The 288,358-nt window shown below is 39.8% G+C and overlaps 1 protein-coding gene and 2 pseudogenes across 1 annotated transcript; all 3 read right to left on the minus strand.

The window, feature by feature from the left end:
• Positions 1 to 608: 608 nt before the first annotated feature.
• Positions 609 to 125,982, minus strand: PAK3 (p21 (RAC1) activated kinase 3). Its single transcript, XM_036305986.1, has 15 exons — positions 125,787 to 125,982; positions 105,439 to 105,539; positions 101,056 to 101,100; positions 99,742 to 99,895; positions 96,493 to 96,530; positions 86,289 to 86,420; positions 84,985 to 85,150; positions 68,963 to 69,026; positions 34,197 to 34,245; positions 33,782 to 33,894; positions 30,655 to 30,772; positions 29,109 to 29,208; positions 28,423 to 28,619; positions 10,917 to 11,054; positions 609 to 7,244 (listed from the first exon to the last, which is right to left on the minus strand). Exons 1-15 carry the CDS (start codon positions 125,959 to 125,961, stop codon positions 7,155 to 7,157), a joined length of 1,680 nt encoding a protein of 559 aa, XP_036161879.1. The 5' UTR covers positions 125,962 to 125,982; the 3' UTR covers positions 609 to 7,154.
• On the minus strand, positions 80,503 to 81,972 carry LOC118654237 (annotated as a pseudogene).
• Positions 125,983 to 243,093: 117,111 nt separating the features above from the next.
• On the minus strand, positions 243,094 to 247,363 carry LOC118653399 (annotated as a pseudogene).
• Between the last annotated feature and the right edge of the window lie 40,995 nt (positions 247,364 to 288,358).

Here is a 288,358-nt window from a genome sequence, read left to right on the forward strand (position 1 = left end):
AGGTGCATCTAACAGCTTTGAATTAGTTTTACTGTCATTTAGTCACATTTAAACATGGTTTTTAAAAGAAAGTCATCCTTATCAGAAATGTCCACAGTGCCTGATGCATAGCAGGGTCTCAAGATATGCTTTTTTGAATGAAAGAGTGAATGAATGAATTAATGAATGTTCTCAGTAATGTGGGTTTGGAATCTTGCCAGTGACTTAGGAACCTTGATATCAGATATAAGATAAAAATTAAACATTATGCAGATGACTGTACACATTCAGAATTTTTTCAAGCAGAAAAATGAATATGTATATTACATATTATTTCCTTTGGCAGTTTTCCTTTGCCTACCTCTTGAATCTGCCAGGCTTTTGTCCTGCATTGAGTATACATATTCGCCTGAGTTATTCTATGTGAGAACCAGATGGAGGCTCTGTCTGAGTTATTTAGTGGCAGACTTTGCAGGACATTTCCTATATTGATCACAAGGCTGGGAATTTCCCTGCCTTGATACCTGTGAGTGCTACACTTCAACCTGTGAAATGGGTAAAATGACCAATGCCAAGAAGGTGGGAGGAAAGGTGACAGAAGGGAGAAGTACCAGCACATTGATGTTTGTCATTTTTATTTGCAATACTTTAGGTCCAAGTTTCAAACAGCAATATTTTTACACTCAAGACACAGTCATGCACAATCCATATTTCAATTTTCTATTGCTTCAACCACATTTAAAATAACAATATTGGAAACAAAAGTTCTTAAAAATATTAAATGCTGAGGTCAGAAGGATGGAATCATTACATCAGCAGGTCTACAAAAGAAATAAATTACTTAAAAATCAAACAAACAAAAAGACCATAAATACCTTTAATCCAAAGTTACAGAAGAATTTCACTACACATGGGTTTACAGATAACATTTTAAAAAAAGTAATGCACAGCCAAATGAGATACAATTCTGATAAATAATAAAAATGTAGATCCTCCTCAACTTGCTTTGTCTGGATATTATGAGAATATTCCCAGTAGACATCAGTACCCTATGATCTGACTCCTCCTTGCTAATGTACTGGGATTTAAACTCAACTCACTAACGGTTATGGGATTCTGTGAAAGATTTTACCATCCTTAGTGAATAATATAATATATGTGGTCCAAAAAGCACACCACACACAAGCACACACATTGAACTCGAATTTCCCACTGAGGGCTGGTTGGCACTCTACTGTAGGCAGGGAATTGGGACCATTCACTAACTTCCATTTTATCCTCTTTCCAGCAGCATGTTTATATAACTGGCCAATCATTATGGGAATTATAATCAGAAATGCTATCTTTGGTTCCCAACAAGTGGATTTATCAACATTCTTTAATGTTAATAGCATGTAATTACTTTTTTATTTCTCTCTTTGCAACCTGCAAGTGTGTAGGTCCACTCTTAGTACTAGTCCCAACCATTATAATACATGGGTTCTGCCATCTTGTGCCATTTATGAAGTAAATTCTATAAAGTCCAGCACTGCTTCATAGGAAAGAAGAGGCTCAAGTATAGTTCTATTCTAGCAAGTGTGACAGTGTATTTTTGTTCTAGTTGCAAATACTGGGTATCGCTTAATGAAAACTAGACTTTACATAGAGAGTATATGTAAAATGAAACTGGGAACACTCAATAGGAAAAAGGACATTAAAACTAAAAAAAGAACAAAACAACTGTGAAGGAATTGGAAGGCTGTCACAAGCTTTATCAACATTCCCTAGTAATATTACCTTCATTTACTTGAGGTTTTTCTTTTCATCTTTCATAGTGCTATTGTTTAAATGTCACATAAGAGACCCAGGCTTAAACATGTGATATTTACCATCACCTTAAGCAGGTTGAATTTGCAAGGCAAACTATAATATCACAGAATGCTACAACTTTTGGAAAGACCTTGGAGATCAGCCAGTCCAATACTCTTAATGTATAGATAAGGAAACAGCCACAAAAATGTTAAGTGACTTGCCCAAGGTCACATGGTAAATTAGTAATAGAGCCTATAATAGAATCCAGGTCTCCTTACTCCTAGACTAACACTCCTTTCATTACATCTGACATTTTCTATAACTGCTGTTGATTTCCTCTTAGGTACTAAATCAGGTGAACATGGTATCTGCATAACTGTTGGTATTATGAGATAGCATTCACCTGATGGTAATTTCCAGAGACTTTGATGGCACTAACCAGCTTCTATAAGTTTATCTTGTAAGTTCGACTACATTACATAGCAGTAAATATTAACTGTAGCACAGTATACTTGTACACAGAAGTGTGCACATGGAGGTGATAGATCGGTTCCTGAATTTGCAGATTTGGTTGGATATTGTTTAATATTAAACAGGCATTCCCAATGAGTGAGGAGTTAGGTTATATTTATTTAGTTACTAAAATAATGTGGGATCAGAAAAGAAGAGAAAAAAATTAAAGCTAACCAAATAAACAATTATATAATAAACAAATCTCAAGAAAAAAATATTTTTTTGGAAAAATATTTCCATGACCCCATTTATTTTCTTCCCAATCCACATGCAAATATATGTTCAGAATTGTGTGTTAAATTCACTTAAAATCCAAGGCCTATTAGACTGTCAATTTACAAATGCTGAAATGCAGTCCTCTTGCTCAGAAACTAGGAGAAGCTTGCATCACTGGCCATGCCTTTATTTAACTGAATATTAACTGCAAGTAGCTCAGAAAAGGACCATGAGACTCAACTGGAGATGCCAAGGTTAAGACTTCCATACACATTTTTATGTTGAGAATGTTCAATGAAAAGCCTGTGGATTCTCTAGGTACAGGGTCTGCACTTGGTGAAACTGAGTAGCATCTGAGGCCACTTCCTCATTATGAAAGTCCTCACCTAAAATTTCTTTGGTGAGTTACAAGGAAATTCCCCGCTTTTGTTAGATAGTCTCCCTTTTCTCTTTAACAATGACAACCACTGTATACAACCTATAATCAGGCAGTACAGAAAGTACATGGAGGCCATCTCAAGCCAAAGCTAGCAGGACTGTGACTGAATGCCAACAGGCAAAATTAGTTCTAAATATTTCTCTTAATGTTTTCATATTCAGCTTTTAATTGCAAGTCATAATAACTCCTAGTTAAATCAATGAGAATTGCCTACTGGTCATTAAAAGAAGAATCTTAACTGGATGATATAATATCATGTCAGAAAAGAAAGTGAGACTTGGAAATTTTATCTTTCTCTTCTTCCAAAATTCAACCTGAAACTCTTCTAAAATGATCCAGAAGGGTGATACCTAAAACACATATGATCAAGGGGGCTAATCAAATGTCACCTATCCAATTAAAGTAACCAAAACAGAAACCTTGATGACATACCAAAGTGGAGGACAGCCTGGTTTAAAGCAGAAGGATGTGTTTAAAGTTCTAATAGCAACATCTCCCTAGCTTTAACTTATAGATAATAGTCCCCTAAGAGAGCAGGTGCCATACCCAAGCATGGGCCAACTTCAGCACTCAAGCAAATATAAAGCCTACGGAATAATTGTAACTATAAAACATCTGTGCCCTGCATGCTCTGGGCTCTGGCCAGAAGGCATCTGTTTCCGGCATCTTTTCTATTTTTCTATTGTCCCCTTTCTGATGTTTATTTATTATAAAGCAATATTATAATAATATCAAAGAAAAATTTTAAAAGAAAAATAATGTTGCATAATCCCACCACCCTAACACAACTGATTTCAATTATCTGTGTTCCCAGTCTTTTTCCATATGCACACTTATTTTTACATAGTTGTAATCCCTGTTTATGTTATTTAAAAGTGATTTATAGATTCTCTCTGAGAACTGGCAGCCTTGTTAGAAATTAACAACCCATTGAGCAATGTAATATAATTATTTACACAATTTTTGAGCTGAGAAATATTATTTATAGACAAACTTCTCAAACTATCAAAACATTTATACAGACAACAGGAAGCAATTTCATATTTCTTTTTCTTTTAGCAATGGAATGTGCTTCATAGGGGAAGGATAGATGTAGGGATCAGGTGGTTAAACTCAAATGATGGGGTGCAGTTCACAAGCCTGAAAGAAATCTGAATAACACAGTTAAAGAATAATTACTTGAATTAAATCTTATTATATGACTTGGCCATCCAGTAGCCAAAATGTAACATGGACACACAAATATTTACAATGACACATAAACGAGATCAGCAAGAACGAAGTCATTACCCAACATGGTGACTGATTTGAGGAGATTGTGTCATCCAAAAATCCTCATGGGATTATGACAACGCACCGGATCCTTGTTACATTGTTTTTTTTCATTCTTTCTTAAATAAATAATCTTTACTGTGCTTCACACCCTTCCCTGACTTTCCCACTGCCCTATTCCAATCTCAGGACATTTTGGAATCAACATTTGATCATATGCCCTCATTATTCCAGGGCACATTTTCAACCTCAAAGATCTGGATAGACTCACCTGTGTCAAGATGAGCTTTAAAAAAATCCAGGGAAATGGAATAAACTATGAACCATCTGGAATCCAAGTTGTTCAAGTGTACCAAATGTGAATTCTTCAGCATCATTTTCAGCTTCTTTCTTAATAATTATTAGAAATATACATAACTCTCCAATGGGGGAAGGGACTTTAGAAACTTTTTATTTTAAATTTGACATAGATATAAATTTGTAAGAGTAAAGCCTATTGGGATATATTATAAAATCTTGGTATAGTGGGATGTGATAAAGTAGTTGGCTTCTCATGGTTAATATGCTGAATTGAAAGCATAAAAGAGCAGCCATTTCTCTGCCTACAGTGATATGAAGAATCACTGCTCCAAGTCTTCCCCCGCAAAAAAAGGCCTTTATGATATAAAAACGATGTTATTTTACAACTACCTAGTAGGAATCCCCAACCAGGTTTGAGGCTCTCTCCATTGGAAGGGTATAGTTATCAAACGTACTAAATTCCTTTTGCATCCCAGGTATTATTTCATTGAATTCCCTGACACTATGAATGAAAAAAATATTCAAATACTTAATTTTAAATGAAATAAAAATTAACAGTCCCCTTTCTCTCATTAGGACAGTGTGGCATTAAAATATTCAGGCCCGGCCATATTTTTTCAAAGATAACGTGGTATGCTTCAAATTAATATTTCCATTTGAATTTCTTTTCACATTTGTTATTTTATCCCATTCATCCCACTGTGGACATATCTGGGGTGGGGGTTCAAGCCCCTCCCAAATTTTATAGTTAAAGAAAACAATAAGAAAATAGGAAATCCACCAGTGGTGTCATCACCTAAACATAAATATGCACTATATGGTTAGGAGAAACTCTCTAATGAAAGTACTTTCATTATAAGGAATAAATGGATGGTTAGATGGATGGATGTATCTCAGCAGAGAAGGAGAGAGGTCCAAGGCATTGACCTCTTTCCCCCTCCTGCTTAATGTGGATAGGTTCTATTCAGATATACTACTAATCAAGAAGCTTTCTAAAACACAATCGGTTAGCTTTTCAAAGGCTTTGAGAAACAACTTTGCAGAATTTATAAAATTTGACAATTCTTTCAAAAGAGAAGCATATCCTTTTCTATGCAGATATCCTCTAGATATTTTTCTACTCACAGAAGATTCAAGCAGTGCCAACTGTTGATTTTTAAATAAATAGATCCATGGTGAAATACTAGTCAAATTTTTATGTTTTCTCCAAGCCACAAAAGGAATTCAGTTGGACTTATATTTCTTGGGGTATATGATTGCACACCCTAATTATTTTCACTGGAGAACTTCCAAGTCTTTACGAGCATGTTTCTGAAATTCAAAAGCCCAAAACACTAAGTATGAACACACTATATGCTGAAACAGAAATTGGTGGTCTAAAAAGAAAATTGAAACAAGTACTTATAGCCAAATGTTGATTGGGATATAGTTTTCACTGACCTCCCATTTCTTACAGAGTTGAATGCTTAGAAAAAAATATTTGTTCTCCAGATCATTTTAAATTTTAAGATGTTATAAATTGTCAAAATAAACATCTTTTATCCTAAGCAAATGTTAGTTAATGGGTTTGTTTCCCCCTGATGTGTCTATTTTAAGTGCATATATTTCATATGCACAAGAAAGGGCTAAATTAGGTATTTTTAAATTTTGTTTACTTCCTGTCCATCAAGAATTTCAGTACTTCATACTTATTTTCCATTTGGCTCTTGGTTAGCGTCCCATCTTGGTTTAAGTATGGTTTCTCCTATGAGGATTTCCTAGGTTCAGGACCTGGACTCACTCACTCATCAGGAGTCCCACAGTTTTGGTATGTCCTTTTTCACATATCATGAAGTTGTACAAGCTGATTTACATAAATGATAAATTAACTGCCTCTTAAGCATCATCATGAAAATGTGACAGGATTTCACCATCAGAGCTTTATTTATAAAGTTTTTAAAGCCTTTTCTGAACACATATATTGCTCCTTGCTTTTGGAAAGTATCTTAAAAGAAACCTTTTCCAGTGCAAGTGCAGAAAAACAGGTACACAAACCAAGCCACCACTGTAGAAGAAGAATAAAAAATTGCAATTCTATTAGGGCATGGACTTCCACATATTCACACAGTACTTGCTCTTTTTTTGTTCATTTGTTTGTTTTTTTGTTTTTATTTTACTTTTTGCTTTCTTTTTTTTTAAAAAAAAAAACACGTTTTTGACATCTTTTTTCTGGACATCTAATGACAATGCAAGTGAAAAACATCACATTGGGTAAGGAGCTTTGAAAGAGGTTTGAATGCAAGAGGGACTACTCTCTAACTTAAAAACAAACACAACACTATGAAGAGGGAGTGTGCACCTTTGAGAAACCTTTTCTTCAAAGTGAATGCACAAAATGAGGGGATTCACTACTGGCTCTTTCGCTTCACGGTAGAAGTGACCACTTTATGGCCACTTTGACATTGCTGCCCTGTTTGGGCTGCGATTCAGGCTTACAAATAAATTACATAATCTTAGGGAGTAGGAAAAAGGCTTATAAGAAGTTTCTATTCATTGGAAAGTTAAAGAACCTCCACCCCATTTGACTGTCTTTCTTCCTTCTTTCCTGTAGCAGAGTTTTCAGTCTTACTCATGAGGGAGATGGTGCGGGGTAAGGCTTGCAGTCCTAGCGGCTGCTGTTCTTAATTGCTTCCTTTGCAGCGATAATCAGAGGAGTCAGACTGGAGAGGGGCTTGGCTAATTTTAAAAATGGATGCTGCAAAAGAAAAAAAAAAAAGGAATAACTGGAATTCTTTCATCCAAACAAGTATAGTACTTCACATTCTCAAGCAGCCATTTTTTTTTATTAAAATGTATTTGAGCACCCAATTAAAGATTATTTTATCAAAATAGTGCCAGCTTTTGTCCTTTATTTATTTTTTTAATATGTTTTATTGATTTTTTACAGAGAGGAAGGGAGAGGGATAGAGAGTTAGAAACATTGATGAGAGAGAAACATCGATCTGCTGCCGCCTGCACACTCCCCACTAGGGATGTGCCCGCATCCAAGGTACATGCCCTTGACCGGAATCGAACCTGGGACCCTTGAGTCTGCATGTCAATGCTCTATCCACTGAGCCAAACCGGTTAGGGCTACTTTTGTCCTTTAGATTTTTTTTTTCCGCTTCAGTATTATGAAATCCTCTGGAAGCTGACTGGCAGAGCTAGAAGCTCAGAGTTGGGGTTGTGTAAAATCTCAGTGTTTACAACAGTCTGACTTTCTGAATTTTTTAAACTGGTGATTTTATTAAGAGCAGCTCTCATGCTTGAAAAAAAATGTCTTTGACCTTGACCCTGAAAACAGTGGCTTCCTAACTGCTAAATCCAATACTGTGCCTCCATCATTTCTCTTTTAGCCCCTCTACAGTATTTAATACAAGTGAACATCTCTTCCTTCTTTGAGATGGTTTCCTCTTTGGGGGCCTGTGACATTTACTATCTTGATTCTTTTCTGCAAGCATGCTCACTGGCTACTCCCTCGCCATCTTCTTCCCTGTTTTCACCGCCATCCACTTCCCACATATTAGAACTTGGCTCTCAGCATCCTCTCTTTCTAATTTAATTCATTTGGGAGATCATTTCAACCTCTCATCAGCTTTATGGAAATGACTCCCAAATCTATATTGTATGACCTAATCTCTTTCCTTAATTTTGGTCCTATTTTTCCAATTGTCTACTGGATATTTCCTTTTAAATGTTCTTCTGTCACCTTGAATTCAACATTTAAAAATATATGTTAAGACTCCCACACAGGTTCCTCTTGTGTGATGTAAACCATAGGGGCTTTCGATTCAGAGCAGCTAAATTCAATCCTCTTCTCTGCTTCTTACAATGGTTAAATCGTGTAAGGTAAATAACAGTTCCTTGTGAACTACATAGAAGCAAAGACATGTTTTTGCCATTGCATTATCCTATATCACTTTTGCTTTTATTGAATGCTACCAGTGGAATGCTACCAGTTATATATTCTGAAGTCACTTTTATCTCCTTCTGTCTTATGTTCTGCATGAAATAAGCTATCAAGTACTTTCTTCTCAATGCTTCTTACAATGGTCTCATGCTTTCCCTAGTTCAGGCCTAATCAACTTTAATTTTGAACTATAACTATAATTCCCCCTTGATCTTCCACCTCCACTTTTAAATGGTGCTAATTCTTATTGCATACTATCAGATTAATCTTCCTAAACAAAGCTTTCATCATTTGATTCCCTCAGATATCTTCAGTATTTCCCCACTGAAGATATCTGAGGGAATCTACAGTCCCAACTCTTTAGCCTGGTGTCAAGACCCTTTATTGTTCTATCTCCTGTAACTTCCCACTTGAACTCTTCAGCTATACTTTCTGTTTTCTGTTCCCTTAAACCTTGCCTACATACCTTTGGTCACACTATAGTTCTACCATCTGTAATTCCTGCCCCCTTTTTCTTCAACCTATCTAAAACTGATCTGTCCTTCAAAGCCCAACAGAACTCCTTCCTGTTTACAGACATTTTCTGATCACCTATACAATCATGGCCGTCATTGGCTTGAATGAGTCTTGAAACAACCTTGCATTATTAATTTTTTGTACCCAAGGAGATTGTGAACTTCTGGAGAGGAGGAATCACACCCTTAAGACGTTTGTATCACCCACTGCGCTTAAGCCTTGCAAAGAGGAGTTTCTCAATAAATATCAATTAATGAACAGAGGACTGCAGGCCATACAGAAAGTCACACAAATACTTAATACCTGTCTTGTCTCAAGCCTACCAGTGGTGTGAATGTCATGTACCTCTTTCCTTTGTAACCTCTAAACTGGGCATAGATAGGCTCAAGTCAGAGAATGAGTTATATGGACTTAAGACGATATACAGGTTATTGCATATATATATATATATATATATATATATATATATATATATATAGAGAGAGAGAGAGAGAGAGAGAGAGAGAGAGAGAGAGAGAGAGGAAGAAGAAGATATAGGAAAACAATATCTTCATTTATCCTTGGAACATGCATCAGGAGGTATATACAGGGTGGTGGGAAGAGTGAAAAGATGTATAAGTGAAGCACTCAAAAGTTCAGATTTTTCATCTGTAATTTCAGATAGGATTAGCTAGAGGATTAATAAAGAGCCATTCCAGATTTGACATTGTAGGTTTCTATGAGCGCCTGTGAAATATAGGTAGCAAAAGAGAAAAGGTGTAGCTTCCTTAATTCCTTCAAGTTGGTTTATCCCTGGAGTGATTTGGGTTGGGGTGGGATATTTTTTGCCTGTCCCAGGAGGGAGTTCAGGAGTAACAGAAATATATATATTGTTTTTGCCTTGAACTGAATCCATGGTTGTATCTTTTGTTTAAATTGAGTATGTGGTCAAAGTCACAGAGAGAACAATCAGTCATTGCTCTTGAATGTTACATAGCTTGTTACATTTCCCTGAGGAACAGTCCCCAGCAGTGAAGCTACATGTGTAATCATGAGCATGTGTTGCTTCATCAATATAAGTATGGACATACCTTGTTTTATTGCACTTCACTTTATTGCGCTTCATGGATGTTGCTTTTTTTTTGTAAATTGAGGGCAAGACTTCTCACCAACAAAAATATTATGACTCACTTTATTGTTATATTGACTTTATTGTGGTGGTCTGGAATCAAACTTGCAATATCTCTGAGCTATTCCTGAGATATTGCTCTAAATTGGTTTGTGTGTTTGTGTGGTGGAAACTCAGACAATCCAGGGCTCAAATCCCAGTTTACCACTCAATAGCTATGTGAGCCTTAATTTTACATCTGTAATTTGGGATAATAACACCTGCCCTATAGAGCTGTTGTTAGAATTAAATGAGATAATGTGGGTAAATAATTTGGTACATCATAGGTACTAATTATTATTGTATATACTAATCCCTGAAAGCCATGAAAAGGACAAATGGTTACAGAGGCACTCACCACTGGATGTTACTCACCCAGGCAAGCAGGTGCCTGCCATTTGGCATCACAAGCAAAGGGGCTTTGACCAGTAAAGCTTTAGAGTAGCAAATGCCATGGAAATAATTGCATAGTTATGCAGAGAATTACCTCCAGCCAAGAGCACCTGCATACAACATCCAGGAGCACAAGTAAAGTTTAGAACAAAACAGCAACACAAGAGATTTACATTGTTTTTTTCCTTGCAAAATAAGACTCCAGGAAGAGCAAAGGAGATTTATAGATTAAACTGCCAACTTTTCAGAAGAAAGGCAATATGTCAATCAATCATGTATCAGATGCATGTCTATACTTATGTGCCTGTGGTCTATAGCTTAACTCTCACTAGACATCTCTTGACAGCTCTCTTGCTGTCACACATTGAAGTTATAAAAGCCCAATATAATGACTCTTTGTAATTGTCTTATTTTATTTTCACCTGCAAAAGCTCCTTGGCAGATCCTCGCCTATCCACATCCATCTCAAGACAGCGATTTAAAAAGTCACGGAATACAGCTGACAGTCTTTCTGGATTCTGGAGCTCTGGGGTTCCATTAGTAGCTATCAGATATAATGCCTATAGAAAAAAAATTAGAAAAATCTATTCAGCACATGTACATATTAGGATTATGAGCTGGCATAGAAGGTACAAATCCAGTTTCTTCTGGCTTATACAGTAGATCTTAAAAATTATTGTATACATAATGGCATTGACATATATTTCAAAGTTTCTATAACATTTAGAAATTATTACTCTTGGCAGTAACTAAGGTGACAGTGAGATGCCCTATCCCCCCAAAATTGGAAATAATGTTATGAGGTTGTTCTGTGAAAGTTAAACCAGTAAAAACCCTTATACTATAATGAATGTGTGATGAACCACCTAGAAAATTAAACCAAGAATTGCCTGTGAATCTGTGACTCTAAAGAGTTGGGAAACACATATACATCCCATCATGTTGACCTGAGTATATATAACCTCTGGAAGGCATGGTTGCAAAGGTGATTGTATGTTTCCCACAATCACTTGGGGTGATTTAAAAAATTCGCCATACCCAGTTCTCAGCCAAGATCAATTAAATAAAAATCTCTGGGAGTGGAACTCAGGCATTGGTATTTTTTAAGCTCTCCAGGAGATTCCAATTTATAGCGAACATTGAAAACCAGTGGTCAAGGACTTGCGGCCCACTTAGTAACTCATAAGTACATCAAATTAGAGACCCAAAAAGTCCCATAGAGGGGGATTCTCTTGCATAGTAATGAGTGAGAATTACAATGCAACATGTTTATACAGAGTGAGATGAAACATTTTCCCTCCCCAGGATATTAAAAAAGCTCACATTTAAATACTCCAAACAAACAACTTCCTGTCCTCTCCTCCTATCTAATTTTAAATTCCTTTATTGAAGAACAGCAAATGCAGGTGGCAGCTATTAGAACTTTCATGCCAAAATACAAGTCAGTGGCAAATCTAGTTTTAACTAAAAGGAGGTAGTATAGAAAAAGAATCCATAAACTGGCTTTTAGGAAGATATTGATTGGGGTAAAATCAAATGGTGCACATTCACAGCAGATAAATTAAGTTCAAACAGTGTTTTTAGTTCTTGGATAATTAGTGCTTAAAGCACATGTCCTCACAAAAGCATCTTAGTTCCCTTATTAAAAGAAAATTGGTTACTGCAAATTACATTTGCTGCCTCCTCCCAAAACTCTTCTTCCAACTGGCCACAATTCTGCCACACTCTGTCCTTTGCTTGTTTGCTTTCTGCTCTGTAGCCAAATCCAGCCCTAAATAAACAAATTTCTTTTCCTTCTTTCCACTCTGTAGATCTTTTTGCATATTATACTGTTTCATTTTTTCACATTTTGTTTAGTATGCTTAGCTTAATTCATTCTACTCCATATAATCTTGGTCCTCACAAGTACACATACATCTCTATCTGTCTTTCTCACCTCTCTCAACCCATGCCTAATTACCTCAGGAAATGCATATACCTCTTTCCATTCCATTTATGAAAAGAAAAAACCATTTTGATAATAGTTGTGAAGGCTGAATGGTGCTAGTGATAAGTGTAGCCAGGGAGAAGAAAGGCCTGTAATTTTGAAGGAAAATCAAAAGTAATAAAGGAACCAGTGCTATGAATCTCTGCAGCACTTCCAAGAGTGCATATGTCCTCTTCTGAATTTCTATAAAAACAATGGCTGTGGTTTTTGTTGGGGGTGGGGCCAATGGTGGTGGGGAGGGGGTCTGGATTGGGAACCTAATAGATGACTCCTTCCGTTTGAATAGTGCTGATCTGCTTACCCTCGTCCCCTATTTAGGTATCAAATGCAAGGCTGCCTTTTACTCAACGCTATCTCATAAATATTGTTTGATGTTTTAAAAAATTCTTCAGAAATATTATTTTGAGGACTGCATAATAGTTCAGCATGGGGATATACTATAGTTAATATTGTTGATATAATTTTTAAAAGTTGAAAGGAAACACCAATATGTGAACTGTGGTTCTCTCTGGGTGGTAGGATTACTGGTGACTTAATTTTTAAAACATTTTTCAATTTTCCAACTTTTCTACAATTTTATTATTTTAAAATTGTAAAACATTACTTAAATTTAAAAGGCTGTGCTGTCCAATTTACACAAAAATCCTTATCTATTTCTCTCTGTATTCCTAGGTTTCAACCTGCTTTTCATCAAGTACTACTACTTGAAGGAAACAAAAAGCCAGATGATTGATTTTTCAACTGTTGTTTTCCTTTAATTGCAACAGTAATATTTTCAACTAATTTCCATTACAAAAATCCACACTTTCAGTTATATTATGGTCTACACTGGCCTTTGTGGACTAGCCTGGGAAACTACTCACTATGCATAATGCCAGTTCTATGGTAACATGCACTCTGAGTTTCAAATAATTAACTTAAAATGAACTTTTGGAACACATCCTGTGTGTCAGCTGTAAAAGGAAAACTGGTGCCCAAAGTCCTGAATATGAGAGACAAATACAGTTGTAGCCAATACAACAATCACAGCAAAAAAGAATTTTACTAGCAAAGTTAAGTCTTAGAAACATCGATCAGCTGCCTCCTGCACACCTCCTACTGGGGATGTGCCCGCAACCAAGGTACATGCCCTTGACCGGAATCGAACCTGGGACCTTTTAGTCCGCAGGCTGATGTTCTATCCACTGAGCCAAACCGGTTACAGCGAAAGTTAAGTCTTAGATGAAGAGAGACTGAGGAAAACATATCCAGGCATGAGTGATCACATTTTGGTTTTATCTGAGTTAGTGAAAACTCAAGGAAAGTGAACGGGTATTAGAAATTAGACTAGAGGTTTCCTTTTTAGTTGGCTTCTTCTTCTTCTTCTTCTTCTTCTTCTTCTTCTTCTTCTTCTTCTTCTTTTTCTTCTTCTTCTTCTTGATTAAGGTATCACATATGTCTCTTATCACCCCATTGCCCCCCACCCCGCCCCCACTTGTGCCCTTATCCCCCTGGTGTCTGTGTCCATTGGTTATGCTTATATGCATGCATACAAGTCCTTTGGTTGATCTCTGCCTCTTCCCCCCTCCTTCCCTGCCTCCCCTCTGATGTTTCACGGTCTGATCAATGATTCTCTGTCTCTGGATCTATTTTTGTTCATCAGTTTAGTTGGTTGCTTCTTAAGAAACCAAGAATCATTCTTGAGTCCTCCTTCCTCAACCAGCATCCTTCCTCTCCCCCACCCTTACTATAATCAGTCTACTAGTTTCTGTTAATGCAACCTACAGAAATGTCTTTCATACCCATCCATTTCTCTTATAACCATTGTCTCTGCTTAAGGTTGAGTTTCTCTCAGGCTGTACCATAGCCTCCTGGTTGGTTTTCTTTACTCAAGCCTTTTTATTCTTCAATCCATTCTCCTTACCAAGCAATCCCATCAGAGATCTCATCATGTCATCCATAATTTTGCTTTGAAAAAAAGTTAGTGGCTCCCCATGATTCATTGATGTGGTTTTCAATTGGGTTACCCAAAATTCCCCAAAGGACAGCTAAGAGGAAAAATAGGTGGAAGAGAGAGATAGGTGTAGAAATTCTAGGACCCTGTGCCCACACATATCTGTTTCAATCTAAAAAATATTTCTTTTTTTCCTATTTATTTATGCTTCCAAAACAAAGTTTCATTTGAACCACTGATCCAGAGGATATAGTAAAGATTCCTGACACCCTTCCTGCCCATATCTATTTTCTTCTCACCTTGGAGTCATTCTTAGTCCCCACCCCCACACACGTGCACATAATGGTCAAAGCTATACACACCAATTTGTTAATAATTTCCATAACTGGAAATGTTCTTTCATATCTGCCTAAAATGCTTTTCCCATTTCCCTTAGGTGCCTACTGAAATTCTACTTGTCTTTTAAGCTCTATTTCAAATGGCAATTCAGTTTTACAAACTTTTCAATCTCTCCTAGGTAGGTATGGTGATCAACCACCTCAGTTTTCTGGGGACTGTCCTAGGTTTCAGCACTGAAGTTCCCGTGTCCTTCAATACCAAGCAAAGTGGGACAGTTGGTCACCCTGCAGATTGAGTTAGCAATTTCCTCCTTTGAGTTACCACAGTCCTTTGTTCATATGCCCATTTTCACACTTTATTGTGTATACTTGTTATGTCTTTCTAGGTCTGCCATCCTGGACCATGAAGGTGGAAATCGTAACATGACCAATGCTGGATTTCATGGCAATGGACTCAAAAGAGGGGCTCAATAAATATTTCTGTTGCTGAATGAAATGAGAGCCAAAAAATATAAATAAATTTAACTGAGCTTGGAATATAACAGATGATATACAAAGTATTGAAGCTCAGAACCTAAAGTAAACTATTAAACATGTCAGAAGATACACCGAGAATGACAAAAACAACCTTTTGTAGTTGAACAGGCCTGGCATGTGATAACTTCTAATTACTCATTCCTCAGTGTGGGAGAAGGAAGAGAGATCCATGAGCAGTATATGTAAGGAGATTCCATTAAAGGGATGAAAAACTGGAAAAAGATGACCACAGCATGATAATCCGCTTTGGGCAAACCCAGAGAAGAAAGGGAAGAATAAGTGTTCTCCAGAACTTGGAACATAGTTCAGAAATTTAGTCTTCTCTGACTGATCTTCAATAGAAAAGGTGCTCTTCTTTAATATTCTGATACACCATTGAACAAAGTCTGTTTAATTCTTAAGTAGAGGTAACATAGGCCTTATGATCTATTGACATTATTTATAATATTAGAAAGACAACCCTTGGCCCCCAAATGGTGACCTTATGCACTGAGATATACCTAGAAGTTTGTGATGCTCTGGAATTCTTAATAATTCAAACATCTTGGTAATAACACACAAACAACACAATTTTCACTGGCCCCAATGTGCAACTAAATTTACCTAAGTACTCAGAGAAAACTATTTCACTCAGTTTAAGGAATAATTCATTTTACATTATTGGCAATTTTCTCAGCTAAAAAAAATCAAAGCAGTCATTTTAGAAGTTACCACATTTCTTCAAAATAATCCATATATAAATATTCATTAAGGCAGTTTTACAATAGGACTAACCATTTAGTTAAAAAGCTTCAGTTTCTGACTTTAGTTCATTGAAACAGTTTATAAGTCTAGGTTAGAATGTTAGAAAACAAACTAGGGGACTTACATGGAAATATGTTAATAACCATGAGAGGCCCAAGCACTGATATAAAGACATACTTTACAAAGAAGATAGACTATGGTACAAACATTTCCTTTTAACTTGAATACTTGAGGCTCAAATTACATTTTTCCTATGGATATTCTGTTATAAATGGTGAACAGGCTCCCAACCTAGTTCATATAAAACTATTTAACATAAAATGAAGTTTAACTATAAGACCAAGAAGAAAGGCCATTCATCTAAAGATAAATATCTATATAAATACTATGTGCATGGGGAATATTAATATCTAACATTTACGGAATAATTACTATTAGCTCATTTAATCCGTACAACTCTGTGTAGTAGACTCAATTATGATTCCCAATTGACAGATAAAAAAACTGAGGCCTGCAGGGTTAATATTACAACTAGCTTAATATCACACACCTAGCAATGAGGGATTCAATATTTGAATTCAGGGAGTGTAAGTCCAGAGTCCATTCTCCTGACCACTACATAGAGATTGTACACAGTCTCTGAGGTAGGAATTCTCCTACCAGAGGCAGACAAGGACTCTTCAAAAAATGAGGCATATGTGGACTATAATGAACAACATAAACTGATTAACAAAAACAGCCGAAACCAGTTTGGCTCAGTGGATAGAGCATCGGCCTGTGGACTGAAAGGTCCCAGGTTCGATTCCGGTCAAGGGCATGTACCTGGGTTGCGGGCACATCCCCAGTGGGAGATGTGCAGGAGGCAGCTGATCGATGTTTCTCTCTCATCGATGTTTCTAGCTTTCTATCTCTCTCCCTTCCTCTCTGTGAAAAATCAATAAAATATATTTAAAAAAAAAAACAAAAACAGATCCAGAGGCAGAGAAGCATTGATCAGACTGTCAAACCTCAGAGGGAAGGCAGGGGAGGGTGAGGGTAAGAGGGAGAGATCAACCAAAGGACTTGTATGCATGCATATAAGGCTAACCAAGGGACACAGACACCAGCGGGGGGAGGGCATGAGCGGGGGGGGGAGGGAAGGGGGGCAGTGGGGGGATAAGGTCACATATGTAATACCTTAATCAACAAAGACAATTTTTAAAAATGAGGCACACTAAGCATGAGTAACTCCGCCTCTTCCTCTATGGAGAAAATAAGCCCTCTTGAGGTTGTTTTTCATGTGCTAGGAAATGGTAAACAAAGGGCAGGTAGTCAGTTAGAGAGGTTTTATATTGTTTTCAACAGTGTCTATATATATATATGTTGACAGTTTATAAGCAGCTTTTACTCTGGTTGTTACCTGCAACCTACTGCTGTCCTGATTCCGTTCTCATTTTAGAATTTTAAATTGCCTTTCAGTGTTTTATGAGAGAGACTTGGAAATGAATGACTTGACACCTTAGTTTACTCATGACCTGGGATGTCAGAGGTTAAAGGCCAGAATATATTTCTGTCTCTAAAGTGTTTATGGATTTCATGAAAGGCCCTGACATTTCTTTCTTTCTAAGAAGAGAGTAAATGGGTCCAAATCTCCAAAATATAGCTTTATATAACTGATGTTGTAGTCTATACTTTAAACTTATTCAATCCAATAGTCCATTATGATTACTGAATAAACAATGTGGTCTAATTTAGCTTTCTACTTGTCTTGCATAGTAGTTCTCATCTGTCACCAAATTATTGGGATATTTTTGTCGTCTTTTAATCCTTAAAATGTCATTTAAAATAACCTAATGTAGATCTACCTCCTTATATGTTGATGGTAAAAGGTAACTAGGTACCACTGACAGATTAGGTGTTGGCCTAGCTTTAGAGTGCTCCTTTCAACCATAAAGGAATGACCACTGCCTGAAAATAAATTCCAGATGACTCAATGCATATGCTCATTCTAATATCTCAGGATTAATAGTGCTTATCAAGAAACGTGGAGCAGGCTATGTGTACTCAGGAAGCAATGCTTGGCAGCCTAAGCATAACCCAAGGTTTAGAATCACAGGGGATTTGAAAGTGGGGGTGGGTGTAGAGATAGAAAAAGTAGGAAAACAAAACGAAGCAGGAGGTAAAGGAGAGAAACTATGAGAAGCAAAGGGAATAAGAGGACATAGGACAAAGACGGGGGTCGAAGGGTAATGGGGAGAGAAGGTGGCTAGTGGAATGAAGAGGAAGAAAAACAAAGATAAAGACTAGAAAATCAGTGAGGTCAAGGGGACCTTATTCTATTTCCCATTATATATACTGGCCCATATCTCTGGTCCTTTTGGCATAAAACATTTCAAAGCATTATCTATATTTGGTATATTGACTTCCTCACCTCCCATTTTTTGTTTAACTTACAACTAATTTATATTTCTAAGGTAACATTTAACATTTTTTATTTGTTTATATTTCATTTCAGAATATTCAAGCAGGAAGAAACTAACTCCCAGATTCTTTTCCAAATAACCATATTAGGATCAAAACAGCCAGACTGTGATATGATCTGTGAAATGTGCATTTTAGATTATATGAACTTATTTCAACTCATATTTTATATGCAGTTCCTCAGCTGAATAGCTCTGTACACAATAACATACAATTATTCCCATCACTCCACAGACTATACACCATTGGTCTCTGCGACAGTTTTAACACTGCAGTGCTCTTCTCTGGCTTCTCCCCAAGGTTCCTGCCAGAGTGGGGTTGCCCAGTTTCACATCATAATCAAGTATCTTTACTTGGTAAGAAAAGGGAAATCTTTCCATTCTATGAGATACAGATTTAGTCAGGAGGTGAGGAGAGGTCTCTGAGAAGCTTTCTGAAGAAAACTTCTCTGGAAGTACTCCTAAAAACTATGCACACTCAAAGCATGGCCCTTCCAGCAGTCAGGGAAGGCTGTATCCTATCCACAGCCTAAGAACACAGAATCAGAGCAAGAGATGCTGAGCTTCCCCTTTTATTTAAGTGAATGTCATGTGGAAGCCCAATACACATGGAAACAAATTAAAAAGGAATTGTTCTGGTGGAATCAAGTATTACATGACCTCCCCCTTGGGCACTTTAAGCCCAAGGAACTCCATGGAATTCCAGAGTCTCCTGGTAACCAATAATCTAACCAAATTCCACTTGTTTGAAGCCATAAGGAAATGGAGACCCAGCAAGAGGTAATCTATATAAGGTTATGGAGCTCCTGACTGGCAGACCTGGGAAAGTAATTTACTGTTCAACTCATAATGCATACAGTTGGTAGTGACATTAGACAGTTCCTTGTCTGGTCTCTTCACATTCACTGGCTATGCCTAGATGAAAAGTACTGATGAATTTTGCCATCTAAGCACTATGGCAATTCTTTACCAAAAAAGAAGAGGTCGAGGAACAGGAAAATGAGGAAGAAGGAGGAGGAGGAACAGAGGGAAAGAAAGAAAGAAAGAAAGAAAGAAAGAAAGAAAGAAAGAAAGAAAGAAAGAAAGAAAGAAAGAAAGAAAGAAAGGGGGGAGGGAGGGAGGGAGGGAGGAAAGAAGGAAGGAAGGAAGGAAGGAAGGGAGGAAGGAAGGAAGGAAGGAAGGAAGGAAGGAAGGAAGGAAGGAAGGAAGGAAGGGAGGGAGGGAGGGAGGGAGGGAGGGAGGGAGGAAGGAAGGAAGGAAGGAAGGGAAGGAGGAAGAAAGGGAAATAAAGTCATCCTGATATCCTGATTTTTGGCAATATTGTTAGAACATTGGATCTCCTAGCTATAGGCCTAACAATGCCTTAATCAGGTTAACTTTCTCTGCTGAGATGCTTGTGTAAGACATCTGAGTATCCTTTTATCATAATACAAAGAATCTTCTAAAATAATGTTAGAACCAGGTTGGAAAAGGTATACATGTATTTCAAAATAATAAAGGTCAGAAATGTTCTTAGTTATTAGGAAAACCCTGACTTTCTTGGTGAAGTCATTTTTTTATTTTTTTTGGCAAAAGCACAGATTTTAAAAAGCCATAGAATAAAACATGTGAGTGAGTATTTCAGCAGGCAAATATCTACCACCACATTCCATGCTTTGCCTATTTAGAATGAACTTTGATTATGAGGGACTTAACTCCTTAGTTATAAGTCTGATACCTATGGTCGCCCCACAGGGGCACTTATATTTCATAGCTGTTCGGAGATTTGTGGCACCATGATCTAAGCACATGCAGGTTGGAATCACACCCTGTGCAGCAGAAAGTAGTGGTAAATCACTACATGTTCTTTTCTCAAATTTTATCTTTCTTAACTTTCTTACTTTGAAAACCCTATGTTGAGACTTTCCACTTATTTATAGGGTCACCAAGAGTCTGAGCACAGCACATAAAGACAATCTAATAGGACAATAAACATTACATACCCTTGGCTTATTCCCAAACCATGCTTTAAGGACACCTGGGAATGATAATACTGGATAAAAGAAGGTGAAAGGATTAGCTAAAGAACATATATGTATAACCCATAGACACAGACAATAGTGTGGTGATGGCCAGAAGGAAGGAGGGTGGGGACTGGGTGGAGGCAGGCAGAGGGTGGTGGGAAATGGGACATCTGTAATGGGACATCAACAATAAAGGTTAAAAAAGTATACATACAAATTATAGCTAGATAGATACATAAAAGAAATATGGCAAAATAACTGTTTAGTCTATCTGGTGGGTATATAGATATCTATTACCCTATTTTTAGAAATTTTCTGTATAATCAAAGTTTTTCACAAGAAATTTTTGAGGAAAATTTGAAAAGAAAGAGTAGGATAAGGGAATATCAGTCTTGAACAACAGTAGGTCCCCAGTCAAATTTTAATCATTTTTCCCACCCAGCCCCTTTCACCTGGCCAGAGTCTATTAGATTTTAGTTTGCTGTGAAATCAATTTCTCCTTTGGCTATCTTCTGGGTCATAACTCATCACTTTGAACCGTCTGCTTCTGAATTACAATCTAAATGAGACTTGCAGCTTTCCTATGGTTAGGTCCCACTTTACTATGCTAAATTCCTGACAACCAATGATTCTTAAAAGCTGTCTATCTTTTGACAGGCAATGTTTTCTTCTGACTAAAAAGAAACCTTGTTACTGTTCTATAATTATTTTAGCTGAAGTTATCCCAACCGGTCCCTACTATTAGGCATAGGCTTGCCTTCAAAGTAGGAGGAGTGTCAACAAACCATCAATAAACCTTACTGTTCTAAAGTGGCTTATGGAAAAAGAAGGGAATGCTCCCAGCTCTTCCTGAAATACATTCAAAACAATATTGACTGAGTGCTAGCAAAGTATGCTTGCTTCTCTGGTGATCAGGAAGTTTATGTCTGACTTTAATTCCAAATGAGCACGCGCCTTCAAACCCAGACATTCCAATGCACAACACAAGTTCCAGTGGCTGGAGGAAGCTAGAAGCACTTTGGTCCTGAGTTGCTGTTTTTTGGTTGTTAGATAGTCTCTTCTTCTGCTTTTACTCTCTTCTCCAGAAATACAAGATAACCAGAATTTCCCTGGTTCTATAATAAAAAATAAGAATAACATTTACGTAGTGCTTTAAATGGGGGAAAGGGAAAGTAACGCATCTACTAGTGTAGACAACAGATCTGAATTTAGATTTCTTCCCTTCCTTCTCCTTAGCCATAGAGATAATGCACTCCTAATCATAAGTAGTCAGACTGATAGTTTTATTATCACCAATATATGCAACGTACTCAGAAACTAATATATTTTAATGATGAATTCCATTTTCAAGAGAAGCAAAATTTTAAAAGAAAATGGCATATCATGGAGGTATATACTGAACTAAAAATGTCATTTCTTTTTTGATAGTGTTACTGGACAGATAAATCAGAGAATGCCATATAGAGTTCATCAGGATTTCAACAAGGCTTTGAAAGTGTTGCTCATGACAATTTTGTAGATGAAATGAGAAAATGTGGACAGAATGATAGTGTGCTCCTTTCTGATTGAATAGCCATGCTCAAGGGGGCTGATGAAGATTTGTTTTTCAATCTAGACAGGGTTCTATAAAAGGCTTGCCACAGAACTTTGCATTTATTTGGTTTAGTCCTTGAAACCTGACATCATTGGTTCTTTGAAAGCTCCACAGGCGATTCCAGTGTGCAGCCAAGTTGGAGAACCGATTATTACAGGATAAGTGGTTTGCATACTATACTGCATATTGTTTTTAGCATTCAGATGCCTCTTATTGATACCAATAACTCTCTTCCAAAGATCCAATGTTTGATTCCATTCCACAGATTATTAAAGCAAGGGCATAATGAGAACACTTAAATTTCATCTCAATTTGGATAATGGTTTGGAAAATTACACATAAAAAAGGCTCCATCCACAGGGTCCAGTAAGGCCTTCAAGTCAACGTCACTGAGACATTTCACAAATATCAAATTCCATCAGAATTCATTTAAAAGACACCCCCCCCATTATGTGTGAATGCAAAGTTAATAGAGAGGCACTCTTTTGGTTCTGAGATAAAAACAAACCCAAGATTTGTAATATGAAAATGATTTTGCATTCTTATTTAGAATCAGGTCATTATAATCACAGGTTTTAAAAATTAACAAAAACAAGTCAGGTTGATGATCAGAACACTAATATTTGATTTACATATTGAGGGAAAGTTTGATTTTAACATTAGTCACTTTGGTAAACAAAGAATAAGACACATCATTATTAGAGACTACACTAAAAATGTCCATGGGTCACATAACAACATGTCCAAGGTCAATTATGTTCAGTACAAAGACTTCAGGCGGCAGTGGAGGAAGGAAGAAGAAGCTTGTCTCCTCTCTGTCCCTGGAAGGGTACCAACCTCATAACATTAGTACAGTCAATTATTCTGCAACATTTAAAAGGCATTTTATGAACAAATTAGGTCAATTAGTACAGAGCAATTTACATTTTAAAAAATCCCAACTACTTTATAACTGGGGGTGGGTGGAGTAGTAGCTAATTCCTTGCCTCTATGATGTGTTAACAGGCAAAATTCATAGACTACATGCTCAGTTGTAACTGACACAACAAAGACACACACACACACACACACACACACACACACACACACAAAACACGCAGTGAAATTCAAAAAACCTTCAAATGTATAGCCCTAGTCTTCACCTTTAACCTCTCTTGTTCAGTGTTGCCTGTTCATGATAATATAACTGAACTGTGAAAATCCCCCACTCCTTGAGGGGATGGGAATATAACCAGTGTGGAGGGGAAAGTTTGAGGAAGTGGGGAATCCTATCTCTCCTCATGGATGAGTAAAAAGCCCTCTAAGGATTCTTTCTCTCATTTTCTCTTCTCACATTTTTATCCTATATAATAAAGAGCTAATGTGCAAATGGTTGTCACGCCCTCACACCATCACACCATAATGGTTCAGAAACTCAACACTGGGGAGAGAGGAATGGGGACCAGCCAAGCTGCAGCCCAGGAGAGGGACAAGCCACCCACCCTGTGGCCTTGGGCACCAGCACCAGCACCAGCACCTGTATCTGCGGCCTGAGAGAGGGACAAGCCACCAGCACCACAGTCCTGAGCAACAGTGGCTATGTCTGCACCTGAAGCCCAGGAGAAGGACAACCTGCCTGCCTCATGGTCCCCGGCACCTGCGGCTGCAGCCCAGGCAAACCCACCTGCCCATGGTCCCCTGTGGCTGTGGCTGGCCCTGGTGAAGCCGGCCTGGGACCTGGGTGCCTGCAGCCAGCCAGAGGGAGGGAAGCCTGGGTCTCAGGTGCCTGCAACTGGCTGGAGGAGGGAATCCTGGGTCCCAGGTATGGCACAAAGCAGAGGTGGTTAGGGGTGATCAGGCTGGAAGGGGAGCAATTAGGGGCAATCAGGCAGGCAGGCAGAGGTGGTTAAGGGCGATCAGGAGGCAGGCAGAGGGGTTAAGGGTGGTCAGGCAGACAGGCAGGTGAGCAGTTAGGAGACAGCAATCCCGGATTGCAAGAGTCAGTCAGACATCCCCCAAGGGATCCTGGATTGGAGAAGGTGCAGACTGGTCTGAGGGACGCACCTCCCCGTGCATGAATTTTGTGCACCAGGCCACTAGTCCTATATAATAAAAGTGAATCATGCAAATTAACCATCCCTCTGCTACACTCAAGCCACGCCCACCATCCACACCCACAAGCCAATCAGGAATGAGTATGAAAATTAACCCAACTAAGATGGCAGTGGCCACGGAGCTGGAGTTAGCTGGAGGCTTGGGTTGCCCCTGGAGATGGAGGAAGCCAAGCTTCACGCCTTCCCTGGCCAGCCCTGGGCTCCGCTCAAGGTTACAAAGTCTCAATTATAGAAGATAAATAATTCACAGAAAAAAAAAAGAAAATAATGAGAGTCTGGGAGCTTGGGTCACCGGGTGGCATGGCCAGCCTGAAAACGGCCATCAGCCCCTCACCCAGGCTGGCCAGGCACCCCAGTGGGGACCTACACCTGAAGGGGCTGTGGCCAGCCTGAAAACAGCCATCAGCCCCTCACCCAGGCTGGCCATACCCCCATGGGGTGAAGACCCCACTGGGGGGCTTGTCCAGCCTGAAAATGGCCATCAGCCCCTCACCAAGGCTGGCCAGGCACCACAGCAAGACCCCCCACCCTGAAGGAGGTGTGGCCAGCCTGAAAACGGCCCTCAACCCCTCACCCAGGCTGGCCAGGCACCCCAGAAAGACCCTCACCCTGATCTGGGACACACTTCAGGGAAAACCAGCTGGCCTCCACCTGTGCACCAGGCCTCTATCCTATATAATAAAAGGGTAATATGCAAACTGACCCTAACAGCTTAATGACTGGGAATGACTGGTCACTATGACACACACTGACCACCAGGGGGCAGATGCTCAATGCAGGAGCTGCCCTCTGGTGGTCAGTGCCCTCTCACAGTGGGGAGCTCTGCTCAGCCACAAGCCAGGCTGATGGCTGCCAGTACAGCAGTGGTGGCGGGAGCCTCTCCCACCTCCTCAGCAGCACTATGGATGTCCAACTGCAGCTTAGGCCTGCTCCCTGCTGGCAAGTGGACATCCCCCGAGGGCTCCCGGGTTGCCAGAGGGATGTCTGACTGCCAGCTTAGACCTGTTCCCCTGGTGAGCAGGCCTAAGCCAGCAGGTGGACATCCCCCGAGGGGTCCCAGACTGCAAGAGGGCACAGGCTTGGCTGAGGGACTCCCCTGAGTGCACAAATTTTTGTGCACTGGGCCTCTAGTTCATCTATAAATGTCTCTCTCTAATATATTTCGGACAATGAGCTAGATACTGTAATAGGTTAGTTACATGCATTATTTCATTTAGCTTTCACACTAATTCTGCAAGATAGATATTGTCCTCATTTTACACAAAGGAAACTGGCATATAAAAGTTTTACATGACTTGCTGAAGGTCACAGAGCTTATAGGTTGTGGAGCCAGGACACACCCATATTTGCTTGACTACATGGGTCATTTTTTTTTTTCATATCAACATGCTATACCCTATCACTCTGTCTTCTTTCCACTTCTTTCCTTTTTCCTCTTCAAAGCTCATAGTGGTGGATGTGTGGTAGTACTGGAAGGATTTTAAAGAAAGAAGCACTAACCTAATCCTCCTTTATACTTCTGAAGCTATGTATTTCCTATTTCTCCCCACATGGCCTGGTGACCAGCATCCAAGAAAACATTGGCTTCCTACAGGCTCATGTTATATTTTCTTCTCCAATCTCTTCATGGTTTCAATGACTACATTTTTAAAATCCTAAATAAGGGCATATAGCTTGATACATTGTGATTTCCATTAGAGAACACAAAGACAACACATTTAAAATTAAAACTAAAAAAGTACTTGTGGTGCATAGCAGAGAGATAGAGGGCTGGCTAAATATGGATTTGTTGAATGTTTTCTTGGAGATTTATCACACATGGAGAGTAATGAGCAAAGTTAGAGTACATCCTTATCAGTGGACTTCAACAGGGTGGTCTTTCTGACAGGTCTTTTTGTTATATAGCCTTAATGTAGGCTTCCTGAACCTGGTGTTTTATTAATCTGCAAGTACTTGTTTAGATACAAGGCTGTGGATTCTAAGAGATAAACTGTTAATTATGCATTCTAATCCCAGGCTAGAAGATGTTTATAAAGATTAAAACTTGTTTCCTTTTTTTCCTAACAGCTAATGGCCTAGAAAAAGAAAGATCAGTTGTAATTGGGAAACTGAAGAAGATAATAAATGCATTACTGAGGCCAGTTGCTTAACAAAGTCATTTATTTAATCCGTAAATTTTGCAGGTTGTAAATTACTCATTAGAAGGCAGAAAGCAAAATAGCCATAATCTTGTTTAGTGCCTCCAAATTCCAAAGATTTAGAGAAGGAAATCCATGGAAATAAGAAGCCTTATGTATTTTTTCACTGATATTTCTTAATTGGCAAAGGATGTTAAACAATAAGGACAAGCTCAAGTAATGATCCTGATGTGCTGGTCCACAGGTCAGGGGTGGGCTTGATTAAATTAATGGAGAGCTGACCTACAAAGGGTGGGAAAATGCCCCTTCTTTTCCACTGAGCCCTGCAGGCAACTAATCAATGTGCACATCTCACTTCCAGATTGTTTTATGAGTCCAGAGCAATAGCTCATAGCATTCATTGGGGCATCCACTCCTATCTGTTATTTTCTAATTAATTAGTGAAGGGACTAGGACAAGAGGACAACTAGAGGAATTAGGAAAGAATGAAGAGGAGGGTGCCCCCCCCCCATATAGGGAATGCAGCTCCCAATTTACAAAATGTTCAACTGCAAAAGCAATTAGTTTGTAGGTTTCTTTACATGTATAGAAAGCCACATATATTTGGTTTGAATATGGATTTTAAAAGCTTAATGTGCAAACACTTAATCATATACTAAGGACAATGGTTTTTGTATACTAAGGGTAAAATAACATTTTAGACGCTTAGTGGTAATGATGCAAACAATTTTCTTTTTTTAAAAATATATTTTATTGACTTTTTACAGAGAGGAAGGGAGAGAGAGATAGTTAGAAACATCGATCAGCTGCCTCCTGCATAACTCCCACTGGGGATGTGCCCGCAACCAAGGTACATGCCCTTGACCGGAATCGAACCTAGGACCCTTGAGTCCGCAGGCCGATGCTCTATCCACTGAGCCAAACCGGTTAAGGCATACAAACAATTTTCAAGATGCCTTTGGCATTGTAGGTCTAGTAAATGCACTCTGCACACATTTTGAGAGTAGAATTTGAATCTGTGCATATTTTCTTTTTTCAGTAGTGTGATGACTTTTATATATACAACACAGCTTCTGGCTCACCCTTAGGCTATGTACAACAAAACAGCTACTGGCTGACTTCTGCTCTGAGCAAGTATTTCTTTCATATTCCTTTGCCTTTTTCTCTCATGATCAACAGCATATGTGAATTAAAGGTGGTAGTATAAGGCTATGAAATGAAACTTTTCTCTTTGCATCATAACCAGACCATGTAAGGATCAAACTTCTAATTCCACAGTAGCAAACTGAGTTACCCAACACAAACTATTTCCATTCATTTTCTACTTGACAGTCTAATTATGTTTGTGATTTCATCAGACTTGCACTATGTCTATCCTATATTCCATTCAATAACCACCAAGCTGCTGTTGCTCAATAAATCATTACTGATAATGAAACAAAATCTAATTTAAAAAATTATAGCTGAATGGAAATGCATTTATTTACTTTGTTAAAGTAATTTTAAAGCAAGTGTTTCCTAAAGAGATCATTTAACCACAGCATGTGATAAAACTGCTATTTTCTTCCCCCAGCTTGCTTTAAAAAGAGAAACTTTGCCCTGGCCAGTTTGGCTCAGTGGACAGAGCATCGGCCTGCAGACTGAGGGGTCCCAGGTTCGATTCTGGTCAAGGGCATGTACCTTGGTTGCGGGCACATCCCCAGTAGGAGGCGTGCAGGAGGCAGCTGATCCATGTTTCTCTCTCATCAATGTTTCTCTCTCATCGATGTTTCTACCTCTCTGTCCCTCTCCCTTCCTCTCTGTAAAAAAATCAATAAAAATATATTAAAAAATAAAAATAAATAAAAAGAGAAACTTTTTTAACAGTAGAAAGCGATATTAAAACATTTTAAGGACCCCTGTATTTAGAAATACTAATATCAAAGCCCTGGAAAAACCTATTGATACATCTTAAGAGAAACTAAAAATAACTAATAGTAATTTGGAGCTTCTATATCACTTATACCAGGAAAGAGCTCATTCTGGCCAATTTTGGTGAAGACAAGAAATGACATTTCACCTTTTCCCTTATCTGAAGATGAAGTACCTGAGTTTTAACTTACCCTGAGTGGATTTTCATTAAGGTATGGAGGTTCACCTTCCACCATTTCAATTGCCATAATCCCCAGAGACCAGATATCAACTTTCGGACCATAAGCTTTCCGAGTCACCACCTCAGGTGCCATCCAATAGGGAGTTCCCACCATAGTGCTTCGTTTACTTTGCTCAGGGGTGATCTGGGCACAGAACCCAAAATCAGCTGCAGAAAAGAAAAGTCAGTTAAAATCAGTTCAAATTATATTTCTTTTACAATAGGACACTTTCAAATATGGCTGTACTTTCCTTTGTTAGACACTGAGCTTCCACAACTGCCTAGCTCATATCCTTTTGTACCTGATCTCTCATCTAGTCCTGATTTTAAGAGTCTGAAATAACTGACTGATATGATGCCATTTTTACCGGACCTCAATCTTGTTTCCTCCAACTTACAGAATCTTTCAGTCTTCTAATTAAGTATTTGTCATTCAAGAGATGGGGTCACTAGAAATTCTGAAATATTACTACCCCCTCCCCAAAATCTGGTCACAATATATAGAAACACAGTGTTAAAAAATTCTTTACTTCAAACTGGGCTCTAAATGCTTTCAAACCAATCATTTTCAATAGCCCTTTTCTTCTCAAGATAGACAGCAAAAGAGCAGAGATCCCCAGATACTCTCTCAAATACCATCAGAACCAAAATACCTACTCAATTTAACAGAGCCATCCATCCCAAGGAGAATATTGTCACTCTTTATGTCTCTATGGATCACTTGGTTTGAGTGTAAGAAATCCAAAGCTTGGAGGCACTATTGAATCAGAAAAAAAAGTTAATTATATCACAAATAATTTTTTTAAAATTAAGTTTAATCTAAATTTTGGGCAGGAGTATAATTTTATGTTGCCAAGTGAAATAGATAATGAAGTGCTTTGACACCATTTTGAAATCATATTACCATTTACATCAGTGATGCAATTTAGCATTATACATATGAAAGCTCCTGAGTAAGACTAGGACATGAAGAGTGATGGTGTGATAAGTAGCACCAAATCATTAATACAGCCAAACTAACCAATTAATATAATCATACTTTGACCTAGTTATCTAGAGGATATGAATTCACCTTGGTCTTAAATAGATGTAGTAAGTTTCTGTTTCCATGGTATGATTTGATTCGGTAGGTCTGGAGTGAAACCCAAGAATCTGCATTTAAAACAAGTGCCCTGAGCTATTTCTGGACAGCCAGGTTTGAGGACCACTATGAAGTAACAATAGGCACTTGTTTGGAATTTGTTTTGCACTGTAATACTAGAAGATGGAAACAACAGACTCAGGGTCCAATATACCCCTAAATATTAAAAGTTTGATTCATTGCATGAATAGAAAATATATGTTTTTAGTGGATATGTTTACATCTTTGGGGAGGAGGAAATGAGAATGAGAGGAAAACAAAGAAGGGGGAAATTTAAATGAACAATTTAAAATAAAATAAAGCAAAGACTAGCTGAAATTACTTGGTTTTGTGTGTGTTTTTTTCTATCAATGGTTTTCAAGTTTCAGTGCTTCAGAGTTCCTAATGTATCTATAGAAAATCTTACTACAATGAATGTGGTAGATGGTAAGGTCCAAGATAAAATTCCAATGAAGAGAGTTTTTAACATTGAAAAAAATAATATAATAAAATATCCTTGGTTTAAGTTGAAAATAGGTATTATGACACTGTTATTGGAAAAGAGGCAGACACTTAAGACACACTAGAGAGCTATGAGGGATGCCCAACTTATACTGTGAAAGTAACTACTTTCCAGGCTGAGGGGAGATCTTGGTTAAAATACCTTCTAAAAAATGATGTGATTATAATATGGTTTGAATTTTTACATGGCTCACATTGCACATCTAAGACAAAATAACTACCATGTAAAAATCCCTCCAAATCAGAAATAAGTTCCTTGCCAACATTACTATTTTCCATGTTCACTGAGACCTAAAACCATTCAGGCTTATATATGGTACCCTGTGGATGTCATAATGGAACTCAAAAGATCCATAGCAAAGCAGCTAAAATAAACTAGGGGCTGGGGAAGAGGAGTGCTATTACGTTAGGATTTAAACTGAATTTAGGGTCTCCAATTTTTTTAGTAGAAAAAATGTGCTATTATTACTTTGATGTTATAAACATCCTGAATAATAAGAGATAAAGAAAGAACTGCCAATTTTGGTGTTATCATCAGCTAGAAATTCTCTATTTTCTTACCTCTCTGCAGACAGCTGCTATCTGCCCTTCATCCATACAGGTCTCTGTGACCACATCAGTCAAAGAGCCACCAGCCAAGTATTCCATGACTACCCATAGTTCATCACCCACTAAATAGCTATAACAAAAAAAGAAAAAGACATTGACTCCAGCCAAAGAAAGTGAGAACTCTTCTATATTCCTATTAAAAAGGTAATTTGCATTCAGTTTCTATGCATTTGATTATATTATATAACAAGAAGAAACATACATTGAAGTCAAGACAGTCTCTTCAATAAATGGTGCTGGGAAATTTGGTCAGATACATGCAAAAAAATGAAACTAGATCACCAACTTACACCATACACAAAAATAAACTCAAAATGGATAAAGGACTTAAACTTAAGATGGGAAACCACAAAAAATACTAGAGGAACCCACAGACAGCAAAATCTCAGATATATGCCGAAGTAATATCTTCACCGATACAGATCCTATGGTAATGGAAACTAAAGAGAAAATAAACAAATGGGACTACATCAAAATAAAAAGTTTCTGCAAGCAAAAGAAACCATCAACAAAACATCAAGAAAGCCCACTGCATGGGAGAACATATTTGCCAATGTCATCTCCAATAAAGGTCTAATCTCCAACATTTACAGGGAACTCATACAATTTAACAAAAGGAAGATAAACAACCCAATCAAAAAATGGGCAATGGACCTAAATAGAAACTTTTCCAAAGAAGACATAAAGAAGGCCATGAGACATATGAAAACATGCTCAAAGTCACTTATCATCCAAGAGATGCAAATCAAAATGATAATGAGGTACCATCTCACACCTGTCAGAATGACTATCATCAACAAACAACAAGTGCTGCTGAGGATGAGGAGAAAAAGGAACCCTCCTGCACTACTGGTGGGAATGCAGAATGGTGCAGCCACTGTGGAGAACAGTATGGAGTTTCCTCAAAAAACTAAAAACAGAACTTCCATTTGACCCACTGATCCCACTTGTATGACTATATCCCAAGAAATTAGAAACACTAATCAGAAAAGATATATGCACCCCTATGTTCATAGCAGCATAAGTTACAATAGCTAAGATTTGGAAACAGCCTAAGTGCCCATCAGCAGATGAGTGGATTAAAAATTGATGGTACATCTACACAATGGAATACTATGCTGTTGTAAAAAGGAAGGAACTCCTACCATTTGCAACAGCATAGATGGAGCTGGAAAGCATTATGCTAAGGGAAATAAGCCAGTCAGAGAAACATGAATATTACATGATCTCACTCATTTGGGGATAATAATGAACAACATAAACCGATGAACAAAAACAGATCCAGAGACAGAGAATCATTGATCAGATGCTTAAACCACAGAGGGAAGGTAAGGGGGAGAGATCAACCAAAGGTCTTGTATGCATGCATATAGGCATAACCAATGGACGCAGACACCAAGGGGGTGAGGACATGAACGGGTTTGGGGTGGTGGGGCAATGGGGGGATAAGGACACATATATAATACCTTAATCAATATAGGAAAAAACAAAACAACAACAACAGAAAAAAAAAAAAAAAACAAGAAGAGAATATTGCCCTCGCTGGTTTGGCTCAGTGGATGGAGTCTTGGCCTGCAGACTTAAGGGTCCTGGGTTCAATTTCCAGTCAAGGATACCTACCTTAGTTGAAGGGTTTATCCTAGGCCCTGATGCAGGAAGCAACTGATGTTTCTCTCTCTCTCTCTCTCTCTCTCTCTCTCTCTCTCTCTCTCTCTCTCTTCCCCTCCCACTCTCTCTAAAAATCAATGGGAAAATATACTCAGGTGAGGATTAACAGAAGAAAGAGGAGAAGGAGGAGGAGGAGGAGGAGGAGGAGGAGGAGGAGGAGGAGGAGGAGGAGGAGGAGGAGGAAGTATCAGTGATAGTGAAAATGAGACACTTCCTTAACATTGGAAGAGAACATTTATTGAAATCAAAGGACCACCAGATATGACTGTGCACCATGGAGGAAGGAAAAGAACAGGGAGGTTTCTGTTTACTGACTACTATATTCCTTGTAAAAGCTAGTTTCAGTGAACAGTATCAATGGATAGCCCTTTTGGATAACCCAAATCACAATGTTGACTTCTGTACTGAACTGGCCACATGGCATACAGATGTACAGGATATTTATTCAGATCTTGGCATTATTATTTTTTCATTCTACTGAATTGATTATTGAAATGTTTTCAAGTAGTCACTAAATCAAAGAGATTCGTGTTTGTAATGGATTTACTGTGATTATGTGTCAGTTCTGATAGAAGGCAGTTGTGACACATTATGAAACACTGATTTCTACTATAAAATTTGACCCTCCCTTTTCTTGTCTCCCTTTCCTCTCCTGTACTACTGGTCTACCTGATGTAAAACACAGAAAGCAAGATCCTAAACTCACTGATATTGTAGGACCAGTCTTATTTCCTTTGTATCCCCAGAGTACACAGCACCGTGGTGCCAAATGAACACTTAATTGAAATTGAATGAGACAGAGGTTAACCACAATTGAAGAAGAGCTGGTGCTGTCTTTAAATGCCTATGTATGTATGTATGTATGTATGTATTTATTTATTAATTTATTTATTTATTTTTCATAACCCACTGCTAATACCACTGATGAAAGAGACATTCATTACCTGGTCTAAGAAAAAGGTTTGAGATTAAAGTCTCGATTCCCTGGGGCCTCACTGTCAGTTATTTACAAAGCACACATTAAGCAGGGCCATTTTAGACAGGTTTCCTCACTTAGACACCCAGAGACTGCACTAGCTTCAGACAAACACTTGATGAAATTTAACGCACCACAGCCCTCTCTTATATGCAATAGGCTATTTCCTGCAAACAAGAAGTCATGATCCTCAAAAGGAAATTACAAAACTGTTCATGTTTAAAGTCAAGACTATAAAATGTGTCTTCAAACGTTTGATGGGTGAACAAAGATAAGTGGATGCAAGTTTATCAATAGATCTGCTACTCTATTTTGTAACATTTGAGAAATATTTATAGAATGGATGTTAAATAGATCCTAAATAAAGTAATTTGCCATGAAAATGACATTCCATGAAAAAAAACAAACAAGTACACAATTAGAGAGCACACTTACCTATCTAAATAATTAACAATATTGGGGTTCTTATTTTCCCTCATGACCAGAATTTCATTAATAATTAGTTCCTTTTTGGGCTGCTGTTGAAGGTTCATCTGCTTTATGGCCACCTGAATGATGATTAAAATATAAGAATGTATTATAATTATTAGACAAAAAACAAACATCCATATTTTGGGGTATACAAATTCTTTATCTTAAGAAGCTTTGTCTTGGTGCCACAAACCCTCCTTTTCTGTAGTTAATCTCATGCAAACTATCGACTTCAGATACTTTAGACACCAATAAAGAAAACTACAATATCAATCCAGTTGTACCCATTTTTTTTTTCAGGCATAAATGTCATCAAAGAGGAAATCTGATTAATATGAATAAAGGAAAGTAAAAATCAGGATTTAATATTTGCACTTACCTCTTGTCCTGTTGCAATGTCAAGTGCTGTATAGACAGTACCTGATGCCCTGTAAAGGTGAAAATTATCAACTGAAAAAGCAGTCAAAGTGCTATCAATATGTTGTCTTAGAAATAAATGTAATTATTTTTAGGAGAAGGATATCAGCAAACTCAAGATTAAAGGATGAAGTACAAAAATAACAACTGTTTTGTATAGTAATTACACGTGAAATAGTCATGGCATATTTCTTTTGGTGGGCCAGGAAATCCAGTCAGACTTCCTGGCAGCAATCTGTGTGCCATGGTACTACACAGTAATAAACTGAGCAAAGTGGCCTTGCTCCTTTTAGGAATCTCCTGGAACATTTTAAATACTAGTACTCCTTGGATGTTGCAACAACCAACATGACAGATCTCTAATTAAACTGAAAGAATATATATATATTTGCTTAGCCAACTGTAAATTATTTACTTTGTCATATAAACAGAGTAGCTTTTAAAATATATTTCTAATTCTTAATATCTTTATGTAACAAATAAATCATTCTCAGTGCTGTACTTACCCATAGCTACAAAACCAATAACGATATGGATTTACTGTTTAGCCTTTTTTTTTTTCTTTTTGCTATATTTCTCAACAGCTTCTACTATGAGGTTACAATCAATTCCACTATCTTTTTTAAAATGTATCATTTCTTAACTCTTGGTGATACTCATGCTTCCATTATAACTTGAATTACAAGGCTACTTTGCTTTGCAATTAGAAATTATCTAATAAAGCTGACTTCATGGTAAAATTTTGTGAAACACTTATGCATTCTGAACCACCTCCCCACCCCCATCTCCAGGAAAAGCAAAAACCTAGTCATTTTTGTGGAAATGTTTGTGGTGAATAAAGGAGGAAGAGGAGGAGGAAGAGGAGGAGGAGGAAGAGGAGGAGGAGGAGGAGGAGGAGGAGGAGGAGGAGGAGGAGGAGGAGGAGGAGGAGGAGGAGGAAGAGGAAGAGGAGGAGGAGGAGGAGGAGGAGGAGGAGGAGGAAGAAGAGGAAGAGGGAGAGGAAGAGGATAGAGATCAGTTCTGTGATTCACCAGGAATAGTAATGCTTTAACAGTGCTGTCTAAACTTTCTGGTAATTGTTGTTTCTCATTTGTTCTCATTTGTTTTCTATTTATCTCTTGATGTTTTGTTTTGTGAGTCCAAGAATTCTCTTGCTATGTCAGCCATTTCCTTGTCATTCTTCTCTCTGGATGAGCTAAAATACTTATCACAGGCCTAGGAAGTTTACATTACCTGTTCCTAAGGATTAAACTTGGAATATTTGAGTTTAAGGAATATTTGAGTACTAATAGAGATTTGAGTTCTAATGTTTGTCCTAACATTAACAATCTGTGTGACCTTAGACTAGTCACTTCCCCTCTCTGTGTTTCAGTCCCTTCACTTGGAAAATAGTAATCACAATAACAGAAAACATATATTGAGCATGTTGCATGTGTCAGACACTGCACTAAATATTTCATATAAATTGTCTTATGTAATCCTTACCTTATTTCTATAAGGCAAGTGCTATTATTCCCATGTTATAGATAAGGAATCTGAATACCAGAGAGGTTAAGAAACCTGTCCAAGGTTATAGAGTTTATAGTCTAAGCCTGTCTGACTCTCTGACCTGCAAAATATAAAAAAATGGGTTACTTAATTTTTAAGATTCTTTAATTCCATGATCTAGCATCTATAAACAGTACTGCTCTTGTCACTCTGCATGGATATTTAAGTATCTATTGAAATTAGAGTGAGAAATCACAATCAATAGGTCCCCTCTAAACCAGGATTTGGTAATTTCAGAAATTCCTTAGGTTTGAGGATTATATTAAACAAGTTGCTCTTTCAATTTTATATGTTTGAAATTCAGGGCTCAGAGCACATAGTTGGTGTTCAATAAGTATTTGTTAAATAAACCAAATAATAAAAGTCTTTTTAAGCAAACATGCACTTGCAACAACACCTTGCATTTATGTGAAGAAAGCGTTTCTTCTTTTACTTAAGTCTACATAAAACTCTTCCCTCTTGGAAAAATAATCAGACCTTCCTGATTTTAGAGGCCAGTTCGTGGTTTGCCCTTCCAAACTCAGAATTGCCTGAGTGTAAAGGAACAGGTCACCTCAACCTAGTGAGTATTTCAGCTGTATAAGCCCTGAGCAACTACTCAAATATATATGCAGCATTAAATTTAAAAATGCCTTCACTTGGTTTATTCCTATATATATGTAGACCACTTGCTCAATTCCTTCAGATGCAAAAAAAGTGATATCTGCAAAATTAGATAAAGTATTTATCTCTTAGAAGTACAGAGAATTACATGGCACAGTCTGTGTAACCATTTAGCCATGTTCCCAGATCAGAGTTAGTGCTTTAATATGGTAACTGCTAACATTGTCATTGTTGCTGCTGCTGCTGCTGTTATTGGTTTCACAGTAAGTATGACTCACTTGCTGAGTTGTTAGTAGGCTCTTCCCATTATCCCAGCCAAAACATTGTTAGCGTCCATCACTATTTTTAAAAAGGACAAAGACTATTAGAAAACTTTTGAGGTTCCATGTCCTTTTTTTCTTACTAAAGTGGTTTTGCCTTTTTCTTTTTCTTTTATAAGAAAATACACTAAACTATGAGTTCTTTTTTTTTATTGATTTTAGACAGGAGAGGGAGAGAGAGATAGAAACATCAATGATGAGAGAGCATCATTAATTGGATGCCTCTTGCATGCCCCCTACTGGGGATCGAGCCCACAACCCAGGCATATGCCCTTGACCGGAATTGAACCCGGGGTCCTTGAATCCACAGGCTGACACTCTATCCACTGAGCCAAGATGGCTAGAGCTGCCTTTTTAAGTTTGGAATCCCTTTATCAAATGAGGAAAGCTTTATCATATGCAGAAACCCTCTGTATAAAATGGGAGCTGTTCTAGTTAAAGCCTAGAGCAGTGATGGCGAACCTTTTGAGCTCAGCGTGTCAGCATTTTGAAAAACCCTAACTTAACTCTGGTGCCCTGTCACATATAGAAATTTTTTGATATTTGCAACCATAGTAAAACAAAGATTTATATTTTTGATATTTATTTTATATATTTAAATGCCATTTAACAAAGAAAAATCAACCAAACAATAAGTTCGCGTGTCACCTCTGACACGCGTGTCATAAGTTTGCCATCACTGGCCTAGAGAGAGAGGCCCAAAATTTCTGCCAAGGTGGCTTTCCCGTTTTTCACCACCTCATCCTCCACTCCCTAAGCCCATTTCCACTGCCCTAGGGGTTAAAACTGTGATTGACTTGGAGTGTAAGGGGGATTCAAATTTAACATCTCCAGACCTTAACCTTTCAAATTCTTGGGATTTTTGTGGCTCCCCTCCCTTAGCACTTCATTAAAATTCCTAGAGTTCTAATCTTAGAATACCAATATCTTGGGTTATATGGAATTGCCAAGAGTCCTTAATCCAAAGAGGCTTAAAGACCCTGAAACTCTAGGAATCAGTTATTAACTCAAAAATGAACTTTATTCCTCACTTCTCATTCCCCGGTCTTATTGTACATATGCAATTGCCTAGTGGGAACCATTTTTCCCTTCCTTCCAACTCTTGTCCCAGAATTTAAAATGGTGATATCCTCCTCCACTTCAATTCCCACACCCAACCCCCCACCAAAGATATTGTTAGGCATTTAGAATTCACTGCTTTGACCAATAAGTTGTTGGTTGTCCCAACTCCCAGTCTTTGTAGAATCCTTAATTCAAACACACATATTCAGGTACTAATCTGCAGAGTAAAATTTAGTGCAGTCTCCAACTCCTTCTTAGCACCTCTAACAACCTCTCTGTACCCCAGTTCTGATGCTTTTCCATATTCTAACTGGCACATATGTTAATTTCACTCCTCTTATTAATTTATTAAAGAACTCTCTTTGTTCACTGATGGGTTAAGAACAATACTCACTCCAACTCTACTCAAATCTTCCCAGGTTCAAATCTTACCAGTTCCTAGTTATGTGACCTTGGGTAAATAATTTAACCTCTCCATGGCTCAGGATTAGAGGTTCAAATGTATACAATAATTAAAAACCAGTACTGACATATAGACATTGCCAATAAATATTAGCAAACATCATCATCATCATCATCATCATCATCATCATCATCATCATCTATCTTCATCATCATCCACAGACTATAATTTTATTTGTAGGCCATTTAATTACATTAATTCATATTATCTCTCTTTTCCAATTGTACTGAAGCCAGACTGTGGAAGGAAGAACATTTGTTTATGATGGGGCTTATGTGTATCCTATCTAATAATAGACAAACATGGTAATTAACCATACCTCCGCTACGCTTGCCATTGGCTAATCAGCAGGATACGCAAATTAACTGCCGACAAAGATGGGGGCCGGCAGCCACGCAGCTGAAGCTAACATGAGGCTTGCTTGCTCCAGTGATGGAGGAAGCCAAGGTTCCTCGCCTGTCGCGGCCCAGCTCTGAGCTCCGGATGCTACAATGTTGCAATTATAGAAACTAAACAAACCCCAGATACCTGCTTTCAGCCAGCCACGGCCTCAGAGCTGGAGCTGGCTCTCAGCTCCAGTGATAGCTATAGAAGGTAAATAAATCCCAGAATAAAAAAAAAAAAGAGGCTGGGAGCTTCAGTGGCCCACCAGCCTGAAAACAGCTCTCAGCCCCTCACCCAGACTGGCCAGGCACCCCAGTGGGGACTCCCACCCTGAAGGGGGTGTGACCAGCTGCAAATAGCCATCAGCCTCTCACCCAGGCTGGCCAGGCACCCAAGCGGGACCCCACCCTGATCCAGATCACCCTTTGGAGCAAACCAGCTGCCCCCCTCCCGTGCACCAGGCCTCTATCCTATATATTAAAAGGGTAATGTGCAAACTGACCCTAACAGCTTAATGACTGGGAATGACTGGTCACTATGACACACACTGACCACCAGGGGGCAGATGCTCAATGCAGGAGCTGCCCTCTGGTGGTCAGTGCCCTCTCACAGTGGGGAGCTCTGCTCAGCCACAAGCCAGGCTGACAGCTGCCAGTACAGCAGTGGTGGTGGGAGCCTCTCCTGCCTCCTCAGCAGCGCTAAGGATGTCTGACTGCAGCTTAGGTCTGCTCCCTGCTGGCAAGTGGACATCCCCCGAGGGCTGCCAGGCTGCCAGAGGGATGTCTGATTGCCATCTTAGGCCCAATCCCCCGGGGAGCAGGCCTAAGCCAGCAAGTGGTCACCCCTGAGGGGTCCCAGACTGTGAAAGGGCACAGGCCGGGCTGAGGGACCCCCTATCCCTGAGTGCACAAATTTTTGTGCACCGGGCCTCTAGTTTATTATAAGACTCAGCCATTCACATGATATAAAGAAATCAAGCATTATCCAGACTCAAGGAAAAATAGAGATCATCTAAGATGACACAGCTAGTATGTCACAAAAGTCTCCTAATTTTGAGGAAAAGATTTTCAGTTAACCTATACTGTGGTTCAAGAGTATTAAACCAACTAATTATTCAACTGTTGGGTATCATCATCAATTACAATGTGATGTTTTCTGCTGGGTTCATGTCATTACATTAAATGCTTTACCAACAGTTTCTTCTTGATCTGACCAAGCACTTAACACCCAAATGAAAAAAAAAACAAAAACAAAAACAAAAAAAAAACAACCACTGGCATCTGTTCTAAAGGCTCTAAAAAGAAACATACAATTCACTATTTCTTCTTTTTCCTCCTAAGACAAATCAGTTTAATTATCAGCAATCTTCATCAGGTTTTGATGCTTCCTCTTAAGACCCAATGTCAACCCATGATCATGTTAATATACCAAGACAATCTCTAAATAATGGACTAAAAGTAGTAACTGTATCTTAAATACTCAGCAGAAGATAAAGTCCAATTCTAAGAATTAATCATGGTCATAGTCCACTTTTGGCACACATTAAGCAGAGCCATTTTAGACAGGCTTCCTTACTTAGACACCCAGAGACTGCATTAAAGTATTCATGGCCATTTAAATCTAAATAGAGTTATAACACATTATGAGTGTGGGGCCAGGGAGCTCAGTGGGTTATAGTCCAATGATAATGAGGCCACAGTTACAGGGCTTAATCTCTGGAAAGGCCAGATAACTCTCAACTACTCATTCCAACATTAAGTTTAAGCAGCTGTTTCACTATGTGCACCACTGGTTTCAAGAGGGCCTAGCCTAAACAGGCAAAGAGGGCAGGTGGCTTAACACAAGCTCATTACTATGGCTGTAAAAAACAACTTAAAGTGCACAAACTCTGTTAATGGTGGTGGAGTGAGTGGCATCATCTTTCTTTATAAGGTACAGCACACAACTCAGTGCTTTTAAAAACAAAAAGCACCTTCCATTGCTCCATAAGCATTATTCTTCACAAATGCTAATCTACTTCTAATCTCCTTCATCACAAAGCCTATTATAACTCTCAGACTACATTTATTTAGTGCCTCATAGCAGTGTTCTACCATGTATGGCCCAATTAGATCCCATGAGGAAGAAAATACTTTTTGGGTGGATGGCCCTATGCAAAGAATCATCTAATAATTCTACTTTCAGGAATTTATTGTAGTGATAAATTTGCATATGTACTAAACAGCTCATTTTCAAGGATCTTCACTGAAGCCTTGTTTATAATAGCAAAATATTTGAAACCAACTGAATGTCTATCAATGGGGCCTGATTAAATAAATTACAGTACATACAAATAACAAAACACTGCTTCTGTTAAAAATAAAGTACTGACATGTAACCTTTAAGACAGAGGCAGATAACAGAAAAGAAGATAGTTTGTTACTACTTGTGTTAAAAACATACCAACCACACACAGAGAAATGTACCATATATGCCCAAATACGAAGGTGTTTTTTCCCTAAAATGTTCCATCAGGAAAAAAAAAAATTGCCCTAAATTCAAATCCTTATAAAATATCTTATGTAATGTGATGATTTTGCATATTCATTTATTTTTATACATAAAGTACTCTTTGGGAAGGACACATTAGTTTGAAATATTCTCAATAAATGCTGGTTTTGGATGCTTATAGAGAGTACCTGTCAGAATTGTAATAAAAGGATATAAATAAATTCTTTCTGAAGATATGACCTCTTAACTACATGTCCTAGACAAGTTTTTACAGGTCATTCTCAACATTAATGCTGTGAAAAGGGATCACATTACCCAAAGATAGGACAGTTGGACCATCAAAAACAATGGTGAATGCAATTGAATGAAACAAAATAAAAATACAAAAAAACCACATGAGTTTATAAAGATATTTTTAAAAATAAAAGACAATGCCTCCAGAAAATAAGAGAATGCAGAACTGGTTAAGATGGCTGCCAGTGAGGGAGAGAATGTAAGCGAAAGAGGAGTGTGCGGACGTGTGTGCTGTGTGTGTGCTGTGTGTGTGTGTGTGTGTGTGTGTGTGTGTGTGTGTGTGTGTGACAATTAGATCCTGCAGGAGTCTCAGGCTCTACTAGATGGGGAGCCCCTGCTACCACTGCAAGCACTCCCAAGGCGCTGGCTCTGGCACAGAAACCACGCCATCTTGAAGGGGAGAGCTGCTGTGATTAGGAGCCCAGCCTCATCACCACCAGACTGGCCTCAGATACAGCCCTGGACCCTGCAGCCTCTCCACCCAAAGAACTGCTACTTCATCTGCAGACCCACAAACTCCGGGACTCCAACCTCCCTGGCCATAGGCTCCTGTGAGCCCCAGAGTGCTCTCCCCTCCTGCCAAGCCCACCACCTCAGTTGTTCAGTTCAGATTCTCAGGGTAGGCAGGGGCACGTGCACTGTGCCTTGGGTGCCAGGGATGTACAGTGAATTCCATGCCAGAGGGCTCTGGGCCCTCACAGGAAGTCATACACCAGAGGAACTGTGCAAGTGCCCCTGCTGACCCCGAGAATCTGAAGTCAACAACTGAGGCATACAATATGTCAGAAAAAGAATTCAGAGTAAAGGTTATACAGCTCCTAAACCATCTGGATGAGAAAATCAACTTATGTAAGAATGAAGAGAAAATGAAGAATGATATAGCTACAATAAAAAACACAGTGGAAGGTTTCAACAGTAGACTAGAAGAAGCTGAGAACCAAATTGGAAAGTTAGAAGGCAGGATGGGAAAACACCCAATCTGAAGAGCAATTAGAGAAAAAAAAATGAGAAAAGCAGGAGGAGAGCTTAAGGAAGCTTTGGGACAACATTAAATGAAGTAAAATCTGTATAATAGGGGTGCCAGAAGGACAAGAAGAGGAGCAAGGAACAGAAAACCTATTTGAAAAAATAATGACAGAAAACTTCCCTGATTTGGGGAGAAAAATGTCACATAAACAGAAAGAGTTCCAAACAAGATGAACCTGAAAAGACCCAACACCAAGACATGTTGTAATTACAATGGCAAATGTTAATGACAAAGAGAGAATCTTAAAGACTGCAAGAGACGGTCAGAGAGTTACCTACAAGGGATCTTCCATTAGATTATCAAATGATTTCTCAACAGAAACACATTAGGCCAGAAGGGAATGGAATGAAGTATACAAAGTGATGCAAAGCATGGGGCTGAATCCAAGAATACTCTATCCAGAAAGACTATCATTAAAAATTGAAGGGGAAATCAGGAGCTTCACAGACAAAAACAAACAAACAAACAAACAAACAAAAACAACTAAGGTATTTTATCACCACCAAGCCAGTAAAGCAAGAAATGCTAGAGGGACTATTATAAAAAGAAGAAATCGAAAGGGAAGAAGGAACACAGGCATAAAGGATTAAAAAACAAAAATGGCAACAAACAAGTGCCTATCAATAATAACCTTAAACATAAAAAGATTAAATGCTCCAATAAAAAGACATCCAGTGGATAAGAAAACATGACCCATATATATGCAGTCTACAAGACACCCACCTCAGAACAAGGGACTCACACAGACAGAAAGTGAAGGGATAGAAAAATATTTTTCAGGCAAATGAAAAAAAAAAGCTGGGGTAGCAATACTTATATCTGACAAAATAGAGCTCAAGTGAAGGCCATAGCAATAGATAAGGAAGGCCACTTCATAATACTAAAAGGATTGATACAACAAGTGGATATACTAGTAACTCTGGTAAACATATATACACCCAATGCAGGAGCACCCAAATACATAAAAACAAACAAACAAACAACAACAAAAACAACTCCTGGAAGATATCAATGGAGAGATCCACACCAATACAATCATAGTAGGGGACTTTAATACCCCATTGACATCACTGGATAAATCCTCTAGACAAAAAATCAACAAAGAAACCAATCCTAAATGACTCACTGGATAAGATGTACTTAACTGACATCTTCAGAACATTTCACCCCCAAGCTACAGAATATACATTCTTCTCAAGTGCACATTGGACATTCTCAAAGATAGACAACATATTGGGACACAGGAAAAGTACCTCCAAATTCAAAAAGATTGAAATAATATCAAGCATCTTTTCAAATCACAATGGCATCATATTAAAAATAAACTACAATAAAAACAATCCAAATAAAATAAAAATCTTGGAGGCTAAATAGCATGTTATTAAACAATGATTGGGTTACCAAGGAGACCAAAGACAAAATAAAAAACATCCTGGAAAAAAATGACAATAAAAACACAACAATCTAAACCAATTGGACATAGTGAAAGCAGTCCTGAGAGGGAAGTCCATAGCATTACAGGCCTACCTCAAAAAAGAAGAAAAACTGCTATTAAATTATCTAACTCTACAACTTAAGAATTAGAAAGAGAGCGAGAAGAAAAGCCCAGAGTGAGCTGAAGGAAGGAAATAATAAAAATCAGAGTGGAAATAAATGACACAGAAACAAAACAAAACAAAACAAACAAACAAAAACAACAGGTAAAAAAAAAACCCAAGAGCTGGTACTTTGGAAGGACAAACAAAATGAACACAGACACCAGGGGGGTGAGGGCATGAGTGTGTGTCGGGGAGGGATGGGAGTGCAATGGAGGGATAAGGACACATATATAATACCTTAATCAATAAAGGAAAAAAAATGAACCTCTAGCCAGGCTCACTAAGAAGCAAAGAGAGAGGACTCAAATAAACAAAATCAGAAATGAAAGAGGTGAACTAACAACAGACCCCACAGAAATACAAAGGATTATAAAAAAAATTACTATGAACAACTCTATTCCAACAAACTGGCTGGCCTAAACAAAATGGACATACTCCTAGAAAAATATAAGCTTCTAAAACTCAGTCAGGAAGAATAAAAAATCTGAATAGGCCAATAACTATGGAGGAAATTGAAGCAGTAGTCAAGAAGCTTCCAGCAAACTTACGCCCTGGGTCTGAAGGCTTCACAGGGAAGTTTTACCGAACATTCAAAGAAGAACAAAAACCTAACCTCCTCATGCTATTCCAAAATATTCAAGAGGAAGGAACACTTCCAAGCTCTTTCTATGAAACCAGCATTCCCGAATCCCAATATTCTTTATGAACATAGATGCTAAAATCCTCAACAAAATTCTGGCAAATTGGATCCAGTATTACATTACAAAGATCATACAACATGACCAAGTGGGATTTATCCCGGGGATGCAAAGTTGGTACGATATCTGCAAATCAATAAACGTAATACATCACATAAACAAATTGAGAAACAAAAATCACATAATGATATCAATTGATGCAGAAAAAGCATTTGACAAAATCCAACACCCTTTCGTGATAAGAACTCTTAGCAAAGTAGGAATAGAGGGATCATACCTCAACATAATAAAGCCTTATATGATAAACCTACAGCCAACATCATACTCAATGTGCAAAAGCTAAAACCATTTTCCCTAATAAAGTGAACAAGACAGGGACACCCATTTTCACTACTCCTATCCAACATAGTACTGTAAGTGCTAGCCATAGTCCTCACACAAGAAGAAAAAATAAAAGGCATCCAAATTGGAAATGAAGAAGTAAAACCATCATTATTCACAGATGACATGATATTATACATAGAAAACCCTAAAGACTCCATCAACACACTACTAGACTTAATAAATGAATTCTTAATGTAACAGGATACAAGATTAATACCCAGAAATCTACTGGTATTTTTAAACACCAATAATAAACTCACAGAAAGAGAAACTAAAAAAAAAAAAAAATCCATTTAACATTGCAACAAAAAAAGTTAAGATACATAGGAATAAACTTAACTAATGCGGTAAAAGACATGTACTTGGAAAACTACTGGATGTTGAAAAAAGAGATAGAGGAAGACATACTATTAAACAAATGGAAGAATATACCGTGTTCATGGACTGGTAGAATCAACATCATTAAAAGTCCATACTACCCAAAGGAATCTATAGATTCAATGCATCTCCCTATTAAAATACCAATGGCATATTTCACATACCTAGAACAAACTCACCAAATATTCATTTGAGGTAAAAAACAAAACAAAACAAAACAAACAACAACAAAAAAAAACGAATAGCTGCAGCAATCCTAAGAAAGGACAAAGTTAGAAGGATCACAATACCAGATATCAAGCTATATTACAAAGCCACTGTTCTCAAAACTGCCTGGCACTGGCATGAGAACAGACATATAGACCAATGGAACAGAACAGAGAACCCGGAAATCGGCTGAAACCATTATGCTAAATTACTATATGACAAAGGAGGCAAGAACATACAATAGAGCCAAGACAGCCTCTTCAATAAATGGTGCTGGGAAAATTGGACAGATACATGCAATAAAATAAAACTAGACCACCAACTTATACCATACACAAAAATAAGCTCAAAATGGATAAAGGACTTAAACGTAAGAAGGAAAACTATAAAAATATTAGAAAAATCCATACGCAGCAAAATATTAGATATATGTTGAAGCAATATCTTTACTGATACAGCTCCTAGGACAATGGAAACTAAAGAGAAAATAAACAAATGGGACTACATCAAAATAAAAAGCTTTTGCACAGCAAAAGAAACCATCAAGAAAACATTAAGAAAGCCCACTGCATGGGAGAACATATTTGCCAATGTCATCTCCAATAAGGGTCTAATCTCCAAAATCTATAGGGAACTCATACAACTTAACAAAAAGAAGATAAACAATCCATTCAAAAAATGGGGAACGGACCTAAATAGAAACTTTTCCAAAGAAGACATAAAGAAGGCCATGAGACATATGAAAACATGCTCAAAGTCACTTATCATCCAAGAGATGCAAATCAAAATGATAATGAGGTACCATCTCACACCTGTCAGAATGACTATCATCAATAAACAACAAGTGCTGCTGAAGATGTGGAGAAAAAGGAACCCTCATGCACTGCTGGTGGGAATGCAGACTGGTGCAGCCACTGTGGAAAACAGTATGGAGTTTCTCAAAAAAATTAAAAATGGAACTCCCATTTGACCCAGTAATGCCACTTCTAGGAATATATCCCAAGAAATCAGAAACACCAATCAGACAGGATATATACAACCCTATGTTCATAGCAGCACAATTTACAATAGCTAAAATCTGGAAACAGCCTAAGTGCCCATCAGCAGATGAATAGATTAAAAAGCTGTGGTATGTCCACACAATGGAATACTATGGTGGTGTAAAATAGAAAAAACTCTTACGATTCACAACAGAATGGATGGATATGCGGAGCATTATGCTAAGCAAAATAAGCCAGTCAGAGAAAAATAAATATCACATGATCTCACTCATTTGTGGAATATAATGAACAACATAAACTGATGAACAAAAATAGAAACAGAAGCATCAAACTGACCATCCAACCTCAGAGGGAAGATGGGGTGGGGATAGGGGGTAAGAGATCAGCCAAAGGACTTTTATGTATGCATATAAGTATAACCAATGGACATAGACACTAGGGGGTGAGGGCATGTGCTGGGGTGTGGGAGTGGCTGGGGAGAGGTCGATGGGTGGAAAAGAAGACATATGTACTACTCTAAACAATAAAGAATCAAAACACTAAAAAAAGACAATGCCTCCACCCACTAAAAAAAAAAAATAAATCAAAACACCTCTTATTGGACACCTTTGGAAGTAATTTGAGTACCAACCTTTTACACTGAAAATTAACAATTAAAATGATGCGTTTGTCATGATTTCCCTGTATGAACTACATTCCAGAATAACCAAAGACCCCTAGCTGATGAGGTAAAGTTCTTTTCAAGAAAAGTATCCTAGCAAGTTAGTATGGAAGGCAGGATAGTTTGTTTTTAAATCACTATTTTGTAAGCCCTAGTGAAATAGTTGATATTTTGTAATAATCACCAATAGATGACTCCATTAGATGAACAGTTGATCAGGAACTTTGCATTGGAGGGGACAGTTACCCATTTAATATTGTGATCAATCTATGTATCCCTAAAATATGGAACAATAAGACACTGTGTGCCTCCTGATATAGTATTATACACACAGCACCAAAAATGAAGAAATCTTGCCCAAAGTAGAACCTGAACCTTATTAAGCTTCTTAACTTATCTTCCACTTATAGGAATTACAGGGAATAGAGGAACAAGTTAAATGATATCAAATGAAATTAATAGAGAAACCCAGAACATGGTACATTCTATAAGACAATTACTAGTTTCCTTAAGAAGTCAATGGTAGTGTAAAAAGAAGGGAGATTGATTTAGAATACAGAGACAGGTGATACAAGCAAATGCAATGTGTGGATTTCTTTGGATACTGATGTAAACAAACCAATTATAGACTTAATTCTTCTGATCTTTTCAATATGCATTCATCAAATACTTGCTGAGTATTTTACTCTATGCCAGATACTGTTACAGGCCCTAAGGATGCCAAAGTGAATGAAACCTACAATCTGAAGCAAGAGTTCATTTGATTTCCTTCAAATGAAACTTCCTATAATCCCTACTTGTTAAATCTTATACCTTCTCAAGTCACTATTTAAATGCAACCTCCTCTCTAAGAATTCTTTATTAAACCCCCACCCTGGCTATAAATGATGTGTCCCTCCTCTCTGTCCACTTAACTCTCTGTAATTACATTACAATACTTACTATATTCTGCTCTAATCATAGTAGTTGCGAATGTGTATTTCACCCGTGATAATAACTAGCATTTACTGAGTTCACTGTGTGCCATATACTTTAAATGCCTTCTATCATTCATTTCTCACAATCTATGAGGTATGTGCATTCTGTATATTATGAATGAGAAAACCAATGCTTAAAAAATTAATTTGCTCACAGCCTTCCGAGTTCAGAATCTGGGTTTCTTCCATTTCTTCGAATTTTCCAGAAATCCTCCCTTTATTCCTTCATAGTTTTCAAAGTTTTAAGCAATTTTAAATGTCTAGACAAGCTAAGATATAAGTAGTGTATACATGCCAGTGCTGATATAAGCTATAGGATTCAAATGGACAGAAGATAGAAATGATCATTTAGGGCTAGGACAGCCAGGGAGAGATCTGTGGTGGAGAATAATAATAATAATAATAATATATGAAGGTTAATATGGAAAGTGTCTCCTTGGGAGTTTGCCCTGGAGACTGGGATTTAGATCGCTCACTATGATGTTTGCTGACCACCAGGGGGCATCACAGAACAAAAGAAGGGCCCATCTGGCAGCCAGCAGTCATGGAAGGGAGGCCCTGGCCTGCAACCGGAAGCAAGACACTGGCTGGCAGCCAGAAGGCCCCGATCGGCCCTAATCACCAGGCAGGCCTAGGAACCCTACCCGTGCATGAATTTTGTGCACCAGGCCTCTAGTAATAACATATAAATAAAATATGGGAGAAAGTTACATGCATTAGGAATGGGGGTCCTGCTTATTTCTTGATACAACTTTCTTTTTCTCCCTGCCAGATGTTCAGGGAGAGGGAGAGAGGGAGTATAGCAGTCACTGTAACTCCTAGAATCTGGTTCTTAACTATTATGTCATGTAATGTGCATTATACATAGTAGTCACTCAACAAAAATTAGCTGAATTTTTTAAAAAAGTTATTTGTTAAACTGGATCCAAACCATCTCCTCTGAGTTGCTTCCTCAAAAGTGTTTTTCTATTATAATGTTGAAGAGAAAACAAATATGAACCTGAAAGAGAAAAAAGGATTTGTTTTTCAGAGTATTCTCATTTAAAGAAAGGCCTTAAAATGAATTTAAATATATTAATAAGAAATCTGTGAGGATAGCTGCCAACATTAGTAAATTCTGCCTTCTGTTACATAGTTGCTCCTTATTCAGGAATTACACAGGCTTGCTAAAGATAGCTGCTGACTAAAAATAAATATTTGACTTTGCTGTCTTATCCTACTCCATTTATTAAACAAGTTATTTTATATAACTATCCTAGAAAGTGAAAATTCTTAAGTCACCACCAGATATATTTCTGATACACAAATGTTGAGTTAATGATAATTTGGGAGTTACCAGGCCTTTTTTTCTTTCTTGTTTTTAAAACTTTCATACATCTGCTCAAAATATCCACTGCTGGTGACTGTAGAACATTTTTCACAGTAAAGCTGGTGAAATAATGTCATTTTAAACCTTCGTCTCATAGCTATGGCCTCAAATGATCAGGCATGCAATTCTGAACTTGATTTATGGAGGATGGAGCCCAATTCGCTGGCCCCAGGCCTGAATGCTGTGATGGTAGAAACCCATACTGGAAAAATTTAGTTTTCCAAGTAGATGAGTGTGATTAATGGAGAGGCTCTTCTCAAAGCCAGCTCCCAAGATTAAGCTGTTGTGCTCCCTGAAGCTGAAAATTGAATACTGGAGCTGATTATTTCTAGTATCAAATGATTACTGACAGAGGTTTGAATGTCACCATTATAATAGGTAAAGGAAGACAATAAAAAACACACTTAATTAAAAGAAAATAAAAGTTCTATGTGTTGTAAGTAGAGGACAGTTAACAGGCTAATAATTCATGAAAAAATCAATTGAGAACAATTTAAGTAAAATGAAAATTAATTTAAGTGGGTTTTTTGGTTTACAGAGAAATAAGTCAATATTTTGATAATTCTTTTTTTTTTTAAATATATTTTATTGATTTTCTACAGAGAGGAAGGGAGAGAGATAGAGAGTTAGAAACATCGATGAGAGAGAAACATCGATCAGCTGCCTCCTGCACATCTCCTACCGGGGATGTGCCCGCAACCCAGGTACATGCCCTTGACCGGAATCGAACCCGGGACCCTTCAGTCCGCAGGCCGACGCTCTATCCACTGAGCCAAACCGGTTTCGGCAATTCTTTTTAAAAATTAACAACAGAGAACAAACCTTTAAAAACAAAAATTTAGTAAATTAAAAAAATGATAAAATTACAGTATCAATATAAGTTAATAAATTTAATCTTAAAAGCAATTTAAAATACATCTTTATTTATATCATGACCATTTTGGTTGTGTGTGTGAGAGAGAGAAAATGCACAGTGGAAGGTGAAGATGAATAAAAAGGACAGATCTCAAAGGATAAAGAATTAGATGTGGTAAGGCTGATCAAATCAATATGAGAAACAGAGATGAAGATAAATTGAGAAAAAAAGAGAGACAGATACAGAAAGAGCAAAGTATGTATGTACATACATACACGAAAACACAGATGTAGAGGAAAAGGAGAGCTAGAAAGACATTCTCATTAGTTCAACAAATCTTTATTGAGGCCAAAACAGATCTAGAGCGATGGGAGGGCAGACAGGGGAAGTTCTGTAGGTCTATCACCTTGGCCAAGTAAACTATTGCTGTGGACCCAAATTGTACAAAATTGTTTTGGGTGGCATATTAATAGTAAAAGCACTGTGCTAGACACTAAAGGAGACAAAAATGAGAAATACAATAGACTTCCTACCTTCTAAGGACTTACTTAAAAGTTCAATTGAACCTATAGGTGAAATATCTTCTGGTTTCATTATCCTTTTTTAATATTTATTTTTTATTGATTTCAGAGAGGAAGGGAGAAGGAGAAAGAGATAGAAACATCAATGATGAGAGAGAATCATTGATTCGCTGCCTCCTGCATGCCCCCACTCGGGATTGAGCCCTCAACCCAGGCATGTGCCCTTGACCAAAATCAAACATGGGACCCTTCAGTCCATAGACCAATGCTCTATCTACTGAGCCAAACCAGCTAGGGCTCATTATTCTTTAAAATGATGAACTTATGCCATGGCCAGGTAGCTCAGTTGGTTAGTGTTGTCTGAAAACATGAAGGTTGTGGATTAGATCCCCAGTCAGGGCACATACCAATGAATGCATAATTATGTGGGAGAACAAATCTCTATCTCTCTCTCTCCTCATCCTCATCCTCCTCTCTTCTCTTCCTCTCCCTAAAAATTAATTTAAAAATTATGAACTCACTGGAAATTTAAAACAGACCTTTCTGCAGTGGCCAGCAGGATTTCTGCTTTAATTTTTCATTTTAGATTATAAAGGCTTTACAAAGGTATGCATAAAAAGAGAACTTTCCTGTTGCATCTTCAGAGGTCAGAAGCATAAATAACAACCAGGAAGGGAAAACTCTTTGGTATTCAAAGTCACTTGATGGCCTGATCTTTGCTCTTGGAGAAATCAGTCTTGCTTCATTGCCTGGTATCTGGGAGATATTTGAAACCATCACTTACTTTTTTCCTTTTTTTAAATTCAATGCTATTTTTTGGCTCAATTGGGTCTTAAAATGAATAATCAAAACAAAATTATAACATCTTCCAGTCCCCACTTTTCCAAAAACAACTCTAAAAAATCCACTCCATGAATAAATAAATAAATAGCTCCCATATTTAAACCTACAACTAGAAAAATGTTGTCCATTAGAAACATAATGTCAGTCATATTTTCAAAATTCTGAGAGCTATATTTTAAAAGTTTAAAAGGTGAAATTAAAAATGTCTATGAAATCTCATCTTAAATAATCAATATAAAATTTATTAATATTTATTATCCATTTTAATCCTATATTTTAAAAATCAGTTACATATTTTATACTTATAGCATATCTCAATTTGTACCAGCCACATTTCAAGTGCTCAATAGCTACATATTTGCCATTTTTGATAGCAAAGATCTGGAATGCTATTTCTCTGTGGATTGTGTATCCTTTCCTATTTTAACTATACCAAAGAATCAACCTGATCAAAATAAAATCTAGAATTCACAGCTGGAAAGGGCAGAGGACACCTGGAAAACTGTAAAATCAGGGATCTGGGCTGGGGACAACTGCAAGACTTCCCAGCCCAGAGGATCAGAGGGAAACCGCACAGCACAGAGGCCACGTCCCTTGAATCAAGAACAGTGTTTGTCTGTGGAAAGGAGGTCTGCAGGACTGCTGGTGGCAGGAGATTATAGATCTGGGTCCACAGTAACAAAAGACTGAGCCCAGAGGGGACATTCAGGATGGCTGCCCAGACCACGAGGTGCTGGGAGCAGAGGGGTCAGTAGAAGCACAGCACTTTCCCCTCTTTGTGGTCTTTGTTTTTCTTCACTGAGCCTAGTTCATAGGACCTTTTGGACATGAACACTTACTCGTGGCTGAGGTACGGAATTGTGGAGTCTGGGGAGAGGAAAGGGTCTGGGAGAGGTGGCCAACAGTCTGGCTCTGAGTCATACCTGACATGTGGGACCTAGGTAGCCATTTTCTCCTGAAAGCCCCTCCCTGCAGTCTCCAGGCAATGAACTCAGCCAAACTCAGACTACATCCTGAGCAGTACAAAGGGAAAAAAACTCTGAATAGCCCCTGAGAATGCACAGGGACTGGCCTGAAGAGAGGCCTTCAGTCCCATAAACAGGAAACTGAGAAGCCAGAGACAGTACAAAAGAGTGGAATCTTAAACCAGCCAAAGGAACGACACTTCGCTTTTTTATTTTTATTTTTATTTTATTACTAGAGGCCTGGTGCACAAAAATTTATGCACTCGAGGGGGTCCCTCAGCCCTGCCAGTGCCCTCTTGCAGTCTGGGACACCTCAGGGGATGTCCACCTGCTGGCTTAGGACTGCTTCCGGGGGAAGCGGGCCTAAGCTGGCAGTCAAACATGACTCTGGCAGCCCAGGAGCCCTCAGGGGATGTCCACTTGCCAGCGGGGAGCAGGCCTACGCTGCGGTTGAACATCCTTAGCACTGCTTAGGAGGCAGGAGAGGCTCCCGCCACCACCGCTGTGCTGGAAACTATCAGTCTGGCTTGTGGCTGAGCAGAGCTCCCACTGTGGGAGCGCACTAACCACCAGAGGGCACCTCCTACATTGAGCGTCTGCCCCCTGGTGGTCAGTGTGTGTCATAGTGACCAGTCATTCCCAGTCGTTCTGCTGTTAGGGTCAGTTTTCATATTACCCTTTTATTATATAGGATAGAGGCCTGGTGCATGGGTGGGGGCTGGCTGATTTGCCCTGAATTGTGTCCTGGATCAGGGTGGGAGTGTCCCGCTGGGGTGCATGGCCAGTGTGGGTGAGTGGCTGAGGACCATTTTCAGGCTGGTCACACCCCCTTTCAGGGTAGGGGTCCTCACTGGGGATGCCTGGCCAGCCTCAGTAAAGGGCTGATGGCCGTTTTCAGGCTGACCATGCCCCAGCGACCCAAGCTCCCAGTTCCTCCTTTTCTCTTTTTTTCCCCCCTGAGATTTATTTATCTACACGAATAAAAGACAAATATGGAAATTGACCGTACCTTCGCTACTCCTTATGCCACGCCCACCAGCAAATCAGAGTGACAATATGCAAATTAACCCAACCAAGATGGCGACGGGCAGCCACAGAGCTGGAGCAAGCAGGAGGCTTGATTGCCCCAGTGATGGAGGAAGCCAAGCTTCCTGCCTGCCGCGACCAGCTCTGAGCTCCACTCAAGGTAACAAAGTATCAATTATAAAAGATAAATAAACCCCAGATACCTGCTTTCAGCCAGCCGTGGCCACGGAGCTGGAGCGAGTAGGAGGCTTGGGTTGGCCCTGGCAATGGAGGAAGCCAAGCTTCCTGCCCGCCCCGGCCAGCTCTGAGCTCCACTCAAGGCTACAAAGTTTCAATTATAGAAGGTAAATAAATCCAAGAATAAAAAAGAAAAAGAAAAAAGGAGAGATTGGGGGCTTCCTTCACTGGGGGGCTTGGCCAGCCTGAAAACAGCCCTCAGCCACTCACCTAGACTGGTCAGGCACCACAGTGGGGACCCCCTCTCCCTAAAGGAGGTGTGGCCAGCCTGAAAACAGCCATCAGCCCCTCACCCAGGCTGGCCAGGCACCCCAGTGGGGACCCCCACCCTGAAGGGGGTGTGACCAGCCTTCAAACACCCATCAGCCCCTCACCCAATCTGGCCAGGCAACCCAGTGGGACCCCCACCCTGATCCGGGACACCATTTAGGGCAAACTAGCTGGCCCCCACCCGGGCACCAGGCCTCTATCCTATATAATAAAAGGGTAATATGAAAATTGACCCTAATAGCAGAACGACTGGGAATGACTGGTCACTATGACACAGACTGATCACCAGGGGGCAGATGTTCAATGCAGGAGCTGTCCCCTGGTGGTCAGTGCACTCCCACAGGGGGAGCTCTGCTCAGCCACAAGCCAGGCAGATGGCTGCCAGCACAGCGATGGTGGCTGGAGCCTCCCCTGCCTCCTCAACAGCACTAAGGATGTCTGACTGCAGCTTAGGTCTGCTCCCTGCTGGTAAGTGGACTTCCCCCAAGGGCTGCCGGGCTGCCAGAGGGATGTCAGACTGCCAGCTTGGGCCTGATTTGCCAGGGAGTGGGCCTAAGCCCGCAGGTGGACATCCCAGACTGCAAGAGGGCATAGGCTGGGCTGAGGAACCCCCCCAAGTGCACAAATTTTTGTGCACCGGGCCTCTAGTCTTCTATAATTGAAACATTGTAGCCTTGAGTGGAGCCATGGGTTGGCTACGGCAGGCGGGAAGCTTGGCTTCCTCCATCGCCAGAGGCAACCGAAACCTCCTGCTAACTCCAGCTCCCTGGCCGCCGCCATCTTAATTGGGTTAATTTGAATACTCGCTCCTGATTGGCTTGTGGGAGAGGCTTGTGGGTGTGGCTTGTGCTTAACAGAGTTATGGTTAATTTGCATGTTTCTCTTTTATTATATAGGATTATTTTGTTATCTCTTTTTTCTTTCTTCTCTGTTTTCCTTTTTCATTTGATTCTTTTTTTTCTATTTCTTTTTGCATTATTTTTTTCCATCATTCTAATTTATTTTATTTTATTTTTTATCCTATTTTTAATCAATTTTTACATTTATTATTATTACTGTTATTATTATTTTCTTCTCTTTCTCTTTCTTCTTATCCACTCATCCTTTTTCTACTTCCTCTATACTGAACTGAGGTCCTCCCTATTTTCATCTAATTCTTAACCTTACTTTCTGTATATAAGCTTCTGCCCCCACCCTTTTTACTGGGAATTTGGTGTTTGTAAGTTTTAGTTTATCTGTTTGTTCTCTGGTGTTTATATATATATATATATATATATATATATATATATATATATATATATATACACATACATATATATACTAGAGATCCACGCAATATGCCTTCCTTCCCCTGGCTTCTGGCACCGGTTTTCCTCCTGCACCCGGACCCAGGCCTTTGGTCCAGCCACAGTGGAGAAGCCAAGCCTTGAGGCTAGGCTTCTCCCCTCCAGGTGCAGCAAAGTTTGGCTTCTCTGCTGTGGCCACAGTGAGGCTTGGCTTCTCCCCTCCAGCCACAGTGAGGCTTGGGTTCTCCACTGCGGCCACAGCAAGTCTTGGCTTCTCCACTGTGGCTACAGCTGAGAAGCCAAGTCTCTTTAGTCTTCAGTCTTCAGTCTTCACTCTGGCTGGAGCCTTCAGTCTTTGCTCCGTGTCTGCATATGCAAATTAACCGCCATCTTTGTTGGCTGGTGGGTGTAGCAGAGTGACACCAATTTGCATGTTTCTCTTTTATTAGTGTAGTCTTTTTCCATTTTCTTCCTTTTTCTGATTTTTCTTTTCTCTCATACCATTTTTTCTCTCTTCGATATCATTTGTGCTCTCTTTTCACTCTGCTAATTCTCTTTTCTCTGGTGGTCACTTATATTGGGGTTATCAGTGTCATGAGTGTTTTCAGTACATTTGTGTTTTGTTCCCATTATGTTGTGTCTTGTCACGGTAAATTTTGTGCTAGAGAGTGAGCCACATAATCAGACACCTGGAGAGGAGACTCCATCCATGAATGGGTTAATAACACTCCAGACCCAACTACAGAGGCAGGAAGAAGGCGGCAGTGAGGGAGAGAGCATGAGTAACTGAGGGAGCAAAAGAGGAGTGTATGGTCATGTGGGATGTGTGTGTGTGTGTGTGTGTGTGTGTGTGTGTGTGTGTGTGTGACTGAGTCACAGATCCCGCAGGACCTTCGGGGGCAGGCTAAATGGGCTCACCTAACTAGGCAGCCTCTGCTACCATTGCAAACAGTCCTGGAGCAGCCGGCTCTTCCTCAGAGTCCTCACCTTTTGAAGGGGAGAGCTGCTGTGACTGGGAATCCAGCTTCACCTCCACCCAGGGTGCCCTCAGATAACACCCAGGAATCTACAGCCACCCCTGCCAGGGACTTGCTACATTGTATTTAGTCCCATGGTCACTGAGACTCCAGCCCCCTGGGCACAGGCTCATGTAAGACCCAAAGCACACTACCCTCAGACCGACCCAACGCTTTAGACCAGGGCACTGTGACCACGTGATCAGCAGCCACGCAAGCAGCCCTCCCCAGGCAGAGGAGTGGCAGCCTCATGCAGCCTGCCCTATCCAAGGAGCAACAGCTGTGCAAGCAGCCCAACCCCCTAAATAGGCAGCAGCAGCTGTGCGCACATCCCACCCCTATCCAGAGAGCAGCCTGCCCTGCCCGAGGAGCAGCAATGGCACAAGCAGCCTGCTCACAGCCCAAGGAGCAGCAGTCACACAGCCCACACCCATTCGAGGAGCAGTAGCTGCGTGAGCAACCCACACACTTCTGAGGAGCAGCAGCTGTGTGAGCATCCCCCCCATCCGAGGAGAAGCAGCCTCACGAGCAGCCTGCCCCCATCCAAGGAGCAGCAGCCATGCGAGCAGGCGGCCCTTGTCCTAGGAGCAGCAGCTGCATGAGTTGCCAGCCCTGGTCCAAGGAACAGCAGCCGTGAAAGTGGCCTACACCCATCTGAGGAACAGCAGCTTCACGAGAAGCCTACCCCCATATGAGGAGCAGAAGCCCTGTGAGAAACCTGCACCTGTCCATGAAGCAGCAGCCTCATGAGCAGTCTACCCCCATCTGAGGAGTGGCAGTACCTGCGAGGATCCCGCCCCCATCGGAGAAGTAGCAGCTCACAAACAGCCTACCCCTGTCCCTGGAGCAGCAACTGCATGAAGAGCCTACCCCCATCAGAGGCAGCAGCCCCGTTAGCAGCCCACCTCCATCAATGGAGCAGCATCCCACCCCAGTAGAAGGAGCAGCAGCCCTGTGGGCAGCCAGCCCCCGTCCAAGGAGCAGTGGCCAAGTAAGCATCCCACCCTGGTACAAGGAGCAACAGCTGCGTGAGCAGCCCGCCCCAATCTGAGGAACAGCAGCTGCATGAACAGCCTCCCTCAACAAGACAGTGGAACCACCACTGCTGTGAACAGTGCCCACCAGAGGAGCCACTGCCAACTGAGGAGCAACTGCTGCTGCAACTACCTGAGGAGCAGCTTCCATCCGAGAAGCCACTACCACCCAAGGAGCAGCTCCTGTAAGACTCTACAGCTAGATGCTTTGGTAAGAACAAAAATGGGTAGACAAAGAAATCACCAAAGGAAAGAAAAGGAGGAATTGCCAGAAAAGAAGCTAAATGAAATAAAGGTATGCAATATGACAGAAAAAGACCTCAAAATAAGGGTCATACAGTTCATAAACCAGGTGGATGAAAAAATAACCAACTCATGTAAGAATCAAGAAGAAATAGAGTGATATAGCTGCAACAAAAACACCATGTAAAGTTTCATCTGTAGATTAGGAGAAGTGGAGGACCAAATTAGCAAATTAGAAGATAGGGAAGCAAAACACACCCAAACTGAACTACAATTGGAGAAAAAAATTAAAAGACAGGAGGAGAGCCAAAGGAAGCTTTGGGACAACATGAAACAAAGCAACATACGAATAATGGGAATACCAGAATGACAGGAAGAGGAAGAAGGGGTAGAAAACCTATTTGAAGAAATAATATCAGAAAACTTCCCTGATGCAGGGAAGAAAAAAGTCACACAAGCACAGACAGTCACAAACAAGATGAAGCAGAAAAGGCCCACACAAGACACATCATAATTAGAATGGCAAATGTTCACAACAAAGAGAATCTTAAAGGCTGCAAGAGAGAGACAGAAAATTACATACAAGGGATCTCCCATTAGATTATCAAATGATTTCTGAACAGAAATACATCAGGCTAGAAAAGAATGAAAGGAAATTTACAAAGTGATGCAAAGCAAGGGACTGAATCCAAGAATACTCTACCCAGCAATGCTATCATTCAAAATTGAAGGGGAAATAAGGAGCTTCTTGGACAAAAAAAAGGCTAAGGGAGTTTATCACTACCAAGCCAGCAATGCAAGAAATGCTAAAGGGACCAGTGTAAAAAAATAGAAATAAAAAGGGAAGAAGGAACACAGACACAAAAAATAAAAATGGCTATAAACAAGTACCTATCAATAATAACTTTAAATGTAAACAGATTAAATGCTCCAATCAAGAGACACCGAGTGGCTGAATGGATAAATAAACATGACCCATACATATTCTGTCTATAAGAGACCCACCTCAGAACAAGGGACTCACACAGACTGAAAGTGAAGGGATGGAAAAATATCCTTCAGGCAAATAAAAATGAAAAAAAAAAGCTGGGTAGCAATACTTATATCTGACAAAATAAACCTCAAAGTGAAGGCCATAACAAGAGATAAGGAAGGCCACTTCATAATACTAAAGCAGTGATGGCGAACCTTTTGAGCTCGGCGTGTCAGCATTTTGAAAAACCCTCTTAACTCTGGTCCCCGTGTCACATATAGAAATTTTTTGGTATTTGCAACCATAGTAAAACAAAGATTTATATTTTTTATATTTATTTTATATATTTAAATGCCATTTAACAAAGAAAAATCAACCAAAAAAATGAGTTTGCATGCCACCTCTGACATACATGTCATAGGTTCGCCATCACTGTACTAAAGGGATCAATGTAACAACAGGATATAACCTTGATAAACATATATGCACCCAATTCAGGAGCACCCAAATATATATATTAAAAAAATTCCTGGAAGATATCAAGGGAGAAATTGACAACAATATGATCATAGTAGAGGACTTTAATACACCACTGTCATCACTGGATAACTCCTCTAGACAAAAAATCAGCAAAGAAACAGCAATCCAAAATAACTCACTAGATCAGATTGGCTTAATTGACATCTTCAGAACATTTCACCCCAAAGCCACGGAATATATGTTCCTCTCAAGTGCACATGGGACATTTTCAAAGATAGACCACATATTGGGTCACAAGCAAAGTTTCTCCAAATTCAAAAAGATTAAAATCATATCAAGCATCTTCTCAGACCACAATGGCATAATATTAGACATAAACTACAATAAAAACATCCAAAAAATTCAATCATTTGGAAGCTGAATAGCATGCTATTAAACAATGATTGGGTTAACAAAGACAGCAAGGAAGAAATCAAAAACCTCCTGGAAACAAATGACAATGAAAAAACAACAATCCACAATCTATGGGACACAATGAAAGCATTCCTGAGAGCAAAGTTTATAGCTCTACAGGCCTACATTAGAAAACAAGAAAAAATGGTAGTAAATCATCTAACTCTACAACTTAAAGAATTAAAAAGAGTGCAACAAGAAAAGCTCAGAATGAGCAGAAGAAAGGAGATAATAAAGATCAGAGCAGAAATAAATGACATAGAGACCAAAAAAAAAAAATACAAAAGATTAATGAAACCAAGAGCTGGTTCTTTGAAAGAATAAACAAGATTGATGAACCTCTAGCCAGGCATACCAAGAAGCAAAGAGAGAGAACCCAAATAAACAAAATCAGAAATGAAAGAGGAGAAATAACAACATACTGGGAGCTGGTCCATCCTTGCTGTTTCAAGGGACCTGGCATATATGGCATACTGTTCTTAACATGTTTGCTCACTTTCTTGGCACTATGTGTTTTAACCAAGGTCACCTCTCTGAGAAAGGTTGTTTCCCCAGGTAGGGATTTTCCCCTGAAGTTAGGGAGGGAATAAAACCCCATAACTAAGTGCCAGGCGGGTAATTAATCACTTTAACTACGAACAACCATGCTTAAGCTACATAATCTTTACTCCCTGGAATGGAGATAAGAAACGCCCTAACCTTTGGAATAGAGATTGATAGGATTGGAATCAACTGGTATAAATACAGATGTAACAAGACAAGAGAACACAGAACCTAAACACAGAACCTACAGACAGAAGAACTTCGCTGGAGAGAGCATGGCAAAAGATCCTGGACAGAAACTGGACACAGAACCTAGAGACAGAACCTAGCAAGAGAACCTGGCTGAAGAACCTAGAGACAGAACCTGGCTACAGAACCTGGATAGAACATGGCAAGAGAACCTGACTAGAACCTGGTGACAGAACCTGGCTAGAGAACCTGGACAGAACCTGGCTGGAGAACCTAGCGAGGGAACATGGACACAGAACCTGGCTGGAGATCCTAACCAGAACTTCGCTGAAGATCCTGACCAGAACTTGGCTAGAGATCCTGGCTAGGCTGCTGATCAACTGAACGCTGCCTCTGTGTCGTTCCTTCTTCACCGGCTCTGTCCACACCTTTGGGGACCCCTAGACCTGCTGGGGTTGTACCCCACAGAAATACAAAGGATTGTTAAAAAATACTATGAAAACTCTATTCCAACAAACTAGACAATGTGGAGGAAATGGAGATATTCCTAGAAAAATACAACCTTCCAAAACTCAATCAGGAAGAATCTAAAAATCTCAATAGGTCGATGACTATGAAAGAAATTGAAGCAGTCATCAAAAAGCTTCCAGCAAACAAAAGGCTTGGGCCAGACAGCTTGACAAAGGAATTTTAGTAAACATTCAAGGAAGAACTAAAACCTATCCTCCTCAGGCTATTCCAAATAATTCAAGAGGAAAGAACACTTCCAAGCTCATTCTATGAAGCCATCATTACCCTAATACCAAAACCAGATAAAGAGAACACAATAAAAGAGAATTGCAGGCCAATATCCCTCATGAACATACATGCCAAAATCCTCAACAAAATTCTAGCAAATTGGATCCAGCACTACATCTGAAAGATCAAACACCATGACTAAGTAGGATTTATCCCGGGGATGCAATACTTGTACAATACCTGCAACTCAATAAACGTGATGCATCACATCAACAAATTGAGAGATTAAAATCACATAGTCATAGCAACTGATTCAGAAAAAAAGCATTTGACAAAATCCAACACCCTTTCTTGATAAAACCTCTCAGCAAGGTGGGAATAGAAGGATCGTACCTCAACATAATAAAAGCAATATATGACAAACACACAGCCAACATCATACTCAATAGGCAAAAACTAAAACCATTTCTGTAAGAACAAGAGCAAGCCAGGGATTCCCCCTCTCACCACTCCTGTTTGACATAGTACTGGAGGTAATAGCCATTGCAATCAGTCAAGAAGAAGTAATAAAAGGCATCCAAAATGGAAAAGAAGAAATAAAACTGTCCTTAATTGCAGATGACATAATACTGTACATAGAAAACCCTAAAGACTCCATCAAAAAATTAGTAGACTTAATAAATGAACTGGGCAATGTAGCAGGATACAAAATTAATGCCAAAAAAATTTATGGCATTTCTATATACCTATAGTGAACTTATAGAAAGAGACTAAAGAAACAATCCCATTTACCATCGTACCAAAAAAAATTAAGATACCTAGAAATAGACTTAACTAAGGAGGTAAAACACCTGTACTCGGAAAACTACAGTACAGTGAAAAAACAGATAGAGGAAGACATAAACAGATGGAAGGACATACTGTGTTCATGTATTGGTAGAATCAACATCATTAAAATGTCCACGGACATACTGTGTTCATGTATTGGTAGAATCAACATCATTAAAATGTCCACGATACCCAAAGCAATCTATAGATTCAATGCACTCCCCATTAAAATACCAATGGCATATTTCACAGACCTAGAAAAAACTCTCCAAAAATTCATCTGGAATAAAAAGTCTCCAAATAGCTGCAACAGTCCTGAGGAAGAAGAACAAAGTAGGTGGGACCTCAAAACCAGATATCAAGTTGTATTACAAAGCCACTGTTCTCAAAACTGCCTGGTACTGGCACAAGAACAGACATATAGACCAATGGAATAGAATTGAGAACCCAGTAATCCACTCAAACCACTATGCTCAATTAATTTTTGACAAAGGAGGCAAGAGCATACAATGGAGTCAAGACAGTCTCTTTAATAAATGGTTATGGGAAAATTGGACAGATAGATGCAAAAATATGAAACTAGACCACCAATTTACACCATACACAAAATAAACTCAAAATAGATAAAGGACTTAAATATAAGACCGGAAACCATAAAAATACTAGAGGAATCCACAGGCAGCAAAATCTCAGACATAAGCTGAAGCAATTTCTTTACCGATATAGCTCCTAGGACAATGGAAACTAAAGAGAAAATAAACAAATGGGACTACATCAAAATAAAAAGCTTTTGCACAGCAAAAGAAACCTCAACAATACAACAAGAAAGTCCACTGCATGGGAGAACATATTTGACAATGGTTTAATCTCCAACATTTACAGGGAACTCATACAACTTAACAAAAGGAAGATAAACAACACAATAAAAAAATGGGCAACAGACCTAAATAGAAACTTTTCTAAAGAAGACATAAGGAAGGCCAAGAGACATATAAAAACATGCTCAAAGTCACTAACCATCCGAAAGATGCAAATAAAAGTGACAATGAGGTACCATCTCACATCTATGAGAATAACTATCATCAACAAATCAACAAATGACAAGTGCTGGCTAGGATGCGGAGAAAAAGGAACCCTCGTTCACTGCTAGTGGGAATGCAGACTGGTGCAGCCACTGTGGAGAACAGTAAGGAGTTTCATCAAAAAAATAAAAATGGAACTCCCATTTGACCCAGTGATTCCACTTCTAGGAATATATCCCAAGAAACTCGAAACACCAATCAGAAAGGATATATGTACCCCTATGTTCATAGCAGCACAATTTGTATAGCTAAGATTTGGAAACAGCCTAAGTGTCCATCAGCAGATGAGTGGATTAAAATTCGGTGGTACATCTGCACAATGGAATACTATGCTGAGGTAAAAAAGAAGGAATTCTTACCATTTGCAACAGCATGGATGGAACTGGAGAACATTATGCTAAGCAAAATAAGCCAGTCAGAGAAAGATAAATATCACTTGATCTCACTCATTTATGGAATATAATGAACAACATAAACTGATGAACAAAAACAGATCCAGAGACAGAGAATCATTGATCAGATGCTTAAACCACAGAGGGAAGGTTAGGGGGAGAGATCAACCAAAGGGCTTGTATGGATGCATATAAGTATAACCAATGGACACAGACAACAGGGACGTGAGGGCATGAGTGGCGGGTTGGGGGAAGGGGGGACAATGGGCCAATAAAGACACATATGTTATACCTTAATAATGAAAAAAATGTTATAAAAATAATGGTAGCTAATTTCATAAAAAAATGAAATCTAAAAGCCAACATTTATTTTCTGAACCCCCTTAATACATAATACTGTGTTTTTACAATCTGCCTTGTGGCGTTTCCCTTTGGGGTATGCAAAAAGCAAGTTGAGGCTCACATATGAACATTAGAAGGTATGGCTTCCTTACTAAAGTTGTTTTACCATTCCACCAGAGGGTAAGAAGGAAAATTCTAGGTGGATAATAATGGCTATAGAAGCCAGTCCTGCTGGTGAATTCAGTAGGCTTGTCTTGATAGTCTTCTTGCACCCTATATTGCCCTCTATCAGGCATTTATTATAGTAGACTTTAGTTCTTGAGGGCTCATACCACCAATACCCATCTCTGTGTGTGCTGAAAAATAAATTAATTCAAATAAATAATTTCTCATTTGCATTAGACATATTTTAAAGTGTTCTATAGCCACACATATTAGTGGTTATCATATAGGATGACACAGATACAATACATCTCCATCATCACAGAAATTTCTATTGGACAGCACTGAAAAATGGACAGACATACTATTTGATTGGTTAAGTAACAGGAGGCCCCTAGAGACCACAAAACACTTTTTTTTAAATGAACAAGTGAGAATACCAGTGGTATCAAATGAAAAAGAAAGAAGCAAAAGCACAAGTAGGTAACCTCCTAGATATGCAGCACTGTTATGGCTTCTATTGGGAAAAGTTTGACTATATATTTCTCCCTGAGTTTGTGCCTCCCTCTTAGGGTCTTCTTACTTTGATTCCCATAAATCACAATCTCCACAAGTAAGGGGTTAAGATATGTCCCTCATCCTCTAGCCAAAATGTAATGAATGCTTCCCTTATTTCCCAAGATAACTTGACAATTTCAAAAGAAACTTTACTACAATAGCTAGGGTGAAGAAATAAATAAAATACAAACATCATGAAAAATAGTTGAGTTTATATATAATATATAAGTTTCTGAACCTAAGAATCCCAGGAAAAGCAGTGAGGTGCTTGAAGAAACTCCTACATTCATTTATTCAAAAACAAACTATTGGCTAAGGGGCTAGCATAATTTTGCAGGCACATTAGATATATCCCTTCCTTCTCAGTCCCTTGTCTCATGCAGGAGACCTCTGAAGTACTATATTGGTTGCTGTCACACAATAATTGGCGCACCAAAATATCTTGTCCCATTCTCTATTTAAGGGCAGCCTTCAAGATCACTTCATTTCTTTAAAGAAAATTTTTACCTGTTTAAAACAGTTGGCAACTGAAGCCCTTCCACTTAGTTTCACATTGAGGCCTGAGAGACATACCTAATTACAGCTGATTTGTAGAACTGGTAACTCCTACCTTTAGCTCTAGTGAATGATTTAGCACCATTGGTTCACATGTCTAACTAATGGTCAGGATTAACTGAGGAACTTTTCCCAAGTTTAGTTTCCTGGTCCCCACTCCATACTTCTGAATCAAGTCTCTGGCAGTCAGGCCTGGGAATCTTTATTCTTTTTTTTTTTTAATCTTTATTTTTAAGAGAATATAGATGTCCCCCTTTATCCCCACATTGACCCCCTCCAGCCAGTTCCTGCCCCACCCCAGGCCTTCACCACCCTATTGTCTGTGTCCATAGGAAATGTATATAGCACATAAGATCTTTGGTTAATCTCTTCCCATCCCCTCTCCCCGCTCCCCTCTGAGATTCATCGGTCCTCAGTCTGTTCCATGTTTCCATGACTCTGGTTCTATTTTATTCATCAGTTTATTTTGTTCAATAGATTCCTTGGTTATTATTTTTTTTTTTAGATTCAATTGTTGATAGATATGTATTAATTGCCATTTTATTGTTCATATTTTTTACTCTTCCTCCTCCTCCTCCTCCTCCTCCTCCTCCTCCTCCTCCTCCTCCTCCTCCTCCTCCTCCTCTTCCCTTCTTCTTCTTCTTCTTCTTCTTCTTCTTCTTCTTCTTCTTCTTCTTCTTCTTCTTCTTCCTCTTCTTCAAGAATAACCTTCGACATTTCATGTAATACTGGTTTGATGGTGATGAACTCCTTTAGCTTTTTCTTGTCTGTGAAGATTTTTATCTGACCTTCAATTATAAATGATAGCTTTGCTGGGTAGAATAATCTTGGGTGAAGGTCCTTGCTATTCATCATTTTGAATATTTCTTGCCACTCCCTTCTGTCTTTCAAAGTTTCTGTTGAGAAATCAGCTGATAGTATTATGGTATCTCCCTTATAGATAATCAACCACTTTTCTCTGCTGCTTTAATAAATATATATACTAATAAAAGGTAATATGCTAATTAGACCAGGTCGACTGGCCATGTTCCAGATGTCTGACTTCCTTCCAGACAAAGCCATGCTGGTGAGGGCCAAGGCACAAACAGTTATGGGCAATCAGGTCCATAGGGGAGAGCAGTTAGGGGCGAGATCAGGCTGGCAGGGGAGGGCAGTTGGGGGCATTAGTAAGGCAGGCAGGTGAGTGGTCAGGAGCCAGTGGTCCTGGATTGGGCCTAAACCAGCAGTCAGACATCCTCCGGGTCTGGATTGGAGAGGGTGCAGAATGGGCTGAGGGCCACCCCTCCCTGCATGAATTTCATGCACCAGGCCTCTAAAATATATATATAAATTTCAGAGAGGAAGAGAGAGGGAGAGAGAGAGAAACATTAATGATGAGAGAGAATCATTGATCGGCAGCCTCCTACACACCACACACTGAAGATGGAGCCTGCAGCCTGGGCATGTGCCCCAACTTGGAATTGTACCATGACCTCCTGGTTCATAGGTCCACAGTCAACCACTAAGCCATGCCTGGCAGGCCGTTGCTGCTTTTAATATTCTCTCTTTGTCTTTAATCCTTGGCATTTTAATTATGATGTGTCTTGGTATGGGCCTCTTTGGGTTTCTCTCATTTGGGACTCTCTGTGCTTCCTAGACTTATATGTCTATTTCTTCCACCAGGTAGGGGATGTTTTCTGTTATTATTTCTTCAGATAGTTTTTTTTTCAATATCTTGCCCTTTCTCTTCTGCTTCTAGCACCCTCATAATGTGAATGTTGGTATGCTTGTAGTTGTTCCAGAGGATTCTTTTTTTTTCTTTTTGCTCTTCTGATTGGGTGTTTTTTGCTTCCTCATATTCCAAATCATTGATCTGATTCTTGGAATCTTCTACTCTACTGTTGAATCCCTGTAAATTATTCTTTATTTAGGTTAGTGTATGCTTAATTTCTGATTTGTCCTATTTCATGTCTTTGAAATTCTCACTAATATCCTTGAAAGTCTCACTATGTCCCTTGAAGCTCTTATTAAGTCCCTTGAAGTTATCATTAAGATCCTTGAGTAACCTTAGGCCCATTGTTTGAACTCTGTTTCCAGTAGTTGGCTTGCTTCCATTGCATTTAGTTTTTTTTCTGGAGATTTCTTCTGTTCTTTCATTTGTGACATGCTTCTTTGTCTCTACATTTTGGCTGTTTCCCCGTGTTTGTTTCTATGAATTAGGTAGAGTTTCTATGTCTCCTGGAATTGGTAGAGTGGCCTTGTGTAGTAGGTGTCCTGTAGGGCCCAGTGGCTCAGCCTCCCCAGTCACCTGAGCTGGGCACTCTAGGTATGTTGGGTCTTGGGCTTCTTATTGATAGGCATGTGGCATGCTGATACCAGCTGTTGCTTGTTTGAGATTTTAGGAATGTCTGAAACCTGAGACAGGACAGGCAATTCATATGGAAAAGCTATTGCCAACACCTTGGATGGGGATACAAATTGGATGGGTCGGGGTCTTAGGGAATCACCAGGGTAGAGCAAACAGTGTGAGCCAAAGCTGATGGAAACTCAGATATGGCTGTCAGTCAGGCTTTCAATGGGGGAGATCCAAGCACAGGAACAATGAACCCTGCAAGCACCCCACTCTGAGAGAAAGCTACCCCCGAGTTCTTGCTCTGATGCCAGAAAATGCAGTTCCTCCTCGTATGTCCCTGGATCCTCAAATGCTGCCATCTAGCACTGGAGCCCAGAGGGAGAGGAACCATGTAAGTTTGTGCACTGGCCTTTTAAAATAAACTGCATGGGACTTCAGCAACCTTCATTCACTCAGTCACAATCCCCAATGGTTTTTATAGCCTGAAGTTTTGGAGACTCCTCTTTTTGGCTCTGGAACCCTGGCCTGGGCATCTGGCGTGTGGCTGGGACCCCTTGCTCCTCAGGGTAGGTCTCCACAGCCGAGCTATCCCTCCTGATTAAAAAAAAATGTTGCACATGGGTATCGGACCAGCTCATTCTGCACCTCCACCCCTCCTACCAGTCTGAATGTACTTCCTTCTTTACTTCTCTAGTTGTAGGACTGCCATTCAGCCAGGTTTCAGGCAGTTCTGAATGATGGTTGTTCTGTACTTTAGTTGTAATTTTGATGAGGTTGTGGGAGGCATCAAGTACTGGCATTTACTTGTGCCACCATCTTGGTTCTCCTGGAATCTTATTCTTACTGAGCATAATAGGTGAAAATGATGCACTCCATCTCTTTTAGGGATTATTGATCAGTTTCTTCTTTACTCAGATATTTACCTCTGGATCATTCAATAAGGACTTTCCCTACCCTCACTCTGTCACTTTCCAGTTTGACAAAGAAGAGGTATCTTAAGCATAACACTCATACAGGTGTAAGGGGGCAGGGGTAAAGGGGGTTTCATACACACAAAAGGTTTCTGGTAACCCTACTACTTTTCTCGAGAAATCAGTTTGAATCTTCTAACCAAATGGGATCAAAATGTCCCTAACAATTTCATTGTCAGCCCAACAATAGAGAAGATTCCAGAAGGATATGTTCTGGTTGGCCAACCAGAAAGGCCAACACTGAGGATGAAAACATGAATATAACTCAGAAAGTGAGGAGCATAATTTACCAGAAATCCATGCTGTTATTAAATTTTAATGTATATATTTGATACATATATGTTGATATTTCTATTAAGAATCACTTACCCTTGGCCAATTTTTTCAAATCTTGTGTATTTTTTCTTTGGATCACCAACACTCACAATGCTTCCTGAGTAGGGAAGGAAAGGAGAGAGAGAGAATGAGGTTGAAACTAATTTATTTATCTTTATGTAATACTAAAAATTAAGATGTCAGAAGTAATGACAAAACATTGGAACAACATTCCTGTGTGATTTCTATAATTTATATGGATAATGATACATTTTCTTAAACAAATAGTAATCCATTAATATAAGTACTTATAACAATCTATGCTGTTTGTAATAAAAATTGATGATGTTTATGAAACATAAAGAAAAGACTGGTCATAACTCAACGTTTATTAAAAGTGCCCATAAACAATATTGTACATTAGGAGATAAAAACATCTAAGAACTTATACACACTAATAAAATTGCTATCTTCTCTGATATGAAATAAAATTGAGCACTATACTACATTCAATTATGCTGAACAAATAACTATTAAGCAATTACTATGAACCCAGTACTGTGCTAGGAAAGATGCAGATGGAGATGGAAACAAAGTTTAATCATAAAGTGATGAGACTCATGCTTTAAAAAAAAATACACCCCTGAACCTAGTACCCTAATAGCACTCCAAACATCTTTAAAATATTTAAAAGGTATGATTTCCATAGCATAAAGTTCACCCATTTAAAGTGTACAATTCAACAACTTTTAGTAAATTTTTAGAGTTGTGCAAATTTACTAAATTTTATCATGATCTAATATTAGAACATTTTCCTCATACAAAGTTTAAAGAAACCTTATACCTGTTACCAGCATTTTTCACCACCCCTCAGCTTTCCAACTGATTCCTAGGCAACCACTATTGTATTTTCTGTTTCCATTGATTGCTCCTAACTCTGTAGCATAAGTTCATAAGCCACAGAAGAAAACCATTAGTCTATCATTTTGAATTTGGAAAAAATATTACTTTTATTATTTCAAAATATCAAATATACTACTCAGAGGATGAATACTTTCCACCATTTGGAATAAATCCAGAGGAAGTGAAAGTTGACTCTTCAATGCAGTGCTCAAATAGGTGCAGAAAAATTCTGGGACATAGCATTATGGGAAAAACAGTACAACTTCTCAAAGGGATTACTTTGGAGTAATTTATTTGGATGTCTCTTACCCTCCTTCCTTTCTTTTTAGAAGCAAACATATCAGTATCATTATATTTGAGTTATATTTTACTAATATGACCGCTGTCCCAAAGAATAGTAGAATCAGTTAGTAAAACAAGATTTACATACATGAACCAATCAAGAGAAGGCCTGTAGATTCTGTATCCTCATTGTCACTGTTATTTACCCCATACTCTTCATGCAAGGGCCATTGTCATTGTTCAGATTCTCAACATCTCCTTACCAAGCAATCATATTAGTTGTTACATACCTCTAATCAGTGGTTCTCAACCTTCTGGCCCTTTACATACAGTTCCTCATGTTGTGAGCCAACCATAAAATTATTTTCATTGCTACTTCATACTGTAATATTGATACTGTTATGAATCGTAATGTAAGTATCTGATATGCAGGATGGTCTTAGGCGACCCCTATGAAAGGGTTGTTCGACCACCAAAGGGGTCGCGATCCACAGGTTGAGAACTGCTGCGAGTCTAAACTCTGCCTTCCTTAATTCCTCTTCCACAATGCCTTTGACATATGGTAACTATATCATTCATAATCTGAGACTGTTTTGGATAAACTAAAATGAATGGTCAACTTACCATACATTTGAACCATTATTCTTAATTCTTCAAAAGTTCCTCCTCACTACAGGATCAAGTTCAAATTTCTTAGCCTGGCATAGAAAGCTCTACCATCAAGCACCATCTATCTTGTACTTGACCAGTCTAGCCTCATATTCCTTTCTTCTCAATCCTTCCAACTTTATATCCTAGTAATACTATCATTGTCCAAGGCTTTGCAGATGCTCCCCCTTTCCCTTTCCTATTTAACACATGAATTATTATTTATTACTTAAATATAATCTCAAGTCATTCTCCTTTATGAATTTTTTTTTCTGATCCTTCTACTAAGGCTAATGTGCTTCTTCTTGAGGACAGAAACCTTGTCTTTTCATTCCTGCAACTTCAGTGCTTAGAATATTGGCTGCTACTGAATTCATTTGTTGACTAAATGAATAAAAACAAGAAAATATGTATTCAAGTACTAAACTGTGTGCCACAGGCAATGCCTCATGCTCAGTTCAGACAATGATCCATTCTCTGGGCTAGTGAACAACTTAATTTAGAACTACCTGCAAACAGTATATCTTAAAAAGTAATTAATTAAAAATTTCACTCAGGGATTGCTCATCAGCTTTGTTGTTGTTGCTTTTTTGTTGTTTATTGTAATAGAAGTCCATGTTTCAGGTTAAATTAAGACTTGCATAATATGTGAGTTGTTATATTATAATTCTTTTTCTCTTGTATTTTCAATCTCAGTCAATGATACTACCATCTATCTACTCAGTAGCCTGAATCAGAAACCTGGAAGTCTTTTTTGACTCATCCATTACCTTCACTCCCCACATACAGTTGTCCACTGAGTCTTGGGCCTGTATCTGTTTACTTCCTAGATATTATTTGAATCTGTCCCTTCCTTCCTACTACTGTTCTAGTTGGGATATTATTATTTTTGTCTGGGCTACTTCAAATGCCTCCTACCTGGACTCCTTATTTCCAGCCCTGCCCACTTCAGTCTAGGCTTCATACCTCTGTCCGAAGTACAAAATTGATCATATGATTATATGGTTGAAGAGTCTTTGATGCTCCCCCAACACCTACAGGGTAGAGCTTAAACTCCTTGGCATGAAATATAAGGTTTTTCATGATCTGGTTCTTGCTTCATTCTCTATCTTATTGGACCACTTTCCACCAGAAACTTATGCTTTGACCATAACAAATTAATTGTAGCTCATGGTCAGCTCCTGCTTAACCTTTTAGCTTCCTCTCTTAAAACTCCAGTACCACCATCCACCACTAATTTTATATTCAAGTGATATTGAATAAGTTAAAATTATCAGGTATATGCCTTCATACCTTCTTTATATGCTATTCTCTGACTGTAATGTCCTTCTTAAGTTTTCTTCCTGGCAAGTTCATACTCATGCTTCAACTCAGCTTCAATGTTGGCAGTTCTAGAAAGCCTTCCCTGATTCTTTTGAATAATGTTAATAATTTCCCCTCTCTGGACTACTACTGTTCTATCTCTTTCCCTTCCACCCTCCATCCCTCTGTCTCTTCCTTTCTTGTTTTTGCCCTTCCTCCCTTCCTTCCTTCCTTCCTTCCTTCCTTCCTTCCTTCCTTCCTTCCTTCCTTCCTTCCTTCCCCCTTTCTTTCTCTGTACTTAATAATATATATATATATACACACTAGAGGCCCAGTGCACAAAAATTTGTGCATGTGCACTCGGGGTGGGGGGAGGGGGGTCCCTCAGCCCAGCCTGTGCCCTCTTGCAGTCTGGGACCCCTCGGGAGATAACGACCTCCTGACTTAGGCCTGCTCCCGGGTGGCAGAGGGCAGGCCCAATCCCTAGGTGCAGCCCCTGGTTGGGCTCAGAGCAGGGCTGATTGGGGAGTTGGGGCACCACCCCCTGTCATGCACAGAGCAGGGCAGATTGGGAGGTTGCAATGCCACCCTCAGTCATGCTCAGGGTAGGGCCGATTGGGGGGTTGGGGCACCACCCCCTGTCACACTCAAGGCAGGGTCAATGGGGAGGTTGCGGCGCCATCCCCTGTCATGCACAGAGCAGGGCAAACCAGGGGGTTGGGGCGCTGCCCCCGTCACGCACAGAGCAGGGTCGATCAGGGAGTTGGGGAGCTCCCCCGTGTCAGGCACAGAGAAGGGCTGATCAGGGGGATGGGGTGCCTTCCCCTGTCACGAACAGAGCAGGGCGGATAGGGAGGTTGTGGCCCTGCCCCGTCACACACAGAGCTGCAGGGCGATCAGGGGGTTTGGGCGCTGCCCCCTGTCACGCTGATCCCGTTCCCAGGAGGCCTCGTGGCTCCGCTGATCCCGGTGCTGAGAGGCATATTACCCTTTTACTATATAGGATAGAGGCCTGGTGCACGGGTGGGGGCCAGCTGGTTTGCCCTGAAGGGTGTTCTGGATCAGGGTGGGGGTCCCCACTGGGATTCCTGGCCAGCCTGGATGAGGGGATGATGGCTGTTTGCAGTTGGTCACACACCCTTCAGGGTGGGGGTCCCCACTGGGGTGCCTGGCCAGTCTGGGTGAGGGGCTAAGGGCTGTTTTCAGGCTGGAGGGTGACTGAAGCTCCCAACCGCTCCTTTTTTTCTTTTTCTTTTTTATTCTGGGCCAGCTTTAGCTCTGAGACTTGGCTCCAGCTCTTAGGCCTCCACTGCTGAAAGCAGGTATCTGGTTTGTTTGGGTTCTGTAATCGAAACACTGTTTCAACTCCAGCTCTGAGATCCCAGCTGGCTGAAAGCAGGATTCTGGGGTTTTGTTTAGCTTCTATATTTGTAACAATGTTTCAAACTGCAAGCTCAGAGGCCGGCAGCAGCAGGCGGGGAACGTTGGAGTCCTCCGTCACTGAAGCAAGCAAGCCTCATGTTCGCTTCAAGCTGCCTGGCTGCCTGCCGCCATCTTGGCTGGCAGTTAATTTGCATATCTCCCTGATTAGCCAATGGGAAGGGTAGCGGAGGTACAGCTAATTACCATGTTTCTCTTTTATTAGATAGGATACTAGTAGCCAGGTGCACAAAAATTTGTGCACTCAGGGGTGAGGGTGAGGAGTGGGGCCAGACCCCTCAGCCCGACCTGCACCCTCTGTCATGTTCTGGGACCCTGTCCACTCCTGGCCTAGGCACAGGCATACAGACTTGGGCAGCCTGGTTCCCAAGTCCCCAATTTATCAAGAGAACAAAGTCAGCATTAGTTACAGCCCTCACAGAACCCAGTACACTGCATCTGTGCATACAACTGCCTCGTTCATGTTCCTGCTTCACCCTACTGAATTACTAACATCTTGAGGACATAGCTCTGTCTTATCCTGCTTCAACTTCAGTGCCTGGCCTGGTGCCATGGACCTGAGAGGGTTTGCTGAGTGAGTGAATAATCAGTGAGTGAATGAGTGAATGAATGAGCGAGTAAGTGAATGAGCAAGCAGCTAAGGGGTGGGAACTTCTGCCTCGTTGCCACGGAAACATGGCAGAAGTTCTGGCCCCACTCCCAGCTCCCTGAAGCCCACCCTGGGAAAGTTCCTCCCTGCTCCGAGCGTCCTGGCACCCCTCTCCTGGCTGCATACTGAATTCCTAACATCTTGAGGATATAGCTCTGTCTTATCCTGCTTCAACTTCAGTGCCTGGCCTGGTACCATGGACCTGAGAGGGTTTGCTGAGTGAGTGAATAATCAGTGAGTGAATGAGTGAATGAATGAGTGAGTAAGTGAATGAGCAAACAGCTAAGGGGTGGGAACTTCTGCCACGTTGCCATGGCAACATGGCAGAAGTTCTGGCCCCACTCCCGGCTCCCCAAAGCCCACCCCAGGAAAGTTCCCCCCTGCTCCCAGTGTCCTGCCACCCCTCTGCTGGATGCATACTGAATTTCTAACATTCTGAGAACATAGTTCTGTCTTATCCTGCTTCAACTTCAGTGCCTGGCCTGGTGCCATGGACCTGAGTGGGTTTGCTGAGTGAGTGAATAATCAGTGAGTGAATGAGTGAATGAATGAGTGAGAAAGTGAATGAGCAAGCAGCTGCCAGCAGGGATAGTTCACACCCTGCTCTGAGCTGCCTGACTCAAACCCCCGGAAGTTCCTGCCCTGCTCCCAGGGGCCCCACTCCCCTCTCAGCTGCATAGTTCATGCAGGGCAAAGGCTGCCCAGGTGTGCATTTTGGCAAATCAGTGCATTAGCACCTGCCACCTGGGATCCCCACTGGAGGGCTGTTTGTAGGTGTGGCCAGTGGCAGATTGGTGCATTAGCACCTTTCAGCCAGAATCCCCGCTGGAAGGCCATTTGTGGGCATGGCCAGTGACAGATCGGTGCATTAGCCAGGGTCAGCCTTGGATCCCCTCAGGATGGAAGTTTGTGGGTGTGGCTGGTGGCGGATCAGTGCCTTCAGCGGGGGATCCCGTTGGGAGGTCCGTTTGTGGGCGTGGCCGGTGGCTGATCGCTGGGGTCCCGTTGCCAGCCCTGGGTCTGTTCCCACAGGGGCCGCCTGCCACCCGGGTTGCAAATAGCAGGCCGGGATGGCACTATCCCGCCCTGCCTGCAGTATGCAAATTAGCCGCCATCTTTGTTGGCCTGTTAACCGCCATCTTGGCTGGTGATTAATTTGCATATTTTGCTGATTAGCCCATGGGAAGGGTAGCAAAGTTATGGTTAATTACCATGTATGTTTCTCTATTATTAGATAGGATATATATATATATATATATATATATATATATATATATATATATATATATGTTATATTTGACACCCCCTTATAGACTGTGCCTTAAGGACAGAATCCATGTCTTATTCACCTCTGTATCTTCAGTGCCTCTTTACACAGTGCTGTGTATAGAATATTTTGGAAATTCAATAAATGTCTGCTGAATTAAACTCAAGTAAAACTATGCATTTCCTTTTGTATTGCATTGTATATATGTGCCTTTTGTAAATGCACCATATTTTAAGACAGGGATTGAAGAATGTATTTTACTTGAGTTATATCTGTAGAATGCCACCAAATTAACAATTTCTGAGTTGCAATTTCATTTTTCAAATTGTCTCACAGATTTCTACATCATTGAGAACTATCCTTATCCAAGTCAGCTATTAATAGGAAAGAGCCTGGACTTCTTCTTTTTTAAAAAATGAAATATCAATTTTAAAGTCACTTGAAGTCATAGTTCTTTTAAGCAATTTCTAGTCTTCTAAGAAAGTTATGCTATTAAGTTGCTGAGCAAACTCTTTTCCATAGACTGAACAAAAGCAAATAAGCTTCAGCCCAAGCCACTTTTTAAATTATAACCAATTTCAATTGGCAGGGTTCAGTTAATGAGGTTTTATGGTAGTAAATTATTCAGCCTTTATTTCCATGGCATGCATGGTAAAATAAACTGGAAATAAATCCTTTCGCAAAGATTACTAAAAGACAACCATTTTGATGACATTCTGCTTCTGAATTTAACTGCTATTCAAATAAAATGGAATCCCCACACCCATAACCCTTCACAGGAGAGTGTTTGCTGCCATCTACTGATGTTAGGCAAGTACACAGGAGGCCTTGTTTAGTATTCTAAATCATACAACAAGCTTTCAAAGTGACCTCTTTCATCAGAGCCATTATAATTTGCTTTTATACAATTTAATAAAGGAAAAAACATTATGACACAATAGGGAAAAAAGTGACAAAAATGAGCAACTCAAAATCAAAAGGAAAAAAATGATAGCAATACCAGAACAATTTCCTACTAGAGTGATTTCCTAAATAAGAAACAAATTATTCATTTTAAACTAAAAGGATTTAAGAAATCAGGAAATACTAGTATTTGGGAATAGGGTTCATGATTTGGTTTCAATGGCAGAAAAGCCCATCAATCTGTTCTCCTACATATTAAACTAAGTTGAACTCTAACTACTAAAACATCACTTTAGTATAATGAAACTTTTGATTCCTGAGAAAATGAGAAATAATTACCTTAATTTCAGTTCTATGTGAGGGCAAATTAAGAGAAAGAGTTTTGAGTGAGAAATGCTGGGGGTGGTGAGGAACAATACAAGGAAGTGTTTGTAGGGCCCAGAAGTGACAGGCCAAAGACAAATTTCCTGCATTGCACAATTCTGCTCACAGTAAGTGCCTTTTGAATATTTTCACTGAAATGTAGGGTTTTCTTTTTCACAGATTTGAAAATCATCACATGAGGACATGCTTTTATTGATTTTAGAGAGAAAGGAAGGAGACAGAGAGAGAAAGAAGCATTTGCTATGATATAAACATTTATCAGTTGCCTCCCATATGCTCCCTGATCAGGGATCAAACCTGAAAACCTGGGTAGGTGCCCTCCTGGGACTATAACCCTCAACCCTTTGGTGTATGGGCTGACACTCCAACAAACTGGCTAGGGTGGTTTCTTTATTTTCCAAGAGATTCGGACAGACTACAATGAACAAGCCAGACCCATGCAATCTGTCTGTGTGAAACTGAAAGATGATCTCTCCATTTCAACCATTAGTGATTCCATGGTCTGATCCTCACAATCAGTATCTGCATGGAAGATAAATAGCCTGGAGGGGTTTTTATCTGAGCTGCCCACCTCATAATAATTGGATCCCTGAGACTAAAGGTGAGGCCACCATCAACTCTTCTCTATGCCTATGATGGGGGGTCTACTCTGGTATGGGCTATAGCCATTTCCTCTACCTCACTGTCTCCTTTTCCTAACTCCTTTATATCTCAACACAGGCTCATCTACTTCTTCCCCAAGTTCCAAGGTTCTCATTGATCACAAGGTTCTCACTGACTTCTGCATAGGGGTCATACATTTGGAATTATTCCTGATTTCAAACATTGTGTCCCACTAGAAGATCCCATGCCCCATTTTTTTGAATCATAATAATAAAAGGCCAGTCATGCCCGAAACGACTGGTCACTATGAAGTGCATGGAGTGCCTCTCGGTCCCTCTCCCATGGCCCACAGACTCCGATTGCAGAAAGGCTGGCCGCTGGCAGGCGGGCAAGGCGGCAGGCAGGTGGGCACAGCAAGGTGACCACGGCGAGGCGCATATGGGTGGGCGGGGCTGCGAGCACAGCAAGGTGTGCATGGGTAGGTGGGACGCACGGTTTCACACACTAGGCCTCTAGTCTACACTAATAAAAGAGAAAGATGCAAATTAACCATCACTCACTACACCCACAAGCACGCCCACCAGCCAATCAGGAACCAGTATGCAAATTAACCCAACTAAGATGGCCATGGAGTTGGAGCTGGCAGGAGGCTTGGGTTGCCCCTGGCGATGGAGGAAGCCAAGCTTCCCGCCTGCCCTGGCCGGCCCTGGGATCCACTCAAGGCTACAAAGTTTCAATTATAGAAGATAAATAAATCCCAGATACCTGCTTCCAGTCCACCCTGGAAAAAAAGAAAAAAAGGAGAGGCTGGGAGCTTGGGTCACCAGGGGGTGTGGCCAGCCTGAAAACGATCATCAGCCCCTCACCCAGGCTAGCCAGGCACCCCAGTGGGGACCCCCACCTGAAGGGGCTGTGGTCAGCCTGCAAACAGTCATTAGCCCCTCACCCAGGCTGGCCACACCCCAATGGGGTGAGGGTCCCCATTGGGGCTCTTGACCAGCCTGAAAAAGTCCTCAGCCCCTCACACAGGCTGGCCACACTCCCATGGGGTGAGGGTCCCCACTGGGGGGCTTGACCAGCCTGCAAACAGCCATCAGCCCCTCACCCAGGCTGGCCAGGCACCCCAGTGGGGACCCCCACCCTGAAGGGGGTGTGGCTTTCCGGAAAACAGCCCTCAGCCCCTCACCCAGGCTGGCCAGGCACCCCAGTATGGACTCCCATCCTGAAGGGGGTGTGGCCAGCCTGAAAAAGTCCTCAGTCCCTCACCCAGGCTGGCCACACTATTATGGGGTGAGGGTCCCCATTGGGGGGCTTGCCCAGCCTGCAAACAGCCATCAGCCCCTCACCCAGGCTGGCCAGACACCCCAGTGGGGACCCCCACCCTGAAGGGGATGTGGCCTGACTGAAAATGGCCCCAGCCCATCACCCAGGCTGGCCAGGCACCCCAGCAGGACCCCACCCTGATCTGGTACAACCTTCAGGGCAAACCAGCCGGCCCCCATCCATGCATCAGGCCTCTAACCTATATAATAAAGGGTTATATGCAAATTGACCCTAACAGCAGAATGACTGGGAATAACTGCTCACTATGATACACACTGACCACCAGGGGGCAGACACTCAATGCAGGAGCTGCTCCCTGGTGGTCAGTGTGCTCCCTCAGGGGGAGCTCTGCTCAGTCACAAGCCCCTCATGCCTCCTCAGCAGCACTAAGGATGTCCAACTGCAGCTTAGGCCTGCTCCCTGTTGGCAAGTGGACATCCCCTGATGGCTCCCAGGCTGCCAGAGGGATGTCTGACTGCCAGCTTAGGCCCGATGCCCTGGGGAGTGGGCCTAAGCCAGCAGGTGGACATCCCCCAAGGGGTCCCAGACTGCGAGAGGGCACAGGCCCGGCTGAGGGACCTCCCCCCAAGTGCATAAACTTTTGTGCACCGGGCCTCTAGTCTATATATAAAAGCCCAGTGACCGGAACAGTGGAACAACCAGAACAACTGGTGGCTATGACGTGCATTGTGGCAGCCAACCAGCCTGATCCAGGCCCATCTGGCCCGGCCCCTGATAGGCCCCCAACACCCGGATCAGAGGCGGGGCTGGCCGCCAACTACCTGCGGCCCCTCCCCTCCACCAGCCCAGCCCAATGGTCACTTATTGGGGTGGGCCAGCTGGACCCCACCTATGCACCGGTCCTCTAGTGTTGAATAATATGGTTGCTCCCTTTTTGCAAAAGTAGCATAATAATAATATACAACTATGTATTGTGCTAGGTGTCTTCATTTAGTCCTCACAAAATCCCTATTATATTATATTGTATTGTTATCTCAATTTTTAAGATGAAGAAACTGAAGTTCAAATTGAGTGACTTGCCTAAGGGCATACAGCTAGTCTATATTTATGACTCAAACTCAGTTATTATTCATCTCAAAGCCTGTCTCATTGTATTATCTTAATAAGACTTTTATACTTATGTAATAAAATAGTTACTAACACTTTTTTGCATTCTAATCCTAGATTTATTCAACACAACTTTTTTACTCTACACAAGAAAGTATAAACACATTATCTAAAATGCTACAAAGTTACCAAAAAAATTCAAAACAGAAAATTCATAGTACTGACTGTACAGTAATAGCCAAAAAAAGCAATGTACACGTTGTCAAAGTAACCTGAAAGACCACCACGAAGGGGGAGAAGGTCTGTGATGACCTTGCAGAGCTCTCAATTTGCTCACCAATTTCAGAGAAAAAGGAGATGTGCCATATGGATATATGTGCATGAATACATGTGGAAACACAGCCATTTATAACAACTAATATGGGATGTTTAACTCTAGAAGTCAGAAGAGCTCAAGCAGGGGAGTAAGGCCACGTTAATAGGAACAGCAGTTGCACAAAAGCATGCCCTTTTCTGAAGGATCCTCAGGCTACTAGACTGGCCCTAGGTCATCGATGGAATGGAAAAATGTGCTCCCAAGCTGGGGTGGCACTGCCACCTGGAACCCTGCTCTGTTCTTGCTGGCTCTGCCACTAAACTGACTCTCAGAGCCTGGAAACATGGGAACTTTCTATTCAGGAAACTGGAGAGCATCTTCTTAGGCACAACCCCAAATGAACTACACTTCTGCAGCCAAACTTGGCCTTCAAAGGAAACGTCTCAATGCCACTTTTGGAAGCCTGCCCCTGACTGAGGATTTGTTTCCTACTGACTGTCCTTCAGCTAGAAAAGTCACAGAACTGAGTTGGATGGGATATAAGTTTCAGGGCAGAGCTTCGGTGGCTTGCTTATCGGTAGGAATTGTATCGGCTCCTGTGGCTGCAGCAGTCAAGGAAGCGGGATCACCGAGGCACCAGGGCCTGTGGCTCTGGGAGTGTGACCTTCTCCTCATCCATGGAGGTGACTGACACCACATGGGGGGTGGTGGTAGCATACTCCTGAGAGGGCTGAATCGCTTGAGGGGTGGCCTAGTCTAGGGGGCCAGCACAGCAGTGGCGGTGATTTCCTGGCCATCAATTTGTCCTCCATCCATGTGCTTCAGCGCCTTCTCAGGTTCATCTGGATTCTCAAACTCCAGGTATGCATAGCCTTTATCAGCGGTTCTCAACCTGTGGGTTGCGACCCCTTTGGGGGTCGAACAACCCTTTCACAGGGGTTGCCTAAGACCATCGGAAAACACATATATAATTACATATTGTTTTGTGATTAATCACTATGCTTTAATTATGTTCAATTTGTAACAATGAAATTGGGGGTCACCAACATGAGGAACTGTATTAACGGGTCATGGCATTAGGAAGGTTGAGAACCACTGCTTTAGATAGATGGGAGTGCATCCTTTCTACAGGTATGTCAATCATTTTAATTTTTTCATAGGTGGAAAATATCTCCATGATGTGATCCTTGGTCGCATTCCTGGTGAGCCTACCAATGTGTACTGTGGTGGGTTTAGGGCAGTGGTTGGCAAACTGCGGCCCCTTGAGTGTGGCTCTTCCACAAAATACCACATGCAGGTGCTCACCTACAGTGCGATTGAAACTTCATGGCCACACTCAAGGGGCCAAAGAGCCGCATGTGGCTCGTGAGCAGCAGTTTGCTGACCACTGGTTTAGGGGAAGGTTTCCGCCTTTTCCTTTCCTTTTCATTTCTTTTGGGTGGTTTGGATTTGGAGTGGGTATGCCACCTGTTGTTATGTCTGCACTGAAAAGGACTTGGAGAGCCAGAAGAGCTGCTGAAACTGGAGCTTCTGGATGTGCTGCAACTTCCTGAGCAGCTTGATGCTGATGAAGAGGTAGAGCCGCTGCTTGAGCCAGTGCTAGTACTGCAGCCAGAGTTGGAGGTAGAGCGGAACCAAGATCTGGTGCTGCTGCTACCAGTGGAAGCGCTGCTCTTCTGAGTTTATCCCTGCCACAATCCTTCTTGCTCAACTCCTTGGTGGCCCCTTTATCTTTAGAGCGATCCTTGGACTTCTCATCAGAGTAGTCTTTGCATTTGGAAGGAGAAGGAGCCTTAGTGGTGGACTTTTTATTTTATTTGACTCCTAGCAAGCTCTTCTTTTTCACTCCTGATAAATGCATTCTCCCCTTCTGAGGTGTTCAAAGCAGCAATGGCGGTTTCACTTATCTGAACTCTCCTAACTTGAGTCAGAGAAAGGATCCCTAATCAATTGCAATTTACGCCATAGCGCAGCATCTTCCTGCCACCTGGCTTATTCCTGCTCTCCTCAGCCCCTGAGGTCTGCGCCGCTCAGTAGTCAGGGTTAGGAAACAGGAACGTTACTACCACTTATTAACTATTTTGTACCAGAATTTTACATGCATTATTCTCATTTAATTATCACAATGCTATAAATATGGTACTATTATTATAGCTATTTTATATGAGGAAAAAGAGGTCCAGAATAGTTAAATAACTTTCCCAAAGTGAGACAGCTGTTGGCAATTGTCTTGTAATTTATATTGGGGCCTTTCTGACTCCAATACCTGCCCTTTCAGCCATTGGTAGAGCTACATAAAATCCATCCTATATAGAGAGTACTAATATGTAGTTATGATTTGTATCCCAATTTGACAGATAAGGGACTGAGGCTTAGAGGAGTTAAATAACTTGTCAAAGGTCACAGTGAGAAAGTGGCAAAGAAAGGGCATTAGAGGGTGCCAGTGGAGCAGGAATAGGAAAGACTGACTTTGCAAACTATGAAGTACAGCTCAGCTGGAATCTGATTCATGAGAAGTAATCTCCCATTTCTTTAGAGGTTCTCCCTGCCAAGGTCTTGTAAGTACAAGGAAGGGTTGGTTGTTATAGGTGGCCCACTGGCTAGGGCAGTGATGGTGAACCTATGACACGCGTGTCAGAGGTGACACGCAAACTCATTTTTTTGGTTGATTTTTCTTTGTTAAATGGCATTTAAATATATAAAATAAATATCAAAAATATAAATCTTTGCTTTACTATGGTTGCAAACATCAAAAAATTTCTATATGTGACACGGCACCAGAGTTAAGTTAGGGTTTTTCAAAATGCTGACACGTCGAGCTCAAAAGGTTCACCATCACTGGGCTACAGGGAAAATGATTCTCTCTAGGCCCAAACATTCTCCAACAGAGAATAAAACAATTATTAATTTTAAAAAATTCAAAGGTAGTTTTCTCCTCTTCATCATGTTGCTCAATTCAGAACAGAGTAAACAACAAATTATAAAGTAAACAGATCCAGTACTGTTACTGTTTGCAAGCAAAGCAAGATTTTGGCCCATGAAAATAATGCTTCTTTCTGTCACTGAAATTAAGGAAGCTATAAATTTAATTATAATAAATCTAAAACAGATACCAAATAATAGTCATTTTTACTAAAATTAGGCTATTAGGCTTTTAACATCTAATAAATCTCATAGGTCATGTTTATATGTACAAGATAAAGGAAAAAATGAGGCAATTGTCTGAGTAATTGAATTGAAATTATTAAGGCACTTCTTTCATTTTCCCTTTCTTTTTACATATATAGACAGTTGAGACATGCAGATGCAAAATGGGTAGTGGAAAGAGTGTAAGCTATTTGAATTCAAACTCTGGCTCTGCCAGTCATTAGTGAAACTTTTTTGAGGCATACGTACACTGATCTGTAAAAGGAGGCTATTAAAATCTAACACAGGGATTATTGTGAAAAGTAAACCTGATAATGTATGGAAAGTGGCCACCACATAAAATACTCAATAAATTGGAATAATTACTGTTAATACAGCAAATAGTATTAGCACTAAGTTCAGCAATTCCATTTATGAGTGCTTACAGACAGCTGCAACCTAAACCTTTGTCTTTCTAAAAAACCCCTAGCTCAGAATGTCTCAACCTCAGCACTATTGAGGGGAAATGAGGGGTGTTGTCATTTACACTGTAGAGAACTTAGAACCATCCCCAGTCTATCCCACCAGATGCCTGCAGCACTCCCTATGTCGTGACAATATACGTCTCTAGACAATGCCAAATGGACCAATGACCCTGTTTGTAGAGTCTTCCTGTGACCTATAGCTCCCCTGAACTGCTCTCTTTCTTTTTAGCGACCTTTTAAATAGACATTTGCTTGAAATAAAATGGCCTTCTATTCACTAATTGTATCACATGATTACATCTTATCTTCCAAATAAAATTGCAAGTTTCTTGATGACAGGAAATTGTTTCCTTAAACGATTCTGTTATACAACAGACAAGGTGAAGCCCAGTAAAGATATATTTGTTTGCTTATTTTTTCATCCATTTACTCAAGAAGAATTTGTTAAGTGCCTTTATATGTACCAGACACTTTATTAGAGCTGGGCATAGAGGAAAAGAAGACACAGTCCATGCCTTTGAGGAGCTCCAAGTCTAAGTGAAGGAAGATGAAAGATTAGTATAATGTGATATTTTTGTCATAAAGGCAGCAAAAAAGAAGGGTACTTAACTCAGACTAAGAAAGACAAAGAAAGCTTTCCTGAGGAGGCAACACTTGAGCTAAGTTTTGAAGGGTAAGGAGTAACTAGATTGAGGGCATTGATTGCAGATAACTAGTAGTTTGTTAAATGCTTTTGTAATCTGATTTTAATGAATATATTTCATAGACTTTTGACTCTTTCAGCAGAGAATGTTTTTTAAAGCTCTTTGACCCAGCAAGATAACTGGAAGAGTGTTTTTGCAAAACTGGAGTGACTGTGTATACACAAGCATGTACACACTAATGACACTGTGGAAAGGAGGCTGGGCTGTCAGCATTTTCTGACCATCGTCCCTCTCCATATAGAAATGCTCCTAAAATTAAGGGAAAAAGATATATTATTGTGGCTGCCAGTTTTGATGGACTCTGTGGGGTTTTGATAGACTTATCTGTCATGATTCGTCAGTTGGGAGCCCTTGGGGTATGATCATAGGATATGTCATCAGACTATTTTCTTCCTTTTGGGAGTGTAATCTTAAAATAAAACTTACTGCTTAATTCATTTTGTCAAGTTTTCAGCTTAATTAATTTTTCAAGTGAAAATATTTAGTTTTTGTCAAATTAGGAGTGTGAGAAAGAGAGTGATCTATAATACACAGTGAGTCCCAAACTTTACATCTTGTGACTTCAGGGAGTATGGAGTTCATACAAGCAGATTGAAACTTTTAAAGAATCAATTACAATTCTATTTAAAGAGAAACGATTCCATGAAAAAAGTAATGATGGCAAAAGACTCACTCAGCTTCTCTAGAATCTCCTCATCTGTCATCTTGGATTTTTTCCTTTGTCGATCTGTATTTCTATACAAAGTACTGGAATTGGCATTCTCAGCAGAAGGTGGTGTGACCTCTTTACTTGGTGCTGCTGGTGAAGCAATGGATTCAACCACAGAACGAGTATAGATCTTAAAGACAAGAAAAGAAGTTCTACAATTAAAACAGCAGGCCAAGGAAAGAGTATGAAGTCAAGACACTCTCATATCAGTGAGTTTTTTGTGTTGTTTTTTTAATCAAGATAAATTTTCAAGGAGTTTTAGGTTCACAGCAAAATTTAGGGGAAGGTACAGAGAATTCCCATATACCCCCACCCCCACACATGCATGACTTCACCCATTATCAACATCCCCTTACCTGATTGGTGCATTTGTTACAATTGATGAACCTACACTTACATATTAATCACCCAAAGTCCATAATTTATATACAGTTCACTCTGAGTGCAGTACACTCTATGGGTTTGGATAAATGCATAATGAGATTTATCTATCTTTATGGTATTATGCAAAGTATTTTCACTGTCCTAAAAATTCTCTGTGCTATTTACCCCTCCTCCTACCCTGAACCCCAAACTTCAGTGAGCTTTATAAAACAATTGATTTATATTAAAAAAACATTTTATGTTTATTAGAGCTGGGCATACAGGAAAAGAAGACACAATCCCTGCCTTTGAGGAGCTCCCAGTCTAAGTGAAGGAAGATGACAGATTAGTATAATCTGATATTTTTGTCATAAAGGCAGCAAAGAAGAAGGGTACTTAACTCAGACTAAGAAAGACAAAGAAAGCTTTCCTGAGGAAGCAACACTTGAGCATAGGTATATGGTATATATTTATGTTGTTTACTCTGTTCTGAATTGAGCAACATGAATATAGCAACCAAGTGTTGCCTCCTATATAGGCCTGGTACATGGTATATACCTATGTACAAATATATTGTCCTTGAAAGCTCTGAGGAGCTAGTCCTTTGTGACCCCCATATAAGCTGTCCTAATTCTAGTACTAGTGCCTCTGCTCATGCAAGTCTTCCTATTTGATTCACATGAATTTTCTTCTCTATCTTAATCTCTGGAGCAGTTTTATAACTTAGCACTTATTTGTATATTGTTTGGTATTATTCCCTAATTGTCAAGTGCTAATCTTGTATCCCAAGTTTTGGAATATAGTAAGATGTTCAATAGGTACTAGTTGATTAACTAGACTCTGGTTATATGAGTGTTCCAAATGACATCTTTTGAATCATTTGGAAATAGTCACTTGTTACTTACTGATTTTGTATGCTCAGGTCTTGGTGCAATAACTGGTGGGGGTTCATTGTCATCTTCTTCTTCTTCCTCTTCTTCATCTTCTTCTTCAGACACAGGAGGAGCCAAAGGAGGCTCTGATGCTGTTTTTGTACTCTTATGACAAAAACAAAGTTAAAAGACCAGGTATTAACTCCTCATTACTTCCCTTCGGAAATGAGACAAGGGAAATGAAATATTTAACCATATAGGGTTATGAGGGAGCTGCATCTTTTACAGAGGAACAGTACCATCTAAAATTTGGTGTCCAGGACTTGCCCACATCTAGAGATACATTCAGATCATGGTTTAAACAACATAAAAAAATTTAAAGTTATGCTTATTTTCCACTTAGCCAAAAAAAGTGAGCTATTAATTTATTATTTTAAAGTTCCATTTTTTGTAAAATCAATGAGTATATTTTAAAAATCAAATTAATTACTATTAAAGCTTTGATTGTTTTCTGGGCAGATTGTCAATTTATTGATTGACAGGTTGTTAACCAGAAAAGTGTTATTTTGTGCTTACAGATCAGAGCATGTGTATGGATATATTAAGACAGCTCTGCAAATACTCACTAAGTACAAGAAAGCCCATGAATGTTTCTTCCCTGTTCAGCCTCCTGAAATGAAGCACTCAGAAAGTAACAGACATGAAGATCTAAGGAATACCCATCTTCATAAATAATTATTCAGTTTTAACCAACAGGTAAATGGTGACGTATAATGCTAAAAATGCAATAATACCAGCACCAAAAACAACAACAACAACTATAAAATCTAGGGTCAGTTCTTGATCATTCATGTCAATATAGGGGTAAAATGGTACCAAGCTGGATTTTGAAAGAACTATGGTCATGATTCTAAAACTGTGGTCCTCAGAGCAGCATCATTAACATTATCAAGGAACTTATTAGAAATTCAAATTCTTGGACTCAGTGCAGATCCATAAAAACTCTGGAAGTGGGGCCTTGCAATCTTTGTTACAATAAGCTTTCCAGATGATCTTGATACAGGTACAAATATAAAAGCTAATGAACTATGATATAGATATGTGTTGTCCAATATGGCAGCCACTAACCTTACATGGTTATTGAACACTTACAACTGATTAGTCTGAATTGATAAAAGTTGTAACTGTAAAGTGCATACCAGATATTGAATATGCAATATGAAAAAAAAATTTTCTTAGGCTTTTTACAGAGTATATACATTGACATGACTATATTTTGAATATATTGGGTTAAGTAAAATATTTTATTAAAAATAATTTCATCTACCCTAGCTGGGTGGCTCAGTTGGTTGGGGCATTGTCCTTTACACCAAAGGTTGTGAGTTCAATTCCTGATCATGGTATATACCTAAGTTGTGGGTTCGATCCCTGGGAGGCAACCAATCAATGTTCTTCCCTCTCTCTCCCTTTCTCTCACTCTAAAAATCAATAAAACATATCCTCGGGTGAGGATTAAAAATAATAAAAAACAATTTCACCTATTTTGTCTTACTTTTTAAAATATGTCTACTAGGAAATTTAAAGTTACATATATGGCTTTTATTAAATTTCTGTTGGAAAGCATTATTATAGATTGGTTTTGTTTTTGTTTTTGTTTTGTTTGTGTATGTGTATATATTTATTTATTTGTTCTCTGCTTATTCCTTCAATTATACTAGTTTTGGCTAATCTTAAAAAGAATTTTCATTTCTTGAGGACAAATCTCTAAAGTCAGATAAAGGCAGGCTACTAGTAGATTTACATAAAAAAACCTTAGTCTATGATTTATAAGTTCACTATGGATTTTCTACAATCATGTAGAAACCTATGATGGAATAATAGTAAAGTATAATCATATATTTGATTGGAGCCAGAAAGATTTATCTCTAGTGAGAAGGAAGACACCTTAAAGTTTATAAATAAGTACTTGAAAAAATATTTGATTGCCAGATATACATACTGAATGGTTTATAGATTGAAGTGTAGATGCTTACTTAATATTGGTTTTCTTATTTATACACCTATATTTATTCTTTTTTTGTCTAGCAAGTCAGAAAATTATTTATTTACTAGAGGCCTGGTGCACGAATTAGTGCACCAGTGGGGCCCCTCAGGCTGGCCTGCGGTATTGGGCTAAAACCAGCTCTCTGACATCTCCCTTAGGAGTCCTAGATTGCAAGAAGTGCAGGCCAGGCCAAGGGACCCCACTGGTGCATGACTGCGCATAATTGGGCTGAGGGAGGTTGGCCAGCTGGGGAGGGACCACGGGAGGGCTCCAGGGTATGTCCAGCCCATCTTGCACAGTCCCTGTTGGCCAGACCCCAGCAGCAAGCTAACTTACCGGTTGGAGCATCTATCCCCTGGTGGTCAGTGCACATCTTAGCGACTAATCCACCAGTCTACTGTCTGGCCCCTGGTAGTCAGTGCACGTCATAGCGAGTGATTGAGCAGCCTTAGTATATCATTAGCATATTATGCTTTGATTGGTTGAACGGCCAACTGGATGACTGGACAATTAGCATATTAAGCTTTTATTATATAGGATAGCCAAGATTTGGAAGCAGCCCATGTCCATCAGTAGATGTGTGGATAAAAAAAAAGCTGTGGTACATTTACACAATGGAATACTACTCGGCTGTAAAAAAGAAGGAAATTTTAACCTTTTGTGACAGCATGGATGGACCTGGAAAACATTGTGCTTAGTGAAAGAAGCCAGAGAAAGACAAGTACCATATGATTTCACTCATATATGGAATCAAATGAACGAAAGGAACTAATAAGCAAAATAGTGACAGACTCATAGATAGAGAGCAGACTGACAGCTGTCAGGGTTGGTGGGTTGGTGGGCTGGATGGAGTGGGGATTGAGCAAAAAAGGAAAAAAAAGAGAAAAACTCATGGACAGGGGCAATATTGTTGTGATTGAGTGATAAATGGTTATGGACAGGGATTTGACTTGGGATGGTGAACACACAATACAGCATACTGATGATGTATTATGGTATTGTACAACTGAAACCTGTATAAATTTGTTAACCAGTGTCACCTCAATAAATTCAATAAAAAATTAGCCTGTTTACCAGGACTCTCTTCAAGCCCCTCATGTCACTGTATTTGCCAATCCAAAGCTATCTATCTATCTATCTATCTATCTATCTATCTATCTATCTATCATCTATCTAAAACCCTAATATGCAAATAGACCAAACAGAGGAACAACCAAACAACTGAACAACCAGTAGCTATGATGTATGCTGACCATCAGGGGGCGTGTGCTGAACATGGTGAGCTTCGGCCATGGAGGGATGGTGGAGCAGGTGAGTGGGGGTGCCAGACCAAGGCGGGGTGCCTGTCACTGTCATCATGGTGAGCCTCTAGTGGTTACTGAAAATTCTTTGCTCCTGCATGCTGCAGTCCCGCCCAGGACTCACACCTGCTGCCAGCGCTGGCCCCACTTGCACCTGCTGCCGGCCCCAGAACCACTGCTCACACCCACTGCAGGTGCCCGGTGCCAGCCCGGATTGCTCAGCACTGTCAGTGTGTGCGAGCGGTGGCTCCCACCCCAATCGCCCCTGAGGACTTCTCCACCCCTGTCCCTGCTCCTGAGGGGCGATTGGGGCCGGAAGCTGTCTCTTGCACCTGCTGCCGGCACCAGCCCTGCTTGCACTCACAGCCGGCGCTGGAGCTGCTGCTTACACTTGCTGCTGGCATCTGGCACCAGCCCTGATTGCTTGGTGCAAGTGGTGGCTGCCCACCCTGATAGCCCCTGAGGACTTCTCCACCTCCCCTTGATCCTGAGGGGTGATCGGGGAAGCAGCCACCACTTGCATCCACTGACAGCTCCAGCCCTGCTTGCATCTGCTGTTGGCACCGGCCCCACTCTCTCTGTGCTGTCAGTGAGTGTGAGCGGGGCTGGCACCGTCAGCATGTGGGAGCAGTGGTGGCAGGAGCAGGGCTGCTGGCAGAGAGGGGACCAGGAGCTGTGGCAGGAAGGGCCGGGTAGGGGCATGGAGGATGTGCCGAGACCCATCCCTGTGCTCACAGCCAGCCTCGCGGCCCACAGTTCCTTTCAAGGTGCACAAATTCGTGCACTGGGCCCCTAGTTTTATTATAACACTGTACAATTCTAACTTGTTCTTTACCTTGCAAGACCTGCTTCAAAATCACACAGTCATGCACTAAAACCCTATAATTATTCTCCCTTGACATCCCCTTTTAAAGACACAGCTAATACTATTGAGGTAGGGCTCTTTCTTACTGCTGTAAGTTTAATAAACTTAGCTTTGCTTGATTAACAGGTTTATCTGGTGGCATTTTTGGGAGGCAAAGATATAATGCTGCTATACTTTTCCTTCCAGGCTGAGAATTATTGTCTAATATGTCTAAACTTACAAAAATAAAGATATATGGATAGCAAATATTTTTGTCTTTTTGAAAATTAAGTATTTTTGACACTCATTATGCCATACATTGGGTCAGGGGAGGTAATTCTTAATCTGGATTGGGTCCTGTAGTCTTTTAGAATTCCAAAGGGTTTGTCCTATTCTTCCCCTCCCCCCCACCCCTCTGCCCCACCAAAGACAAGTATATACATGCTCTTACATATAATTTCTTTTTTTATTGTTTAGAGAATTATAAATAGTGGTACATATGTCTCTTTTTCCCCCATTGACCTCCCCCCGGCCTCCCCCATCCCCCAGCACATGCCCAGGCACTAGCAGGGTGAGGGCATATGTCTTACATATAATTTCAAGGGTTCATAGATCTTCTGAATACTATCCTTGAACTCCAAGTTGTAAGCCCTGTTCTAGAGAGTAAGTACACCATCTAGAGAAACTACCTCAGAAAACTCTTCTTTCTTTGAGTTAATTTTTTAAAAGAATTACATATGTTCATTTTTCAATTTTAATTTTTAAAGGTTAAAGGAATTAAATTTAAGGACTTTGGAGACTTTAGATAATGCAATGTGTCGTCTGGGCCACTTTCAGTGCTTGTTTAAAATGCAGATATCAAGGTTCCATTTCAGAACTACTCTGAAAAGTAGAGTCTTGAAATCTGCATTTTATCAGACTCCCCAGGTAATTCTGATGCACAATAAAGTAAATGAACCACTAATCTAGATGGACAAAGTAAATCAGTACTGCAAATCAAAAGCACAATCTGTCAAGTGTACATCCAGGTTCTCTAGGCACAAATCATGGCATATTTATGTTTTGGCTATTACCTTCCACTTGGAATACTGGCCCAGGATTTTAAATGCATTATGTCACTCTCAATCTACACTAATAAAAGATAAACATGCAAATTTGTGTCACTCCGCTATGCCCACCAGCCAATCAGAGCAACTATGCAAATTAACCCAACAAAGATGGCAGTTAATTTGCATGTGCAGGTGTGGAGAAAGACTGAAGGCTCCAGCCAGAGTGAAGACTGAAGACTGAAGATTGAAGACTGACGACTGAAGAGGCTTGGCTTCTCTGCTGCAGCCGCAGTGGAGAAGCCAAGCCTCGCTGTGGCTGGACCAAAGGCCTGGGTCCCGGATGCTGGAGGAAAACCGGTGCCAGCAGCCAGGGGAAGGAAGGCCTATTGTGCAAATCTAGTGGTATAATAAAAATATTAAATTTTAAAAGCATCCTCAAATTGAAGAGCAGGTCCATGAACAGTTTTTAGCATTTAATACAATAATATCAAAGAAGCTACCAGAGTGAGAAATAAAGCAGATGTTATATGATTATGAGAAGTATCACTGAATTCAATAGTAATTATATAGCCAATATTTAAAAACACTTAATGACTACAACAGTGCTTCTATTTTAATTCCCACCAAGGCTACTAGAGGATGCCAAAACTTGTGATCACTTCAGGCTATGTCTATAAAGGGTTGTCAATCCCATTAAATCAGATACTGTAGGATAGCTAGGTCTACTGGGAGTGTTTCTAATGAAAAAAATGATATCAATAATAATAATAAAATAAGCAGTTCAAAGTGCAGTCTCCCCTTAGAATAGTGGTTCTCAACCTGTGGGTCGCAACCCCTTTGGGGGTCGAACGACCCTTTCACAGGGGTTGCCTAAGACCATCCTGCATATCAGATATTTACATTATGATTCATAACAGTAGCAACATTACAGTTATGAAGTAGCAACAAAAATAGTTTTATGGTTAGGTCACAACATGAGGAACTGTATTTAAAGGGCCAGAAGGTTGAGAGCCACTGCCTTAGAATAATAATGAGAACACAAGGTGCAATTATCCATTCCTAAGTAATTGAGTCCCACAGAAATGATCTAACCTGAACTTAAGGGTCTAATTCAGTTCATTCAGTCAATAAAAATACAGCCTTAGTCAAACAGTTTAATCAAATATGTCCACCTGAAGTCCTGCCAGCCCTTCAAACTCAAACTGTCCAAGAGGAAACTCAGCATTTTCTCATAGAAATTTGCAACTCCTGAAAGATGACACCCTATTTCTGGCCAACCACATATCATTTTAAGACTGCAATCATCTTTGACCTCAACTTCTTCTCCAACATCCAATCATTAACCTAACCATCTTGGAAATTTGAATTTAATCCTCATTCCTACTGCCACTATCTCACTCAGGACCTCATTACTCCTGGCCTGGGGGATTGCAATACTCCCTCAACTGGTCTCCTTTCATCCAGTCTCACCTTCTGTCCTTAATTCATTCTGAACATTTGCTGTCAGACTACTCTTCTCAAAGCATAAGCTTTAATCATTTAACACTCTTGTTCTAAAAAACTTCAACCTTGCCCTGACAGGTTTGGTTCAGTGGATAGAGCATCGGCCTGTGGACTGACGGGTTCTAGGTTTGATTCCAGTCAAGGGCATGTGCCTTGGTTGTCGGCACATCCCCAGTGCGGGGTGTGCAGGAGGCAGCTGATCTATGTTTCTCTCTCATCGATGTTTCTAACTCTCTATCCCTCTCCCTTCTTCTCTGTAGAAAATCAGTGAAATATATTTTAAAAAACCCCAAAAACCAAAAAACAAAACTTTATAAAAAATAAATAAATAAATAAAATATGAAAAACTTCAACCTTTCCACTAAACACTGAAAAAAGCCATATCTCTAATACCACTTAAGGGTGTCTATGATTTGGCTCCAAGTTAACTTTCAAGGCTTATTTCCTACTAGAGGCCTGGAGCACAAATTTGTGCACGGGTGGGGTTCTTCAGCCTGGCTGGTGATCAGGGCCAATTGGAACAGTCTCACCCAGTTCCCATCAGGGCTGCAGGAGGTTGGCTGGCCCGGGGGGGTGGGGGTCAAGGGAGGTGGCCAGCAGGAGAGGGAGGAGCCGTGGGAGGTTGGCCGTTTGGCCTCCTGGTTGGGGCCAGCCGGCCAAAGGGAGGGACTGCGGGAGGTTGGCTGGCCACAGGAGGTTGGCTGTGGGAGTGCACTGACCACCAAATGGAAGCTCCTGCATTAAGCATCTGCTCTTTGCTGCTCAGTACACGTCATAGTGACTAGTCTACTGGTTATTCCAGTCATTTGGTCATTCGGTCACTTAGGCTTTTATACATATAGATGATTCCCTTTCTTGCATCTCAGTCTTCATTCATACCTACATCCCTTTCTCTCCTTGCTCTCCTCACTACCATGTCCTTTTCCATGCTTTTCCTAATGCTTAGAATGCCCTTCCCCATCTTCACAGATCCAAATCCCATGTGATTTCCAAGATCTAGCTTAAATGCCACCTTTTATATAAACCATTTTCTAACTCAACCTTCAATAAATATGTAGCAGCCACTGAGCTTAAGACCTTGGGACAAGGGCATGCTTCCTTTAACTTCCCCAGCTAAAAGTAATCTATTTTCTCTGAATTCTCATAGCAAATGAACATAATTTACAGTATGTAACATAATCCATATTGTGTTGAGCTTGTTTATGTTTATACTTTTTTCCCTTACTAAACTAAGCTCCAGATTTTCTAGTGATTTTAATGAAGCATTTGATAAAAATATGTTTAATAAATGAATATCCAGTGGTTTTTATCTCCAAACAGTGATATTATCATAGTTTTCTGATTTGGTAGAATATTTTGGTCATTATATAGATTTAGTTTTAATTCTACAAGCAAAACCAATAGAGGCAAGCTCAAAAAGGCCAATCTCTTAGGGAGTATAAACTGTTTACAAAATAAAACTCCTGCACAGACCATCCTAGCAGATTGATGTGTTAAATAGTTGACTTACCAAAAAAATAACAATATTTATTTGCCAGGATACCTAGTCAGTATTACACAATAACGATATTAATTAAATCAGGGGCATAAGTTATGTGTTGATCATGGAAGGCTGGCATTTTTATCTTTCCCATGTTGCTATTACCTTCCTTCACATGCTGTTTTCAGTGTGACCCAATAAGTTGTCATGGCATAGAAAAAGGAGAAGGAGAAATGACCAGTGAGAATACGAGGGCTCTATTCTGTTGTGTTTTGGAGAATCTGAGTAAGGCACAAGTACCATCGCCTCACACAAGCTTTGTCTATGAAGAGAATAAGTTTTTCCTCTTGTTATCATCTAAAAAATAGTAGTAATAGTAGCTTATAATTAATAATCACATAGGGTGTGCTAGGTAATATACTAAGTATATTATATGCATTAACATATTAAATATTCACAAGTTTTAGGAGGTAGGGTATACCCAGTTAAAGCTGAAGAAAGAGAGGCTCAGAGGAGCTAAGCCATTTTCCCAAAGTTGCTCAGCTTTTAAGAGGAGGAATAAGACTAAATATCTATGTCCAAGGCCTTAATTCTTTTTTTTGAATTTTATTGTTAATTGTGGTAAAGCATATATAACATAAAATTTAACATCATAACCATTTTTAAGTATATAGTTCAGTAGTTTCAAATGTATTCACATTGTTGTGCAACCATCACCACCATCCATGTCCAGAAATCTTTTTATCTTGTAACATTAAAACTCTGTACCCATCTAATCTAATAAAAGGGTAATATGCAAATTAAATGTCACTCCGTCACAAAGGTGGTGGCTCCCATAGCGTCCTGCACCTTGGCAGTGGAAGGACAGAGGGCATCTGGGCAGGCAGCATGCCCCCAGGCCAGCGGAAACAATGCAGAGGTGGGGGTGTGCTCCAGGCAGCCGCCGTGGGGCTCAGAGCATGCCCCCACCCCAGCGGACACAACGCAGGAGGGCCTCTGCATGTGAGCTACAGAGGAAACACTTTTTCTGACCACTCATTGGCTAAGCTCCCTGTGTGCCGCCACTCGCAGTGTTCTTGATAACTTGGGTAATAAGAATCCAAGAAGGTGATCTAGGGTTTTCCACCACACTCCTGGAGGAAAAAACTAAGGTCTGCTGCTGGAGGGGCTAAGAAAAGTCATATCCTCCCTAGCTGGTTTGGCTCAGTGAATAGAGCCTTGGCCTGCTGACCACAGGGTCCGGGTTCAATTCTGATCAAGGGCATGTACCTAGATTGCAGGCTCCTCCCTGACCGGAGCCCAGGTCAGGGCTCATGTAGGAGGCAACCAATCAAAGTGTCCCTCTCACATTTATGTTTCTCTCTGTCTTTCCCTCTCTCTTCTAAGCTCTCTAAAATTCAATGGAAACATATTCTCAGGTGAGGATAAAAACAAAAGAAAAAAAGAAATGTCATATCCTATGAAAGAGACATCTTGAAAATGCCTAAAGAAATTTGTCATTTTTTTGTGGTGAAGGGACTGGAGTCCATGTTGATGAAAACACCTTGGTGGCTGCGGCAGCCGGCAGTAGTAGCAGCAGTGGGGTGATGGGGCTGACACCTTTCTCTGATTAGCCTAGTCATCACCCACAAAGGGAGGCCAGACTGTGGCTTAAGCCTGCTCTCCACGGGGAGCAGTCCTAAGCTGTCAGTAGGACATCCCCTGAGGGCTCCCAGTCTGTGAGAGGAGGCAGGCCGGGCTAAGGGACCTCAACCCAGTGCACAAATTTCATGCACTGGGCCTCTAGTTAACAAAAACTCCCCATTTCTACTTCTCCCAGCAACCATTTTCTGTCTCTATGATTTTGATTACTTTAGGTATTTCATGTAAGTAAAATCATACAGTATATATCTAAATTATACTTTTAAAAACCATTTTAAAAGATTCTATATATAAAAAAATAGATATGCACAAGTGTGTTCTATTGGACTACCAGAAACACTGATTACAGAAAACTGTTTTAAGTGTTTCACTTACCGAAGAATGGGCTGCTATGTATCCATGTGCACTTTTATCTGAAAAGTGAAGATAAAGCTGTCACCTCTGTTTCATAAAGACTGCCTTATTTAAAGGCGATACTTAAAAAAACAAAAACAAACATACAAAACTTCATGTGTTTGACCAGAAGGGAATTCTCCAATTCATTATTAAATAGATATTATGAAAATGACATTTTTTGTTATAATTTACACCCTTACATCCCCAACATATTATCACCACATTATGTTATAGACCTTTAATGAAGGCCTCCAGTGAGCCTCTCATCTATATGGAGAAATATTAAGATTACCTACTCCTGGGTTGCAATGATTCCATACAGTAGTCCCCCCAAAGTGGGGGATAGATATATTTAGGCCTGAAACCTGAGATAATACCAAACCTTGTGCACGTGTGTGTGTGTGTGCACGCGCGCGCGCACACACACACACACACACACACACACAGCAGGTCCTGGAATAACATTATTTCATTCGACATAGCTTTCTTATAATGTTGATGAGATGCTGTAGAAACTTAACTCTTGTTTTTATCAGTTAGTCTGTGATAAAACTGGTTTCATTATATGTTATTTGGACACAGTTCCAAGAACTATGGAAGACATTAAGTGAGGATTTATGGAACCCAGTTTTTCTGTTCATGTCATCTACCCACAAATTTAATGCCTTTTCCATTTCAACTAAGTACCTATCACATACTGTGGCTGTAATTTTTGCATTTTGAGTTGTGACAGAAAAACTAGCATGGATTTCTTCTTCACAATTATGAATAGAAGATTCATTCCTCCCATAGATCTTAGCAATTTCAGCATATGTTTGTTTTCTTTCCCTATTAAGTTGACAACTTTTCAGTTAAATAAATCACTTTATGGATTTTCTTTGAAATATCTGAATTGCAAGCATTACTACTCTTGTGCTTTGAGGAGATTATTAAGTAAAATAGCGGTTACTTGAACACAAGCACTACAATGCCTCAACAGCTGATCTGGTAACATAGATGGCTACTAAGTGACTAACAGGTGGGGAGCGTGTGCAGCATGGACACACTAAACAAAGAATGTTTCATGTTCCAGGTGGGATGAAAAAGGACCACTCAAGATTTCATTTCATTACTCAGAACAGCACAAAATTTAAAATTTATTTTTTAATTTTTCCATTTAATATTTTTGTACCATGGTTAACCCTGGATAACTAAAACTATAAAAAGCAAAAGCACAGATAAGGGAGGACTACTGTACATATACACTGAGTGGCCAGATTATTATGACTACCTGACATTTGTAGGCAAATTAGCTATAATTTTGCTCTGAAGTTGCTACCCATGTCTTCAGAAAAAAATCACTTCTACTCTTGTGGTAAACAACCTTCTTCCCTATTTATAATGGTCTGGCCCTCTAGCAACTTCAGCGCAAAATTATAGCTAATTTGCCTACAAAGGTCAGGTGGTCATAATAATCTAGCCACTCAGTGTATATCCAGAATTTTTACATCACTTCCTCTTTCCCTTTACCCTTTCCCTCCCTCCCTTCTACCCTCCCCTCCCCTCCCCTACTCCTCCTTTCCCTCCCTAACCTATTAGTCAGTTGTGACATTAGAGCATCCAGAAAACATATGGTGGCACTTTACTCAACTCAGAATAGTGAAATAAATCAGATACTATTGAGTTTTAACATAACTTTTAGGATTGATTCTTTGTAAGTTGAGAGAATTCAACACAAAAAAAAAGGGTTAAAAAACACTGGCAACATGGAATAAAGACAAATTTTTAGAATCTGAAAAGTATTAATGGGTACACTGAAATGATTTCTTGAAAGCATTTTTGGTTCTCATAGCCTATGGTTCTACAGTGTACTTGGAGCATAGCTCTAGATTTCTTCACATTAAACATTTTTTGATGTGTCACCAGGATCTCTTAAATATTTTATTCCATGTGATAAGCTAAATATCATAAAAAGTTCTCCTTGATGGCTTTTTTCTTCTTTTAGGTTTTTTGCCATTGGAGAACAGAAGTTAATCTTCTCATTATAAAGAATCCTATTGAGCATAAAAATTGCCATATGCCTTTAAGTTTGGTCTTTGATATTTAATATGGCCAAATAAGAAACCAAGTGTATTCTTGTACCATTGTTGAAGAGATCAAGCTTGCCCTGGAACTGAAGAGCATTATGCTAAGCGAAATAAGTGAGTCAGAGAAAGATACATATCACATGATCTCACTCATTTGTGGAATATAATGAACAACATAAACTGATGAACAAAAACAGATCCAGAGACAGAGAAGCATCGATCAGACCGTCAAACCTCAGAGGGAAGGTAGGGGAGGGTGAGGGTAAGGGGGAGAGATCAACCAAAGGATATGTATGCATGCATATAGGCCTAACCAATGGACACAGACACCAGGGGGGTGAGGGCATGAGTGGGGTGAGGCGGGCAATGGGGGAATAAGGACACATATGTATTACTTTAATCAATAAAGAAAAAAAACAATGCCAAAAGATATGGGTTCATTATAGGTGGGATACTAATGATAGTATTCTCTGTTTTCTTTGGATGTTAAATAAGAAATTGCTCTTGAGAGGCAACCCAGATAATATTTCTCAAAATGCAAAAGTATCATTTGGTATATGTATTGTAGTTGCTTATAGTGCAAATTTGTATATCAAAACTTAAAACAAAGGCCAGGTCAATAAGTTAGCAAATTAAGTTGAAATTTGGCAGACTCATGGCCTTTCAATCTCTTAGAAATAGCAAACCATGATTTCTTCTTTAAAGTCTGATTTTGAAGTCTGATAAAAATAACCTGGCAGCCACAACATTTATACTGCATTCTCATGGTTCAATTAGATGATTCTAAAGAATAAAACACATTTCAAGAAACCATGGTTTGATCCGTACATTTCTCACTTCATGAACACATCACAAGGCCTGATCATGAGTAACTGAGTTTCCTGCCAGTGAAGAAACCGAACAATAATTGTGATTCCTGATTCAAACTGACAATTACTGCTTCACTGAACAATTTCCTTATTTCAATTCTAAAATTATCCAAGCACTGTAAATCTCTTAACATCAACTTCAACTTCCAACTCATCATTTGGTTTACTTCTTTTGAAGTCATTCAGAGAAGGAAATAGAACTGACTTCAAATACCATACAGGTATTCTCTTCTAATCGTGAAGCTCTGAGATTGGAATTTTTTTACTTTATGATATCCTAGATTTACTCTTACCTCCTGATGTAAAGCTCATGTATTTCTGGTTGTTGACTGTTTCTTTGGAATCATAGAATTTGAGAACATCTAGAACTGCTTGTGGGTTCTTCTTCTGTTCCAGTTTTGTTATGTTGGAGGTTTGGAGTAATCGTGCCCATTGCTCAGGAATTCCCTGTGGACAACCAAAGGCAAAGAATGGCATATCAGAACATTCAGCAGCTACATTTTTCTGGTCCAGTAAAGTTCTTCACCAAGAAGCCCATGCTACCTGTAGAATTTCACTTGGAAAACTGAAGTTACACTCTAGATTTAAAGTTAGTAACTTAATAATGCAATCATTCTCTTCTCTAAATAAAACACATAGGTAAAATTAGGATCCAACTTAAAAAGGGTGGGTGGGAGTATGACTGTGATAGAAAAAAAAAGTGCATGAAAATCACCTCCATATTAACTCTGCTCATCCATGAAATGATGTTCACAGCTTAGCTTATTTTTTCTGGTGACTCAGGGCAGACATAGCAAGACTTCTCTAAATTTGTGCACTGCATAGTATTATGCAGATCAATAGATTTTATTTTATTGTGAATAATATAAGCTGTTTCTCAGCATGTTGTAATTAGGATATCTTTTAGGATAAAAGGAAAGCCTCACCCTTAGTCAATTCATACTTTTTATATCATAAAATATAATTTGGGAGGTCTAGAGCTTTAATAGAAAGGGTGATTGAGAAGAAACAACAACAGAATTGTGGGGGAGCAATAACCATTGAGATAATAAAGAGTAACATTAATGCTGCTTTGGATATTTTCCCTGCAGCTTTGTCGGCTCCTCCCTTCATCCCCTCCTTCACACTCCATTCACTGGCCACATAGAAGAACCTGGGGACTGTGACAACCATGCCAAAGCCTTGTGAAAATTTGAAATAATCAGAAGCATTTAGAGCAAAGAGGAAGGAGTATTTGGAAATCTAAACATGGAGAATTGCAAAAATTACATAGAGGTTAGTTTTGCATTAGGCAATCAGTATTCTTTCCTAGTTGTTCAGCCTACAGATGTCCCCATTTCATGATTATTCAACTTCCAAGAGCAATTTGGAGTGAAAAACAGATACACTACTCCTGAAGTGCATTTAGATACAATTTAGGTGGTTTTGTCCTATGAAGTCTCGGCAAAACAATGTGTGACGTGGGCCTCCAGAGTTTGGGAATGACAACAAAAAAGTGAGATAAGCCAAGCAACAACTCTACTGCACACACATGAACCTGCTGCTGCAGTGCTATGACATCTCAAAGAAGCACTTTGATGCAAGCTTCTTTTGGGCCTGTGACGCACCTCTGGGAGCTTCCCTGGGCACATCTGTGAGCCATAGAGATCTGGCTGTAATGGACGTAAATAAAGAAAGAAAAGAAAGTTAAAACAGAATGTGGGACAACTTAGAAGGTGGGAGGAGATGAAACCAATGGGTCTGAATGGGGTGGGGATAATCCCATCTAAAGTGGGGTGGTTATAAAAATAGGGGGGTATTAACTAAATCAGGGGCAGGACAGACTATAGTACAATATATTTAAAAAACAGTGAAAACAACAATATTCCAAAGTTTGGATGCAAAATTTCACTTTTAGCCAGATGCTTCCTCCATAAATACACACTAATAAGAATTATCATTAAATGACTGAAGAAGTTACTAAAAGGTAGAAACATGAATTTGGAAGGAAGAAGGATGGCATTATGAACAGTTTAAATAATAATTTGTAAGTTGTTTTTGTAACGGGTGATCCATCACAGGTAGCCAATGGCCATGAGATGAACTTATAAATTTCAGTTTCCAATTCTAGTTAATCACTTTCAGATTCATATTGGAAATGTGTATGTGACAAAAATTCAAAGTATGGCTATAGGGTGATGCTGAATTTAACATTTACTTTCATTGATGTGATTCTTCTGTATTTTGTAGATAAAATCATGGCTGGCTTAGAGAAAACTAGATGGAGGATTTCCTACACAGCCAGACTCTGTATTTGAATTTCTTAGACATTTAGGCCAGGGAAAGGGAAAACAATTCATTTCAAGCAATACAGGAATAATTTCAATTTTAATTCTACAATTCTGAAGTCTTGCTTTCTACAAAATAAGATCAGATATAAGGTAGCAACTTTTTCAAAATAAAGACATGTCCAATGCTACAGAAACATGCTTTGACTCAACTGGTTTAATTTGGGATATGGTTTGATTCCTGGCATTTGGGGTTACTCCAAGCACAGTGAAGCAACACTTTTACATGCATTCATCACGCAATTTGATGCTAAAGCCTTAAGCCAAAAATTTGAACTCAGAAGCCCATGCATGATCCCAGTTCTGATTCTAAGTGCAATTAATAGCATTTGGTTAATACTGTAATGGCTAAAGGAGTTATTAAATGTTACAAAACCAGGTATGCATTGCACATAACCACTAGTATGATCATTACCATAATCATTCAAATATTTTCAGTTACTATACATTCTCATGGCACTTCTAAACTTTTGTGATAAATAAATAGTCTTGTGATCACTAGACCACAGGGGGAAAAATGCTATCTACTGCAGAAGATCCTCCAGATAACTCTACTTACCACATGAATACACTCCTGACATAATTTCTATTTTCTTTTCTAAGTTGAAATAAACCAGTTAATCAATGAAACCTGACACTCAAATTTGAATGTATGCCACAAAGGCACATGATCAGAAAGCCATATCATTACTCCAAATTGAGGTACAAATCCCAAAAGTTAGACAGCTAATGGAGACCTGGATGTGAGAGCATCAGAAGCAGAAGCATGTATAAATGCCTGGCCATATATACAATAACAACTAGATGTACATCAAGCTGGGGATTGGCCAGTATAGCCCAGGAGAATGGCAGCATGATACAACAGGCCAAGCATCTATCTTATCATAAGAAATGATAATTTATATCACTCATACCATTTTTCCCTCTGATTGACTTGAAGCGACCGTCACAGGTCTAGAGGTCTGGAAGGGGGAGTTCTGAAGTATTTGGGACAAAAATGGCAATATAAAGGGTAAGGACTTGTCATAATTCAATACCCCAAATCTCACCTCCCAACTTAATTTTAATATCAGGGTCCAAGTATATAAACGGTTATAGGGTCTAATTAGCCATAGGGTAATCACCAAGCAACACACCAAATCAGTGTCCAAATATTCAAAATAACAATACCTTGTAAGACAGTTGGACTATATTGCTCAAAATTCAATGTAAACAACTGCAATAATCAAATTAGCTATGCACACAATGAATTAGTGGTACTGTGGAATTAGGACCCAATTTTAATTCCTACCAATGAAATGATTTTTTTAATATATTGATTGATTTGAGACGAGGGAGAGAGAGAGAGAGAGAGAGAGAGAGAGAGAGAGAGAGAGAGAGAGAGAGAGAATATTTTTGTTCCACTTTATGTATTCATTGGTTGATTCTTGTATGTTCCCTTAGTGGGGATCAAACCCCCAACCTTCGTGTATAGGGATGATGCTCTAATCAACTGAATTACCTGGCCAGGGTCCAATAAAATTATTTTTAAAAGTTTATTGTCATTTTGTATTTTTAGTTTGTAAATTTAAAAAAATAGGTTAAGGTGGTAAAAATAAGAGGCAGAATTTGGCATCTTTAAAAATAATATGTGGACAAGTAGTTGTAAAAGATCAAGATGACAATAAAATGCATCAGATTTTCAAATTTAGCCTGTGTCTTATCAATATATTCAAACGGATTTCTAACAGATAACTGCATCCAAACAACTGCTTTATTTCAAATTGGGTTTTTGGTAGGAAGGGACAGGTTTTTGGTTTGGTTCAGTTGCATCAAACTCTATTTTACAATTAAAAAGATTGCCTACCACATGTCCCATTCTATCCCTCTCTGGTTGGTTCTCTGGGCTCTAATTGATAGAAAAGTGAAACTGGCTGACTGCAGTCAGCAAGATGATGATGATTCACTTTCCTTCATTTCCATTGAGAACCCATAAAGAAACAAGAAAGAGCTAAAGATAGATTGTATAAGATTTCAAGCAAGTTGAAAAATTTGGGAAAAAAATTTGAAAGGAAACAGCATGTCACATGAGAATAGTGAAGGAGGAAACTTTTACATCAGAAAGTGAAATGGAAGAAAAATATAAAATGACAGTAAAACATAAGAGAAATTTAAGCAGAGGGAACGCACATGGAATATGAAAAGGTCAAAAACTGGAAAAATAAAGTTCATCAAATAAAAAAGGGAAGCGATATCAGACAAAACTTATAAAGTTTAAGTGTTTTACTGTTACTTATGTAATAAAATAGTCATTCTATGACTTTTAAAAAATAATATTATCATGCTCAAATTATAAAAAATATTATTTGGTGGTGATGATGGTGGTCATAGTGGTGACAATGATATATTTTCTAGGTAGAGCCGAGAGAATATTATCACATATAGTAAAGAACAGAAGCTGGGCTCAAACACAAGGCCATTTGAATAATGTCTCTGACTCCAGTGGTAAAATTGGTTAAATCCTATCAGTATCTTAAATTTGTCAATGTCAGTATTTCTTAATGTTCTCTTCTTGCTACTGAGAACACAGAAATAATTAGCTCACATCATTAAGTTCAAGATGTTTACCCAATTTCCATTTCATTCTCATATTGCTTACTTCCTGAATTGCAAAAAAAATAGTATAATTTGGCTGTCAATCAAAGATATGGTCTGCTTCTTCGAATTAACTTAATTTGTCATCTCTTCTTTCATTTAATCATACAATAGTCTATTCACTAACCATCATGTTACATAAAAGGAGATTCAATTATTTAATATCTAAATTTATCTCTGGCTTAAGAACCCATGAATCAATTGTGATGGTTCTATCAGAGATGTTTTGTTTGAATGCATTAAAATTACTCATCTCAGAATGTACATTGTGACTGAGTTCCTCACTAGTGTGGGAAAGATAGTTTATCTTCCAGGTACATATTTCTAGCCACATCTTTTTCTTCTTCCATCTAAAAAAATTTAGTCAGATCTTAAGTATAAAATGCCATTGATCTGAGATCCTGTGCTATTTGAGCACTATAGATATGTGGGTTTTTCTAGAAAATTCTTATTGGTATTTATTGTGGTATATATATATATAACCACTAAAGCATACACAATATGTATATCTATCAATATTCCTTCCTGAAGCATGGAATTTGTTTTTTCAATGTCTATAAAATATACTTGTTAAGCCTAAAAATAAGCCATTTCTTAAATTCAAAGAGAAAAACAGGTCAATTTTACGGAGTTGTTTGTTTCTTTGTTTGCTGTTAGTGTATGTGGTTAGCTGCTCTGATTAATCCAGATTCCAACGTAAAGCCTGAATTATTCAGAAAGATTGTCTTCACTGTCCAAGTCGAGTTGATGATTCTCTGATTAACTTCGAATGACAAAGAATAGGCATAATCAAGCAGGGTCTAGGACTACCTCTTCTATGCAATGGTAAATTAGTATTTTCAATCAAGTTGAAGACTATACAGCCATCAAACATTTTTGTTAAGGTGGACAAAATTATTTTGCCAATATTCTTTCCATCAAAAACTTCAAGTCTGACATTTTGGCACATGGCAATTCTTGATTTATTATAAAATCCTATTATAATAAATGATTTTTTCATGGCTTACAAAACAAAATAAGCTTACTTACAGTGAATTCCCCAGTGACTGCATCAAACCCCACATGAATCGTATGTTCAAAGTCTGAAGGAAGAGAGATCTCTGGGCGTTCTTTCTCTTTCTTCTTATTGGCTAAAGGCAAAATGTTAACATGCATTTATTTGGGATACAGTTTTGGATCCAAAAGTTGTACAATTAGATTAATCTAAAACAGTTAAAAATTTGAAAGACAGTTGCTTTGAACACAATTTTAACAATACTTAACTACAGAAATTATAATTTTATTTGCAGAAGTGGCTGGCAGTTGGACAAAAGTTATTATGTCTAAAAAATTTAAATTTCCAAAATCCAATCCAAACAAAATCTGCACTCAAACTCATTTATGTCCTCTACCAGTCTAATGATGTAACCACCAGGTATCTAGGTTATTGTGTTTAACTGGCTTTGTTGAATCAAATCCTGCTTACTAAAGAATAAATTCATTACACTCAAGTCAAGCCAAGCTTACCATTAGAAGAAAAAGAATAGAAAAGAAAATTGCTTATGCTATCTATAAAGGTGTTATGAATTGCTTCCATGTTAACCGTAGTTAATTGTAAAGTGGCTAGCACATCTTTCATTTACATGTTTACATTATAAAGCATGTCTTAATAGACTCTTGTTCTTTCAATGCGAATAATATTGCAAATCAGTAATATTACAAATATTTATCATTAGAAATGTTTTTAATCATTTACTACCCATAATTTTCCTAGTAAAAAAAAATTACTGCTTTTTACTGAATTAGTTTTATTTAGTTCTTAGAAACCTCAAACCAGTTCCTTGGTTTAGTCATTCTTTTTATTTTATTTTATTTTGTTTTATTTTATTTTATTTTATTTTATTTTATTTTATTTTATTTTATTTTATTTTATTCTATTTTGGTTTAGTCATTCTAGTTTGCAGCTATTTTCCATGTCCCTGTTATATTCTGTCCTATTAGCCATTCAAAATCATTGTCCTCAAGTAGCAGATTTTTTCATAATGACAATTATGAACATGCAATCAATAGATAAGTCAAAAGCCTTTAAAAATACAATCACTGAAGAAATTAACGTGGGGACTGTAATGAAATCAGTCCATCTTGAAAGTGATCCCAGAGAAGTTAGTGTGAAAATATTGTAAAATGGTATCTAGTAGCTTCCATAATAGACATATAAGCAGATTTGAGCATGTTTCTCTGGTAAGGCTGAAATTCACCCTCAAAAAATAATACTCACACTCCTAATACTGGGCAAGTCAGTATGAATCCGTATGCTCAATCAACTTCAGATGTGCCAGAGTGGTCAATTTAGAACATCCTGATTCAAATAGATGTTTCCTTGGCCTGAATTTCAGACATTTAATTAACCATAAATGAATTGCTAGTTTTGCGGGTTACCTAGTATAATTTTAAATTCAAAGCCTTTTAGTTTTGAATGTCATTCTTATGGCTTCTTTTCTCTTTCTGCCCTCTCTGACTGATCCTTATCGCCAGTCAGGGGACAGAGATATGGGGCAGAAATATGGAAATTCAAGTACTGAGAGGATTAGGATACAGGATTAGGAGCTGGACAAGGGTCACTCAAAGCTTTTGCCTGACCATGGAACACATTTAGGACCCATTTTGAAAAGTACATATGTACCATCTAACTTAACTTCAGTATAGATCTCAATGTTACAGTGAGACTATTTTATTTTTTAAAATATATTTTTATTGATTTTAGAGAAAGAGGAAAGGAGATGGAGAGAAACATCAATGTGAGAGAAACTGATCAGCTGCCTCCCTCATGCCCCTTACTGGGGATCAAGCCAGCAACCAGGGAATGTGCACTGTCCTGAACCTAACTGGCAATCTCTCTGAGCATGGGATGATGCTCAACCAACTGAGTCACACCTGCCTGGGCAGTGAGCATACTTTATTGATGACCGTATCTTAACTGAATAGTGAAGTTTAGAGTTTTCTGTTGGTACTTTCATCTTCTTGAATGTCTGTGGACTATAGCTACCATTTACACTTATTCAACTACCATTTTTACTTGTTCAGAAAGGCACAAATAGAACAACCAACTTTCTGTTCTTGCCACTTCCTTGAAGGTGTGCTAGCTACTCATGTAATCATTTCCTTATTTTTATTTTTCCTGATCTCCCATTCATGTTGGACATGGCTAACCATCTCTCTTTCTACTTCTTTGACAACGTGCTCTCAGTCTCCTCCTCCTTCAGTGACAATTCTTTATTTGATTGGCATTGCTTCTCCTTCTGCCTTAGTGCACTCTTTGGCCTTTTACAATCCTTTCTTTACATTCATTTCTCTGGGATGGCATCCACTTCTGGATGTCAAGTAATATTACATAATTCCCTATTCTATGGTTGGCAGGGGATACATCCATCTTTTGTGGAACCAGACACTTTATATAATTTAAAAGGAATGCATCCTCTAAGCAAAAGAAATTAAAATTAAAAAAATATAAAATTACTAGGACTCCTCCTAGGGGCTTAGAAGAGTCCCAGGCAAGTGAGAAACTCTGAAGAAGAAGCTTTATTTACTTCATAGTAAATCTACGCCTGGTGGTTGGTGATCTTTTGGGGGTCAAAGACCACTCTGAACAATCTGAAGCTATAGAACTTCTGCCCATAAAAATGCACTATACATACATACATACATACATACATACACAATTTTGAATGTAATTTTATAAGTTCACAGTTTTCCTGAACTCCAGGTTAAGAGCCCATAGCTTAATCTATAACTCCAATTATTATATCAACTTGCATTCATCATCTCTCTTGCCAGAAAATAAGTTCTCCCTATTTCTCCATTAGTATTGGCTGCACATTTGAAGCATATTGATTTAGACATAAATACTCCATTTGATCTGAGCTATGTGAACTGCCTTAATGGTATCTCCCTTGAGGCCGCCTGACTGTCAGTCCCTTACCAGCCTAATCATGCCATTCCCATTGCTCAAGGGCTAAGCATAAAAGAAACAGGGAGCCAAAACTTGCTCTTTCTCCATTGTCTGTGTTTTAGTGAAATGATACCACTAACCACCCAGATCAGAGAAGGATTAAGGCCTTATACTCCTTCTCCTTTGGGAGGTTCTAAATAATGAAAAGATTAGGATCACCCCTCTCTGACATTTAATTCAAATAAAAACAATACTAAAGCATTAAAAAGTGAGGAAATCTAAAGAGTTCTGATATTACTATAATGATTAAGTCTTTTAAAAACAATATGCCCCAAATCAATGTTCCACATTTTGGGTACCCCTGATTAAGCACATGCTTACTCTGGTTATTGGGTAATCCAGCCCTGGCCCAACTGTCCAAACCATAAATTTGGGAGCTTCTTTGATCATACTTAATTCTATCTTAGTTTGTCACCAAGTTCTATCCTAAACTCATCTTAAACCTATCTTCTTTCTTATCCCCACGAACCATTATTTTGGTCCAACGTACCAGCACTACTTACCTGGTCTTACTCTCTCTAATTTTGCTCCCTGCAATTTATTATGCTGGGCCAGAGTAATCTTTTGAAATATAATAATCTCACTGCATTCTTGCCTTTTTAAAGACACTTAAATGGATTCCCATTACCCATGCTTCTTAGCATGAGATCCAAGGGCCTGCATGATCTGTCTTCATCCCTCTCCATTGTTTATTCTTGCCATGGTCCCCGGTGTCCCATACCCATTTCATGCTCCCTAAACTGCTGGTGTTCTCTTTTTTAAAATTTATTTTTCAATACTGTATTACTTTCAGGTATATAACATAATGATTAGACATTTATATACCTTACAAAGTGAGGTAAGTCTAGAACCCACTTAGAATAATAATATTTATTGCAATATTATTAGCTATATTCCCTATGGTATAATTTACAGCTCCATGACTATTTTTATAACTGGAAATTTGTACTTCTTAATCCCTTTCACTATTTTCATCCATATCCTGCTAGCATTCTCTTACTGCCAAGCGTTTACACATGCTAGGTCAAGGCCTGGAAATGCTTACTTTTTACCATTTCTGATTTGGTTTGTGTAGATAACTTCCATTAGTCTTTGTTCTTGAAGACACCCTCTTGGGCTTCCTCTCCTGTTGCAAGTATGTTCTTGTCTTCAGTCTGCAGACAAAGTTAAATGCCCTTCTCTTCATGCTCCCATGGACTATCCCGTGTATACTCTGAGCTTGACATTTATGAACACTAGATGGTTTTTCCTTCTTTATATACCTATTTCTCTAGCTAAATTTTGACATATTTGACAGCAGCCATTGTATCTTATTCAGGATCACATTCCTGAATGTGAAACCTTCAGGAATTTCTGGAACATTCACCATGTACAAAGTGCTTCTAAGGTTATCTCATTTAATCACCAAAATCTTATAAGGTAGACCATATTATTTTCATAGATGAGGAAATCACTCAGTGAGATTAAACCACATACCCAGGTTATATAGCTGGCAGGTGTCAGAATCAGGATTTGAAAAGAGGTACCAACTGTGGCTATAGAACTGAAGCTCTTAATAGCTTCATTAATTTTTATTCAATCGCATTTTAAAAACTTGACACATTTGAGCCCTAGACTTCAGTAAATATATAGTGATTGAATTGGAGCTTAGATAAAAACTTTTTTTCTTTTTAGCAACAGTAAGATGTTGGTATCTCCTTCAGAAAATTCTGTGAGCATTGGTCATTTCTGTTAAGATTTAGACTAACCTGAACCTTGGGATAATAAGACTCAGCTTGATCATCTGTGTTGATGATTGTAGAGAGCAGAAGACCAAGTGAGTATTATTTTTGAAAGCATATCATGCATATTCTATTGGAATCTAGAACGAAGGCCACAAATTTCTGACTAGACTACAAACTGCAAAGAGCATTTGGCTTTGGGACCCTCTAGGTCAGCGGTTCTCAACCTGTGGGTCGCGACCTCTTTGGGGGTCGAACGACCCTTTCACAGGGGTTGCCTAAGACCATCGGGAAACACATATATAATTACATATTGTTTTTGTGATTAATCACTATGCTTTAATTATGTTCAATTTGTAACAATGAAATTGGGGGTCACCACAACATGAGGAACTGTATTAAAGGGTCGCGTCATTAGCAAGCTTGAGAACCACTGCCTAGGTGTACATGAGTTCTGATTTTAACTCCAAGGAACAGCTAATCTTTCTTGTCTCTCATGCTGACACTTTTCTTCATCTTACTACTTTTGAAAGAAAGAAAAGCCCCTCTAGATATCAGTCATCTCCCATATGGTCCACCACAGTGTTCCATACTTCCTCCAGTGGCTAGAGCTTTTTCCAAATTACATATTACAAATATGTAAAATATTTACATATACAAATATTTACAAAATAATTACAAATCCCCCTACACCTTCAACCTCTTATTTTATTTTTTTAATCCTCACCCGAGGCTATTTTTCCATTGATTTTTCAAGAGAGTGGAAGAGAGAGGGAAAGACAGAGAGAAATATTGATGTGAGAGAAACACTTCGATTGGTTGCCTCCTGCATGTGCCCTGACCAGAGCCCAGGCCAGGATTAGCCTGCAATCTAGGTAAGTGCCCTTGACTGGAATGGAACCCAGGCCCCTTTAGTCCGCAGTCTTGATGTTCTGTCCACTAAGCCAAACCTGCCAGAGCTCAACCTGTTCTTTATATGCTCTCTTCACTTCCTGCCTTAAGTTCTCAAATTTCACTGTGCATCATTCTTACCTGGGAAGCTTAAAAAGAGAGAGATGTCAAAACCCCACCCCCAGAGATTCAGATTCAGTTAGTATGTGCTAGACCCAAGCACCTTTCATTTTTAAAGTTCCTCAGGTATTTCCATTAAGCAGCTGGGGTTGAAAACAACAACTGTAAGCCTTACTATCCAATGAAGCTACCCCTTCCACAAATATTTCTGATAGGTGCTGCTCATTCTGCCCCATCCTAAGCCCTTAGGTCTAAGGGGGTGGGAAAGGACAGAATATCCCTATTTTTCACATAATGTGCATTTGAATCAGTACTACTGCACTTGCCCACAAGTCCCCCTCCTTGAGGTTATTCCCACTTAGTTCTCTTGACCAAGTCCCCTTATCCATTGAGGACTTTGCTTTCTAGTCTTCATTCCTGCACTCAATGCTGCCATCACTTTGTGAAATGTAATATATTAATGGATATCTCGTTCACAGTCTTTCCTTTTAACTCCTTGCCTTCCATAAACTCTAATGAACTGGACTACCCTTCCACATATACAATACATTTTCATGACCATCTTTTAAACCAGTGACTCTCAACCAGGGTTGCACATCAGCATGACTTGTACAATTCCATAAAATATCAATGTCTAGGGCCCACCCAGAATCTACTATATCAGGATTCCTGGGTGCAGAACCTGGGCAAATGATATTTTAAGCTCCATACATGATTTTCAGACTGAGTGGAGAATCACAACTACCCCACACCTTTTCATTATCTAGAATAAACCTTTCTCTGAAGTATTCAACCCTGTCATCTCATTCTCTGAGCCCATCTTCCCATCCTGCTAACCTTCTCACTCTCTCAAGCCCTTACTCTATTTTACCTGTTCTTTGATCTCAACAAAACCTCCAGTTCCTGTATGCCTACATTTTTAACCAATTTCTCAGCGTCCTCCTGGTCCAGACTCTATGGCCCATCATTTAAATTGCTATTAAGCCACTGCCCTGGAAATTCTTGCTCTTTGACTTTCTCTTGCAATTGTCCTTCAAAACCATACTCTGACAGAATCCAACCACAAAACCTCAACTTCCATATTAAAGCTACAGAAAGTTGTTGGGGGAAAACCATACAATTATGCATATTGGTGTTCACAGATAACAGTTGGCTCATAAATGGTGCTTGGCAATATTCTTCTTTCCCCTTGCCAATTTCAGTTCCCACTCTTCTTATTGAATATTCCAGAATTTTATCACTCCAGTCAAACTTTTGCTTCACCCTCTTCTCTCTTAGTTTCAGCATATGGAATTCCTTCTACCTCTAAGATAAAAATGGAGGCCGTTTTGAGCTCTTTTGACTTCCCTCTCTCTCCCAGTCTTTTCATTTATCTCACATTTCACTGGAAGCAGAGTCCCATCCTTCTGTGTAAGGTTTATCCTTCCACTGGTGTCTAGATACCAGCCCCTCTCACTTCTCTTATTTCTCATTGTATCTTCTATCTCTCCCCTTCTACTGACACTCCTATTTGGCTTAAAAGACATGCTGAGATCTCTTTTGTACTTAAAAATTAAAACCTTCTGTCACCTCACAGCTCTCTCTAACTGTAGTAGTCTCTCAGCCTCTCCTTCTATAAGCACCTTGAAATGGCAATCTAGACTTCCTTAGCCCTCACTCCTCAAACCACTGAGCCCCTGAGGTCACGAAAATGGCTACTTTTCAGTCCTTACCAATAATAACCTTTCAGTCAAAACTGACATTTATGAACATAAACCTCATGAAATTAATTCTTCTATATTTTCTTTCATACAACACTTTTCTAAAGTCTATTCCAATATTTCTGGGTCTTCTATCAACTCTTTAAATAGTATTCCCCAGGAGCTGTCGTAGGTCTTCATCTCTTCTTATTATCACACTTTTCTCCCTTAGGTCACCTCATGTGCTTGTATGGTTTCAACCCTGACCTTTCTGCTGTACCCTGATCCCAAGGAATTAACTGCCTACTGAATACCTCTATTTGGATGTCTTATAGGGCCCTCACTCTAAAAGTAAACTATTCTCCACTGCCTTTCCTCACTTAAAACAAGAACTACAACTCCTCCTGTGTTTTCTACCACACCATCCTCCAGCTTCCCCTCCTGCTTTCTGAATAGTTGCTTAGTTCTAGTTCTATTAATTCTTCCTCCTAAAGAATTCCCACTGTATTTTCCTCTCCTATTCATAGATACTGGCCCTTAGCCAGGCCACTGCCATTTCTCACCTGCATGATTCCAACAGTCTGACTTGTCTCCTTCCATCTTTCTTCTCCCGAATCCATTTTTCTCCTGTGACTAAAGTGATATTTTGACACACAAAATGATATAATTTCCCTGCTTCAAATATTTCCCCATTGCCTTCAGAATCAAATTCAAAGCCCTCAGTATGTCATAAATAAGTTCTCCAGGATCCAGTACCTAATTTACTTCCACAGCTCCCTATCCACCCCTCTCCCATTATCACTCTATGTACTAGCTATTCTGAACTATTTGTAATTGTATTCATAAAACCTCAGCTAATAGTGTGACATGCCTACTGCCTTTATAATGTTCCTTATGTCTGAAATCCCACCCATGTTTTACATGGATAGCTCTATTCTTTCTTTAAGACTCACTTTAGTTCAGTGGCCACCTCCTTCAGGAAACCTTCCTTAATTGCCCCTCTCCTCAACCTCAAGTTTGAATAAATGCCCCTCTTCAGTGCTCACTTCTATTTTATACTCACCATGATAGACTCTAATCATTCATTGACTTGTCTGTATCCCTCACTAGGCTATTAGTTTCTTAAAGGCAGGAACTGATTCACCTATGTACCCCAACATCTATTTAGAACAGTACCTGATTCAATAAATATTTAATGAATAAGCAAATGAACAAATGAATGGGCAAATGATCTTCAGTATATGAAATGAGACCCAATACATGGAGACAGGCCATGCTTATTTGCCATTATGTGTTGGTGGATGAGGAGACAATGATCCAGTTTCTCAAAGAAGGCTCGGGGGTGGGACGATATATTTTAGAGTGGTTGTTATAGTTGAAGTTGTTGTTGATGGCATTATTGCTGTTTTTCTCCCAACAGTGGGGATGACTCTGTACACATCAGGCACATCTCTTCCCGGGTGCCACTTTGGGGTCAAAAGCATATATTGGCAACACAGATGGGCAGGGTTCAAGGTACAGCAAAACAACAATTCTCCCCAAGATGAAATCCCTGGATTATGCTATGCTTGTCTTCTGAAAGCATTTTAGAAAACTGTCACCTGAGTCTTCCTTGTTGTAGGACTTCCACTTGTCATCTTTCCCTAAAATTTCTGGAAGTTTTGTTGGGCCTTCTTATTGAATGTCATATTGGTCACATCCAGAATTATTTTTTAAGAAAACTTTCTAGCTCTTTGAAAACAGAGCATGCGAGAAAAGAGCAGGAATAACAGAGGACAGACATAGAGAAATGCTTTCCCACATAATTTAGCCTGAAAACACAGAACAATGATAATTTTTTAAAAATAAATTGGAAGCATGCAAACCCACAGTATATGGCATAATTTAAAAAGCGACATTTATACACAAAGCTAAAAGCAAAATATTATATAGAACATTTTTGAAATACAGAAATAATTTTTTCAAAGAAAAAAAGTACAGATGCTGCCTAGTTCTAAGAAGCAGGCATTTCACAACCTTGGCTCTAACGACCAAGCTCCCTCCTGCTACTGTTCTAGATTCCTTTCCTTTGAATCAGTCACTGGTCAGTTAACAAGTATACAAAGAATTGAGAATCAGTATAGTGACAGATTAAGCTGAATAACTCATTAGGAATTCAATATTATAAACTTGTGATCTAACTGGAGAAATAAGATGAGCAAATAAAAAATAGAAATTTATAATACCAGATCAAAGAAAATAAGGTGCTAATATGGGAAGAATAGAGTATAAATGCTGTAGCATGTCAAAAGGAGATCATAGAAACTTGTGGGGACATTGAGTGCTTACTGATGGAGGTAAGATGAGAGAGAAATGTGTATAGCATATTGATGAGGAACTGAGAAGACAGAATGGTGAATAGATAGGGTATGGCCTTGGGAATCAGCAAGGAAGATGCAATTGAAGATAGCAATGGAGAATTTACTGGGAAAGTTTTTTGAACAGATGGATGATATGATAGAAAAGGTGTTTCCTCAAAGACAAGCCAGGTAGCTATGTACTTCTAGGTACACATAGCAGGCTTCAAAATGGTTGCTATCATGCAGGCTGAGGAGAAAAATAAATGGAATGGGGAGAACCTATCTGCCACTAACTTTGTTGCCTCTAAGATCACCTACTGGGCATTTCCTGTAAACTGGGCATGTCTGATTCCTGCAACTAGATTGAAAACTACCTTAGGACAAGGAAGCTTGTCTTATCTGTAGTATCCCGACAACACTCAGCACAAAGCTAGGCACATAAAAAGCAGGCAAAAATCCTTTCTGAGTGAATTATAAAACATGCTCCAGGTTAGCCTATATTAACATCCACTTTTATTATATCTGATTTTTAAACTGAGATAGCTATTAAACTAGATCTGCTCAAATTCAGCATGCAGCTCTGATTTATGCACTGGCTGGTTGCACATAGGTTTCTAACCAATGATCTTCCATGAAGTCTTTTGAGGTAAAAGAGGTCTATTAAAATATTTTGTTAGAAGATTTGTGCTGGAGTTGCTGATGTTGAAGCTCTCTTGGGAGGTGCCCTTTTCCCTACCTTGATACTAAAATCCCTTCCCCCTCTCCTCCCTATTTTTTCTCACTCCCCATGCTGATGTGCAATCTATACTGTGTTATATGTTCCTGAAGCCAAGCCACTTGTGCAGATATAGGGGCCATTTCTAGCAGGGGAAGTGAGAAAGGCTGGTTAGATATCTGTCATATTAAATGCCTGTTTATCATCTCAGTATTCCTGGACTTTGCTCAGGGAAAGTCATTTTGGAAGGATATAGAAGTATTTTAATGGGTGACCCATTTCCTATGGGTGGCAACCACCACTTTTCCTAATAAATGATATTAGTGACTTGGTGACTCTTTAGCTGAGTGATAGGTACTTTCAGTGGCTTATTAATTTCTTTAATTCACTAAGAGGCTGCTAGTCAATGCCTCACAAGGATCTTTTACAAAATGTTGCCCTTGTGGCCTTTAAGAATTAAGATGTCTTAGTGTTTACTTAACTACCAGAAAAGCAAATTAAGTAAGCACTGGAGTTGTTTTGTTCCACCCTCTGACTTGTGGGTCACAGAGCACATAGTGCCATAACCCCCCAAAGGAAGCTTTCTGAAGTATTATACTTGGGAATAAATAAGTACCTGAGAACAGTTAGAATATTCTGTTTGGGGCACATTATGAGAAGGAATCCAAAGGAATTTATTACCACCTGGATTCATGAAATGTATATTTTCTCTTACATAGGGAGAGATTAATTTTCTAGTTTTACTCTATTTTTTGGTAAAAATGTTATTTTGTGGGTCTTCAAATTTATTTTTCCAAATGGAAATACTACAAACTATATGTGATAATTACAGTGGAAAGTTAGACATAAAAACAGAGTTTATTCTTGGCTTGAGGTATTTAAAGAAATTGACATTGCAAGGTGGGTAAAAGATTTAAAAAGAAGTTCTACATAACAATATATTTCTGGTTTAAATCTAGCATCTTGAGCAAAATATATACTGCTATTGATCAGATAAGGAAAAATGGGCCCTAATCTTTAAATACTGAATTATGAATGAATCTAAGGGGAAGGATGAGAGCTGACTGTCATATTCTAATATAGTTTTTAAATATTTTAATCATAAGAGCATCAGATACCTTTGTAATAGAAAAATATTTCAAAGCCCCCAAAATAACACAGGAATTGGGGCGGGGGGGGGGTAACAATTTTTTTTACAAAGGCTGTTACTTTCTGCTAGCAAGTTAAGCCCTCTGGAGGAGTAACATGGAAAGGCGAAAGTATGACTACTGTTGTAGTGGCTGATTGAGAAAATGGGTTAGATTCACCAAGGTTTCACCTACCTCTGTAAAGATATCATTTTTTATATAATGCATGGACTAAAACCTATTTTCAAAACAAGTTAGGTCACTCCTATTTTATGGCAAGCTGTGTAGTGTTCAACCACCACTGGACTGGGATTTGGGTATCTAAATTTTAGGTCTGCCTTGCTTTGTAGTTAGTAATAAGGCAGGTTTGTGGAAGTCATTTAACCTCTCTAAACTCCTTCCTTCTGTAACATTGGGCTAATCCTTGCCTCCATCATAAGGAGGTTTGAAAGAGGTAATTGATATAAAAACACTTTCAACATTGGAATATTCCTGTAGCTGCCATCCAAAATACATCATCTCATTAACAATATACTTAGTAACAGGGTGTTTGAGTTTGCTGGAGAACTAAGTAATCTGACACTTTTATAATATAGCACTTCCATGCTATGAATGAGGTCCTTAGAAATATAACTACTGGGCTGAAAGAGGATTAAACTGGGATGTTTTAAACATTCACTGCCCTTATAATATCTTACATTATATTAGCAAATCTCAGGTGTATATAGCTGGGAAGGCCCATGGCGGAAGTTTCATTCTCTCGCCCTCAGGTAGGAGGATCTGCTAAAGCCATGAGAGACCTAATAGAGAACCTTGGTAATCATAGTATCCAATCAGCACATCTGGAATTTCTTTATGTCTAGTTTCATTCTTTCTGGTGAAATTGGGAGCCCATTTCCTCCTGCCAGGTCTTTAGTGGCTATGGTAAACAATATACCTCCTCCATAAGATAGCAGCCTTTCATGTATAGAAAAATAGTCAAAATGGAACCTGATTCTGCAAGATCACCTACAAGCCCAATTCATAGTCTTAGTGTTCCATGAGGATGATGGAGGAAAGGAAATGATGGCCCTATGCTAGCCCTACTAGTGACCCCCACTCACACGTGCTGACAGCCATCACCTCCAATGGTATCATCTTCAAAGATATTCAGCAACAGTGATCATTCTGACAAATCATTAAGAAGTTGATTTTACACCTATCTCCTTCCAGAAAACACACACTGGTCTCACTCTCATTTATACCCAATTCACACGTGCAACAGTTTCAATGGAAAATGTTTGAAAACAAAAAGCAAATATGAGGCAATGTCCTAAACCAGACACAATCTGATCATGTGGATAATTATGCATGGCATAAGTTAGAGAGGAAAAAAATGGAGCCTCATTTGCTTTAAGCAGGAAAGTAACTTTATATCCTTTAGCTAGCATTTTCTCCTTTCAATACTTCATTTTAATTTTTGGTACAACTCTTTTCTGTCTTCTCCCTTCTCATCTATCTCCTGTATCTTCTCCACTTCTTAATCTCCCTCTCAAACATTATTTCTTCTCTCAATTTATTTCTCCCTATAACTTACTTCCTTTAGTGCATATATCTCCCAATCCTGCCTTCCATACTTGTCTTGAATTTGACTGCTGGTTTTAGTGGGCTACCATATTCGTGCCCAATTTTCCTGTTTATTGGCCTTGAAATAGAAGCACAGGCCCTAGTAGATAGAGTGCATCATTATCCCACCTTATTCCCATTTCAACCATAGAGGACTTATAAGAGTAAAGGAGTTGTACAGGAGGTTCTTCTCCTGAGGCACAGCACTGACCCTGGACAAGCAAGATGTCATGTCCTTCAGGCTTTCCAAAAGGTAGAGCAATGATCTCCAAAGAGCACTCTTTTCTGAGCTGTACAGGATACTTTGGAGAACCAAGAGGAATGTAAACATCATTCAGGATGCAGCAGTCTCTGACATCTGGCATTCTGATAACAGAACCCACGATTAATAGAGATTCCCATTGATTATTACTGTAATGATCATAACTTTGAGCTACTGCAAGATCCCAAAGGATCTTCAGCATCACGGAAGAAAGATTGCATACTTTTCAGTCTAGTTATCACACTAAGTATTTTTTATTGTGCATTAATTAGGTGAAAGTAACGTGCATTGACCAAAACATTTGATTAACAAGACCATAAAGGATAACTGAGAGTCTTCTTTAACATAATTTTTGCACAGTAATGCTTTCTGCTTTATAGCATATATAGAAAATAGCATACTCTAAGAATTAGAGCAAACTATACAATAACAAACTATATGGCACTTTAAGAACTTTTCACATATATGAGCACACTCATTTAGAGCCTCAACTTTCTCAAGTAAGCAGTATGCAAGCCTGTAAAGCAGGGGTAGGGAACGCCTGGCCTGCAGGCCATATAAGACTCACAAAACCATTTGGACTGGCCCTGCCAAGGCATTAGAAGTGAGTTAATTAAATGTTTGACCAACTACAGCAGGCTTACTTTTAAGTAATTTTGTATGGCCCTCAAATCTATAATAATGAAAGCGTAATGTGCTAATTAGACCAGACAACCGAACGACTTTCTGGACTTCTGGAAGGACGAAGCCGGGACTGCGAGGGCCAAGGCAAGCCTCGCAGCTGCGAGGGCTGAGCCCCTTGCATAAATTTCGTGAATCGGGCCTCAAGTGATATTATAAATATCCAAATGGCCCTTGGCAAACAAAAGGTTCCCCACCCCTGCTGTTAAGTATACACGCTAAATGAGAATCTAACCCACAAAACACCTGAATTAAATGTTAGCACACCTCTATGATGAAGAATATTTTCTTGCCATCATTTTATAAAAAACATGAAAAAGTTTTCTTTGTTTCTACTGAGTGGTGATAATAAAAAAAATCCCGTTTTTGAAAGTGAGAAGTTTCAAAGCACACTACCATATATTCTTAAGGGAAAATGAAAGCCACTGCTGGTTTCTAGATGCTAAGAATGTAGTTTCTTATTCCCACATATTCCCTTTGTTCTATTGCAAGGGAGTGTTATAGAATAGAAAAATCATAGGGTCTGGAGTCCAAGAGACCTGGGAGACTTCTGGCTTCCATCATTTGCTATGTGATGCTAGGCCAGTGATGGCGAACCTATGACACGCTTGTCAGAGGTGACACGTGAACTCATTTTTTTGGTTGATTTTTCTTTGTTAAATGGCATTTAAATATATAAAATAAATATCAAAAATATGTCTTTGTTTTACTATGGTTGCAAATATCAAAAAATTTCTATAATTGACATGGCACCAGAGTTAAGTTAGGGTTTTTCAAAATGCTGACACGTCGAGCTCAAAAGGTTCGCCATCACTGTGCTAGGCTGTCTAATTAAGCACTTTGAACTTAAATGCCTCATATGTAAAAAGGGGATAATATGGAATGGTTGTATGGATTGAAAGACTCAATACATGTATAGTGAATGAAATTCAGCTTAGCATACAGGAACTCATGGTAGATCAGTCAGTAAATGGTAGATCACTTCTTATTTGTCTTGATTTTATTTATATCCAACTATCTTCTAACATTCCTCTAGGAAGAGGGGCCTTTACTTCATTCCCAGGCTCACCAGCTTCCAAATCTCTCTGGATTCCCACAAACAAAATGTACATAAACTGTGCTCTCTAAGGACATAGCCCTTCACACAGTATTGCATATCCTCTGAAACACACCTGATGCTCAAGTGCAGCACAGAACTGCTATGCATGCTTCAGAAGACACAGATATCACACAGAATATGTCACCTGCAAATGCAGCCTCACCTGCTTCTTTCCCATATGTTCTTCCAATTTTCAAGTCCTTAACACTGATTTTTTTTTAGAGGTACTATGCCATTTTCAGAGTCCTGGCAGATTCATTTACCTCACTGCCTTTGTAATTTTCTCATGTATTTATTTATTCATTCATGTATTTATTCCCCACCTTGTTCCAAAATGGCTATCAGGTGGCTTACAAGAATACACAAAATACAAATGATAGTATAAATTCAAAGTAGATAAGAAAGTAAAAAGGGAGCGGGGAGATAGAAACAGCCCTGCCTGTGTGGCTCAGTGGATTGAGCACTGTCCCATGCACCAGGAGGTCAAGGTCATGATTTGATTCCCAGTCAGGGCATATGCCCAGGTTGCAGGATTAATCCCCAGTAGGGGGCGTTCATCAGGCAGCCAAGTGATTATTCTCTCATCATTGATGTTTCTATCTCTGTCTCTCTTTCCCTTCCTCTCTCTGAAATCAATAAAAACATTTTTTTAAAATCTTAAAAAATGATAGGAACATAAAATGGAGCCTGGAAGAAAGCTAATACAAAGCACATACACACCATAGAGTCCCCATGGCAAGTGCTATGCATGGGCCACATATTTGGCTCCAAGCTTTCTAGTAGCCAACAGAAGAGAAACCTAGTAAATGGTTTCTAGAAACCAACAAAAAAGAAGTAGTCTCACACTTCACAGGGTACATAAAATAAAAACAAAACCACTTGTTAAGGATGTTCTTTTCCTGATCTAAGTTCTGAAAACTTTCCTATAGTGAAGTATCATAAAATGGTGGTAAATTATCTCTCCAAAGTTGCTCTAACATCATGATTCAGCTCTTGGAATAGTCTCCAATAAAGATAGTCACTTGAAATTACATCTACTACTACTTTTTTTTTCTACCTATCTCTTGAAATTCCATTTGTTCAATGAAATGTAGTTAAAGAGACTTCTTAAAACAAAACAAAATAAAACAAACAAAAACATCTTTCACCAAAGCAAGTATTTTCATTTAATTAAAGAAGTAGACATTGTGACATTATTTATATCAAAAATTTAGAAAGTTCCCCAAATATCCAATGAAAGAAAATTATTAAATAAACCATGATGCCACTATTGCCAATATATGATGAAATATTATACACTTCAAAAATAATATTATGAAAACTTTTTAAAATGTAGGAAAACATGATAAAAAATGTAAGTGAAAAAGCAGGATATAAAATTATATATTATGATCTCAACTATGTAAAAATATCCCCATATATAGCCACAAAAATGGAGCCTGGAAGAAAGCTAATACAAAGCACATACACACCATAGAGTCCCCATGGCAAGTGCTATGCATGGGCCACATATTTGGCTCCAAGCTTTCTAGTAGCCAACAGAAGAGAAACCTAGTAAATGGTTTCTAGAAGCCAACAAAAAAGAAGTAGATCTGTGAATTTGGGTGATTTCTTTTCTATTTGCTTGTGTTTATTTTCCAAAGGTTTTGATATTGATGAAAAACTTCTCTATAATGAGGAAGAAGAACTAGGAAGAAAATACCAACATAATCAGTTATCACTGGTCTATGGAGTTATGGGCAGTTTCAATTTTTCAATTTTCTATAACTGACATATAAATTCTAGTCAGGAACAAAGTTATTTAAAGAAACAAGAATTCTAAAATCTAGCTTTTTGGTTGTTTGTAAGGTCCAGAATGATGCAAATCTAATAACACCTCACAATCATTGAGCACTTAATAATTATAAAATTTATTTTACATTTTAATAATTAATAAATTTATTTATTTATTTTACATTTTAATAATTAATAAATTTATTTATTTTTAATATTATTAAATTTATTTGTAAAAGCATCCTGATATTTATAATTATATTTGATTATCAACAATATCTTGTGAGATAAGCTAGATATTACTCTTCTCATTTAACAGGTGATGAAATTGAGGCTCAGAGAAACTAAGTGACTAGCTCAAAGTCACAATAATCAGTGACACAGTTAGACTTAAACCCAGGCCTCCAGAGCCCAAGTCCAGTATTCTTTATATTCATTCAAGACTGACAGTGGTGTAACCTAATCAGTCACTGAGAGGCAGAAACATAGAAACAGTAACCACTCCCTACCTATAAAGATGCTACTCTTGAATGACCCCCAAAGTAGGGGAGTTCAGCTGATGAAATTATGATTTTAGGAGGTTAAAAAAAAGAGTAAGAAAAGTGAGGTTACATGTGAATTTTGAAAGCCCTCATAAATACTTTTTTGCACAATAAAATAAAACAATAACAACAGTACATTATATAAAAAGAATGAAAGTTTACATAGCTTAAATTAGTAAAAATGACAGGTTCTACATAGTTTCCATTTTAGATACTGAAATGATTTCCAAAGATAATGAAGATGTACCACTCATTATGGCAGTGGAAAATGGGAGTGACAATGAAGCAATGAACAGAGCTGGACTATTTCAAAATCATGGCTCTCCAAACTCTCAGAGTCATCTAAATCCAACCCTAAAATTGTAATGATTTGCTTGTGGTTTTAGCTCTATCAAGCAAGTGAATTTAAGTGGTACAATCTCAAGTCTTTTTAAAAGACACCTTAGCACTTTGATATAGAATTCAAATTAAATCATTCAAGCTTTTCTGAAGTCAGATTATCAATTGTCCAACACTGGTATATAAATGGCACTACTTGATAATTTAGGCTCTTGCTTTCTTCCCATTATGGTGTTGTCAAAAGACTCTTAGAATCTCCTTATAGAGTTCAAGTAAAGCATTCAACCTTCATCTGAATGCAGCTTATCAGCTTTCCAGCACTGGTATTTGATTATTTAAGTCCCGCTGAAGATGGTTTCTGTCCAATGTGACATATTTTTAGGCAGCAGAATACCTCTTTATATAATTCTGCTAAATTATTCAAGCTTTGAAGAGGTAAGGTTTGACATGTAAAGGTATCAATTTTCCCTACTTTCTTAGGGAGTTGCTAATCTTGTTCTAAAATATTTGCTTCTATTGCTGCAGTTCCATAGATCCTAAGTATCTTCATCATCACTTATGCTAATCATCTCTGGAGTATTGGAATTTTTCTGAAAGTCATCTTCTAGCAGCATCGCATCATTTGGGTTAGTGTCAACAGGTTCAGATTCAACTTTAGCCAATGACTGCTTGTGTCAAATGTTCATCTGCACGCATAGGTTCTTCTTGATCCAAATATTTTTTCAGATGGGACTGCTGAAAGATATTCCACCATATCTAGCCAAATTTTCCCTCAGGTTGTATTAATTAAAGGCCCTGTTAAACTATCAAATTTCTCTTTTATTAAGAATATAGCATTAGTGATGGTGTAGGAATCCAATGCACTAGGATCTTCAGACAGAGGAAACTTTGTGAAATTTTGAACAACAAAGTTATATTATTAACTTGGCATTAAGTCTTCTTGAACGACTGGATTAAACACTGATCTAAGGCCTCAAGGAGTCATCCTGGCTTTTCTGTTTGCATGAAAATGCATCGGAAACTTGGCTAGGTTTTTTCTATTGGGAAGATTTTGGCATAGTTTCATGTAGAGTAGTAATGATTTCACTATGAGGTCACCTGAAGTAGTGGCACAAACCACAAATGTAAGCCTTCCTATTTTTGCTGACCTCATACTAGCATCAGTTGGCTCCTACTCTTCAAAAGAGCAAATGAGATTGTTCAAGGGTTTCCAAAACATGGTGGTCTCAAGAGCACAGATTTGCACAGAAACATAATCCCCTGCTTCAATTATTTTCTGCAATTGTGGCAGATACAACACAGAAGCTGCAGGCTCTGGTAGTTCTTTCTTTGGCACCACTGTAACATAAAACTTGGTCTCCAGGTCATGGCATTCCATAAGTTTCTCAAACTATCCCTTGTTCCTAGCAAATATTTTTTCTGGACCCATTTCAGTGTCTGAAAATATTTCTTCAAAAATTTCTCTTACATGGTCACAGATCCCATACGTGGAAAGTGTTTCCTTATTATTTTGCTTGTATTTAATACAGATGTTTAACATCATCTCCAAGTTTTCCATCCTTATGTCACAAGGGATAAAACATCTCTTAAGTGATACAGGTATACAAGAGACAATACTGACCTTAAAAGAATTTGGGTTTTCCTTATAGTACAAATTATGGATTCATTAACACCGTGAAAGCAACCTATGAAGCCGTTTGTTTTGCCTTGAAGAAGCAGATGAGGAATGTTCCTTTTCTCTTCTAAAGACATCACCCTTCTTGCCCTTTTGGCAAGTTTCTGTGGTAACTGTCCCTGTACATCATCCACTCTATTCTGCCTCAATAGTCACATTTATAGAAGCCATGTTTAAACTTTAGGCTAATTAATGCAACCTGGCAATTACTTACTAGATATTTTATATCCCCCAGTGTTACAAAGTGTCAGCATATGATATTTAAGCACCAAATGGTATTATGAGCAACACAAGGATAAATAATAATATGCTGTTGTAATATCCAGTGCAAATAGGGCTGGTTGTGTAGGGGACAACTGACAGAAGATGAGAAAGAAAACAAATGACTTGGACTGACTCCTGTATACTCAGTTCAAAATTTTCACAGCTGTCAAAAAGGTATATAGAAGTAAATCCACCTATAGTCCAATTCCAATAAGGAGAGCTTGCAGTTTAGAAAAGATTACTGTAAATTCTTCTCTAAGTTATCAGCAATAAAGTCGTTCATATATTCAAGACAGTATTATTGCTATGATTCCCTTGGCTTAACACTATGAATTCAATATGATGTAAAAGGTAAATACAACATAAGTATATTTTCTGTATACCACAGTACATCAATCAAACATTAACTTCTGGCAAAATGCAACCTCTGAAGAAGTAGACATAAATATCAGGCAGCCCTTAAACAACTAACGCTCAAGAAATGACTACCCAAGAAAGAAAGTGACAATGAAAGAATAAACTAGCCCCTTTTCAATGCCCGGCCACTGATACTTTACTTTTATCCCCTCCTCCTGGGAAGATAGAGCGAAGCCTGGCTTTCTTATTCTTCTCTTCAGGGGCCATGGGAAGCGGTTTGGAGCTGTGGTTGAGTGCTGAAGAATCCCGATTGTTACTATTCATCCTCAGTGGGGGAGCTGGGGGTTTCTCTTCATTATCCAGATTGTCAGACATTTTCAGTTACAACTAATTGCACAGCTCCTAAAGAAGGAGGAGGAGAAAACAGGAGTTAAGAAAGGAGAGGTCTATAAAACAATCTAGTAAATATAGGGATTCTAATATCTTAGAAACAAAGGTATTGGTATCATATTGTCTCAGGTTTTTCATTGACCATTTTGAGGGGTTTCTTTTCTAGAGGAAAAGGTACTGCCTCCTTAATGACCAACAGCGGAATTTCTCAAAGAGAAAAGTGAAGGCTATGATTAATCGCTTTTCAGTATGCACACACAAACACATAAAAGGTCCCTTCCTTTTCTCACGATGAAACTCTATTTTCTGCTGTACACCAAGTCTTTTCATGAACAAGTTACAATCTTTCTTCTTTAAATATTCTATCCTGATCATTGCTATGGTAGGGTAGCACAACCTCTTCAGAATCCAAAAATGACACAGATTTGGCTGTTGATTTTAATGGCCCATAAGAATGATGTGTTGAGTGCTTTGACATTGGGATGCCTTTGGTGTCTGATTCTCACTTGTGTGTACCTGATCTACAAAATATATTCTACTGTTTTATGAGAAAGAACTGAGAAGCAATCTAGTAGCCCTGGTAGTTTCATCAGAGTTTGAGTATACAGATAGAAGAAATGATTTCCCATCTTCAGGTAGCAGGTAGAAGATAAAGCTGAACCAAATGTCACCATAAGCAAAGAGGAGCTCCAAGGAGAGGACCACTTCCTGAGGAGACACTAAAAGCTTATTCATGTTCATATTTTATGTCTTGGAACAGGGAACAAAGAAGTTGACAGGGGTAACAGGGTTTCAAGAATCTGTCTGGGTTTTAGCAACTTATTTGCTCTTAATTTCATTACTTGTGCATTTTGTGCTTAGGGCTGAATATATTTGGGTTTTATCCCACTGGGAGGGTAAAGTGAACTGTAAAGCATGGACTTCCCAAGGAAATGTTTCTGTTTCCAGCTGTTTTCCTATTCCAATTCAAGTCCTTCATTAGGGACCTGAAACTTGCCATGGCAAGTCAGGTGTTAAGAGTAGCTTCCAAGTAAATCTCCAGTTTGAATACAAGAAAAATCAAATTTCATTGCAACAAAATCTCTGTAAATTCAAATATTAACTGGCACTCATTTGGGAGCAAAAGAACTCTCCAAACACAACTTAGCACATCACTTTATCCCAACAATATTTACTATAAACAAATCTAAGTACAACAATAAAACCAGGATCTCCTCATTATCTATTATAATGAAAAATAATCTATTATAAATATTTTTAGCTCTTTAATTGTTACAATGCTTATTGTTTTCAGTATTGAACTCTAATTAGGTTACATCATGTTATGTAGAAAATTTTTTAATTTTACTATGTTCTAAGTTTTCTCAAATATATACAGCCAGTGAATATTTAAGAATAAGTGATTATTGCTCAGTGGATAGAGCGTCGGTCTGCGGACTGAAAGGTCCCAGGTTCGATTCCGGCCAAAGGCATGTACCTTGGTTGCAGGCACATCCCCAGTAGGAGGTGTGCAGGCGGCAGCTGATCGATGTTTCTTTCTTATGTTTCTCTGTCATCAATGTTTCTACCTCTCTATCCCTCTCCCTTCCTCTCTGGAAAAAATCAATAAAATATATATATTTTTAAAAAAATAAGTGATTATCAATAGCTTCTCCATCTGCATAGATGACTACCAACTAACAATGATTGGCTTGATCTTGATTTGGACAAGAGATCTCTTTTCCGTTCCTAAGTGTCATGACTGCATTATCTTAAAAAATTAAGAACCATTCTGTGTTGTTGTTTTTTTCAGTTAGCATGATAGTGAAAATACTCAGTATTAAATGTTTTGTCACAAATGGCAACAACTTGACAAGTCTCACATTTTCCTATGTAGGTGAAACTACAGTATACAGCAAAATTAAAACTAACTGATGTCAAGGATAAGGCCTACTCATGGATATACTAGTGCCTATTTTAATTAGAATATGAAACTAGTGCTAATGGGTTTACATTCCCTTTTGTATTTGATTTTGGTCCTTCTAAATTCACTGTTTCCCCAAAATAAAAGTGAGTTTAAGACCGATTTCATTGGTGGCATTATTCTGTTTTGGACAGATACGGTTTTAACTTAGTCACTGAGAAGAATTTGCCACCAGAAACAAAGCACTATTTTTTCTTTGGTTTTGTTTGTTTGTTTTACTTTTCTCAGTTCAAAAATGATGTCTGAATATGAGATTATTAAATAAAGCTCAATTATAAAAAATCTAACTCATATGATACTGAACTTTGGTAAAAAAATTAATGAAAATTTAAAGTTATTGCAAAAGAACTGTGTATTTAAATAGAAATACCTAAAAGAGAGGTTTCTGAAAAATATATATCACAGGGAGAGAGGAACCACACTATTCAGATAATACATATTTTCTGATGACTGATTACTTGAGATGAAGAAGTCAGAGGAACATGCATGGCCTCTTTAAAATGGTATACAGAGCTAGTCTTGCACAATAAAAGCAAGTTAGAGTCTAGGCCAGTCAGGATTCTAGGGCACCTATGTAATTGAAAATACTAGACTCCTTTGTTCTTGATAAATGGGTGTGGCTAACAAAGTGGCCTTCTTTGTTCCTAATTAAGGGCTCTGTCCAGAGACTCACAAAGTAAGTGCCCAGTTTTTTTTCAGGATGCCTGATTATTTTGACCTTATTTGACCTGGTATATTTTAGGTTGGGAGACAAGGGCTACTTGTAATAAAAAAGAATAAAAAACTCATACTATACTTTCCTATATTACACTAGAAATTCCTGACTAAAACGTATACCCCACACACTTGATGTGGTCCATATCACAGGTATCTTCAAAGGACCTGGCTTATATAACATACTTTCTACTGTCCAGTAAATTAAATTTGCTTCAATTCCATTTAAATCATCAGAAGATTATAAGAGGAGTTGAAACAAACATTTTATAGGCATGAAAATGAAGTTGAAGAATTTTTGTCTAGTTCCACACCAGGAACATGTAGCGTGAACCAAATAACCACTTCTTTAACCTATATATTTCAGATTTGGTTTTCCTCGAATTGTCCTCTTACTAGAGGCCAAGTTCACGAAATTTGTGCACAGGTAGGGTCCTCAGGCCTGGCCAGCAATCAGGACCAATCTGTGGGGCGACTGGAGGGGTGATCAGGAGGCCCTCGCTGGCACTCGCCTTGGCTGGCCAGGGGCCTGCAGGCTGGGGGAAGCTCCTGCATTGAGCATCTGCCCCTTGGTGGTCAGTGTGTGTCATAGTGACTGGCCGTTCCACCGGTCATTCCACCTTTTGGCCGATTTGCATATTAGGCTTTTATTATATAGGATTACTTCAGTTCTTTACAAGGTACAACTTATCTTCATCTTCTTCTAATGGTTCCAAATAATTCTGATTTGATGACAAGAGAATAATGCAGGAGCATCTTGTTATCATTAACTCAATTTCAAAGCAAATGCTTCAAAGCACACTTTTAGAAAACTGATGGAGAAAGGGTAGGAACCTGTAAGGAAGCCTTGCTGCTAATGTATTTGTTTCCCAAGTGGGAGATATCTCCAACTATTCCATAAATGTAGATAACAAGGGGGATTCCATTATGTTATGTTTATAAACAATGCCAAATTACCAAAGCAGGTTCCTCCCCTGATATAGCTTTCTACAAAACGTACTGTTTAATGGATTGCTGGTTCAATCTGACTATGATGTCATTATTTCCAAGATCTTGATAGGGACTATTTTGTTTGGGGCAGCTGTAGGCTCTATTTAAAGAATTGTATAAAAGCACCATTATTTTCTAGGAACCCAATTAAAAAAATGTTTATCTTTAAAGTTTAACTGCCGTCATTCCCTTCTGCAACAGAACAGGAACTTACAAGTGAGTGGCACATTGGATCTAGCCACAGGGCATTTGTTTAACTTTTAGAACTTGGCCCTTAGCATTGTAGAGAAACAGCTAACTTTAATGGACAACCAGCATCAAAACTGTTATATCTGTTCACAGATTGATTTCATACTTGAGCACTAGGTTTTTCACAGAGAATTCAAATGGCTTCTGTAAATTGTATATATTTATAATCCAGCCCCTGGGACTTAATGAGGTTCACCAGCACTCAGTAATTACAATATAAATTCATCAGTAAAAAGAAGTGAGCCTCTTGTCTCATGATAACCAAGGAGCCTAAACATCCCTTTTGCAGAGTACTGGGAGAGATTACTCCTCTTTCCCCCTCACTCATCTTCTTTTTTTAATCTCTCCCTTTCCCCTCACAAAGCATGAGGGCACGCATGCAAAGGCCCATATAGAAACACATACACACTGCTCTTCACTGACTTGGCTTTTGACACGGAGATCTACTGCAAAGAATTTTAAAGGAATCTTTTTATGAAGATGCATGGGACTTTAAATGAAATGATTAGGAATTATAAATAATTTTCCATCATTCTCTCATTCCTCCAAAATGCATTATCTTAATCAGTGCAGTGCCAAGGTATACATAGAATGCCCCATAGTTAAAAAAAAGGCACCAATTTGCATATATCAGGAACCAAGGGAGAGATAGGTAATCAATTGTACTCTCCCTAATGTGGCCAAAATTCATACTCTGGCATACATGTTGAATAGGATGCAACCAAAAATGCCAATCATCCCCATTTGCCAGAGGTGTTCTATCCTGGTGTGTAAAAAATGAGTCCAGAAATACTATCCCTACAACTTGCAAGGCCATATATTAAGCCATAAGCAACCAAAACAACTATTTTCATCATATCTGGTGCCATCAGAGACAACTGACATGTCTGCATTATCCTGTCTGATTTTAAAATTGAAACAACTGTTTATTTGCATAGCTTACCAACAAGAAACAAACTAGTACTGGCCTCCTTTCAAAAACAGAAGCCCAGGCCAGCAGATGCAAAGCTATGATCTAATTAATCCAGAGGTAAAGCTCCTAAACCACCATCCACACAAGGTTATTACTACAAATTGGTGAGCACACCAATATTCTTAACATCCTTTTCATATCAAACTAGAAGCAGTGGTTCTCAACCTTCTTAATGCCGCGACCCTTTAATACAGTTCCTCATGTTGTGGTGACCCCCAACCATAAAATTATTTTCGTTGATACTTCATAACTGTAATTTTGCTACTGTTATGGATCGCAATGTAAATATCTGATATGCAGGATGTATTTTCAGGGGTCACGACCCACAGGTTGAGAACCGCTGAACTAGAGGATCTAACATAGGAATGAGATGTAGCCTAGGGGAAATTTCCAGGGTGAACTTCCCAATGTTTCTGAGATACCTACATAAAAAACGGGGTTGCAAGATATTTTGAGCTGATGACTGCCAAACTGACAGGAGTACATAGGAAAGAAGATGGATTTTAGGATCTCAAAATTAAAGTAAACAAGTCAAAGAACTCTCACTAAGTTAAAAAGGTTAATAATACATGAGGGTATTTCAAATTTTTACAATTTGAGAAATCTTTATAACAAGAATTAACTCTACACATCAAGACAAATTGAAGATTTAATGAGAGCTTACAGACTTTCAGGTATGAAGCAAACATAGATTTAAAGTCAGCCAATGTCTATTTAAACAATGATATCAACACTGGGATTTTTTTGTATTTGAAGATGAGGTTGCTTTACTATCAGAATGAATTGTACTTTGGTGGCAGTAAAAAGGATCTAATAGTTTCCTGCCAGTTCTTTCCTGGGCTCCCTGTAAATAAAAGCATATGTTTTCAAGATGGCTACCTGAGCTTCCACATATTGCCAGGGACTGGGAAACAAACTCTGCTTCGCTAACTAGCCTACATGGATATTAAATACATGTTATATTGGACACATTATTAGCAACTGAACCAACTGGCTCAGACACTGACTGACAATGAAAGAAGATGTAGTGGACTGGTTTTAATTGCCAAAAAAAGTAATTATCTAGCCTTTCACAAAGGGGACAATGTACTTTAAAAGAAAGATTATACGTTGTGTTGCATTTCTATAGCAACTTGCATCTGAAGATTTTGAGTGACTTTTCAGACATTAATTCCCACAATATCCTATGATTCAAAAGTGTAGAGAAAGAACATTTATCTCATTTTACAAGAAAGAGTAAAAGCATAGTCTTGGCCTCCAGTAGTTCCAAACTCATACTCCCATTCCCAGACTAGGTGGGCAAGAGACAGTTGACCACTAACCTTAGCCAGCTAGATGAGCCCAACTGAGAACTTCTATCATCTTCTTTCAAATTGCACATAGTCATTGTACATGTCATTCCCTCAGTAGATCATAAGCTCCTTGAGGGTAAGACCCCCTCAGTCATAACTGTAGCCCTACAACTTGCAATACAGTGCTGCCTAATACAGTGCTTTATCCCCAGTAGGCATTAAATACACATGTAAGGTAATGACACTGAACTTTATACGTGCTATGCATTTGTTGCAGTAAGTTTGTCATAAAGTCATATAAGTCTATATGGCTACTCAAAGCAGGCCCATATTTGGAAATATGGGCACTAGTCTAACTGCCAAGAAATTGGGCATGATGAAGAAACCAGCTACCATTATTAACACCTCTTTTTTTTTTTACCATATGACTTTGTCATGTCAGTAGAACTTCTATGTCTTGTTCTTGAGACAGACACCAGCATGTAAAGAAGGAAGTAGCATACCCGCTTTCCGCATGAGGAATTAAAAGTGTATAAAAGTTAAGTGACTTACCCAGGATGACAAAATAAGTGAAAAAAACGGAGACTAGAATTTCAAACTCTTCTCAATTCCCTTTTCACTACACTTATTCAATGTGTATCCAAGTAAAACCACAAATACACACACACTCTTCATATATACATTTTTATCTTCCCAAAATATTCATATGAAACTTCAAGCTTTTTCACTTAAACCCACTTCAGGATGGTACTTACTGATTTCAACTGCTTTTCTCATCCAAAGACCCAAGGATAGGTGATTTACTGACAGAATTCCCACAGGTTTCGTTGGCCGGTAATACCAATTCTTAGATGGCCTTGCTTTGGAGCTTGTCTGTTCTGGGGCACTCACCAAGGGAGCTCTGCTACCAGAGACAGGGGTGTGCTGTTTCAGAAAGCCTTGTCTGGGAGATACCATTACAGTGTGTAATGGAGGGAAGCCATTTCTAAGATCATTTGATCAGGAGGAGCTGAGCAACTTGTTAGGCAGATTTACAAAAGCAGCCAGACAAGCAAGGAAGGTAACTAGCTCTTTTTACAGCTGCCTAGTTTCAATCTTAGATCCTACAAAAGATAACTAACTACTGACACTCATACAAGCACACTCACATAGAATAAATTTATTTGCTTTCATATACACAAGCAAATGAGGTAGGTTCTGCTGTAGTCCTGTTTTCTGCTAATGGAAATCTTTATGAGTGATTTCCATTGTTTTGAGCAACAACTTGACATTAATTGAATCCAATAAGCCAGCATATTATAGTCGCAAATTTCAATGATAGGTTGCAAATAAGGAAATTGATAGGTAGACCCAGCTTCTAGACCTCATATACTTCATATATTATGTGGGACAAATAGTTCCTTTTCCAATGACTTCTTAAACTTATAAATGTATGCAGCACCATACTTTATTATTTATTGTGTAGGCTACATGAGATAATGCCAAGAAAATGCTAATGATCATCTGACGTGTATTTATGTTTGCAAATTGATACATTATTACAGGTTTCAGCTTTCCATGTCCAACATCGATGCTTCTACAAAGAGAAAATAAAATGCCTAAAGAGCAGAGGTATACATTTTTTAAGCATAAAAAAGTGACAACCTTAAAAGGTGCCTCAAAGAAATGTGTGGGGAAAAGGTAAGGAAAGTAAAATCTAGTAATAAAATATTTCCTAGTTCTCAAAACAGAATGTAGAAACATATAACGCATTCAGATGGAAAAAATAGATGCAGACTAATAGCCTAAGTGAGCAGATATGGTAAACCAAGATCTTGAGTGTCTGGGGTTCTAGCTGCTCTGTTACTATGCATGGGTTATAATTATACCCTTTCCTGACCCACTCCAGTGAAAGAGCCACAGATTTCTTCAAATCCAAGGCTAAAATTTCAATTCCAGTAATTTTTAGGGCCCTTTGTATACCATATAGATGCCTGAACATTCTCTTCCCACCTGTGTGTCATGGCTCATCATTCTAGGCCCTTACTGTAGTCTGAATTTGTCTGTACCCAAATCAGCTTTCTAGAGGGAAGGTGCTCCCTGCAAGTCTGAATAAAAGAGCTACATGGTATCAATTGAGACCTTGGTATTATTTCTAAACCAAGAATTGAGATCAATGTAACAATGCTCATATTTCCAAAAAGACAACTTACCGAACTGGAGGTCAAAGAATTTGAGCTAGCATAAAATGTAGCATAAAATGCAACAACTCTTTCCCAAATTTTTGTTCCTTGATCCAAGTTCACATGCCTACATTTTAAAAGAGCTGAGCATATATCATAGCATCTTTCCTAAAGGTTATGGCTAAGGAAGAATAAATACCATCCGTAACAAACAAAAAAAGTGTTTCTCTCAAATACTGAAGAAAGAATGGGACATGACAAGGTCTACTTTCTATCTATCCTGTTTCACAAATGTTAGAGTATAAAGTTTCAGCTGGCCATGCTTAGTTATAGGAATTTCCCCACCTCTTACCCCCACTAAAGACAAATTTTTTTGTCTTAACAAAAATTGGCCATGGGTCTAAGAAAAGATCATTACACCCAAAGAAAGTTCTTCTGGAAACCCAAAGACAAATTTGAAGGATGACCTTATAACAAAGCATATTGGCTTTCTCATGGTTTTCCTCTTCCAAGCTTATAAAGATCTTCATTTGAAACCTGTTGGATACACCAAATGGTGTATTCCCTTTGCTGCTCATTACCCTACTTACCTGGCTGCAGCTGCCACTATGCACCTATATAAGCAATGGCTCATTATTGGTTCATGCTAGTGTAGATCCTTAGTGCAGCATATGATTAGTTTTGCTTCCCCAGAGCTCACACACACACACACAAAAAGAAGATTGCCATCTGCCCAAGTCTTTCTGTGTCTTGGGAAGGCACAAGGCTGAAATCAGAGGATCCAACCTTCACCTCAAAGTAAGATATAGCATTCTGGTAGGAAAATGGAAGATAAAGCAGAAGTAGAGTTTGGTGCAAGGAGCTGAAGTCAGTAGGCCTGAGAAGGAATCAGTTAGTAGTTCCCAAATTATTCCTATGGAGCCTGGACTGTAGCTTATAACACATCCTAACAAAAATTTGGGGAAGAAAAAAGGGAGGAAAGCTTGGTGTTTAATATATATAAACTCTGCAAATGATGTTCATCTCAGAGTATTGTTTTTTTACTCCTCACCTGAGGATGTGTGTGTGTATATGTATATGAATATGTATTGTTATTACTCACCTGATAATATTTTTCCCATGAATTTTTTTAGAGAAACTGGAAGGAATGGAGAGAGAGAGAGTGAAACATTGATGTGAGAGAGACACATCCATTGGTTTCCTCCTGCATGTGCCCTGACTGACTAGAGATCAAACCTGCAACCCAGGTATATGCCCTTGACTGGAAATCGAACCCATGACCCTTTGGTGCACAGGCTGATGCTCTAATCACTGAGAAACACTGGCCAGGGTGAGGATATATTTTAACAATTGATTTTAGAGAGAGAGAGGAAGGGGGAAAGAAACATAGATGTGAAAGAGAAACATTGATGTTATCTCTCCTGCATGCCCCAACTGAAGATTGAACCCGCAACCTAGGTGCCCTGACCAGGAATGGAACCCTCAACCTTTTGGTGTACAAGATGAAACTCCAACCAACTGAGCCACCTGGCCAGGGTCAGAGTATTCTTTCTCCTTTGAGTTTGATCCTGGTATATTCCTTGCACTCACAATCATGTCAGCCAGCCACCAGTCAGTTACGTGGCCTTTAGCAGGTCACCTAGCTATACCTATATTCTTCTGCCCAGCTTAATAACGAGGTTCTGTAGGTTACACAGCTGTATAAAAATGAAAATAAAAGACCTTGCATCAGCCTGACATAGCTTTTTACAGAAAAGTAAACTAATTACATGTTTTCTTCTTGTGATTTCTGGTTGGCTTTCATTTCAAAGAATCCTGAGACCAAATCCTAGACCAACTACTCTTTGAGGGGCCAGATAGTAACTGTAAGAAAGTGTCTCTTAAGCAAACCTATCTGTGCATGTATTCATTTATTCAAACAAAAATATTTATTGAAGTTTATGTGCTAGGCATCATTCAAAATGCTGGGAGTAAAGAACTAAACACCCAGCCTTGAGTGAGGCTACATGTTTGAGCAGTGGGTTTTATCCCTGGCTGTCATCTAACATGTATATTAAATGCACAGATAAAAACGTACCTACAAAACAAGTAAGGGCATGTGTATTGCAAAATGAAGAGTGCAAAAATTAGAAGACTGCAGCAGTTCAGAAAATAGCAAGACTCTTTTACTGATTGCTATCTGATTATATGAGAAATTGGTGCCAATGATCATACCTTCATACATTAAAAAATTGTTTGATATTGTTCTAAAGAACATCATTGCTTTGCCTTCCATCTCCATGCTACCAACATTCATATATAGCAGGTATTGTGTCAGATACAGGCCATATACAACAAGAGGTGAATAAAGACTAGTTCCTGTCTTCTAAGAGCTCACAGTTCAGTGAGAATAGTAGACATGTATACATGCAATAGAGAATGTGATGCAACCTAGGTAGGCACAGGATGCTTTGGATGGACAAAGCAGGAAGGGTCTCTAATGTTCCCAGAGGGATCAGAGGATTAACACATGAGCAGGTTATTGAGGATGAGTAGGAACTCACCAGGATTTGAAAAGTGGAAAGCACTAGATTGGTGTAAGCCATTATTCAAAGTATATTCTAACTAACAAATACCCAAGCATGTGTGTGTGTGTGTGTGTGTGTGTGTGTGTGTGTGTTTAGCCTTGTGACCATTTCTGTTTAACTAAGTGATACAGGCATTATGTAAGGAAGAGAACAGTTCTCTTTAAATTCTGAAAGAAACTAACATGTACAATTTTTTTTAAGCAAAAACAGTTTTCTAATCCACTCATCTGCTGATGGGCATTTAGGCTGTTTCCAAATCTTAGCTATTGTAAATTGTGCTGCTATGAACATAGGGGTGCATATGTACTTTCTGATTGGTGTTTCTGTACACAATGGAATACTATGCTGATATAAAAAAGAAGGAATTCTTACCATTTGCAACAGCATGGGTGGACCTGGAGAGCATTATGCTAAGTGAAAGAAGCAAGTCAGTGAAAGAAAAATACCACATGATCCCATTCATTTATGGATAATAAAGACCATTATAAACTGATGAACAGAAATAGATACAGGGGCAGAGAAGCATCGAACAGACTATCAAACTACAACGGAAATGCTGCGGAGGGTTTGCGGGGGGGGGGGGCGGTAAGAGATCAACCAAACGACTTGTATACATGCATATAAGCATAACCAATGGATGCAAGACACTGGGGCGGGGGAGGTGGGGGGGGGCATTTGCCGGACGGTAGGGGAGGCCGGGGGAAGGTCAATGGGGAAAAAAAGGAGACAAATGTACTACTATTTGTAATACTTTAAACAATAAAATAAAAAAAGCAAAAACACTTGCTCCTGATGTACTACAAGAGCATTTGTTATAATTATATTCATATATGAGCAGGGCAGACTTCTTTTTGAGAACTAACTGTATTAAGAACAGGACACTTGGGAAAAGAAATTCCTTCCTTTCTCTTAGAAGAAACCTCTGTTCTTAGAAGAACTAAGTTGCATCTTGTTATGCAGTTTTAATCTGGAGGTGGTGTTGATTTTCAGTTAGTAGGACTTTTATAAAACCCAAAGAATATCTCTAACAAAAGAAGAATGGCTAATTCCAGCTCCACTTCTGGCTTATTCTGTGATCTTGAAAAAAAATCATTAAACCTGCATGAACTCATTCATTCAGCATTTACACAGTGTCTAGTTTGTTCTTAGAAAGACAGAGGATGCTTTGGAAGGGCAGCAGAGGAAGGGCAGTTAATGCTACCCAGAGGAGTCAGGGGATATAGCATTTGATCAGGGTATTGAAAGATGAGTAGTTTAGCAGGACCTAGGGTGGGAGATGAACAAGGTACAGTCCCTGTCCTTGAAGATTTAAAATGTACTGTATTTTGCCTTAACCTGTTTGGCTCAGTAGATAGAGCGTCGGCCTGCGGACTGAAGGGTCCCAGGTTCGATTCTGGTCAAGGGCATGTACCTTGGTTGTGGGCACATCCCCAGTAGGAGGTGTGCAGGAGGCAGCTGATCGATGTTTCTCTCTCATCGATGTTTCTAACTCTCTATCCTTCTCCCATCCTCTCTATAAAAAATCAATAAAAATATTGAAAAAAATAAATAAAATGTACTGTATTTTGGCCATGGCAGCTCAGTGCAAAGATGACAACAGGTTTCTACTAAAGGACAGAGAAAGGAACTCCTAACAGCCTGAGGAAGGAGATTTTACAGAGGAAGTTCACTTAAGCTTAATTAGGAAGAACAAGTAACAAAACCATGGGGAGGGCATTCTTCAGGTGCAAGGAACAACAGTTGTTAGGACCCATGGGATATTATAGACAATGTAGTGCATTAGAGGAACAGCAGAAAGCTAGGTGTGACTATAGCAAAGAGAAGGATGGAAAAAATATAAGATCAGTAGAGACCAAATGAAGAAGGGTCTTCTAAGCCTTTCTTTGAGGTTTGGACTCTTCTTGTCCAGATGAAGTTTCAAATAGTAGAATGACAAGATTAGCTTAGAATTTCAGAAGTATTACTCAGGTGACTATGTAGCAGATGTCTAAGGTTGAAGACTTAGGGACTTTTTCCCCCATGGAGTGAGGTGCTCCATGTAGCAACATGGAAATAATTTTTAAAATAAACAACACTGAAAAAACGAAGCAGGGGAGAATAAGCACAGATAGTATGGAAATAGAAAGACAGGAAAAGCTAGATTTTAAGAACAGCCTCTATTTTGGACATTGGCAAAAAATGGAAGGGATGCTAGGCATAGTGGGATGAACTGATCTCAGGACTCTAAATGGAAATTTGGGTAGAAATATATTTCTATACTATGTGCCCCAGAGGAGTTTGGTAGGCCTGAAGAGTTTTTTTAGTCTTTAGGTGATTACTAGCTTTATTGAGGTATAATTAATAAATGAAAATTATATATATTTAAGGTGTACAATGTGATGGTATGATATTTGTACACATTGTGAAGTAATTTCTAGATCAAGCTAATTCACACATCCATCACCTCACATAGTTACCTTTTTTGTTGGTATAGTAAAAACACAAGATCTATTCTCTCTTAGCAAATTTCAGTTGTACAGTACACTATTATCAACTACAGCAGTGGTTCTCAACCTTCCTAATGCCGTGACCCTTTAATACAGTTCCTCATGTTGTGGTGACCCCCAACCATAAAATTATTTTCGTTGCTACTTCATAACTGTAATTTTGCTACTGTTATGAATCGTAATGTAAATATCTGATATGCAGGATGTATTTTCATTGTTACAAATTGAACATAATTAAAGCATAGTGATTAATCACAAAAATAATATGTAATTATATATGTGTTTTCTGATGGTCTTAGGCAACCCCTGTGAAAGGGTCGTTTGACCCCCAAAGGGGTCGTGACCCACAGGTTGATAACTGCTGAACTATAGTCACCATGCTGCACATTATATCTCCAGTATAGCCTTTAGTTTTTGGTTCAAAACAGAATAGTGCCTCAGTTTCTGCTTGTTTGATTTTTTGTTTTTGTTGTTGTTTTTGAAATGAGCATAAATAAGTACCTTAAAATGGGATTATCAGAAACAACCAATAAAGCCAATGTGATGATAACAAATATAATTATCCTGGAGACCACTTATATTATCAGTCATTGGATCATCAGTAACATGATAATATTCCCAGAGTATTATAAGAGCACATTATTCTGCTCTTGGCCAACAGGACTGCACATATGAGTTTTATAGAAAATTCATAGACTCAACAAACAAGCATAAATCCTATATAATAAAGAACTAATATGAAAATGGTCGTCACACCCTCACGCCAGCCCACCATAATGGCTCAGACACTCAACACTAGGGAGAGAGGAATGGGAACCAGCCAGGCAAAAATGAGCTCATGAGAGAGGAATGCGGACCAGCCAGGCTATGGCCTGGGAGAGGGACAAGCCACCCATCCCACAGTCCTGGGCGCCAGTAGCTGTGCCTGCACCTGTGGCCCAGGAGAAGGACAAGCTGCCCGCCCCATGGTCCCAGGCGCCAGTGCCTGCTACTGTGGCCCAATTGAAGCCACCTGAGCATGGTCTCTGTGGCTGAGGCTGGCCCGGGTGAAGCCAACCTGGGTCCTAGGTGCTTGCAGCCAGCCAGAGGGAGGGAATCCTTGGTCCTGGGTGCGGGGTGAGGCAGAGGCACTTAGGGACAATCAGGCCAGCAGAGGAGCAGTTAGGGGCAATCAGGCTGGTAGGGAAGCAGGTAGGGGTGATCAGGCAGGCAGGCAGAGGTGGTTAGGGGAGATCAGGCAGGTAGGAGAGGGGTTAGCGGTGATCAGTCAAGCAGGCAGGCGAGCAGTTAGGAGCCAGTGGACCCAGATTGCAAGAGGCAGTTGGACATCCCCTGAGGGGTCCTGGATTGGAGAGGGTGCAGGCCGAGCTGAGGGATCCCTCTCCAGTGCATGAATTTCATGCACCAGGCCTCTAGTATTCTATAAAGGCTATGTAATGCAAAATGGACTACAAATATGTAAGTTTTGTATAAGTCAATATACTAAGAAGAAAGGATAAACACGGTAACATACTTGATATCTCAGTAAAAATTCAACTAGGAATATCTAGTGGGAAGCAAAACAAATATGTATACAAGTATCTTGTCTTTGAGAGGTATAAACTACATAGCAAGTAATGAAAAACTGAAGGAAGTGTCAATTCACATGTGGTGGAAAAATATATCTCTAGCTAAATCTACTCCTCTCAGTACATAAAGCAATATTAATACAGTGAATACAAATGTAATAGCAGCAGTTCCAACATGTTTATTTTTATTTTTGGCAATATGACATTAATTTGGAGATCATCAGCATCGGAGTAAGGTTCAACTTGTCAATCTAACATCTTCAGCCCATGTGTCCAGTTCTCCATTGAGCCATTTCATAACACATGTCCCAGACTCCAAACATTTGGCATTACTCTAGAACAAGCATGTCAAACTCATGACCTGCGGGCTGCATGCAGCCTACAATGAATATTTTTGTGGTCCAGCCAATATAGCGGTATGTAAGAAACATTTTAATAAAAATTTCATAACTTAATTTTTACAACATCCTATTATACATAATTATTAATAACGAAATGCAACATTCGCTAATGACTGATTACTATAATCGTGTGGCATTCATTTCCCTTTCGTGTCTTACACACAGGTGCACCATTTCTCTCAACTAATACTAACAGTGAATATTTTAGCAGCCGATTGCCATATTATTAGTCTTGGGCTGACTTGTTTGGTGTGTGCAACAGGAAATATTTTTTCTTTTGTAGAACAAGAAAAACAAGTTTATTTGCATTACACTTATTAATTTGTGCAGTTATTCAGTGTCTGGTAAGTTAATGTTCAAGAAAAAATATTAATTTTTATTAAAATGTTCTATTATTTTATATTAATGATTACTCATCTATTTCAGCCCTTTGTATTCAGCATGTCTCTATGGAAATAAACCTACGTTTCTATGAAAATTGAAGCTTTTGTTTTTTTGTGGCCCACATAAACTTAAACCTTGTTTATTTGGCCTGTGTTAGCCTTTGAGCTTGATATGCTTGCTCTAGCAGCATGAACAGAACCAACACATGCCTTGACTTTTGATGGTGAATGGTACCTCTGCCTCTACCAGCATCAGTAGTCTCTTCTATTCCTCCTCTCAAGTTTCTGTACCACCAAATGAAGGTGACAACAGTGAGGGCTTCACTATTTCAAGAGGAACATTGGAGAACTAAAGGGGACATTTAAATTAACAAGATACATTGGTGCAATGGTCAGATAAACATGTCCTAAAATGAAAGGAATTGAGGAAACCCCATGGGTTAATTCTGTTTTTCACTCATCTTCTTAAGTGGGAATGAACACTGACTCCTAGCTTTTGGTTAAGCAGAAATAAAGACTTAAAAGGAAAGCAGGCAACATGTGCTATGAAAATGGGGTGTTTGGCTGCAAAGAGCCATACTGTTTCTCTGTTATCACAGGTTCTGTCCTTTTGAAGACACCGACCTCAAAGGGTTGTGGTAAGGATAACACTAAGATCTATAATTTGTAGATCACTTACTATAGGCCAGACATTGTGCTAAATGCTTTCATAGATTTATCTAATTTCATCCTCATTATAACTCAACTAGAGGCCCAGTGCATGAAATTCGTGCATGGATAGGGTCCCTAGTCTTAGCCAGTGATCAGGGCAATCAGATTCCCTGACTCCCTGCCTCTCTGCTTCCTCCCTCACTGCCAACCCGCATGTCGCCACTGCACTTGGTTCCCATCACCTCCCTGCCTCCTCCTTCCTTCATTCCCTCAGCACCCCACCGCTGCTGGTCGACTGCCATGTTCCGCACCGCCCCCTGGTGGTCGGCGCACGTCATAGTGAGTGATCAAACTCCCAGTCTCCCAGTCGAACTCTCAAGGGGACACTTTGCATATTAGCCTTTTATATATATACTAGAGGCCCAGCGCATGATTGAAATCATGCAAGGAAGCACCCCACGGGCACCGTGGGAGGCCAGGACCCATGCCTGACTCTTTCTGCGCCAGCGGCAGGCCTGACTGGCACTGCAGGCGGCCAGGACCTGCGCCTGACTTCCGCCCAGGCCCCCCCTGCCCCCCTGCCTCTGTCCGTGCTGGCGCTGCCTGAGCTGGCACAGCAGCTCAGCCAGCCCCAGGCCTCCCCGGCCCCTCTGCCTGTGTCCACTCTGGGCTGCCGGAGCCACTGTGATGGCTTGGGCAGGCTCCCCTGTGTCTGTCTCTGTCTTTGCTCTTGGCCTTACCTGCACATGCAACCTCCTCCTGTCTGGTCATGACCCGTTACGGAGTCCCAGCCTAATTTGCATATTACCTCTTTATATGTATAGATAGATGATGTAGATGTGCCCACTTTACATATGAGGAAATTGAGGATTAAGGGGGATAAGTAATTGACTCAAGCAAGGTTACATAGCTAAGAAGTGTTGTTCTTAATGCCACTATCATAATGGATGAATGAGTTATTAAATGTTTTGAAAAGTATAAAATATCATATAAATGCAAAGGGGTGGGTTTCATCACTTAGCACTTTTCACTGCATTCAAGCAAATTCAGGCAGGTGCATTTTCCCTTCCTAAAATTCAGCCAGTCCTGTAAACTATCTAAATTATTTTTGGTGAATCTTAGTATATCAACAGAAACTATCAAATATAAATTGGCCAGGCAACTCTCTAAGCTGTCTCCTCGTGGAGGTACAAAATTTTCATCAAGGTCTATAGTTCATTTTAATTCCTCTACCTTAGGCCCAGTGACAAAGGGCTCTTTTACACAATCTTCTGGAAAGATGGCACAGCCCTGTGCTTAGCAAGATATCTACAAAGAACTTTGCTTTTGGAAGTGATTTGCTTATATCTTGACTGCTGTTCTCAACCATTCATGGGTCCTCAAGACCTTTGGAGCCTGAAGGTCACTGAATTACATGATAAAGATTTTTCTAATTCCAAATTTCAAGACTGTTGCCTTATTCTACTGTTTCACAGTGACTTCATCTTTCTTATTCATATGAAATAACTTAAGGGCAGAGTATGTTTCTTTCACCCATTTGAACCTTAATCTGGGCCTAGTAATATGTGAGGACTATTGAAGAGTGTCCATACATACTGATAATGCCACTGGAATTCTAGGATTGAGGAAGAGATGCACTGCACCTGTCTTGACAACATGTTGCTGTCCACATAACCCTTTCAGTTTCTTTATTTTATTGATTTTTTTACAGAGAGGAAGGGAGAGGGACAGGATAGAGACTTAGAAACATTGATGAGAGAGAAACATCAATCAGCTGCCTCCTGCACACTCCCTACTGGAGATGTGCCCACAACCAATGTACATGCCCTTGACCATAATCGAACTGGGACCCTTCCGTCAGCAAACCGATGCTCTATCCACTGAGCCAAACCGGTTAGGGCACCCTTTCAGTTTCTTAACTGAGCTTTACAAGTAGCTGCTCAGGGCCTGACATTGTAATAGGCATTGGGAATCCAAACTAAGATGATGTGGTGTCTGCTATCAAATACATTTTCAATCTAATGGCAGATGTTTTGGGTGGTAGGTGGTATTCCAGAGTATAGGCATTTCCACATGGTATGCCAGAACACGTATCAAATGGTGGATTAGTCATATTTTGCAGTCATTGTTCTAGAGAGACTATAGCAGAAACTGTGGGCTAAGGAGATTGCTACAAGGGGCTTTCATTGCTACAAGGGGTTTCCAAATCTCTGCTAAAAAACTGGGAGGGCACATGGCTCTGGCACCAGGCTCCTGGTCTACTGGTTCACTCCCAGATTTTGTGCTTCTTTTCATCCTCTTACAGGGAAATCTACAGTCTGTCTGGAGTGCAAGGAAGTTTCTTTAGTTTGTCTTTATCCAAGCTTACTGATAAATTTTCTCTGTTAACTTGTTGGTTACAGCTGTTGAAATTCCAGTAGGGTCTGTGGATACACATGCACAATATAATTTGTTTTATCATCTTTTCTTTCTTTCTTTAATTTCATGTCCATGGGTTAACAGGTTAAAAGTAGACCTGCTAGATCAGAGGTGCCTGCTTATAGTAGGACTACTCTTTCCATGTGTATAATCCACAGGCAATTCCAGAGCATAAACACAAAATTGGAGACACACACTTTAGTACAGGAAAACATTGAGTGCATAAAGAAACACCTAAATCCCAACCTCTTTTGGATAGGACTGGGTAAGGTTCTATTAGAGATGATTTCTGTAAGAGGAAACTGGCAAAAGGATATAAAACTCGATATGTGCGTTTGTGCTTTCTCTTTTAAATCCTAGACATAAATTCCACTCCTTTCTGCTCAGGAAAGATCTAGTTCCCATTAGTACCCTGGTTGAGACCAACACTCTTTCTTTGGCCACAGGTTGCTGGAAAGCCTTTTAGCAGGAGTAAGGAGAGTAATAGTGCAAGTAGGAAAAAAGAATGACGACTGACTATAAACTATTACCTGTAATTGGGTGTGTTACAGCGTGTGTGTCAGTGAAGAGGTGAGTGAATGTGGCAATATCAGTGTGGGGCATGTATAAGAGTTTGGCAAAGTATATATGGGTGTGTAAATGAGAGTGTGGGTTGCTATAAGCATTTTGGAATCAATGTGAGTAAAAGTGGATCAGTGAGATCATCTCAGTGAAGGAGTGTAGGTTAGTGTCAATGTGAGTATGTATCAGAGTTGATATGTCCATCTGAGAATCCAGGTAAGAGTCAGTGGAAGTTCAGGAGAGTGTGTCAAATGAGAGTAGTGATTTATGTATCAGTGACTGTATGGTTCAGTGTGAGTAAGTGTATCAGTGTAAGAGAGGATGTGACAGGATGACTATGAGCCTGAGTGAGGGTCAGTCTATGTGGACTGCATCTATATAAGTGTATATATGTATTCTTGTAAATTGATTGTGACACTGAATTGTATGGGTTGCTCCGGTGTGTGCCAAGGTAAATGCAGTCAGTGGCTATTCATGTCACTACATGTGTACTAGTGAGAATGTATATAGCAATGTGAATAAAGGTGTGTCAGTGTGAGAGTAGGAATGTATAAGAATGTGAGTGTGTGGAAAGTGTGATTGTGCCAGTGTGAATATGTGTGATGTACAAATGGGAGTTGGTGTATGAGAGAGTGTACATGTGAATGGACATGAGTGCCAGGGAGTATGACTGTGAGCCCATGAGGATGTGTGGAAGGGTATGATTTTAAGTGCAGTTGTGAATGTGAGAATATGTAAAAATGTGACAATGTAAAGATGTAAGCCTGTGTGTGCAGTGTAACTGTGTGTTAATGTTAATTTTTGTGGGTACTGAATGTGAGTGAGCATATGTATGTGTTAGTGTGTGTCAAGGTGACTGCAACTGTGTGTATGTGATTGTGTATGAGTGTGAGAGTAGGGTGATGTGTCTCAGTGAAAATGGCTGAATTTATGAAAGTGAGTGTGTTTGTGATTATATTTGATGAGTTTGGTGAAGAGTGCAATTATGCCTCAGTGAGAATAGGAATGTGAATATGTAACAAAATAAGTTTCCATGTGTATGTGTGAATGTGATAGGATAGGGATATTGTGTCAGTAGTGAGTATATAAGAGCATGTAATAAAGTATAAAAGTTTAATGGGTGAGATTGTTTTTATCGTGTGAGCATATATAAATGTGAACATATGGGTATTCTTGCACATGTATATATCATTGTGATTAGTTATAAGTTGTTTATATGTGTGAATGTGAGGAGGAAATAGTGATAGTGCAAATGTGTGGGAGTGATAGAAATTGAACATGGGTTTATCTATGAGAAACAATTAGAGGCAAGTCAGTATGTATTTGTGCGTAGAATATGTGTAACTGTGTAGGAATTTTAGGCTTAAGGGTGACTGTGTGTCAGAATTTAAGAAAACATAAAGGTATGAGTGAGTGAGAACGTGAGAGTGGGGTGTATGGCAAGTATAAATGTGTGTCAGCATGAAAATATGAATGTATAAATGTATGTGGCAGTAAGAATTTGCCTGTATTTAGTGGATTTATAAATATGATTGTGTGTGAGGGTGGGGGAATAACAGTGATCATCACTATGAATGTGTTTGGGGTGAAAAGTGTGAGTCAAAGAAGCAAGTATGATTGTGTGAATGTACAAGTAGGCAAGTGTGCTTGTGAGAGTGTTTATGGGCACTGAAAGGTACCAAAATAATTTGGGATTCTGAGAAATTCTCTAATAAGTGTCTCCCCCAAAGTCACATGTATCCAGTTATAGGCAAGTTACGTAGCACCTCTCAACCTCTATCTCCTCATGGGTAAAACAGTGATGATAATAATAATAGGTACCCTGAGATAGCATCATTTTTATAATAAGAAACATATAGTAACTATTAGAAAAACATACTACCTTATAGAATTACTGTAGAATCAAATTGGCTCATGCAAATAAAATGCCTAGTATAGTGCTAGCAACAATAGCTACTCAATAAGTACATTATATTGCAGCTGTCATAAAATACCCAGGAGAGACCTGTGGCTTGCTTCTTATTTTAGCCAGTTCTAGTTACCTTCTGTTGTTCAAGATCTATAGAGGATCCTCTACCAGAGCATCTCTAGAAAGCTGAATGCATCAATATCGGCAAGGCTGTAATTTCATACCTTTAATTTCACAGCTGAAACTCTGGAGCTTCCCCTTCATGAGAAGGCATCACATAAACACCTGTCGCTGAGACACAGTTTTCCTTTGTTCTTTAGGCCCAGGACAAGCTCAGTTTGAAAGGGAATTGGATTTCATATTCCTTGTTTGTTTTTTGTTTAGTTTTTCTCTTGGGTTTTTATTTTGATTTTGGTTGTTTGTTTTTGACATGGACAATATGAGAGATGCTTAAGTAACTGACAAAGGGACAGACAGAAGACCAGATAGGAAGGCAGAGAGATAGTAAGATACAAACAGGTGCCTGGACTGCAGCACATAGCAAAAGAAGGCCAGATGGAGAAGCCAACAGAGAAGCTATAACAGATGCCTGAGGGGTAAAGAGACAGGGAGATGATCAGAGAGTCAGGCAAAGAAACCTGAAAGAAGTAGAGAAAGAGAGAGAGGCCAAAATTAAAAAAACTGCTGGGGAGCTGTCAGGCACTTGTGAGAGACTAGAGACCTATGAGATCTAGTCCCTACCCATGAAGAGCTTAAAGTATAGTTTACCTGCCAAGATTAATACTGCAGAAACCATGCAAGAATTATTTTAGGCACTAGAGAAGAATAACTATACTACATGCCAGACTCAAGTGTTGTTGGAGAGCTGGGGAAGGAAGTATTCCCTGGTTGGGTGGGAAGGCAGAGAGAAGGTTCTGGAAGGTTTAAGTTAAGAAGCTGGGATGATTGGGTTGGAAGTTATGCTTTAAATAGGCAGGTAAAATTAAAGTTTTGAGGTAGTGAGGTAGTCGAAGTTATAGGAACCAATTGGTAAATTTGTGGCATATGGCTGAAATGCAACTTCAGCATCAGGAAAGCAGGAAGAAAAGAAATAATAGCTTGATTGGAAGCAGGTCTGTGTTACACTAAATCTCTTAGATGGAGCTTGACATTAATGAAGGATTTGCCAGTGACTGTGAGTTTGTTTCTACTACTCTCTCTAGGATGTAGGTCAAGAGTGTCATTCTCATATTAGAGATGGGGGGAACCAAGAAACCAAGGGAAGCTGTACAGAAAGAAGGGGCCATGCCTTGGGGCCTGGCTGATGAGGCCTAATCAGGGTCTTTAAAAGTAGGAGCTTTGGTGCGAAGGTGGAATTTACCTGGGTTTAGAGATCCCTAACTCCCTGCCCTGGAATCCATTACTCACCTCACACCACCACTGCTGCAGGACCTTAGCATGGGTGGGTGCTGCCCATGAGAAGGGACCAGGGTGCCTTCAGCTCCGATGAACTCAGGGCTGGGTACACCAGCTGCCACAAGATGCAAGGACTCAGCTGCTCTTTCTTGGGGAAAACCTGCCAAGAGAAGCATTGTGGGGGAGCAGGAATCTCTTTCCCCACCTACTACTACTCCCTCATCCACTCCCGCCACCCCAAAAATATCACACACGCACTACAGTGAATTTCAGTAAATCCCTTCAAAAGACAGAGAATCAGAGAAGTATTAAAAAAAAAAAAAAGCATTATTACGTAGGAGTCCAGAAAGACCAATGAACTTGGAGTTTTAAGTTGGGAAGTGCTGTCACTTCACCACTCTGGATCGGTTTGCTATCAAGTGGACAAGATCTACCCTAGTTACCTTGGCTAACCATTGGGAGGACTAAATCAAATATGACAGATGTGAAATATTTCATAGTTACTGGAGGTGTACAGTCTAGTGTACCATGGAAAACTGAGAGATAATAGGGAATTCAGGTGGGCTCTGAGGATACCTGAGCTTCCTGAAGACCTGGCACTGCTGTTCACTCCTCAACTCCAAGTGTCTACCTTCATTTCCATTTTCCTTCTCAATAAGCTACACTAGGGTGGGAAACACTCTAAAGTCATCTCATAGCTGCTGATGCCCTCAGCCTCTGGTCCTAATAGGAAATTCTCTCTGCCTTCCGCTATCTCCATCACAAGGATATCTTTTACAATCTTCCCAAGATTTTATTGGGTAATATATACTTGGGTTCTTATTTTTATTTTGCATGTGCATGGCAATTTACCCTATCTTCCCAACAGAGGTTTCCATGTCCAACCTTGAAGGAGATGGAGTCTCTTTAATCCTTCCCTTTTCTGTCTATCCACACATTCACTTGAGTCTCTCAAAGGTTTAGTACTCTCAAGGAGGAGGCCAAACTTCCCTTGACAGGACCCCAAGCTCTGCAATCCTTCCTACCCTGTCCCCTTTTCCTCCATGGTGTTTATCCTCAAAGAAAAGCAGCACTTATACGTAACTCACAATAAAACCAGATCCAGGCTAGCATACATGCTATTAGAGGACACCAGAATTCACAGGGTCCTAAGCCAAAGTCAGGGATGGGTGGATGGATGAATTGTTGGATAACTAAAGGAGGAGATAAAAAAAATTAGGGCCTCAGGGAGCCAAGAAAAGCTCCCTTGATTCCCACAATACCACTTCTTGACTAAGAAGACCAAGCCATACCCCAGGTCTTCCACTTGTTCCTGGCAAGACTCCAGAGCACATCTGTCCCCTAGGAACCCTGGCATTCCCTTTGTGTTGCCCACATGCACACTCCAAAGAGCCTTTCCAAATCCCACCCACTTTGCAGCAGCTGAGTGGTGTGTCTGCAGCCTCTGACACTGCAGGAGCTCATCCTGTAAGGGGATGAGGTGGGGTGGGGGTGGAGAAGTGAGGGCTGTCAAAGCTCCAGAGAGGGTTGGGGCTTGAAGAGGGCTCAAGAAGGATGGCCACAAAAAAAACTTCGCCTATCCTCAGAACTGAGGGTTACTCCCAGGGAGGCAGCATGCATCCATGGGGGACAGAGGTGGGGAACAGTGCTAGAAGACCTGAAGGAAGGGGGAAATGCACCTTACTAACCATGCACCTTCAGGTTTCCGCATAAGATCCAGAGCTTTCCTTAGGCCTGCCTCGACATCCCTTCATTCACTTATTAACTCCATGCAGCCAGCCTCAAACCCACCAGTTGCATAGCTGGAGCCAGTGCAGATGCCACTGGCAGGACACAGGACTCCACCTGGTGGCTACACTCCTCCTGTAGGCCTGGGTATATGTCCTGAATGAGAATATGGTGGGTGGAGTATATATCTGTGCCAAGTTATGTGCCCTGTGTGCCTATACCATTTTGGGTGTGTGCCAAATCATATCTATAGTATGTTGTGTGTATAGCAAGTCTGTATTATGTTTAGTACATGTGCAGTCATGTTTATACTGTGTTGTGTATGTGTATCATGGCAGTACCATATTGTGTCCATGCTGTGGGTCTGTACTGTCTTGTATGTGTATTGCATCTATTCCATGCTGTGTGTGTGTGTATCATGTGGCTAATCCATATTGTGTGTCATATGCCTATGCCACATTGTATGCCTGTATCATGTTATGTGTCTCTACTGTCTTATGTGTTCACCTGTGGCTCAGGCCTCCTACTGGACCTGAGATAGGGATCAGTGCACACATCTTCTACCTACTAGCACCACAGACTTGCTGGATTCCAGCTTTCTGCCAGCATCTCTGTATGGGGACTAGGGCTGCCACTTTGTTGGTGATGGGAAGAGAGAAGCTATAGACAACCCCTCTTTCTACTACAGAACTCTCCAATAGCAAGTGCCCTGACCAGCACTGAAGAATTCTGGAGCCTTTTTCAGGCTCTAAGAAGGAAACTGGGCACTGGGGGTGTAGAGGATGGCCCCTTCTCTCAATCCCCAGCCCCATCCATATATGAGAAGGGCTTACAAGAAGCCACTGCTGCACCTGAGTCTCTCCTTCAGGCCAATTGGAAGGACTGGAGCCCTTCTCCACAGAGACTAAGAGCTGCACAAGGGTTAGCATTGGCACCAGAGCTGGGTTATGGGATGCATGTATGGGTAGCTCTGCCAAAGGTGTCTCCATTGAGGTCACTATAGGGTGTGACTGTGTTGATTGTTAGGGGTAGGTTTCTTGAGGGTTGTAGAATTTCCAAAATTCTGCCTGGCTCAGAGAGAGATAGGGAAGAAAGATAAAAGGGAAAGGATCCACAACCAAGCCAGGTCTTTCATTCACCCTTACCCCAAGCCCTTCTCTTTTGAAACTCAAGGTCACTAGTGAATCTCTGTACCCATACCATATAAGATCCCCACAGAGATTTTTCTGGGCTTGATTATAGGGTCCTTAGGAGGTTCTCCACTTGAGCTTCTCTTTTCCCTATTTTTACCATTCACATAAAACAAAAGTGTAGTCATACTGGTGAAGATATGAAATGTGGGTAGGGGTTGCAGGTGTGTTTTGTACTGTTTTCCCTCAAATGGAGAGCATATGGAAAAAGAATGTGCTTTAGAAGGGGTAATTTTGGGGGAGAGGGCTATCCTTTAGCAGGCCTTTCTTTATTACCAAAACAAATGGGCTCACTTCCTAAAATGTCACAATTATTTTAGAAAGCACCTCCCCCAAACAACACCATTTGAAAGACAAGGAAACTGAGGTACAAACACTCATGCCAGAATGCCTGACTTCTGATTCCCATGGTTCATTCCACACCAGATCCTGATACTCTAGTCCTTACAAAACTTCTCCAAATCCAGTCCCCTCCTATCTCACAGCGTAACACTAGCTAGCCTCCATCCCACTGTGTGGCCTCTAATACCGTCCTATTCCATCTCAGGGATCAGTCTCCCTGTCTGTGGCCACGCCTTTGGAATGATTTCCATTCTCTACCAGTATATTGTTCATTTTTCCAGTCTTCAAGGTTTACCTCTCCCATTTTGCTTCCCACCCGCAGACCTAGAGATAGCTACGCCTACATCACATCCCCTGGGTGCAGCACAGATTGCCCCAACCTGCAGATAATTGACTGAATGTGCAAATCAGACACTGATTAACATTTCCAATTAAACTCCCAGTTAGGCTGTGTGTATTATTGATACCAGTAATCACCTCATATGGAAATGCACATGCCTTCCAAAGTCACAGAGCAAGATAAGAAGTGACACATTTCTTGGGGGGAAATGGAAACAGACTGCTAGATCTGGTGGTTTATTTGGTTTGTTGATACCTCTATATCAGATACTACATGTCTGGATGTTACTGGCTCCCAGGCTAGGGCTTCACACCTGAACTGGAGGACTCAGGCCCTGCACACCACTGTATGCCCTTTCTGCCCCTGCTGGAGAAGCCTCCTAGTGCCTAGTTGGCAGGGGAGTCCACCCCAGGCCCTGCAGAGGAAACCACCTAATTTCTGGCAAATGGAGAGGTTGGGGAAAAACAGGACAGCAGAAGCATAAGCTGCACCCCAGATGCCTCGAGAGCTGCACTTACCTTCAAGTATAGTTGTTTTCACCGTCCCTCAGTCTGCACTGGGTCCCATGGGCCCCTGCCTGGAAATGAGGGCTTTAATTTTATTTATTTATTTTGTTTTGAGCACAGGCAGATACCCCTATATCTGGAGCAAAGACCTGACACTCCCATGTAAAAGCAGTCAACCTACCTGTCTCAAACAGATTCAAAGCTCATCCAGTCCCCTTTGGGTCCCTGCCCCTCTATTCCCTCTCCTTGCCCAGAAGGTAAAATCTGGTTGTTGAGCTGCCACCCATGGATTTTCTTCTTCCCTTGATCAGAAGTAACTGGATCCCGAAGGTGGGTTACATGGGTGGGAATGCTATTGATTCCCTAAATATTGAGATATCATCCCTTTAACTCTGGACTGAGCCACAGGAACCTCAACCACCAAAGTCCCCTTTCCACCGGGTAAATCAGAGTTTTTGAGTTCCTGGTAAGACAATGTTTTTTCTTCTATCACTCTGTTCTTATATACCTACTCTGGATTCTAGATCTTTTTTATTTTATTTTTTTTTTATTTGGGAGAGAGAAGGAGAGAGAGATAGATGCAAAGATTTGTTGTTCTGCTTATTTATGCATTCATTGATTGACCCTTGTATGTGCCCTGACCGAGGATCAAACCTGCAACCTTGGCATATCTGGATGAAGCTCCAACCAACCAAGCTTCACACAGCTACTCGCTTCGACCTCGTAGTAGCTTGGTCTCTGACCTCCTAATAGCAGAGTCTCTAATGGGGACAGCACCTCCCCATCCCCACAATTATTCTTAATTTCCCTCACCTGTCATGTCCACTGCTCTACCTTCAAAGACCTCAGCAAGCTTATTTGCTCTGTATACCATTTTCACCTCCAACCAGAAAGTCTGTAACCTGTGGGAATGGTCAGCTAGCTGGGACATGTTGTGGCCCCTTGCCAGCACCTCTATCCCAGCTGAACCTCCTTTTTCTGTTAGGTCTCTCCTACAAGGCTCAATTGCCAGCTTGAATGGTCTGGTCTTTGACATATCAAGGTACCTCTGTCCTCTAGATTCTCAGCTGTCATCTTTATCCAGCATACATCCCAGTCACTTTTCATTTTGCCTCTTTCATAGGGGAATGGGGTACAACATTTGTATTCAGAAACAGAGGCTTACACAGCTGGCTCTCCAAGCACTTGCCTATTAATCATCCATTACCATATTAAGTCCCTTTGCCCAAAGATGGCTCTGATTTAGGGGACTTAAGCACCAAATCACAGACCTATCCAATTATAATTTTGCAAATAGTCCAGTGAAAACCACACTGACCTTCATACATCGGTCATCTCAAAACAGGGCCACAGTGTTATCACCAATAGGAGTGGACTTTCTTCTGTTCCAGCACCTCAGACAGCCATACAGTTGACCTGGATTTGAGTCTGCAAAACCATGAGGGGAGCAAGACTAACATGGCTAAAGGCTTCCCTGCTGAAAGCCATTTAAAAAAAAAATAGTGCTGCAACCTCCCCCTGCATGCTTCCCAAAGCCAAGCCACTCACCCTTCTCTCCTTCACTTCTATAGACCATAGTCCAGAACCCTCAAGTCCAGAGTCTGGCACTGGATTCTGGAAGGTAGGACCAAAAACAAAACAAAACAAAACTCCAAGTGGAGCCTTTAGCTCCCTCCCTCCTGGCACCGCCCTCCTGATATACCCCACCCCACCCCTCAACCACCAGCTCAGGAAGGAAAACCTGCTGAGATCAAGACTGTAAAATGTTCAATCTGCCCAAAAGTGCAGCAGTAATCTTGTCAAATCCAGTTCAAAAATTAAGGGCGATGCCCCCTGCAAGCTGAGGAGGACAGGGAAGGAAGAGCCACTGGACCTAATGACCCCTCTCCCCAGACAAAGACAAAGGCCAACTGAGGGACCCAAGGCTTTTTAGGGACATTATTCCATAATTCCAAACCCACAGAAGAAAAGAGTCCTCCTGCCTTTACCCTTCTCCAACCAAAAAAAAAAAAAAGGGGGGGGGGTGGCAAGGGGATAAGGAAAAATAAGAAAAGGGGGAAAGGTGCCCCTTTTTAAAATAGTCACTTTTTTTGTTTGTTCAGGTCTGGCTCTTCCCCCTATGGACTTGCTAGGCCACAGACACACACCCCGCCCCCTGGAGGTGGGGGTGGGAACTGCCATCCCAGCAACAGTGGCTGGTGGAGGGGGCTCTTAGAAGGCATAGGATTTCCAGGCTGGCATAGCTTTGGGGACGGATTTTGCCTCCAGCCCAGTATGGTTGTATAAGGCTTGACCCAGCGAAGGAGCCCAAGCCCTCGGGAAGAGCCCTGACACACCCACTTGTCTGCTTTCCCAACCAGAGATCCTGCGAACAGCGCCCTTGGTCTCAGGACTCCCTGGGAACCACATCAGGGACTCAAGGCTGGAACGCCTTAAGAGTCAGAGGGGGATCTGAGGAAGCAGAAAATCTTCCCAGCCGCCTAAAAGCAATGCCCAGCCGCCACCCCCTCCCCTGAGTGAGCCAGGTGCCATAAGTGGATTTACCTGCCACTGGTCCAGCCAACCTGTCAAGACCTTTCCTCTACCTCAGAGCACTGGAGATAGCGGGATAGCGCGGCTGCGGAGCCACAACCCCGTGGCTATAGCCGCCGCCTCCGGCCCAGCCAACTCCCCGCCCCCCTCCCCTGTACCCCCTCCCGGACGCGCACCCTTGCTCTAGGCAAGGGAAAACTGCAGCATCCTACACAAGACCCCAGAAGGCCCGCCTCTGACAGCTGCCAGCCAGAGGTAGAGTCCCAGCTCCGCAACCACTCCCTAGCCCTTCTCTGCTATGACATCATCTGGGCTCTGCGCAGTACATAGACCAATCAGAGGATGAGCATCAAACTAAAATCGCCCTGAGTGGGCTACTGGGGACCAATCTTTTGTTTCCAGGCAGGAAGCGCCTTGGAAGGGGAAAAAAAAAATAAAGGGGAGGGAACTGGGAGAGGGAAAGGAAAATAAGATGGAAACTTCTACACGTCAGGGTTGTCTAGGCAGAGGTCTGGCTATCAGGAAAGAGGCTCTTCTGAGAGTAGGAAGGAGAGGGGGGTATTTAATTTCTCTTCCTTAACTAACACTTCAGGAAGACTTGAATTTCAGATAAGTTTTAGGGGAGGAAATCTGTCCAGCTACACGGGCACTCTTTTGAAAGGAAAATGGCTTGGATTTAGGACACCACCTGTCAGGCAAGCAGGTAATACTGATGTAGTGTCTGGAATACACAGTAAACGCAGGGAGACAGATATGGCACTGGGATTCAAAGAGATGACATTCTTCATAGGGAAACTACCTTGCAGCACATGAAACATATATTTTGGGGGGAAAAACATATCTTTTTACACCACAAAAAGAATAATTAATCTACTTTATATAGATAGATATAGATATATTTTATTTCTTTAAAATGTGGCTCTCCCTAAAACCTTCCATGGCCTCTCTTGTCTTTAAAAAAGAATTCAATTTTTTGCTGGTGTACAATGCCTAAAATCTAACTCCAAAATTATCTTTTACTATTCTCAAATCCATACTACCACCCCAGGATTTGGTAAGCTCATGTAAATCATGCTAAATCTCAGTGAGGAGACTTTAAATTTTCATAAAAAATGACAATGAGCCCTGGCTGGTTTAGCTTAGTGTTTAGAGCATCAGCCCACTGTTTGAAGGGTCTTGGATTCTATTCTGGTCAAGGACAGTACCTCCATTGCAGGTTTGATCCCTGGCCCCAGTCTGGACATTTGCTGGAGGCAACTAATCAATGTGTCTCTCTCACATCGATGTTTCTCTCTCTGTCCCTCCTACTCTCTTCCACTCTCCCTAAAAATAAAAATCAATGGAAAAAAATATCCTAGGGCGAGGATTAACAAAAACAACAACAAATGCAAAATAATAAGCTCATTTGAATTATAATGATGTAAAATATGCCTATAAATAAGAATCAGAAAAGGACACATAATTATAATAGTTGGGTTAAAGTAATAAGATTATGGGTTATTTTTTCCTCTACACTTTCTTTTTTTTTTCTTTCTTCCCCCCCCCATAACTCCCCTCCTCCCAGTTCCCACCCCACCCTCCGCCCTCACTCCCCATCCACTGTCCTCATCCATAGGTGCACAATTTTTGTCCAGTCTCTTCCCGCATCTCCCACACCCCTTTCCCCCCCAAGAATGGTCAGTCCATTCCCTTTCTATGTCCCTGATTCTATTATAATCACCAGTTCATTCTGTTCATCAGATTATTTATTCACTTGATTCTTAGATTCACTTGTTGATAGATGCATATTTGTTGTTCATAATTTGTATCTTTACCTTTTTCTTCCTCTTCCTCTTCTTAAAGGATACCTTTCAGCATTTCATATAATCCTGGTTTGGTGGTGATGAACTCCTTTAGCTTTTCCTTATCTGTGAAACTCTTTATCTGACCTTCAATTCTGAATGATAGCTTTGCTGGATAAAGTAATCTTGGTTGTAGGTTCTTGGTATTCATCACTTTGAATATTTCTTGCCACTCCCTTCTGGCCTGCAAAGTTTCTGTTGAGAAATCAGCTGACAGTCGTATGGGTATTCCCTTGTAGGTAACTGAGTTTCTTTCTCTTGCTGTTTTTAAGATTCTCTCTTTATCTTTTGCTCTTGGCATTTTAATTATGATGTGTCTTGGTGTGGTCCTCTTTGGATTCCTTTTGTTTGGGGTTCTCTGCGCTTCCTGGACCTGTAAGTCCATTTCTTTCACCAGGTGGGGGAAGTTTTCTGTCATTATTTCTTCAAATAGGTTTTCAATATCTTGGTCTCTCTCATCTTCTGGCACCCCTATAATTCTGATGTTGGTATGCTTGAAGCTGTCCCAGAGGCTCCTTACACTATCCTCGCATTTTTGGATTCTTTTTTCATTTTGCTTTTCCGGTTGGGTGTTTTTTGCTTCCTCGCATTTCAAATCATTGACTTGATTCTTGCGCTCCTCTGGTCTGCTGTCGGGAGTCTGTATAATATTCGTTATTTCAGTCCGTGTATGCTTAATTTCTAGTTGGTTCCCCATCATAACATCGAGGGTCTCATTAGTTTTCTTGTAGATCTCATTAAGTTTATCGGCGGCTTCTAAACAGTTCTTGAGAGACCTTAAAAGTGTAGTTCTGAACTCTATATCTTCCATTGACAATTTTGTCCTGTTTCTTTGTCTCCGCATTTTGTTATGCTTCCTTGGTGCACCCCCGAGTGGTCTTTGTGCGCAGTCTTATAGTTAAACCTTGATTGTTGTAGCTAATACCAGGGAGGGTTTGACCTCCAGGCCAAGTGGCTATGAGAATCAGCTGTGTCTGCAGTGAGAGAACTTCTGTCGTCTAGGGAGGTGCTAATCTGGCATTTGCCTGAGGCTATCCAGCAAATGCCTCTGTGCAGGGCTTGGGCGGGGCGGGTCGCACAGGATCAACAGAGTGGGCCGGAGAGAGCAGTTATGGCGGCTCTCAGTCCTGTTCCCAGGGGCTCTGCCTCTCTGAGTCCCAGCACCCGCTGCAAACCTCTGAGAGAAAGCTGCACTCGCTCTGACCGGAGTCAGACAGTCCCGCTTCTCCCGTTTGAGTCTGGGTCCCTAGAGACTCGCCTGTATCTGGAGCTCAGAGTCTGCGACTCCCTCCTGATTGAAAACGCCAACCGCGCCCTCCGCTGCCAGCCCGCTCCGTGCACTCCGCACCTCAGAATTTGACTTCAGCACTGCGCCTCCTCTGAGTGTCCGTATGCGTTTCTCTTTCCTCCTAGTTGTAGGACTTCCACTCAGCCAGCGTTCCTGTGGTTCTGGGTGATGTCCGTTCCGTTTTTTAGTTTCACTTTTGAAGTAGCTGTTCAAGGCAGCAAACTCCGGCGTTAACCTATGCCGCCATCTTGGTTTCTCCTCCTCTACACTTTCAAACTTATTTTTTGTAAAGATAACTATATCCTCATATACTTAAATTGTAAAAATGGGTCATGATACTCCCGGTGCACTTTCATCCAATTTTTGTCAACTCCTCATAACATCCAGCAATCATTTCTCCATAATGCCAACAAAATAAGTTTCAAGACTGGAGTGAACTAATATATCTGCCACTTTTAGAAAAGTCATGCAACAGAACTCTAGATTTACCAGAGGCAACATCTGGGAAAGTTAGAGAATGGGATGCATCTTTGGACTAATTTATTTTAACATGTGATGATACTGGGACTTGAAAAGAGAACAATGACTCTTCTAAAGCAGGAAAGAGGGAGACAAAGACTAAGTGAACTATATGCCCTAGATTTTTAAAAGGATAACTTTGCATTTTACTTTGAATTTTCTTTCATTGAAATATACTTGTGCATACATGATTATTACATGAACTTTGCAGAGGATGGCAGAGATGAATTTTGTATATAGATTTGAATCCAGAGAATATGCTTTTTCTAATATGAGACATGGCTTTACTGGTTTGGTTAAAATGCATATTTTCTTTGGGGTAAAAAAGCTCAGAGTATACCAGATTGGTGGTGTTGTTTCTTGTTGTTTTTTGTTAATTTTTTTTTTAATCAGGCTTTTTTAAATAGCTTTTTTTTTTTTTTTGGCATGGTGGTTATTTGTCTTCTAATGCAAAAACACTCATCACCCTCCTTCTCAAATCCCTAATTAATAGGTTGAAATCAGGATGGTTCTGCTTCTAATGATTTTACAGATATTTTTAAAATTAACATTGAGGTTAAAAAAAGGTAACCCATCGCATTAAGTTTTGTTTTTACATCATGATAAATTTTATCTAAAAGTGCTGATCTGAAAATGAATGTCATTCACTTAAACTTTACATTTCTAACTTGTAAAATGCACTTATTCAAGTTATTTTTTAAACAATAAGAATTTTTTTTTTAAGAAATAGAAAGATATAACTGGATTTTCCTGGCTAATGATTTAACTTGGGTCTTCTAGGCTATTGATTTAAATAGTAATTAAAAGGTATTTGATTTCACTCTAATCCTCCCGTATAATTCTGCTATAACTCAGAGCTATTTATGTGGTCACCGCACACAGTTATTTGAACATTTCATGTGTATATTTCTTCTCTCCCTGGTGGTTACAGAAAGTAGCACAGGGCCACAATCCTATTAGGTGCATGAAAAGTTAAAGCATAGTGGCGTCATAGAAAGAGAACTGGACTTAGGAGTCAGGCCCAGCACAAAATACTTTAGTCTTCCTGTGAAAGGGGAATAACCTATTTTATTTTTGATACCATAAAGCAGTTTTTACTGCCAATGTGGTTTGTTCTCCAAGAATATAGGACAACTGCATGGAAATTTTCAGTGAAGCTGAAATGTCTTAAAGATTTCCCACTTAACTCTCACTGTCCTCCATTCCCTTCCCCAAGCTCATTAATTTAAGGATATAATCACAACACTACCATAATAACTACTTGGCATGTGCATCCTGCTTCGCAAGTTGCCAACCACTTTTGTATCTCCCCGTTTTATCCACACAGCAACCACAACAGTGTACTATTACGATCTGCATTTTACAGAAGAGGGAATGGATGCCCAGCAATTTAAAGTACCCTGTTAAATGCCTCAGAGAGATGGTCCTAGAAACCAAGTCTCCCACTCTCAGTTCTGTGTTCTTTCTACCACTCTACATGGCATCTTCACTTGTATTTCTTATTTGGCTCCCACCAATCCAACCAGCCCCTTGAGTCACATGAGAAGTGAGAGGCTCTGGGATGGTACTTGTAGCAACAGAAGTAAATTTTAAAAAGTATTTTCAAACTGCTCCAATCCAATTCCAGGAAAGGGGAACATTCCTCACTCTCATATACATTGATGGAAGTATAAAATGGCACAGCTTTTTGGAGGGCAAGTTGGCAATATTTGGGAAATTTTAAAATGCATATGTCACTTGACCAAGCAATTTCAACTCAAGGAATTTGATTATGAAAATACTCATAAAAACCATGCCAGGATATGTTCAAGTATGTTTATTCCTGAATTTTATGTAAGGATGAAAAAAAAATCTTACATAAAGGACAATCTGCCCCTCAATAAAGTAATTGTTAAATCAATTCTGGTATACACATACTTTGGCATATTATTCATTAGCTAAAAAGAATCAGGTAGATTCCTAGGTATTAAAATAGAAATACACCCTGACACATTCTTGAGTGAAAAAAATGACAGGACAGCATGTATACTATTTTATTTTTGTTAAAAAAAATTGTGTGTGTTTAACCTGGAATTATACATACCAAAATGCTAATAGGGTAACTCTAGGAATTAAAAAAGGTGAAAAGGAAGATATGTATGTGTGTATGGTTGAGGCATTAACCATTTTCTTCTCCATTTACTTCTCCATTGTTTGTATAGTTTTATAATAAGCATACTTGGGAAACTATGGTCTTCTTTGGATTAAGATAAAACAAACAAACAAACAAAAACACCCCTGCTATCATAAAAAGGGTCTGATTTCCAGGTCAATGTTTCAATAAAGGTTAAGGTGTGTCAGGCTGAGCTGAGCCATACCTGAACAGGCACTGGATGCAAGGCAGAAATAGAAATGTACAACCCACTGAGCAAAAGCAGCCTGAATACCCTGACTCCCTTCCCACCCCTACTTCAAGCCAGAAATGGTTTCCAGTGATAGACTCTATATCTCTGTGGTTTTCAGTCTTTACAGCTTTTACTACAGTACTACACTTAAAAAAATCTCCCTTTCTGCTCTGAATACAAAAGAATCTGGCATGGTACAGCTAGTGTACAAGGCATTGACTAGGAGCACAGTTCCCACTCCTTTACCAGGGCCTATTCACTACAACCTGTTGCCATCACTGAGATCAGGCCCTACTGAGCCCCTTCCTTACTGCCCCCCTCCCTCATCATTAGGGTTACAGCTCTTCTCGAGGAGGCAACATGGTAGGTAATCTGCTGGACAAAGAGCAAGAAGCCTCAGAAATGCCAAAAAGTTACATTCTAGGTCCCTTAAAAACCATAGTGTGGGGAAAGAACAAAGGCCATGGATAGAAAATCCCCATCCTCTTGGGCCTTCATAGTTATTGCCAAGGAATCAGGAGATACAGATTATTCTAACTTCTGGCTAGGAAACCTTGAGAAAGATGCAAATTTTCCTGGGCTTTAGTTTTCTCCTCTGTGAAACTTACCCAGCCTATCTCCCTAGATTCTTTTTTTTTATTGACCTCAGAGAGGAAAGGAGAGGGAGAGAGAGAGACAGAAGCATCAATGATGAGAGTGAATCACTGATAGTCTGCCTCCTGAATGCTCCCTACTGGGGATCAAGCCCGAAACCCAAGCATGTTCCCTAACCGGGAATCAAACTGTAACCTCCTGGTTCACAAGTCGACACTGAACCACTGAGCCACACAGGCCGGACTCTACTTTTGGTCCTGAAGACAAAACAGGCTTGGCGCTTAATGTGTTAATAGACTTGATGAGTTTTCATTTACATATGCTCCCTGTATGGTGGGACCTTGGGAATAGGATCTCTCCTCTCCTTCCTTCACTGTAATTAGCAGCCCTTAGAAACCTGCCCTGTAGAACCTATGGGCTTTCAGAAGCCCACAGACTCTTTCCTCCCTTCCACCAGGAAGTTAGTAAAGGAAAAGCAGAAGACAATTAAGTGCAGATGGACCTGGATGAATTAGTATGAGAATGGGTAAGTTCCTCTCTTCTGACTTGATTTTAATTACCCCTCTTCCACGATGGTCCTACATATCAAACCACATTATTTGATTGATCTGATGCTTTGTTTGATTTTGCAGTGGATCACATTATACATTTCTTTCTCACACATTCCAATCACTGCACTGCCCAAATCTAAGTCAAACTGCAGAATAAATTGAAGTTGGAAAGTTGGTTTCATTGCTCTCCCCATTTTACTAGAAAAACAAGAGAGAGAGGAGAAAGTAGAGGACAAAATCTAAGGAACAAAGAACCAAGAAAATAAATAGCACAACAAATCTTAATTTTTCTTTTGGACCGGCTGGACTATGATGTCACACTTTCCCAACTCACCTGTGATTGGATGCTTAGTTCAGCATCTGCTGAGAGCTAAAGGCTGATTATTTGCCAGTGATACGGACCTTTCAGGGAAGCATTGAATCACTACTGGTTGTCGTGACAACCTGGGCAGTGTCTGCTCCTGATAACCACATAATGAGATTGTCAGGAACAGAAGAGTCCCCCATCCCTACCATTTGAAGTGGTGAGCAATGGAATATTTCTCTGAGGGGGCTAAGAGGGAAAATCACCTACAGGCATGGTGGAAATCACCTTAGATAATGTACACTAGCCAAATTCGGGGGGGGGGGGGATCTCCTTCTTAAGGAATTCCTTACCTCCTTACCTGCCATCTTCAGGTCATGCTTGGATACCATTGTATTCACTATAATTCAGAGATCTGAAGAACAAATAGGGGAGGAGGGAGACAACTTTGCAACCCTCCAGCAAAGCTAAACAGAGAGAAGTATGACTGGAATGCTAAATTCGTTAGGGAAAGGCACATCATCTTTTTTTTCATAGGATGTCATTATGGCATGATCCAGGGATAAGTGGGGGGGGGGGGCGCATGTGTCAAAGATAACAGGGCATCGCCATCCCCAGTCACCAAAGTCAGACACAAGGAGAGCTTGAGGGAAATAAGTTGTGTGATTTTCTACCAGTTACCCTCATTTCCCTGAATGTAAGCACATCATTTAACATTATCTTGGGGTTCCAGATGTTCTAGAGAGTGAATATCAACTGCATCTTTGTAATATGTTATTCATTCCTAGGACAATTTTATTAGCACCTACTAAGTGCAAAGAACACAGCTAGAGGCAACAGATGCTACACAATGAACCAAACTTGGACTATCTCTTTAAGGGGCTTGGAATCTCATTGGGGAGAAAAGATATATACTCAAGTAACCTTGATATAAGACAGATGTAGTACTACAAGGGAAATCCAAAGTCCTTATTTTCAGAGAGAGGAGAATCACATACAGACTGTCCCACTTCAGCTCCAACCCATCCAGATTCTTCTTTCACCAGTCCTCCCTTATATCCCAAAGAGTCAGCCCCATCAAACTATTATCTATTTCCCTGGTATGCCTTGACTTTCATATCTCTGTGTCTTTCTTTCCTACTGCCCTCCCCTTTGCCTAGTATAACTCTCTTCCTCCTCTCCCTATCTGGGGATATTTAATGAATATTCCCATACTTGACTCAAATGGCATCTTGTGGATGCACAAACTGGTCCCATATTTACAACCCCACAGGGATCTGTACCTGGTAGACATGGATGTCGACTGGCATCACTAGTATGTACTGCATTCAAATTTAGCACATTCAAGTCCAGTGACACATAAGAGAACATTGGTACAACCAATTTTGGATTTGGGGGGAAGAGCATAGGTTAAGTCGGACTATTTTTAAAAAGTCTTACTTAAATAATCAACACAAACCTGTTTTTCCACTTGATACCTATATCTTTTTTTTAAAATAGCTTAAAGCTCATATGAAGTTGTAGAAATAATACAGAGATTCCCAGATTTTCCTTCCCCTGAGTTTTCCCCAATATTTCGATCTACTATTGTACGAATATTATTTTGCACATCCACAGTACATTGTCAAAGCCCTGAAAATTGATATTGGTACAATACTACTAACTCAAATTCAGGCCTTATTCACAATTCGCCAGTTTTACATACACTTTTTCATTAGTAATTTGCCAATTCCACTGAAAAGTAGCAAAACTATGAATAGTTGATTTTTCTGTCAACTTTTTCCTCAGGCCTATCCCTCTGAAAAAGTCAAAACTTGCTTGGGACTGAAAGAAAGAAAATCAGCTTGGACTAAGGAAAAGCAGCCCTGCTATTAATCAGCCTGGGAAGACAGACAGATAAAGCCAGCTGCAAAGTTAGCAGAAAACACTGTTTCTCCCAAGGTCACACAGCAGTTGTAAAATGACATCATGACCTCCACATTCTTTGACTTCTGCTCTCTTATTGATGATGCTCCAGATCTGCTTTGCTATTTTCATTTATTAATGGGGATTCCCAATTGCTCAGTCACTCTCTCCTCATGACAGTGCCCAATTTCTAGTCAATATCTTCTTCTCCTGATCCCTTCTGATCCCACCGCAGAAACTGCAATCAATTCAGAATTTATTCTTGCTTCCTTAGACACTCCTCAGAATCACTCAGTAGGAACCCAAATGTTACAAACGATGTTCTTGCTTTTAGCTAGTGTGGCTCAGTGGTTGAGCATTGATCTACAAAACAGGAGGTCATCTTTCGATTCATGGTCAGGGCACATGCCCAGGTTGTGGGATTGATCCCCAGTGTGTGGTATGCTGTGGAGCATGCAGGAGGCAGCTGATTAATGATTCTCATTTATTTTTCTATCTCTCTCTCCTTCCCCTTTCCTCTCTGAAATCAATATAAATATATTTTTTTAAAGATGTTCTCTCCTCCCTCTTTTCAATGCACTTCCACAATAAATTTGACTTTGTGGAACTATACTCTTGTCTCTGGTAGTCTTTGGTTAATCCCCTGACATTTTAATTTAATTGTATGGCAGTAATCTGAGCATCGGGGTTTTTAAAAGTCCCCTCAGGTCCTAATCTCCTCAGATTCTAATGTGCAGCAAAGTTTGGGACCATTGCATTAGGGATTTCATTGCTTAAGTATTATCTTTCCTCCTTAGGTTTGTGTATACATTCTGGCCATTTTCCTCAAAATGTCTAAATTTCACAGGGGCAGAAAGTAGAATTGGGGGATTTTTCCAAGGGCACGCTTTTAAGTTTGGTTCTCTCTGAACCTTCACCCAGTTTTTTTCTGCAATCCTTACTTATTTTCCCTTATGGTGTATTCAACTTGGAAAAGAACATAGCTTTCTTTCACTTTCATAGAAAAATGGTGAAGAAATTGACTATTTGAGTAAAACTGTAGCTGTAGTCCTTTCTCTCCTTTTCCCCCTTCCCAAACATAACTCAGTCACACTTCAAATTAAATGGTCTCAAATGTGAAGTTAAAAACAAAGTTAATATGTGTGCAGAGAACCAGCTGACCATCACAGATGTGTTTAAGAGATGTAGACCTCAATGTGTTGTTGTTCCATATAATTAAGCACCTGTTGAGCCTCATAATCAATCCTTATTTTGTTATAATCCAGGAACTCATTACATTTAATGTTCTCTGATGTTTACTTGGTCAGGTCACTTGAGGAGGAAGGGTATTGAAACAGCTTGCCCCTTACCCCTTTGAATTATCCAAGATAATACATTCCCTACTCAGAAAATGATAAATATGAATCAAATAATGAGTTTTAAAGGTCAGCTAAATAGACATTTAAAATATGTACATTTGATTTTTAAAAGTTGTTCACCTTCCTCCCTTCCCCCCTCTCCCCCGACCCACAACTTTTTATTCATTCCAGTTGCTAATATGGAAAATTTAATGAATTCTGACATGGTAGGCTAAAGTTTATTACTAAAAAGGAAAGGGAGCAGGTGGCTAGGCTAATTAATACTATAAACAATAGAAAAGTGACACCCTGCTAGGGGAGTATGTGAACATGCCCTGGTTTTTAACTGCACTTTGCATTCAAATGACCAATATGCTAATTATAGCCCTTATCTGTTCAAGGCCTGAAAAGTCAGGACAGCTCAGAGCACAGACCTCAACCAGCAGTTTGACTGCAGGTTTTTGGAAATAACAGCATGGCATTTCTTTAAACATATTTTCAAATTCAAGCTTCTTACAAATCAAGATTGGCCTTTCCCCCATTCAGGGAATTAGTGAGGCTTAACCGTGTTCACTATGGTGTCGGCCCCCACAAAGCCCTGATAACAAAGACTCTGACTCCCACTTGAGCATTGCCTGTTGGGCAGATTTCCATGGTAATTTGCTGATTCTCTTTAGAAAGAAGTAGGGCGTCTTTGTAACCAGGAAGGGGGTGTATTTTCTCATTATTCTTGGGATGTCTTTGACCCTTTTTAATTTTCACCACCCATGTAAAAAATAAAAGGTCATAAAGAACTCTTCACCCGGCTTTTTGTAATTTAAAGCAAACACCCCCCTAACTCTGTTCTTAAAAGAGAGGTAAAGAAAGCATTATTCTCCCTTTACTTCTGTTGAAATTATCAGACCTTTATCAGAGCTATATTGGGAGAGAAGTGGCACTATTTGGATTCAGCTGGTAGAGGGGGATTATGGTGAAATTATCCTGTTCTAGTTACACCAATCAGCCTTCAAATCCTTAGATTTTTAGTAAAATCTAAATATAGAATCCCCAAAACAGCAGCAGTTTCAAATAATAAGTTTATTATTTTCATTATGTTCTACTTTTAACCACCCCCCCCACACACACACACACACGCATGCATGTGCTGATATCAGAGTTTTCTTTCTATAGTTTAAGACAAAGACCAGTGGGCAGGACAGGCTTGAACTAGTCTTAAATTGTCCTTTCCTTTCCTGAGTTCTATTCTTCCTTTCAGACACTTCTCCTTGCACACCTAGAAGCCCAGGGAGCTAAATTTGCTCCTTCTTTCATTCCTGAGTTTGGGAAGGAGGAAATTTGATTGACTTCTCAGTACAGTCTTAGGGATTTCATTTATTGAATTTCTTAGGTCTCTGTATTTTAGAAAGACCCTTATGGCATGGGGAATGTTTGACTCAAAGGAATGAATTGTAGGAGCAGAAATGTGAAGGTCACAGTAGGCTTTGGGAGAAAGGATAAGAGAGGGATATATTTTTGGTGGAGAAATATTGATAATCACAACAGTAAAAAGCTCTTCCACACACAAATTTGGTTCTGGTGTGGGCCACTGCCAGGGTTCTCCATCACCAGACAGTAATCCACTCCATAATTTCAAAGACAGGCTTCTGCATGCATACATGAAAGCAAGACTTTTCATCAACTCCGAGAAGCTTAAGACAAAAATGGGGTTTTTGATTAAATAGAAACTAAAAATGACTTGCAGTGCCGAAACCGGTTTGGCTCAGTGGATAGAGCGTCGGCCTGCGGACTGAAAGGTCCCAGGTTCGATTCCGATCAAGGGCATGTACCTGGGTTGCGGGCACATCCCCAGTAGGAGATGTGCAGGAGGCAGCTGATCGATGTTTCTCTCTCATCGATGTTTCTAACTTTCTATCTCTCTCCCTTCCTCTCTGTGAAAAATCAATAAAATATATTTTAAAAAAAATGACTTGCAGTGCTGATGACTGGCAGCTTTCTGGTTAACTGCAATCTGACCATATTAAGAATGAAGGCACGGAGCATATTTCCTTGCTGTCATAAATTTTTATGCATGCTGATTTAGAAGGCTTGGGGAGACAGTAGGATTGGGGAGCAATTTCATGGCTACTTTAGCTGAGCTTGGAACCTGGATTAGAACCATCTGACAAATTGAAAAACCATTTTCTGGTCTGAGGATTTTGATTGGCTTCAATGCACTGTTTTATTTTAAAACTAGTGACCTGGTGCACGGATTCATGCACATTGAAAGGAAATTAATTAGAAGGTGGCCGGCGGGGTGGGACTGGGCAAGGCAGGCCTGACAGGCCCTGGAGCCAACTTCCCTTGGTCCCTCCCCAGCCCTCCGTACCTGAGGCAGTGCCAGGACTCTAAGGGCATCTGCAGAGTGAGCGGGGTCCTTCTGGCAGGTGGGGTCCCTCAGCCTGGCCTGTGGGGATCAGGCCTAAACCAGCTCTCCGACATCCCCCAAGTGGTCCTGGAGTGGGAGAGGGCACTCTACAAAGTTGCTGTCGTACATCTTTATAACATGGCATATGTGCTTACCCAATAGGTTATTTGTAAAGCTCCTAGAGAAAGTGATAGAAGTTTTTCAAATAATTTACTGTGATAAACACAAAAAAAGGAAGGCACAAAAACCAAACAAAATAAAGCCTGAATTAGTAAAAAGATAGTTTCAAAGTTTCTGAATCAGAAAGATAAATAAATTACAGAGGCTCAGACTCAGCTGCTAGACAAGGTAGTGTGAAACTATCCTGGGTGTAAAGCATCCACAAACTTCATATCAGAGCTTATACTTTACTCTGCTCAACTAGGAAATGATTGGGTGCCATCCATCCACATCTCAGCAAGGGAAGCAGGTCCCAAGGATGCAATCTAGAAAAGATGCTGCTTTCTAGTGTGCAGCTTGATCTGAGGGTAGAATACAAAAACCCATAAGGACAGAAAGAGGATAAGCAGCCCATGTTTAAAAGTTGCCTCACAATTGGGGCTAAATATTTACAGCCTGTGATTAGTTTATTCCATTGCATTTTTAAAAATTTATTTTTATTGTTGACACTATTACAGATGTCCCTACTACCCTGCCTCCCCTGCTCTTTGCCTACCTCTACCCAGCCCCCGGACCCCCTTCCCTCAGTCCATCACCTCACTGTTGTCTGTGTCCATGGACTATGCACATATGTTCTTTGGCTAATCCTTCACTTTCTTTCATCCAGAGCCCCCCCCTCCCCGCCCCCGCCATGCATCCCTCCGTTCTGACAGCAGTCAGTCTGTTCCATGTATCCATGGCTCTGGTTCTATTTTGCTTGTCAGTTTACTTTGTTCATTAGATTTCACATATACTAGTAAGTGAGATAATATGGTATTTGTCTTTCTCTGACTGACTTATTTCACTTAACATAATCTCCAGGTCCATCCATGCTGTTGCAAATGTAAGAGCTCCTTCTCTTTACAGCCCTGTATATATTCCACTATGTAAATGTACCAGTGTTTTTATCCACTCACTTACTTATGGGCACTTGGGCTTTTTACATATCTTGGCTATTGTAAACAATGCTGCTATGAACATAGAGGTGCATATATTCTTTCTGATTGGGATTCTTAGGATATATTCCCAGAAGTGAGATCACTAGGTCATAGGCAGATCCACTTTTTGAGGAAGCTCTGTACTGTTTTCCATAGTGGCTGCACCATCTGCATTCAGAGCAACAGTACACCAGTGTTCTCTTTTCTCCACATCCTTGCCAATACTTGTTGTTTGTTAATTTATTGATGGTAGCCATTCTGGCAGATGTGAGGTGATATCTCATTGTGGTTTTAATTTGCATCTCTCTGATGATTAATGGCGTTTTGCATTTTTTTCTTGTCTCTTGGCCATCTGTGTGTCCACTTTGGAGAAGGGTCTATTCAGGCCCTTTGCCCATTTTTTAAATTGGATTGTTTGTGTTCCCAGTGTTGAGTTATATAAGTTCTTTATATATTTTGGAAATCAACCCCTCATCAGATGTGTTATTGGAAAATATGTTCTCCCATATGTTCATGTCACATCATTTCATTTTAACAATCATTACTTCCCTTAGAAAGCACAGAGAAAAGAAAATAAATTAAATCCGGTAAATCACTGACCTTTTGTACATGTTATTTTTTATTTTTTATTTTAAATCTTCATTGTTGAAAGTATTACATATGTCCTCTATTTTCCCCATTGACTCCCTCCCGATTGCCCCTGCCCCTCCTCCCCCGACCTACGCCTTCACCACCCTATTGTCTACATCCATGGGTTATGTATATATGCATACAAGTTCTTTGATTGCTTACCTCCCACCCACCCACCCTCCCCACCTTCCCTCTGAGATTCTGCACTCTGCTCCACTTTTCCATGTCTCTGGAGCCACTCCATAAGTATATTTTGTTCTTTAGCTTCCACATATGAATGAGATCATGTGATAATTGTCTTTCACTGAATGGCTTATTTCACTAAGCATAATACTCTCCAGGTCCCTCCATGCTGTCTCAAGAGATCTCTTACCCAAGAGATCCTTCTTTTCTATAGCTACATACTATTCCATGGTATAAATATACCACTGCTTTTTTTATCCACTCATCTACTGATGGGTACTTGGGCTGTTTCCAGATCTTATCTATTGTAAATTGTGCTGCTATAAACATTGGGGTGCATATATTCTTTCTGATTGATGTTTAGGGTTTCTTAGGATATATTCCTAGAAGTAGGATTGCTGCGTCAAATGGCAGTTATATGTTTAATTTATTTTTAGGAAACCCCATACTGTTTTCCATAATGGCTGCAACAGTCTGCATTCCACCAGCAGTGTACTAGGGCTCCCTTTTCTCCACATCCTCACCAGCACTTGTCATTTGTTGATTTGTTGATGGTAGCCATTCTGACAGGTGTGAGGTGATACCTCATTGTCATTTTAATTTGCATCTCTATGATGATCAATAACTTTGAGCATTTTTTCATATGTCTCTTGGCTATCTGTCTGTCCACTTTGGAGAAGTGTCTATTTAGGTCTTTACCCATTTTTTAATTGGATTGTCTTCCTTTTGTTAAGTTGTATGAGTTCCTTATATATTTTGGATATTAACCCTTTATCACATATATCATTGCCAAATATATTCTCTCATACAGTGGACTCCCTTTTCCTTTTGTTGATAGTTTCTTTTTGCTATGCAGAAGCTTTTTATTTTGATGTATTTCCAGTTGTTTATTTTCTCCTTAGTTTCCTTTGCCCTAGGACAGTGGTCGGCAAACCACAGCTCACGAGCCACATGCGGCTCTTTGGCCCCTTGAGTGTGGCTCTTCCACAAAATACCAGGTTCAGGCGCGCATGTACAGTGCGAAGTTGACTTAAAACTTTAAGTAAAGTTTATTAAGTTAATTTTAGGGAACGTTGTGGAGTGAAAGAAGATGTAGTGTCCAAGATTGAGAAAGGTATGTTAAGATGGTTTGGACATATAGAGAGGATGAACAAAAGGAGATAGACAAAACAAGTATACAGGACGAGTGTGGATGGGAGAGTTGGAAGGGGTCGACCTCAGCGAATGTACCTCAATCAGATTGAGGACGTTTTTAGCAAAGGCCAGCTTAGGAGTACCCTAATTAAGTTAATAACAATGTACCTACCTATATAGTTTAAGTTTAAAATTTTGGCTCTCAAAAGAAATTTCAATCGTTGTACTGTTTATATTTGGCTCTGTTGACTAATGAGTTTGCTGACCACTGCCCTAGGAGATGTATCCATAAACATATTGCTATGAGACATATCTGAGACTTTGCTGCCTATGGTTTCTTCTAAGACTTTTATGGTTTCAAGACTTACATTTAAGTCTTTTATCCATGTTAAGTTTATTCTTGTGTATGGTGTAAGTTGGTGGTCTAGTTTTATTTATTTATTTATTTATTTATTTATTTATTTATTTATTTATTTATTTATTTTTGCTTGTATCTGTCCAATTTTCCCAGCACCATTTATTGAAGAGACTCTCTTGACTCCATTGGCTGTTCTTACCTCCTTTATCAAATATTAATTGACTTGGGTGATTTCTGGGGTCTCTGTTCTGTTCCATAGATCTATATGCCTATTCCTGTGCCAGTACCAGGCTGTTTTGATTATGGTGGCTTTGTAGTATAACTTGAAATCTGTTATTGTGATTACTCCAACTTTGTTTTTCTCAAGATTGCTGCATATATTTGGGGTCTTTTTGGCTCCATATACATTTTTAGAGTATTTGTTCTACATATGTGAAATATGCCAGTATTTTAATAGGGATTGTACTGAATCTATAGATTGTCTTGGGTATTATGGACATTATATTGATGGTAATTTTACCAATCCATGAATACAGTATATTCTTCCACTTATTTATATCTTCCTCTATCTCTTTCTTCAATGTCCTCAATGTCCTGTAGTTTTCTGGGTACAAGTCTTTTACCCCCTTGGTTAAGTTTATTCCTAAGTATCTTAATGTTTTTGTTGCAGTGGTAAATGGGATTGCTTAGTTTCTCTTTCTGAGAATTCATTATTGGTATATAAAAAAGCTATAGATTTTTGGGTGTTGATTTTGTCTCCTGCTACATTGCCAAATTCATTTATTAAATATAGTAGTTTTTTGGTGGAGTCTTTGGGATTTTCTACATACAACATCATGTCATCTGCAAATAATGAGGGTTTTCCTTCCTCCTTTCCAATTTGGATGCCTTTTATTTCTTTCTCTTGATTGCTATGGCTAGGACTTCCATGTACATGTTATTTTAGATGCAATGGAGTGATGTGGCTCTGAGGTTAGTTTCCCTAAAAATAGAATCAAACTAGCCTGGTGCCCACCCTTTGGATTCTTGCAAAGAAAGATAATCCAGGAAAAAATAGAAATGTGTATGCAAGAAATATTGGACAAACATTGTGCAGTATCACGTGGCCTCCCTCTGAAATGTCATGGACACATTTGAATGAATCAGGCAGTCAGTTCTCCAGCACACTATGGGTTTATTGAATGTTATATCTCAAAAAAAATGCAAATCCGTTTTCAATTTGAAATTAATCAGGATGGGTACATCTTTAAGCAGAAAGTTAAAAATGATTTTGAAGTTGCCTTTATCCATGTTATGGGTAAAAGAGTTGACTGTCCCAGAGAAAGATAAGTATCACATGATCTCACTCATATGTGGAATCTAATGAACAAAATAAACTGATGAGCAAAATAGATCCAGAGACATAGACACATAGAACAAACTGATGAATTTCAGAGGGAAGATGGGGGTGGGTGGAGTAGGGAGAGATTAACCAAGTAATTTGTATGCATATATGTATAGCCCATGGACACAGACAATAGTGTGGTGAAGGCCTGGTAGGAGTGGGTGCAGAGTGGAGGGTGTCAGTGGGAAAATAAAACAAAGGGGATATCTGTAATACTTTCAACAATAAAAATAAATTTAAAAACTAATTAATTAATTTTACAAAATAGTTGGCTGTCCATAAATGAAATAAATAAGATCAATGCTTGATGGCAAAGCCATGTTCACCTCTATCTCTCCAGTGCCTAGCACTCTGCTAGGCATCTATAGCTATGCAGTATTTGTGAGCTAAGTGAAAGACATGCTATATAAACAAAAGAGTTGGTGTATGCAGCAGGGAAAATACTGGCCAATTGTGGAAAACACTGCTTGAGTGAAGAATTCTTTCCTTGCTCATTGTCAAGAACATAGTGTTGCACCTTCCAGAATGAACAAAAAATCAGAGATGAAGCCTTATGTGCAGCAGCTGTTCATAGAGGCCAACAATTGGCTGTAATGAAAACATAGGAAGAAGGAAGGACACAAACAAAAACATAATTCATCAGTTCAAGTGTTTAGAGCATACTTAGGGTGGCAAAGGAAAAGTAGAAAGTCACCAATTAAAGAAGGAGTTAAGAATAGAAAAGGCTCATGTGAATACATCAGGGAAATGAGAAAGAGACTAAAAATTAGCCTTGTAACAAATGAGAGAGGATATAAAATGAGCAATGATGCAAGCCTATCAGAGTGGAGTCTTTTTAAAAGTCAAAATGAATAAACTAATTTAGGTGAGCAGCAATTCATGAAGACCTCATAAAAATAGCTATCAACCAAAATGAGATAAGAGACTACTTAGGAAATGTGAGCCAACTGAAACCAGCAGCTATGATATATCAAACTGTATGAAGAAAAGGACTGGTTATACTTTCTGTGCTGTATTCTGATTTATGGGAAGGAATGTCAAAAGCCACAACAAGAAATTTTTTTAAAAGCCACAACAAGAAAAACACAGAGGAAAACCTCATTCATTTGGATCCACCCAATCCAGTTTTTTAAAAATAATCCAAGACCTAGAGTGGAATAAAGTTATATTTTGCATTTCATATCAAAGAACTGTTTGCTAAGCAAATTGTTAGTGTTCATGTCAGACAGGATTTAATAGTTTGAGAGAAAATAATTTATTTTAATAATTTCTGTGGCATAAATTTGTATATCCATATCCTAATTATCAATATGTCTCATTCATTCAATTAATGTTTTTATTAAAACCTACTATGTGACAGAAAGCATGCTAGGCATCAGAAAACAAACTGTGTTCCCCGACCTCAAGAAGCTCATAGTTAAGGATCAGAGATGGAGGAGGGGTATTAGAGGAAAATATCCATTTAAAAATCATTACTCAATGTACATTATATATATATATATATATATATATATATATATATATATATATATATATTGCATTTACCCATGATTAGCAGCACATGGGTGCACATGAATTCACCTTAATAGTAATAATTCAAGTAAAAATAATTTCTTCTTGGAAAAGTAGAGAACAACAGAAAACACTAATCAGAGCACTTCTTGAAAAATGCGTGTTTCTGTTAGTTAGCCACTTTGGTAATACCATTTGTCACAACTCTACCCTACCCTGAAAAGAAGTTATTTTCTAAGAGTATGTTTTAGTACTACTTTTAGAAAACTGACACAGGGTTAATGGGAAAAGTAAAAAAAGGTGATTCATTTTTAAAGGGCTCCATGATGTTTATCACTTTACTCTCTGGTGGGGACAAGTGGACTTGCGTTAGAAAATCTGAACAGTACTACTTGCTCAAGATACCCATCTTTGTGATCAAATAAGCCATGCTCCAGAAATGTCACAGTTTCATGATATACTCCCAGAACTTTAATAACCATAATCATAAAAGTTGCTATTTTGAAGGATGGGAAACATTGCTATATAGTTTATATCACTTTATTTAATGACTAGAGGCCCGGTGCACAAAAATTTGTGCACTCGGGGGGGAGAGGGGGTCCCTCAGCCCAGCCTGTGCCCTCTCTCAGTCTGGGACCCCTCGGGAGATAAGGACCTGCTGGCTTAGGCCTGCTCCTGGATGGCAGAGGGCAGGCCTAATCCCTAGGTGCAGCCCTTGGTCGGGCTCAGAGCAGGGCCAATTGGGGAATTCGGGCGCCGCCCCCTGTCATGCACAGAGCAGGGTGGATTGGGAGGTTGTGATGCCACCCTCAGTCACGCTCAGGGTAGGGCCGATTGGGGGGTTGGGGCACCGCCCCCTGTCACACTCAAGGCAGGGTCGATGGGGAGGTTGCGACACCACCCCCTGTCACGCACAGAGCAGGGCCAATCAGGGGGTTGGGGAGCAGCCCCCTGTCACGCACAGAGCAGGGCCCATCAGGGGGTTGGGGAGCTCACCCCGTCACGCACAGAGCAGGGCGGATCAGGGGGTTGGGCCGCCGCCCTCTATCACCCACAGAGCAGGGCCGATCAGGGGGTTGGGGCGCCGCCACTCTCACACTCAGGGCAGGGCCGATGGGGAGGTTATGGCTCTACCCCATCACACACAGAGCAGGGCCCGTGGGGTGGGGGGTTGGGGCACTGCACCCTGTCACACACAGAGCCGCAGGGCGATCAGGAGGTTTGGGGAGCTCCCCCCTATCAGGCACAGAGCAGGGCCGATCAGGGGGTTGGGGCGCCTTCCCCTGTCAGGAACAGAGCAGGGCCGATAGGGAGGTTGTGGCCCCGCCCCCTGTCTCACACAGAGCCGCAGGGTGATCAAGGGGTTTGGGCACTGCCCCCTGTCATGCTGATCCCGGTGCCGGGAGACCTCGTGGCTCCTCTGATCCCTGTGCTGGGAGGCATATTACCCTTTTACTATATAGAATAAAGGCCTGGTGCATGGGTGGGGGCTGGCTGGCTTGCCCTGAAGGGTGTCCCAGATCAGGGTGGGGGTCCCCACTGGGATGCCTGGCCATCCTGGATGAGGGGATGATGGCTGTTTGCAGCTGGTCACACACCCTTCAGGGTGGGGGTCCCCACTGGGGTGCCTGGCCAGTCTGGGTGAGGGGCTGAGGGCTGTTTTCAGGCTGGGACTGAAGCTCCCAACTGCTCCTTTTTTCTTTTTCTTTTTTTTATTCTGAGCCAGCTTTAGCTCTGAGGCTACAGCTCTTAGGTCTCCGCTCCTGAAAGCAGGTATCTGGTTTGTTTAGGTTCTACAATCGAAACTCTGTATCAACTCCAGGTCTGAGATCCCGGCTAACTGAAAGTTGGTTTCTGGGGTTTTGTTTAGCTTCTATTTTTGTAACTATGTTTCAAACTGCCAGCTCAGAGGCCGGCAAGGCAGGCGGGGAACGTTGCAGTCCTCCGTCACTGAAGTAAGCAAGTCTCATGTTAGTTTCAAGCTGCCTGGCTGCCGGCCGCCATCTTGGCTGGCAGTTAATTTGCATATCTCGCTGATTAGCCAATGGGAAGGGTAGCGGTCGTACGCCAATTACCATGTTTCTCTTTTATTAGATAGGATCTTACAACAACCCTGAAATGTAGAGATAGTGATGATGATAACAATAGGAATGCATTAAATCTTTACAATGTGGTATTCATTATGTGAGCTAAATTCTTTATGTGGATTACCTCAATCCTCACAACAAACCTGTGAGACATGTACTATTATTATACCATTAAAGATAAAAAATTAAGACATAGAAAGTTTATAATAACGTGTCTAATGCCACAGAGCTAGTTAAGTGGTCAATATTTCATATTATAGCAAAGCTAGGAATCCAGTTCTATCCATTTCCAAAAACCAATATAGCCACTGTGAGGTGGTTTCATCAATGGTGTACATAAGAATCTTCCAAAAACACTTTTAATATCTAGCTAAATAATGTAAGTATGCAACAAGCTGTCCCATTAGATTGGGCCACTTACATGAATTCTGGAGTCTGATATGCAATCACTCATTAACTATGAGAGGCACCTAATGAATACATGCACCCATTGAAGTATAATTGGAAAATATATTTTAATATAGACATCAAAAGATAGGTAAATGGCAGGTTGCACGTGAAAGAACCACATGCAGCTCCAGAGGCTGAGAGGAATTATCATTGCATTAAAGGATATAATAATTTTCTACAGGCAAATAGGAGTGAGTTAGATCTGCCCTCAATTAAAGGAGTTGGAAGTAAAAATTATCCCCAGTAGATGCCCAACATGTAGCAACATGGCCAGACTCTTTGGAGAGCATATTCAGACCAAAGCAGTGACCAAGACAGAATAGCACAACACAGGCAGAGTACAGACAATGGCAGAGTCAAGTATGAAGTCTTCAGCTGATCTTGGGACTACAGAATGGCATTTTCTGTAGACCCCATTTGCCTTGCCTGTAAAATAGGATCACAATAGCATTCCTAGCTGAAGGAAGGGAGATACATCAGATAGCCTCAAGGTCCTTTCTAAATCTAAGGTCTATTATTCATTTGAAAGGGCCACTCCTGAGGTATAGTGATGACTACAAGTACACAAAGGCCTTAACATTAGGTTAAAACTTGTTCTTTGAAAAAGTCTTCCCTAAATTGCAAAGATTTCCCTGCTATGAGGATTTGCAAAGACTTTTCTGCAGCAAATATAGCTCGGCCTCGGAAAGGCAAGATGGCTCCATCTAAGGCATGTCCTGACCTAGACACATGACTGCAACTATTATGAAGTCACAGATACTGGTAAACTCACTGGAAGCACACACAGGGAAAAACTAACCTGCTTTATCCATATAGATGATCAAATTCAGCAGTGAAAGATAGGGGCTTCACAACAATTCTGGGTTAGTGCAACTCTCCTGGAATCCCAGCCAGTCTGTTCCTTTGTTTCAGGGTTACCTTTTGCCCATATAATGCAAGATCATCTTGTAATGGCTTAATTTAGTAGAAAATTGGCCAGAAAAAAAGAAAGAGCTAATAGATAATCCAGTGCAGTGCATAGGGGTTTCTGGCAAGGAGGTTAGCAGAATGCACTATCAGATCCTGCTTTATCCTGCGCTGTCATTAATGATACAGAAGTGAGGAAGAAGAAAAAAAACAGATTCAGTCTGCAAAAGGGCCCAATTAAGGATCGACAAGGAAGCAAGGACATTAAAACAAAAGATGTGGGCATAAAAGAAAAACACTTTGCTAGCGACCAGTTGGAAGAAGAATGGCCATATTCATTTGGAAAACAAATTAACACGCACCATTCTCAGGATGCATGTATCATGCGGCACTGGAGTAATGGCAGTAGCAATGAAAAGGAAAGACCACAATAGCAGCCTGAAGGAGGCCCTAACCTGATATATGATAAACAGTCTGTATTGCAAGGCAATGAGACTATGTTCTTATAGGTAAGATATAAAGGGAGATAAAATACCCATCCAAACTGTTAAGCAGGAAAAAGATGTACTTTGTTTTAATTTTGTTTTATTCTGATAAGAATATATGGTCTTTATCCACCCATTACATTTATTCTTTCAGCAAGCATTTACTGATGCATTTGTTTTTCATTGCTCTGTACTAAGTACTTGAGAAACTCTTGTGGAGCCAGATAAAATGCAGTCCTTGAACTCAAAAAGCTTAAAATATAAGTGGGGAGGCAAGAGAACTACTTGAGTTATAAATGTAAGCAAAACAATAGCATAGGTTATAATGGAAATATACACATTATCTCCTTTGCTGTGGACACTGTGGGCTTGAAGAACAAGAAGACAGCAGTGTGGAGCAGAATCAAAATTAATCAAAAGTTCTAATTCCATAGACCAATGCATTGTTTTTTCCCCAGAACAGGACATTGAAAATTCTTCCTCAATCCCACATGACCTATGGGATGTGCCTATAACAACTAGTCAGGACTTTTCAGTGTAGCCACAAACCACTAGAATTAGATAAGTCAACATGGTAAATGTGTCCTGCCTGGCAAAGTGGGCTAATAAAGCAAATACTTTCTCTCAAACCCTAAAGAGAAAGCACTTTTGGGAAGGAGCTGCCCTTGTCTTGGTAGATCAGTTGACTTTTTGGAGCTGACATTCATTCTCATTTCTCATATCCCAAAATATTTACCCTTAGGTAATGCTTAATACAAAAAAAAAGCTAAAATTACACTGCCTACACATTGGGAAACAGAGATACACACTAGACAGACAAGTACTGTTTCTAGTCATTGAGAACACAGAGTCAAAATCCAGTCATATAGAACTCAAAAACAATAAGAAATCAGCAATAAAAACCCAACCAACTTCCCCATTCCCATCACACAGCCCCAATATAATATACATCTATAAATTAAAAACACTAACACACTTTTAAATAACTCTTAAATAAAAGAATAATTTAAATTGATACTACAAATTCTTTAGAATTGAATGATGATAAAAACACTACATATAAAATTCTGTTGGATATTATCAAGGGAATATTCAGAGAATAACATATGATCTTAAATTAACTTATTAGAAAACTAGAGGCCCGGTGCACAAATTAGTGCATGTGTGGGGATCCTCAGACTGGCCAGTGATGGAGGCCTATCAGGGGCCAGCCAGCCAAGGGGAGGGACCCTGGGAGGTGGGCCAGCTGCCCCCCCCATCAGAGCCCATTGAGGGAGGGCCCGTGGGAGGTTGGTTGTGGGAGTGCACTGAGCATCTGCCCTCTAGTGGTCAGTGTGCATATAACGACTGGTCGACCAGTCATTCTGGTCATTCCAGTCATTCAGTAGTAACAGTTATATATATATAATGAATTAAGCTATCAAATCCAGAATTTAAAAGTACAATAAAATAAATCCATGGAAAGTAGAGGGAAAAGATTAATGAAGCTAAAATCAGAAATGGTGAAATAGACAATAAAGTTGATTCATAAAACCAAAACTTTTTATAAAGTCAAATCTTCAGCAAGACTAAAAAAAGTAAAAAGATACACATAAATGCCACCAGGAAGCTAAATAGGATTATAAGTACAGATACTGAGGTGATATTACAAATCCTACATAGATTCTAAACTAATATATTTCAATGGGAAAAATTCTAAGAAAAGAGAAATTATTAAAATTTATCCAATAAAAAGTAGAAAAATCATAGACAAATATCATAGAACAAATTGACAGGAATATACATTCCATAGTATAGAAAAAGATGAGTTGCTCCTGCAAAATGGATAAACAGGACAAGAAAGGATAAGAAAATTATAAACTAATCTCACTTATGAATATAAATATAAAATTCCTAAAGCAAATGAAATATAGAAGCTTATTAAAATAATACATTATTCCTAATGATACATCCCAGGAATGTAAGGCTAGTTTAACATTAGCAAATTTACAAATGTAACTCACTAAAATAGCAGATTAAAAAGTCAAACCATGCAGTCATTTCAACAGATGCAGAAAGAAACATTTAACAAAATTTAATACCTATCCATTATAAAAACCCACAGCACACAAGGAATAGAAGAGAGCTCCCTTAACAAAGCTTTAGAAAACTACCATGAGGTAATTTTGGCTATGAGCACAAGCACTGGTGTCAGACAGTTTAATTTTAGATCTTGTTTACATCATATGTAAGCTGTATGATCTTGGGAAAATTATTTAATCTCTCTGAGCTTCACTTCCCTCATCCATAAAAATGAGGAAAGTGATAGTACATTCCTTACAGTATTGATATAAGGATTAAATGATATAAAATATATAAAGGTGCTTACAGGAAATATTAAGTACTCAATAAACATTAGTTTTTATTAGCAGTACATTTTTGACAAAATGTAAAGATGAGAAACAAAGGATGGCCACTATAACTATGTACTATTCAACACTCTGATGTCTTAACCAATGAAATACAGTAAGAAAAATAAATAAATAAGGAAATAGGATTAGAAAGCCAAAGACAAAGACAAAATTGCTCTTCTTTACAAAAAATGTGGCTATATAGAAATATAAGACAGTCAACTTTCATATAAAATCAATATGAAAGTCCAGCAGGGTGATTAGATAAAATATCAGCCTATGGAAGTCAATAGCTTTCCTATAGTTCAGCAATAGCTTATTAGGATATCTGATAGAAAAAAAAATCTCATTTGTAATGCCAACAGAAACTATAACATACTAGTTATGAGACCCTGAGCAAGTTATTTAATCTCTCTGGGCCTCAAATTTCTCATATGTCAAATAGGTGAGCTAATAGTACCTACCTCACAGGGTTCTCATGAGAATTGAATAGGACAAAGTATGCAGTATACTTAGTGTTTTCCCTGAAACAGACTATGTTAAATGGTATCATTATTACTACTATTGTTGTTATTATTGTTATTGTTTTAGAATTGTCTAAATTTCTTCCTCAAAAAAATCTCGGTGAAAGAGATGTAGCCCAGTTTCATTCTCTTTCTGCAAATGAGAAATTGTTCCTATGAAGTAGGGGAATGGTTTAGATAAAGTAGGAGCATTTCTAAGTCCAGGTTAGAGACACCATCTGGTCTGCCACTTAAAGAACCAAGGCACTCTGATGTTCAGAGCAGAAAACAAATTAGCATAGTTCAGGGTACGTGGGAGGGGTCTGTAATGTAGAGCTGTCCTGGAATTGTGCCCTTGCCAACAACATCCTTGCAAGGCTAGGACAACCTTGGAGTTAATCAGGAGTTAAATCAAGTCAATTTCAGAGTCCCACTAATCTTGAGCTGTGTTGAGAGATCTAGAGCTTCTCATGTCTAAGAATCACTGCTTTTGAAATTAATGTCCAGTTTTACTTGCCCATTCTTTCCCACAAGAAGAGATGGCTGGTTTAGAAGCAGGGGTATACTGAAGACCTCTTTGTGGAATCTTGGTTTTCTCTGGTTAAATTAAAATAATTTAGTGGGTGTCTGCTTAAAAGTCACTGGAGAGAGATGGATATAGAATAAGACAGTGTCTCTTCCTTTCCATTCTGAGGTTTTACCCAATGATTTCACTGAGTACTTCATTCTAACAGGTAATATTTTGTGAATACTAAATATACTATATTCTTTGATAAGATTTTATACCTATTTCCTTTATTCTTCACAGAGACTTTTGAGGTAGATACTATTTTTATCCTCACTTTGCAGAAGGAAACTAAGGCACAGAGAAATTAAGTGACTTGTTCCATTTCATATAACAAGTGAGGAAAGGGGTTAATATTAGAATCCAGACCTGTGGACATCTGGCTTCTCCACATGACCATAACCAGACTGAAAAATAGTTTGTTCCGTTCTGCTTTACAGGTTTTTCCCAAAACTGTGTGTGAGAGAGGTTCTTTTGCGAAAAGCGCCTACTAGGCATTTGGCTTCAGCCACCAGCTTTTCCAAGCTAGGGTAAGAAGCAAGAATTATTTTCAGGTAGCAGAAGATGAAGCTATCACATGGCACTGCGAATAGTAAGGCAAGAAAAGTGCAAAGCCAGTCAGCCCTAATCTGTGGTTGCCATGATGACAGGATGACAGACTTCAAGAAAGTGACCTTTCTCTCCTGAGGCAGTGAAAAAAAAAAAAAGCAGGTAATTTCCTAACATAAGGTCTCTACAGTATGATGGAGGTGTAACAAACCACATTTATCTGGTCTCTTCTTATCCCAATTGGCTTGATGACCTAAGGCAGGCAGGCAACAGGGTCTGCAGTAGAAATTTTATCTGTTGGGCCTAGACCCCTCCAAGACAGACTCTTCTGCCTCTCTTCCCCCAAGCAAGATTCTGTTTCCTGGTAAGCCTGAGCTTATATGGTATGTACAGAGACCTCCCCCTTGGAATTTTTTCACTCCTGGGAGATTTCACAGATGTCTGGCTGGGTTGATTTGCTGATAGGGCAATTGGCCAATAGTTCAATTCAACCCAAGCCACTACTCTGCATTCCAAGAGTCCATGCTGCATATGTATTTCTTTGTAATGAAGATGACACTTGGTCTCAAGCTTTGAGCTACACTGAGTACAACATACTTCCAATAATTCACAAATCTTTTAGTAAATTGGAAAGTTCGTACCTTGTCAAAACTTATGTACTAAAACATGTTTCAGTGGTGAAAATTTAGAAGCATTTTCATTAAAACTAAAAGGAAAAAATAATAATCATTAGCAACCAATATTTCATATAGTACTAGATAAGCTAGCCAATGCAATAAGAGATAAAAAAAATAAAGTAGGTTTTAAAATGAAGTGACAGCCCTAACCGGTTTGGCTCAGTGGATAGATCATCAGTCTGCGGACTGAAGGGTCCCAGGTTCGATTCTGGTCAAGGACATGTACCTTGCGGACACATCCCCAGTAGGGGGTGTGCACGAGGCAGCTCTCTATCCCTCTTGCTTCCTCTCTGTAAAAAATCAATAAAATATATATTTAAAATAATAATAATAATATATAAAAAATAAATAAAATGAAGTGACAAACTATTTAGAGCTCATAGCACTTTTGTTTAAATGTATTTTTTTATGGATTTCAGAGAGGAAGGGAGAGGGAGAGAGAGATAGAAACATCAATGATGAGAGAGAATCATTGATTGGCTATCTCCTGAACACCTCACACTGGGCATCGAGCCTGCAACCCAGGCATGTGCCCTGACCAGAATCAAACCATGACCTCCTGCTTCATAGGTCAACGCTCAACCACTGAGACATGCCAGCCGGGCTGATAGCACTTTTTAAAATGTGTTGGGTATATGGTTCATAAGCCATAAAAAATTGGAAAAGGTATCAGGAAAAAAAACACACTTATAATAGCAAAAAAGTCTCTGAAATACATAAAAATAAATCTAACCCCCCCAAAAATAGTCAAAATTGTTATGCAGAAAACTAAAACTTTATTTAACAACATAGAAGAAGACCTGCTTATGTATGGAACACATAATGTTTAGGATATAAAGTTTCATGAAAGTGATCTTATAAGATCAACACAATAACAATGTAAATCTTAAAAAGGTATTTAATAGAATTTGACTAGTTGATTCTAAACATTAGTAATAAAGTAAATATGCAAAATAGTCAATATAATTTTAAAAAGAAATAGACAACATAGTTGCCTTGATAGATGTAAAATATATAATTTATTTGAGTAATTAAAATGTATCTACATAGGACTAGGCAAAAATAAGTCAATAGAGCATAATAAAAGGTCTAAAAACTTGTTCTTGTATATATAGGAATTTAGTATATAATAAAAGTGGTACCTTCAAGCCAATGAAAAATCTGATTATTCAAAACATTGCCTCTGGATAATTGGATATCACTTTAAATAGATAACGTACTTACCTAAAATACCTCATTTGGGAAAACAAATTTCAGGTATATTAAGGAATTAAATGAAAAAAAATATGAATATAATCTTAATCTAGAATATATAATAAATGCCGACAAGTCAACAAGACAAAAAATAATCAAAACAGTTGCAAAATGGGCAGAGGATAAACACCAACAGTTCACAGAAGAGTAAATCCAAATGGGCAATAATTCTGAAAATATATCCAATCTTCCTAGTAATTAACGAGAGCCTATTTTTAACAGATTGTCAAAGTGTAAATTTTTTAAGACATCTAATGTTGGCAAGAGAAATGTTTACCTAACACTACTCTAGCCATTAGATGTAACTTCCAGGTTATAGTAAATACAAGATAAAGAAGAACATATTAAACTCATAGACATGGACAACAGTGTGGTGATTGTGGTAGTAGGGGGAGATGGTAGAGATGGCAGAGGGCATAGAGAGAATAAATGGTAATGGAAAAAAATAAAATAACATTTAAAAAAGAAGAAGAAGAACATGTTAAATGACACCACAGTGAAACAATCAGATAAATACAAAATATGAGACAGTGTACACTTGATGTCTTTAGCAGTCAATGTCATGGGGAAAAAAAGGCGGGAGTACAGGTCTAGAATAAGAGTCTAAAAAGACATAACAAAAAGCAAAGAATTGCACAAATGACCAAACTGACCAAAAAATAAACTTTTAAATCTAAATAGACTTATATAAAGAGATTGAGTTAGTAATTAAATCTTTCTACAAAGGAAAACCCAGAACAAGAAGATTTCACTGGTGAATTCTACAAAATGTTTAAATAATAATTAACACCAATATTTCACAAGCTCTCCCAAAATTAGAAGAGGACAGAACACTTCCTAACTCTTACTATGAGACCAGCATCACCCTGATACAAAAAACAGACAAATTGAGGAGAACCAAGATGGCGGCATAGGTTAACACCGGAGTTTACTGCCTTGAACAACTACTTCAAAAGTGAAACTAAAAGACAGAACGGAAATCACCCAGAACCACAGGAACGCTGGCTGAGTGGAAGTCCTACAACTAGGAGGAAAGAGAAACGCATACGGACATTCAAAGGAGGCGCAATGCTGAAGTCAAATTCTGAGGTGCGGAGTGCGCGGAGCGGGCTGGCGGCGGAGGGCGCGGTTGGCGTTTTCAATCAGGAGGGAGTCGCAGAATCTGAGCTCCAGATACGGGCAAGTCTTTAGGGACCCAGACTCAAATGGTAGAAGCGGGACTGTCTGGCTTCGGTCAGAGCGAGTGCAGCTTTCTCTCCGAGGTTTGCAGCGGGTGCTGGGACTCAGAGAGGCAGAGCCCCTGGGGACAGGACTGAGAGCAGCCATAACTGCTCTCTCCGGCCCACCCTGTTGATCCTGTGTGACCCACCCCGCCCAAGCTCTGCACAGAGGCATTTGCCGGATAGCCTCAGGGAAAGGCTAGATTAGCACCTCCCTAGAGGACAGAAGTTTTCTCACTGCAGACACAGCTGATTCTCACAGCCACTTGGCCTAGAGGTCAAACCATCCCTGGTATTAGCTACAACAATCAAGGCTTAACTACAAGACTGCGCACAAAGACCACTAGGGGGTGCACCAAGAAAGCATAACAAAATGCGGAGACAAAGAAACAGGACAAAATTGTCAATGGAAGATATAGAGTTCAGAACTACACTTTTAAGGTCTCTCAAGAACTGTTTAGAAGCCGCCGATAAACTTAATGAGATCTACAAGAAAACTAATGAGACCCTCGATATTATGATGGGGAACCAACTAGAAATTAAGCATACACGGACTGAAACAACGAATATTATACAGACTCCGGACAGCAGACCAGAGGAGCGCAAGAATCAAGTCAATGATTTGAAATGCGAGGAAGCAAAAAACACCCAACCAGAAAAGCAAAATGAAAAAAGAATCCCAAAATGCGAGGATAGTGTAAGGAGCCTCTGGGACAGCTTCAAGCATACCAACATCAGAATTATAGGGGTGCCAGAAGATGAGAGAGAGCAAGATATTGAAAACCTATTTGAAGAAATAATGACAGAAAACTTCCCCCACCTGGTGAAAGAAATGGACTTACAGGTCCAAGAAGCGCGGAGAACCCCAAACAAAAGGAATCCAAAGAGGACCACACCAAGACACATCATAATTAAAATGCCAAGAGCAAAAGACAAAGAGAGAATCTTAAAAGCAGCAAGAGAAAGAAACTCAGTTACCTACAAGGGAATACCCATACGACTGTCAGCTGATTTCTCAACAGAAACTTTGCAGGCCAGAAGGGAGTGGCAAGAAATATTCAAAGTGATGAATACCAAGAACCTACAACCAAGATTACTTTATCCAGCAAAGCTATCATTCAGAATTGAAGGTCAGGTAAAGAGCTTCACAGATAAGGAAAAGTAAAGGAGGCCGAAACCGGTTTGGCTCAGTGGATAGAGCATCAGCCTGCGGACTGAAGGGTCCCAGGTTCGATTCCGGTCAAGGGCATGTACCTGGGTTGCGGGCACGTCCCCAGTGGGAGATGTGCAGGAGGCAGCTGATCGATGTTTCTCTCTCATCGATGTTTCTAACTTTCTCTCTCCCTTCCTCTCTGTGAAAAATCAATAAAATATATTAAAAAAAAAAAAAAAAGCTAAAGGAGTTCATCACCACCAAACCAGGATTATATGAAATGCTGAAAGGTATCCTTTAAGAAGAGGAAGAAGAAGAAAAAGGTAAAGATACAAATTATGAACAACAAATACGCATCTATCAACAAGTGAATCTAAGAATCAAGTGAATAAATAATCTGATGAACAGAATGAACTGGTGATTATAATAGAATCAGGGACATAGAAAGGGAATGGACTGACTATTCTTGGGGGGGGGAAGGGGTGTAGGAGATGCGGGAAGAGACTGGACAAAAATCGTGCACCTATGGATGAGGACAGTGGGTGGGGAGTGAGGTCGGAGGGTGGGTCGGGAACTGGAAGGAGGGGAGTTATGGGATGAAAAAAGAGGAACAAATGTAATAATCTGAACAATAAAGATTTAATTTAAAAAAAAACATACAAATACATCACAAGAAAACTACAGACCAATACGCTTTACAGATATAGATGCAAAAGTACTCAACAAAATAGTAGCAAATCAAAGCCAGCATCATATGAAAAGGATTATACACCTTGACCAAGTAGGATTTATTCTAAAAATTCAAGATTAGCTTATTTAACATATATTTTAATTTTAACATATCAAAATCAATGTGACACCATATTAGTAGAATAAAGGGGAAAACCTCACACATAATCTCAATAGATACAGAAAAAGTAGTTGACAAAACTCGACATTCCTTCATAATAAGAACACTCAACAAACTATAGATAAAAGGAAACTCCCTCAACCTGATAAAGAGCATCTATGAAAATCCACAGCTAACATCACAGTTAATAATGAAAGACTGAAAGTTTCCCCTAAGATCATAAGACATGAATGTCAAGTTTCACCATTCCTATTCAACATTATGCTCGAGGTTTTAGCCAGAGCAATGAGGCCAGAAAAAGAAATAAATGGTATCTAGATTGCAAAAGAAGAATAAAAAATTATTTCTATTCATAGATGGTATGACCTTACATATAGAAAATCCTAAGGAATCCATTAAAAAACTAAAAAAAAACCTATTAGAACAAATAAAGTTCAGAGAAGTTGCAGGATATGAGACCAATGTAAAATTATACAAAAATAATTTTCATTTATAATAGTATTAAAAAGAATAAAATACTTAGGAATGACATTAACCAAAGGCATACAAAAGTTGTGCCCTAAAAAAATATATTGTTGCTAGAAATTAAGACTCAAATAAATGAAAAGACATCTCATCTTCATGGATTGGAAGACAATATTATCAAGATGTTAACAATCCCTATATATGATATATAGATTCAATGAAATCCCTATTGAATCTCCAATAACCTTTTTTTTTTTCAGAAAGGCATAAGTTCTTCCTAAAATGTACAGGGAAATGCAAGGGACTCAGAATAGCCAAAACAACTTAAAGAACTAAGTGGGAAAATTCCTACTTCTCAGACTTAAAACTTGCTACAAATCAAGTAATCAAAATAGCATGGTAATGGAATAAGAATAGGCATAGATCAATGGAATAGGATTGAGATTCCAGATCATTTAAAGAGAAAAGACCAGTCTCTTCAACAAATGATGACAGGGCAACCAGGTATCCATATGCAAAAGAATGAATTTTTAACCCAACATTACATCATATACAAAACATAACTAAAAAATGGTTCAAAGACCTAAATATAAGAGCCAAAACTATAAAAAATCTTAGGAAGAAAAGGGTAATAGTCGCGTGCTTGGGCTAAGCAACATTTATTTATTTATTTAATTTTTTTACATACTTTTTCCTCAAAGAAGTTTTTTTAAAAAAATCTTTATTGTTGAAAGTATTACAGATGTCCCCTTTATTTCCCCCAATTGCCCCCCTTCACCCTGTTCCCACCCCACCCCAGGCTTTCACCACCCTATTTTCTGTGTCCATAGGAAATGCATAGATGCATATAAAATCTTTGGTTAATCTTTTCCCACCTCCAATCCCCTTTCCCTCTGAGATTCCTCAGCCTGTTCCATGTTTCCATGCCTTTGATTCTACTTTATTCAACAGTTTAATTTATTCATTAGATTTCTTGTTCATTTATTTTGATTTTTAGATTCAATTGTTGATATGTATTTTTTGCCATTTTATTGTTCATATTTTTTTTAACTTTTTCTTCTTCTTCTTCCTCTTTTTAAAGAATACCCTTCAACATTTCATGTAACACTGGTTTGGTGGTGATGAACCCTAGCTTTTTCTTGTCTGTGAAGCTCTTTATCTGACCTTCAATTCTAAATGATAGATTTGCTGGCTTGAGTAATCTTGGTTGTAGGTCCTTGCTATTCATCACTTTGAATATTTATTGCCACTCCCTTCAGGCTTGCAAAGTTTCTGTTGAGAAATCAGTTGACAGTCATATGGCCACTCCCTTGTAGGTACCTAACTGCTTTTATCTTGCTGGTTTTAATATTCTCTCTTTGTCTTAACCTTTTTTATTTTAATTATGATGAGTCTTGTTGTGGACCTCTTTGGATTCCTCTTGTTTGGGACTCTCTGTGCTTCCTGGACTTACAAGTATTTCTTTCACCAGGTAAGGGAAGTTTTCCATCATTATTTCTTCAAATAGGTTTTCAATATCTTGTGCTCTCTCTTCTCCTTCTGGCAACACCATAATGTGAATGTTGGTGTGCTTGATGTTGTCCCAGAGGCCTCTTATACTAGCTTCATATTTTTGGATTTTTTTTTCTTTTTGCTCTTCTGATTGAGTGGTTTTTGCTTCCTCATGTTCCACATCATTGATTTGATTCTTGGAATCCTCTACTCTACTGTTGAATCCCTGTAAATTATTCTTTATTTCACTTATTGTATGTTTAATTTCTGACTGGTCCTTTTTCATGTCTTTGGCATTCTCACGAAGATCCTTGAAAGTCTCACTAAGTCCCTTGATACTCTCATTAATTCTCTTGGAGCTCTCATGAAGTCACTTGAAGCTCTCATTAAGATCCTTGAGTAATCTTATAACCATTTTTTTAAACTCTGTTTTCAGTAGTTTGCTTGCTTCCATTTCTTTCATTTGAACATGTTTTTTTGTCTCTGCATTTTGGAAGCTTCCTTATGTTTGTTTCTATGTAATAGATATAGCTGTTATGTCTCCTCGAATTGGTAGAGTGGCTTTGTATGTTAGGTGTCCTGTGGGGCCCAGTGGCTCAGTCTCCCTAGTTACCTGAACTGGGCACTCTAGGTGTGCCCCTGTGTGGGCTATGAGCACAGTCTTTTTGTAGGTGAGCCTTGATTATTGTTAGCATCACTGGGAGGAATTGACCTCCAGGCCAACTGGCTATGAGGAACAGCTGTGTCTACAATGGAGGAGCTGCTGTGCAGGAGACACCCCTATGGAGCAGGACTTGCTTCAGTACTCACTGAGACTGTTCCTTGAGTATGTTGCTTGTGGATGTGTAGAGCTGTAATCTGGTATGGTCTGAAGCTTTCTGCTAGGTGCACTGGCTCTGGAAACTCCCAGGAGGTGCAAAGTCAGCCACTGCCTGGGGCCACACAGCAGGAATTACAGAAATATCTGCAGATGGCTGATACTTGTTTTGCGCTAAGAAGTGTTCAGGTGAAGCAAAGCTGTGAAGCAAGGCAGGCCAGTGCTAGTGCCAGGTCTTGGGCCTTTTATTGATAGGTTTGGGGCACACTGACTCTAGCTGCTCCTAGTTTAAGAGATTTTAGGAAAGTCTAAAGCCTGAGCCAGAACAGGCCATTCATATGGAAAAGCAGCTGCAAACATCTTGGGTGGTGCTGCAAGTTGGATGGGGTGTGGTCTTAGTGAACAGTGTTGGCCATGTCAATGGAAACTCAGATATGGCTTCAAGTCAGCTCTGGGATGGGGGCGCTCCCATCTGGGAGAAAACCACCCCCAAATTTCTGCCCCAATGCCAGACAGTCCAATTCCTCCCTGTATATCCCTGGATTCCCTCAAAGCCACCACCCTGTGCTGGAGCTCAGAGGAAGGGAGACCATGTAAGTCAGTGGTTCTCAACCTTCTGGTCCTTTACATACAGTTCCTCATGCTGTGACCCAACCATAAAATTATTTTCATTGCTACTTCATAACTGTAATGTTGCTACTGTTATGAATCGTAATGTAAATATCTGATATGCAGGATGGTCTTAGGCGACCCCTGTGAAAGGGTTGTTCGACTGCCAAAGGGGTCACGACCCACAGGTTGAGAACCGCTGATGTAAGTTCATGTGCAGGTCCTTTAAGAGGGACACCTGGGACTCCAATAGTCACTGTGTCACTCAGTACAATCCTTACTGGTTTTTACAGCCCAAAGTTATGAGGACATTTCTTCCCAGCTCTGAAACCCTGGGCTGGGGGTGTGTTATGTGGCTATTTCTCATCAGAAGCCTTGGAGATATCCCTCCTGATTAAATAAAAACATTGCACATGGGTGCCAGACCAGCCCATTCTGTGCCTCCACCCCTCCTACCAGTCTCAATGTGCTTTATTTTTCATTTCTCTAGTTGTAGGACTGCCATTCAGCCAGCTTTCAGGCAGTTCTGAATGATGGTTGTTCTGTATTTTTAATTTTGATGTGGTTGTGGGAGGCAGCAAGTACAGGCATTTACCTACACCACCATCTTGGTTCTCCCTCTGAGCAACGTTTTTTTAAGATATGACACCAAAAGTATAAGCAATCAAAGGGGAAATAGATAAATTAGACTTCATAAAATAATTTTTTTTAAATTTTAATTTTTGAATACTATCAAGATTGTGCAAAGACAACTCACAGAATAGGAGAAAGTATTTATAAATCGTATATTTAATGAGGTACTTATATGTAGAATATATAAGGAACTCTTACAACTCAATAGTAAAAAGAACATTCATTTAAAATGGTAAATCATTTAAACAGACATGTATTCAAAGAAGATATACAGAGGATGGTAAAATGGGCAATGATGCTCAATATCATTAGTAAATGCAAAATCAAAACCATAATTAAATATTACCGCCTCCTGACCACTAGGATGACTATATTTTTTAAAGGAAAATAACAAATGTTGGTAAATATTTAGAGAATTTGGAACTTTCATACTTTGCTGATGGTAATGTAAAAGTAGTCTGCCACTGTGGAAAACATTTTGATCCTAGAAATGTTAAACATGGACTTATCATATGACCCCAAAATTCCACTTCTAGGTATATACCCAAGAGAAATAAAAACATATGTCCACACAAAAATTTATATAAGAATGTTCATAGAAACATTATTTATGACAGCCCAAAAGTGGAAACAATCTAATTGTCCATCAACATAGAGATAAACAAAATGTGGAATACCCGTGTAATGGAATATTATTCAGCTACAAGAAGGACTAAAGTACTCATACATGCTAAAACATGTATAAATCTTGAGAGAGTTATGGCTAAGCAAAAGAAGCCAGGCACCAAAGGTCATATATTGTATGATTCTATTTATATGAAATATCCAGAACAGGCAAATCTATAGAGACAGAAATAAAATTATAGGTTGCCAGGGATTGTGTGCAGTAGGAATGAGCAGTGACTGCTAACAGGAATCAGGTTTGTTTTGGGGGTGATGAAAATGTTCTGGAATAAGATACTGTTGATGTTTGCACAATCTAGTGACTTTACTAAAAACCATTGTATTTTTCAATTTAAAATCTTTTTGGTATTTAAATTAGATTTCAATAAAAATGTAATTATGTAACCTTGACTGGATCCTGGCTTCCAAAATAAAGTATTTTAAAAGACACTCTGAAACATTTAGAGAAATTTGAATGTGAACTGGATGTCCTATCTAATAACAGACAAACATGGTAATTGACCATACCTTCGCCATGCCTCCCATTGGCTAATCAGCACAATATGCAAATTAACCACCAACAAAGATGGCGGCTAATTTGCATACTGCAAACAGGGCGGGGTAGGGCGAGCCGCCAGCACGAGCCACCATCCAGGCCCCCATGTGCGACCCCAGAAGCCGCCTGCCTGCCACCCGGGATCGGACCTGATTCCAGGCAGCTGGCAGGCTCCAGAAGCCCCAGAAGCTGCCTGCCTGCCGCCCATGATCGGACCTAATCCCGGCCACAGGCCGGCCCCAGAAACCCCAGAAGCCACCTAATATGGCAGTAACTCTATCAGTAAGCACTCTGAAAGTCAGTGGCATAAATGCACCAATTAAAAGACAGATTATGAGGGTGAATCAAAAATAAAACCCACTTTAAATATAAAGACACATATAGATTAAAAGTAAATGAATTAAGCTGCAGCCTGTTTTGCTCAGTGGATAGAGCATTAGCCTGTGGACTGAAAGGTCCTAGGTTTGATTCCAGTCAAGGGCATGTACCTCAGTTGCTGGCTTAATCCCCAGTCCCTATCAGAGCATGTGCAAGAGGCAACCCATCAATGTGTCTCTCCCTTTCCCTTCACTCTCTCTAAAATTCAATGGAAAAATATCCTTGGGTGAAGATTAACAAAACAAAGTAAATGGATTAAGTAACATTAAAGAGATTATAAGAAAAATATATTCCAAATTTTGTTAGTTGTATAATGGTTATGTTTAAATTATTAACACCTAAGAAATTGGGTGAAGGGTACATATAATATGCTGTAGTATTTCATAGGTTTTTTTTTACATTTATGAGATTATTTCAAATTAAAGTATTACAAATTAAAAATTAATAAAATATTAATTGAAATGTATCTGCATTACATGAAAAATCTCCTAATTGCTTCTAGCATAATTTATTATATTGTGCTAAAATTTACAAGGGTTCAATTAAAAAATATCTTAATTCTAAATGATATAATAGAAAATATATAATAGTGCAGTTATAAGCACTTATCTGAAAATAAAAATTTAAAGAAGTGAATTTAAAGAAGGGATTAACCAAAGAAAATATATGCACAACCCATGGACACAGAAAACAGTATGGTGATGGCCAGAGAGAAGTGGGGGGCAAGAGCTGGGTAGAGGGGGCAAAAGGGGGGAAATAGGGACATCCTATATAATAATAATAAAAGGGTAATATGCAAATTGACTGAACGGCAAAATGACCGGTTGCTATGATGCACACTGGCCACCAGGGGGCAGATGCTCAATGCAGGAGCTGCCCCCTGGTGGTCAGTGCACTTCCATATGGGGAGTGCTACTCAGCCAGAAGCTGGGTCATGGCTGGCCAGCACAGAGGTGGTGGCAGGAGCCTCTCCCACCTCTGTGGCAGCACTAAGAATGTCCAATTAATGGTTTAGACCCGATCCCTTGGGGTCCTAAGCCTTTAGTCGGACATCCCCCGAGGGCTCCCTGGCTGCCAGAAGGATGTCTGACTGCAAGCTTAGGCCTGATCCCCCAGGGAGTGGGCCTAAGTCAACAGGTGGAAATCCCCCAAGGGGTCCTGGACTGCAAATGGGCGCAGGCCAGGCTGAGGGACACCCCCTGAGTGCACAAATTTTCATCCACCAGGCCTCTAGTTAAATAATATAAGGTATAGTAAGTTATTATTTTTCATACATGTGATAAGATAATGGGTAAATATAAATTGCATGTATGTAGAAGAATGTCCTTATTTTTAGGAGATTCTTACTAAGTATTTAAAGGTCAAGAGTCATGATACTTAAAATTTACATTGAAATGGTTCAGCAAAAGAGATAATAGATACATAAATAGATAAAACACACATAGCAAATGCTAAAAATTGAATCTTGGTATAATTATATGAATGTTCATTGCATTATCATTTTTTATGTATGAAAATCTTCACAATAATAGATTAAAAGTTATTTAGAAAGGATTTGGGAAACATATACTTTCATACACTTTAGTGGAATGTAAATTTGGAAAAGCCACTTAGGTGTTCAATTTTTCATTATTTATTACAATGAAAAAAGAAAACATTTAATATGACCCACTAATTCCATTCTGAATGTCTATCCTAGCGATAACATTGTTTGAAATAGTAAAATATTGGAGACAACCTAAATATCTATTAATAAAGAAGCAATTACATAAATTGAGATATATCAAAATATGCCATACTATGCAGCAATTTATATAAATTAACTAAGTCTACATGTACATGACAAGAACTTCAACATAATGCAGAGTGAAAAAGCAAGTTGTAGAATGATATGGACTGCATAGAATATAATAAAAAATCCGCAAAGACAATACTCTGTATAGGTCTCAAAATATATACACCAAATGAATAATACTGTAAACTTGGGGAGCAGGTGAGATTGAGTGTGGTGGTGATACCCACTTATGAGACCAAAATTCAACAGATAGAATATAATGAAAGAAGAGAAATGGAGCCCTAGCTAGTTTGGCTCGGTGGATAGAGCATTGGCTTATGGACAAAAGGGTTTGATTCTGGTCAAGGGCACTTACCTCAGTTGCAGGCTCCTCCTGGGCTCGGACCTTGGTCAGGGCTCATGCAGGAGGCAACCAATTGATGTGTTTCTCTCACATCAATGTTTCTCTCTGTCTTTCCCCCTCTCTTCCACTCTCCCTAAAAATCAATGGAAAAATATCCTTGTATGAGGATTAACAACAAAAAAAAAGAGATAAATGGACAGAAAATAGTTTAAGAAACAATGAATTATGGTTTATTTAAGTGTTTAATTTAAAAGATTGACAACAAACCTACACATGTAGGATTTTTTAAAACAGCTATTTTTCACAATATGCTATAGCAAGGAGTGAGGTAGCAGGAGGCACGGAAGACTTTACCTACTTGAGTTTTTTGTTCAAGGTCTCCTTTAGTTCCTCTCCATTTGGCTGTAACATAACCTTTCATTTGGGGCTAGCCTTAGATCACCAGCAGCTGGCTTGGGACCCTGCTCACTAGAGAAAATGTATTTTGTTCCACACTATTCTGCTTCTAGGAGCCAAAACTCCACCAACAGATTCTCATTCAGTAGGCCCAGTCTCCCACAGCAGCCTTGCCTGGGGTGGGGGTGGGGGTTGATACTGTCTTAGATGTGTTCCAAGTTTTCCTCTGGCCAAAATATGACTGGAGGCACATCAAAATTATTATAGCAATTAAATCATATAGCCCTAACTTGACTGAGAGAGAAAGAAAATAAGGGGCACAGAAAATGGGAGTAAAAGGGAGAGAAGAAAAAGAAAAGAAAAGAAAGAAAAGAAAGAAAAGAAAAGGAAAGAAAAGAAAAGGAAAGGAAAGGAAAGGAAAGGAAAGGAAAGGAAAGGAAAGGAAAGGAAAGGAAAGGAAAGGAAAGGAAAGGGAAGAAGGGAGGGGAAAAAAGAGGAGAGATGAATGTGAAGAATTGGACCATATGCCTTATCTGTTCAAAAGTTGTCTCATGAAGTGCAGGGTGCTTCTGTGGACCCTGCTCACCTTAATTGCTTCTTCAAGATTTCATAGTCTCCTCAGAATTTGCCTCAAGTTTTTCAGGCTGCTGTTAGTTCCTTGGCTTGGTCAGGGTTTGCTTCAGGATAAGTGGAGTGGTTGTGTGTGATTGTCTGGTCAGCATTGATGTGGATTCTAGTCTGGTCAGGGATTACCTTATGCTCTGTGGAGAGCAGGTATGGCCTTGAACCTTCAGTGTCTTTGGTGGTTTCAAATGCCTGTTAGGAGTAGAGATCTGTGGTTGGGGGAGAGGGGTTTGGATCTGACTCTGATTAGAAGCCTCAAATTTTTGGAAATAGTTTTATGGATCTTGATTTTAGGGGTTTGGATCTGACTCTGATTAGAAGCCTCAAATTTTTGGAAATAGTTTTATGGATCTTGATTTTATAAAGTTATGCCTAATATTTTGTGAAGTGGGGGTGTAGGACCCTGTTAAGAGCTGACAACTATATCTCAAGTGGACTCTGGTCTGGTCATAAGTTGCCTCAGTTTGCCAAAACTGGCACCAGCTATGTGGAACTGGTCTTGTCAGTCATTTCCTTATGTTGGAGTCATGTCACTGCCCAGATCATAGGTTATCCAGGGAACAGGGGCAGTAGTGAGAGGCAGGTCAAGTCAATAGATGAACAGAAGGCATGGTTATAACCTGCCACATGGTATATGGAGATTGGCATATAGCTGCAGAGCTGCTTTGCGAAGAAATTGGTTAATGTAAGTCTGCTCAGGGGTTGCCTTAGGGCAAAGGGTACATTTAAATATAGGGAGTGGTGGTGTGGGCTAGTGGTTGGTGCACACAATATACCAAATGTTGGAGTCCTCGCTGGTTTAGAATATGCATCTAGGTAGTAATGCCTAGAGAGCTGTATAGTATTTGATGCATTGGTTACAGGAGGGGATAATATTCAAAATATTTAGCAACAGACTTTGTATGGGCACCAGCCAATCAGTACAAACACTGAAACAGGATGCTGAAGCAGGCATTATTCCTCAGTTGCTAGATTATGAGGAGGTCCAGGAATCCTTAGGGAGGGTGTAGCGAAGCTTGGGTGATGGTGGGATGCACAGGGGATACAGAGGATGATTCGGATAAAATAGTTCAATATTTTAACATCTGGCATGACCATACCCATATATTCTGGATGATTATTCTGGTCCTAGTTATAGGGTTACTATTCTAGACAAGAGTTGGCTGGCTAATGGTGTGAGCCATTTTGGATAGTGGCAGATGACTACTCCAGAGTTTATGGAGAAACAGAGAGTATAGGGCCAAATTAGGACCTTTGGAACCCCTAATCACTGAAAAGCTTTTTATGTCAACTCTCCTCTCTATAATTCCAGTGGAAACAATTTTAAACAGTGCAAGTGTAAAAAAAAAATCAAAAAAGTTTTTTTCTTATTAATACTACTTCATTTTTAATAACAAGTTTCCAACTTTTTAAGTAATTATAAGACTTTTGGATAACACAACAATGATTAGGGGCACTGAAAAGTTGCTTCACTGGGTGTACAGTGAGATGTGAATCCTGGTCTGGGAGAAGGTTGCCTTTACTCTGAGCAAAATGGTGGTATAAGCCCTGGTGAAGGTGAAAGCTGGTGAGTTCAGCCTCACAGTGAGCCCAGCAATGGGAGAGTCTCTGGACTGGCTGTCCTGTGGAAAGTTGTGGCTCGGTGGTTAGGATTGACCTCATGATGTTGTAGTTGACAGAACATATAGGGCTAGCTTCACTGCATTGGAAAGTTTAGTGAGAGCTCTAATCTGAGCGAGGATTGCTTCAGAGTAAAGAGTAGCTAAGTAGTCCATGGAGGTCAATGTCAAGGCTGCATAATTGTAAGGTATACTCTGGTGGAGAGAAGATTTGTCTCAGTTTGTATCACAGCTAAGGTCTGACCTCAAAAAGAAAGTTTTTACTCCATGCACAGATAGGGTATGCCCTGGTGTAATCAGGGCTGCCAGGTGGTGTCTGGCATATGAGTGAGTGCCAGGAGGACTGCCTTGGGGTATACACTGTAGTGGTGTAGATCTTGGTCTCAAAGGCGCTGTGTGAGATTATCCTGATCAGTGTATGAGGGCCCCAAAGGGCTAAAAACAGGGCGGGGGTGTCCCTGGGCTGGATGCAAGCCTGTCTAGTGTGGTATGGAACAGTTGTATGGATCTTATGTGGGGTGAGAATTACCCCAATGTATGCAGCTTGGTCTGAGGGTTTCCATCTTGGCAAGATCCTGCCTATTAGCACACAGTGTGTCAAAAGTGCCTGGGCCTGAATTGGACCTTTGAGCAAATTACAGCCAATCATAGTACATAGGGAACTGGTACAACAAGTCCTCAACTAATGTTGCTTCCTTCAGTGTAGTTTTGTTATAACATTGATGAGATGACATAAGAACTTAACCCTTGTTTAAATCAATTAGCCTATGGTAAATTTGGTTTCATTATATGTTGTTTCATTTAAAGTTGCAGACCCAAACAACAATGTTAAGGACTTACTATACTCTAGAGAAGTTGCCAATCGGTGACTAATCAATGGTCTACAACATTCTACCATTTAATATCTATATTGATAGAAATAATCTGACAGTCTGGGGTCTGTTCCAGGAGCTATGAGCTTATATAGCCTTGTATCCTGAAAGATATTGCGCCTTCAATTACCTCTGTTATAGCAAACACTGGGCTTTGGGAACCTCAGACTTTAGAACCTGTTGTGGTCCCAACTCTTTCACCCACTCTTGAGACAGTGGTGGAAACTCATTTCTCATCCAGGCTCACTCCATCAAAGTATACCTGTCTCTATATTCTAATCTCAGTTCCCTCATGGATTAAATATTTTTTTAAAAAGGCCCTGCCTCAAATATGCTTCACCTCAGTTACACAGGAGTTACATTCTTGACTATGTCACATAACTCAGAAAAACATGTGTGTATGAGCTGCCTATACTTTACATCTATCAATATTTCTACAGTGAAAACCACAAATATCTACTCATAGCTTAATAACATATATAATATAGTTTGTTATTTAATAAAAGTATAAAATATAACACAATATATTTATCTTTTGAGCTTTTCTGACATATATAAAAGTGACAGTTCTTATTAAGTCCCATTTTCTATGAAAGGAGCCAAAACTTTTACAAAATCATCCACTTCCATTAAGGCTTTATAAAATTGTTAATTTATGTAAAATTGTTACAGGAAGGAACATACCTGTTATAGTGTATTGGTTAACAGCGTTGGCTCTGTGGTTAGAGACTGCTTCATATCCTATCTCTATCACTCGGTAACTATATTACCCAGGAAAACTTATTTGCCACTCTAAGCCTCAGCTTTATCATCCCATATGTCCCATGGGAATCATAGTAAGGATTAAATGAAATTATGAGGTAAAATTCTTAAGAGGATTAAGGCAGTGTCTGGCACATAATAAACAATAAATGTTAGCTGCCATTATTAATACCACAAGGTAAAGGGACAAAAAAGAGAAACTTGACCATTAGTACTCTGTATTATCTATAATATAAAACCAAGATAAATCAGTTCTGTTTAGGCTACACAGCTTAAACATTTTAGGGGGAACCTCTGGTTCACATTCCAGTGTTTTGTTGTCTTAAATAACTCATTCTTCTGTGCTGCTGACCTATATATAAATTGTTCATGATCTCTAACACTTGCCTTCTCCTTCAATTATTGCCCATTCACTGTTAAGAGATCTAAGTTAATGCTAATATCCCTTCCTCAGCAATTTATGGAGATGGTGGGAGAAGTTGGGAGGAAGGCTGGGAGGTCATGACGCTACTTTCTAAACTAGGCAGCAAGAAGAGACAGGCTCAGCATGGGCCAGGGAAATGGGTGTGGTACCTACTGCCCCCAATGTCCTCCACACAGGCAAGTGAAAGCATTGTTTATTGCCATGGACCTGCTTGTCTTCTGAGCTTCCATATTCTTATTTTACAATGACCTTGGAACTGCTAAAAGTTAGTGGGTTCACCATCTCTATGTTTTTGGAAGGCCAGCCACTGCCTTGAACTGAGAGCTCCACCTTAGGCCAATCTGGGGCTTAGTCTCAATGAGACATGGTTTCCTGTCTAGTACACATAATAGCTATAGTGATAGGTTGAGAAGTGCCTAATCATTTCATTTTCCAGGTAAATCATCACTCTCCATTGATTTCTTAATTTCTTCACTTTTTACAAGCTGTTAAAATGCACACACACACACACACACACACACACACACAATGAACAAACACATTTTCCATAAGGACTACACACACTGATGTCAAAATAAGCAGAGATCAGCATAAAAATAGACATATAAGGCTGAGAATGGGACAACTCAGAGATACAGGAGGAAAATTAATAGCTTATGAAAATTACTAGTTCAGGAGAAAAAAAATTGAAAAATGCTCACAATGGAAGACCAGGTCTAGAGAAAAACAGAAAATAGAAAATGGGCATAAGACCAATTTTTAAAAAAGCAATCTCAATGGAATTTGGCTTATTGCCTGGAATGGTACACAAATTAAATTATTTTTTGTGCTTTTATTTTTCAGTTACCGTTTACTTTCAATATTATTTATTATTGGCTTAAAGTGTACAGCATAGTAATTAGATACTCATATACTTTACAAAGTGTCTCCATATATTTCCACTACACACCTGACACCATACATAGTTATCACAATATTCTTTTTTTATTCTTTTTTAAAAATTCCTTATTGTTTAAAGTATTACATATGTCTACTTTTTCCCCCATTGACCTCTCCCCAGCCATTCCCACCCCCCAGCACATGCCCTCACCCTCCAAGAGTTATGCTGATTTGCATACATACCAGGCCTTTGGTTGATCACTTACACCCCCCTTCCCCTGCTTCCCTCTGAGGTTGGAGGGTCTGTTCGATGTTTCTATGTCTTTGGGTCTATTTTTGTTCATCACTTTATGTTTTTCATTATATTCCACAAATGAGTGAGATCATGTGATATTTATCTTTCTCTGACTGGCTTATTTTGCTTAGCATAATGCTTTTCAGTTCCATCCATGATGTTGCAAAAAGTAAAAGTCCTTCATTTTTACAACACCAGAGTATTCCATTATGTAGATGTATCAAAGCTTTTTAATCTATTCATCTGCTGATGGGCACTTAGGCTGTTTCCAAATCGTAGCTATTGTAAATTGTGCTGTTATGAATATGGGGGTGCCTATATCCTTTCTAATTGGTGTTTCTGATTTCTTGGGATATATTCCTAGAAGTAGGATTACTGAGTCAAATGGGAGCTCCATTTTTAATTTTTTGATGAAACTCCATACTGTCTTCCACAGTGGCTGCACCAGTCTGCATTCCCACCAGCAGTGCACGAGGGCTCCTTTTTCTCCACATCCTCACCAGCACTTGTTGTTTGCTGATTTGTTGATGATAGCCAGTCTGACAGGTGTGAGATGGTACCTTATTGTCATTTTAATTTGTATCTGTCAGATGATTAGTGACTGTGAGCATGTTTACATATGTATTTTGGCCTTCTGTATGTACTTTGTCGAAAAACGTCTATTCGGGTCCTTTGGCCATTTTTTTATTGGATTGTTTATCTTCCTTTTGTTAAGTTTCATGAGTTCCCTATACATTTCGAGATTAGAACTTTATCAGATATGACACTGGCAAATATGTTCTCCCATGCAGTGGGCTTTCTTATTGTTTTGTTGACGGTTTCTTTAGCTGTGCAGAAGCTTTTGATTTTGACTTAGTTAATTCCTTTAATTTCTCCTTAGTTTTCATTGTACAAGGAGCTGTATTGGTAAAGATAATGCTAAACATACGTCTGATATTTAGCTACCTATGGGTTTTTCTAAGATTTTTATGGTTTCCCATCTTACATTTAAGTCCTTTATCCATTTTGAGCTTATTTTTGTGTATGGTATAAGTGGGTGGTCTAGTTTCATTTTTTTTGCATGTATCTGTCCAATTTTCCCAATACCATTTTTTGAAGAGACTATCTTGACCCCATTGTATGCTCTTGCTTCCTTTGTCAAATATTAATTGAGCATAATGGCTTGAGTCGATTTTGGGGTTCTCTGTTCTATTCCATTGGTCTATATGTCTGTACTTGTGCAGTACCAGGCAGTTTTGAGAACAGTGGCTTTGTAATATAGCTTGATATCTGGTATTGTGATCCCTCCTATTTTGTTCTTCTTTTTCAGGATTGCTGCGGCTCTTTGGGGTCTTTTTTAATTCCATATGGATTTTTGGAGAGTTTGTCCTATGTTTGTGAAACATGCCTTTGATATTTTAATGGGGATTGCATTGCATATATACATTGCTTTGGGTAATATGGACATTTTTAAAAAATATATTTTATTGATTTTTTTTACAGAGAGGAAGGGAGAGAGATAGAGTTTGAAACATTGATGAGAGAGAAACATCGATCAGCTGCCTCCTGCACACGTCCCACTGGGGATGTGCCCACAACCAAGGCACATGCCCTTGACCAGAATCAAACCAGGGACCCCTTAGTCCACAGGCCGATGCTCCATCCACTGAACCAAACCGGTCAGGGCTGGTAATATGGACATTTTAATGGTTTTGATTTTACCAAGCCAAGAGCACGGTATATTCTTCATTTGTTTAGGTCTTCGTCTATTTATTTTTCAATGGCATGTAGTTTTCTGAGTACAGGTCTTTTACCTCCATAGTTAAGTATATTCCTAGGTATCTTAATTTTTTTTTGTTGCAATGGTAAATGTGGGTTTTTTTATTTTCTATTTCTGTGAGTTCATTATTGATATATAAAATGCCATTAATGCATGTTAATTTTATATCCTGCTACACTGCTGAATTCATTTATTAAATCTAATAGTTTTTTGACGGAGTTTTCAGCGTTTTCTATGTACAATATCATATTGTCTGCGAATAATGAAAGGTTTACTTCCTCCTTTCCAATTTGGATGCCTTTTATTTCTTCTTTTTGTCTGATTGATATGGCTAGCACTTCTAGTACTATTGAACAGGAGTGGTGAAAGTGGGCATCCCTGTCTTGTTCTCATTCTTAGGGGAAATGGTTTTAGGTTTTACCCATTGTGTATGTAGGTTTGTCGTATGAGGCTTTTATTATGTTGAGGTATGATCTCTCTATTCCCACTTTGCTGAGAGTTTTTATCAAGAAAAGGTGTTGTAATTTGTCAAAAGCTGCTTCTACATGAATTGATATGATTATGTGACTTTTGTCTGTCAATTTCTTTATTTGATGTATTATATTTATTGATTTGTGGGTATTATACCAGCCTTGCATCCCCGGAATAAATCCCACTTGGTCATGGAGTATGATCTTTCCAATGCAATGCGGGATCTGATTTGCTAATATTATGTTGAAGATTTTAGCATCTGTGTTCATCAGAGATATTGGCCTTTAGTTCTCTTTCTTTGTGGAGTCTTTATCTGGTTTTGGAATTAGGGTAATACTGGCTTCATAGAAAGAGCTTGGAGATGTGCCTTCATCATACATTTTTGCAATAGTCTGAGGAGAATAGATTTTAGTTCTTCTTTGAATACAGGATAAAACTCCCCTGTGGAGCCATCTGTCCCAGGGCTTTTGTTTGCTGGAAGTTTTTAAATTACTGCTTCAATGTCATCAGTAGTTATCAGACTATTCTGTTTTTTTTTTTTTTATTCTTCCTGATTGAGTTTTGGAAGCTTGTATATTTCTAAGAAGATGTCCATTTCATCTAGGTTATTTGTTGTAGTAGAGTTGTTCATAGTATTTTTTTTACAATACTTTATGTCTGTGGGGCTGACTGTTGCTTCATCTCTTTCATTTCTGATTTTATTTGGGTCCTCTCTCTTTCCTCCTTGGTGAGCCTGGCTAGAGGTTCATCAATCTTGTTTATTCTTTCAAATAACCAGCTCTTGTTTTTATTGATCTTTTGTATTATTTTTTTGGTCTCTATGTCATTTCTTTCCACTCTGATTTTTATTATTTCCTTCCTTCTGCTCACTCTTGGCTTTTCTTGTTACTCTCTTTCTAATTATTTAAGTTGTAGGGATAGTTAATTTATTACCATTTTTTTGCCTTGTTTTTTGAGGTAGGCCTGTAGTGCTATGAACTTCCTTGTCAGAACTCCTTTCATTGTGTCCCATAGATTTTGGATTGTTGTGTTTTTATTGTCATTTGTTTCCAGGATGCTTTTTATTTCTTCTTTGATCTCCTTGGTAATCCAATCCTTGTTTAGTGACATGCTATTCAGCCTCCAAGTGTTTGATTTTTTTTCATTGTTTTTATTGTAGTTGATTTCTAATGTTATGCCATTGTGATCTGAGAAGATGCTTGATATGATTTCTGTCTTCTTAAATTTGAAGAGACTTGCCTGTGTACCAATATGTGACTTATCATTGAAAATGTCCAATGTGCACTTGAGAAGAATGTATATTCTGTAGTTTGGGGGTGAAATTTTCTGAAGATGTCAATTAATTCCATCTGATCTAGTGAGTCATTTAAGATTGCTGTTTCTTTGCTGATTTTTTAGAGGATTTATCCAGTAGTTTTCAATGGGTTATTAAAGTTCCCTACTATGATTGTATTGCTGTGTGTCTCTCCCTTGATGTATTCCAGAAGGTATATATATATATATATATATATATATATATATATATATATATATATGTATTTGGGTGCTCCTGTATTGGGTGCATATATGTTTACCAGAGTTATATCCTCTTATTGAATTGCTCCCTTTAGTATCATGAAGTGGCCCTCTTTATCTCTTGTTTTGGCCTTCACTTGAGGTCTATTTTATCAGATATAAATATTGCTACCCCAGTTTTATTTTAATTTCCATTTGACTGAAGATTTTTTCCCATCCCTTTGCTATCAATATCTGTGAATCCTTTGTTCTGAGGTGGGTCTCTTGTAGACAGCAAATATAGGGGTCATGTTAATTATCCATTCAGCTACCTTATGTCTTTTGATTGGAACATTTATTCCATTTACATTTAAGGTTATTATTGACTAGTGGCCCAGTGCATGAATTTGTAGACATTGAAAGGAAATTAATTAGAAGAAATATTTTACTATTGCTATTTGCCCTTTCTCTATAATAGAAGTGTCAATCAAATTCACGAACGACAGTCACAGATAGACACACATGGGTGCAATTGGCACCAGCAAGAGCTTTATATGTATTATGCATGCACGAGTCAACTTAGACATATATATATATATATATATATATATATATATATATATATATATATAGTACTAGAGGCCCGGTGCACAAAAATTTGTGTACTGGCAGGGAGGGAGGGTGCCCTCTCAAAGTCTGGGACCCCTCAGGAGATAACCACCTGCTGGCTTAGGCCCGCTCCCTGGGTGGCAGATGGCAGGCCCGATCTGTCTGTGCCTGCTCCACCTCCCCAGGTTGCGCACAACGCAGGGCCGATCTGGGGGTTGGGGCGTAGCTCTGGGTCGGGTTGCATACAGGATGCCTGGATGGAGGCCAGGCAGCCTGGCCGATCGCTGCTGCACCGCCTGGCCGCCCCGGGTTGGGTCACACACAGATGCCCGCTGCCCCAGGTTGCAGATAGAAGGCCAGATGGCAGCAGGGCAGGCGGGATGGCACTGTCCCGCCTTGCCTGAAGTATGCAAATTAACCGCCATTTTTGTTGGCTGTTAATTTGCATATTGTGCTGATTAGCCAATGGGAGGTGTAGCAAAGGTATGGTCAATTACCATGTTTGTCTATTATTAGATAAGATAGATAGATAGATAGATATATATATATATATATATATATATATATATATATATATATAACTTGCTTAATTAGACCTGCTTTCTGATTTAGCTAAACTTTATCCAGCCCAGTGGAGCACTCCAACTTCTTTTTCCGGTAATTGTCAGCAACACAGTAGTAAATATCAACACAAAGCAGATTATTATTGTAGATCATGCAGGGAGAACAAAGCGTAAAATATTTAACTGCAGCAGTGTTTCACTATATTCTGTGCAGTGAGAAAACCTGAAGCCATTTTCAAATTCCACCATTTCTTACTTCTTTTGTCAGGCCAAGTTTCTAAACTTTCTAAATCTCCATTTTCTGGCTAATGAAAAGAAAATAGGATTCCACTGAATCTCCTATCTACCTACTCTAGGATTTCTGTGAGGATCAAATGAGATGAGGCATGGGAAAATGCTTCACAGACATTTGTTCAAAGTGTAAAATGTTTGCACCTGGCTCCAAAGTAAGTCGTGTTTCTGGGCTGAAGAAGTTGCAAGGAGGCTTGTTGATAGGGAGAGGAAGCCAGATGTTTCTATGTGATATCATTACCTGGACAGACACTAAGCATTTTAGCCTTTTATATATATAGACTAGAGGCCCTGTGCATAAAAATTTGTGCACTGGAGTAGGGATCCCTAGGCCCAGCCTGCCCCCTCTCACAGTCCAGGAGTCCTCAGGGAATGTCCTACTGATGGCTTAGTTCTGCTCCCCACAGAGAGCTTGCCTAAGCCCCAGTCTGTCCTCCCTCTGTGGGAGGCAACGGGGCTGATCAGGGGAAGATGCTGCCCCCTTCACCCTGCTGCTGCTGTTGCCTCTGGCCTCCCTCTGCAGGAGGTGATGGGGCCAATCAGGGGAAGGCCCTTCCCCCATCACCCTTCCACTGCTGGCCACTATGGCTGCCTACCCTAAGCCCTCGCAGCCACCATGGCTACCTGCCCTCGGCTGTCTGGTCTAATTAGCATATTATGCTTTTATTATTATAGATTATTATAGATAGGTACTTGTTTGTTGCCATTTTTATTCTTAATGTCTGTGTTCCTTCTTCCTTTTCTATTTGTTCTTTTACAGCAGTCCTTTTAGAATTTCTTGCATTGCTGGATGATGGTAATAAGCTCCATTAGCCTTTTTTTTTGTCTTTGAAGTTCCTGATTTCATCTTCAGTTTTGAATGATAGCCTTGCTGGATATAATATTCTTGGATTCAGTCCCTGGCTTTCCATCACTTTGTATATTTCATTCCATTACCTTCTGGACTGATGTGCTTTTGTTGAGAAATCAGTTGATAGTCTAATGCGAGATCCCTTGTTGGTAACTTTCTGTCTCTCTCTGGCAGCCTTTACCATTGATGTTTGCCAATTTAATTATGATGTGTCTTTGTGTCTGTCTTTTGGGGTTCCTCTTCTTTAGGATGCTGTGTGCTTCTTGGACTTGTGTGACTTTCTTCTTCCAAAAATCAGAGAAGTTTTCTGTCATTATTTGTTCAAACAGTTTTTCTATTCCTTGCTCCACTTCCTCTCCTCCTAGCACCCTTATTATGTGGATGTTGTTTCATTTCATTTTGTTCCAAAGCTCCCTTAGGTTCTCCTCCTGCTTTTTAAGTTTTTTTGTTTGTTTGTTTGTTTGTTTTGCAGTTGCTGCTCTGCTTTGGTGGGTTTTCTACCTTTTCATCTAACTCACTGATGCGGTCCTCAGTTTCTTCTAATCTACTGTTGGAACTTTCCATTGTGTTCTTTATTGCAGCTTTCATTCTTCATTTCCTTTGATTCTTCTTCATTTCCTCTTGATTCTTACGCATGTTGTTGAAATTGTCTCCCATCCTTTTCAGCATCCTTATAACCAGTGCTCTGAATTCTTTCTGTGACTCATTGCTTGACTCCATTTCATTTATTTCCTTTTCTGGTGTTTCCTTATTTTCTTTTGTATGGAGGTTGTTTCTTTGTCTCCTCATTTTCCTGTTCCTTGTGTTTGTTGCTATGTATTAGATCAAACTGCTATGCCACCCAGATTTTTTGAATTTTTCATGTATAGTAGATGTTTTATGGGACCCAGTCTTCTGGTCTGGGTATTCTAGGGATGTCCCCTTCTTTGTTTATTTGGGTTATCTTGTTGTATTTGAATCTAGAGCATTATTTTCTGTTCATGGATGGAGTCTCTTCTCAGGGTGCCTGGTTATGTGGCTTGCTCTCTACCATGTTGACTGAACAGCACAAAATACAACTCAACCAGACACAACACAAACAGAAGAAAACAAAAGTACTCACCACACTCATAACCCCTACAAAAGTGACTACCAGAGAAAAGAGAATTAGGAGAGAGAAAAGAGAACAAAAATGATATTGAGAAAAGAAAAAAAAATGTAGGAGAGAAAAGAAAAAGAATAAAAAAGAATAAAAAATATATCGGGAGGAAAGACCACAAAACAAACATATAAATCAAAAACTGCAAACAACTAACACCCAGGAAAAAAAACGGCGGGGCAGAATCTGTAGAGGCAGAGCTTATATACAGAAAGTAAGGTTAAGGAATGGAATGAATAGGGGAATGACCATGGTTCAGTATAGAGGAGGTATAAAGAAAATGAGTGGATAAGAAGAAAATAAAAATAAAAAAATAAATAGTTAAAACAAAAATTTTTTTTTAACTTTATTCATTTATTCATTTATATTTGGAAAAAGAGAATAGAGGAGAAACTAGATAGGCTTGAGTTTAGTGAGTGAAACTAATTAAACAATTAGGAGAAGATGAGAGCAACAGAGGAGTGGAAAAACAAAAACAGGAAAAATTAACTAGTGAAGAAAGAGAAAATAGACAGGTGCATGGACTTGGAGCAGAGGAGAGGAAATTAGATATATGAGTAAACCAACAAGACTACAATAATAATAACATCACTAAAGCAGATAAAGAAGCTCAATTTTTTACAAAGGGTAAGAGTAAAGGAAAGAGAAAAACTAAAGCGGGGACAGAAGAAAACAGGATGATAAAGGAAGAAGGGAGGAAGAAAGGGGTGGAAAAAATAAAATAACAATAACAATAAAAATAGAATGAGAAAAATAAAAGATTAAAAAACAAAATATAAAGAAAAAAATTAAATAAAAGATAAATTAAAAAGTGAAGTGTTGTTGGCTTCAGCAGAGTTTTAATGCCCCATGCGGGCTGGTTTATGATCCCACTTTTCTGTTCTGTCTGCCACTTCTCAGTTTCCTGTTAGGTAGTCAGCACTGTGTTGAAGTTTCAAGTGATCCAATGCTCCTACACAGCCTTGGCTGCAATCAGGTGGGACCAATCTGTCTGCTTCACCTGTCTGCCTCCTGTCAATCTTAATCACTCAAGTTTCTGTTTCTGAGAGGGCTTTAGGTAGGGGTGGTGCTGTATTGCTTTCCAGGACTTAAAGACTCCTCTTCAACCCAGTCCCTGATGGCTCTTTGGGGATATTCAGAGTCTTTGTTTCCTTTGAAAAGCTTACAGTGTAGGCTGGGTGTGGCTGTATTACCTGCCTTTAGGCTGCTGGGAGGGGCTGGCATTCCAGGAGATAAATGGCTGCTTACGTCTGGAGGGTCAGGAATGTCTCAGTACCAGATTCCCAGTCACCTCTCCCTGTCCTGCTTTCCTCCACCACCTCTCCCCAGACTCCACAAATCTGCACCTTTACTTGCACCACAGCCTCCAGTGAGTGTTTGTAATTGAAAAGTCCTATGAACTGGTTTTAGTGAATTAAAGCAAAGGCAATTAAGAGACAAAATAACTACATGTCTACAAGTTGTTCCCCCTTTTCCCCAGGCACCATGCTGCTGGGACAGCTCTTCTGGCCACCTTTTTGAGTGCAGCCTCTTGTGGCTGTGGACTTATATCTAGGTTCCCTAGCTGCCAGCAGCCCTGTGGACTTCCTTTCCACAGTTGGATGTTACACCTGTCCCCAAGGGATGTGGACTTGGTGCAGTGCAGCCTCCTTCTGATGTCTCTCTCCAGCCCAGATCCTCCATCCTTCTGTTCTCCAGGCATCTTCTGCCCTTCCTGGCTGTGAATTGTTTCACCAACTGTGTCCAGTTTGCCAATTCCAGGTGGATGTTATTCAGTTTAGTTGCTCCTTCTATCTGCCCTGAGACAAGGTGCAGGACAGGTCTGCCTATTCGGTCACCATCTTTCTTCCAAAAGCATATCACAATATTCTTGACTATATCTCCTATGCTATACTTTACATCACTGTGACCATTTTGTAACTACCAATTTGTACTTAATCCCTTCACCTCTTTCACCAGTCCCCCAATCTCCCTCTTCTCTGGCAACCATCAGTCTGCACTCTGTGTCCATGAGTCTGTTTCAATTGTGTTTGTTTATTTTGTTCTTTACATTCTATGTATAAGTGAAATCATATGGTATTCTACTTCCTCTGACTTATTTCACTGAACATAATCTTCTCTAGGGCTATACACCCTGTTGAAAATGGTAAGATTTCATTCCTTTTTATGCTCTACTAATATTCCATTATACATATATAGGACTTTGGGGGCAGTAGGTACCACAGCTTATTTTATCCACTCATCTCATTGATGGTCACTTGGGTTGCTTCCATATCATGGTTATTGTACATAATACTGCAATGAACATAGGTGCCATATATTATTTTCTAACAGTGTTTTTGTCTTTTTTAGTTAAATACCCAAAAGTGGAACCACTGGATCTTAAGGCAATTCCATTTCTAATTTTTGGAGAAACCTCCATATTGTTTTCCATAATGGCTGTAACAGTCTGCATTCTCACTAATAGTGCATGAGGGTTCCCTTTTCTTTACATCCTTGCCAACACTTGTTCTTTGTGAATTTATTGATGATAGCCATTCTGACAGGTGTGAGCTGACATGTCATTGTGATATTAATTTGCATTTCTCTGATGATTAGCGACATTGAGCATCTTTTCATATGTCTATTGGCCATCTGTATGTTCTCCTTGGAGTAGTGTCTATTCAGATTCTCTATTCACTTTTAAAAATATGCTTTTATTAATTTGAGAGAGAGAGAGAGAAACATCAATGTGAGAGAGAAACATCCAAGAGTTCGGTTGCCTCTCGTATGCAACTCGACCAGGGATTAAAACTACAACCTGGGTTTGTGCCCTGACTGGCAATTGACCTTTCAATGCATGGATCATCCCTCAACCAACTGAGCCACACCAGACAGTGCTGGAGGAGGAAAATTCCAGCAGGACATAATTATGCAAGAAGTTCATCAGAAGGCTGATGGACCTTGGGGCTTCAGCAGGGCTGATAATCTGCATATTATTACCTGCTGCTGAACAGCTGTAGGCATTTGCTCTAACCTGATAATCTTTTCCTTTTTACAAAACCTTACCTTTGATATGTACATCTGCTTTCCTAAAGGGCCAAAGCGTTTTTCCGCAAATAAAAAGCCATGGGTCCGAAGATTCCGAGAGCCCACTTCACTAGAGAGTGGAGCCTTCGTCTGGCTCCCCCAAAATGTCTTCTAAGTACATATTTCTTGTCTAGTCTCTATTCATTTATGTGTAGCCCTTCTCCAGATTCCTGAACCTAAGCTGCGAAAAGACTGCAGTATTGATGATGCCTCAACAAGGGACATCTGGAGAAGATTATTCGCCTAAGCCAGTGGTTCTCAACCTTGGCTGTACATTAGAATCACCTGAGAATCTTTCCAAAATCATGATTTCTGGGCCTCATCCTCCGGAAATTCTGTTTCTATGTTACTAATGCTGTGGCCCCACCCCAAAACAAAGAAACAGAATTTCCAGAGGATGAGGCCCAGAAATCAGGATTTTAAAAAGATTCCCAGGTGATTCTAATGTGCAGCCAAGTTTGAGAACCACTGGCCTATACAAAAGAAGAGGACTACCGGTAATGTTGGGGATCACCGGTAAAGGTGGGGGTCACCGAAAATTTGGTGGTGAGATTCACTGTGCGTAAAGCTTGTACCAGCTTTGGAAGTTGCAATCCAAAGAGGGCGAAGATGTCTTTTTCAAGCCAGGCCAAAATGGGGAAGAATTCGGTTAAAAGGTAAATTCATAAAGAAATTGAAATGTCAAAAGGTACTCTTTTAAATCAGGCTCAAGAAAAAAAGAGTGTCATTGTCATATTTAATTATGTGGGGTCTTGTTCAAATTGCAAAATGCCTAATTTGTATTGGGAATCAAAAGTCTGTAATTACTAAAAAGTCACCATATCCTCTGCCTCTAGTGTGGAAAGACTTGGCAGCTAAGGAGGGTGGAGCTGTTAACACTCTAGTAGGGGAACTCTCTGATGCTTTGTCTGAAAATTACCATATGATGCCTTGGGGCAGGCAGAGTTTAGCTAAAATAATTTTAAAAGGGTAGTCAATACTATGGAGAGAAATTTCCAGGAAAAGAACTGTGATTTATTAAGTCTTGTCTATATGTTTGTTGTTCTGTAATGTTTGTTTAGTTTAATGTGTTTATTGTTAGTTAATTAAGCATGCCTTTAGTTTAATTGGGAAAAGAAACCACCTGGGCAGCCAGACCAGTTACTGAATTTCCCCAAAGCAAGCAGGATGTGGTGGTGGGGAGACACTTGAGACAAAGGGAGGTAGAGATAAAATTTAGCAGAATTTAGGAATGCATCTGGAATTTCTGTACTCATAAAGAGAGAAAGCTAGCTTAAAACAAAAGAGCACTCTGTCCGATTTTGGATAGGTCTTGGGCTAAGCTCAATCTCTTTGCAGATGTTATAGAATAAACCCAAAACTACTTTTCTCAAAAAGATGGCAAAAATGACCCAAAGAAAAAATACAAGATTCGTGTTTCCATAATAAAGGGCAGTTTTTGAATAATAAAGGACCACATTCCAAAGTTAACCTTAAGGCCATTGAAAGTCAGTAAGTTATCTCTGTTACAGAATTTGCCAAAGAAAATGCCTTAGATAATAGTAATAATTGGCTTTAAAATCTAAAAATTATTAAAACATGGATAAATAGATATAACTAAGATGATGGATTTGTAGTGAAGCTTTTAAGTTATAATTATAGGCATGCTAGTGGCCCATTGCACGAAGATTCGTGCAATAGGCCTTCCTTCCCCTGGCTGCCAGCACTGGTTTTCCTCTGGCACCTGGGACCCAGGCCTTTTGTCTGGCCACAGCAGCAAAGCTTGGCTTCTCCACTCCAGCTGCTCCCAGCTCCTCCTTTTTTTTTTTTTTCCCAGCTCCTCGAGCGGAGGCCAGGGCTGGCTGGAAGCCTGGGTTGCCCCTGGTGACCCAGGCCCCCAACCACTCCTTGAGCAGAGCCCAGGCCCCCCGCCCCTCCTTGAGCAGAGCCCAAGGCGGGCTAGAAGCTTGGTGTCCTCCATTGCCGGGAGCAACCCAAGCCTCCTGCTCACTCCAGCTCTGTGGCCACTGCCATCTTCAGTTGTCTTCAGTCTTCGCTTTGTGCCTACCTAAGCACAGGGTTAATTTGCATAGTCGCTCTGATTGGCTGGTGGGTGTAGCGGAGTGGTGGTGGCACAGTGATGGTTAATTTGCATGTTTCTCTTTTATTAGTGTAGATTGATAGTGGGGGTTCACTCCTTGTTGAAGGAGAGGGCTGGTCCCACAGCAGCAACCTCTAAGGAAAGAATGTGGCGATTTTACATTTAAATAGCTACAGGCATGGTTCCAAAGTTGTTGGCAACTTAAAACTTTGGAGCTTACTGAATTAAACAATAAAAAACTTATTAAGTATCTAGGTATTTTGAAATGACAAAATACAGAAATGTTAACCTTAGTTTGCCTCATATGAAAAATCTAGAGGATAGATTTGAATCTATTGATTAAATATGTCTTATTTAATTTGAATTTTATTTGAAATATATTCTTTAAAATGTGAATTTATTGCTAATCTGAGAAATGCTAAGTATTTAACTTGCCACCTAAAATTTGAGGTTTCTAAGAGATTAAAGTTCAAATTAAGTTAGGAGAAATCATATGGTTGTGGTAACAAAATGCATAAAGTCTAGAAATTTATTTTTGAGAAAATAATTCTTGTATTTTCCTCTGGAGAAATTAGTATTTTAAAATATATTGTAGTCATTATATGTACTACATATGGTAAAATTTCAACCAAGGTCTGATTTAAGAAAAGAATTAATTCTGTGGTCTGAAGCAAATTTTTAATATAAAAACAAGTTTAAATTTGATTGATATCTTTTAAAATAATTACAAAACATAGATAATGTGGACGAAAGGGGCCACATGCTGACCTGAAAAGCTCAGGAGAGGCCTGCATGGCATTCTTGCAAACTCAGAAACCTAAAGCAACCACAAAGGATGGTCTGAAATTAAACTTTGACTAAAAGCAGTTATGGTGGGCAGTTATGTCCTGGGCCAGTATCTTCACTGACAAGGTCAACCTTTACCTTAATTGAGCCTGTCTTTTTGCATCTATGATAACATACCCTTGAAATGTCTGGGTAACTTGTGACTTCCCTTTATCTGGAGCCCTTGGGGCACAACCAAATTTTCTGGGTCCCAGGACAGATACCACAAATTCCTTCATTATCATGTTAATTGTTCCTGCACCCACCTAAGTGTGTGTCCATCATTTTACTTTTTATCCAATCCCAGGGGCTTCCCTGCTTTGCTTATCCCACCTCCTTAATCTATCACCAATGAATTTCATGTAACCCACCTACGTGCCTTTCCTTTGATTGCAATGTATAAATGCAGATGTAACCCCACCATTCTCCGGAGCACTATCTCAATTCGTTGAGGTTCTGCTTCCCAGCATATGTCGACAGTTTGGCTCAAATAAACTCACAAAAATTCTTTACAGGTTTCAATGGTTTTTTTTTTAAGTTAACAATAGTATCTTTTGGTTTTATATATATATATATATATATATATATATATATATATATATATATATAATGGTCTTTTCAAGTTAAAGTTAAATTTCAAGACTTTAACTGAGGGATGACTTTGGAATAATCCAAGGGCCTTGGAATGATTCAAGGATTTATTCTCTCTTCTTAAAAGAAATAATTTTGAAATAGGCAATATAATATACTTGAAATCATGTGGAAAGCTTTATCAAATAAAATTAATAACTATATTTTATTTATATACATAAATTTTAAATGTTATAAAGGTTTTAACGTCTAAGGGAGAGCAAGTTGCTGAATATTTCTCCAGCAGCGGAATTTTAAAAAACAAAAGCAACAGAATTTTAAGAAACAAAAGCCCTGCTTTTCAAATAGGCTTGGGGGGATGGGACAGCATCTGTACCTCATAGGTCAAATGTATAAGTTTGCTTACTTTGCTTTTTCAATAAAGATGCCTACTTTAATTACTTAATAAATTAGCTTTTTAAAAATATAATCAAGGTCTCATATAAATTTAGTTATATGAGAAGCCCATATTTTTATAAGCAATTGGCTTTAACAAAGGCCAAGGTAAAAAGTCCCATAACCCCTCTGTGTATGCAAATAAGCACTAGCCAAAAAGAATGCTGTTTAAAAGTAAATTTTAAGCTTAATAAAAGGAGAAATTTTGAAATCTCTTCCACTACTATTTACAGGATAAAGTGAAGGTTATTATTCAAGCATTAAATCTAACCATTAATATGTCATCATAAATAAAAAGAGAGTCACTTAAAATGTAAGAATGGCAGCATTAGCCAGGATCTAAAGTGCAATCAAGTGAGTTGTTTGGTTTAAAAGAAAAAAAAGGTTTTTAAAAGAAGCTCCCTAAATGTGCCCTAGAAATTACTCTGGGAGGAAATGAAGGTAAACGCCCTTCAAATATATAGAAAGCTGTAATTAAAAGTTAATATGTTATGCCTAAAAAAAAAAGTAACTTGCATTTTGCCTCCCTGAACAAAGCTTATGTAAATATTCTCAAAGACTGATAGCAGAAATTCAATTAGTGTCATTTACTCTCCACACCCAAGGACAAATTAAGTTAGAAAATAAGCCTTATTTCAGACTAATTTAAACTGGCAAATTGGAATAAGTAAATATTTAGGGGAACTTAGTTATACTTGGCAGGAACCTATTTCTGGAGCATTAACTAATTTTTACTGATAGTTCATCTCATAATAAAAGCTGCTTATCATACAATGAATTCAGACCAGTCATATTTCTGTACCAAGAATTGAATTAAAAGCTATCAAGACTGCATTGCAGGGTTTCCAAAAGCCTCTTGATATTATTTAAAACAAAAAAAGGGGGGATAGTGGAGTAATCTCCTGTAAGTAAACTACATCAAGCCTTAATTATTTTAAATTTTTTTACTTTAAAATTTTATCACTTGTAATGCTGATGGCAAGACACCCATGAAATTACAATGGTGTCAGAATAATCCAAAGGAAAATGGTTTGGAAAAATGAAAGATCCTGAGTCTAGTTTATAGAAAGACCCCTTTATTAACCTTTGGTCAAGAATATGCTTGTATATTTCCAGAAAACTCCTCCAAGCCCATGTGGATTCCTGCAATAATGGATCCGAGAGAGGAACTGACCAGACTACTCCAGACCCAGATAGCAGTAGCCCCACGCAACATGCTGTTGAGACAGAGGAGAAGCAGTCCAGAGATAGGGGATGGTAAAGACACCTTGCCATGCTAGCAGTCATTAGCTGTGCATGGCTGCAGGTTGCCCTGGACAAAGCCAAAGAAGGTCAGACCTGCATTGCCATTGCTCACCATTTGTCCACCATCCAGAACTGGAATATCATTGCTGTCATGTCACAGGGGACAGTGATTGGGAAGGAAACCCATAAAAAAACTGTTGGACAGTAATTGAGAAGGAAACCCATAAAAAACTGTTGGACATTGATTGCTAAGGGGACTCAAAGAACTGTTGGCCCAGAAAGGAGCTTACTGCAAACTAGTTCCTTTGATGCCTGGCAGCAATTTAAAAGGACATGAAAGAGCTCAATCTTTTTCATAGAATTTAAAAATCTTAAAAGGACACGAGCTCTGCAAATGGCATATATTCTTGTTAAATTTATTAAATCAAAAAGGGGGATATGCTGGAGGAAAATTCCAGCAGGTCATAATTATGCAAGAAGTTCATCAGAAGGCTGATGAACTTTGTCGCTTCAGCGGGGTTGACAATCTGCATATTATTACCTGCTGCTGAACAGCTGTAGGCATTTGCTTTAACCTGATAATCTTTTCCTGTTTACCAAACCTTACCTTTGATATGTATATCTGCTTTCCTAAAGGGCCAAAGTGTTTTCCCGCAAATAAAAAGCCATGGGTCTGGAGATTCGGAGAGACCACTTCACTAGAGAGTGGAGCCTTCGTCTGGCTCCCCCAAAATGTCTTCTAAGTACATATTTCTTGTCTAGTCTCTATTCATTTATGTGTAGCCCTTCTCCAGATTCCTGAATCCTAGTTGCAAAAAGACTGCAGCAGGACAGGGCTTTGCCATTTTTTTAATTTGATTGTTTGTTTTCTTGTTGCATAGTATGAGTTCTTTTTAAATTTTGAATATTAAGCCCTTATGAGCTGTATCATTGGCGAATATCTTCTCCTTTTCTGTGGGTTGACCTTTCATTTTGTTGATGTTTTCCTTTGCTGTGCAAGCACATTTTAGTTTTATATATTGTACATTTGTTTATTTTTTGTTTGTTTCTCTTGCCTGAGAAAATATATTAGGAAAAAAAATTGCTAACAGAGATGTCAGACATTTTATTGCTTATGTTTTCTTCTAAGAGTTTTATGGCTTTGAGTCTTCCATTTAAATCTTCAATCTTTTTACTTTATTCTTGTAAATGGTGTAAGAAGGTGGCCTAGTTTCATTTGTTTGTGGTTTGTTTGTTTTTGATGTATCTGTCCAATTTTCCCAATAACATTTATTGATTAGACCATCTTTACTGTATTGTATATTTTTTCTTCCTATTAATTGACCATATATGCCTGGGTTTATTGCTGGGCTCTCTGTGCTTTACATTGATCTTTGTGTATTTTTTATGCCAGTACCATGCTGATTTGATTACTATAGCCTTGTAGTATATTTGATATCAGATTGTATTATACCTCCAACTTTGTTCTTCTTTCTCAAGATTGCTGTGGCTATTTGGGGTCTTTTGTGGTTCCATATAAATTTTTGGATTATTCTAGTTCCGTGAAATACACACCATTGAATTTTAATAGGAATTGCATTGAATCTATAGATTGCTTTGGGTAATATGGACATGTCAATAATGTTCATTCTTCCTAATCATGAACTCGGTATATGTTTCCACTGATTTGTATCTTCTTCAATTTCTGTCTTCAGCGTCTTACAATTTTCCAAGTACAGGTCTTTTATATTCTTGGTTAAATTTATTCCAAGGTATGTTATTCTTTTGATATATCTTTTTTTCTAATATATCTTCTCAGGCTAATGTAAATGGGATTGATTTCTTAGGTTCCCTTTCTGATCATTCATTATTGGTGTATAAAAATGCAACTGATTTCTGGATATTTCTTTTTTATCCTGCTACTTTACAGAATCCATTTATCAGTTCTAATAGTTTTTTGTGTGGAATCTTTGCAGTTCTCCCTATGTAGTATCATCTCACTTGCAAATAATGACAGTTTTACTTCTTCTTTTACAATTTGGATGCCTTTTATTTTTTTGTGTGTGTTGTTGTCATCTGATTACCATGGCTAGTACTTCTGGTATTATGTTGAATAAGAATGGTGAAATTGGATATCCCTGTCTTGTTCCTGATCTTAAAGGAAACATTTATAGTTTTTCCCCATTGAGTATGATGTTGGCTGTGGGTATGTCATATATGGCCTTTATTATATTTAAGTATGTTCTACTTATTCCCACTTTGCTGAGTGTGTGTGTGTGTGTGTGTTGTTTTTTTTTTTATCATAAATGGGTACTGGATTTATTAAATGCTTTTTCTGCATATATGGACATGATCATGCATATTTTTTCTTTCATTTTGTTTATTTGGTGTATCATGTTAACTGATTTGTAGATTTTTGTACCAACCTGACATCCCAGGACTAATCCCACTTATTCATGGTGTATTATCTTTTTAATGTATTGCTGGATTTGGTTTGCTAATAAGAAATTTAATTCTTCCTGAAGCAGTCATCAAAAAGCTTCCAGAAAACAAAAGCCCAGGACCAGACGGCTTCACAGGGGAGTTTTACCAAACATTCAAGGAAGAACTAAAACCTATCCTTCTCAGACTACTACAAAAAACTCAAGAGGAAGGAACACTTCCAAGCTCATTCTATGAAGCCAGCATCACCCTAATACCAAAACCAGGTAAAGACAACACAATGAAAGAGAATTACAGGCCAATATCCCTCATGAACATAGATGCCAAAATCCTCAACAAAATCTTAGCAAATCGGATCCAGCAGTACATCAGAAAGATCATACACCATGACCAAGTAGGATTTATCCCAGGGATGCAAGGATGGTACAATATCCGCAAATCAATAAACGTGATACATCACATAAACAAATTGAAAGAAAAAAAACACATGGTCATATCAATTGATGCAGAAAAAGCATTTGACAAAATTCAACACCCATTTTTGATAAAAACTCTCAGCAAGGTGGGAGTAGAAGGATCATACCTCAACATAATAAAAGCCATATATGACAGGCCCACAGCCAACATCATACTCAATGGACAAAAACTAACAACATTTCCCCTAAGAACAGGAACAAGACAGGGATGCCCCCTCTCACCACTCCTGTTCAACATAGTACTGGAAGTGTTAGCCATTGCAATTCTGCAAGAAGAAGAAATAAAAGGCATCCAAATTGGAAAAGAGGAAGTAAAACTGTCCTTATTTGCAGATGACATGATATTATACATACAAAACCCTAGAGACTCCATCAAAAAGCTACTAGACTTAATACATGAATTTGGCAATGTAGCAGGATACAAAATTAACCCCAAGAAATCTGAGGCATTTCTATACACCAATAGTGAACTTTCAGAAAGAGAGATTATAAAAACAATCCCGTTTACCATCGCACCAAAAAAATTAAGCTACCTAGGAATAAACTTAACTAAAGAGGTAAAAGACCTCTACTCAGAAAACTACAGGACATTGAAAAAAGATATAGAGGAAGACATAAACAGATGGAAGAACATACCGTGTTCATGGATTGGTAGAATCAACATCATTAAAATGTCCATACTACCCAAAGCAATCTATAAATTCAACGCACTTCCCATTAAAATACCAACGGCATACTTCAGAGATCTAGAACGAACTCTCCAAAAATTCATCTGGAATAAAAAAAGACCCCGAATAGCTGCAGCAATCCTGAAAAAGGACAAAGTAGGTGGGTTCTCAATACCAGATATCAAGTTGTATTATAAAGCCACTGTTCTCAAAACTGCCTGGTACTGGCACAAGAATAGGCATATAGATCAATGGAATAGAATAGAGAGCCCAGAAATCGGCCCAAAACAATATGCTCAATTAATATTTGACAAAGGAGGCAAGAACATACAATGGAGCCAAGATAGTCTCTTCAATAAATGGTGTTGGGAAAATTGGACAGATATATGCAATAAAATGAAACTAGACCACCAACTTACACCATACACAAAAATAAACTCAAAATGGATAAAGGACTTAAATGTACGACAGGAAACCATAAAAATTCTAGAAGAATCCAAAGGCAACAAAATCTCAGACATATGCCGAAGCAATTTCTTCACTGATACAGCTCCTAGGGCACTTGAAACGAAAGAGAAAATGAACAAATGGGACTACATCAAAATAAAAAGCTTCTGCACAGCAAAAGAAACCATCAACAAAACAACGAGAAAACCCACTGTGTGGGAAAACATATTTGCCAATGTCATATCTGATAAGGGCCTAATCTCCAAAATTTATAGGGAACTCATACAACTTAACAAAAGGAAGATAAACAATCCAATAAAAAAATGGGCAAAGGACCTAAATAGACACCTTTCAAAAGAGGACATTCAGAAAGCCAAGAGACATATGAAAACATGCTCAAAGTCACTAATCATCCGAGAGATGCAAATCAAAACAACAATGAGGTACCATCTCACACCTGTCAGACTGGCTATCATCAACAAATCAACAAACGACAAGTGCTGGAGAGGATGTGGAGAAAAAGGAACACTGGTGCACTGCTGGTGGGAATGCAGACTGGTGCAGCCACTATGGATGACAGTATGGAGTTTCCTTAAAAAACTGAAAATGGAACTCCCATTTGACCCTGTGATCACACTTCTAGGAATATATCCCAAGAAACCAGAAACACCAATCAGAAAGGATATATGCACCCCTATGTTCATAGCAGCACAATTCACCATAGCTAAGATCTGGAAACAGCCTAAGTGCCCATCAGTAGATGAATGGATTAGAAAACTGTGGTACATTTACATGATGGAATACTATGCTGCTCTAAAAAGGAAGGAACTCTTACCATTTGCAACGTCATGGATGGAACTGGAGAGCATTATGCTAAGTGAAATAAGCCAGTCAATGAAGGAAAAATACCACATGATCTCACTCATTCATGGATAATAGAGACCATTATGAACTTTTGAACAATAATAGATACAGAGGCAGAGCTGCCTCAAACAGATTGTCAAACTGCAGTGGGAAGGCCGGGGAGGGTTGGGGGGCAGGAGGTAGGGGGGTAAGAGATCAACTAAAGGACTTGTGTGCATGCATATAAGCATAACCAATGGACATAAGACACTGGGGGATAGGGGAGGCTAGGGGACTGTCTAGGGCGGGGGGATAAAATGGACACATATGTAATACCCTTTGTAATACTTTAAGCAATAAATTTAAAAAAAAATAAAAAAAGAAAGAAATTTAATTCTTCCAGTGAAAGCTAGGGGAAAGTTTCCACTGGACTGTGATTTTATCAATAAATTTCTAAAATTTTGGGTTCATATTAAAATATTTTTTTATTCTCTTATGTATTCAGTAAATATTTATTGTGCATCTACTATGTGCCAAATACTCTTCTAGACCATTAGGATACAAAAGTGAACAGCACAGAAAGTTACTGCTTCAATAAAGCTTACTTCTTTTTATCCAATAGAAGAGAATCCTTTTCTATAATCTAAATTTAGACTGTCTTGTATCATTCAGAAGACAATAGCCCATTCTTACCTCCTAAACTCACCCCTCTCTTTATGCTCAAGTCTAACGCCCAAGGTCCAGCTGGTTTTTGCAGAAGCTGAGAACCTTGTCCTCTGAGTCTCAATTGTATAGCCTTCTCCCTCCCCTACCCCACCACACCAGGCTTGCCTTGTGGGGTCTAGACACAGACATAGGACAAATAAGCTCTTCAATTGAAACAAAACCCTCATTGTCATGTCCTCATTATGGACCCTATTATATACTCTCTGCACAAACTCTGACACTGGCTGGTGCTAATCTGCCAAGGGATGCAGAACAACCAGTGTCTGATATACACTTGGCTACCATCAGAGGTTCAGGATGAAGCCCAGCATGGAGGATGAGACCTTGCTTACTGGCAAAGGGAGAGGATAGAATAATAGTCTGAGATTGTTGCTAACAGCTCCTTCTGAGCTGAGGAGCTGGGCCTAGAGGTCTAAGGACCTCATCCTAACTCAGATGAGCTTTTTAATTTTGCTCAGACACACATTGGCAGTGAATAAAATTATAACAGTGCTTCAACTGACAATAACTAGCCAGATTGATAAAATGCCTTAAGTGCCTGAGTGAAATTGTTGCTGCTGAGTGAATTGTTTCTGGGGTTTAAAGAATCAAAATGTGAATTTCTATTGGGAAGGCAAAATAGTGGTAGTGACTTTACAACCAGGCTTTTTCCCAACAGATCTCAGTCATTACAAGGCATTCCCCACTTTTTATTTTGAGTCCTTATGAGTAGTGAGGAACATATGTGATGAAACTGATGTCAGGGAGAATAACAATATCTCCTAACAGCTCATGTTTGGGACCCCCTTCCTAGGAAATAATATACAGGATTGTTCAAAAAAGGGAGTGAACTGTGGGGAAGAGTGGGGAAATAGGAGATTATTATAATTCACACTTTCTATTTGTACTTCCTAAGAGCTATGAGATATGATAAACAAATCCCTTGAAGTAAGGATTTACTCTATCCTTCCTTGTTTTGTACTCCTCAAGGATCCAATTACTTTAAACTCTCATCTTTATGTTGATAATATCCTCAGTCTCTATACCCTCTATTATTTCTGCCAAATACTAGACCCATATTGAAAGTATCTGCATGAAACCTCAGGGGATGAGTAAAAATCAGTATGTTCCAAACCAAACCTGTCATCCTCCCTCGCACCCACCAGCAATTCTCCCAAACTTCCTGCTTTAATGATAACAACTTATGAAGTCACCATTTCTCTCTTCCTTCCACTCCTGTAACTTCCAGATAGCAAGTTCTACCAATATGTCCTTCATTTCTTCTTTTATGATTAATTGGTGGATAATTAGTTAATGTTTAATTGATTTGTGATCCCAGTTTTAATACTCTGTAACAGAAATAATGACCTAGGAAGAGTTTTCAGTGTTTCCAGTATTAAATAACCTTAGATGAAATCTAGGTGGGTTTGGTATAATGTTTTTTTATAATTTTCTCCATTTTTTTCTTTATTGATTAAGGTATTACATATGTGTTCTTATCCCCCAATTGCCCACCCCTCCCCCCTCATACCCTCAACCTCCTGGTGTCTGTGTCCATTGGTTATGCTTATATGCATGCATACAAGGTATAATGTTTTGTCCCTCCATTTTGCTTCTCAATGCCACCAATTTAATTAAAGGCTCATTACCTGTTACCTGTGCTACTGCTTTTACCACTCTGCTTCCAATTAATTTATTCAACATTCACTCAATGCATATTTATTATGTCTACTACATGCCAGATGCTGTTCCAGGCACAAAGGATACAATGGCAAATGAGACAGAAAACGTTGCTGTTCTTATGGTGCTTATATTCCAGTTGGGGTGGGGGGGTGTCACTTACATACATAATAAGATAATTTGATAGAGATAAATACTATGAAGAAAATAAAACATGCTGATGTATTAGAAAGTAATGGCAAAGAAGGGTGGCTGCTTAAGGTGGTCAATGTCAATATAGGCCTTTCTGAGGAAGCTACACTTAAATTGAGATCTGAATGACAAGAAGAAACCTGTCACAGGTAAAGAATTAGGGGAACAACATTCCAAGAAGAGAAAAGAGTTGGTGCAGAGTCCTAATTAGATTGTTTACAGAACAGCAAAGACAGTGAGACTGAAATATAGTGAGCAAGAGGGAGTGTGGCACAAGATGAGGATGAAAAAACATACAGGGGCAAGATCCTGTAAAATCCTTGTAAGGCATAGGAAAGGGTTTGAATTTTTTGTTAAGTGCAATGGGAAGCTACTGGATGGTTTCAAGCAGATGAGTGACATGATCTAAATTACAATCTTAAAAGTTCACCCTGGGGGCTTTGTGGAGAATTAGAGACCCTATAATTAATAATTATATATATATACTAGAGGCAAGGTGCATGAAATTTGAGCACAGGTAGGGTCCCTAGGCCTGGCTGGTGATCAAGGCCAGTCAGGTTCCCAGCCTCCCCGCCTCCTCCTTCCCTCCCACCCTGCGCTGCTACTGTGTGGTCCCCCCACCTCTTCCTTCCCTCGTTCCCTTAGTGCCCTGCCACTGTCGCTGGTTGCCCGCCATGTTACGTGCCACCCCCTGGTGGTCAGCACACGTCATAGCAAGTGATCGAACTCCCACGGGGACACTTTGCATATTAGCCTTTTATATATATAGACTAGAGGCCCGGTGCACGAATTTGTGAACAGGTGGGTTCCCTCAGAATGGCCTGTGGAGATCAGGCCCCAGCTTTCACCCCCAGCCTCACAGCCCCAGCTTGCACACCCAGCTTTGCAGCCCTGCAGCCCTACCTGGCACCCCACCTTGGCCTGGCACCACCCGCTCATCTGCTCCACCACCCTGCTGCAGTCCCATTCTTGTCGGGGCCCATCGGAGCCAGCAGGGCCTCCACTGCTGCCCACTGCCAGCATCACATTACTGATGCCTGCCATTTTCCACGTCACCCCCTGCTGGTCAGCGCATGTCTTAGAGAGCAGTCGAACTCCCAGTCCAACGACCGCCTGAGGGGACAATTTGCCTATTAGGCTTTTATTATATAGGATTTGTTCAAAAGTAGAATGACTTTTGAACAGTTAGGAGACTATTATAGTAGTTTAAGCAAGAGATAATTGTTGCTTGGACCAAGATGAGAGCAATAACAATAGAATGGATAGATTTTTTTGAGATGGAGCCAATAGGATTTATTGATAAATAGATGAATAAGACATGTTGGGTGAGAGAAAGTAAGATCAAGAATGAAGCTGAGGTTTTGGTCTTGGACAAATTGTACTATTTACTTAGACTGGGAAACCAGAGATAGGGACAATTTGGTGGTGGAGGTGAGAGGTGCATAGATCAAGTAGGTTTTGAGGACTATGAAAAGAGTTTGAGATGTTAGTAAACCTCTAAGTAGACATTTAATTTTATAGTAAGATACTAGTATATGAATTAAAACTCAATGGAGAGGCAAGAGCTGAAGATATAAATGTGAGAACCATCAGCATGTAGAAAAATTTTAAAACTACAAAACTGAATACAATTATTTTAAAGAGAAAGTATTGAAAGAAAAGCCCCACAGCTGATCTTTAGTGTGTCCCAACAGTTAGAGATGAGGTAGAGAAGACATAGCAAGAGATAGTGAGATGGAATGGTTAGAGGGATATGAGGAAAACCAAGACTATGAAGTTGTGAAAATCATGAAAAGAGAGTGCTATGGAAAGAAAATGGAGAAATAACCATTGAATATGACTCCATGGAGATCATTAGTGACCCTACCATGAGTATTGGCCATAAATACCTGTCTAGAGCAAGTTTAGAAGTTGAGAAGAGAATGATAAGTGAAGTAGAAACAATAGTACAGACACCTCCTCCCACCCCAAGAGTTTCACTATTAAGGCAGTAGAGAAATAGGAAAGAATCTGGAAGAGAGTGTAGAGTCAAAGGGTGTTTTCATTTTTTTAAGCAGCAGGCTACCATTGCATATCTGTGGCAAGAGAAAGATTGATGATGCAGAAAAGAACAATAGCATTGCAAGACAGAAGTCCTTGAGGGGACCAGAGGTGATGGAATTTACTGTACCTTACGGTCAGGGCACCTTCCAAAAATGGTATTTTTGCTGATGCAATTCCTCTACTCCAAAATTCCCCATGGCTCTCCACTGCCTACTACATAAACCCCACTTTCTAGACTGGCATTTAAGCCCATATCCAACCATATTTTCCATCCTATTATCCATCAGCAATATCCCTGTGTATCCTATGTGAAAACCAACACAAGCTACTCACTGGTACCTTCATATGCTGCATGTTCTTACCTCCAGGTCTTTTTTGGTGCCTTTTGTCTTAAGTTCTGCCTCAGGCTTCTGTGCCTTTCCTGATGCTCCAGCAATAAATGATACTTCTCTTTCTAGCACCTTCAAAAATTTACAATTTTTAAGGCCCAAAGAAAAATAACCATTAGTATATATATACAGTGGGGCCTTGACTTATGAGTGTCCTGACTAACGAGTTTTTCGAGATACAAGCCATCTCTCGGACGATTTTTTGCTTTGAGTTGCGAGCTAAAATTCGGGTTATGAGCCAGCTTCAGATACCCCACCACTAGTTGGCGCAGCAAATGTCACAGTGAATGCCACAACATCAGCCCAGCATCACGTGTCTCACTCGTTCACTTTAAGATTTGACATATGAGTAATTTGAGTTACGAGCTCCGTCACGGAATGAATTAAACTCATAAGTCAAGGCCCCACTGTATATATATATATATATATATATATATATATATATATATATATATATACTGTATATATATATATATATATATATATATATATATATATATATATAACCTGAGAAAACCAGGAGAGAGCACATTTTAGTTTCCTTATAAAGGATATGTGTATGTTCTCATTTAGTTTCATAATTAACACTGTCCTGTCTTACATGTTGAGTTTGAGCATCTGTCATGCCTTTTCTACTAAATGATCAACTCTCTGACATCAGGGACTAGATCTTAGTCCTATGCGTATCTCACAAGTGACACAAAGCAGGTGTTCAGTAAATATTGTAGAGTAATGAAATTATGCTGGATATTCCTCTATACACAGCTATATATCACATAATGCAGTAAACATGTTTCTGAAAGTTAAAAAGAATCCTGATTTATATAAATAAATCCTCTACAGCATTCATCTCAGAGGCTGTCCATTTTAAGGAGGGGAGTATTGAGCTTCCAGGCCTTATATGGACAGGTGACATGGCATATGTGTATTCTAGGGCAGTGTTATGCCTTAGCATGCCAACAGATACATACAAAGTATATGGAATTGCAGCATTACCCAAGTTCTGCTATATTAAGGGTTATTAGCACTGGGAAAGTACAATGGGAAATACAGGGAAATAGAATATTCATGGTATCTAATCTATAATAATAAAAGGGTAATATGTTAATTAGACTGGATGTCTTCCAGACATCATTCCAGACATCTTTTCTGATGAAGCCAGAACCAGAGGGAAGCCAGCCCGGATCCCAGGTGCCTGTGGGCAGCCCAAGGGAAGCAGTCCAGGTCCCAAATGCCTGCTGGCAGCCAGAAGAGGGAAGCCTGGGTCCCAGGTGCCAGAGGGAAGCTGGTGCCAGCAGCTGGGGGAAGGAAGGCCTACTCTTGCACGAATTTTCACGCATTGGGCCTCTAGCATTTCTAATTATAAATACTACTTACATAGCACTTATTATGTGCCCGTACTATTCTGATTGTTTTCCATATATTATCTAATTTTCTCTTACAGAACCCCTATGAACAATTACTATCCATATATTCAGTTATAGATATGGAAAGTAAGGCACACAGAGGATAAGTGACTTGTCCAAGTCACACAGGTGGCAAGCACTGGGCTGAGATTTGGAATCCCCTACCCCATCTGTACTCTGATTCTATAATGCCTCATACTATTATCGAATGCTAGAGGCCCAGTGCATGAAATTCGTGCACTGGGGAGGGGGTGTCCCTCAGTCTAACCTGCACCCTTTCCAATCTGGGACCCCTTGGGGGATGTCCGACTGCCGGTTTAGGCCTGATCCTTCTCACAATCCGGGACCGCTGGCTCCCAACCACTCACCTGCCTGCCTGCCTGATCACCCTTAACCATTCTGCCTGCCAGCCTGCTCGCCCCCTTACCACTTCCCTGCCAGTGTGATTGATGCCTATCTGCTCCCCTGCTGGCCCGATTGCCCCCAACTGTCCTCCCCTGCCAGCCTGGTCCCCCGCAACTGCCCTTCCCTGCCGGCCCAATCACCCCTAACTGCCCTCCCCTGCTGGCCCAATTGCCCCCAACTGACCTCCCCTGCTGGCCAATTTGCCCCAACTGACCTCCCCTGCTGGCCTGATTGCCCACAACTGCCCTCCCCTGCCAGCCATCTTGTGGCAGCCATCCTGTGATGACATGGGGGCAGCCATCTTGTGACTATATGGGGGGGCCATCTTGTGACAACATGGGGGTGGCCATCTTGTGTGAGGGTGTGATGGTCAATTTGCATATTACCTCTTTATTATATAGGATTTTATGCCTTTCTAAGCTTCCAAATCTATATCACTGTGTCCTCACACTGAAGAGGTATGATAAGCTTGGCAAAGACTATATTTTAGAGAGGGATAAACTAAAACCTGGTGAGGTGAAGTGGCTGATTTTAAGTCATGTGCTTGTTTGGCTATAAGTTCCTTACTCTTCCCAGACTAATCCCTCCCTTGTACTGTACTACTTCATCTATTGCAAGAAAAACAAGTCAGCCTCCCACTCTTTAGGGTAGAGCCATTTTGAACCTTCCTTTTGTTGACAGTGAATGAATACAGTTAATGCATGTAAAGCACCCAGAATGGTACCTAGCAAATAGTAAGCACTCAGTAAATGATAGTTCCCTTCTTGTCTTTCTCTGTCTCAACTCCCATACATCTCTCTCTGCCCACCATCAGTCAAGGCTCTTTTTTGGCACCCAGTTGAGCAGATCCGCCAGGGTGACCCTTATTAACAATAAGATATGAGGTTACAGCATGAAACTTAGATTGATAAATGAGAAGGCTAGGTTATCTTAGCTTAGTGGCATGGCAATGGCAGAAACAAAAGCTCAGAAGCAGAGTCAAATAGAGGTGACTAGTGTTGAAAAGTTTTTGTCCACTGGAGCCTCAGGCCAGTGTTACCAATGTACCTGAGAGTCATCCACTCTCCCCACAGCCTAGCCCAGCCATGGGCAAACTATGGCCCGTGGGCTGGATCCGGCCTGTTTGAAATGAATAAAACTAAAAAAAATAAAAGACCATACCCTTTAATGTAATGATGTTTACTTTGAATTTATATTAGTTCACACAAACACTCCATCCATGCTTTTGTTCCGACCCTCCGGTCCAGTTTAAGAACCCATTGTGGCCCTCGAGTCAAAAAGTTTGCCCACCCCTGGCCTAGCCCATCTCTGGCCCATAAAAACAGCAGGTTCATTGGAATGAAATTAGCCATAGAAGCAGTTGCCTAGAATCTTGAGACGATAGCATATTAGAGAAAAATAAATGTTGCTCATTACAATGGAGCCTCTATAGCTGGACGTGTGTGAGTAGGCATGACAGCTAGCCAGACATGTGGCCCTTACTTAACAGAATGGATCCAACTTCTCTTTAGTGGGTCTGATTTTCCAATTATGTTCCTTGTCATTATTCTGAGAAGACATCAGACATTGAATGCAATCACATCACACTTAGGGGAATAGAAAGATTAATAAAGTCTCTTATTTAAATTTAAAAAAAAAAAAAAAAATTGCCGAAACCGGTTTGGCTCAGTGGATAGAGCGTCGGCCTGCGGACTGAAGGGTCCCGGGTTCGATTCCGGTCAAGGGCATGTACTTGGGTTGCGGGCACATCCCCAGTGGGAGATGTGCAGGAGGCAGCTGATCGATGTTTCTCTCTCATCGATGTTTCTAACTCTCTGTCTCTCTCCCTTCCTCTCTGTAGAAAATCAATAAAAATATATTAAAAAAAAAATAAATTTAAAAAAATTATCAGTATGTTCAATTATCCACAATTCTTCTCAAATATAAACAGAAATACTATGCTCAAAATGTCAGAAAATATAACTGTTGAAAGTGAAGATATAACAAAGTCTTTGCAACCTGGCACAATATGCCCATAACATATTGAAGGTGTTACTAGTGTGGTTCTGCTTTTCTCTAATGTCAAACCACCTTAACACTTTCAAATTGACATTCAAGGTAATTTTATATACATTTTGGACACTTTTTTCCCATGCTTGCACTTGTTGGCCTCTTTCCAGACATCAGTGCTTAATTTTACCTATAGCATTTGCTGAGGATCCTTGTGAAGAATAACTAACAGTACCTAAACTCTAGGATAGAAGTAAATTTCATTGAGGAGGGGACAGGTCTGGGAAGTCTATAGCTGGAGCATCCGTCCACTGGCCTTCCCTAGCAAAGGCTGTGTAGACCACTGTAAGTTTTCATGTCATATGTCATAACCTGAATCCTCCATCTCCCAGACATTTCTGTCTCCTATTCCAGCACCCCCACCATCAAAAAAAGAGGCAAAATCTCAATGATCCAGCTTAGGTGAAAAATGCCAAAATGGCAGATTTTCTTAGAGATTACCCCCCCACACACACCCACTAACTTGCTTAAACACATTCCAAGATCAATTTCTCTTAGTTATAGATTACAGCACAGATGGAGAAATTAACACATGTATGTAAAAGTACTACAGAACTCTGGTATGTATGTTTTCCAAAGTTGTATGTAAGGGTCTGCTAGTTTAGGGTATGGTAATGGTAGATGCGGGGAGAAGAGGCCTTGTTAATAGCAGTGGTCAGGACACCACAGTAGCCAAGAGGTACCCACATATTTGTCAGTGATATCAGACCCCACTTCCACACTTATCTCCACATTTCTAAGGCAACATCCATGGTGTGACCAGGGTACTTGAATAGAAAAGAAATAAAAGGGCTAGAAACCTTGACACCACTGCTTTGGAAAAGTTTGGAACCCTTTTTCTTGGGGTTCCTACATAAAGCAGGGTGGTCAAAAACCAAATGAAGAAAGCACATCTTACTCTTGGGATTGTTGCTATTAGTAGTAATCTAGGGAAAGTAGATAGGATAGCAACTACAACCAAGGGCAATCCTCACAGCATTTGGCAAGAAAAGGACTAGCACTTTAGGGAATAACACTCCATCATTTGGTAATGTGATGGTGGCACAGTATAGTGCAAGGGATACATGGAGGATGCCTAAGTTTTCCTTCAAGCCCTATCACTAATTCACTGTGCGGCTCTGGGCAAATAAGTTCAAGAAGTTTCCTCATCTATGCCCTGAAAAGTGTATCTCAGTGGTTAGAGCATCAGCCCATGAACCAGAGGGTCACAGGTTTGATTCCCGATCAAGGGCAGGTACCTGGGTTGCAGGTTCAATCTGCGGCCCCCTTTGGGACAGGTGCAGGAGGCAACAGTCAATGTTTGTCTCTCACATCTCTCTCTCTTTCCCCCCTCCCTTTTCCCCTCCTTTCTACTCTCTCTAAAAATCAATGGAACAAAATATCCTCAGGCAATAATTAATAAAAAATTTAAAAAAGAAAGTTTCCTCATCTATAAAATATATATAGTTTTAGTTTCTCGCTCCACCTGTCTATTGCTAAGCATGATGACAGAATCACATGCAATATACTTTGGTTTCTTATAATTGTTAAAGCCAACACAAATCTCTGGACAAATATTTTTTTTAATCTTTTTGAAGTCAATTAAGAATTAACAAGGTAGCGGGTATTACAGGCCAAAACTGAAATGATAATCAGAACCTAAATATTAAGTTGAGAATGAACATAGCTTCTTTTGCCCTAAGGACATTTTCCAATACTAGCAAACTGCAACTTTCCTGTCGAAAGCTTTGTGAGTCAAAGGGAACAGAAAGCAAAAACCTAGAAGGTGAGAAATCTGTTAGGAAATTCTCTCCAAAGAAATCTAGGACTCCAAGTGACTATACTTATAGGATAAGGGTAAATTACACATGAACCTTGTAGACCTGCAGTTTATTTTGTCCAGGAAAACTCAAGTCTTAAAATAAAATGGTCCCAGACTATTAATACCACAGGATCTTAGCCAAAGCAAATACTAATTCTCTCTCTGAAGAAAGATTGCACAGAAATGTCTACACTGTTTAAACTTGCTTTTATTTAAGAAAATGAAGAATGCAAATTAATTTCTTTATAAACATCCAAGACATCTGTTTTAAGAACAGATGCTTTATTCCTAATTTCATAATCAGGAAATACAAGGTCAAGTAATGGAGCATAACATAAATGTATTAAAATTTGTAAATCTTAAAAAAAAGAAAGATAGCTATCATGGGTTTCAAATTATTCTTACAAATAATTTTTCAAGTACAAAGACTAACATCCAAAGATAACCAGACACACACACAATTAAGGTGCCATGTGAAGAAAAAGCCAACAATAGAAACAGACCCCAAAAACTTCAGAAATTGGACATATCGGAGATAGACTATAAAATGATAATATGATTAAAGAAATGGAGTTAAACTGTTCTAAGGTCCTGATATTATCTATGAGCACAGTAAAAGTATGATTGGCCCTGGCCAGTATGGCTCAGTTGATTAGGTGTCATCCCATGTCAATTCCCCATCAGGGCATATGGCTGAGTTTCAGGCTCAAAACCTATTAAGGGGCATGCAGGAGGCAGCCAATGGATGTTCTACTCTCACATTGATGTTTCTCTCTCTCCTCCCTTCCTCTCTCTCTCTAAAATTCAATTTTTAGAAAAAAGGAGGAGAGGGCAACGATCCGGGTTCAGCTTCCCGGGAGCCAGGGAACCCCGAGGCGCCCCCAAGCTCGGGACTTGCTGCCTGGAGCAGGGACTTAGTGCCAGTGCCCAACGGGGCCGCCGGAGGCATAGAGATCACCCCCCAAAAAATAAAAATAAAATTCAATTTTTAAAAAAGTTTTATTTAAAACTATATAACAAGTAGTTTAAGGCTCTGCTCTCACTGTCTTGAAATTCTTAATTTTTTAACCAGATACCTCACATCTCTAATTTTTACTGCCTCCTACAAATCATATAGCTGGTCCTGAGAGCTAGAGTGGTAAGTGGGCAACAGCAGAAGGTGAGGATAAGGCCAATGGCCACTCACTGAGCTTTGCCAACATAATGGCTTATGAATGCTCCCAGCCAAAAGCTAAATGAATTCAACAGGAGTGCCACATGCATCTTGAGATGTGTTGAGTGGCAGTTGTGACTGAGGTACCAGGGCATCCATAAGGAACTATTTGAGGGCTATTTTAATAACAGCACACATTTATTTAGCACTCACTATATATCAGGCATTGGGTGAGCCCTTTGCACATATTGTCAAATTAATTCCTAATTTTGAGCAGGGTACTCTATCAGGTGCTATGGGAAAGCCAGAAATTCTTTTGGAAATCCCCTTTCGGGGAGGAGCTTACTGTCTAGTCGGATAGAGACATATAAGCAATAGTAAGAGAATGGAACAGGCAGCATGTGTTTAAGTACCAAATATATGATGAGTCAGAGCAGTAATATAATCAGAATTCAGAGAAGGAAAGTCCATTGAGTTGGGGTGGTTAGAGAAAGTTTCTTGATGAAACTAAGGCTTACGATGGGTCTTGAGATAAAGGTAAGTCCTGGATACAAGAGTGAGGGTTTCAGGAACTCCAAACAAGGAGACTGCTATGGGAGAAAGAGGGGAAATAGAAATCCCCTCAGTGTGACTAGAACAGAGGTAGGATAAGGTTGAAAAATCTTGTTGAAATAGAAGGTGCATAGGGTAGGGTGAGGGAAGCAGCCAGAGCTTCTGGACAGAAGAAGGTGTGGAAGGCTTCATATGCCATGATTTAGACTTGACCTATAGATAGTAGGGAAAAGCAGCAAAGGTTTTGGGCAGCAGAGGAGTGGCAGGATAAATGCGCGTTGGGGGAAGCTGAACCTAGTTGCAACGACAGTAGTATTGGGTGAGATAAGTGGTTCTGGAGCTTTCAGAGAAGAGATCAAACTCTATAAGGCCATCTGGCAAAATTGTGCCCCAAATATTCCCCCAGGACTGTCCATAAAGGCTACCACCCAAGAGGGCAAAGTGAGAGCAATTCTGTACCCCCTGGCCCTCTCTTCTCCTCATCCTTTTCCAGCATGTGTCTGTCTCTACCCCAGATTTTGCTTTAGTGCCTATGCAAACACTAAGAAGTCCCAAAGCGTTGCCATAGAAACCACTGCTTCATCTTTCTCAAGGAGTGTTCTGCAGCTGCAAGGCTTCCTGCTCTGGGAAGCTTTTTGCAAATATTTGAAGAAAGTGGCAAATGCATCAGTGAGCAGTACATATAGCTCAGCCTAGTGGGGTGGGAGGCTGAAAGGAAGGAACTATATCATGGTACAGAGTCCACTGGGGAACCCACTCAATTATGGGGCCAATGGAAAACAATTTTTATTTTCTATTATTTTTTTAATATATTTTATTGATTTTTTACAGAGAGGAAGGGAGAGGGATAGAGAGTTAGAAACATCGATGAGAGAGAACCATGGATCAACTGCCTCCTGCACACTCCCTACTGGGTATGTGCCTGCAACCAAGGTACATGCCCTTGACTGGAATCAAACCTGGGACCCTTGAGTCCGCAGGCCAATGCTCTATCTGCTTAGCCAAACTGGTTAGGGCTGTAAAACAATTTTTAAAGCCACAGTGCCTTTAGTTAATACACTGAGCTCCTAACAATGCTTTACCTTCTTCTTCTTCTTTTATTTTTTACTAACACTAGATTATTCCCTAGGGCCTGGTAGTGTCAAGCCCACCATTCACCCCCTCAGGAGACCATCAGTGACACTCTGAATTTCCCTATGGTATAATTTAGAATAATGGAGTGAAGGCTGATACAATCACATGGAACACAACAGAGCTGAGAGTTGCAGAGGGGAAAACATCCATAATGATAATAAACAGAAATAAATATTAGTTTATTCTACACAGGGCACTGTACTAAGAACTTTATGGGGGTTTCTTCATTTAATTCTCACAATATCCTTTGAGGTTGGTCCTATGAGCCTTAAGTGGCTAAATGATTTTCCTGACACTCACAAGGAATAGATCATAGAGCTGGGGATGTGAACCATGATTTGTAGTACATACTTAACTACTCTGTCACACCACTTTTCTTTTTCTTTTTTTATGATGCCTTTATTGTGAAATATAGTATGTATTAAAAAGTGTTTGAAAATGTACATGTATTTTCTTAAATAGTTATATTATCTGCTTCCAGTAATTGATCCATGATGATTCTAGGCATTTAGTTTTTGCCAAGAAGAGTGCTAAGTGCTTTACCTACATTCTAGCTTCTGTAATTCCTACAACAGCCCAATAAATCAAGGACTTTTATTATCATCTCTATTTTGGAGAAGAGGAAATTGAGTCTTGGAGAGGTTAAGTAACTCCTCTAATGGAATTTGGCAAAGCAGAGACACAAACCCAAGTCTCTCTGATTCCAAGGCCATGCTATCAAGAGGCATTCTCTCTGGACGTAGTGCATGTAAACCTCCAACCTCTACTACTCTAACAGCATCTTGCAGACATTTTTTGCTATACCCACTTTTTCTGGAGTGGTTAAGAAGTTCCAAGGGCCCAGCCCTTCTCTAATATGAACGATGTTGCATTGGAGTCTCAGGATCAGCAGGTGTGCCTCAGCAAAGACCTTAGGAATTATGCGCCTCACAGGACCCCTTCTTAGCTACAGAATACCACATGGGCCTGGCTAGTTTAGGTAAATTCATTCACCTATGTGCTCACACCTTGCCTTGCCTACCTGGTTTGGATTTCAGCCCAGTTGAAGGCTGGGTACACTAAGACTCCATCTACAATCATTCAAGAAGCCACATCTCTGTGGCCTGCAGTCTAGTCTGATTCTCCAGGTACATTATCTCTGCCCAAGTTCTCCTACTGTCCCTTTGTCTGCAGGGTCTATTAAAGCATCAGCCTACCCTACTGAGCTTACAGTAACACAGCACTGTCTCTCTGTCTCAGTTCATCACTGAGCAACCTCAACTAGAGGCATATTCTTCTGCTCTTTAGTGAGTGGTGGGTGGTGGAGTGTGAATGAATGGATATTATTCCCTGCCCAAATAAGAGGCTAAAGTCAAACAGCAGATGCAGGTACAGCTAGGTCAGATATAAAACAGACAAGTTGATGGCATCAGTTTTATAAGATGCTACTTCCTCTCATTTATGGCAACAGGAACCTTACAAATGGAAACATTGTAAATCAGCAAGCAACAGCCAGAACATTAATGAAACAATTTCACCAAAAGCCTTTTTGTCAATCAAAGTTGTCCAGAATTTGACGAGGGGATGAAAAATAAAACTGGCTTTCAGAGCAATAGCTGTTTTGTGAACACGGAAGGGTGGCTAGTTGAGCCTGCTCTTCATACCACTGAATTTCACGGATCTCAGTATGGGGATTGCCAGAGAGAAGGAGGGGCTGAGGGGAGGTATAAAAAAGTAAAGGGGTGATAAATGGTGATGGAAGGAGACTTAACTTGGAGTAGCGAACACACTATACAATATATAGATGATGCATTGTAGAATTGTATACCTGAAACCTATATAATTTTATTAACCAACTAGAGGCCCAATGCATGAAATTCATGCATGGGGGGGGGGGAGTTTCCCCAGCACAGCCTGCACCCTCTCCAATCCAGGACCCCGTGGTGGATGTCCGACTGCCGGTTTAGGCCCTATCCCAGCAGTAGGACATCCCTCTCACAATCCTGGACTGCTGGCTCCTAATTGCTCACCTGCCTGCCTGCCTGGTTGCCCCTAAATGCAACTCCCTGCTGGCCAGGTCGCCCCCAACTGTCCCCTCCCTGCTGGCCTGGTTGCTCCTAATTGCCCCCCCTGCTGGACTGGCCACCTCTTGTTGTCCCCCCAGCTGGCCTGGTCACCCCCAACTGCCCCCCTCTGCCAGCCTAGTCACCCCTAAGTGCCCCCCTGCCAGCCTGGTCACCCCCAATTGTCCCCCCTGCTAGCCTAGTTGCCCCTCACTGCCCCCCAGAGCCTAGTTGCCTCTTACTGTCCCCCCTACTGGCCTGGTCACCCCCAACTGCCCCCCTGCCAGGCTGGTTGCACCCAAGTGCCCCCCCTGATGGCCTGGTTGCCCCCAACTGCCCCCCCTCACCATCCTGGTCACCCTTCACGGTTACCCCGCCAGCCTGGTTGCCCCACGCAGCCTGCTGTTCAGTCATTTGGTCGTCCCTCACTAACCCCCTGCTGGCCTGTTTGCCCCATGCAGCCTGCTTGTTCAGTTGTTTGGTCATCCCTCACTAACCCCCATGCTGTCCTGGTCGTAGACAGCCATCTTGTAAGAGCGTGAGGGTTAATTTGCATATTACCTCTTTATTATATAGGATGTCACCAAAAAATTCAATTAAAAATTGCCATTTGAGGAAACATAAGCTTAAATGAAAGTGGCATAGAGGAAAGTAAACTCTAAGTTCTGGCTTAACCTGAATTTATCATGGGTCTTCCTTACTACTGATTAGGTGGGTTACCTAGGGAGGCAAATCATAGAATTTCTGATCAGGAAGGAATGGTAAAAATTCCATCTTGTCCAATCCTCTCTTGGTGCTCAATTTTATCTAATTTTTTTATTGACAAACACTTACATTGTACTTCATATACGTCAGATACTGCTGTAAGCAAATTACAAATATTGAACTATTTAATTTTTATAACAACTCTATTATGTAGGTACTGCTATTATCCTTATGTTACGGGTAAGGAAGCTGAGTATCAGGAAGGCTAAAATACCCAAAGTCAGACATCTAGTAAGTGTCAGAGTCAGGATTCTGACCCAGGCAATATGGTTTTTGACTACATGTGCTGAATCACTGAACTATGAAAAGCTCTTTGTAATTTGTGCACTATTGGTCCTAATACTTATTCTTCCTGGATTCCCATAGGCCACATTATATTTAACCTCAGAAAGGCCTTTTCCTAAGCACAAGGCACATTATGATGCTGGTATCATTGCTGTATCCCAACCTAGGACAGAGAATAACAGGGCACTTTACTGTCAAAGTACCAGACCCACAGAAGGAAAGGAACTCCTCCAATGTCAAAGGCTGAGTTGATGATAGAGTTTGAACTTGAATAGATGTATTTGAAATCACTATCTATGTCTTTTATGATACAGTCCCTGACAATATCTCCATCCTTGCCTCCTATCCCCAGCATATACATTATTATTATTGATGTAATTGTAGCTACCATTCAATGAATGCTTACCTATTCTATCTCTGATACTCTGCATACATTATCTCACTTAATCCTCAGCACCACTTCTATTCTGTGAGAGAGGAACTGCTATCATATTTATTTTACAGAGATGGAAGTGCAGGCATAGAGAGGTCAAATAATTTGCCAATAGCTAAATAGCTAGTTAAGTTGCAGAAGTTGAATTTGAATTCAGATGTTTTTTTAAAAATATGTTTTTATTGACTTGAGAGAAAGAAACATTGAAGTGAGAGAGAAACATCAGTTGGTTCCCTCCTGCATGCCCCTTACTGGGGATCAAGCCCACAACCTGGGCATGTGTCCTGACCAGCAATTGAACTGGTGGCCTTTTGGTGCAACCAACTGAGCCACCTAGGCCAGGGCTAAAATCTGATATTTTAATAACTATGTTGCAGGCCTCTTCATAGTATTCATAAGAAACCAGAGTCACCTTGGGAACCCATTGTTGAAAGGGAGATTATTAGTGTTAAAGACTTATGAATACCTACAGATATCATGTTCCTGATGTAATCAGATGATTTTTTTCAAATATTGGGAAAAATAATTTGAGAGAGAAAAAGGTAGTTTGCCTCATAATTCAGGTGATAAGACATGTGACTATAACTGATGATACATGATTCTTGGGGAAGATTCATGCCTGCTTTAATTTTACAACAGTTTTTCTTAGCACTTACTATGCACCACACACTGTACTAAGAATACAGTATACCTGTGCTGTCTGCTACTTGATGGGCTCAATTTGTTTCTTGCCAGAGTTATGCTGAGTCTCTATTATTAAGCGAAAAACAATATTCACTCTATTTCTGCCCATAACTGAAATACTTGCTTTTCCTTGAGAGGTAAAAAACAAAATACAAAGGAAAGAAAGACTAGTTTTTGAACAAACAAGAGATGTGATAAGATTTAAAAAGGCATTTACACCAATGCAAAACCCTAGTGGACTTGCTCTCAACTTTAAAACACTTGCAATTCTCACAGCCAGTTGGCCTGGAGGTCAAATCCCCCTAGTATTAACTACAACAATCAAGGCTTAACTACAACAAGACTGCGCACAAAGACCACTAGGGGGTGCACCAAGAAAGCATAAAAAATGCGGAGACAAAGAAACAGGACAAAACTGTCAATGGAGGATATTGAGTTCAGAACCACACTTTTAAGGTCTCTCAAGAACTGTCTAGAAGCCGCCGATAAAGTTATTGAGATCTACAAGAAATCTAATGAGACCCTCGGTGTTATGATAAAGAACCAACTAGAAATTAAGCATACACGGACTGAAATAATGAATATTATACAGACTCCCAACAGCAGACCAGAGGAGCGCAAGAATCAAGGCAAAGATTTGAAATGCGAAGAAGCAAAAAAACACCCAACCAGAAAAGCAAAATGAAAAAAGAATCCAAAAATGCGAGGATAGTGTAAGGAGCCTCTGGGACAGCTTCAAGCATACCAACATCAGAATTATAGGGGTGCCAGAAGATGAGAGAAAGCAAGATATTGAAAACCTATTTGAAGAAATAATGACAGAAAACTTCCCCTACCTGGTGAAAGAAATAGACTTACAGGTCCAAGAAGCGCAGAGAACCCCAAACAAAAGGAATCCAAAGAGGACCACACCAAGACACATCATAATTAAAATGCCAAGAGCAAAAGACAAAGAGAGAATCTTAAAAGCAGCAAGAGAAAGAAACTCAGTTACCTACAAGGGAACACCCATATGACTGTCAGCTGATTTCTCAACAGAAACTTTGCAGGCCAGAAGGGAGTGGCAAGAAATATTCAAAATGATGAATGCCAAGAACCTACAACCAAGATTACTTTATCCAGCAAAGCTATCATTCAGAATTGAAGGTCAGATAAAGAGCTTCACAGATAAGGAAAAGCTAAAGGAGTTCATCACCACCAAACCAGTATTATATGAAATGCTGAAAGGTATTCTTTAAGAAGAGGAAGAAGAAGAAAAAGGTAAAGATACTAATTATGAACAACAAATATGCATCTATCAACAAGTGAATCTAAGAATCAAGTGAAGAAATAATCTGATGAACAGAATGAACTGGTGATTATAATAGAATCAGGGACATAGAAAGGGAATGGACTCACTATTCTTGGGCGGGAAAGTGGTGTGGGAGATGCGGGAAGAGACTAGACAAAAATTGTGCACCTATGGATGAGGACAGTGAGGGGGGCGTAAGGGCAGAGGGTGGGGTGGGAACTGTGTGGAGGGGAGCTATGGGGGGGGGAAGAAGAACAAATGTAATAATCTGAACAATAAAGATTTAATAAAATAAAAAAAAGTTAAAAAAAAAATAAAACACTTGCAGAGAATCGGAAAGCTTAAAAAAAGCAATCACCACAAATATGACAGAGTGCTGATAGCTTCATATATAAAGAGTTTACACATTTGCTAAGAAAAATAGTAGGACCTAATGATTAAATGGGCAAAAAATACAATTTTTAAAAGAGAAACTCAAAATGGCTAATATATATATTAGAGGCCCAGCATGCAAAATCATGTGAGACCCAGACCTGCTGCACTGGCGGAACCCCAGACCTGCCCTGCTAGAGCCGTGGGACCCCAGACCCACCCTGCACGAGCCATGGGCCCTGCCTCTGCCGCGTGAGCCCTACCAGCCCCATGTGAGTCCCACCAGCCCCACGCAAGCCCCACCAGCCCCATGCGAGCCCCACCTCGCTGCAAGAGCCATGAGTCCCGACCCACGAGAGGTGCTCCATGCACCTCGTGGTGACCTGTTGTTTGGTTGTTTGGTTATTCTGCCATTACAGTGTTAGGGCCATGGGCCTTTTAATACACACACACACACACACACACACACACTCACTCTAGAGGCTCAGTGCACAAAATTCATGCACGGGGTGGGGGGGTCCCCTCAGCCTGGCCTGCACCCTCTTGCAATCTGGGACCTTTTGGGAGATGTCCGACAGCTGGGTTAGGCCCAATCCCACAGATCAGGCCTAAACAGGCAGTCGGACATCCCTCTTGCAATCCGGGACCACTGGTGCCTAACCACTCTACCTGCCTGCATGATCTCCCCTAACCACTTGCCTGGCTGCCTGATTTCGCCCCTAAAACTCAAGCTTCTTTTTTTATTTTTAATTTTTATATTTATTTTGTATTTTTTATTTTAAAAGTCAAGCTTCTTGAGAACATGAGGCATTTAACATTATTCCATATTCCTTACAGAGAGCTAAGCATGGTAAACACAGCAAATACTTAATACTTGTGGGCTTCTATACAAACACTTTCCAACCAGGAATGTTTTAATAGGCAGTCTCTAAAAACTTGAACTGGAAAACCTAATGTAAAGTGCTCAGATTTCAGGCATCAGGTGCTATTAGCAGGATTTCTACCCCAATTAAACTCTAATTCTTAGTTCTCAACAGTCTGGACAAACTGCCCTTCACTGTCTCCAAAGTTTCTTATTCGTCACTATCCCATTTTCCTTTTTTTTTTTTTTTTTTTTTTTGAGTTCAACGTTTTCTATCACATCAGTATCAACGTACCATACAAAACCCACTTGTCAGCCTAGCTGGGCAGGCAGGAGGGGGGTCCATGGCAGCAGAGAAAACCGGGATTCTTGTCCCAAAAGAGGAGAAAATGGGTTTACAGTAGAGGAAACAAAATCAGAACCCAACATGATCAAGGAAAAGCCTTGAAACTGTATTGAGCGGAGGTGCTGTGGGCAGCAGTGCATCTCGGCTGGCCCAGCAGTACCTGCACAGACTCAGTTCCTGGGAAGCCCAGCTCCTGAGGTTATTTTTAATAATTTTGCTTTTGGGGGAGGACGGCTTCTGGGCAGCAGCTCCATGTGGGGGTAACAGGTACGGGTTTCACTTCAGGGTTTGGAGGGGAAGTTGGGTCTGGGGGGTGGGACCCGCCCGGCCCCAAATGTCACAGCTGAGGTTCTTGGAAGTGGCCCAGCAAAGTTCCTTCCTGCCTTCTTCCTGCTCTGACCCCAGGTCTATGGCTTAAAAATCAGGGCACCAGACTGGGGCTGAGCACCCCAGGGGCCTTTGTAAACATGGCAGGTACAGGCAGGGGAAGCTTAGGGGAACTGTAGGAACTGGTGGGGGCAGCCAGAGCCAGGGGAGGGCAGTGCCCATGGGGAAAAGAGGCATGAGGTAGAGGAGGTATGCTCCTTTAACAGAGACTTAGAGGTACAGAGACTAAGAGAGACAGAGAGGACAGAGTTGGAGGTAGAAAGAGTGACAGGAAGAGAGACTCAGAGAAAGCAAGAGAGAGATTGAGACAGAGAAAGATTCACAAAGAAGAGAGACAGACAGACAAAAAGATGGAGTCCTTCTCTGTATGAGTCAGTGGGCTATGTGTGTGTGGGGGGGGGGGGGGCGGGCAGAGCCCGGGGCTCGTTCGGGATGTGCCAGTGTGACAGTAAGTGCATCATTGTGTTGCACGAGGGAGATGTGCTGGTAATGCAGCACCAGCTCCTTCAGAGACCCTTGGACTGTAGGGCTCCACAAAACCCAAGCAAGTGGCAGTGCGGTAGATGACAAAGTGCTTGGTATTGCTGTCCACCACCACAGAGCAGGCATAGCAGCCCTGCTGGCTCCTTTCACGGATGAGGAAGGTACCATCCCGCTTGCCGTTCAGCATTTCCTCAGCCTGCGTGCGGTTGATCTTGCCCACATACCAGGTTCGTTCCTCATGGTGGGGGAGGTCATACTCCTCCTCCATCAGTGCATACTGGTCTTCAGTCTCATTTCTGATTCCCAACCACTCACTGATTTTCTTTTGCCAGGCGCCTTTCTGGGTGAGCCATACCAGGTACTGGTCTCAGATCTGGTGCAGCTGCATGAGGTCTGGCTTCAGGCTGTTTATACGCTTATCAATCGCCCAGTTGTACAGGCCTGTGTTTGCAGCTCCTGTTCCAGCTTCGTGCAGCTCTCGTGGATCTCAGTGATGTGAGATTTGAGCCATTCTGAGTTCAGCAGGATCCTCTGCATCTCTTTTTCATTGCCCTCACAGGGGAAGCGCTCCATATACTCCTTACTGAACTTCTCTTGAGTCTGGCCCTGCTCTTTGAAGATTTTGATGATTTCATTGAAGGCTTCAATTGAGGTGCGCTTCATTTGCAGTTCCTTGGAGGTGCATGTGTGTACTCCTCGTAGAGCTGGTCGTACTCCCAGCTCTTGTCCTCTGCTTCAAACCAAGGTAACAAACAAATCATTTCCCACCAGAAGTCACGTCCAAATACTGCAAGACTGAGGACTATAGGGCTGACTATGTACATGCACTCACGTTCTAGCCATAGGCGCCCAGGTGTCCTCCAAAATCCCACAATCCTCTGGTCGCATACTTCCAGTTTTTCTAGCTCCTCCTTAAATGGTGTTTCCTTCAGGGCCTCTAGTTGGAGAGGATTTTTCTGTTCTTTGATGTTGATATCTGTGTATTATTTGGAATCAGTGAAGTTTCAGGAGTATGGCTGCTGCCATGAACATGTCGGTACAAAGGAGACTCATGAAAAAACTGCCCATTCAGTCCACAGCTGGTGCTGTCCTGGTTCACAATGAGAAAGGTACTGTGCTGCACCGTTTCCAATTGGATCTTCCTCTTCCTCCCCAGCACACTTAAACCTACTCCCGGCTGACCACCCCAACCCCACAGACCCTTAAGACCTTCCCCTCTATTTTTTCTACTTTCTCCCATCACACTTACATCCTATGGCATTGTCTAGGCGCAGGGGTGGGCAAACTTTTTGACTCGAGGGCCACAATGGGTTCTTAAATTGGACCGGAGGGCCGGAACAAAAGCATGGATGGAGTGTTTGTGTGAACTAATATAAATTCAAAGTAAACATCATTACATAAAAGGGTACGGTCTTTTTTTTTTTTTAGTTTTATTCATTTCAAACTGGCCGGATCCGGCCCGCAGGCCGTAGTTTGCCCACGGCTGGTCTAGGGGCACCCCTAACCGCTCCCTGGGGGTTGGTGCAAGCCTGAGTGAGGGGCCGTGGTGTTCTGGTCTCTGGTCATTCTGGTTGTTCTGATAGATGGCTCTATATATATATATATATATATATTGAGTGGCCAGATTATTATAACCACCGGACGTTTGTAGGCAAATTAGCTATAATTTCGCTCTGAAGTTGCTAGAGGGCCAGACCATTATAAATAGGGAAGCAGGTTATTTATAACAATAGAAGTGAGTTTTTTTCTGAAGATATGGGTAAACAACGCGATTTAACAGCCTTTGAACGTGGGATATATATGAACGTGAGTGGCCAGATTATTATGACCACCTGACATTTGTAGGCAAATTAGCCATACACTGCATCATATGGGATATGGAGGCTGAAGGCCTGTTCGAACACCTTTGCTGTCTGCAGTTACCAAGATAAAATGTCTCCAATTCGCACAGGAACACAAGGATTGGACAGTTGAGCATTGGAAAAAAGTCATGTGGTCCGATGAATCATGTTTCCAGTTGCATCATGCAGATGGCAGAGTGAGAATTTGGTGGAAACAACATTAAAGCATGCACCCCACATGAATGAGTACAACCCTTCAAGCTGGCGGGGGCAGTGTTATGGTTTGGGGCATGTTTTCCTGGCATGATTTGGGCCCTTTAATTCTTGTGGAACAACACCTGAATAGCACAACATACCTAAGTATCATTGCTGATCAAGTTCATCCTATCATGTTGATGGCGTATCCCAGTGGAGTTGGTTTCTACCAACAAGACAATGCGCCATGCCACGTGGTTTCAAGAACATGAGGGGGTCTTTACCTTGCTTAGGTGGCCGCCACAATCACCAGATCTCAATCTAATTGAGCATTTGTGGGACGAAGTTAAAAGAGCCATCAGGCAGCTGGTTCCACAACCATCAAATCTCACAGCACTGGACAGTGCTATTCATCAGGCATGGTGTCAGATTCCTCGCATCACCTTTCTTTTTTTAAAAAAATATATTTTATTGATTTATTTTAGAGAGAGGAAGGGAGAGGAATAGAGAGTTAGAAACATCGATGAGAGAGAAACATCGATTCAGCTGCCTCCTGCACACTCCCTACTGCGGATGTGCCCACAATCAAGGTACATGCCCTTGACTGGAATCGAACCTGGGACCCTTCAGTCTGCAGGCCAACGCTCTCTATCCACTGAGCCAAACCAGTCAGGGGCCTCACATCACCTTTCAACATCTCGTGGAGTCAATGCCAAGAAGAATCGCTACAGTATTGAAGGCAAAAGGTGGCCCAACGAAGTACTGATGGGGTGGTCATAATAATCTGGCCACTCAATGTATATGGCTGCCGGAAGCCGGTCCATCCTTGCTGCTTGACACAGTCGCTGCAGGAAAGAAACATCTGCACAGCATATGTTTCAAGGGACCTGGCGTATATAGCATACTGTTCTTAATATGTTTGCTCCCCTTAGCGCTGTGTGTTTTAACCAAGGTCACCTCTCCAAGAAAGGTTGTTTCCCCAGGTAGGAATTTTTCCCTGAAGTCAGGGAGGGGATGCCTCTCCTAGAAAGGTTGTTTCCCCAGGTAGGAATTTTTCCCTGAAGTCAGGGAGGGGATGAAACTCCTTAACTAAGTGCCAGGCGGGTAGTTAATCACTACAAACAATCATGCTTAAGCTACATAATCTTTACTCCCTGGAATGGAGATAAGAAACGCCCTAACCTTTGTAATAGAAATTGACAGGATTAAAATCAACTGGTATAAATACGGATGTAACAAGACAATAAACAGCAGAACTTCGCTGGAGATCCAGACCAGAACTTGGCTGGAGATCCTGGCTGGAGATCCTGGCTAGGCTGCCGATCAACTGAACACTGTCTCCGTGTCCTTCCTTCTTCGCCGACTCCGTCTACACCTTTGGGGACCCCTGGACCTGCTGGGGTTGGACTCCGGCATATGGCTAAGTGTCCATCCGACCATCTGACTGGTAGCTATGACACGCACTGACCGCCAGGGGCAGATGCTCAAGGAAGGAGCTGCCATGATGCTCACTGGCCATTTAAAAAGAAATGGCACCATGGACCTGGTGCCTACAAACCAACACTTGGCTTCCCCCATGTGGGACACAGGTCCTGCCACCACTCCAGAGTGACACCCAATCAAATCGCAGTCAACGTTGCCAAGATCCCATGGTGCAAAATGCAGCCCACAGCCCAGCCCATCTCAGCCCAGAAACAGTCACTGTGGGCACTGGGTAATGATGTCATGTAGCAACTCCTGGCTTTCTCTCCCTAGCAACTACCTTCCTTGGAGTTTCTTCAGCCTAGGAACCTGACTTGCTTTATAGCCAGGTGCAAACATTTTACACTTTAACCAAATGTTTGTGAAGCATTTTCACGTGCCTCATCTCATTTGATCCTCACAGAAGTCCTGGAGTAGGTATATGGGAGACTCGGTAGAATCCTATTTTCTTTTCATTAGCGGGAAAATGGAGATTTAGAAAGTTTAGAAACTTGGACCTGACTGTAAAGAAGTAAAAAATGGGTAGAATTTGAAAATGACTTCAGGTTTTCTCACTGCACACAATATAGTCAAACACTGCTACAGTTAAATATGTTACCTTTTGTTCTCCCTGTGTGATCTGCAATAATAATCGGCTTCATGTTGAATCTACTGCTGTGTTGTTGACAAATACCAGAAAGAGGAGTTGGGGTGCTTCACTGGGCTGGAAAAAGTTTAACTAAATCAGAAAGCAGGTCTAATTAAAGCAGGTTTATTCTATATATATAAAAGGCTAAGCTGACTCGCATATGCACAATACATATAAAGCTCTTGCTGGCACCAATCGCACCCATGTGTTTCAATCTGTCATTGTTGATCGTGAATTCTATTGACATTTCTATTATAGAGAAAGGGCGAATAGCAATATTAAAATGTTACTTCTAATTAATTTCCTTTCAATGTGCATGAATCTGTGCACCGGAACACTAGTAAATATATGAAAACTATTCAACCTCACCTAGTAATAAAATATATAAAAATGAAGCAAATCAGATACAAATTTTGTGCATTAAATAATCATTTTTTTAAAAAAATTAGTGCACTTAATGCTGACAAGAAATGTCCTATTGCCACTCTTATACATGGCTAGTAGAAATTGAACAAGCTTTCTGTAAAGGAATTTGGAAATAAGTATATTAAGCCTATATGTTTAGGCCCTTTGACACAAAATGGTTTGCTTTGGGCCTGTGTGAGGAAGCAGCTATGGTCTGGGTCACATATATACTTACTCAATAGTCACTCAGCATACTGCCTTGGACAGTAAAATTTAGCCACTTGTCTATTTATGTCTCACCTGGAATCTGGTCTCTGTTCAGTACCACATCCTTCAGCAAGCTCCCTGCACCAAGTATGCATTCAAGAAATGGATGCTTAGAGATTAATGAGCTGATAGAAATGGTGATATACAATACAGATAATAAGAATGGGCTTTGGTAAGGTTCTTCCACTGACTACATTTGGCCTTGAGGAGTTTACTTACCTCTCTGTTTATTTACTTTCATCTGACCTGTAATTTGGGGCTGGTTTCATTCACCTCTTAAGATGACTTTGGAGAGAGGCTATTGATCTTGAGAAAGCTATTTAACTTCTCTCAGAACTTCAATTTGATCATATACTTAACACTTCCCTCACAGGGTTGAAGTTAAAATGGAATTAGATATTGCTTGTAAAAAAATCTTAGCACTGTGCTCAACACAGAGTAAAAATAATAATAAGTGAGGGAGACTAAAACATAATATCTTACAGTTGAACAGCATTTAAAATTCTATTTTGAAAGCATTTTGTATTTTTTTCTTTTTCTCACTAAGAAAGCCTGAAAATTCTAGCTACTAATGTCTCACAGCCATGACCACAACCTCTGCCTGCTGGCACACCAAACCACTTCCAATCAGCTCTCATGACAGGCGCCTTTCAGTCTCCAGCATGGTGTCAGTTATCCACAGTAAAGAACAATAGGTGGTTTGGGAAATTCAGTCAACTGTGTACAACTCCCTCTTGACATTGCAGTGGCTATATAATGGTGAATAAACTAAACTTAGATATCTGGGCAAGTCCCTGTAGAGTGCAGGAGTTAAAACAAAAAGCAGAATCTGACCCTGCATTAGCATAGAACTGAATGCCTTTCAAGATGCTTTCCTGACATCTCAGTTGAGCCTCCCAACAAGGCCATGAGGTCAGCAGGGCAACTGTCATTGAAAAGATAAGGAAATGAGGCTCAGAGGACAGCCTTACCTAAAGTCATATGATTTGTTAATAGCAGAGGTGAAAGGAAAACCTAGGTCTCTTTGGTAGTCTATAGTTCTTTCCACTATACTACAGGTTGCATACAGCTGTCAAGGTCAATTTCAAGGAAGTGCAGTATCTCAGACAGGATGCAGAGGTTGTTCGTGGAAAAACAGTAGATTACTGGTGACAGCAAGCACACCCTTTGGCCTCATTGCAATGTACTTGCCCTGACCTAGAAAATTACCAAAAGATGGAAACAGCAGCATCCATGGAGTAATAAAAGAGGTTTTCTAAAATATCAGCCAAAGAAGCTTATGTAAAATTGAATTTCATCCATTGTTGGAAATGGGAGAGTGGAGAAGTAATGACCATGTAATCATGGAAGCTTTTGGCCACAATCTCTTGCTTATAGAAGGTGACCTCCATTTTTACTTTCAGGATCATTTTTGAACAATCTCTTGGCTTCAAAATAATCTATCTGTCATCTATCTATCATCTATCTATCTATCTATCTATCTATCTATCTATCTATCTATCTATCATCTATCTATCTATCTATCTATCTATCTATCTATCTATCTATCATCTATCATCTATCTATCTAAATCTATTCTTCTCTGTTAATATTTTAGCCTTCTGAGTAGGTTACTGTGACCATCTCCCAGAAAATAGGTTATCCTTCAATTTTACTCTCTGGCAGTTATTAGTATTCTCATAGAGAAAATATAGAAAGAATGTATAGAATGTATGTACTTACATGTGTGTTTGTGTGTGAGTGTATGTGTATGCAAGGGGAAGGGAGAAGATAGCTTGAAATCTAGAGAAAGAGTACCCAGCTCTGCTGGGGTGATGACACTAGAATGGCCTAAGGGATGAGACTGTAATTCTTTTTCAAGAGTATATGAAATTATACCCCCCTGACATGATTTCAAAATAATAATAATAATAATAATAATAATAATAATAATAGTAATAATACCAATAAAATTAATAAATCACATTTATTGATATCTTATTGTGTGTCAATTACCCTGATAAATGTTTTATAATCATTATTTTATTTATATCTTACAGCTCTGTGAGGTAGGTATTATTATCATTCCCATTTTGCAGATGAACAAATGGGTGTTTAGAGTCATTAAGTAGCTAGACCAAGGTCACAGAATTAATGTCACAGCTCAGACTGAAACCAAGCAACCAGTTCAACATCCTATGACTTAAACATTGCAGTCCATTCTCCTGAATGGATGCGGGTAGATGGACCCTTAACCCCCACCCCATAAAACAATATTTACTAAAAGTTCCTCAGAATATTTTTTACTTTTTTTCATCCTTATGATGGCTATTATGTGTCCCAATCCTATAGTAAGTGAAAGTTAGGAAAGAGAAGTAAGGAAATTGTCCAAGGTTCCCCAGCGAGCCAACAACAGAGGCAGAATTAGAAGAGATTATTCCTCATATTGCAATATATAAATGCTAGAGGCCTGGTGCACAAAAACTTGTGCACTCGGGGGGGCGGTCCCTCAACCTGGCCTGTGCCCTCTTGCAGTCTGGGACCCCTCGGGGATGACCACTTGCTGGCTTAGGCCAGCTCCCCGGGGGATTGGACCTAAGCTGGCAGTCAGACATCCCTCTGACAGCCTGGGAGCCCTTGGGGGATGTCCACTTGCCATCGGGGAGCAGGCCTAAGCTGCAGTCGGACATCCTTAGCACTGCTGAGGAGGCGGGAGAGGCTCCCACCACCGCAGCTTTACTGGCAGCTGGCAGCCTGGCTTGTGGCTGAGCAGAGCTCCCCCTGTGGGAGTGCACTGACCACCAGAGGGCAGCTCCTGCATTGAGCATCTGCCCCCTGGTGGTCAGTGTATGTCATAGTGACCAGTCATTCCCAGTTGTTCTGCTGTTAGGGTCAATTTGCATATTACCCTTTTATTATATAGGATAGAGGCCTGGTGAATGGGTGGGGGCTGGCTGGTTTTCCCTGAAGGGTGTCCTGGATCAGGGTGGGGGTCCTGCTGGGGTGCCTGGCCAGCCTGGGTGAGGAGCTGAGGGCCGGTTTCAGACTGGCCACACCCCCTTCAGGGTGGGGGTCCCTGCTGGAGTGCCTGGCCAGCCTGGGTGAGGGGCTGATGGCTGTTTGCAGGCTGCTCACAGCCCCTTCAGGATGGGGGTCCCCCCGGGGTGCCTGGCCAGTCTGGGTGAGGGTCTGAGGGTCATTTTCAGGCTGGCCACACTCCCTTCAGGGTGGGAGGTCGTGCTGGAGTGCCTGGCCAGTCTGGATGAGGCGCTAATGGCCATTTGCAGGCTGGCCAAGCCCCCCAGTGGGGACTGTCACCCCATGAGGGTGTGGCCATTCTGGGTGAGGGGCTGGCCACAGCCCCCAGCCACCCAAGCTCCCAGTGGAGGCTGGCTGGAAGCAGGTATCTGGGATTTATTTATCTTCTATAATTGAAACTTTATTGCCTTGAGTGGAGGCCACAGCCGGCCAGGGCAGGTGGAAAGCTTGGCTTCCTCCATTGCTGGGGCAACCAAGCCTCCTGCTTGCTCCAGTTCTGTGGCTGCTGGCCGCCATCTTGGTTGGGTTAATTTGCATATAGTCACTCTGATTGGCTGGTGGGCATGGCTTGGGGCGTAGCAGAGGTGTGGTCAATTTGCATGTTTCTCTTTTATTAGATTAGATGTCATCAGCATGTTATACACCTTAAACTTAGACTATGTTATTTGTCAATTATACCTGAATAAAACTGGAAAAACAAAACAAGATTCCTGATTCCCAGTCCAACAGCTTCTGACAGGGATCCCAGTGCTCCCTCCTCTGGTATCCACAGCCATGGAGTGTGGGCAGGACCTAGTGACTTGCTTCTAAGGAGCAAAATATAGGAAAAGTGATGGAATTTCACTTTAGTGATTAAGTTACCAAAGACTGTTAATCCATCTTGCCAGCATTCTCTCTTCATTGCCTTTTCAGTTTGGACACATTGATGAAGTAAACTGCCACACTGGAGAGGCCATGTGGCCAGGCACTGAGGGCAGCCTTTGGCCCTCAGTCTAACCACCCACAAGGAACTTAATCTTTCCATCAACCACATGAATATGTTTAAAAAATGGACCCTTTCTCAGTTGAGCAGTGAGATGACTACGCCCCCAGCCAACGCATTTACGCAGCCCTGTTAGAGACCCTGCTAAGTTGTGCCTGGACTTATGACCCACAGAAATAAAGCTATTAATGTATTTTGTGTAAAGCCACTAAGTTCAGGGGTAATTAGTTACATAGCAATAGATATTAACACAATATGATTCCAGACAGAAGCTTCATTAACCTGCTTATTCATAGAAGAATAAATCCATGGATAGCTCTTGAGAAGGTTGAGAAAAAATATCTAGGCAAGTTTGTAACTCTAGGGGAGGGGTGTGAACCAAAAAAAATCACCTCTTGGCCTGCTTCAGTGTCTCCTCTGCCCTGACCTAAGGTTGTGCAGGTAGATCTAGGGCTTCTCATACTCCACTGGTCACTGAGCCCAGCATTTCTCAGTGCTCAGCTTATGTTCAAACCAAGTGGTTGGCAACATCTTGTTGGCTTCTCACTGTCAGCTTTGGAAGCCTTATTAATCCCCTTTAAGGAGTTCCCACTGGGCCCAAGCCATCATACCAGGCTGTCTCCATTGTAGCAACTGTAGCTGCTCTAGCCGCTGCCCCAACCACAGTGTTATTTAGGAATTTCTAACTGAGTGTGGGCTGGAATTAACTGAGGGGCTTTGATTGACTCCCTAAAAGCAATTAGCTAAGTGGGAGTCACACTCAATTTTCAAATGGCTAATTTGGTGTGGGGGAATCTTCTTTAATAGGCGTGGGTGGCAGACATCCCAGTGTATACTATAACTAGTGAGATAGCTTAGCCAAGGGAGTTGCATTACCACATGCTGAGAAAAGTCTCATAAAGGGGGCCCACCTAAGTTCTTTCTTTGCCAGCTCAGGGTCTACCAAAATTAGAAGAAAGTCAAAGTGAGTTACTTTTCACCATGTCAGCAGAAACAATAAGGTGAATGCAGGCCAATGTGGGGCCTTTGCAGAACGGTGTGGTGCCTATGAGGTAAGTACTCCCTCAACCCTTAGGACTGTGTGCCTTAAGACTGTGTCATGAATGCCTCTGTGTGTGCGTGTGTGTGTGTCTGTGTGTGTATGTCTGCAGGGATGGGGAGGAGGAAGAGGAGTGGCTTGGCACATTTGGGAATGTGCACTCCTCACAGACATGTATGCTTGAACAAGCACCATTTCTTACAAACATAGGTGATGGTTGTGAAGATTTTACTTCTTACAGCTACATGTGACATGCATGTATAGGGGGTTATGGTCATGTGTGTGATCCTTGTGTATGCAGAGGGAGGCTGTGAATATGAGAGCTCTATTCAGCTCTCACTATCCAAAACTGGGATGTTTCAGGTTCAGTATACCTAAATCTGGTGAAAATAAATCAAGTTACAATGTGACTATGTATGCATGTATAAACATCTCAAATTCTCAATGTGTCATTCTCTGACAGGTGTATGTGTGTGAGTTGACCTTTCTGCCTGCTGGTAATGAGGGAAAAGAAAACAAGTACATGAGCTTGGGAGACAGGAACTGACAATGAGCCCATGAAGAGCTCTTTAAGAAAAGGACTGGAAGAAGATCTGGCTCATTAAGTACCTACATCATTAGGCCCTGAGTTGCCAGGGAGCTGAACCCAACTACTTCATTTTCTTGACAATTAAGCCACTTCAGTAATCAGGAGAAAAGCAAATGGAGTAAAATTACCCCACCCCCAGATAAAATGTAAAAGTCCTCCATGCCGCTTTCTTTTCTATAAACTGTGAGTACCAGCTTAGCTTGTGCTCAGCATTGGGCAGTTTTCCTTTGTTTTTCATTATCTTCATTTGATCTATACAAGTACAGCCATAGGGGCACTAGGGAAGGAAAAGAGTTAAATGCAGTACTGTGAGCTATTTGAATCTCACTTCTGACTGTTTCTTCAAATAACAAGAGTGAACACTCATTACAAGTAGAGCAATAAATGGATTATCTCTCACCCAGAGATCTGGGGCCCTGAAGAATCAAGCTTGGCTGAAAACCAGAGTTGCTCACATAATGTTCCTTCTTTGCCTGTAGCTATACAATACAACCCAATTTTAATGGGCTTCAAGAGTCTTGATCCAAATGTTTACAAGCTTAGACAAATTTCTGGATGAAAAATGCCACCATGGTGATCAAAAAAGAAATGTATTATTCCTTACTTTCTAAAGTAAGCAATTACAAGAAATGCAAAATTTGGCCTTTTAACTATTTTTGTGCTATGAGCCCCTACCCCTCATGACAGTCAGATGAAACCTATTAGTCCCTCTCAGAACAATATTTATAAATGTATAAAATTAAATACATAGGATTAGAAACCAACTATATTGAAATAATTCTATTATTAAAATTTTTGTGATATAGTCATGTATGAACTTCTTTATTAACATGTTAAATTTTAGCAGCAGGTCTCATAACTAATATAATTTCAAAATAGTGATCAGCAAAAATGATATTTCAAGACATTGGCAACAGTTGTAATGTTATAACGTTGTAGTTTTTAAGAAAAAAATGATTTTTATTGGGGACAAAGTCACAACTACTGCTAATACTACTGTGGTTTATTCCTTACATTTGTAATGGAAGACAAAGCTAAATTTCAGTTAAAGATTAGTAAAAATAGAAATATACTTTTTTCTCATCCAACTTCATAGACCCCCTGAATTCTAAATGGTTAAATGAGAGACAGAGAATGCCAAAGTTGAAAATAAGAGTGTTCTCACCACTGCTAAAAAGTCAAAGGAGGCTGAGAATGATGAAGACTAATTATATTAGAGGCAAAAGAAACAATAATAACAATAGACAATCAAACAAGCAACAACAACAAAAAAACCTACTCCAACCTCTGATTTGGTTCACCAAATGTTTAGAAATCAGAACTGATTCAGCAATAGACATTTACAAAGTGAGCATGATGATGGGCCAGCGTCAGCCAAAAAGGGTTGAAATATATTTTGCTACTCTGTTCTCTGTTCAAAGAAGTCCTTCATTGTTTTCCCTTTTTCTGTAGGAAGAAGCCTAAATCTTCTTGGGTTGTCCTCCAGGGATTCCTAATACTGACCTTCTATAAGAAGCCTTCTTTGATCATCTCAAGTAGTTAATCACCTCTTGCTTTTTACTCCCCCACCCTTTGTATTTACTTCTAATCTAGTACTTATTATTGTATTTTAGTTCCCTGTTTCACATATTTATTTCTCCCACTAGTCTGTGAACTCCCCCAAAATAAGAGCCATGCTTTATTTGTCTCATAGTAGGTAATCAATTTGCATATATATGCTAATGAGTGAAATGTCTTGCTTCCAATGGATGAGCCATTTCAAACAATTGGCTTTGACCACCTCACTAGTTCACTTTGCAATTTAGTTGGGACAAGGGTGAGGGTAGGTTTCTTGGCATTAGTTATTTTCTAGTTGCCAAAATTATAAAACAGTGGAGAGAGTTCAGCTGACTACAAACTGACTTGTACCTTATATTTTTACAGTGAGAATTAATGTCATTCAAATGCATTGAAATAGTTAAGGTACAGCATTTGCACCACTATTGGGCACACTTAAAATCTAATGAAAGTAATGGGAAATGATCAAGAGGTATTGCATGATGTCTTGAAATTCAAAAAAGAAGAAAATCAGGAAACAAGCGATCTACTTGAGATTTTTTTGGAGTTGTTTCAGTAAAATTCTCCATCCAGCCAGCCATCCTTCCATCCATCCTTCCAATCAACATCTCTTCAACTATACATCCAACATCAATCCATCTGTTCATACATGATCTACCCATACATACATACATTCACCCACACATTTATTTAGCCAATATAATGGAAATTTTATCTTCTTGGGATCTGAACTCTATAGTTAATCTAGCTCTCAAACTGAGTATCATGTGAAAATTCTGCTGGGGAGTATTAAAATCTGGTATTTAATAATTGTTAGTTGAACTAAGTAGCCCCTCTCTTTAAAAGCTTCCTAGATTTTTTCAGTCCTGCCCTTCCCTTGCACTGCAGATTCCCAATAATTCTCACACATCAGTCCTGTCACCCTTCTATACAAAGTTTCTCCTAAATGAACACTGGTAAGAAATAGGGTGAGAGGGGGGAGGCTTCCTCCTCAACATGAAGGTGGGAATTCTGCTGTAGTCTTTTGATAGCTGTGAAGAAATGACAAGGAGATTTTAGGGGAGATATGACAAAAAGAAGCTCACCTTAAAACTCACCTCTAGAATCTCAGAGGGAAGGGGGTAGAGGAGGCAATAAAAGATTAACCAAAGAATTTATATGCATACTAGAGGGCCTGGTGCACAAAATTTGTGCATGTGTAGGGTCCCTAGGCCTGGCCTGCGATCAGGGCTGTACTTCACTGGCTACTGGCAGCTGGCCCCGCCCCCCACCTCCACCATCGCCAGGGCTATCAGGGACCTGGTGCCACTCGCGTCCGCCACCACCCACCCCCAGTTCCCAGTTCCCAATCAGGTTATCAGAGCCTGCTGGCCTGGAGGAGGGACCAAGAGGTTGACCAGTAGGCCCCCATTGGGTGATGGGAGACTGCAGGCTGGGGGAAGCTCCTGCATTGAACATCTGCCCCCTGGTCATCAGTGCACATCATAACTGACCAGTCATTCTGCTGTCAGGTTGATTTGCATATTATGCTTTTATATATATAGACTAGAGGCCTGGTGCACAAAAATTTGTGCACTCGGGGGAGGAGGGGTCCCTCAGCCCGGTCTGTGCCCTCTTGCAGTCTGGGACCCCTCGAGGGACGTCCACCTGCTGGTGTAGGCCTGCTCCCCAGGGGATCAGGACTAAGTTGGCAGTCAGACATCCCTCTTGCAGCCCAGGAGCCCTTGGGGGATGTCCACTTGCCAGTGGGGAACAGACCTAAGCTGCAGTTGGACATCCTTAGTGCTGCTGAGGAGGCGGGAGAGGCTCCCACCACCACCACTGTGCTGGCAGCCATCAGCCTGGCTTGTGGTTGAGCAAAGCTCCCCCTGTGGGAGCACACTGACCACCAGGGGGCAGCTCTTACATTGAGTGTCTGCCCCCTGGTGGTCAGTGTGTGTCAATAACCAGTCATTACCAGTCGTTGTGCTGTTAGGGTCAATTTGCATATTACCCTTTTATTATATAGGATATGCATAACCCATGGGCACAGACAATAATGCAGTGAAGGCCTGGGGAGTGGGCAGGAGCAGGAAGGAGGAGGATGATCAATGGAGGAGAAAAGGGGGAACATCTGTAATCCTTTCAACAACAATGATAATTTTTTAAAAACAACAAAGATAATTTTCTCCTCCCCTTAAAACTCCCAAAGGCTACAATGGTAAATGGGGTTGTATTATTATTATTATTATTTTATTATTATTTTATTTTTCTCTTTCTGAGAGTTCATTATTGGTGTATAAAAATGCCACATATTTCTGGGTGTTAATTTTATATCCTGCTACATTGCTGAATTAATTTATTAAATCTAGTAGTTTTTAAAATTCCTTTATTGATTAAGTTATTACATATGTGTCCTTATCCCCACATTACCCCCCATCCCCCCCACTCATGCCCTCACCTAAATCTAGTAGTTTTTTTATAGAGTCTTTAGAGTTTTCTATGTACAATATCATGTCTGCAAATGAGTTTTACTTCCTCCTTTGCAATTTGGTTGCCTTTTATTTCTTCTTCTTGTATGATCACTATGGTTAGCACTTCCAGGACTAGGTCAAACAGGAGTAATGAAAGTGGGCATCCTTGTCTTGCTCCTTTTCTTAGGAGAAATGGTTTTAATTTTTGCTCATTGAGTATGATGTTGGCTGTGGGCTTGTCATATAAGGCATTTATTATGTTGAGGTATGATCCCTCTATTCCCACTTGTTGAGAGTTTTTTGGTTTTTTGTTTGTTTTTTTTACCAAGAAAGGGTGTTGGATTTTGTCGAATGCTTTTTATGCATCAATTGATATGATCGTGTGGTTTTTATCTTTCAGTTTATTTATATGATATAGCACTTTCATTAATTTGCAGATATTGTACCAGCCTTGCATCCCTAGAATAACTCCCACTTGGCCATGGTGTATGATCTTTCTAATGTATTGCTGGGTCCAATTCCCAACAATTTTGTTGAGGATTTTAGTATCTATGTTCATGAGAGACATTGGCCTGTAATTCTCTTTCATTGTAGTGTCTTTATCTGGTTTTGAAATTAAGGTAATGTTGGTCTCATAGAAAGAGCTGTCAAGTGTTCCTTCCTCTTGAATTTTTTGAGATAGTTTGAGGAAGATAGGTGTTATTTCTTCTTTGAATGTTTGGTAAAACATCCCTGTGAAGCCATCTGAACCAGGGCTTTTGTTTGCTGGGAGTTGTTTTTGTTTTTCTTTAATACTACTTCAGTTTCATCAGAAGTTATCAGTATATTCAGTTTGCTGATTATTTCTGATTGAGATTTGGAAGAATGTATTTTTCTAGGAATATGTCCATTTGGTCAAGGTTGACCAGTTTGTTGGAATACAGTTGTTCATGGTATTTTTTTTTTGATCCTTTGTATCTCTGTGGGGTCAGCTGTTACTTCACCTCTTTCATTTCTGATTTTGTTTATTTGGGTCCTCTCTTTTTGTTTCTTGGTGAGTCTGGCAAGAGGCTCATTGATCATATTTATCCTTTTAAAAAAACAGCTCTTGGTTTTATTGTTGTTCTTTATTGTGTTTATTTGGTCTCTATGTCATTTATTTCCACTCTGATCATTATTATTTCCTTCCTTCTACTTACTCTGGGCTTTTCTTCTTGTTCTCTTCCTAATTCCTTAAGTTGCAGGGTTAGTTAACCAGGAGATAAAAGACCTGTACTCCAAAAACTACAGGACATTAAAAAAAGAGAGATAGAGGAAGACATAAACAGATGGAAAAACATACCATGTTCATACATTGGTAGAATTAACATAATTAAAATGGCCGTACTATCCAAAGAAATCTATAGATTCAATGCATTCCCTATTAAAATACCAATGGCATATTTCACAGACCTAGAACAAATACTCCAAAAATTCATATGGAATAAAAAAAGACCCTGCATGGCTGCAGCAATCCTTAGAAAGAAGAACAAAGTTGGAGGGATCACAATATGAGATATCAAGTTATACTACAAAACCACTGTACTCAAAACAGCCTGGTACTGGCATAAGAACAGGCATATAGATCAGTGGAACAGAACAGAGAACCCAGAAATTGACCCAAGTCATTTTGCTCAATTAATATTTGACAAAGGAGGCAAGAGCATACAATAGAGTCAAAATAGTCTCTTCAGTAAATGGTGTTGGGAGAATTGGACAGATATATGCAAAAAAAATGAAACTAGACCACCAACTTAAACCATGCACAAGAATAAACTCAAAATGGATAAAAGCCTTAAATGTAAGACGTGCAACCATAAAAATCCTAGAAGAAACCATTGGCAGCAAAATCTCAGACATCTCTCATAGCAATATGTTTATGGATACATTTCCTAGCACAATGGAAACTAAAGGGAAAATAACAACTGGGACCACATCAAAATAAAAAGTTTCTGCACAGCAAAAGAAACCATCAACAAAACAACAAGAGAGCCCACTGCCTGGGGTAACATATTTGCCAATGATACATCCAATAAGGTTTAACCTCTAAAATTTATAGGGAACTCATACATCTTAACAACGGAAGATAAAAAATCCAATGAAAAACTGGGAAAAGGACCTAAATAGACAATTCTAGAAAGTGGACATATAGAAGGCCAAAAGGCATATGAAAAAGTGCTCAAAGTCACTAATCATCCAAGAGATTCAAATCAAAATGACAATGAGGCACCACCTGACACCTGTCAGAATGGCTATCATCAACAAATTAACAAGCTACAAGTGTTGGCAAGGATGTGGAGAAAAGGGAACCCTTGTATACTGCTGGTGGGAATGCAGACTGGTGCAGCCTCTGTGAAAAACAGTATGGAGTTTCCTCAAGAAATTAAAAATGAAACTGCCATTTGATCCCACTTCTAGGAATATATCCTAAGAAATCAGAAATACTCATCAGAAAAAATATATGCATCCCTGTGTTCATAGCAGCTTGATTTACAACAGCTAAGAATTTGAAACAGCCTAAGTGCCTATCAGTAGATGAGTGGATTAAAAAACTGTGGTACATCTACACAATGGAATACTACGCAGATGTAAAAAGAAAGAACTCTTACCATTTGCAACAGCATGGATGGACCTGGAGAGCATTATGCTAAGCGAAATAAGGCAGTCAGAGAAAGGTAAGTATCACATGATCTCACTCATATGTGGAATCTAGTGAACAACATAAACTGATGAACAAAAATAGACCCAGAGATATTGAAACATGGAACTGACTGTCAAACCTCAGTGGGATGGCAGGGAAGGGTCAGAAGTGGGCGGAGAGATCAACCAATGAACTCATATGTGTATATGCATAACCGATGGTCACAGACAATAGGGTGGTGAAGACCTAGGGAAGGGAGGCAGGGGTGAGGTGGGAGAGGTCAATGGGGGGAAAAGGGGGTTATATGTAATACTCTCAACAATAAGGATTAAAAACGAAAAATCTCCCTAAGGCTTCATAGGGTCCTAGTTTAGGGATAGTACCAGAGAATAACCAATAGGAGATCAAGAATGACAGAAGTATCTGAAAGCTGTATGGAGGCTTGTTTCTCCACTAAGCCAAGCCTCCAGTGCAAGTGTGCTGAGATTTCCATGAAAAGAGAGCAGGGCAGCATGAAATGATGCTGTAACTTAGTTCCTGATTGGCATCAGTCTGCAATTCCTGGAAGAAATGAATTAATCAGGTGAATGCAATCAAGTGAGATTCATTGCCAAAGAGGGCTAGCAACCTTCCTCCCAGCCCCAGTGAAGGGCCTTCATTTTCTGCTCCTTGGGGCATGTCAATTCCATACTCTTATTTATTTTTATTTCCCTTTGTGTATATTCTATAGATAGTTCATTTGTGGTCACCATGGGGGTTACACATAACAACCTAAAGTTATGACATTCTATATTTAATTGATTCAATTTAAATTCAATCATATAAAAAATCTCTGTTCCTTTACAGCTCTACCCACTTCCCATTCTTATGTTATTGTTGTCACAAATTATATCTTTATGTATTGTGTACCCATTGACATGGATTTATACTTTTAATGAACTCATCTTTTAAATTATTTAGAATACAAAGTGAAGTTAAACAAAAATTATAATAATGATATTTTTATATCTGTCCATGTATTTACCTACACTGGAGAACTTTATATTTTCATATGGCTTCATATGAGCATTCTTTCATTAAAACTTGGAGGATTTCCTTTAGCATTTCTTTCAGGGTAGATCTAGTAGGATTAGATGTCCTCAGTTTTTGTTTTTCTTGTATTTGTCTTCTTCATTTTTGAAGAACAGTTTTTCTAGATATAGAATTCTCAGTTGACAATTTTTCTTTAAGTGTTTAAAATATGTTATCCCACTATCTTGTAGCTTACCAGGTTTCTCCTAAGAAATCTGCCTATGGCCTTATGGGGGAATCCTGTATATATGACAAGTCACTTTTCTCTTGCTGTTTTCAAGATTTTCTTTATCATTCTCTTTTGACTGTTTGATTATACTGTGCTTTTATGTGGGCTTTTTGGGGGGTTGCCCTCCTTGGAGTTTATTGAGCCTCTTATATTTGTATATCTATGATGTTTCTCAAATTTAGGAAAATTTTAGCTATTATTTCTTTAAATAATCTCTCCGCCCTTTTCACTCTTTTCCTTCTGAGATTCCCACAATATGCATACTGCTGTGTTTAATGGTAACCCATAAGTCCCCTAGACTCTGGTCACTTTTCTTCATTCTTTTCTTTTTGCTCCTCAGACTCTATAACTTCAAATTATCTGTCTTCAACTTTGTTGATTTTTTCTTCTGCTTGTTTGAAATTGCCCTTGAAATCCTCTACTGAAGTTTTCTATTCACTTATTTTATTTTTCAGCTCCAGAATTTCTGTTTGACGATCACCTTCTTGTTGTGTCCATACATGATAGAGAGAGAAAGCATGAGCAACCTCTCTGGTGTCTCTTCTAATGAAAGCACTAATCCCATCATGAGAGCCCCACTCACATGACCTCATTTAAGCCCAATTACTTCCAAGAGCCATGTCTCTAAATATCATCACATGGGGAGTAGGATTCATTATATGAATGGGGGGGGGGGGTAGCAATGAAGTCTATAGCACTTTATTTCCTTTAGTTGCTTGTATTTCCTTTAGCTCTTTAAGTATATGAAAGATAGCTGTTTTAAAGTTTTTGTCTAGTAAGCTTGATGTGCGTCATTTCTAGAGATGTATTTTATCCCTTGAATTGGGCCAGTTCTTCCTGTGTTTTTGTATCTTGTGATTTTTTTTCAAAATTGGGCTTTAGAAAAGGCAGCAACTTGTTCCAGTCTCTGCAGACTAATGTGGAAGACCTTCAATAATTAGTAGGCCTCTGAGCCTTAGGATCAGTCCAGGGTGAAAGCTTTTAAATTCTTCTCAGATCTTTTTTTGGGCATACATCCTGTCTGGACTTGTGTATTTTTTTTTTAATTTCCTCCAGCTGCTTTTATTTTTTATTTCTTTTTAAAGAATATTTAAAATTGATTTTCAGAGAGAGAGGAAGAGAGAGAGATATTGATATGAGAGCCAGACATTGGTTGGCTGCCTCTTGGCATGCTCCCCACTGGCCATCAAGCCGGCAAACCGAGCATGTGTCCTAACTGGGAACTGAACTGGCACCTTTTTGGTGTCTGGGACTATGCCCAACTCATTGAGACACACTGTCTGGGGCTATTTTTATTTATTTATTTAGTTAGTTTTTTAATATTTTTTATTGATTTTTTACAGAGAGGAAGGGAGAGAGATAGAGAGTTAGAAACATCGATGAGAGAGAAATATAGATCAGCTGCCTCCTGCACATCCCCTACTGGGGATATGCCCACAACCCAGGTACATGCCCTTGACCGGAATCGAACCTGGGACCTTTCAGTCCACAGGCCGACACTCTATCCACTGAGCCAAACCGGTTTCGGCTTTTATTTTATTTATTTTTTAGAAGAGTTTCCTTAACTCAGTTTAACATGGTTATGGGATAAAAAGCAGTTGGATAATATTTTATATAAATACTAGAGGCCCAGTGCACAAAAATTTGTGCACTGGCAGAGGGTGGAGAGGGTGGGGGGTGGGGGCGTGTCCCTCAGCCGGACCTGTGCCCTCTCACAGTCTGGGACCCCTCGGGAGATAACCACCTGCTGGCTTAGGCCAGCTCCTCGGATGGCAGATGGCAGATGGCAGGCCCGGATCCCACGCTAGGTCACAACGGCAAGATCCGGGCTCCTTGGGTGGCAGATGGCAGGCCCAGCAGGCAGTGGGGCGGGGCAGGGCGTGGTGGATCACAATTTGCTATGCCCCACCCAGCCAGCCCCCGTGCCGTGCACATGGACGGCAGGCCCAACGCACACAGATGGCAGGCAGGAGGCTTCTGGGTTCGCACATGGGCACCTGGATGGTGGCTCATGCTGGCGGCTCGCACTGTCCCACCCTGCCTGCAGTATGCAAATTAGCCGCCATCTTTGTTGGCGGTTAATTTGCATATCACACTGATTAACCATTGGGAAGCGTAGCGAAGGTACAGTCAATGACCAGGTTTGTCTATTATTAGATAGGATAATATAGTTATTTTACTAAAAACCTTTATGTCAGAGCATAGAAGTATAAATTAAATCTATACATTTGTAGACACATTCTCCTTTAGTACTCTGTCAAAATTGTTTTTCTTAGTATTTACAATTACAGTTGAAAAATCTGATGTTAGCTTGAATCTCTTATCTAGTTAATCATTTTATTTCTAGAACTGGATTCTTCTCTATAAATTTTTACAGGCAATTATCTATAAATGCATTTTTTAATATTATTTTTTAGTAACCTCACTTTTCATTTAATTATTCAAGACCATCTTCAGCTGAATATCTTGGTTTTGTTTTGTTTTAATTATTGAAAGTTCACTGCACTTTCCATGTGGCACTTTTTCCTTCCAGCTGCTTTTAAATGTCTTAATTTTGTAGAGTTTCACCTCTGCATCTTCATGGGGCCTTAGATATTATATTTTACTAGAGGCCTGGTGCATGAATGGTGCATGCGTGGGGTCCCTCAGCCTGGCTGGCAATCAGGGCGATCTGGACAGCAGGAGGTTTGTAAGGGGGTGGGGGTGGGGGGAGGGAGGGGCTGCGGGCTGTTGGCTGTGGGAGTGCACTGACCACCAGGGGGCAGCTCCTGCATTGGGCATCTGCCCCCTGGTGGTCAGTGCACATCATAGTGACCGGTTGACCGGTTATTTGGTTGCTTAGGCTTTTATATATATAGATTCCTTTGCCCAAAATTCCTTTGCTGCAACAATTTTCACATGTTGCAATACTTGCCATTACCTCCATGGCTTTCAGCCTGAGTTCCAAACTATGCCACCATTCCCTATCTGAGCTCTGAGTCAGGTAAGATAGAAACCAGTTCCTTGGGTAACCTACAGGCAGTCCAAAATGTTGCAAACAAACTCCTCTCTGCTCCTTCTATTCAAAGGGAGGGAACTGGGGATTAAGCTCATTCTTCCCAAACACGCTACACTACAGTGGGGAGCGGGGAAGGGAAAGGTGAGTAAAATGCCATTAAATTTCCTACCATTCTGAATGTAGCTTTTTCTTGATTGGGCGTTTTCTTGGTTACTATTGATCTCTGAGTGTTTTCTAGATCTCCTGAAAAGTTATTTTAGTTAGTACTTAGTTGTTGATTTGATGTTTCCATGAGGACCTGGAGCTTTGTATTCCACTATCTTGCTAATAGCCCCCATTTGCTCTTATTATTAATCATTGAATCTACAATGCATGGTACATAGCAAGTGCTTAACAAATGTTTGCTAAACTGAATTTTATTCTGACTTGCATTTTTCATTATTTATTTAAATATATTAAACTTTAGTCCTCACCTAGATTGTAAATTCCCTAGGGCAGGGGACCATTTGTAACTTCTGCTATGTTTATATAGAGTAGGTGCTCAATGTTTACTTAATTTACTCAAAGTAGGTGTTTAATACATATTTATTGATTTTATATAACTGAATTGGCTTTTAGCTCTTATCCTTGCTTTGCCTTTACCCAGAGTGAGCAGCAAACTTGGATCTCATTAAGTGGTACATAAATTGAATGGATTGGAGCCATATATTTCTCTCATCTCACTCTTAGCACATAAAAATAAATCCTGGTCCAGCTTCTACTTTTCCCTATGCCAAATTCATATTCATTTCTAGGCAAAAGCCGGGATTACTATCCTTGTTGAATGTTTACTATTTATCATTGTGAGTGATAAAGGAAATACCCATTTTAGAATAAAAGAAACAGGTTGGAAGCCTCCATTTACCTCCAAAAGTCTCTGGGGCAGATCTGTAATCATTGTCTCATAATCCATTTTCCTTCCTTTTTTCCTTCCTTTTTTCCTTCCTTTCTTTTCCTTCCTTCCTTCCTTCCTTCCTTCCTTCCTTCCTTCCTTCCTTCCTTCCTTCCTTCCTTCTTTTATTCTTCCCTTTCTCCTCTCTTCTACAACCATATATTGAATGGCCACTACTGAACAAGAACTAATGATGTGCACATGAAATGAGTAAGACATGGACCTTGCCCCAAAATAATTCACTGAAAAGTAATCATACTGTGATCCTCCACTCTATCTGGAATTATGGTTACTCTCTGAAAGAATTCAAACAGCTAATTATCTCCATGGTAACAAAACCAATTTGGACCTTGTTACCTCTCACTTTATACTCTAGCATACATGTATACACACACACACACACACACACACACACACACACTTTAAATAGGCAAACTATCAACATTTCTCTTTTGGATTTTCCGCAACTCCACCTAGTTACCGTGGCACTGCCTCTATCTGTCCCAGGCAACTAGTACAGTTTTAATGATACTAGCTAACATTTATAGAGAGTTTGTGCTATGCCTGGCACAAAGCACACACCTGATGCCACAGATGCTCCTCTTCCTGAAAGATCCCTGTGCTCTATTTTCACCCCTCTAACACATTCTGTCTTATGGCTCAATTCCAAATGGCTATCCTTTTAGCTCTCAGTTAACTGGAAGAAGAATTTTGCTAAAGTACTTGTGGCTGATAAACTTGATTATTGAACACAGGCTCAGTGAAAACTGAACCTTGCTAATAGGGGCTTTTGGGGAACCACCTCTCATGACAACGTATGATGGAGAAAACTGTTTTACCCTCCATTACTTGTTGTTAATTTCTTTATCTTACTCTGTGCTCATTTCCCTACCTTTAGATCTCCCAACAATTCTGCCCTTAGTAGACACCCCACTGCCTTTGCCTTAGCTCACACCTTTATCACCTCATAACTCCACTATCCTAATAACAACTACTATTTAGCAATTACTTACTAAGTGCCAAACACTGTGCTAGGAGCTAGACGCAATGTAATCCTCATATAATCCTTTGAGGTGAGTACTATTTTGTTCCCATTTTATAGATGAAGGACTTGAGGCATGGTAACTAGAGTTAGAGTCAAACAGCTAACAAGTAGCAGAGCCAGGGCACAAACTTAGGGAATTTTACACTCACATTTAATGATCATACCTTATGCTTATTTAGCTAGAAGGAATACATAAAAAACAGAGTCCACAAAAATATCTTCGCTGAACAGCTTCTGTCTCCATTTTTTTGTTTGTTTGTTTGAAGAGAGTTCTTATGAAACAAAATAGCCAGCGAAGTTTTCTTGAAGTAAATAGGACTAGAGCTGGCCCTTGAAGGATGAATGTAACTCATACAGGAAGAGAAAACAGCAGTGGAATTTCAGTCTCAGGGACATGCCATGTGCAAAGGTAAATAGTGGAGAATGCCCCAGCTGTGTGGGGAAGGCAGAGAACAAACCAAAACGCTGGAGCATAAGATTCCTTTCCTCAAAGGGGATATGGATATTCGACACAAAAACATGGTATGTCTATGTGAAGTCTTGAATGCCAAGCGAAGAGGTTGGAACCTCATGAGTAGGCCCGTGGTCTTTGCACTATATTCCCTGATGCCCTTGGAAGACTGGAGGCTCTGGGTCCTCTCTCCTCACTTCAACTAAAGCATATTTACGTTTTTAGAACATGCCTACTATTACATGCCCTTGACTAGAATGGAACCTGGGACCCTTTGGTCCACAGGCCGATGCTCTACCAACTGAGAAAACTGGCTAGGGCTCATTTGGAGGTTTTAACTACCTAATATTTTGCTTGATAAAAGTGTTCCCTGCTAATTGAAAATAAAAGAACAAACAAACTAATGAACAACTTTGATAACTACTATTCCAGGGAATGGAAATCTGGCTATGATTTTTGACTAAGGATATGACACCAGAAGGATGTTTCAAAAGTATAATTTGCCAGTAAGATGCAGGGTGAACTAGAGGAGGTGATACTAAGTAGGGATATCTGTTGGGACCTGGGGGTAACTATTTAGGTGACTAAGTCAGTGGCAGTGGACATTATTAGAAAAAGTATGGATGGTCAAAACAGTCCCCAAATCGTACATACATTCAGTTATTATTGTAACTGAAAGGATATGAGGGTCAGGAAGGACTCAAGACATTGCATCCATAAGAATAACATTTCAGATGATAAGGAAAATATCTAGGATCCAAGAGCCCATTCCAATGTGCCTCAAACCATTCCATGTTGGGTGAGTGGCACTTCTGATTCCTCAGAAGAGAAAGGTGGCCTTTCTCTGTGGAAGGGAAATGAAACTGACACAATCACCTTTAAGCATGAGTTGGCCAAAATAAGGAAGTATTTTTCAGGACTACTTGGAGACTAGTTACAAAATATTCCAGTCTGAGAACAATAAAATCCCTTGGGGATCCTAAGGAAAAAATGGTGAGAAAGAAGCTTAGAGAGGAGAAATTGCACAGAACAATAACTATTTTAGATTGGGCTCCAAAAACTTGAGATTGGGAGCTACAGGGCAACAACCAGATTTAATTCAATGGTTTCTAGAGCACCTAGCAGATTACTGGTGCTCAATCAACATTAAATCAACCATGGAAAGAAGCACAGATTTGTATGCCTATAAAAGAGAAATTGGGTTAGGCCAAATGAGACTCAAGCAGAGACCTAATGAGAAATGGAATTAAGATTTCATGTTACACCCCTCTTCCTTAAGTCGAATGAACACTGACTAGGTTATCCCAAGTTCGAGGCTTAACTCTATTGCCAATTGTGTATGTGACTGGACAAGTCATCTACCTCTCAAGGCCTATTTTTTTTTTTTTTTGTAAAATGGGAGAGTGACTCCTGTTATACAAAGCTGCCTAAGAGTGGAATTAGACTGTGAGTGTTCTTTAAAAGGCATAAAGCATAATATATATGGCAAAGTATTTTGATACAGATCTTACATGCCTAGAAAGTGGTGTGTGACCAGAATTTTTATAAATCAACCACATAGTAATATCTTAATGTTTTGTTATACAAGTTTGAAAGAACTTTACAATGCACATCCATGTCCCCACAATGTCCTTGATAGTTAAAAGAACTATTTAGCAATACTATGTAAAATATATTAGTAAAGCTAATTGATATTTCTCATTTTCTGTAATTTCTGCTTATCTTCCTATTCCAGTCTCACTAGTTCCTTTCATTGTCTTGCAAAGGAATTTTTATCCGAGGGAGAACCCAGAACATATTTGCTGCTAAAGAAATATTTCTCTGTGCTTCTCAAGGTTGAACTTAGTGTTATCATGGATAGAGAGGGCAGGAGAATAATTGGACTCAGTCATTGAAGGAAGGCATCACAGGAATTTGGTCCAGTTTGATAGATTACAATTCACCTCTCTCTGGAATCCCATAAAAGAGATCATATCTTTGGATGGACACTCTTTACAATAGTCTGTTTCAATTCATACCCTTTATTATGGGGCAATACATTAAGTATTGAAAAGGCAAATGAAATCTGCTTAACAGATGAACAATAAACTTTTCAATAATAAAAGGAGGAATTCATAATGCTATTTATGAATACCAGCCAAGAAATCTTGCCTTAGGTAAATTAAAAACCTTTGACCCAGCAACATTCCCACCAACACTGGTAAATATTCCCAGATGAATGAGGCTGCTGCCTTACTTCAGGGGAATGAACACAAAGTTGTACACAACCTGAATGCTCATGAATAGATAAATGGGTGAATAAATCCTGGTATATTCATATTATACAGTCATTTGAAAAATGAGCCAGATATGTAACTAATGATATGCTGGGAGGTTTGTGATTTACTCTTTTTTTCTTTTGATTGGAGAGAGAGAGAGAGAAAAAGAGAAAGATAGAGAGAGAGAGAGAGATTAGTTTCCTCCCCTACACACACCAACTGGGGATTCAACCAGCAACCAGCAACCTAAGCATATGCCCTGACCGGGAATTGAACCCATGAACTTCCAGTGCACAGGACGATGCTCTAACCAACTATGCCACATAGGCCAGCGCTGTGATGTACTCTTAAGTGCAAAAGCCAAGCTGCAGGGAAGTGTATATATCACAGTACATTCTAATACAAACAACAAAATAACCTATAGATGTGCTCCACACCCAAACATATTTGTATAAGCACAGGAAGGTTGTGGGAGGATTCTGACCCAGGCTGTTACTAGTACTTACTCACCAGAGAGGAAAATGATAGAGGAGTGCATTGCCCATGCATTTCACTGACACTGAACATGTGCAATATTTATAATTTCTGGAAAAGTTTACTAATTCTCTAATATAATTCCACATGGGGCTTAGAAGATTGCTCCTCTCCACTGCTTCCGTGGCTTTTCTGTTTCCCTGTCTTTCATGTCTGCATTGAAACATAAAAAGAATCATTTCTTACTCAGAGACTCTTGCCTGCTTTGCTGCTAAAATCCTTGCATGCCAGATAAGTGAAGGGTCGTAGAACAGATAGGCCTTTAACTCGGCTTCATCCCCTTGCCACATCTCAGCATTTCTGGAAAACATAAAGAACCTTCTTCGGAAGCCAGACATGGCTGTGTACATAAACTGCTCCTGTCTGAACAAGAGAGAGCTGTGTTTCAAAATCACACCTGCATTTCAAGGAATTGGGAAATTGGCAAGCCCTGTGATGGAGGAGTTCCAACTGCCCAAACTGTCTGCTACCTGCTGCTGCCTCCCTCTCCTTTTGCATTCTGCCTTCTCCCAAGAATAACAACCCAAATCACAAAAAGGGTCATGATCATTTGAGCACCCACTATGAGGCAGACACTGGCACTGCTCAAGACATTTTCGGACATTTAGTCTCAAGTTAATTTGCACCACACCTCTGTAATGGGTAGTTTGAGATTTTGCAAAAAGGGAATAGACTGGAGGCACCATAGATGGCTGTCACTGGGTTTATTTAATCCTTGATGCACCAAAGGCTGAAAAGTTCCCCAGTGCTATTCCACCTACATTTGATGAAAGACACAGATACGGAGTTCAGAGAAGTTGGCTAGAGCTTAAAAGTTCACGCAGCCATGAAGTGTAGAAATGGTAAAGGCTTGTCCAAGATTTCACCTAGCCAGAGAAACATGCAGCTTAACGGAGTTATTACAGAGCACCCAAGGAGCTCCAGCTCCCCAATCCTATATAATAAAGAGGTAATATCCAAATTGACCCTCACACCCTCACATCATAAGATGGCCACCCCATGTTGTCACAAGATGGCCACCCCCACGTTGTCACAAGATGGTCGCCCCACATCATCACAAGATGGCTGTCCCATGTCGTCACAAGATGGCCATCACAAGATGGCTGCCCCCACATTGTCACAAGATGGCTGCCCCCATATTGTCATAAGATGGCTTCCCCCACACCATCACATGATGGATGCCACAAAATAGCCACCCCACATCATCACAAGATGGCCACCCTCACGTCATCACAAAATGGCCTCTCCCATGTTTTCACAAGATGGCCGGCAGGGGAGGGCAGTTGGGGAATACTAGGCCTGCAGGGGAGGGCAGTTGAGGGACCAGGCTGGCAGGGGAGGGAAGTTGGGGGCAATCAGGTTGGCAGGGGAGGGCAGTTGGGGGTGATCAGGCTGGCAGGCAGGCGAGTGGTTAGAAGCCAGCAGTCCCAGATTGTGAGTCAGACAACCTCCAAGGGGACCCAGATTGGAGAGGGTGCAGGCTGGGCTGAGGGACACCCCCTCCAGTGCACAAATTTCATGCACTGGGCCTCTAGTATGAATATATTCCTCTTATATTTTAAAATACTCAAGTTGTGGCTCTTGCTTCACAGGTAGAAATAGAAAGTAGATCTCTAATGAGGCTATGGAGCCTGTCAAGGTTATTTTGTAATAGATGCTTTGATAAGAAGCAAATATATTCATAACCATGAGGAGCCCAAAGATGGAAGATGTGATAACAAAGTGGGCTACAACTCTCAGAGGCCATAATTGGTAACAATATCTTTCACATAGTCTGTTACCCCTGGGGCCACCAGAAAGCTAAGCAACATTGGGCAGTTGCCACTGTGCTGTGTCTGCTTTTAGCTGTGGCAAGAAGTGGCTATGCCAGCCCCAACCCACACTGCCAGTGCCAGATGACCTGCATCTTTCCAGTGGGTCAACAACTTCCCTCTCCCTAGACATATAAGTCATTCAGACACACTTATACTCATTGACCCATGGAGCAAGAGAGTGGAGAGAGATGGTGTAATTGAAAAATAGAGAGGGAAGAATAATGTGGGGATGAAGATAAGTACAGAACAGTGACTGGAGGAGTGACAAAGTGGATGAACTCTGCCTTCCTCTGAATAAAGCCAGCTCAAAGGGGTAATCAATTGAACTGTTTGTCTTCCTCTTGTTGAGTTGTATGAGTTCTTTATATATTTTGGAGATTAACTCCTTATCAGATGTATCATTGGCAAATTTGTTCTCTCATACAGTGGGTTCCTTATTCATTCTGAGAACGATCTCTTTTGCTGTGCAGAAGCTTTTTAGTTTGATGTAGTCTCATTTGTTTATTTTTTAAAAAATGGGAAGAGGATCTAAATAGACATATATATGGCCAAGAAACATGAAAAAATGCTAAAGGTCACTAATCATCAGAGAGATTTAAAACTATAATGAGGTATCACCTCACACCTGCCACAATGGCTAACATCAGTAAATCAACAAACAACAAGTGCTGGCAAGGATATGAAGAAAAAGGAACCCCAGTACACTACTAGTAGGAATGCACACTGGTGCTGCCACTGTGGAAAACAGTGTGGAGTTTCCTCAAAAAAATTAGAAATGGAACTGCCGTTTGACCCAGTGATCTCACATCTAGGAATATATCCTAAGAATCCTGAAACACCAATCAGAAAGAATGTATGCACCCCTATGCTCATAGAAGCTTCATTTACAATAGCTAAGATCTGGAAACAACCCAAGTGCCTATCAGTAGATGAGTAGATAAAAAAAAAGTTGTGGTACATTTACACAGTGAATACTTCTTGGCTATAAAAAAAAAGTAAATCTTACCTTTTGTAACACCATAGAGGGACCTGGAGAGTTTTATACTAAGTGAAATAAGACAGTCAGAGAAAGACAAGTATCACATGATCTCATTTATATGTGGAATCTAATGAAAAAAAATAAACTGGCCAATAAAATAGAACCAATGGCATGGAAACATGGAAAAGACTGACAAATCTCAGAGGGAAGGGGCTGGGAGGGAAGAGATTAATCATATGACTTACATGCATATAAGTATTGCCCACGGGCACAGACAATAGGCAGTGAAGGCCTGGGGTGGGGTGGGAGTTGGGTGGAGGGGGGCAATAGGGGAAAATAAGGGGGGACATCTGTAATACTGGCAACAATAAAGAAAAAATGTAAAAAATAAAAAAGGGGTAGTCAATTCTAAAGAATGTTGGGAGTAGTGATAGCACAACATAGTGATTGGACTAAATGCCACTGAATTTTTCACTTTAAGGTGGTTAATTGTATGTTATATAATTTTACCTCAATATTAAAAAGAACTCAAGGGGTTAGAGCACCATGGTCCCCAAGAGAGAAGTTTATACAGATATTACCCTGGCTTGGGTTCAAAGAGCCCCTCATAGGCAATGCATGAATGCCTGCTTGAGTCTCTTCTGTCACTTGTCCCCTCAATAGCACTCATGTGCTGTGGTGTGTGTGTGTGTGTGTGTGTGTGTGTGTGTGTGTGTGTCAGAGAGAGAGAGAGAGAGAGAGAGAGAGAGAGAGAGAGAGAGAGAGAAAGAGAGAGAGAGAGAGAGATTTCTCAAGGTAGCTCTTATGATCCTTGATTACGCGAATTTTTCAAATAACAATAACATACCTTATTAAGCTCCTACTATGTGCCCAGTTTTAATCCTTACAGCAAGCCCCAAAGGTAAGAATTATTAAACCTATATTACAGATGAGAGAAGAGAGACTCAAGTTCCAGAAGTTGCTACCAAGTCACTCAGTAAGTGAAGTGGATATGATAAAGCTCAAACCTAGGAAGTGAAGCCAGCTGATGGCTGTGCTTACTGCATAGTGCTCTCTGCTTCAGGCACCGAACATATACTCTCTGCCAAGTGCCATGGGGACACCAGAATGGCATATATGACATGGCCCTCAAGGAAATACTAATGTAGATTGGGGAGTGTCCACTGGAGGAGAGTGCAAAGGACCATTTTAAGGAATGCTTGACTGCTGAGTAAATCTATTCATAATAAGAAGGAACTTAGAGAAGAGCTGAGAGTAATAGTAACCACAACAACTATGATAATTCACATTGACTCAGCACTGTTCTATATGCCTGACACATGCTTAACTCATCTGAATTATTTATTCATTGCATCAATCCTCAAGGGGTTAGGGCACCATGGTAGTTTATGTACTAGTGCCAGCCTCATTTAAGATGCTCAGAGAGGTAAAACTAAGTAACTTGTCCAAGGTTGCACAATTAGCAAGTAGGGGTAGACTGGATTTTAACTATTCTTTGTCTATGCACAGAAGAATCTCAATAAATACCCATCAAATGAATGACTATCTTCCACTATTGAATACTTGGTATGTGCTCCATCCCATTTAATGCTCAGAATCCTATGAATTTAGTGCTACTATTGGCTCTATTTTACAGATGAGGAAACTAATCCTCAGAGATGCTAAGTAACTTGCCCAAGCTCACACAGATATTAAGTGCCAAAACTATGATACAAAACCACCCAGGTCTGCTGATTCACACTCTAGAACCTTTTGTGGGGCTGTGTGCTCATTAAAGCTTAGCTTCCTCTTTCAGTGAATCTATTTCACTTGGCCTGAATTTGGACCATAAACAAGGGAGAGACAAATAACAGGCTATGCTCTGGTTCAATGTATGGAAAACATGATCATAGCATTCAGGCAGAGGAAAGGGGAGCTACCATGGGGGAGGGAGTGGGAAGAGGCCTGGAAAATTCTGATGGAGGCAGGATCTGTTCTCTATATGTTCCCACCAGGAGAGAGACGTTTTGGCTCCTCTTACAGCAGAAGCAACAAACTCGAAGCATCACACAACCAGCACAAAATGCGAATTTTCCTTGGAAATCTGTTTCTAATAAATGAGTCCCCACACTAGAGGGGCAGCCTGACTGAGGAAGAATTATGTTGCTCTCTGAAAGAGCCTCTCAGCTGGGCACCAATTACCCCCCCCCCCCAAAGGGCTGAACTTCACCTTTGACCTGTATTATGGTCTTGCTTTAAAAAAAAAAAAAAAAACAGCTTCATACCCCCGTCCATTTGCTGTAAGCCTTTATTTATGCTTTTTCTGTTGGATGCTCTGTTCAGTGGATCAGAATAACTCTCAGAAGGCCAGATCATGTGGTTGTTCACAGGGAGTTGCCATAACCAAGGGGTCAAGATGATGGGCTGCCAATCCATGGAGCTCCGCACGCCCACCCTACTTCACTTAGAACATTTCTACTACATTGCTAAGCCCAGAGTACATGGTTCCAAAATATTTGTTGATTGAATGATAGATTCATGGTGGGGTAAGTCAGTCCTAGAAATTTGCTACTCCCGAGTGTGGTCTGTGGACCAGTGGCTTTGGCATCACCAGGGAGTCTATTAAAAATGGTGACTCTCAGGCCCCACTTCAGACCTTCTGATTCAGAAACTTAGTTTTAACCAGACCTCCAGGAGATTTGTATGAGCATTAAAGTGGGAGAAGCAGTGGTATAGGACAGTGGCTCAGAAGGGCTTTCACTGTCATGTATCTATAGTTGGTCCCCATTCCTTCTGTTTTTCTGAAGCCAATGGTTACCAATTTGATCTACATTATTTCATCTGCAGAACAAGATTTTTTTCTTCCTTTTTTACAAACAATATTTGTATTTGAAAATGGTTTTAAAAATAATACGAATAACTCTTGCCAGCAGGATAAGCTCTCACCCAGATTCAACAAATGTTAGCATTTTGCCATAGTTGCTTTCTTCCACCCTCTCTAACTTTCTATGTGTGTTTTCCCCTCCTAGTTCATTTGAATAAGTTTCAGACATCATAAACACTTTAGCATATATTTCCTAAGAACAAGGCCATCATCTTACGTATCATATAGGTATCAAGTTCAGAAATTTGACATTGATACAATAATATTATCTTATATATGATGCATACTAAAATATGGCCAGTTGTCTCAATTATGTCCATTATGGAAATTTTGTTTTCCATCTGGAGAGCTATTAAAAAGTGCCAATGCTATGACCCTAGCCCCACACCAATTAAAATCGCTTCGTTGAGAGCGCGGCCTGCGCATATACATTTTTAGGCTCTTCAGGAGATTCTAATGTGCAATAAAGGCTAACAATCTCTGTGCTATGGGATTTTCTGTGAGCACTGTATATAATAGATTTAGGAACTATAGTCAGCAGAGTAAGACCTGAGTATAATTTGTCTAGGCCAGGGGTGGGCAAACTTTTTGACTCGAGGGCCACAATGGGTTCTTAAACTGGACCGGAGGGCCAGAACAAAAGCATGGATGGAGTGTTTGTGTGAACTAATATAAATTCAAAGTAAACATCATTACATAAAAGGGTACGGTCTTTTTTTTTTTTTTTTTTTTTTTTTTTTAGTTTTATTCATTTCAAACTGGCCGGATCCGGCCCACGGGCCGTGGTTTGCCCACGGCTGGTCTAGGCCCTGTGTCTCCTTTAATCAGTGTTCTGACACCATTAATTTCTATGAGGTTCCCTGGGCCTTTTCTCACTGCCTTCTGATTCCATCTTTCTGCTGGAAACAAAACACTCATTTTTCCATACTGCTGTTTTCCCTATAACTGGTCAGCACAGCTCCTCTTTCTTTGTAAAGAAGGAAGAGGAGGAGGAGGAGGAGGAGGAGGAGGAGGAGGAGGAGGAGGAGGAGGAGGAGGAGCATTGAATTGTGTCTGCTCTGTGATGTGTTCTGCACAAGCTACATCTAACAAATTGGCAACATCACCTTGACTTACAGAAGAAAAGGGCAAATAGTGAGTGGAATGAGAACATCAGGGATAAAGCAAATCAATTAAGATGAGGGCCAAATTTATTTTTGGACTTGCCACAAAGTGTTTCTAGCTTTCTACATTGCTTTCTCATAACTACATTGTTCTCAAATTGTCTTGGCTTGGAAAGCAAGCTGCTAAGGCGAGCAAGTGTGGCAATCTGGGCTGTAGTGGACAAGAAGGTAGTGTGCATACGGGGAGCAATTGAAACACTAATCCCACGAGCCACAGGTTTTTTAATTTCCAGGAAGAATTTGGGTCAACCTAACTGGTCAGTTTAACCACTTAAATGGATCTGTTCTGTTTCCATCTGGTAGCAGATGAAAGGGGAGCCTGGCATGCCTGAGAGGGAGCTAACCAAGAGTTCATTACATTTAGTCAGCTGGGTGCAGAACCGTTTCCCCAACAATACAGCAGCCATCACACCCCACCCCCCATAACCCTTTCCACCCAAATATCTGTTTCACTGCAGCCAAAGAAAGTCAGTTTTATTTGAAAGGTTGTGACCGAGGAGGCTGAGTCCAGATTTGTATGTGCTGTGAATATATTCTGGAAGAAAGGTGAAAATAGAAAAGGTATCATTGTGCTTCAAAGCTGCTTTGTAAATGCTGAAAAATCAACTTGTTTTTTTGTATGTATTAATATTCCTTAATATTCAAGAAAACTAGCTTACTGAGATGGATTGCTTTAACGGATGCATCTTTGCATTTAGTCAATGACAAAATATTTGTGAGCGGTTAGTGTCTTTCCTCTTCATGGGAACTCAGTAATGGGCCAAATGAAATCATTCTCTATGGCCTAGGATTCGAGAACAATTTTGAATTGTCTTCATCCTGATCAAGAACTGAAGAATACTCTAGTTATTGCCAAAGTCCAAATGGAGGGCACTTGTGTTCCTAGACAACCATTAGAAAATTTTTTTTTAAAAAAAAATACACTCATTGATCCTTCACAGAGAAGAAGGGAGAGGGATAGAGAGCTAGAAACATTGATGAGAGAGATCGATCAGCTGCCTCCTGCACGCCCCCCAGTGGGGATGTGCCCGCAACCAAGGCACATGCCCTTGACTGGAATTGAACGTGGGACCTTTGAGTCTGCAGGCCGATGCTCTATTCACTGAGCAAAACCGGTTCGGCAAAAATTTCTTAATTAGGACCCAATGTGCACTGCCATTGCCATTTCTAGTCATGTATCATCAGAGGACTCTTTGTCTTATTATAGATTTTTATCCCTGCCAGTAAGACAGAATGTGCTTAAATTTATCAAGTATGTGTGAATTATACATATCTCAAGTTTTCTTACAAAAAGGCCACCTTCAGAAAATGTTTTCACAAAATACAATATTTCCCATAGCTTAACTCAAGATAACAAAGGGACTTTCACATCAGAACTATAAAATATTGGCTAATATTCTCTCCAACCATTAATTTTCATTCTCTATTTAATATATTAATTATAACATATAATTATACAATTATAATTTTATAGCATATATTTTACACATTTAAAATATTTAATATTATATAGACATATTTAATATTTTATACACACATGTACACATACACTGTTAATCTGAACTCAGGTTTATTTGTAATAGTGGAGTTCACACATACACTAACTCACAAATTCCTGTTCTGACCCTGAATCTTGTTCCATCGCTTTCAGTTATTATGCCACTGTCACAGTGAGGATACAGTGGCCTCTTACTCTCCCTTTCTCCTATTACCTTGCTCCAATCCATCCTCCAAATACATATGCCCCCTGCCTTCAGAATAAAAACCATAAATCCTTAGTTTAGTATTCAATCCCCACTCTACAACCTACTATCAAAGACTGCCTCTAACACTCCCAGTCCTATACCCAGCACTCCAGGCAGACCATCTCATTTGCTGTTACATGCAAAGTAAGGTAGCCAAAAATGTTTTGGAAAGATTGCTATGTGACAGACACCATGTTGACTACTTCATGTCATTATCTCATTTACTCCTTTCCATAACCAATGAGGTATATTATAGTAAGTACTCTCATTTTCCAGGAGGGAAATAGAGGCCACTGTTAAATAACTTGTCCAATGCCAGGCAGCTAGTAAGGTGTGGAGTCAGGTTTTAAGTCAAGCAGCCTCACCCCACAGCCTGTTCTATTTACCTAGCCTACCTAAGTATGTTTTCTAAAATGTGCCCTGCATTTTTATGCCTCCATATTTTTGTTCATGGAAATATGGAAACAACTCTCATTCCTGCTCACCATCTCTGCCTGCTGAAATCTTGCCCAGCTCAAATAGAACCTCCTTCATGAAGCCCCCCAACCCTGACTTCCCATAGCTAAAATTCATTCCTCCTGGCTCAGTGTTCCCACAGCATTGGCTCTAGCACATATACTGCTTTTTATTGTTGTAGTTACCTGTACATGGGATATCTCCTTTTACCCACCCCCATCCTTCCTTATAGGAAGCCGAGCTTACTATCACTGTGACCCTGCAATGCCAAAGCTAGTAGAACGCCAGTCAGATGCATTACCAGGGATGTAGTATAGGTGGTCAATGGGGTAGGTAATCTCTAAACTCACTCCCAACTTGATGATTTTATAATCTTGGCTGGTAGTTTCACCAAGGGCAGGGATGCACCCTCCACAGTATCAGGCAGAATAGCTGGCTTGACTCTGTGGAACTGATGAGTTTGTAAAACTACACTAACACTTACGCACCTGCAGATGAAAAGGTAACTGACTACACTGTCCCTCCAGTCTTCGTATGTCTATTCATCATTGCCATGTATATTTGAATGTGACACTGCTATGCAGGTTTGGCTTGAGAGCTGTAATCCTTTTCACACTCCTTCCCTATAAATACTATTCTTCTGTTCTGAGGTGGGTCTCTTGTAAACAGCATATATATGGGTCATGTTTTCTTAACCACTCAGCTACCCTATACCTTGTAATTGGAGCATTTAATCCTTTCACATTTAAGGTTATTATTGATCAGTACTTGTTTGTTGCCAATTTTATTCTTTTCTTAATTTAATTTTTTTATTGTTTACAGTATTATATATGTCTACTTTTTTCCCCATTGACCTCTCCTTTGCCGTTCCCACACCCCAGCACATGCCGTTACCCCACCCTACTGTCTGTGTCCATGGGTTATGCTTATATGCATGCATACAAGTCCTTTGGCTGATCTCTTACCCAACCCTGGATTCCCTCTGAGGTTGGATGGTCTGTTCGGTGTTTCTCTGTCTCTGGATCTATTTTTTTTTCATCAGTTCATGTTGTTCATTATATTCCACAAATGAGTGAGATCATGTAATATTTATCTTTCTCCAACTGATTTAGTTTGCTTACCATAATCCTCTCCAGGTCCATCCATGCTGTTGCAAATGGTAAGAGTTCCTTCTTTTTTATATCAGTAAAAAAAAGTATTCCATTGTGTAGATGTACCACTGTTTTTTAATCCACTCATATGCTGATGGGCACTTAGGCTGTTCCCAAATCTTAGTTACTGTAAATTGTATTGCTATGAACATAGGGGTGCATATATCCTTTCTAATTGGTGTTTCTGGTTAATTGGGTTATATTCCTATAAGTGGGATTACTGGGTCAAATGGGAATTCCATTTTTAATTTTTTTATGAAACTCCATATTGTTTTCCACAGATGCTGCACCAGTCTGCATTCCCACCAGCAGTGCACCAGGGTTCCTTTTTCTCCGCATTCTCGCCAGCACTTGTCATTTGTTGATTTGTTGATGATAGCCATTCTGACAGGTGTGATATGGTACCTCATTGTCAATTTGATTTGCATCACTCAGATGATTAGTGACATTAAGCATGCTTTCATATGTCTCTTGGCCTTCTGTATGTCCTCTTTTGAAAAGTGTCTATTTAAGTCCTATGCCCATTGTTTGATTGGATTGTTTATCTTCCTTTTGTTAAGTTGTATGACTTCCCTATGAATTTTGGAGATTAGGCCCTTATCGGATATAACATTGGCAAACATGTTCTCCCATGCAGTGGGCTCTCCTGTTGTTTTGTTGATGGTTTCTTTTACTGTGCAGAAGCTTTTTATTTTGATGTAGTCACATTTGTTTATTTTCTCCTTAGTTTCCATTATCCTAGAAGCAGTATCAGTAAAGATATTGCTAGGACATATGTCTGATATTTTGATGCCTATGGATTCTCCTAAGATTTTTATGGTTTCTGACTTAGGTTTAAGTCCTTTATCCATTTTAAGTTTATTTTTGTGTATGTTACAAATGGACGGTCTAGTTTCTTTTTTTGCATATATCTGTACAATTCTCCCAACACCATTTATTGAAGAGACTATCTTGACTCCTTTATATGCTCTTGCTTCCTTTGTCAAATATTAATTGAGCATAATGGCTTGGGTCGATTTCTGGGTTCTCTGTTCTGTTCCATTGGTCTATATGTCTGTTCTTGTGCCAGTACCAGGCAGTTTTGAGAACAGTGGCTTTGTAATATAGCATGATATATGGTATTGTGATCCCTCCAACTTTGTTCTTTTTTCTCAGGATTGCTGCAGCTATTCCGGGTCTTTTTTTATTCTAGATGAATTTTTGGAGAGTTCATTCTAGGTCTGTGAAGTATGCCATTGGTATTTTAATGGGGAGTGCACTGAATCTATAGATTGTTTTGGGTAGTATGGATAGTTTAATTTTGTTGAGTCTACCAATTCTTCAACATGGTATATTCTTGCATTTGTTTATGTCTTCCTGTATCTCTTTTTTCAATGACCTGTAAGATTCTGAGTATAGGTCTTTTACTTCCTTAGTTAAGTTTATTCCTAGGTATCTTAATATTTTTGTTGCAATAGTAAATGGAGTTGTTTTTTTAGTTTTTCTTTCTGTGAGTTCATTATTGGTGTATTGAAAAGAAAGATTTTGGGGTGTTAATTTTGTATCCTGCTACATTGCTGAATTCATTTATTAAGTCTACTAATTTTTTGATTGAGTCTGTATGGTTTTCTATATACAATATCATGTATCTGTGAATAATGAAAATATTACTTCTTCTTTTCCAATTTGGATGCCTTTTATTTCTTCTTCTTGTCTGATCATTATGGCTAGCACTTCCAGTATTATGTTGAACAGGAGTGGTGAAAGTGGGCATCTCTGTACTGCTCCTGTTCTTAGGGAAAATGGTTTTTGTTTTTGCCCATTGAGTATGATGTTGGCTATATTTTGTCATATAAGGGTTTTATTATGTTGAAGTATGATCCCTCTATTCCCACTTTGCTGAGAGTTTTTATCAAGAAAGGTTGTTGGATTTTTGTCAAATTCTTTTTCTGCAACAATTGATAACATTATGTGATTTTTGTCTCTCAATTTGTTTATGTGATGTATAATGTTTATTGATTTGTAGATATTGTACCGGCCTTGCATCTCTGGAATAAATCAGACTTGGTCATGGTGTATGATCTTTTTAATGAACTGCTGGATCCGATTTGTTAGAATATTTTGAGGATTTTAGCAACTATGTTCATCAGGGATATGGACCTGTAATTTTCTTTTTGTATGGTGTCTTTATCTGGTTTTGAGATCAGGGTAATGCTGGCTTCATAGAAAGAGATTGCAAGTGTGCCTTCCTCTTGAATTTTTTAGAATAGTCTGAGGAGGATAGGTTTTAGTTCTTCTTTTCATGTTTGGGAAACATTCTTTGTGAAGCCATCTGGACCAGGGCTTTTGTTTGCTGGAAGTTTTTTGATTATTGCTTCAATTTCATTAGTAGTTATCAGCCTATTCAGGTTTTTTTTATTCTTCTTCATTGAGTTTTGGAAGACTTTATTTTTCTAGGAATATGTCCATTTGATCAAGATTGTCCAGTTTGTTGGAGTTGTTCATAGTATTTTTTTTTTTTACAATCTTTTGTATTTATGTGGGTTGCTTGTTACTTCACCTCTTTCATTTATGATTTTGCTTATTTGGGTCCTCTCTCTTTCTTTCTTGATGAGCCTGGCTAGAAGTTCATCAATCTTGTTTATCCTTTCAAAGAACCAGCTCTTGGTTTTATTGATCTTTTATATTGTTTTTTTCATCTCTATGTCATTTACTTCCATTCTGATATTTATTATTTCATCCATTTTTCTTTCTCTGGGCTTTCTTTTTTACTCTCTTTCTAATTGTTTAAGTTGTAGGGTTCAATAATTTATTACCATTTTTCTTGTTTTTTGAGGTAGGCCTGTAGAGCTATGAACTTCCCTTTCAGGACTGTTTTCACTGTATCCCATAGATTTTGGATTGCTGTGTTTTCATTGTCATTTGTTTCCAGGATGCTTTTTATTTCTTCTGTGGTCACTTTGGTAACCCAATGATTATTTAATAGCATGCTATTTACCCTCCAAGGGTTCAATTTTTTTTTCATTGTCTTTATTATAGTTGATTTCTAATTTTATGCCATTGTGATCTGAGAAGAAACTTAATATGATTTCTATCTTCTTGAATTTGAAGAGACTTTGCCTGTGACCCAATATGTGGCTTATCTTTGAAAATGTCCTGTGTGCATTTGACAAGAATATATATTCTGTAGCTTTGGTGTGAAATGTTCTGAAGATGTCAATTAATTCCATCTGATCTAGTGAGTCATTTAAGATTTATGTTTCTTTGCTGATTTTTTATTTAGAGGATTTACCCAGTGGTGTCAATGGGGTATTATAGTCCCCTACTATGATTGTATTGCTGTCGATGTCCCCCTCAATATTTTCCAGGAGTATTTTTTATGTATTTGGGCGCTCCTGTATTGGGTGCATATATGTTTACCAGAGCTATAGCCTCTTGTTGAATTGCTCCTTTTAGTATTATAAAGTGGCCCTCCTTATCTCTTATGGCCTTCACTTGAGGTCTACTTTGTCAGATATAAGTATTGCCACCCCAGCTTTTTTTCCATTTCCATTTGCCTGAAAAATAATTTTCCATCCCTTCACTATTAGTCTTTGTGAGTCTTTTGTTTTGTGGTGGGTCTCCTGTAGTCAGCAAATATAGGAGTCCTGTATTCTTATCCATTCATTTACCCTATGTCTTTTGATTGATGCATTTAATCCAGTTACATTTAAGGTTATTATTGATAGATACTTGTTTGTTGCCATTTTTATCCTTTATGCCTGTGTTCATTCTTCCCTTTTTATTTCTTCTTTTTACAGCAGTCCCTTTAGCATTTCTTTCATTGGTGGCTTGGTGGTAATAAACTCCCTTAGCCTTTTTTTGTCTGTGAAGCTACTGTTTTCACCCTCAATTTTTAATGATAATTGTGCAGGACGTAGTATTCTGGGACTCAGGCCCTTGCTTTGCATCACTTTGTGCATTTAATCCCATTCCCTTCTTGTCTAATGTTTTTCTGTTTAGAATCAGTTGATAGTTTAGTGGGAGATCCTTTATAGGTAACTTTCTGCCTCTCTCTGGTAGCCTTTAAGATTCTTACTTTGTCATTGAAGTTTGCCAATTTAATGATGATGTGTCTTGGTGTATGTCCTTTGGGGTTCTTCTTTTTTAGGACTCTGTGTGATTCTTGGACTTGTGTGACTATTTTATTCCCCCAAACAGGGAAGATTTTTGTCATTATTCCTTCAAACAGGTGTTCTATTCCTTGCTCAGCTTCCTCTCCTTCTAGCACTTCTATTATGTGGATGTTGTTTCGTTTTGTGTTGTCCCAAAACTCCCTTGGGCTCTCCTCCTGCTTTTAGGTTGTTGTTGTTTTTTCCAGTTTCTGCTGTGTGTTTTTTTCCCTACTTTGTCTTCTTACATGTTGATGCAGTCCTCACCCGGGACTGAGGGGCAGGCAACTTGTTCCTCTCCTGGGCTTCAGCCTGGCTGGTCCCCATTCCTCTCTCACAAGCTCATTTGCGCCTGGCTGGTACTCATTCCTTTCTTGCGAACTCATTGTGCCTGCCTGGTCCCCATTCCTCTCTCTCCAGTGTTGAGTGTCTGCACCATTATGGTGTGACAGCATGAGGGCATGACAACCATTAGCATTTTATCTCTTTATTATATAGGATGTTTTGTGGGACCCAGTGGTGCAAACTCTAAAGTCTTCTGTGCTGGATATACTAGGGATGCGCCTTACTATGGATATTTGGGTTCTCGGTGTAGTTGAGCCCTGTGTGTTATTGTCCCATTCCTGGATGGAGTCTCCTCTCAGGGTGTCTGGTTATGTGGCTCATTCTCTACCATATTGACTGAATAGCAGAATATACAACTTGACAAGACACAACACAAAGGGAACAAAACGTGAATGTACTCATGACACCGATAACCCCAATAAAAGTGACTACCAGAGAAAAGAGAATTAGGATAGAGAAAAGAGAGCAAAAATGATATAGGGAAAATAAATAAAGGTAAGAGAGAAAAGAAAAAGAAGGAGAAGAAATTGTATATGGGAAGTAAACACCACAAAACAAACAAATTAACCAAAAACTGTAAACAACAGACACCCAGAAAAAGCAGGGGACAGGATCTGTAGAGGCAGAGCTTGTACACAGAAAATAAGGTTAAGAAATTGAATTAATAAGGGGAGGATCATCGTTCAGTATAGAGGAAGTAGAAAGAAAATGAGTGGATAAGAAGACAAGAAAAAAATATATAAAATACTTTTAAAATTTATTTATTTATTTATTCATTCATTCATTTTTGGAAAAGGAGAATAGAGGAGAGAGTATATAGGTTTGAATTCAGTGAGTGAAGCTAATTAAACAATTAGGAGAAGATGAGAACAGCAGAGGAGAGGAAAAACAAAAACAAAAAAATGAATAGTGAAGAAAGAGGAAAGAGAAGCTTGCATGGACTTGGAATGGGGAGAGAAAATTAGATGTATGAGTAAAACAACAGAGACTATAGTAATAATAACAAGTCAATAAAACAGATAAAGAAGCTCAATTTTTAACAAATGGTAAAAGTAAAGGAAAGAGTAAAATTAAAGCAGCGACAGGCGAAGAGAAAACAGGATGAGAAAGGGAGAAGTGAGGAAGAAAAGATGGGGGAAAAAAGAAAAATAAGATAAAATAAAATAAGAAAAATAGAATGAAGAAAAATGCAAAAGAATAAAAGATAAAAAATAAAATAAATTAGGAAAAAAATTTAATAGAAGATAAAAAAATAAGAAAGTGAGTTGTCATTCACTTCAGCCAAGATTTAATGTCCCATGGGGCTCGTTTAAGACCCCAGTTTTCTGTTCTGTCTGCCATGTCTCAGTTTCCTGATAGGTAGTCAGCACCGTGTTGAAGTTCCAAGCGATCCACTGCTCCTCTCTTTATGTCTGTCTCCATAGCCTTGGCTGCAAGCAGGCAGGTCCAATCTGCCCACTTTGCCTGTCTATCTGTGTTAGTCTTAATCACTCAAGTGTCTGTTTCTGACAGGCCTTTCGGTGGGGATGGTCCTGTATCGCTTTCTGGGACTAAATGGCCCCTCTTCAGCCTAGCCCTGAGGACTCTTTGAGGCCAGTCAGAGTCTTTGTTTCCTTGTAGATCTCAAGGTATAGGCTGGGTGTGGCTGAATTATCTGTCTTGAGGCTCCTGTAAGGGGCTGGCTCTTCAGGAGAAAAATGGCTTCTTAGGTTTGGAGGGTCAGGAATGTCTCAGTGCCAGATTCCCAGTCACCTGTCCCTGTCCTGCTCTCCTCCACAGCCTCTACCCAGACTCCACAAATCCACACCTCTACCTGCACACAGCCTCAGATATTTTAATTGAAAGGTCCTATGAACTGGGTTTAGTGAGTGAAAGCAAAGACAAAACAGGCAAAACAACCACACAACTGAAAGTCTCTCTCCTTCTGGTGCCGGGGTCGAACCCCAGCGGGTCCAGGGTCCCCAAAGGTGTGGACGGAGTCGGCGAAGAAGGAAGGACACGGAGACAGCGTTCAGTTGATCAGCAGCCTAGCCAGGATCTCTAGCCAGGATCTCCAGCCAAGTTCTGGTCTGGATCTCCAGCGAAGTTCTGCTGTTTATTGTTTTCTTACATCCGTATTTATACCAGTTGATTTTAATCCTGTCAATTTCTATTACAAAGGTTAGGGCGTTTCTTATCTCCATTCCAGGGAGTAAAGATTATGTAGCTTAAGCATGATTGTTTGTAGTTAAAGTGATTAACTACCCGCCTGGCACTTAGTTAAGGAGTTTCATCCCCTCCCTGACTTCAGGGAAAAATTCCTACCTGGGGAAACAACCTTTCTAGGAGAGGCATCCCCTCCCTGACTTCAGGGAAAAATGCCTACCTGGGGAAACAACCTTTCTTGGAGAGGTGACCTTGGTTAAAACACACAGCGCTAAGGGGAGCAAACATATTAAGAACAGTATGCTATATACGCCAGGTCCCTTGAAACATATGCTGTGCAGATGTTTCTTTCCTGCAGCGACTGTGTCAAGCAGCAAGGATGGACCGGCTTCCGGCATTCTGGCACCATGTGGCTTGGCCAGCTCTTCAGGTTACCTTTTGGGACACCACCTATCACAGCTATTGACTTAGATCTAGGTTTCCCAGCCACCAGCAGCACTGTGGACTTCCTTTCCACAGTCAGATGTTATGCCTGTTCCCAATGGATGTGGCTTTGGTGCAGGGCAGCTTCCATCTGACCCTCTTGCCCCAGTGGTCACACGTATCTCTACAGCCCAGATCCCCAATCCTACCATTCTCTAGGCATCCTCTGCTCTTCCCAGCTGCAAATTGTCTCACCATCTGTGTCTAATTCACCAATCCTGGGTAGATGTTATTCAATTTAGTTGCTCCTTCTATCTGCTCCAGGCAATGCATAGGACACGTCTGCCTATTCGGCCGCCATTTTTCCCCTCCACCATTTTTATACTGTATGTTTTGTTACTTCTTCCTTTTCTATTTCTTCTTTTTAAAACAGTCCCTTTAGCATTTCTTGAATTGCTGGTTTATTGGTAATAAACTCCTTTCGTGGTTTTTTGTCTGCAAAACTCCTAATTACACCTTCAATTTTGAATGATAGCCTTGCAGGGTAGAGTAGTCTTGGATTAAGTCCCTTGTTTTTCATTATTTTGTATACTTCATGCCACTCCCTTCTGGCCTGAAGTGTTTCTATTGAGAAATCAGCTAATAGTGTAATGAGGGTTCCCATGTAGGTAACTTTCTATCTCTCTTTTGCAGTCTTTAAGATTCTTTCTTTGTCTTTAACTTTTCCATTTTAATTATGATGTGTCTTAGTGTGGTTCATTTTGGGTTCATCTTGATTGGGAGTCTCTGTGAATCTTGGACTTGTGTGACATTTTTCTTCACCAAGTCAGGGAAGATTTATGTCATTGTTTCTTCAAACAAGTTTTCTATTCCTTGCTAGGCTTCTTCTCCTCTGGCATCCCTATTATACAAATGCTGTTTCATTGCATGTTGTCCCAAAGCTCCCTTAAACTCTCTTGCTTTTTAAATATTTTTTCTAATTGCTGATCTGATTGTGTGTGTTTTTTCTACATTGTCCTTCTAACTCGCTGATTTGGTCCTTGGCTTCTTCTAGTCTACTGTTGAATCCTTCCAGGATGTTCTTTATTACAGACTAGAGGCCCAGTGCATGAAATTTGTGCATGGGAGGGGGTGTCCCTCAGCCCAGCCTGCACCCTCTCTAATCCAGGACCACTGGCTCCTAATCACTCACCTGCCTGCCAACCTGATCCCCTGAACTTCTCTCCCCTGTTGGACTGATCCCCCTAACTGCCCTCCCCCGCCAACCTGATCCCCCTAACTGCTCTCCCCCACCAGTCTGATCCCCCT

The sequence above is a fragment of the Myotis myotis genome, unplaced genomic scaffold, assembly GCF_014108235.1.
Source record: "Myotis myotis isolate mMyoMyo1 unplaced genomic scaffold, mMyoMyo1.p scaffold_m19_p_4, whole genome shotgun sequence".
NCBI lineage: Eukaryota > Metazoa > Chordata > Mammalia > Chiroptera > Vespertilionidae > Myotis > Myotis myotis.

Coding starts and splice junctions, on each gene's coding strand:
- PAK3 (XM_036305986.1), bottom strand. CDS start 125,961: ATGTCTGACAATCTGGATAATGAAGAGAAACCCCCAGCTCCCCCACTG. Junction 96,531..99,741: donor CATGAGCTTTACATCAGGAG/GTAAGAGTAAAT, acceptor TTCACTTTTCAG/ATAAAAGTGCACATGGATAC. Junction 7,245..10,916: donor CTGCCAAGGAGCTTTTGCAG/GTGAAAATAAAA, acceptor TTTCTTTTGCAG/CATCCATTTTTAAAATTAGC.